This window comes from Sceloporus occidentalis, unplaced genomic scaffold (genome assembly GCF_023333645.1).
Source record: "Sceloporus occidentalis isolate IW3139 unplaced genomic scaffold, rSceOcc1.0.p SCAF_1, whole genome shotgun sequence".
NCBI classification, from domain to species: Eukaryota; Metazoa; Chordata; class Lepidosauria; order Squamata; family Phrynosomatidae; genus Sceloporus; species Sceloporus occidentalis.
Window position 1 is genome coordinate 228,513,972 of NW_028316981.1, and position 288,358 is coordinate 228,802,329.

Here is a 288,358-nt window from a genome sequence, read left to right on the forward strand (position 1 = left end):
GGAAGAGTCAGGCCTTAAAGACTGGCTTGGGGGCAGTCAAGGTGTAGTGTCTACACGACGCATGCCCCAGTTCCACCCCCAGGGTGGCATGACACTGTGCATTGCACTGCATGGTTCATGGCATCACAGTGCTCCTCTGGTGGCGCGCCCACACGGCACAGTGCCAAAGAAGTGCCATAAAGCCATGGCAGTGCAGCTGTCACGCCCTTTCCAGGGTGCAAAAAGGAGCCACTTTTTGCAGCTCCTTTTCATACCCTGGAAAGGCCAGATTGGGGCTGTGGCGTGCGGTTGCCATGGCCCTGATCTGGCTGTAAAAGGGGTGGCTGGAAACCACCCCTTCGGGACTGTCTGTACAACCCCTCAGTCTCAGAAGAGAGGGTTACATCTTATCTAAATAAATGATTGATTTTTTAAAAAGTCTTTTATGAAAGACATGTTCATCCACACTGGCTCCTGGTTCTCCTTGCCCATATATCCAAGTATGTTCTTGTCTCAGGCCTGAAATTCAAGTCTGGGATTACAACTGTGATATAAGATACAAATGCTAGATCAATGTATGTGTGCTTAGAGACTGTGCACTGTTTTGGAGATCAACTCTGGAGTCCAGGCTTCAGTAAACCTGTACCATTCCACCATGTACTGTTAAAATAGGTCGTAATTCAAAGAGAAACTTACCACCCATCAGGTCTGGCAGAGCACACTGCCTCGTTGCTTAGTTTCCATTACATTGTTGTGAGCATGGGGGATGTGAATTACAGACTTCCATTATGGAAATATCATTTGAGATGTGTTGGCATTTCTGTACTCATTCTACATTTCTGTATCATCGATGAAAACTTTCCAGATCCTTTGAAGAGCTGTGCGGTTTTCTTGTGTTGTAATCATTTCTGTACAGTTATAGTGCAGATCCATATGAGCAGCTGGAAGAGTCATTTAAGTAAAGGAAATAAACTAACAGAGGGAATTGCATTTTAATTCCTCTTTTCACAACAAACACAGACAACAGCGGAGGTAAGCAGTACATCTGATGCTACTTTAAGACTTCAGTGCTTCATACTAATTAAATTTATTTTAGTCATTGAAAAGTTAAGTACTAAAAATGCTGAGTTTTCTAAATGAATGTTTTCATGATACATCTTACACTTGGAACATCTCTTTCTTCCTAATTTCTCAATTTAATGCAGACTTATTTTGTATTTCCAGGGTATTACATAAAGGTTCTTCAAGTCAGCTACTAAATTAGAAGGCGAGATAGCTGTGCCCATCCATGGTGCATCTGCACTGTAGAAATAATGTGGCTTGACACCACTTTAAATGCTGTAGCTCCATTCTTTGGAATCCTGGGATTTGTAATTATACAAGGTTTTTAGTCTTGTCTGCCAGAGTACTGTATTCACAAAACTACAAATGCTTGTATTCTGTAGCATGGAGCCATGGCAATTAAAGTGGTGTTAAACTGTATTATTTTACAGTATACAGTAGATGCATCCTACCTTTGATCTGCATATGTTTTGTCCTTGTGTGTGACACACTAGAAGTCTAGCTCATCAGAATATGAGTCCAGGAATATACACCAAAAGGTCAGGGTAACTGAGGTAGTTCTCTAGATAAAAGTTTTTACATATGAGCCATCTTATCAAAGACATGAAGAAATATTTAATTCTCAACTTGGACAGTTTCCAGAGGTAGGGATATGTCCACAATCCTTCCATATTGGACGAGTCATGTTCAGACTTGCTATAGCAAGAATAAGTAAAACTGTGATGCCTAAATTGACATTTGGAGTAAATTTGATTGGTTTCTCCTCCGGGTTAACATTTGAAAATTTTGTGAGGAGCCTAGGCTTTTGGTAAAACTAGTGACTTTTTTCAAGAAGAGTTCCATGCATCCACAAAATAAGAATAATAGTTTAGATTTGAATAATTGTCTGAAAAACTGTATGGATCTTCAGTTTTATTGCAACAAAGTGTCCCATTTGTGTTGCTTGCTGAAATTTGATGAATGAATTGAAGATCAACACAAGTTTTGGTAAATTAACAGCTTTATTAACAACCTCAGATATAGTTCTGTGACAGGGTTCTTGACACAGGCTTGCAGCAGGGTTTCTACTGTCTTTAGATTAGAGGGAGGTGTATGTTCTGCAAACTGGCCTGTACTTAAGGGGACAGTGCACAGTTCATTCTCTGTATTTGAATAATGACACACTGTGTGTGTCCATTCCCCAAGAGGAGACTGCCAAAATGCCATTAACATCTTGGATCAAATGATCATGAATGGGCCTTTGTATTAATCAGTTGTGTCTATTTATTATTCATCTTAATAACTTAGAAATGCATGATGGAAACAAGTAGGCACAGCAAACAGATCCAAATTATGAGTGTAGCTCATTTAGCTAATACAGCAGAACCTATGACTGTCTGGCACATTTTGTACAAGAGGATTGGAATGGTTGAGGTTATGATGAGCCAACTTGAAAATACATTTCTATAAATACTAAATCAGGATATGGGGGAATTATGAGCAGTTGGCGAGTCTACATAGCAGAAATTATTCTTTCTCTTGAGACTGTCCAATAAAACTAATGTACAAGTAGGTACAGGGCAACAAAAAGGAAACAATTCTTCACGCAATGAAGGACTTATATATGGCATTCTTGGCCTCCAGATATTTCTCTGACCTCTAATTTAGCAGTGTCAACCCTATGTGTCTCCAGTTAGAAATGAATAGCACTTTGTTGTTATTGTGTGCCTTCAAGTCAATGCCAACTTATGGCAAGCCTATCATGGGATTTTCTTGGCAAGATTTGTTCAGAGAAGGTTTGCCCTTGCCTTCCCCTGAGGCTGAGAGAGTGTGACTTGCCCAAGGTCACACAGTGGGTTTCATGGCCAAGCAAGGAATCACTCCCATGTAAAAGTATGCAAAATTGCAGGCTCAGTGGCTTCAGAAGGGAAGAGACAGGTTTACAGAGCAATTTGAAGTGGGGTTAGAGAGTGATGCAAACAAGGTATGAGAAGAAGTTTTCTCTGACCTTCGCTACACAGTTCTGTTTCTCTGCCATTTTTTTTTTCCAGTGGAGGAAATTTGATAATCCAGATTCATGTTGAGGGCAGAGACTTTTAACAAATGAAGGGTGGTTGCATCCAGTGCATCCAAAGCTGTCTCTGCACCTGCATGACCACTGTCTGAATGCTTCATTTCAGGACCTAAACCTACAGCTGGCAGGGACACCACTGACAATAGATCTATGCTCATGAGCACATATTTATGAGAGTATTGCAAACCTCTGGGGTGAGTCCCCACTGTAGAGTTCTTTGTAGACAGACGTGTACTTTAATGCTACCATCCTATACCAGGATCTTCGTTAGTAAATAGCAGAGGGAAGGGAACATGAAGAAGGAACTGCAACATGAGAGTGGTGCAAGGATACTATCACCATAAATTAGCTTTTCAGACAGCTTTAAAAAAAACATTAGTAGTCATGTAATAAGCCTACGGAAGAGTGTGCCTACAGCATCTGGACATGAACCACTGCTCTGGAGTCTATTGTGTCAATGTACAGGATGGAGGTGGAACATTTGGTCATTCGTGGTGCATATGAATTATCCTGTATTTGGAACAGGCTAAAGAGATTTATAATTTTAAATGCTTTTTATTGTTTTTAAGTTGTATTGTTTTAAATTTGTTGTTAGCCACCTTGAGTCCCTTTATTTGGATGATGTCATCCTACCCAATTTTGGAGGGTCATTTTGATGCATTAGGATTGTTGTACCTGGTGGACTAGGCTTTTCAACAACTATTATCATGAAAAGCAGAATCTCCATATTGTGAAGCAGAATACTTCTGACTCAAAGACACTGAGCACAAATGATAGATGATTCTTATGTCCTGCTTATGAACTTCCCAGAGCCAGGTAATTGACCCTCATGGAAGATGGAATGATAAGCTAGGATCCCTAAATGGCTTAGATCATTTGTCTCTACTAACCGTTTTTGAAATGTCATTGGCTGGCTGGCTGGCTGAACTTGTACTTGGGAATATTGGACCTTCAGTCATTTTGGACTTAAATGCCTATAATCCCTTACAGTTTTGTGAAAACAAAACAATGTGGTGTTTTGTATGGCAGATGAGACAGATGGGAGCTGAAGTGCAAAACATTTTGAGTGCCAAAGGTTCCCGCTTATGCTCTGTGATGCTTTCAGCCTTAATTTCTTACAATTTTTTTACTTCAGTAATTGCATCTGTTTAGTTCTCTGGTACTCTTTTGTGCATCAGTTGCAATTGATGGTTGTTGTTATTGTTGTGTGACTTCAAGTCATTTCCAACTTATGGTGTACCTATCATGGGTTTTCTTGGCAAGTTTTTTCAGAGGAGTCAAAGGCTTTCATGGCCAACATCCATAGTTTTTGGTGGGTTTCTTGGGCTATGAGGCTGTGTTCTAGAAGAGTTTATTCCTCATGGGAATCAAACCCTGGGCTCCAAAATTATAGTCCAACACTCAAACCACTATGCAATGCTGGCTTTCACAATTAATGGTACCTAATGCAAATGTCTGTCTGTCCATCTGTCTCGCTTCGTTCTTCCTTCCCCCTCTCTCCCTAGTGTATATACATTTGTTCTTACATAATTTAACTGAGTTATTTTGTTTAGGCTCCTTTGGCTTTGGTGCTACTTTTATCCTGGTATTTTTGTTTTAATGAAGGATTCTTCCATTTGTCTTTACATTTAGTTATCTGCTTTGCCCAACTCCTTTTTGGAGGAGGAAAAGCAGTACACAATTTTTTGTGTAAATAAGATCAATCAAGGCAAGCTGTATATTGCTCTTTTAAGGTTTGTGATAGCTTCTCGCTAATAAAGCCGAGTGGTTCCTGCAGGCAGTACTTCTCACCTTCCTACAGAATGTACTAAAAAGGATCTGCATTTCTGCTGGTAAGGAATTCCAATATTTCTTTAATGCTGACTAGATGACACTTCATTTAATTAGGTAATGCCCAGCCCTCAGGACATCCTGTACAAGCAATACTTTTTCATATCTGAATACCTCATCTGTGAAGACATAAATCTGCTTAGTCAATTACCAAAAACCAAAATATGCCCCCCCCCCCCCCCAAAGCCAACAACACCGAACAAATTAATTTCCTTAATTTTCCTTTGGCTAGGTTCAGAGTTTCTCTATTTCAGATTTAGTGACTTAAAATGAAGCTGCATTTCTTCCAGGCTCCCATTGTCAGTGTTCTCTCTGCAGGTTGCTTGCTAGCTCCTTTCCTTTGGAATGATTTTGTATTAATTATATTGTCGCATAGTTCAATGTAGCCTTTTGTCTTTCCGCTCTCAAAAAAAGCTCTAGGTTTTTATATTTCACTTCTGCTTTCAATAGATAATGAGGCTTCTTTATCCCAAACTACCTTGTGTTCTGGTGTATATTTAAAGATATTCAGATTTACAGAGACAGATGATAGGATCTAAAGTTAGTCATAGTCTGAGTAGACTTGCTGAAATTTTTGGAATTTAAGTACAGTGGGCCCTGCTGGGGTTTGGTTCCAGGATCCACCATGGATACCAAAATCCTCGGATGGTCAAGTCCCATTATACAGTCTGCCCGCCCCATACGCAGGCTTGCCATATGCAGACTTGAGCTCATACGGATGGCAAGCCTGAGTGGACAAAATGGCATGTATGCTCATGGTGCAGGTGGGTCGATGTGTGTGGGAATGCACCACCATTGAAATCAACGGGACTTGAAATCCTGTTCAACGCCATTGAAATCAACAGTCCTCTGGTTTTTCCCATACGTGGGAGGAGGGGTCCAGAACAGATCTCCCAAGTACACAAAAGGCCCACTGTATACAATGGCATTGTAAAATGCTATCCCTTATATAAAATGGCAAAATCAAGTCAGATTATCAGATGAGGGGGTAATGACAGAAGCAGGACAGGAGCAAAGCACTATGCTCCTGTCCTTATTGCATGATCGAAGAAGATTATCAGACACATGGCACTTATCCCATGATTATCCTGTCAATGAAGAGGAATTGTCCCATCACTTCAGTATTAATGGGTTATCCTGTTATTGAGAAATGGAGGTAAATGACGGGACAATTACTCTTCATTGACACAATAATCACAGGGTAATTGAGATGTTGTCTGATAATCTTTATGCAATTGTGTGATAAGGACCAGAGCATTGCACTTCGCTCCTGTCCTTCTCCTGTCATTACCCCCCATCTGATAATCTTGAAGATTTGCTTTTTGGAATTTCTGTGTTTGCTGAACATTTTCAAGCTGTGAATGTTTGAATTGGTGAATGCAGAATCTGTTGATATGGAGGGCTGACTGTATGACTAAATCTGGATTCAATCAAATTTTATGTTATTAAAAAGCACAAAAATACAAACTTTCTTTGAGTTCTAGGCTTTTTTGCACTACATGATTATAGCACTATGATTCCAGTTTTACTACCTTGGTTCTATCCTATGGAATCCTGGGTTTTGCAATTGAGGGTGTGGTATTTAGAATTCTCTGCCAGAAAGCTCTAGTATCTCACCAAACTAAAACTACAAACACTAGGATTCCATCACATGGATCCTTGACAGTGGATTCCTACCACTGTCCTTTTGTCATGTGAAAGGGCCTGAGGACTCAAGATCCAGTAGCTTCCCAGATGTTTTTTGAGTTGAAATCTCCTCACCTCTGCCAGCCTAATCAAAGGTGATGGATGCTAGGAGAGGTACATCATAGTAGACTAGTGCAGGGCCCTTTTCATACTACACAGCTGCAGGTGTGCATATAGTTATATACAGTTATAGAATTCTCTGGGTGCAAATTATACATGCCCCCTCCCTGAACTTTTAATGCCAGGATTCTAGGGGATGGAACCACAGTGGACTCACAGTACTATATTTTTGAGTGTGAAAGGGGACTATATAGATACAAAGCACTTGAGTGTTGTCCCCATGGGCCAAATAAAATGTCCTTCCCTGTTCTCACAACAGGGAGTCTGGACAATGCATGGCCAATGTCTGGTTCTGGAGAGAACTGTCTGGATGATGTACTGGCAGTTCAGCATCAAACCTGGCATGTACTACCCTTAATTAAAAAAAACCAACCTCATATTTTGCTCCAGATCTTCCTGGAAGATCCAGAGGTCTTCATTGCAACACTTGGTGGCTGTTTATAATGCATTCCACTGTAGCGCCTGGTACTACCACAGTGAGTCACTCACTCTGAGGCTAGAATGAGGTGCCCAAACATGTGATCAACACTGGGCACCTTGTATGTGTATGTGTGTGTGTGCGTGTGTGTGTGTGTGTGTGTGTGGAGAGAGAGAGAGAGCTTTTAGCTTTTATTTTGTAATGTCATTCATTTTTCTTGAATGTCCCACATTTTGTAGTGATTTGTCCTCCTTTGTAGTTAGGATATCTCGTCGCCCTGACTGAGGGGTGCATTGCCTTGTGGCAAACCTTCAAGTGGATTTGCATTGTGTGAGAAGTCTGAACCTTCTCCAAGCTGCTGGTTTAACCATAAAATGAGGTTTGGGGTTTTAAAAAAACAGAACTTAGGATATTTAGGAAAATGAGTAACTGGCGAGGGGTGCGGAAGACAGATGAAAACTAGGATGTGTGGTGGCCAAGCAACACTGTGGTGAAGAGGGCAACGGTTATCAATGAGGAAAAACACACAAGCTGGGAAAGGCTGCAGGAGCCTAGTTTTGTCTGAGCCTACTGGCTCAGTACTGATGCTCTCAAAAAAACACAATGTACTTCTGTGTACTGAATACAGAACTATGTTTTGCTAAACGTACATAGCAAGGTAATCTCAGTAGGAGGGTCTTCATGAGTATAGGAATTTAACCTCATCATACCCTAGAACTCAGTAGGAGTTCTGTCCTGTTTTCTGCCACCCCCCACCCCGAGTTAACTGAGTACAGTCTACTTTGGCACTTTGAGCTCAGTTTGCAGCCATTGAGGTAAGATGAGAATAAAAAGGAAAAAAAAAAGGGGGGGGGAGGGAAACTGGGACATATTAAAAGCAACTGAAAAAGTGGACAACAGAGGATTAATCAGGAGTGTCCCTGGCAGTGTTGCCAATTTCTGGGGAATTCCCCAGAATCCGGGGAATTTAATTAATTTCTTTCCAGGGATTTTGACTGAATAATAATAATAAATATTAGGGAATTCCGGAGATTTTGGATTTTGGTAAAACATTCTGGGGAATATCTTCGAGGCTTGTTGGAAACATTGGTCCCCGGCAAACTGGGATAGTTGGAGAGTATGCCAGTGCAACCAGGAAATGGAACCCATATAGTATGTGGAACCCAGTAGCTTTGGTTCCTTGTCATACCTACTGAGTTCTAGGGTATGAGGTTAAATTCCTATACTCATGAAGACCCTCCTACTGAGATTACCTTGCTATGTACTTTTAGCAAAACGTATTACTGTATTCAGTCTACAGAAGTACATTGTGTTCTTTTGGGAGCATTGCAATAAATGGCCCGATCTTTATATCTCAATATTCTGTCATATACTTATATTTTTACTACATAAGTGAAAATTAGTGTCCCCACAAAGATATGCTAGCTGAAATTCATCATTAGAAGTGCAGCGCAATTCATAATGCATAACATACTGCCAAGAACATTGTTCAGAATACAGATGAAATGTCTTTAGTTCATGCTAGGCAAAGCCTTAAATGCTGTATTACCTGACAGTAGATTTATTTCTTCTTTTTGCAGTATCATACTGCATAAATTGTACTTTCTCATTTTGTGACCTGTCACATTTTTGGCATTCATGAGCAATTCTATAAATTGCTCTTCTGTAAATGGCCACAACCTTTGCAAGGAACATTTTTTCTCACTACAGTATTGTTGAGTATTGGAGAATACAGAATTTTGATTCGCAACACTTTGGGCTTATGGTGGTCTTTGCAGGTTTATTTTTTGGATCAAAGTCTGTATGCATTGATTTGTGCAGTGTTCTCCATACACAGACACATCTGAAAAAGTTAAATACTGTTATTTTTAGTAACCCTTTCATTATCCATAAATGTATTACTGGAAAGAACTAACACTTTTACACATGTGTAGCCATAGTGGGAAACACTTTGGTGCATGTAATAAACATGAAATTCCACCCTTATGTTTCTTTCATTGGTTTTTACACTGTGGACTGTTCATAATTTGGATAGTCGACACATTCATGCTTAGCAAGTCTTCAGTAAGAGTGATTTTCAAAAACTTTGACTGAACCCTTTAAAAAAATACTTTGGTTATGGGTTCTACTGGATTACAGCTGGGGCAATGCCAGACAGTTACAGACTCCAAAAAAGGTGAAAATCTCTCCCCACAAAAAAGAGCATAATTAATGCTGTCTCAACATTGTTAAGCTGCTCTAAATGTGTCTCTAAACAATATTCCCCCATTTCTCTGTTGGACGCCAATAAATGGGGGTCAACCTTAATCCAAGGAATTTAAAATATAGCAAAAGCAGAGGCTCATTTACTCCATTTTATGAGGTTTCTTAGTCTCCAAGGGCTGCTTTCCTCTCTTTATAATGTGGAACTGCTTTGTTTTGGCCTACAGATTTACCGCTATTGAGTCTGGAAAAAAAAGAGAGGGGGGGGGAAATTGAGTGCCAATTGCTGTTTGTTAATTTTGTGAAAATACGCTTAAGCTAGCAAGGATTTGAAGCAGAATTTCAGAGATTAGTATTTGGGTCACTATTTTGAAACTTCCAGCAACTGCTCGCTGACCTAATTCTTCATGTACTGCATAATGGCACTTTCCTCTTTGTACCCATTGCAAGAGATGCGTGTGACAAGCGGTTGGTAAAACAGTATATGCTACTTGCTCCTTCATAAGAGTTGCATGGTTGTAACCTTGTGACAGGCTACCTATGTATAAATTAAGCAAAATCCCCATTAGCATGTGCATATTTGTACATTCTTGTGTAGGAAGGTTTTTATGTTGCAAAACCCTTTAAGGAATGCAGTGTATTCATGCACACTACTGCATGGGCATGATTTTGTAGTGGGTCTATCTGTCTGAATGGGGATGGTTGAAAGGGGAGGCATAGTTTGGCTATTTGCCTCTAGGGCTCTCCACATGATAATGTGAACTTCATCAGGGTTAAATTGCCATGGAAAGATTTGATTGGGGTATTTATTATTTTTATTATTAACCTTTATTTATGAAGCGCTGTAAATTTACACAGCGCTGTACATGCAATCTTTTTAGTTAGACAGTTCCCTGCCCTCGGGCTTACAATCTAAAAAGACATGACACAGAAGGAGAAGGGAATGGTGGAGGGAAAGGGTAAGAGATCCAGGGTAAACATAATGGGGACTTTGATTCGGTATTGCATCATCAAATCTCCCAGGATCTACTTGTCACAAAAATGCTAATGTGAATGAGTCCCAAGATGTGTCTGCAGTGTAGAAACAATGCAGTTTGACACCACTTTAACTGCCTTGACTCCATCCTATAAAATTTTGGGATTTATAGTTTTGTGAAGTACCAGCATGCTGTTAAAGACCTTGTAAATCTACAAATCCCAAGGTTCCATAGGATGGAGCTACAGCACCTAAGTAGTGTCAAACTGCATTATTTCTGCAATGTGCATGCACCCCTAGACTATTTGCTTTTAGCAAAAAAGATGGACGTCGAGCAGAGTAGAGGGTGGATCCTGGTGCTGCGCTCTTCTTGTCTGCATAATCTCATCCTGAGACTTCTTTCTCAGATACTATAACCTGTGAAGGACTGCTGAAAGTGAGGGAATTTTAAGGGATGGGATGTTGTGAGATGATTCTGATTTACTGAAAAGGAAAGCAGCATCTATGGTTCCCACTCATCCCCATCCCACAAAAACCTTCTATAGAGTACCAATGTTCATCCAAATTTTAATATTAAGAATGAATGAGAATCCATGGAGAAACAAGAGGAAGAATAATATTAACTGTAGATTACAGTATCTTTTCTGCATTTATATAACTAACTGTATGAAAAGTAGTATCAGAAATGTCTACAATAGATAGGTTTAATGGTAAATAATATTGTGTAAAATGAGTTTTTTCCTTTGGACACAAACTCTTCTTAACGAAACAACTCAAGAGACAGACTAAACTCACTGTACAGATTTCAGAAAACAATGTATGAATGAATTTCAAAGAAGTAGTAAGATACTGTAATAGAAAAAGAAGCCAAAAGTGTTTATTTTATTATACTTTATAAGTTTATTTTTAATTAAAAATGTTAAAAAATAATCCACTAGGATTTTTATAAACACCATTGCTCTGTTAAGTGCTCCCCCTTCCAGTGATATTCTTTTTTTATATCTCTTTAAAAAAAAATGTCTGCAAGAAGGTAGGTAGCAGATGGGGAAAGGTCACAGACAGATGTTCCTTTCTTCTAGTTCTTCATTCATAATTGGCCATAACTCTCCAAGCAAGTCAAGATGTATCAAGACAAGTCTTATTAAACTGGTGGGCAATAAAGCACCAAGCAGAGTGTAGCAAGAAAGTGAGACCAAGGGGAGGTCTTGGCCTGGTCTCCAGGGCAATAGAAATGGACATTTTTTCCTCCCTCAGAGTAAGGACAATAGGGAACTTGTGTGTACCTTCAGTGACATCATCTCAAAAGTAACCTGATTGGCTGGGTTACCCTGTGGGATCAGTTTGTGATCCCAGCAAACCAGTGAGCAAGATGACAAAACCTCTTCAGTTAAAAATAATGGAGCCCATGCAGCAGCAGGTGGAGAAGACCAGGTTCAAACCGGCGAAGAAATGTGCAGAAGAGCATAAGGTAAAGGTTTTTAATGTATTGTCACAGTACTGTCACACTGTGAAAGGCAGGCTTTGTAATGAATATCAAAGCCTACAAATCCTCAGGGTAAAGATAATAATAATAATAATAATAATAATAATAATTTGTTTTATTTATATACCGCTATTCCAAAGATCATAGCGGTGAACAGCAAGTAAGCTAATTAGCAAGTAAGCTAATTTGCCCCCAACAGTCTGGGTACTTATTTTAGCGACCTCGGAAGGATGCAAGCCTGAGTCGAGCTTGGACCCTTTTGCTGGTCTTGAACTCGCAACCTTGTGGTTTCGAGTGAATGGCTGCAGTACAGGCATTTAACCACTGCACCACCAGTGGTCTCCTAATGCTACAACTTTACGATTCTGTGATATCCTTGGCTCTGAGGTTGGGTGATAGTCTATAGCTTGCATGTTTTCATGGTGAGACTGGGTTAAACATGGACTCCACTTACACTGGGGAATAGTGTTGATCCCAGAACCAGATCATGCTGAGGTGGGCCTGCTCCACAAAGCCTTGGCTCTTGACCTCATTTGGTCCATTTTATTTCAGCATGAGGAGGGAGACACAGAGTTCTGTGGTTCTCTTTGCCTGGAGTAAGCAGTGGCATCACAAAGGGATGTGTGGGGGAGTGCGGCCCATACTGAGTGACACCCCGAAGAAGTGTGAAACTTGGTCAGGCCCTCTTCCTGTGGCACTGCTCATGGCAAAGGCCTCCCCATGAAAGAAACACCACTGCTGCAATGAAAGAGAGGCTGAACGCATTCTTTGGGTTGCCGTTGCTCCTGGTAGTCCCCTCTCTCCCCTGGGAGATACCAGGGGTAGGGATGCCATTGGGAGTAAGGCATTTTCTTGCTGAGGAAGTGAGCAGCAGGCTAAGGAACTTGGCTGGCATTTGGAGGAACAGCTTTTCTAGGCAAAGTTTAAGCAGTGTTCCTGCTTCACACTGTTTGTTGCTCCAGCTGAGGTGATGAGCAAAGGGAATCAGATGCCTTCTCCTCCAGAGGCAGTTCAGTTGGTTATATCTCTTGTTTCTCTGAGTATAGTATGAGTTTTGAGCTGGCATTACTCATCCTCTGCCTTCCACAGTTAGGGGAGATGAGAGACTAGTGGAATGAATTCAACTACAGCAGTGGCTTTCAAGAAAGCCAGCATAGCATCCTGGTTTGGGTCTTGGACTAGGATTCTGGAGACCAGGGTTCGAATCCTGGCTTGGATTGAAACCCACCCAGCAGAATCTACAAAGAAGTGTCTAATGTACATTGCAGGGGATCTTCACTGAATGATATAGTTAGTTCAAAGAAAACAATACTGGAAGATAGGTGACCTTGAGCAAGTCACAGTCTGTCAGCCTCAGGGGAAGGCAATGGCAAACCTCCTCTGAACCAACCTTGCTGAGAAAACCCCATGCCTTAGGGTCACCAGAAGTCGGAAATAAATTGAAGGCACACAACAAGTGGTTTTCAAACTCTGGACCTCTCAGAAGCCCCAGATAGCTTGGCCAACGGTTAGGAATTCTGGGAACTGAAGTCCAAAACACTCAGAGGATCAAAGTTTGAAAACCACTGATCCACAGACTCACAGGGAATGCAAGGTGTGAATCCAAGCCAGATTCACTCTCGCTATCAGAGAAGAGGAAGGAGAAGAAAACTGTCAGGATTATAATTTTGAGATGGTGGTATACAACCTCTTGTACTCCTTTTCAGTTCTGAGGGGTGGGGGTGGGACGCCTTCTCCCAAGATGAAAGTTTTCTTATCCTTCCAACAGACATTATTAACTATGAAAACATAAGTGTTCCCAGAACAGAGAATGGGATCATCAGATTTATAGGCATATAAAGGTTAGAAGGCCTATAATGTTATAATTTATGGACCATAATTTATAGGCATATAATCTTCACTGAAGATTATAAAATCCAATGAAATTGAGGCAACCAATGTATCGGAGTGCACTATGCAAGCAAGACCAATAATTAGTTTCATCTTAACTACAATCTAGACATTCTGCCAGAGCTGGGTGTGTTTGCCTTCAACAAACATACACATGCTTAAACCTTCCACAAATTATTTGGAATTATGTCCCAGAAGTTTCCATAGGATATCCTTCATTGATCAATGAGCAGAGCTTGGAAAAGTTCCTTTCTTGGATCACAACTCCTAGAACTGTGGACTGGGGGATTCCAGGAGTTGATATCCAAAAAAGAAACTTTCCCAAGTTCTGGCAAAGAATTAAACATCAGGGTATAGAGCCAGGCCTGCAGCTGAAGTTATAGCAACAGCAGCTACGGTTAACTGCACTACACTTCATCCAAGGTTCCTTTTCAAAGACGCTAGAAACGTGTCACCTGTGAGTCATGCTCATGGCTGGATGGCGGCCCATTATCACAGAGCGTTTGTTGAAGTCAGCACAAATGAGAGGACACTCTCAGTTGATTGATGGGAGCTCTCCTGGATGTGAGTGAAATGAGATGCCTGCAGAGAGTCTCTCAGGAAACATCAGGTTTTTTGTTTTAATTGGAAGAGGCCAGGTTGACCAAAACAAAAAGAGAGTCAAATCTGGAGGAGAATTATTTGGCTGGGCTTTGGGTCTCAGCATGTAGAACAAGGACAAATGGTTTCCCCTTTTGCTCTGTTTTTACCCCTGCATCCACAACACTGGTGGGTGCTTGGGGATCTTAGCCCTGTTTTACTTCAAATCCTTTTGCTTTTTAAGCCAAGGGGGAAAGAACTATGGTTTTCTTGCTCAGCTAGCCACCTCTGCTCTTAATTAATTTTTCACTTCAAAGAGAATGCCACATTGAGGGTGCCTCTGTATAAACTGTTTTGCCCAAGGCACATTTTAAGGGACAGTGCACCCACATCCTCAAACTGACCTTTATAGGACCCCCTTTTTAGAATTTCTAACCCCTACCCCATGGAGGTGTGTAAATTCAGTAAGTATTCATTTTCCTCACAATCCCCTCTTTGAGATTCTGACCACATGAAAAATAGTGAAAAACTCTGGTAATTTTTATTTCACAAATTTAAAAGGCAACCAAAATAATTACAGAAAAGTAGTAATGAAAGTTCTTTTGAGGATCATGAACTGACTATTTAAGGGGCACTTAATCGCATGAGTGAACTGGACACAAGGCAATTAGAGCAGCAGAATCTACAAAGAAGAAGTGTCTGATGTACATTGCAGGGGATCTTCGCTGAATGATATAGTTAGTTCAAAGAAAACAATATTTGAAGATTGGAGAAGGACAGGCCTTGCCAGCAGAGATGTGGGGACTCTTGACACTTTCACACCTGGAAATGATGTCCAGGGACTTGCTAATGCTTGCCTTAAATGAGAAGCAAGCATAAAAAACTTAAAATTGGAACTAGGGAAAACTTCCCAGATGAAGAACTGACTATCAGAAAATGTAAAGCTTTCTTCACACAAGGGAATTTCTTAGCCTGAGGATTCCTCCTCTCTGAATTTTTCATGGATGCAGCTTTTCAAAGTAACAAAGAAACAAGGCGCTGTCGTTACGTGCGAGGGGTGGCGCTTCCAGACGCGACTCGCCCCTTGCACATGACGAGGGTGTCAAAATGGCGGCACCCTGTATACACGTCCCGGCGCCTTTGTGATGCTGCAAGTGCGCCACTGGCGCCTTGCAACATCACAAAGGTGCCACAAGAAAAACTCGCTTTTTACGGGATCTTTTTGCTCCATGACGGAGCTGCACGGTTTGTCCTCTGTGGCTCCCTTGCGGAGCAAACCAGGGCGGCGGGAGACCGCCCTTTTTGAGCAGTCTGTATCTCGCCTTTGAAGCTTTTCTGGAAGTCACTATTAAAACTCACAAATCTGGTTCAACAATGAACCAAGCTACTTAATAATTTGAGCATAAATAGCTCACCTTATTTTTGAACTAATCCCCGGTGATAGCCTGTCCATGTCCTGGCTCTAGAAATTATATTACTGTATTATATTAAATTCCAAGTGGAATGGTCATTTTTATCTCTCTCCCAAACAGATTATGGAATACACAGCAGCACCAAAGAGCACTTGTGGAAACAAACTAAATACCTAAGTTTACATGTCCAGCAATATAAAAGAGAAACAAAGGAATGATATTTCTTTTATGATTTTTTAATTATCTAGGTACACGTTTTATACAGTAATGGAAAGAAAGAAGAAATGGCAAAAAGAGGAAGGGCTGAGACAAGGTGAGACAATTTAAGTCACTCTTAAAAGTAGAAGAGGCAATCCAGACAACATGGGGAAATAGGGAAGGAATTTATTTCTGGGGTAAATCTCTCAGCAGAACCACAAACTTGGCTTACAGTTGTGTAATGGCCATGACTACAGGAGGAAATAGTGTGATTTGTCACCAGTGATGTCACAGACACTAACTAGCATTCCATAATGGGGAGATAGCAAGTTAAATCCGACAGTGGTTGTTTCAATTTTCTTTTATATCCATTGGTCAGATTATCTATTATGAAATTAAATTAAAGCAACTGATTATAGTGATGTCACTGAAACTACCAGTCCAATCTCATTCCTTTAAAATTTTCACCAGTTATAAATATTGGGCACAAGTTAATTTCTACAGTATAATTGAATCATTGGCCAATGCTGCACTGATAGCCACAGATCAGACACAGCACGAATTTAAAGTGACAATGACTCAGTGCAGCAGTATAAGAATAGTGTAAAAGGAAGAGAGGAATTCCACATAGCATTTTTCCCCCTAAATTCAAACAAGCTTTTAGAATGGATGGCTTTTAAGAAGAGGGCTCTAAGGCTTGCATCTGCACTGAAGAAATAATCCAGGTTGACACCATTTTAACTGCTATGGCTGAATGCTATAGAATTTTGGGAATTGTAGTTTGTTGTGGCACCAGAGGTCTCCAACATAGAAGGCTAAATGGCTCCTAAAACTAGAATTCCCATTATTCCATTGCTTTCATCCATGGCAGTCAAAGTGACATCACAACTTTATGCCACAACATCTTTCACTCATTTAGTTTCAGAGGTTCTATAAAAGCTTTTTGCATAACGATGTTCCACATTAGCTTGGCTATGTTTCTGAATTATACTGCCATAAATCAGAGTTGGAAGGCCAGCGTGGTGTAATGGTTCGAGCATTTGATTAGGACACTGTGAGTCCAGAATTTGAATCCTAGCTCAGCCATGGAAACCCAGTAGGTGATGCTGGACAAGTCACACTCTCAGTCTCAGAGGAAGGCAATAGCAAACCTCTTCTGAACAAATCTTGTCAAGAAAATCCCACAATAGAGTTGCTATAAGTCAAAAACAACTTGATGGCATACAGTAACAACAACACGTTAGAGTTGACTTGAAAGCAAATAACAACAAATTGTTTACATGCTTAGTGGGAATATCCCTCTCCCCTGTGCGTCGGGACCCCTTTAGGGGTCAAAGAACCCTTTCACAGGGGTCGCCTAACACTATCGGAAAACACATATTTGCATGTAGCAATGAAAATAATTGTATGGTTGGGGGTCACCACAACATGAGGAACCGTATTAAAGGGTCGCAGCATTAGGAAAGTTGAGAATGGGGCTTTGGTGAGGGGAGCAATTATAAGAGTGGTCAGGCCATCCAGCTTCAGATCATCCACAGACATCATCAGCCCTGCAAACTGGAGGGTCCTTTTCCCTGACTATAGCACTACATCCTGAGTATCACATGGGACGAATCCTGTGCAGAAACTACATTTAAAGTGAAAACAATCTGCTTTTGCGGGTTGTTTTTTACATGACGTTCGGGATTAACCCAAACAGAAAGTAGAAAAAACCCACAAATGCGGGTTGTTTTTGAGATGATGTTTGCGTGAAAGAGAAATAACGCAAAAATAACCTGAACTCATTTCTTTTTACTTTCGGGGAAATTCCGAAAGTAGAAAGTTGTGGTTTTTGTCGGCTTTCCGTTCGGGTTATTTTCACATCATTTCTCTTTCTGCCAACATGTCTGAAAAACAACCCGCATTTCTGGGTGTTTCATTGTTTTAAAAATCCCATTTCAGCACAGGATTGGCCTCCATCTGCCTCCGTGTGATAAACACTGTAGGCAAGTACCAAAGAGAAGGTAAATGGCAGCTACATACTATAAGCAGTTTGTATCCACTCTCTATTGTTGTACCCCAGTTGCTTTATTAAAGGAAAAGTACATGTAACATGTAAATTATAACAAGAATCATAGACTGGAAATTAAAATAGGATGCATCAGTAATCAAATTTACTTGAAATCCATCGGATTTATAATAAAAAAAGTCAAAGATGAGAGTACTAATTTGAGAAAATTACTCTTATTTCTCTTTCAGAAATCTAACATTTTGGAAGAAGCATTCCCTTTCAGAAACATCTTTCACTCTATCAGTGCCTCATGCCAATATTTTGTTCTGGAGCCGCCATTACAACTGCTACAACAGGCATGGGCATTAGCTGGGGAAAGAGGTAGAGATACAACATAGTAAAATTCAGATTCTAGGAAAATGTAACCTCCTGGCCACACAAAGCATCGCCTTGAATAAAGATGCCTGGACCTTATCAAACAAATCGGTAACAGATTTATATTTATTGCCTAAATAAAACCTCTCAACATGGTGGCCACTTTAAATCAATGTAGGTGCTTAATTTGTAATATCACTTACTATATGAGGAGACTTACTTTCTGCTTTTTGGTTATTTAGTTTAATGATTACAGTGACATCTACTGTTCCCAAATAACCATAATTTTGCACATTTTATTCCACAATATGTGAGCAAACTGTTGTTTTGGTCTACTAATTTATTACACAGATAACCCCTCTTTCTCAAGTCCATTTCATTTTATTACTTCAAAAAAGCTTTATTGCTCTTGAAAAAGAACAGTATTTTTACAAGTTAATTTGTTCATTTCGGTGATGCCATGCAAAAAGGAAGAATTTTGTATGGCCGAGGATATCTCTAAATAATAAAATTACATTTCACTATTTGCAGTTTTCTATTGCAACACGTGTCTATTTAGAATTTCCTCCTCCACTCCTAGCACAATTCAGTTAGACTTCAGCATATCCATCCCCAATATCTCAATGGGAGGAAATTAAACATGTGAAGATCTGGAGATATTGGCAATATTAGTGAACTAGACTAATTTTGAGGAGACATTTTCACAACTGTGAAATTTTGTTTCCCCCATTGTTGTTCCCATTAGCATTCTATTAATGAGATGGGCATGCTGTATTTGTTAAAAAAAATTATTGCTATGCTTTTAAATGATTTAATGTTTTTTGAATTAATGGTATTTTAAGATTAGCGTGTTTAACTATATTTAAATTTTTGTATCATCGTGTCTTTAGCTCAATCTTGTTTTAACCTTGTTCAAAACCTACCATATTGAGAGAATATTTGGTTTACACAAAAAAGGCCACAGGTAAGATGGGGAAATGACCAAAAATGATTTGTGACATAACAACACTTATTGTAATACCCCTTAAAGACTGGCAGTAATCCAGCAGGATGCAAGATGTGTACATATACTACACACAATATTTTGCTAATATAACTCATATTAACATCAAATGGTATAGATATGCTTTGAAGGGGAAGGATTTTAGGATGAAGAATTTGTAAGTAGAAGTTACCTGTTTCAGTCCTGCAGTACTCCCAGGGGATTTGAAAGATTTCAATACATTGGGCCAGAAAGGTCCCCTGTCTGAAAACCCATAAATCCACTGTAAGTGAGGTAATGCTGAGATAGATGAATCAATGATTTGATTATTGTTAAGCAGCCTCCTATGTAGGTATAAGAACCAAAGCATGACAGCAACTTGAACTGTGGTGTCAAGATAAAGAATGAGAAATATTCTTCCCATAGCTATTAAAATAAAACAGAGATATAAGCAGAGCCAGGTCAATAAAAATACTTTTTTCAGCCTGATGCAGACATTAGTCATTTGGGAGTCATACAGGGAAAGATACTTCCATAGATAGCAAATGCTTCTCATTGTGGTTTCATTTCAGCCACAGGTTTCCTGCCTATGCACTTTATCACACGGACAAAAAAAAAGATGGAATCATAGCGGGATGCTCTTGTCAATAGCGCACAATAGCATGAAGATTATCACATGATGTTGCATGATTTTGAGATTATTCCATGATTATCACGTGAATAAAGAGGAATTCTAGCGTCACTTTTTATTGATGGGAAAATCCGTGAACAAAAAGCAGCACTAGAATTCCTCTTTATTCGCATGGTAATCGCAGGATAATCACGATATCATGCAATGTTGTGTGAAAATCTTCATGCTATTACATGGTATTGACAGGAGCTCCTGTCTTTTTTGTCTGTGTGATAAAGTCTATGTCATTCCTGACAAAAGCTGAAAGATAATTCTCTTCTGAGGATACACCAGAGGTTGGAAGTAACTAGCTACATTTACCTTGTTACAAATAACTAGACATGTATAATTAGTTCCTTTGCTGGATAATGGAAATAAAACTACCTTATGATTGCAACTTGATAAGATCACAAATGAACAAATAACATGAAACAAGGCAAAACCACGGGAACTGGAGGCAAGCCCTGCCAGAAGTGTAAAAAGGTCATGATCTGATTCTGCCCTCACTGTACATGTGCCAGGATGCTAATCTGAATTCTAGACTACGAAGGGTACATACTCATCTGATAATTTTTTTTTGCATTCGCACTACTCTGGCTTTGGGACGGGTGCTGTGTTCTTCTGTGGTGTGATAACCATCCACATACTTGTGTTCATTTCCGAATTGGCCCTACTTTCTTTTCTTTTGAAATTGAGAGACTTTCCTCCTGTGTGATAACATTCCTGGTCAGCAAAGATGTAAACATACCAGAAGTAAAGAAGAGAAGGATGAAGACAAATTAATGTTAGAAGCTGAAGAACGACAAACAACAAGCAAGACAAATAAGATGAGCAAAACAAAAGTGCTTGGTGCAAACAAAATAAAGGGAACCACAGTTTTACATGAGAGGCTTAATACCTTGATCTTGGAAGCTAAGCTGGGTCAGCCCTGCTTACTACTTGGATGGGAGCCTGCCAATGAATACAAGGTGCTATAGGCTATATTTCAGAGGAAGGAACTGGCAAAACCACCTCCAAGTACTCTTTGCTTGAGAAAGCACTGTGAAATTCTAGGGGTTGTATAAGTTGATAGACAATGTGAAGGCCCATGCACATTCATTGTTTTACATCAGACACATTTCCAGAAAAATGAGATTTCTGTCAAATCCATTTGCTGCTGCTACTGCTGTTGCTGATGGTGATACAAAACATATGGTTCAGAAGGATGAAAAGTAACTTATGTATGAAGAAAGTGCAATAGAGAATAAAAGATATATAGAATCATCAGAATCCACGAGGAGAGGTATAGTCACATGGGATCATTGGTTATTAAGGTTGTGAAATTAGAAGGGGGTGGGGAGAAAAATAGCTATAAGACTGTGGAAAGAAGGTTTAATTGAATAAAAGAGAAAGTAGTGCAGGGGGAATGTAGCCACTGGTATGGGTTTGAACCTGAGTTATTGATTTACATCATGTAATCAGAGCAAAGGAATCAAAGCAAATAGTGAATAAAAGGATCTAAATAAAAATAAAAAAATAATTCTTAAAGCTATTTATTAAAAATAAGAGAAAAGAAAGGAGCTGTAAATAAAGAGTAAACTTAGATTCACATTCAGAGAAAAAAGATGGATAAGAACTGGAAGGTCTTGGGGAAAGGACTTGCATGCTATAAAGAATAATGGATGACATTAATCTCAAAGTAGAGGTAACAGAACTACTATTCATTGTACCTTCATATCCATGGGGGATCTGTTCTGGACCGCCATCACCCCTCACAGATAAGAAAAAATGTAGGATCTCAAGTTCCATTGTCCCCAATTGACAGCATGACATGTGCAGTGCCTGCGCCTCCATTAAAAACAGTGGGGCTTGTCATCCATGATGTTCAGATCCGCAGATGGCAAGCCCCCACTGTATGTGGTATTAATACATTAGAAGACAATCTAGACTCTCTCCATGCCACAAAGTAAGCATTCAGTTTAAAATATAATACAGGGCATGAAAAAGAGCCGATTTACTAATCTGCTATCAATAGTTCAGATTTTGCCAAGTTTAAGATTATATTTCTAAGTATTATAGTACTCAAAATCATATCAATCTAGGGCTGCATCTACATTAATTTTTAGTTATTAATTAATAGGGCTGCATCTGCATTAATGCATTTTGATACCCCTTTAACTGTCATGGTTCCATCCTATTTGTAGTTTTGTGAGATATTTAGCTTTCTGTGTCAGAGAGCTTTGGTGCCATATTGTTGTTGTTGTTAACCACCTTCAAGTAGACCTCAACTCATGGTTACCCTGTGAATAAGACATCTCAAAAAAACCCTGTTCTCTAATGCTCTGCTCAGGTCCTACAGGTTCAGGCCCATGCCCTCACTGATTGAATCTAGTCATCTAGTATGCACTCTGGTACCACAACAAACTACAAATCCCAGGATTCCATAGGATGAAACCATGACAGTGAAAGCAATGTCAAACTGCACCAATTCTGCAGTGTGACAGAAGCCTACGATTCAAACACATCTGAGTATAGGACTATAAAATAAGAGATAAAAAGAAAAAGCTTCATTTAACAAATAAGAAGAAGAACCCAAAAATATCTTTATATTTTATTGTTAATACTTCGTGATAACTGTCTAGTAACAGATTGTTATGGTTAAGGATGTCTTTGAAGTTAATTAGGAATTTTTATGTGTAAGAGCGGGTAATATTTTCTCTGTTTGGGCTATTTTGGGTGCCAGATTGGTGTGACAAAGACCAGTTTGCTTTTTCTAATTTATTAGTCCACATTAGATTTACTTATTGCCAGAGCTAAACTATTTGTCTTCAGAACGGGTCTATCATCATCAGTTGATTAGTGGTAAATAAAATAGCTTTTTTTTTTAGTGCTGCTGGGGTTGTACAACATTCATTTAAATGAAGTGAGTCCTTTTTGAAAATTGTTCTGATTCTATTTTATTCATTGTACCATCTGCCAAATTTAATGTGACATCAATCTCTTTTGTTTATTCTCTTTGGGCTTTCCCCCAAAAGTCTATCAGATTTTTATTTTCATTTTTCTAATTGGAGACACACTTACTGAGCTTAAACAGATGTTTGAATTCTGTAATTTCTAGAGTTTGTGATTTCCTCTGCTAGCTTTAATGAGTTCCATCAATACTTCTGGGTTCCTAGGAATCTTATGTACTCACGAAAAATTGATTTTTCACATGTCCCATCTAAAATGAAAAACAACTTCCCATCACAACTAATACTGCATTTTAATGGGAAATGCCATTGTGAGGAATATTAAATGTATTATTGTACTTTGATACTTATAGCTCAATGAAGGCATTAGAAATGGAGTAAGTAAGGAAATTGAACATTAATACCATTGTGAGAAATCATTTGCCAAAAATCTCTATTTGAGTCACACGTCAAATAAAGCACTGCTGCTTTGTCCCCAAAGGTGTATCTCCTATATAAGCTTGCCTGCTTATATTAGTTGATTCTTTATGATTCCCTGAAACTCTACATATTTGCTGTGTACAGTAAAGGAGATTGTCACACTGTCTTTCCTCCCAGCCTCATCTCGGGCTGAAATTTTTGAAAACTTTTGAAAAACAGGTGTTATCACACACCTCCATGCCCAGTCTGGAGGTATCGTGTACCCGATCTTGGCATCCTATATCTGATCCATACTTCTCTGGCACTTTTTGAAAGAATGGGAGTTTCACGTTCTTTGCAAAGTACGGGAAAAGTACACATTGGGTACTGGATACTAATATCGGGTACATGATGCCTCTGGACTGGGCATGGAGGTGTGTGATAACACCTGTTTTTCAAAAGTATTAACCCGAGCTGAGGCTGGGAGGAAAGGCAGTGTGACAACCTCCAAAGTGGTTAGGGCCATTTACATAGGTGTACCTCAGTTAACAAAGCCTCTGGCAAAGAAGTTCCTTTTTACAAAAGGCCCAACTAGTACCACCCTTCCTCCTTGCCATCTGTCTAGCTTGAAGGTTTTTTTTAGCAGGGTTGGCATTAAAAGGAAGCGGTTGTTTTTTTAATTTATTTGTTTCAAAAAAGATACAGTAAGTAATATCACAAACTTGCATACAAAGCATCCAACATACACACACCCTTTACCTGTGTCATATTCCTTATTTCTTTGATATTTCAACAATGCAAGATAATTTTTAAAAATTATTTATCCGTATGTCTAAATTGTCCTTCATACCTCCTATCGTGCTCTTACTGAAAAGAGAAACCATTTTTTTCTATCTGAAGTTCTTCATTACCACCATATCTTTTCAAAAATACATTGTACATTCTTTCTTCTGAGTTGTTTATCTACTCTAAAATGTGATTCACATATCTTTCATTAATCATACCAATACACATAAATAAAAATCTCTATTATTCAGCTCTCATGATCTGTTATTTCTGAACTTATTCCTGTTCAAGGGAACACTTTAAACAAAAATGACTAGACTTGTCCATTTTGTTTTCCAATAATTTATCACAGGGAACGAGTCTTCCTCAATTTTTTTAGAGGTTGATCATTAATCAAGTGAGTTTGTCCAATTTGAACATACTCACTAATTTTATTAACCAGCCTTTAATTGCTGGTTATTTCTTTCACCTTCCAGTACTTAGTATATAAAACATATGCTGCAGTAATCATATATAGAAAGAACCCACAACGTTTCCTTTCATTGTTTGAAGCAATATTTATGTCATCTTCAGAAGATATAATTCTGCTTTCATCTGTAAGCTGATTTCCATTATCCAAATAATTGATGTGTTTATTTTTATCCAAAATTCAGACTTTCATTACTGAGTTACAGCAGCATCTGCTGTAAATAATGCAATAACACTAGAGCTTGGAAAGAATGACATATTAGTTGATCCTACTGGTGTTGTGTATACCTGCTTAAAATAGGCATGGTAAACAGCAGCAGCCTCCAGAATGCATGCATAAACAGTCTGAGAAAAAAAAGAGAAAGAAATCAGAATTCATATTCAACTTTTGGGTTAGGATTTGGCTGTAAACATCAGCGAGTGACCATTAGTGAAATACTTATTTCACATACAAGAAAAAGATTATGGCCAACAGTCTGAAGAAGTACAGGACTACAAATGCAGAGAACAAGGCAGAGCAGGCCCATGTTTCTCAAACCTGTCCCTCCGTGCTAATAATACCACATGGTAAACCATATTTGAAACTAAAGAGACTTTCAAAATGAGATCAATATGACAAAGTGGTTTGTTGCTCAAATATTATGAGCACAACAGCCTCATCCACTGGCTGAGCTTATGCCCTTAGGTGCAGTTCAATTTGGAGCTGGATCTATGGCGGTTACAGACTGCCGCTTTGCGGCGGTCTGCCGCCGCCGCCATTTGCTCCGTGCGGGAGCCGCAGCAGCCACACCATGCGGCTCCCGCACGGACCGAAAAAGAAGCTCCAAAATGGAGCTTCTTTAAGTGGCGCCTCTATGACATCGCGAGGCGCCAGGGGCGCACTCGCGACGTCATAGACGCCACGACACGTGCGGACGCACAGCCTCCGATACGTAAATATGGCGGCGGCCGTGTGGAACGGCCGCCGCCATATTGTACGTACAGAATACGTACTAGGGTTAGGGGGGTTCGGAAGCACCGCCCCTTCCTAACCCTAGTACGTATTCATTACATACTAAATGGCGGTGTGTAACCCGCCTATATGTTCAAAAAGAGCTGACTTTTCTGTGGATCTTTGGAAAGGCCATATCTTTTGCTTGCTGGGATCCTGCCAAGGCAGTGGGGGGTAGGAATACACTAAAATACCCAAATTTGACAGGTAGATAGTTCCTCCAATATTTTCACTAGGACTAGATCAGGGGTGGGCAACAGTTGGGAGTTAGGGAGATGTGTATTTGTCCCCCAGCAGACCTCAGAGAGTTGTGTTGCCTTCAGTGTGTTTGTGTGTGTGTGTGTGTGTGTGTGTGTGTGTGTGTGTGTGTGTGTGTTCCCAAATGTAAGAAGATGTTTCACTATCTACATAGACTGGACTACATTAGCTGGAGTGCTGTTATAAAATAAACAGGGGAAATTAGTAGGATCTTGCCACTGAAATTAACAAAAGAGCACAAACTGTTCAGCCAAACAGTGCAAAATGTACATTTGCATTTAGGGAGAAGGATAAGTTAAAGGGTCTGGGTAAACCCCAATGAATACCAGGTGCTGTAAGCTTTATTTCAGAGGAAGGAACTGGCAAAACCACCTCTAAGTATTACTTGTCTAAGAAAACCTTATGAAATTCATGAGGTCACCATAAGGTGACAGACAGGGAACTTGGACACACACAGAACTTGACCAATGATAGATAAATGTACTTTTGCCTATTAAGGCAGGTGTGTTGGTTGGGTGAAACAAAGTTCAGATTTACACATTTTATGTCAGTTCAGCATTTCTAATTCACTAGGGCACTTGAAAATGGCTCTTCCTTTGAAGAAATATGACCACATATATACCTCTAAGACTTGAAGTGAAGTGCAGTTTGCATAAGTGATTGGTTATGAAGATGCAGTTCCCAGATGTATGAACACTGAGAACACAATGCATATTAAATATTAAGAGGATGAGGAATGCTGAGGTGGGCAACTATCTAAATGCAGAGAATCAATATAGAGACAAATTACAAAACCTGGCCTTTGACCTATAATTTGCTTGACAATTCTATCATGGACTCCATGTTTTAACATATACCCAGAGGTAAACATATCTGCAGGTTTGGGCATAAGTATCAGCAGTATACAGAACTTAGGTCTATCATTACTCCTTGGAAAGCTATAGAACTTTTTAAACAAGTTTCTGGAAGTTGTTTTGAACTGGAAGACTGAAGTTTAATGCTGGTCTTAGATGGAGGTGTACATCCTCTAAAGGCTGGGTGTATTGTTAGGCAGTTCTTCTGGATTCTGTGCTGACTGCAGAAGCACAAGTGATCGACGTGTCCAGGAGTGTTTTTGTTTGTTTGTTTTTAACTGATTACATAACATCCAGTCCTAGCCCAGTCTGGAGGACATGCACTGGTGAGATCCACTGCTTTGAGGGCAGGTTTGGGGGACTGCCTTTAGAAATAATTCAGAATTCAGCTGGTGGAAAATGTGTTCACCTCATATTGGAGGGAGTCAAGCACTCCGTTCATGTCATGCCTATTATGTTCCAGTTGCACTGGTTGCTAATGCATTTCCAAGCTGCTGGTTTTTAAAACCTTTAAAGATTTTAAAGCCTTGTATCAGAGTTTGGCAATTGTGCCAGGATGACAAACTATTTCTGCATGAGTGCCCTAGTGGGCCACACAACTGTTCAAAAGTGAAGCCAGAAGTGATATGATGTCACTTCTAGTTGTGTTTGCAACCAATTTCAGCTTTTTTTTCCAACCGGGTTTAGGTTGCTGGAGAGTGAGGGGAGCAAAAACACTAAATGATGATGACTGAGATTCTTTGGGCTAAAAATACCACATAGAGGTTTTTGAAACAATTAGAGCGATGTCCTGAGGCTACAAAATGTAATTGGAGGCATGAATTCCTACCCCCATGTTACATTATTTGGGTCCAAGTTACATTATCTGTACTAATCTATCAAGGCTGTTCTGACATTCCCCACCAGTTAAAACAATCAGGTTTCATAGGCATAAATCAGAAGGCTTCACTTTAGTGGCCTCAGGTCTTTTAAATTAACCACCTTATCAACTGGGTTGGTTAAAGCTCCATTATTACTGCTTGTAATAACCAGATATAGGGATATAGCCTTAAAGAGTCATTTACTGTGACTTTTTCTGAAGTTCTTCTTTTTCTCTTTAGCCACTGTGCATTTTAGCTCATTTTTGTATTCTTCTGGGATGCACTGCTAATTTTAAAGTGTTACCATGAGAGGGTTTTTATGTTACAAAGCTGTCTATACATATTTTAATAAATAAATAAATATTTGTAATTTCCTCCTGACAATGTTCCTTGGCTAGTTTTATAAAAGGAAACAGAAAAAGAGACTCTTCTTTTCAGTTTTTTTAAATTCTCTCTCTCTTTCTCTTTTAAAATCTCTTTTCAATATAGATCCTAGGAAGATTTAGTCAAAGTTACAAAGATATAATGAACGTAGCTGGGGGGGAAATCTATTTTTACTTACATCATAATTACTGTAACTATTAATAAATCTTAGAAGAAAAATAAATAGGTGGAGAAAATAATGTTATCACTTGGTTAAATTTGCTGCCTTTTCGCCATGATTGAAGTTAATCACCACACAGCTGGTTTTTTAAAGAGGGATTCTGAAAGACTTATTAGCTATATACTGACAGTGAGTCTTCTTAGAGAGATTAAAAGAAAGGCTTTGCTCAAGTTAAGACTGCTTACCCCAAGTCTTTCTGAAGCTGACGTTGTTGGTCCCTCTACTTCAGAAGGTGATTTGAAAGAATTATTGACTATGAAGTGGATAAAAATTGTTTTTTTAAATGATGTTTGAATTTATAGTTTTTTGTGGGTTTTGTGGCCATGTTCTAGAAGAGTTTATTCCTGACATTTCGCCAGCATCTGTGGCTGGCATCTTCAGATGTTTGAATTCTTTTAAAACTTGAAGTATCATGAAGATAAATGAAAAGTAACATGACATCTCCATTGCATCACATGCAATGGCATCCGTGTCTAAGATGCTATTGGGCATCTTTATGTCTTTTAATGCTAAACTGGACTAACATGGCTATCTCTTTAAATTCAATGTAGTTATCAAGTTACTCTGAAAGCCGGTATGGTGAAGTGGCTTGGGTGTTGGACCGCAGCTCTGGAGACCAGGGTTCGATTCCCAGCTCAGCCATGAAACTCACTGGGTGGCCTTGGACAAGTCACACTCTCTCAGCCTCAGAAAATGGCAATGGCAAACCCCCTCTGAACAAATCTTGCAAGAAAACCCCCTTAAGTTTGCTGTAAGGTGAAAATGACTTGAAGACACACACCACTGCCACACCATGTCACTTTAAAAGAATAGCTATGGTTAGTATTAAATACCAGCAGGGACGTAGCTAGGATTTTAGGAAGGGGGGGTCCAGACTAAGTGCCACCATTATAATGGGGCTTGGGTGTGGCGGCGCAGCAGCACATACCATTCATTTTTCTAATGGAAGGGGGGTCCGGACCCCAAGAAACCCCCCCCCCTTGGCTACGTCCCTGATACCAGCAGTAACACCTTAGTCCTACAGTTACACACTACGTTGCATCAATGCCTCCCGCCTAGGGTTGCCTGAGTGAAAGGATGCCTGTGACTTTAATGGTTGTGTATGGGAGGGAATTTTAGCAGGTGTTATTTGTTCCCTGGTTGCCTTACAAGCAACACCTGCTGAAATTCCTCCTTCTATACAACTATTGCAGGTACAGGAGCCATCTCCGGACAGGTTTATGTCCATCACATGTATTGATTTTAAATACACGTTTCTATGTAATTTTGAGAAACAATGGCCCCATACAGACAGGCCAAAATAATGCTGCTTTGAGTCACTCTGGAGGTATGCTGTTTAAATGATGTGTGCATCCTAAGAGTCCGGAAGCCGTGCCAAAGCCACAATCCAGTCCTAAGGAGTGGCTTTGGTGCAGCTTCGGACTCTTAGGACACATACATCATTTAAGCAGCATACCTCCAAAGTGACCCAAAGCAGCTTTATTTTGGCAGTCTGTATGGGGCCAATGTGACTATTTCTCAATTATGAATGTTTAATAATAATAATAATAACATATTTATTTATAGCCTGTGCAATCACAAGGAATCCAGGCAGGTTACAACAGTAAAAATACATGGAATACACTTTCCACACACTTTACCTTTATCTGTTTCCACATAAAAATAAACTGAGCCAGTTTTCCCAGTAACTACCAGTGCTGGGCATTTCATTCTGTTTGCTACTTTGTCTTTGTGATGGTATGGCTGTGCTAAAGGAGAATGAAATAAAAAGGAGCAGCACTGATAAGTAGGAAAGATGAAGTTGCTCAGGTTCTTACACTCCCATACTTAACCACACAAACTGTTGCATAACAAAAACCTTAAGTGCAAATCTTTAAAAACATCCTCTAAGCTTTTTAAAAAAAGAAAGGGAACGGAGAAAAGGGTAAAAAAAAGAGTGTGTGACAGAGAAAGGAAAAGCCTGGTTGTCAGCATGAAACTTTGCACCATTGTTTAGCCACCTTGAATCCAACTTGGGAGAAAGGCAAGATATAAATCCCATAAATAAATAAAGTTTTTCCAGCTCAAAACTTTATTTCAATTAATGACTTCAATTGGCCTTTTTCATTTTGGTTCAGATCATTTTGATTTCAATCATCCAGCCCTGTTTTGTTTTAGGAAACAGGTTTTGCAGTGGTTTTACATTGTTTGGTTGACCAACAATGACACTGGGGCAGACAAAATATATGGTATTCATGACAGGAAATAAAGCCTCTCTCAAGAATACTTTAACTCTCTTTAAAATCCTACAGCAAGAACACCATTGTCTGTCTCCAGCGTTGGTTTCCCAAACGCAGACAGTTGAACAAAAGAATGTTGGTGATGAACAGCAGAACTCTTCCTTAGCAGGCAACAGGCTTGAGAGACAGCAGGGGTACACAGCAATTCAGATCATTCAGAGGTCCATTTTTTACATTTTTATTAACTCAAAAGGGTCGCCACGCTACATTAACCAACAAAAAGTACTTCTGTCACATTTTAATCCATTCTGTTAACCTTCTATGCCTCTTTGCATGCCATCTTCTTCAACGCCAATCCATTTGGACCGCACCTCTCTGTTAACCTTTTGTTCATTTTCTGTGTGTGTCAATGGTGACCTCTCTTGAGAAGTGACTGTTTGGTAAGAGTATTAATTTCCCAGAAGCAGAAACTTATATAGGGCCCAGTTGTTGGTAACTTATTTTCCCACTGTTCAAAGATCACAGTTTAATGTGCTGGTGCTTATTTATAAATCCCAGGATATGATGTTGGACTTACATGACAAAGGAGATGCCAAATGTCAACCAATTTGTGCACTAAAAACATCTGCCGGCTGAAAAGTCACATTCTTGATTGTGGCATACAATTTGTGGAACACACACACACACTCTCTCTCAACCGCCACTGTTTTTGTGCTCATTTTGATTGTTAGTATATTGTTATTTATTGACTGATTTTTATCAATTGAAGTCAAGTTTATTATTGTTCTGAATCCTATTGGTTCATCCCAGCTAGAGTAGACTTACTGAATCAATTTACCCCATTAAATCACTGATTTAATGGGGTAATAAGAATAATAAATAGGATATAGGCCATAGGTGTGTGTGTCAGGGTTGGTATTTTTTCCAAGGCTGCATCTAGACAGCAGAGGTAATGCAGTCTGGCACCACTTTAACTGCCATGGCTCAATGCTATGGATTTTTGGGATCTACAGTTTTTGTGAGATCTTTAATCTTCTCTGTCAGAGAACTCTGGTGTCCTAACACACTATAAATCCCAGGATTCCATAGGATGGGGCCATGGCAGTTGAATCAGTGCCCAACTGCATTAATTCTACAGTAGCAGCAGTCTAAGACTACCCTGGGCATGTTGAAGTGCTTGGGTAAGAAACAAACTATTACAATTCACTCCTCTTTGGACATTTGAAGGAGCGCTCTGAACATTTAGTGAATGTGCATTGGCTTTGGGGTGCGCTGTGTTGTCAGGCTTTCTTTTTCTTTCACAAGTTCTTTTGTTTTTTAATAACTAAATTGCAATCTAACAGGAAATAGAAAAAGTATTGGTACTTACTCCACCACTACCACCATATTTGTTAACAGATCTAGGATGCCATCCTTTTAATTAACTCCAACTACACTTGACATATATAATCAGTTGCTTAATTGTGAGTCAATACATAGGTAAATCTGATTGATTCAGTAGGTCTGCTCTAGTCAGGGCCAACAACAGAACCTAGGGCTGTCCTGTTTCAGACAGCCAGAGACGTTCCAGGGCCACTATTATAAGAGCTGTTGGGCAACTGCTGAAGCCCCAGTGCCTTTGAAAGAACCATCAGTACATACCCCTTTATTAGCTGCCACTAAAACACAACAGCCATCCTTGCTGAAGGAGAGCTGTTAGGAAGTTTTAGCCTACCAAGATGTGTGGTACTCTTTTTCTATCACCTTCATTCCAGCTCTCTTAAACATGTTCTGTCTCTGACCCAGAACAAGCTATGAAACGATCAGCAACAGAAAACCACCCTGAAAAAAAAGAGGTAAAGAAAATGCATTCCCCATATCTCGAATTTAAAAAATCTGAAAACTGTCAAATTAGCCATTTGTAAGCCACTCCGAGAGCCTTTGTGGATGAAGAGCAGGATATAAATAATGAAATGAAGTATTCCAAAAATAACTCCAACTGTCCTGTTTCAGACAAACTTTTTTAATGGGTGGCTGAGATAATGACACTTTTGTTTTCTGATGGTTCAATGTATACAAACTTTTGACTCATGCACAAAATTATTAAAAATGTTGTATAATATTACATTTAGGCTATTTGTCTAAGATGTATATCAAACACAAATGAAATTTGTGTTTAGACTTGGGTCCCATCTCCAAGATAACTCAATTGTGTGTATATATGCAAATCCAGGTATTCCAAAATGTGAAAAACTCCAGAACTCTTCTGGTCCCAAGCATGTTGGATAAGGGGGACTCAACCTGTATGATCTCTTTCATGTGACCCTATTCTCAAAAATCAAAAAGTGATCATAGGGAAAGAAATCATCCCTGTAGAATTGAGTAAAAGAAGAAGTTGCAAGTCACAGAAAGAGGCAAGGCAGAAGCATACAAGTCAGCTCCTCCTGAGATGAGTGTTTCAATGTCTGCACACTATTTTTGTTCCCATTGGTTGCTGCTGCTACTAAGAGCCACTTTACAAACTATTGCTTTTCCTTGAGAGGCTGGTATAAACTTTGCTACTACCATTCCTTCTTTTGAAGGCTGAGTGGTACAGCTCTAGCCCTTCTTCGAAAGTCTGGTGAGTAAAGTTCCAGCCCTTCAAAAATGTACCATCAAGATTCATTTGTTTACATTTGGGTGGTGGCAGGAGATGCTGCTTGCCAAGACTTTTTTTTTTTAATGATTTTTGTGTGTGCACCCAGTGGCATCACTAGGGTTGGTGTCACCCACGGTGTCAGCCCTCCATTGACTTCTGCTTATTTCACACCATACAGAATCCTTAATAATGCTTTTTTGCACTAAAGTTACTTGTAAATCGTAATTCCCATAAATGGAATTGAACTAAATAGTTGACATAAACAAGTAGCAAAATTAAAATTATACCTTCAAATTACAATATCATACGCACAACTGAAATGTATTTACATATACATAGTGAAGATTTGGTTAAAATGTGATGTTTTTAAAGAAAAATTTACAAGAATATATTTTTTAAAAATCTAAAATTTAAATTTAAAAAAAATAAATTTTGAAATTTGAAATTTTAATTTTAAAAAAATTCTGGAGCCTCTCCTTTCTCCACTGAGCTTCACTCCACTCCCACCATCTCTTAAAGCATTTTAAAGGGAAGCAGATGAAAGCCACAGCCTGTTTCTGTCAAAAGGTAGGTGTTTGAGAAGTGTCTGGTCTTAGGTGGTCCGAACCTCCTGCACCCCCCTAGTGATGCCACTGTGTGCATCCTGAACAGCAACACTAGGCCTTCCTTTGGTTGGTCCATGTGTGTATAGAAGAGTGCAAAGGCACTGTTATTTGCTGACACTGCCTGGGTAAGCTTAGGCTACCAGTCTTCTCTTCTTGTTCTTGTTGGAATGAGTAGGCTCCAGTGCAAAGGCATGTATGTTGAAGGTAAGGGGTGTTAATCTGGGCTGTCCACTGCTGGAAATGAAGATGAGATGTTGGCCAATTTTGCTTCAGAACTAGACTTGGGTAAAACACATACATTTTTCATCAAAAGTATGAGCCACCATGTTGTAGTGGTTTGAGGGCTGGACTGTGGACTCTCAAGATCAGGGTTTGATTTCCTACTTGGCCATGGAAATCCACTGGATGACCCTGGGCATGTTACACACTCTCAGCCCCAGAAAAGCCTGTGATAGGTTCACCTTAGGGTTGCCATAACTCGGAAACAACTTGAAGGGACACAACAACAACGACATGTATAGGCCCTTTTGCTTAACAACAACAACATGGTGTATAACCAAAATCTGTAACACAGGTCTGCAAAATTCAGTGGTTATAAAAACTTTTTTAAATGTATGTTGTTTTTATAAGAATTTGGTGTTCTAAGTACAAAAATGACTGTAGGTTTGATCCATCTTGTACATTTTTTTCCTCAACTTGCTTTGATGTTTCTGTGTTGTGATTGATACATGATTCAATTAAACGATCCTGCAAGGGATTATCCTGTAAAGAGTAATAAATGGGTTAAAATCTTTTAACAGGGGCTTTAATTCATTGATAGGAAACACAAAAATCAATTCAAAAGCACTAAAAGAAATTGCAAGGGAACATCAGTGTTCACTTTTAATCAAAGCTGAGTAACTACTGAATTGATAAGAAAATATTGACATTTTGGAAGTACTGTGTGGTATGCCATTTTATTGTGTTTTTTTTTCATTCAGCATTCAAAAATGCATCTCCTTGTTCCTGCGATAGCATCAGTTTGATCTATTTTGATCTCATAAAACATCCAAGAGAGAAGAGAGAGAAGAGAGAGAAGGCTAAAATATCATAGAAAACTGAAACTCCCAGGATTCCATAGGATGGAGGCTCAGCTGCTACGAAACTGATCTAATAATGGGATGTCGTGTGATGTAGACACAGCGTTAAGGAGTGCTCTGCTTTAAAGTCTGGAGGAAGGATGTTTTGCTAATTCCGCAAATCCTGATAAATGGCAAGGGACTCGCATCTTGTGCCCCTGATGGACACAGAGAAAGAGAGTTTCCCATGTTCTCTGCCTCAGATCAGCCCATCCTAGCCAATAGCCTGATCCAGGAGAAAAGCAGGCTAGAAATAACATAAACACATAAAAATAAAAATCAGGTGGTTTGTTTTGGAGCATCCATGGAGAAGGAGGGGAACTGATTTTATCAATACAATAAAATAAATGTTACGGTCTTATCCTATAAGACCAGATATCCACATCGTGGTCATAGTGGCCTCATGAAATTAGACTTTAGGAAAGCTCCTCCTGCCTAATTATCTCTTTCAGTCTCAAAGGTGCTGTGAGACACTGACTTTACAGAGTAACAAGGGCATATATCTTTGAGTCAACCATGACAGCACAGCAGAACCCTGAGGTCATTTTAACTCACAATGGGAGTTCAGCTACATGGCTCAAAAGGTTCCAGAATGCATCCAGTTGGGCACTAGGGCTTTGAGAACCGAACATGGCTGGATATAGTCTACTTCTCCTGCTGTTTCTGCCGTTGTTGGTCTTCAGCCTGAGAGGTCAAGAAGCCCCCACTGTAGAAGAAGAATCATTCTGTCTACAGATCTGCCATGGGGCCCTCGAGTCTTTTTGTGGATGTGGACTTTGGTGTTCGTGAATGTGGGTGGCTAAGCAATGGGGGAGCAGAAGACAGCAGAGGCCAGCCAGCAGCAGGAGGTTGTGGCAGGAGTGGGAACCTTCAAAAGCCATTCCTCCAGACCTCAGGAAGACCAGCAGCCAAGCCAGAAGCAAGCCTTCCCTCTTCCCCAAACTTCAGCAGGGGCACAGAATGCAGCAGAAGCCAGGCAGGAGCAGGAGAGAGTGGCAAGAATGGTAAGCTTTAAAAAGCCACTCCTCCAGCCCTCAGGAAGACCAGCAGCCAAGCCAGAAGCAAGCCTTCCCTCTTCCCCCAACTTCACCAGGGGCACAGAAGGCAGCAGAGGCCAGGCAGAAGCAGGAGGGCATGTCAGGAGTGGTAAGCTTCAAAAGCCACTCCTCCAGCCGTAAGGAAGCCAAGCATCCAAGCCAGAAGCAAGCCTTCCCTCTTCCCCAAACTTCAGCAGGGGCACAGAATGCAGCAGAAGCCAGGCAGGAGCAGAAGAGAGTGGCAAGAATGGTAAGCTTTAAAAAGCCACTCCTCCAGCCCTCAGGAAGACCAGCAGCCAAGCCAGAAGCAAGCCTTCCCTCTTCCCCCAACTTCACCAGGGGCACAGAAGGCAGCAGAGGCCAGGCAGAAGCAGGAGGGCATGGCAGGAGTGGTAAGCTTCAAAAGCCACTCCTCCAGCCGTCAGGAAGCCAAGCATCCAAGCCAGAAGCAAGCCTTCCCTCTTCCCCCAATACCACCAGGGGCAAAGAAGGCAGCAAAGGGCAGGCAGCAGCAGGAGGTTGTGGCAGCAGTGGTAAGCTTCAAAAGCGACTCCTCCAGTCCTCAGGAAGACCAGCAGCCAAGCCAGAAGCAAGCCTTCCGTCTTCCCCCAACTCCACCAGGGGCACAGAAGGCAGCAGAGGCCAGGCAGAAGCAGGAGGGCATGGCAGGAGTGGTAAGCTTTAAAAGCCACTCCTCCAGCCCTCAATAAGACAAGCAGCCAAGCCAGAAGCAAGCCTTCCCTCTTCTCCAAACTCCACCAGGGGCACAAAAGGCAGCATTGGCCAGGCAGCAGAAGGAGGGCATGGCAGCAGTGGTAAGCTTCAAAAGCCACTCCTCCAGTCCTCAGGAAGACCAGCAGCCAAGCCAGAAGCAAGCCTTCCGTCTTCCCCCAACTCCACCAGGGGCACAGAAGGCAGCAGAGGCCAGGCAGAAGCAGGAGGGCATGGCAGGAGTGGTAAGCTTTAAAAGCCACTCCTCCAGCCCTCAGGAAGCCAAGCAGCCAAGCCAGAAGCATGCCTTCCCTCTTCCCCGAACTCCACCAGGGACACAGAAGGCAGCAGAGGCCAGGCAGCAGCAGCAGAGCGTGGCAAGAGTGGCAAGCTTTAAAAGCCACTCCTCCAGCCCTCAGGAAGACCAGCAGCCAAGGAAGAAGCTAGCCTTCCGTCTTCCCACAACTCCACCAGGAGCACAGAAGGCAGCAGAGGCCAGGCAGCAGCAGGAGGTTGTGGCAGGAGTTGGAAGCTTCAAAAGCCATTCCTCCAGACCTCAGGAAGACCAGCAGCCAAGCCAGAAGCAAGCCTTCCCTCTTCCACCAACTCCACAAGGGACAAAGAAGGCAGCAGAAGCCAGGCAGAAGCAGGAGGGGGTGGGAGGAGTTGTAAGCATCAAAGTCCAGTCCTCCAGCACTAAGAAAGACCAGCAGCCAAGCCAGAAGCAAGCCTTCCCTCTTCCACCAACTCCACAAGGGACAAAGAAGGCAGCAGAGGCCAGGCAGGAGCAGGAGGGCATGGCAGCAGTGGTAAGCTTCAAATGCCATTCCTCCAGCCCTCAGGAAGCCAAGCAGCCAAGCCAGAAGCAAGCCTTCCCTCTTTGCCCAACTCCACCAGGAGCACAGAAGGCAGAAGAGGTCAGGCAGCAGCCGGAGGGCGAGGCAGGAGTGGCAAACTTCAAAAGCCATTCCTCCAGGCCTCAGGAAGACCAGCAGCCAAGCCAGAAGCAAGCCTTCCCTCTTCCCTCAACTCCACCAGGGGTACAGAAGGCAGCAGAGGCCAGGCAGCAGCAGGAGGGCATGGCAGGAGTGGCAAGGTTCAAAAGCCATTCCTCCAGCCCTCAGGAAGCCAAGCAGCCAAGCCAGAAGCAAGCCTTACCTCTTTGACCAACTCCACCAGGGGCACAGAAGGCAGCAGAGGCCAGGCAGCAGCAGGAGGGCATGGCAGCAGTGGTAAGCTTCAAAAGCCACTCCTCCAACACTCAGGGAGACCAGCAACCAAGCCAGAAGCAAGCCTTCCGTCTTCCCCCAATTCCTTCAGGAGCACAGAAGGCAGCAGAGGCCAGGCAGCAGCAGGAGAGCATGGCAGGAGTGGTAAGCTCCAAATGCCACTCCTCCAGCCCTCAGGAAGACCAGCCGCCAAGCCAGAAGCAAGCCTTCCTTCTTTGACCAACTCCACCAGGGGCACAGAAGGCAGCAGAGGCCAGGCAGAAGGAGGAGGTTGTGGCAGGAGTGGGAAGCTTCAAAAGCCATTCCTCCAGACCTCATGAAGACCAGCATCCAAACCGGAAGCAAGCCTTCCCTCTTCCACCAACTGCACCAGGGACAAAGAAGGCAACAGAGGCCAGGCAGAAGCAGAAGGGGTGGGAGGAGTTGTAAGCTTCAAAAGCCACTGCTCCAGCCCTCAGGAAGACCAGCAGCCAAGCCAGAATCAAGCCTTCCCTCTTCTCCAACCTCCACCAGGGGCAAAGAAGGTAGCAGAGGCCAGGCAGCAGCCGGAGGGCATGGCAGCAGTGGTAAGCTTGAAAAGCCATTCCTTCAGCCCTCAGGAAGACCAGCAGCCGAGCCAGAATCAAGCCTTCCCTCTTTCCCCAACTCCACCAGGGGTCCAGAAGGAAGCAGAGGCCAGGCAGCAGCAGGAGAGCGTGGCAAGAGTGGCAAGCTTTACAAGCCACTCCTCTAGCCCTCAGGGAGACCAGCCGCCAAGCCAGAAGCAAGCCTTCCCTCTTCCCCCAACTCCACCAGGGGCACAGAAGGCAGCAGAGGCCAGGCAGCAGCAGGAGGCAGGAGTGGCAAGCTTCAAAAGCCACTCCTCCAGCCCTTAGGAAGACCAGCAGCCAAGCCAGAATAAAGCCTTCCTTCTTTCGCCGACTCCACCAGGGGCACAGAAGGCAGCAGAGGCCAGGCAGCGGCAGGAGGGCGTGGCAGGAGAAGGATGCCATCATACCTTTCCAAGCTGTGCCACTCAGACGTTGGGTGTGGACATTTCCCCATTTGGGGCTGTACAACCCCACCGGTTCCACCCAAGCTTAAAATGTGCCATCCAGGTTGAGCTGCCTTTGCCGGGTTCAAGTGACGGGACACAGATCTGCACCAATGGGGAAGACTAGGGGAACACTAGCACCCAAAACCGGGTCTGGATTGAACTCTGGGGCTTCAACTCTCAGAGGCCAGCCGGGTGCTTTGAGCTCTGGCTGGATTCAAACCTCGGCTTAACCAAAGAAGGAAGTAGCGAAGAGGAGGAAGAGGTGGAAGGAAGGAAGGAAGAGAGAACTATATTTCCCAGCAGCCGCTGCCCACTATGCCCTTCCATCCTGCCACTGCTGGTCTGTTGGCTGGGCTCCCCTAAGCGACAACCAACTGACCAGCAGTGGCAGGATTGAAGGGCATGGTGGGCAGGGGCTGCTGGGAAATATAGTTCTCTCTTCTTTCCTTCCTTCCTTCCACCCCTTCCTCCTCTTTCCTCTCCCACTTTCCTCTCCCTCCTTCCTCTACCTCTTTCCTCTCCCTCCTTCCTCTACCTCTTTCCTGTCCCTCTTTCCTTCCCTTCATCTCCTTCCTCCTCTTTCCTCTTTTTTTACTCCCTCCCTCTCTCCTTTCTATGCTCCTTCTTTACTCCCTTCCTTCCTTCCTTCCTTCCTTCCCTCCCTCTCTTCTTTCTTTCTTTCTTTCTTTCTTTGCTTCCTCCCTCCCTTTCCTCCTCTCTTCTTTCTTCCCTCCTTTCCCTTCTGTTTCTACCTCCTTCCCTCTTTTCTTTTTTCTACTTCCTCCCTTTCTGCTCCCTCTCTCTTTCCCTCCCTCCCTTCCTTTTGTCCTTTTTTCCTTCCCTCCCTCTTTCTTTCTTTCTTTCTTTCTTTCCTCCTTCCTTCCTTTCTACCTCTTTTCTTCTTCCTCCCTCCCTTCCTCCCACTCCTTACCTTCCCTCCTCTTACTTCACTCCATCTTTCCCTTATTCCTCCCCCCTTCCCTCTTTCCTTTCTTTCTTTTGTTCCTTCCTTTCTTTTCCCCTTCCTTCCTTCTATCACTTCCTCCCTCCCTTCTCCGTTTCCTTTCTTTCTTTCATGCCTTCCTTCCTTCTTTCTTTATTTCCTTCTTCATTCCTTCCTTTTCTTTCCCTCCTTCCATTTTTCTTTATTTCTTTCATTCCCTCTGTCCTTCCTTCCTTCCTTCTTTTTTTCCCTCCTTTCCTACATCCCTTTCCTTCCCTCCTTCCCAATTCCCCTCCTTCCTTCCCTCCTTCCCCCTTCCCCTCTTTCCTTCCTTTCTTCCCCTTCCCCTCCTTCCTTCCCTTCTTCCCCTTCCCCTCTCGATCCCTCCCTTCCCATGAGAGAGGAGGGCTCCCAATAATCCAGAAGGCAGCAGAGGCCAGGTAGCAGCAGGAGGGCATGGCAGGAGTGGTAAGCTTTAAAAGCCACTCCTGCAGCCCTCTGGATGACCAGCAGCCAAGCCAAAAACAAGGTTTCCATCTTCACCAGGGACACAGAAGGGAGCATAGGCCAGGTAGCAGCAGGAGGGTGTGGCAGCAGTGGTAAGCTTCAAAAGGCACTCCTCCAGTCCCCAGGAAGACCAGCAGACAAGCCAGTAGCAAGCCTTCCTTCTTCCCCCAACTCCACCAGGGGCACAGAAGGCAGCAGAGGCCAGGCAGCAGCAGGAGGGCATGGCAGCAGTGGTAAGCTTCAAAAGCCACTCCTCCAGCCCTCAGGAAGACCAGCAGGCAAGCCAGGAGCAAGCCTTCCCTCTTCACCCAACTCCACCAGGGGCACAGAAGGCAGCAGAGGCAAGACAGCATTAGGAGGGCATGGCAGGAGTGGGAAGCTTCAAAAGCTATTCCTCCAGCCCTCAGGAAGACCAGCAGCCAAGCCAGAAGCAAGCCTTCCCTCTTTGCCCAACTCCATCAGGGGCACAGAAGGCAGCAGAGGCCAGGCAGCGGCAGGAGGGCGTGGCAGGAGAAGGATGCCATCATACCTTTCCAAGCTGTGCCACTCAGACGTTGGGTGTGGACATTTCCCCATTTGGGGCAGGACAATCCCACCGGTTCCACCCAGGCTTAAAATGTGCCATCCAGGTCGAGCTGCTTTTGCCGGGCTCAAGTGACGGGACGCAGCTCTGCACCAATGGGGAAGACGAGGGGAGCACTAACACCCCAACCCCGGTCTGGATTGAACTCTGGGGCTTCAACTCTCAGAGTCCAGCCAGGTGCTTTGAGCTCTGGCTGGATTCAAACCTCGGCTTAACCAAAGTAGGAAGTAACCAAGAGGAGGAAGGGGTGGAAGGAAGGAAGGAAGAGAGAACTATATCTCCCAGCAGCCCCTGCCCACTATGCCCTTCCATCCTGCCACTGCTGGTCAGTTGGCTGGCGCTTAGGGGAGCCCAGCCAACTGACCAGCAGTGGCAGGTTGGAAGGGCATGGTGGGCAGGGGCTGCCGAGGGATATAGTTCTCTCTTCTTTCCTTCCTTCCTTCCTTCCACCCCTTCCTCCTCTTTCCTCTCCCTCTTTCCTCTCCCTCCTTCCTTTTCCTCTTTCCTCTCCCTTTCCTCTCCCTCTTTCCTTTTCCTCTTTCCTCTCCCTCTTTCCTCTCCCTCTTTCCTTCCCTTCATCTCCTTCCTCCTCTTTCCTCTTCTTTCTTCTCTTTTCTCTCCTTCCTCTTCCTTCCTCTTCTTCCTCCTCTTGCTTTCCTTCCTCCTCTTTCCTCTTCTCCTTCATCATCTTCTTCCTTCCTTTCTTTTTTAAAAATATATTCATTATTAAATTTTTAAATAGATATAATATATAAAATTTAAACACACACATACAATTCATTTTCTTTCATAACAAACCACAGAGAAATCTAATTATATGTCTAAACCATATCAACTCTTCCTTCTTTTTACTTGAGATCTCCTGCCTTCTAGTATTAAATGAGGTCTCCAGACATTATTAACGGTGAAATATATTACTTACTATCTAAAAGTAAACATACTCCATTTTCAAGAAGTATCTACAATCGCATAAATGATTGTAAAGTCCATCTATCTGTGGTTGCTTTAAAGTATACTAACTATTTTACAAATATTTTTATCACTCCAGTCCAAAAGTAAAGTCTTTTCTTCATTCTGTTTTTAAAATTTTTATCAAAGGCTCCCATTGCTTTTCAGACGTATTCATTGAATTCTTCTTTAATAAATGTCTTAATTCATCAGTTTCTATAACATCATACAATTTTATCAACCAGTCCTTTACATTAGGTATTGTCTTCATTTTCCATTTCTGAGTGTAAACCATTCTGCCAGCTGAAATCATATAAAATAGTAGTTTCCCATATTTTTTTTCCTAATTTATCATCTGAGATAATATTAAATAAATATATTTTGGGGTCCTTTTCTATCTTCTAATATAATTTGTATTGACTTATGTATTTCATTCCAGTATTTTTTTTGTTTCAACACATTCCCAGCACATACCGTGTTTTTTTCTCACATTTCCAACAAATTTTAGTTGTGTTTTTCAACATTTTTGCCTTTTAAAGGGGCTATACCAACGTTAATGTATCTTACAATATTTTTCTTTGTAATTAACACTTAAAGTATACTTTAATCTCTTCGCTCCTGTTTTCTCCCACTGATCAAAATCTATATTTTGTCCCAAATTTTGCACCCATTTCACCATCTGGGTTTTGACTTGTTCATTCTCTAATTCAATTTTTAATAACATTTTATAAAAAATGTTGATTCTATGATTATCTTCTTAATGAACAATTTTTTTTCTTATTCCATATCCGCTTTGCCAATTGCTAAAGTCTTAACATCCATTATAAACCTTTCCCTAATCTGTCTATAAGTAAACCAGGTACAGCTAAGACCTTATAATATCAATTGCTTTGTGACTTTATTTGTATGTCTTTTGCCTTTTTGATCAATCAGATCTTCATACCTTACCCATTTTTCTTGGCTTAGCTGGACACAGTTACAAAACACTTCCTTTATGGATGCCCATTTCGGAAGGACTGAACAACATTTAGGTTTAATATTCAACCAATACTCTTAATCCCTTCTTAGAATTTAATTTAGTATAAAATAGATATCCATACCATCCAAAACGAAGTTCTAGTCCCTTCCTTCCTTCCTACCTCCCTCCCTCCTTCGTTTCCTCCTTTTTTACTCCCTCCCTCTCTCCTTTCTTTTCTCCTTCTTTCCTTCCTTCCTTCTTCCTTCCATGCTTTCCTTCCTTCTTTCTTTATTTCCTTCTTCCTTCCTTCCTTCCTTTTCATTCCCTCCTTCCGTTTTTCTGTCTTTCTTTCATTCCCTCTGTCCTTCCCTCCTTCCCCCTTCCCCTCCTTCCTTCACTCCTTCCCCCATACCTCCTTCCTTCCCTTCTTCCCCTTCCCCTCCTTCCTTCCCTTCTTCCCCTTTTCCCCCTTTCCCCTTCCCCTCTCCCTCCCTCTCTTCCCATGAAAGAGGAGGGCTCCCAATAATACAGAACTAGACTCTGGGAGCCAGAGCCAGAGGATGATGATGGGTCTCTGCTGGAGCATGAGACTGGCATGGCCCTTCTGCTGCTCCCATCCTCTTCTCTATCCAGGAGGCAGCTCCAGTCTCAGGGGGAGATCTCCTTTTTCCCTTCCTTCCTTCCTTCCTTCCGTCTGTCCGTCCGTCCGTCCGTCCGCCCGCCCGCCCACCCGCCCGCCCGCCCGCCTGCCTGCCTGCCTGCCATCTGCAGCAGAGAATGGGAGGATGATGATGAACCAGCTCCCTGTTGATGAGCCCAGCAGCAGGCCAAAGAGGCAAAACCAGCAGCAGAGAGTCCAAAAAGGCTGGCAAAAGACAGTTCTAGTATGGTTATTTTATAATAAAAAATGGTTATGTTAAATAGTAATTTATGTGTTCATGCACTTTGCTTTGTTTTTTCTTCAGACCTTCTGACCTCCCAATTTCTCAGCTGCTTTTAATAATGTACCAGTTTCTCTTTCCCTTTTCCCCTTCATCCTCAGCTTCCTTCCATTGCAAACTCTCCAATTATCCCAGTTAATCCTTTCCCTTCCCACTATCTTGAATTATCTGTATTCCTGCATGGCCGAAGAGGGTTGGCTTATAATACCCTTAGTAGTAACTTTCAGCTCTAGGATCCTATGTATTCCTGCACGGCCAAAGAGGGTTGGCCTATATGACCCATAGTAGTAACTTTCAGCTCTAGGATCCTATGTATTCCTGCACGGCCTAAGAGGTTCAGCCTATATGCCCCTTAGTAGTAACTTCCAGGTCTAGGATCCTATGTATTCCTGCATGGCCGAAGTGGGTTGGCCTATATGGCCCTTAGTAGTAACTTCCAGCTCTCAGATCCTATGTATTCCTGCACGGCCGAAAAGGGCCGGCCTATAGGACCCTTAGGGGCCGTATGTTGTGCAGGCCTGATATAGACATCCGATTTGCCACAACTGCACTGATGGGTCTAATTAACTACTACTGCTGATGTGCCAAATTTTTAATTTTTATAAGCACAGTCATTCATCGCCAAAAACACAAATGGATGGATATTAACATCAGTGAAGACTTTTAAAGGACATGTTTATTTACTCGTTTTCGTCTTTACCACCCTTTCTGTTACAGAAACAGACTGGTCTGTTAAAATGGAGTTCCAGTTGTTGTTGTTGTTGTTGTTGTTGTTGTTGTTGTTGTTAGGGGTCCTTCCCCTACGTGGGGGATCTCTTCCGGACCCCTGAGTAAGAGAAAAAGTGTGTGTGCTGAAGCCCCATTGAAAATAATGGGGCGTGAGCTCACGGTGTGGTGCGGTGCACGTGCCATGAGCACACACGCCATCGCTTTCCCCCACGCGGCGCTGTATAGGCCTATCCCTGGTTTTCCACTCCACCAAATACATCCAAAGGAAAGCCTGGGAAAGCTCATGCTGCCAACTGCTTTCTTTCAGTCAGTCTCAAACGGTGCCACAAGATCTCCATCCATATGACTCACAGGGGTAGTAAATTCAAACAAAAAATCCACCAAACAGTCATGCAGAGTTTCATCCCAGGTCTGTTCAGGTCCGTTTGGATCAATTATTCACACTAATTGTGATGTGGAGCTTTAGAAAAAAAACTCAAGAGGGAAAGCCAATATTGATTATCTGGATAAAGAGGGGGTTTTGGTAGCCCCAGCCCAACTTAATCTAGTGTGTTCAGGATGCGAGTGAACAATGGAGATTCAACTCAGATTCCTCCTGGATTATTTTCACAGTGTGAATAGCTCCCGAGTTTTTTTTTTAAAAGATCCGCATCATCGGTAGTGTGAATAATCTTTTTTTCTAACAGCCTTGTTAACCAGAGGTTGGATGGCCATCAGTCGGGAGTGCTTTGTTCATGTCTTCCTGCATGGCAGGGGGTTGGATTAGATGTAATAATGGCCCTTGAGGTCTCTTCCAGCTCTATGCTTCTATGAGATTTGTTCAGAATAGGTTTGCCATGGCCCTGCCCCGAGGCTGAGAGAGTGTGACTTGTCTAAGGTCACCCATTGAATCCAAGGCCAAGCGGGGAACTGAACCCTGGTCGCCAGAGTCATAGGCCAATACTCAAACCACTCTGGCACTCAAAAAGCATGTAGAGAAAGCAGGGCTGACTTCCCACTCTGCAGGCGTGCTTGCCTTCAACTGACTGGGACTGGCATCGAAGTATTAGGATGGTGCGGCTCAGCTGCAAGCTTTGTTTTACTTCTCCTGGGAACAGGCACCTGGAGAGTTCAGAAATAGTGGTTTCTACACACCTGCCTACCAAAATAATTACTTTATTTATGTGTCACCTTGCATTATGTGTATGTATGTATGTATGTATGTATTATTATTATTATTACTGTGGGTCCTTGTTACCTGCTGGGGTTTGGTTCCAGGATCCCCTATGGATAGCAAAATCTGTGGATCCTCAAGTCCCATTAAATACAATGGCATACTGAAATGGTGTCCCTTATATAAAATGGCAAAATGGACATTTGCTATTTGGAATTTATATTTTTTGGACTATTTTCAATCCATGGATACTTGAATCTGTGGATTAAAAAAATCTGTGGATATCGAGGGCTGACCGTATTAGTGTTTTTAGCTTGCATTTTGCATTTTGAAGGCCCTACATTTCACGGTGCCTGTCCTCCTTTCTGTTTAGAATATCTGGTCACTTGGGTACCATGGCCTTCCTAACAGATTTCTTCTCATGTATTAAGTACTTGTGATCAGATGTTAGGATTTTGATCTCATAAAACATCCAAGGCCGCTGTGATCCTCAGGGGAGGAACTACTCTGGATCCCACCACCTTCACACTTAATCAGAATGAGGGGCAGGGCCTTCTCTATGGCTGCTCCCAGTTTCTAAGAATATGGCTGCAATCTGGCATGGGACTTGGGTCTTTGTAATGGTACTTCCCTCTTCCCCGAACTCCACCAGGGACACAGAAGGCAGCAGAGGCCAGGCAGCAGCAGCAGAGCGTGGCAAGAGTGGCAAGCTTTAAAAGCCACTCCTCCAGCCCTCAGGAAGACCAGCAGCCAAGGAAGAAGCTAGCCTTCCGTCTTCCCACAACTCCACCAGGAGCACAGAAGGCAGCAGAGGCCAGGCAGCAGCAGGAGGTTTTGGCAGGAGTTGGAAGCTTCAAAAGCCATTCCTCCAGACCTCAGGAAGACCAGCAGCCAAGCCAGAAGCAAGCCTTCCCTCTTCCACCAACTCCACAAGGGACAAAGAAGGCAGCAGAAGCCAAGCAGAAGCAGCACGGGGTGGGAGGAGTTGTAAGCTTCAAAAGTCACTCCTCCAGAACTCAGGAAGACGAGCAGCCAAGCCAGAAGCAAGCCTTCCCTCTTCCCCCAACTCCACCAGGGGCAAAGAAGGCAACAGAGGACAGGCAGAAGCAGGAGGGCACGGCAGGAGTGGGAAACTTCAAAAGCCATTCCTCCAGCCCTCAGGAAAACCAGCAGCCAAGCCAGAAGCAAGCCTTCCGTCTTCCCCCAACTCCACCAGGGGAAAAGAAGGCAATAGAGGCCAGGCAGAAGCAGGAGGGCATGGCAGCAGTGGTATGCTTCAAAAGCCATTCCTCCGGCCCTCAGGAAGCCAAGCAGCAAAGCCAGAAGCAAGCCTTCAGTCTTCCCCCATCTCCACCAGGGGAAAAGAAGGCAATAGAGGCCAGGCAGAAGCAGGAGGGCATGGCAGCAGTGGTAAGCTTCAAATGCCATTCCTCCAGCCCTCAGGAAGCCAAGCAGCCAAGCCAGAAGCAAGCCTTCCCTCTTTGCCCAATTCCACCAGGAGCACATAAGGCAGAAGAGGTCAGGCAGCAGCCGGAGAGCGAGGCAGGAGTGGCAAACTTCAAAAGCCATTCCTCCAGGCCTCAGGAAGACCAGCAGCCAAGCCAGAAGCAAGCCTTCCCTCTTCCCTCAACTCCACCAGGGGTACAGAAGGCAGCAGAGGCCAGGCAGCAGCAGGAGGGCATGGCAGGAGTGGCAAGGTTCAAAAGCCATTCCTCCAGCCCTCAGGAAGCCAAGCAGCCAAGCCAGAAGCAAGCCTTCCGTCTTCCCCCAATTCCTTCAGGAGCACAGAAGGCAGCAGAGGCCAGGCAGCAGCAGGAGAGCATGGCAGGAGTGGTGAGCTTCAAATGCCACTCCTCCAGCCCTCAGGAAGACCAGCCGCCAAGCCAGAAGCAAGCCTTCCTTCTTTGACCAACGCCACCAGGGGCACAGAAGGCAGCAGAGGCCAGGCAGAAGGAGGAGGTTGTGGCAGGAGTGGGAAGCTTCAAACCAAACTCCATCTGTTTCATAGACTTAGGTGGTGGCAAGGAGTGAATCTCTGAATTCAGGAACACATTTGCATTACTGAGCCACACCAAGCCACATGTTCCACCTGGATCATAACCCCTGCCCTGAGTTCTTTCACCAGAAACATCTTTGAATTCAGCAATCTGCAACTGGAGCATGACAAATCTGTGGTCACCTTGGGAAAAGCTGAACTGTTTTTAAAGTAGCCTTAATCTGGCCAAACCAGATATTCCTTTTAGGTATTTTGTGTCTGGATGATCTATGATAATGTTAATGGGCTTTGTCATTTATTTGGATGCACTACTCTGCCAAGGGCAAGGCCTGTGGTTTTAAACAATCGTGTTTGTGTGTAAAGAACTTATCCTTTATTTTCGTGCAATTTCTCGTTATTTTGTTTTGCAATTATAAATAATTAACATCCCTTTAATGATATTTTTCTTTGCGCTACCTTAAGGGTGGCTACATTTCTATTCCCCCCCCCTCCACCCCCAAACCCCAGGCACATGTGTAACCTCCAGTAGAAAAATAAGAGTTATGGAGTTATGTATCCAGGGGAAGCTGTGTGCCTAAAAAATTCTTAAAAATGCAAATCTATGCAATACTCATGCCAAAATAGCTGCTCCAGTAAGTGAAACTAATGTGCTGTACTTGCCAGTACAATAATCCAAAAAATAAAAAATGGAATGTATCCCAAACAGAAAAGTTCTGAATTCTAACTTTTCTCTGTAGTAAAGAGGTTGTTGGCAAAACTAACTTTCTTTTCTCTGCAGTCTCATGAATAGGTTTTATGGAAACATTGAAAGGGTTCCCATTAAATGGAGACTTTTATTTCTATAAGACAGTCATCTATTTTGACTCCACAGGTGTAAGGGTGCTTTCATATAGTACGAAACCACTTAAACTCTGTTGTTTTCCATTGTATCAGGAGCTTACACTAGTGGCCAATCCAGTTAGTAGTCTGGGTATCACTATGGAAAAATTGGGAGGCAGATGTGTAATTGTTGTTCCTTGATATATCCAAGGTAGTATTCTCCTTCCTACAGAGACAAGAAACATCTGGGCCTTCAAACTACAACTCCTGTCAGCCTTGGCCAGCATATCCCATAGTCAGGAAGAATGATAACATCTGCAAGGCCACTCATTCTGCATTTTTGCTTCTAAGCATGTATGGAATTGAAGATCCGGACCATACTGGGTATTATTGCTCATAATTCTGGTGAGAAGGTAATAGTGAACATCTCATGAAAAACAGTGTCACCCCTCTGTTCTGAGTAACAGTTGTGTATGAGATGTGGGGAATATACCATATATACTCATGTATAAGTTGAAGGCAGATTTTGAAGACAAAATTATAGATTTTGATATGACCCATGGATAGGTCAAGGGTAAAACCTAGGGGCGTGTAAGAAAGAATGCATAGGATGAAGCAAAGGAAAATGATGCCAGAGAACTTTAAAAATTCTGACAGTCATAACTGTGCGCAACCTAAAGACTGGATGGATAGATGAGGAGGGACCTTTGGTAAATCATGGCTGTGCGATGTATAGGGAAGGTGACCATGCACATGAAGCTAAGAAAATGCACACATGTTAAAAAAGATTAAAAGACAAAGCAAAGAAAATGGCAACAACATGAGAAGTGATTATAGCCTTTCATTTTAATGTGCTAACATTGCCTGATTTTAACCAAGAAAAGCTGACAAATGTCTTATTGAAATCCTTCAAATCCTTATTCTGCTTGGTGCTCCTTTGAGGGGTAGCACCAAAGAACTAATATGGCTACCATTTTCCCACCCAGGCATTCAAAAAGGTCAGAAGTGGCACTGTGGCACAGATAGTAGAGGGGGTTGGTGCCTCTTTTAGATGCTCCTGGGACAGACTACATTCCCACCTTTCACCACTCTGCTCAAAGACGGGGATTGTTTCTTTTTTGATAAGAGTTAAAGTACAGTACATTGACTTGTGGGTAAGTAAACCCAGTTTTTTGGGGTCAATTTTCTGACTAAAATTTCTATACATATACATGATATACAGTAGACATATATACAGTAGGCTTTGTAAGATATGGAAAAACAGAAGAATAAATTCCCTGGATGAAATTTTCAAAACTGTGTTACTTATCTCACAAAATGTCCACATGGGTCCTTATACAATAGTCCCATAGCCAGAATCATCTTATCACTGATTCATATGGGAAGGGGAACATAAGGTCCCTTACCCATTCCTTTGGTGAGGTATAACAAAGAAACTCAGTGAAATCTGAACGTTAATGTTGTATTAGGACTGGGAATAATCAAGTTTCAAATAACAGATCTATGAACCTTGCTGGATAATTTTAGGCCATTCACAAATGTTAGGCTTGTCTCTCTGTGTAGACTACCTCATAGGATTGTGGTGAGGATAAATTGGGGATAGTAAAGTACTTTGCTACTATCCCCATTTTATCCTTACCACAATCCTATGAGGTAGACTGGGGAGAGCCAGTGTGGCATAGTGGTTTGCATGTTGGACTACAACTCTGGAGACCAGGGTTTCATTCCCAGCTTGGCCATGAAACCCAACTTTGGCAAGTCACATTCTCTCAGCCTTAGGTGAAGGCAATGGCAAACTTCCTCCAAACAAATCTTGTCAAGAAAACCCCATGAAAGAGTTGCCTTAGAGTTGCCATAAACTGGAAATGACTTGAAGGCACACAACAAGAACAAAAACAACAACATAGTATTTTGAGCTCCTTAGAGGAAACAGTGGAATGACTATAATAAATAACTGTACAAACCAGAGAGGACAAGTGAGTTACAAACATATGAAAAATGCTTTATTAAATATGTGTACATGCTGATAGAACTATCAGGTCAGAATGCACAGGGAAGTCATTGAAATTGGCAAACACCTCGACAACCCCAACAGGAAAGAAGAAACCTTGAAAGTAAACAAAGTTTGGCTACCAGTCCTGAAAAATATCAAAATCAAAACCCTGCCCATGCAAATGAATACTACCCAGGATCAGGGGGCTTTCCCAGCAGACAACAGATCACTAATTAAATAGACACCCCGAGGCCTTGCCATTCACCAACAGACCAACACACAGATCAACATGTAAATCACTTCCTCTCAACCAAGGGTCACATAATATATATATCCCACTCACTCCCATGCCAGCATTCTCTGAAGATGCCAGCCAGAGAGCTGGTGAAATATCAGGAATAAACCTTTCCAGAACATGGCCACATAGCCTGAAACCCCCACAAAAACGATGGATTCCAGACGTGAAAGCCTTCGACTTCACATTGTTTTTTCTTCTTCTCAGTCTTTTTGATCACTAGACCACTGGCATCTATTGCTTCAGGAAATAAAATCATGGATTCTCCCCTCTTCCGTGTACAGTCTGGCTTACTGCACTGAGGTTAAAGAACCCTCATTTTTGTGGATATTGGACTGAGCACAAAAAGGTCAGTCTGGGGAGACTGGAGGGGCTAAGTGTCACAAAAACAGCACTGAAGGGTTGCATTTGACCCCAAGGTCACACTTTGCCCACCTCTAGTCAGGAGCATAACAAGTGACCAGAAAGTTTTGTAAAGGAATGGGTCCCACCTCATAATCAATTGACAGTCAAAAAGAACCAGGTCCCCGGCGGACTGGGAGCATGGCATTCAGACAGCAGCATGCCCCCAGTCTGCCGGGAAGCCACACAGCCAACCACATATGCGGCATTCATGGCATTTCATCAATGCTGCGTTTAGACACACTGTATCGAAGAAACGCTGAAAAAACACCACGGCGATAGCAAAGGCACCCTTTTCCCAGAGCAAAAAGCAGCACCTTTCTGCTACTCCTTTTTGCAATGGGAGTCAATCCATTTGTATTATCTTTCTGTTTTTCTCCTGCCTTCTACTTTATCAAGTATTATTGTATTTCCCCCCAATTAATAATGTCATCCTATGATATGTCCAAAGTACAATAGCCTCAGTTTAGTCATTCTGGCTTCTAGGGAGTGTTCAGGCTTAATTTACTTTCATAGTCTTTTATTGGTCATTTTGGCAATCCATATATTTGTAGAACCATTTTCCAACTCTACATTTCAAATGAATTTCTTCTGTTCTCATCAGCTTTGTTCACTATCCAGCTTTCACAACCATACAAAGAGATTAGAAATACTATGGAGTAGATGATTCTGACTTTGGTATTTAATGACGCATCTCTGTACTTAAAAATCTTATCTTGTTCCTTCATAGCTATCCTCCCAAGTCTTACCTGTCTTCTGATTTCTGGACCACAATCTCTATTTAGATTGATGAGTAAGATCATATCCTGGCTTTGGATTTCTTAAAGTGCCTTAAAACAGGCTCTAAGAAATTAAAACGAAAAACAAACAATTTAAGATGAGTGCAATCAGCAGCTGTGCGTCAGCTGCATCATAAGTACAACAATTATGTTCCCTTAAAGGCTGGCACAAGCAAATCGGTTTTTACCTGCTGCCTCAAAGAAAACAAGGTTGTCACCTAGCAGCAAATGTATTTGTGGAAGTAGGTTTCGTAGTGTGTAGAGGCATCATGACAAGGACACGCTCCCTCAGAGTGTGGTGGAGTCTCCTTCTTAGCAGGTGTTTAAACAGAGATTTTCTAATTGTAAACAGGGATGTACTCTATGTTTAAATAGAAGCTGGATGGTCATCTGTTGGAAGTGCTTTGATTGCATCTTCTTGCATGGCAGGGGGTTGGACTGGATGGCCCTTGTGTTGTCTTCCAACTCTGTGTTTCTATGAAATGTGAGGGCACAAAATATAAAACAGAAATGAAGAGAAGTTCCTTCCTGCAATAATTGTTGTTGTGTGCCTTCAGGTAGTTTCTGCCTCATGGCGACCCTAAGGCAAGCCTGGGCCAGAGTGGGGTAGTGGTTTGAGTGGAGTGTTGGAAGATGTCTTTAGAAACCAGGGTTCAATTCCCAGCTCGGCCATGTAATGCCTAGGTGACCTTGGGCGAGTAACATAGCCTCAGGAGAAGGCAATGTCAACCTCCTCTAACAAATCTTGCCAAGAAAACGCTCATGGTTAAGTTGGAAATGACTTGAAGACACACAAAAACAACATGGCAAGCCTATCACAGGGTTTTCGTGGCCAGATTTGTTCAGAAGGGGTGTTGCCTTTGCCTTCCTCTTAGGCTAAGAGTGTGATTTGCTCAGGGTCACCCAGTGGGCTTCTGTGGCAGAGCAGGGATTTGAAACAATCAACTCATTTGAGATGTGGTGCTGGAAAAGAGTTCTGAGAACTCTTAAAAAAACAAACTATTGATGGATCCTAGAACAGATCAAGCTCAAACTCTCCCTGGAAACAAAGGCCCAGTATAAACAGGCCCTTTGTGGCATCATGGCGATGTGCTAGGTTTGCCTTGGGGTGACATGTGCACACGCCCTGTAATCCTAGCATGTCGCCATGAGGCCACAGCTGCGTTGCACCATCCAGACGGCACACACAGCTATGTCGTCACTGCTGTGCGGTGCCCAGATGGAGCCGCGCAACAGCGACATGCTTGCACCGCCGCCAGCTGTTTACGGTGGCGCAAAAAGGAGCTGCTTTTTTGTGGTCCTTTTTTTCCATGTAGTAACGCCACACAATTTGGTTGCTGTGGTGCTGCTACACGGCAAGGAAAGGCGGCCCCAGCCCACTTTTTCGGGCAAATCTGTGCCAGGCCAAAGATGACTAAAGTGATGTTGTATTTTGGCCATATCATAAGACGAAAGGACTCACTAGAAAAGACCATAGCGCTTGGTAAAGTGGATGGCAGTAAGGAAAGAGGAAGGTTGCATTCCAAATGGATAGACTCCATCAGAGAAGCCACGGCTATGAGTCTGTAGTTGCTGAGTAGGGCAGTTGAGGACAAGGTAACTTGGAGGTCTTTCATACATTGGACTTTATCACACAGGATTTCTCTTAATTTGGAATGAAAAGAAAGTGGGGCCAGAACGCATTTACGTGAATTTGCTAGTTCAGCGAACTTACGTGAATGCGAATTGCGTTCAAACTGGCTTCCCACTGCCCAAAAATAGCATGCCATTGCCCGAATTTGCATGTGGTAGTCTATCACGCAATAACGTGAAACTCCATGATTGCGTTCGGACTGACTTCCCATTGCCCGAATTTGCGTGTGGTAGTCTATCACGCAATAACTTTAAACCCCATGATTGTGTTCAGATTGCCATTGGATTATACTTCCAATTTCCCTTGTCTGATAACATCCATAGTGTTGACATGAGTTGAAGTCCATTCTAAGGTACTAAACAACAATTCCAAAGGCCTAGTGCAATGCTTAAATCAGTTTACTAAGCTGGTTTTACACCAGCAAAAATAGCAAGCCTCAATTTTTTTGTTAAAAAAAAAGTGAATCTGCTTTGTTGTTGTTAGTTGCACTTGAGTCAACCCCAGCTCATGGTAACCCTGTGGATAAAACATATCCAAGACACCTGTCCATTGCTTTGCTCATGTCCTGCAAATTCATGCCTGTGACCTGATTGAGCCTATTCATCTAGCATGTGGCCTTCCTTTCTTTCTTCTGCCCTGTAGGTGTCCTAGAATTATTGTCTTTTCCAATTATCCATACCTTCTCATGATATGGCCAAAGTACGACTGCCTGAGTTGGGTCATCTTGGCTTCTAGGGAGTTCAGTCTTGATTTTTCCAAGGACCCATTTGTTTGTTTTTTTGGATGTCCATGGTATCCTCAGCACCCAATGTTTGAAATGAATTGATTTTATTCTTATCTGCTTTCTTCACTGTCTAGCCCTTGCATCCATACATGGTGGTGGGGAATATAGTTGTATATCCTTACTCCTTAATATCTGTTCTAGTTATTTCCATAGCTCTTCTCCATTCCTAGTCTTCTGCTTTCTTGGCTGTAGTCTCCTTTCTGATCAACGTTTGAGCCAAGGTATGCAAACTCTTTTACTATTTCGGTTTCTTCATTATCTAGGTCAAATGTATGTAGGGCCTCCATGGACATTATTTTTATGTTCAGTAGTACAGTTGGCCCTTCTTATACATGGATTTTTTATACATGGATTCAAGCATTCATGGTTTGAAAATGTTCAAAAAAAGTATAAATTTCAAATATCAAACCTTGATTTTCTATTTTTTATAAGAGACACTATCTTGCTATGTCATTATATTTAATGGGACTTGAGCATTCATGGATTTTGTTATCCACAGGGGATCTTGGAACCAAACCTCAGCATATATCAAGGGTCCACTGTTATTCTGCCTTTGCACTTCCATCCTTAACCTTCCTTAGTAGTTCTTCCAAGTTTAGACTGTTGATATTCCTCCATCCTATCTTTGTGCCACCTTCTTCTGAGTCTATACCTATTCTACATATCCTAGTTTCTGCATACAGGTTTATAAGGTGCAGCCTTGCTCAACCCCTTTGCCAACTGGGAACTGTTTTGTTTCTCCATGTTCTGCCCTAACAGTGGCCTTTTGTCCTAAGTACAGTTTCCTCACCAGGACTATCAGATGTGGTGGCAACCCCCTCCTTCCCTTTAAGAGCCAGCCACTCTATGCAGGCATTTGCTATCAGGCACACACACTGATATTTTTCTGGAATTCCTTGGTGCGCTCCCTTAGCTATTCTATGTTTCCAAGCCTAAATGGCCAAACCTTCCCGTCCACTCCTTCTTCTCTCCCTCCCTTTTCCTTCCCCAGCAGTTAAGAAGCAAAAACACCAGAATCTAGGACAGCCTCAAAGCCCAAACAGCTCGCTATCAGGAGGGCACCTCAGTCAGGAGCCCTCTCTGCTGCTGCTGTTATTGTTGTTGTCATGGTTCCTTCTTTGCCAGGCAATTCCCACTCCTGAGCCTGATGGGCTTGGCTCAAGACTGTGTCTGCTGGGCACCCTCTCTCTGGGTGTGTGTGTGTGTGTTAGTGTGGGAAGGCTGCATATCCAGCCTCTGTGTGGCCACTGGCAGGACGGGATTAAGTTTCATGCCAGCCTTAACCCCTGTTTATCCTCCAGCTTTCCCTCCTTCAGAGGAAAGGAAGCTAAAAAGGAAGGAGAGGAGAAGGAGGGAGGGGGAAGAGGCTCCCCCTCAAGAAACCTTACTAAAAATGATATATATAATATTGCAACACACACACACACACACACATTCTTCATAGGGGAACCCCCCCTTTCCTCCTCCTTTTCCCACCCCCTCAGGAAGTTCAGATTATTATGTGAAGAGTATATGTGTGTGTATATTACTATATATATATATATATATATATATATATGGATAGATAGAGAGAGAGAGAGAGAGAGGGAGGGGGGTTCAAAAACAATCTCCTTCAGCTTCCCCTCCAGAAAGCTGAACTTTACACACATATAAAGAGATTTTGTGTGTGTGTATATATATTATATAATGTTTTTTTTAATATATATATATATATATATGCACATATAGATAGATGAGTTTTAAAAAATAATCCACAAAGCTGAACTTTACACACATATAAAGATATTGTGTCTCTGTGTGTGTGCATATATATATATAGATATAGATGAGTTTAAAAAATAATCTCCTTCAGCTACCCCTCCACAAAGCTGAACTTTACACATATATAAAGAGATTGTGTGTGTATTATATAATGTAATATATATACAGTATATATATATATTACATAATATATGTATGTATATAGATGGGTTTTTAAAAAATAATCCACAAAACTGAACTTTACACACATATAAAGGGATTATTTATATGTGTGTGTGTGTGTGAGTGTATAGTTATATATATACATATATATACACACACACATATATATATGGATGGTTTTAAAAAAAATCTCCTTCAGCTTCTCTTCCACAAAGCTGAACGTTACACACATACAAGATTATATCTGTGAATATATATATATATCTATATCTATATATAAAAAATCTCTCTCTCTCTCTCTCACACACACACACACATATATATATATATACTATTGTATGTATGTATGTGTATATATATAGGTTTTTGTTAAAAATAATCTCCTTCAACTTCCCCTCCACAAAGCTGAACTTGCTGGGGGGGGGGGGAGAGAGAAGGGGAAAAGGGGGGGGTGTTTCACCTCTGAAGAAGAAGAAGAGGAGGCCCAGCGGGGTAAGCTGAGAGGGAAGAAGCTGGGAGAAGGTGGCAACATTGTGTGGTGTGAAACAATTGTGTCTCTGTGTGTGTGTCTGTGTGGAAGCTGCCTAGAATGCGTAGGAGCGCCCAGTGCATCCCTCCCAGGCGCTCTCTCCTTTTGTTCTTCCTCTGCTGCTGCTGCTGCTGCTGCTGTTGTTGTTGTGGTTGTTGCTGTTGTTGTGAGGCGCTTTTGCAACCTATTTTCTCCCCCTCCCGGGGCAAGAGCCAGTCGAGGGAGGAGGAGGAGGAGGGTGGAAATGAGGCGGCTTCCCTCTTTGAAAGGAGGAGGAGGAGGAGGAGGAAGGAGAGGAAGAAAGGGCCAGCCTTTCCAAGAATGGAAAGGAAAAGCCTCCTGTGCGCCCAGCCAGAGAAGTATGCCTTGAAGGGGGTGGGTGGGCATTGCAACTAGGGCTGCTGTGGGCCAGCCCCCTTCATTCCCGGCTGGGAGGGAGGTGGGGGTAATAATGGGTGGGCAATGGCTGAAGGGGGGAGCCATGCATTGGTTGCTCCTGCTGGGGAAAGGGAGGAGGAAGGAGGAGGAGGAGGAGGGCGCATGGGAGGAGGAGAGTGGCCGGCTGGAGCTGCCCAGGCAAGACAGAGGTTAGGCCGCCTGTTGCTTCTCCTGGTTGGAGTGGCCAAGTTCCAGCTTTGGGGGGGAAAGAGGGAGGGAAGGAAGGCGAGGAGGAGGGAGGGAGGGAGGGAGGGATCAAGGGATGGCTGTTGTTGTTATTGTTGGGGCTGGGGGGAGAGTGTTGGAGGGATGGACCAAGGGCCCCTCATTTGGCTGCTGGAGGAAGAGAGGAGGGATGCTGCTAGTCGGTTTCCCTTCAACCCTCGGGTAGGAGGAGGAGGAGGAGGAGGAGGAGGGATTTGGGGGCTGTCCACACAAAACAACAACAACAAAAAGGGTTGGACTCATTCCCTTTTTTTGGGTTGCAGTGGCACAACTTGTAGCCTTGATCCCCTCCCCCCCAATCCAGCCTCCCTTCCCCCCTGGAAACAGGGCCCCTTTTTGTGTCTCTGGTGCCCAGCAGAGGACTCTTGGTCTTCCCTTCTCTCTGCTGCTGCGTGTTTCAAGGCAACGGAGCGCCTCCTCCTCTTTGGGGGATTCCTTGCTCCTCTCTGGCTGCAAAGGGAATGGGGATGGGAAAGAAGTTGGAGGGCAGAGGAGAGGAAAGGGGGAAGGAGGCAGGGAAGGAGGGAAAGGGGGGAGTCAGTGGGATGGGCCCGAGCTGCATGCGCAGTTGGTCACCAGAGGTCCTCCTTTTCCAGGACCTGTCCTCCATTCCAGCCTTCTGTCCAGAGGGATTTCAAAAGGGCGTCCCTTCTGAGCTCGACCAAGAAGCACGAGTTTGTATTTACATTAGTGTGGTTTTGCCTTTTTGTTGGTTGTGCCCTAGATCCCCCCCTTTAAATGCTCTACATTTTACGGTGCCTTTTCCTCCTTTGCGCTTCAAGGCATCTTCTTGTCACCCTGGGCTGGAAAATAAGGCAAAGGAGCATCCATCCTAGTGTCCTCTGGCTTGCTTCCTCCTCTTGGATGCTAGATAAGGCAGCTGTAAACAGGATGGAGCAGAAAGGTCCACCTTTGAATTCAATGAGGAGCATTAGTGGTTTGAGTGTTGGACTATGACTCTGAAGATCAGGGTTCGAAACTCAGCTCAGCCATATAAACCCACTGCCCTTGAGCAAGTCACACTCTCTCAGCCTCAGAGGATGGCAGTGGGCAAACCCCTCTGCAGAAACTTGCCAAGAAAACCCCATGATAGGTTCTTGTTCTGGTCACCATAAGTCCCTTAAGGCACACAACAGCAGCAGCAACCAAGGAGTCTTATAGGTTAAATTAGTATAGGAAAAGCAGCAGAGCCTTTGCCTGTGGGATATATATGTTTTTATTGGACTGTTGTTACCCACCTAGATCCTGGAAGGGAGAGGCGGGATATAAATAAATATTTTATTATTTATTATTATATATGTGTGTAAGGTAATGTGGGACCCAGTGTACACCTTCCATTTAACTGGGTTGACACATCCCTCAGCAACATTTCCTGTCCTCTTAGGTTTGTAGCCAGCAGTCAAAATAAGAGTAGGAAGATGGAGTCCTTCCCTCCCAACTCTTCCATTGCTTATGTCTAGGTAGAACTGACTTTTTATTTTCTTGTAACAGCAGAGAGTATATAGTAAAGGAGCTGATAATTGCTTCGGATTTGATTAGTCCGGAATTGTTGTTGTGTGCCTTCAAGTCCTTTCTGATTTGTGGCGCCCCTAAGGTGAACCTGTCACTGGATTTTCTTGCCAAGACCTGTTCAATGGGGGTTCATCTTTGTCTTCTGAGGCTGAGAGTATGACTTGCCCAAGGTCACCCAGTGGGTTTCCGTGGATGAGCAGAGACTCGAATCCTGGTCCCCAGAGTTGTAATCCAGTGCAACACCACACCAGTTCTCATAGTCTGGAGAACTGAAGATTGAATTTGTATGTTGCAAGAGGAAGGAGACTAACACCGGATATACCTAATTCTGCATTCCCACCCCATGTTGATTAAGAACAGCAAACACTCTTGGATCTCATACTAAAAATAACCAATAGATTATTAACCTCATTCTGACCTGTCATTTGAAAGGGAGACATAAGTGAGCCATGTAATCCTATTGAACTACAGTACTGTTAAATTACTTTGATCATCCACCCTTAATTTGCCCACCATCTTTTATTTTAAAAACCAGTGGATTGGAACTCCACCTTTGCCATCCATGTCCCTTCAGAAGATGCAGTTGAGAAACATTTGCATGATCCCACAAGGGAGATGTTACAAGCAGTGTCGATGGACACTATTTTCAACTTCCTCCGATTAACCAAGATTTAAATGCTGTATACAAATAGCCTTTAGTGTGACCATAAAGTTTTTGCAGATTGCAGAACTGTATTCTCATATTACCAGGGAAAGGTAGTAAGATGCCTAATTTGAAAGAAAGTTAAGATGTAGTGTTTGAATTAATTCATTTCGTGTCTGGAAGTTTATGCTGATTTGCTACAGTGTGGTATGTGTAGTTCTTTTGCCCTATAGGAAGTAAACCACTCTGGAAGTGTTTGCTTGCTGGTCTAGAAAGTTTTAATGCTGAGTTTTGAGAGGCCCAGTTAAAGAACAATTAAGGACATGAGCCAGCCAGTGTTAAGTCTGACTGAGTTAGACATTAAGCTCCTGCATGTAGGTAGAACTGTCCTCAGCACTAATATGTCTAAGGATGCATGTAGAGGAGTATCACATGGTGATGCTATTTTATCTCTAGGATACCAGGCTATGGTCTTGAAAATTAGGCCTGACTCTTTCTTGTTCTCTGCAGAGTCATGGCAGGTTAAAAATGCAAGCAGAAGGAGCAGCTTGATATGGCAAGCTATTTATGGAGAATGGCTCACTATAGAATTCAGGTGATTTTCACTGTACCAGTACATAACACAAGGAAACATGTGGGAAGTGTTGGTGCACTTAATATAAACGACATAACTGTTTTAAATGTCTCTTCGTGTGAACTGAGATATAGTACCAATGAACACGGAACATGTTTTTTTTTGTCAATTGTGATGCTTTGAAATCCATGTGTAAGAGTCTGATTTCAAGCAAATAAGATAGACATTGAGGAGGTGTTGTTTCAGTGCATCATATTAGGATTAAGGTGGGTTTTTTTTGGGTTTGGGGAGGTAGTGTATGAACTGTAATTATATTTCGAATTGAACCACAATTTACTAACATAGTGCCTTACCTATATATAAGTTTATATTTGATGGGGTCCGTTTTGTTCATATTTTGCTGTTATTACTATCAGATAAATATTTACATTTATTCTTCTGGTACTACTGAATTTGATAAATGTATTCCCTAAACTTAGTATTATAGTTGATACCGACATGGTTCCCCATAAGAAACTGAAATACATTCTTCTTGCCCAAGGTTAGGATAGAAATCCATACTAGTACAGTTGGCCCTTCTTATACACGGATTTTTTATACACGGATTCAAGCATACACGGTTTGAAAATGTTCCAAAAAAGTATAAATTTACCTTGATTTTCCATTTTTTATAAGGGACACCATTTTGCTATGTCATTATATTTAATGGGACTTGAGCATACACGGATTTTGCTACACACGGGGGATCTTGGAACCAAACCCCAGCGTATAACAAGGGTCCACTGTACAGCTGAAATCATTATCAGGCTTGGGAAAGAAGAATGGCACTGTTATAAATGCTAGTATAGGTACTTTTTCTTTTTCTTCTAGTTTTCTACATTTTGACATATATAGGCAAGATATCAATGAAGTTTATTCTATGGAAATTTAGTCCGAATGATGTCTAGTAGGTTACTATCTTCTAAAATACAGGGCATTTCTAAATCTTTAGATTAAAGGCAGTTATAAGAGGTTTGCTCAGTCCAAGCTAGCGGTAATAAAATTCAAATACTTATGGATTTCAAACAGAGTATGTTATGGTTTTCATGAAATCAATTGGATTATGTAAATCAGCTGCTTAAACATTTTAATGTGTGTTCTTCTGATGTTTCATTTTTTACTTTCTGATCTTAGAGCTTTTATCAACTGTGCTGTGAGTTTGATACTCTACATAAGGACTGTAGTATTTTGAATTCTCTGCCATTGCCAATGTGGGTGGTCAAAAATCTGAGCAATTGGTGGTTGAATATTCAAAATGGTGCTAAATAATGATCAAATATGTAAAACAAAGATTATTTGAGCAGCAAGAAAGAGACAGATCTAATAAGTAGCTGTTAGGAAATAATTCTGAACTAGTACAATCAAGAGTTATTACTTGGTAATAGTGGTGTTTCTGACTATACATGTATGTCAGTGATATTTTAGACTCTCAACAAGTGTATTTGTCTTTTATTTGGAAACAGAGAAATACCATAAGTTACTTTAGATCCCCTCCTTTCTGCCTTTGCTACTAAGTGATAACATGATATGATTAAAAATGGCCACAACAAGTATTGGTATGATCACTTCATGGAATTTTAGTCAATAAACAAATTGCAAATATGAACAGTTACCAGTGGACAATATGTGTTCCCAAATCCTATCTATCTATCTATCTATCTATCTATCTATCTATCTATCTATCTATCTAATCTATCTATATGATGAGAAGTGAGGGTGTATTTTTCCACCCAGACTTCTTGCATGCTAGACATTCAGTTCAGGGCATCAATCTTGGAATGTGGCATATGGATGTATTACCCAATATGTGTAAGCCTTTTTGTGGGATTGTATCCTTAATAATAGGAAGAAAGGTGCCAGATCAAAATGCAAGAGGAATATTGCAAATAAAGCCAATATGGAAGGCATTATTGAATAATTTTGCTGTAAGTGTCAGTGATGCTCATAGTAATTGTAAGGATTATTTTAATGGAATGATTAAATTGTGTATTCATTACTATATATCCTTGTGGATTTCATAGATGAAGATAAGTAAAATTATTCATTATATAAATAGTGCAAATGAGTACATTGCTAGTTATATTCTTTAATTTTCTCTGATAAAACTTAAAAATCAATAAACTGTGTAATCCAAGTTTGTAATAACTGGGCTATAATAAAAATATTATTCCTTATAACAACTAAACAAGTTTAATAAACATTGATTAAATAATTAAAATAACGATGATATCCCTACTTTTATTTGTGATGATATAACTTATACAGATTTAACATTTGAAAGAATTATTATTATTATTATTAACCTTTATTTATGAAGTGCTGTAAATTTACACAGCGCTGTACATACAATCTTTTAGTTAGACGATTCCCTGCCCTCGGGAATTACAATTTCATGTGTAATATTAGCCTCACAATTACGCTGTAAAATGATACTTATTTCCTCTCCGTTGATTCAAGGCTGAGGTTCCAATACAGTGACTTTCCTGAGGCATTTTCCAGCTATCCATTGACTTCAGTAAACACTGATTAACCACAATATTTACTGTACATTACCTCAGCCTTATCAGCTTTAATAAGACCAGCAACCAAGATAAACAGATAAGACAAACAGATAAGACAAATAGGTGTATGATGTGATCTTTCATATATTTGTGTTCTAAAAGTTATGTTATTATAAATAAAACCCAGTGGGAAAAAATTGTACTGTATATTTAAATACATGGTGGGCTAAATCCTATTGGTAGTCACAACTAGAGTAGGCTTATAGAATTGTTGGGATTTATATAAGTGTTAACTCACCACTCAGCTATTGATCCAGTGAGTCTACTCTAGACAAGATTCAACCTAGTGTATATATATTGAAGAGGCCAAACAGTTGTTTGGATGTTTTTGTGGTTCAGAGTAAGATGCAAGTTCATATTCTTGTGTATCTCTTAATGAATTTTGCAACTTCTTTGGACATTAGTCGGGGTTTTTAATCATTTCCACTTTCTTAGCTGAGGGGATCTGCATATCTAAACAGGCTCCATGTAAATATTATTAGTTGATACAGAAACAACGAGAGCCACTGTGATGTAGTGGTTTGAGTGTTGGACTATGATTCTAGAGACCAAGGTTTAATTCCCTGCTTGGCTGTGGAATCCCACTGGGCGACCTTGAGTGAGTCACACACTCTCAGCCCTAGAAAAAACCCTTTTTGCCATAAGTCAGAAACAACTTGAAGGCATATGACAAGAAGAAATGAAACCATAGGCACAGACTGGAGAGACACTGGATGTACATTTGGGCCCCATTCCCACTTACAGATAAATCTGTGTGCAATCCGAATCGATGGATCGATTCGACAGCAGAGCATGGTTCCCACTACATTTGCCTCGATCGCATTTTCCCCCACTACATTTGCCCCGATTGCATTTTCCCCTCCAACATAATCCACTTGTGGTTCCCATTCACAAATAAATCACTTCAAAATTATTCAGTTCCAGCTGGCTGAAGAGGAAATTTGAATCGATTTGATTTATCGTAAAAGAAGCTGAATAAATCAGCATGAAAAAGATGCAGATTAAATGGGTCTAGCGCATGGCCCCCTTCTCAGAATCGCTTCAGTGATTCAGATTAAGTGGGAACCAGGGTCGTTTGAACCAGTAGTGGGCATGAGGCCTTGAATGCACCCACATTCTGATAAAACTTTGTATGCCAACATAAGCCTAAATCCAACACAACATAAGGTATTCTTAAGTCTAGTTAGTGATTTCAGTGGGCTGAAGCATTTCTAACACTAACTGAGATGTAGGCCATATAGCCTTTGAAAATGTGAGCAGAGCTAGGTAAGAATATATGAAAATGTTCTATGGTAGGATAGCTGTGCATAATAGCCCTGTGGACAGTGATGTCACTAGGGTTGATGTCACCGGATTTGGTAACTCATCATGTCACCCAATCATTGCCCTCCTCCGATATCATACCCATACAGGATCCTTAGTAATGCCTTTTGTACTAATTTAATCATAAATTGTAGTTTTAGTGAATGTAATGGTAATAGTTGTGACACAAACAAAATTAAAATTATCCCTTTAAATTACAATATCATATGCACAGAGTAAATGTGTTTACATATGCATAGTTTCATGTGGTTAAAGTGAACATTTGGTAAAATGTGATGTTTTTAAATAACATTTTTTTAAAAAAATTATTTTTTTAAAAAATATTAAAAATTAAAAAACCTAGGGCCTCTCCTTTCTCCTTCCACTGAGCCTCACACCTTCTCTTCAACATTTCTACAATGCAGATGCACTCTTAGGCTGCATCCACACTGCAGAAATAATCCAGTGTGACACCGCTTTAGCAGCCATGGCTCCATACGATGTAATCCTGGCATTTCTAGTTTCTTAGGGTACCAGAGCAACCTGACAGAGAAGGCTAAATGCCTCACAAAACTACAATTCCCAGGGCACCTTAATCTGTGGCAGTGAAACTAACAAAATAATATTTGGCCCCTTCAAACATTTAAAACTACTTCTTTTGGCACAAAATTTTGCGGGAGCTGCTTCGAAGTGGCCACAAGCTACATATCCCAGGATCCCATCGCAGGGGAGCCATGACAGTTAAAACAGTATGAAACTGGATTGTCTCTGGAGTGAAGATGCAGCCTGAGTTGGGTCCAAGACACACTGCAGAAATAATGCAGTTCAAGACTGCTTTAGCTGCCCTGGCTCAGTGTTAGGGAACCCTGGAAATTGTAGTTTTGTGAGACATTGAGCCTTCTCTGTCAGAAAGTGCTCTGGTGCCACAACAAACTATAATTCCCAGGATTCCCTAGCACTGAGCCAGGGCAGTTAAAGCAGGCTCAAACTGGATTATTTCTGCAGTATGTTTTGGACTTTAGTTATTAAAAATGCTCAAGGTCCAATCCATACTGCAGAAATAATCCAGTTTGAGATTGCTTTAACAGCCCTGGTTTAGTGCTAGGGAATTCTAGGAAATGTAGTTTTGTGAGAAAGAGCTCTGTTGCCACAATAAACTACAATTCCTATGCATCTGAGGAAGTACGCTTAAGTCTAGGAAAGCTCATGCTGCCAAATGTTTTCTTTCAGTGAGACTCAAAGGTGCTACAAGATCTCTCTGTGTTATCATCACCATTATTATTATTATTATTATTATTATTTCCAAATGCACCTGAGGAAGTGGGCTTAAGTCTAGGGAAGCTCATGCTGCCCACTCCTTTCTTGCAGTGAGTCTCAAAGGTGCTACAAGATCTCTCTTCTATTATTATTATTATTATTTCCAAATGCACCCGAGGAAGTGGACTTAAGTCTAGGGAAGCTCATGCTTTCCACTCCTTTCTTGCAGTGAGTCTCAAAGGTGCTACAAGATCTCTCTTCTATTATTATTATTATTATTATTATTATTATTATTTCCAAATGCACCCGAGGAAGTGAACTTAAGTCTAGGGAAGCTCATGCTTTCCACTCCTTTCTTGCAGTGAGTCTCAAAGGTGCTACAAGATCTCTCTTCTATTATTATTATTATTATTATTATTATTATTATTATTATTATTATTTCCAAATGCACCCAAGGAAGTGGACTTAAGTCTAGGGAAGCTCATGCTGCCCACTCCTTTCTTGCAGTGAGTCTCAAAGGTGCTACAAGATCTCTCTTCTATTATTATTATTATTATTATTATTATTATTATTATTATTATTTCCAAATGCACCCGAGGAAGTGGACTTAAGTCTAGGGAAGCTCATGCTTTCCACTCCTTTCTTGCAGTGAGTCTCAAAGGTGCTACAAGATCTCTCTTCTATTATTATTATTATTATTATTATTATTATTATTATTTCCAAATGCACCTGAGGAAGTGGGCTTAAGTCTAGGGAAGCTCATGCTGCCCACTCCTTTATTGCAGTGAGTCTCAAAGGTGCTACAAGATCTCTCTTCTATTATTATTATTATTATTATTATTATTATTATTATTATTTCCAAATGCACCCAAGGAAGTGGACTTAAGTCTAGGGAAGCTCATGCTGCCCACTCCTTTCTTGCAGTGAGTCTCAAAGGTGCTACAAGATCTCTCTTCTATTATTATTATTATTATTATTATTATTTCCAAATGCACCCGAGGAAGTGGACTTAAGTCTAGGGAAGCTCATGCTTTCCACTCTTTTCTTGCAGTGAGTCTCAAAGGTGCTACAAGATCTCTCTTCTATTATTATTATTATTATTATTATTATTATTATTATTATTTCCAAATGCACCCGAGGAAGTGGACTTGCGTATAGGAAAGCTCATGCTGTCAGCCCCTTTCTTGCAGGGAGGCTCAAAGGGGTTACAAGATCTCTCTGCAATAATAATAATAATAATAATAATTATTATTATTATTATTATTATTTCCAAATGCATCTGAGGAAATGGACTTAGGCCTAGGAAAGCTCATTCTGCCAGCTACTTTCTTGCAGTGAGTCTCAAAGGGGCTACAAAATCTCACTTCTATTATGGATGGAAGCAAGCAAATTTTTTGGCCAATCTGGAAGGAGGCAAGCAGCGACGGGCTAAGGCTGCTGAGTGTGATAGATTGGATTGGGGGACGGTCTGGGCCTGGCCTCATGCATGGCCTGGCTGGCTGGGTGATGTAGATCTAAGTTCTTCTACTTCAGATGGGCAAACGGATGGACGGGACTACGATTTCCATCAGCCTCTTGGAAGGAGCGATCAGGCAGACCCAGTAACATCAGGGACTGTCTGAAGGAAGAGGCCCCTCCCTCCTCAACTGTCATCTCGGCCTCAGAGGGAGCCATCAGGCAGACCCAGCAACATCAGGGACTGCCTGAAGGAAGAGGCCCCTCCCTCCTCAACTGTCATCTCGGCCTCAGAGGGAGCCATCAGGCAGACCCAGCGACATCAGGGACTGTCTGAAGGAAGAGGCCCCTCCCTCCTCAACTGTCATCTCGGCCTCAGAGGGAGCGATCAGGCAGACCCAGCAACATCTTGGACTGCCTGAAGGAAGAGGCCCCTCCCTCCTCAACTGTCATCTCGGCCTCAGAGGGAGCGATCAGGCAGACCCAGCAACATCAGGGACTGCCTGAAGGAAGAGGCCCCTCCCTCCTCAACTGTCATCTCGGCCTCAGAGGGAGCGATCAGGCAGACCCAGCAACATCAGGGACTGCCTGAAGGAAGAGGCCCCTCCCTCCTCAACTGTCATCTCGGCCTCAGAGGGAGCCATCAGGCAGACCCAGTAACATCAGGGACTGTCTGAAGGAAGAGGCCCCTCCCTCTTGTAACTGTCATCTTGGCCTCAGAGGGAGTCATCAGGCAGACCCAGCAACATCAGGGACTGCCTGAAGGACGAGACTTCTCCCTCCTTTGTCACCTTGTATTTGTATTGCATTAAGATTTTTACTGTACACCGCTATGATCATTGCGGAATAGCGGTCTATAAATAAAACATATTATTATTATTATTAAGATCCGACAGGAACAGAGGCCGAAAGGGGCAGGACTGAACGGGAAAGTTTAATTCCCCATAAACGGAAAGGATTACCCAACGGGAAGGTTTAATTCCCTGTAAATTCCCCACAATTTTTTCATACCCAGAAATTACACGGAAAGGCTTTTTATCACCCAGAAAACGGGGAATTCCCTGGAAATTGGCAATACTGCTCTTAACCCCAGGGTCAGACAAGATCCTCTGCATTCGTGTTGGCACAGGCAGGATCGGGTCTGATACTGCCACAGGTGTTTTTGGCCTGCGTTGTTTAAACTAGAGGACATGAGACTGGGGGGAAGATGGGCCATTTGGTCCACACGGACAGCCTCTCAAACTGCCATGGCTCTATGTTACGGAGTTGTGGGATTTTTAGTTTTGTGAGATATTTAGCCTTCTCAGAGTCCCCTCTGGTGCTACAAGAAACTATAAATCCCAGAATTCCATAGCATTGAGCCATGGCAGTTAAAGTGGTGTCAAACTGCATTAATTCTGCAGTGCAGATGAGGCCCCTATGAACCACTAGGGAGATGGGTAGGCCTGGTAGGACACCTTGCTTCGGTGATAACAAATGTTTTAGAGATCGAGTGCCCAAACAGCAACTGAAAACCCACTATTTATCACAATTTGCCATGTCCCTCTGGCTTTCTAGTAACAAACTCTGGCAAACTCTGTACTGGGCAACAGCATGTGTGCCCACAGAAAGGGCTCTGAGTGCCACCTCTGGCACCTGTGCCATAGGTTCGCCACCACTGCCTTACTTGCATTGCAGACATCAAGTATCCTCTTGATAGCTCTTTTGCTGATGGATAGGAAAAAATAATGTGTACATAATATTAGGCAGAAAGAATGGCTGAATGTTGCATTCCTTTTTGTTTGTTTGTTACTGTGTGTGTGCTGAATACCTTATAAATGTACAGTTTGCTGGTCACTGTAAAAGTGGAAATATCTCAATCACACAGAAAAAGCTTCCCAACTTGTTTTCTAATGGAAGGCTGTTTCCTTGTGATATCAAAACTGCCTAAGGAGTGTGTGGGCCTGGATATCAATGTTAATTCCAGGAAACCTTGAGAAATGCCATTGCTGCAGCAACACTACTAGGTAAAGCCTATTACTGCACTTACTATTTTTGGCATTGCGTGTTTGTTAATCTGGTGCTATAAGCCTTATAGTTTCTGAGGTATTTATCTAAAATGGATTTGTGAAATGCTAGAGTACCAATTAATGAAACTGCAGTGAATCATCTGGTTGGAAGTTAGGCAGACAAACACAAAAGAATTATGGTAGCTGTTAGTGAAAAGTTGCAGACTTCTGTTCCCTTGTTGATGAACGCTCAGTCTTCAGTGAAATAGTTGAGATGGCAGCAGAGTTACTCAGTTGAGGGGCTTTATCATCTGAAAGCCTCTGCGCTGAGAGCCTCTTGGTACAAAAAAGCAGCCTGTCTTATTAATTTATGACAGTGTTTGGTTTGGTTTTGATATGTATATTTTAGATTTTCTGGCTTACTTTAGGTTTTATTTGCCTCGCTTGTATTATTTCTTTGAAAAACAAGAAACAAAAAAAGATTAAATATGAGATTATTATGATTAAAATAAACCCTTACCAAGAAGCAGCAGAGAGCATGGAAAATCAGTCCCCCTTGCTTCTGTGTTATACTCCTTTCCCCTCAGTTTTCTTTCTGTCCCACTCTTTCCTTCATGATTTTGTTCTCTGTTTACATTGTAGAAGCAGTACCATAGCTGAATATTATGTAATATAATATATAAATATAATTAATTTGTTAATTATTAATGAATTATAATTAATATTAATACAGTAAATGTAACAAGTAATAAATTGATGTAATACAGTAAATTAGCATGATATTATTTTTATTTTAATCTATGTAATACATTTCTGCAGAAATTAGAAATAATAGAGTTGTAAGAAATTCTGCTAGAAATTGATACAGTATAATCTTGACAGAGTAATTTTGATATCCCTCTACTCCTCATATATTACGGGATAGTTGTTAATATTCTTCTTTTCTCTCTTTTATTTTCCTTGTAGGAAGACCCTTATATTAACAGTCATTTACTGAAGTGGGAATTAAGCACGTGGAAACCATGTTGGAAACAATAGGTAAGGCATAATAAGGAAGTATATTTAAATACTTAGGACAAGATCCTGTTAGGAGCCAGTGTAGCATATCACAAATGCTGTTGCTCTCTCATGGGAGGAGGATGGGGGAATCCTTGTATAGGAAATCAGCTTATACAGACTGGTCAAAAAGTACAATTGCATGTGCAGCTGGTTCATCACACATATGTAGAGCCCCAACAGGATTCTTGCCTTACTGGTTAATTTTGTTCCCATGTTAATTAAAAAAGTTATACAGGACAAGGTTTCATTTGTGTTTGCAAATGAAACTGATGTGAGGAAAGATACATGAACTGTTCACCAATAAACATTTAATTGAGGTATGTTGAGATTGAGTGTCAAAGACTATTGGCAAGACAAGATTATATGACCATGTGGAGATGACTCAGACTGACCCTGCAGTGTCTACTCTGATTGGAACAACTCTTCAAGGTCTGATATAAAGCTGTTTACAGACTCAGCTAGGTGAGTTTCTTTAGCCAGGGACTGAACCTAGGCCTGTCTAAATACAGAACAAGGGCTTTCTCTCTTAGCTACAGCTCCTTCCTTCCAATAGATTTTATTTGCAAAAAAATCAATTTGAGTCAGGCAACCAAAGTAAAAATGTGATGTGAGAGCAGCCTTGTTGGAGCAAACTTCACAGGCCAAATAAACCAGCCTCCCCCATCCTCTCAGCAGGGAGTCCAGATGATGCAACACGCAATCCCTGAGTTTGATGAGAATAGTAGATGATGTCTGGCCCGTTCAGTGCCAAGCCTGGGGTATTTCCTTCTTAACATGGAGCAAAAACATGCCCTGTTTGTTCTGGATCTTCCTGGAAGATCTGTAGCCCTCTATTCTGATGCAGCTGGAATGTTTAAAATGCATCCTGCTGTGTCACTTAACACAGCTGCTTCTGCTACTGCCACACATCGTTCGCTATGAGGTCAGAATGATGTGGCCAGCCATGCTGGGTGCCTTGTTCTGACCTCAGAGTGAGTGCTGTGGTGTGGTGGAGGTCACATTGGGAGGCACAGTGGGACATGTGTGCAAATAGCCATCCCATGTTGGAATGGTAATGGGGGGGGGGGGAGACTGGAACAGCTCCAGGGCCAGGATACTTTGGACTGCTCCTGGAGTATCTGGGCCCATGGAGACACCACCTTAGATCCAAAGCAGGTAGTAAAGTAGTGAAGTAGGAAAGAAGATGAAGCATATCATCAGTGTGTGTTGACAGCTGGGAACTTAGGTGAAACAGATTGCCAGAAATAAGCTGGCCAGAGTCCAGCAACAAGCAGTGACTTTTCTTCTAGACATATTCTCCTCCTTAATAAAATCAGTTCAGAAGACTTGAATCCACTTGGGTCTCCATTGTAGGTTGGCTGTAGACAGTTAAAAAGCAGTCACACAGATTCATCATTAAGTGGATTTTCTATTGGCTTTGTGCTAAAATGACATACTTTAGAAAATTATATCCAGCTCTCCTTTCAATGTTTAAAGATGTTTGTGAATCCCTAACTTTCATATTTAAATAAATGTTTCTCCATTTAATTTGGGGGGCTGATAAATGGTGTGTAACCATCTCTGTTCAACAGTACATAATAAGGGCATCAGTAATATTGAATGTTCTTCCAGATACTCATCGGGCTCTCCAGGCTGTTGAACGCCTGCAAGCCAAGTTACGTGAAAGAGGTGATACAGCGAATGAAGAAAAGTTGGGTTTATTGAAATCTGTGCTGCAGAGTCCTTTGTTCAATCAGATCTTAAACCTTCAGATTTCCCTTCCACAATCAAGAGATCAGGTAAGACAGGAGCAACTCAAGAGGCAAAGGGAAGTGCTGATAAGATTTTATCAAATCCTTTCATGTACTAGCTTTGCCAATTGTTCACAAAATGGATGTTGACAAGTAAAAATGAACTGTTAAAGCTGAAGGCAGGATCCAAAGATTGTCATGGCAAGAGACAAATTGTGTATCCTTAAGCTTATATGTGCATAGCTTTCTCTGTGAATAGTTCTTATGTGTAATAATATATGTGCACTGTACTGCTTACTGATAGTAATAAAATTAAGATAAGTAACATTTTTTTATCAAGCTTTATCAAGCTTTCTCTTCTAAATAATCAAGTTACATTATGCCATTTGAAATTAGTGGGGAACCTGTGGCCCTCCAGATGTTGTTGGATAGTAATTCCCATCATCCCTCACTTTTCATTAGGAATGATTTAAATAGACAGACTAAGGGTGCATTGTTAACAGATTGTTAAAGAGTAAATTACATGGAAGACAGTAAGGATATTTTCAGACCTGGAAAAAAAGCTGGGAGAAAAAGGCATACTCCTGACAAAGTCGCATGATTGTACTGAAGATTTTTAGACACATCACACTTATCCAGGACTTCTCCTGTGAAGATCCAGGAATGCTCCAGCAACAAACCATTCATGGGGACGTCCCAGAAATGGTTAGTTGCTGGAGCATTCCTGATTCTTCCCATGATGAAAATCTTCAGTGAGATTAACGCAATTATCCCAGGAGTATGCTTTTTTCTTCCCCGATTTCCCCCCTGTCTGATAATCTCCTTACTTCTAAATAAATAATCATAGAGTTATATTTCTATGTTCATTTCAAACAATATATCAAATTATGCCATAGGGAGTTTAATCTTGGTTTGGTATAATGTATAATGGATTACAATGGGCCATGGACCAGCAGTATCGCAAATAATAGGCTGAAGATAGCTCGCAAACCATGGCTTGCCATAATGGAAACCAATGCAACAAACAAAAGGTCCAAATATTCCATAATAAAAATATGTAAACAAAAACAGAATTAAGGGAGTAAAATCTTCTCATGCCCTGGAGTCAGAATGGTTCTTTCCCTTTCAGATGCTTCTGAATTTTGATTATGTGATTGAATTGATGGAAACATCAGAACCAATTCTGGCTGCAATGTGGTACAGAAAAATGCTTGCACTTGGTCCCCAGGCTACATGTTGCCAACTTGGTTGAGAATGATGTATGACGTGGCCCATGTTCCACACGGATGTTGTACCAGAAGGCACATTCAGATCAAAGACTGATGAAATAGCAGAAATACTAAATGTTTTAATACAGTGTTTTAGGCTGCATCTGCACTGCAGAAATAATCCAGGTTGACACCACTTTAACTGTCATGGTTTAATGCTGTAGAGTTCTGGGAACTGTAGTTTGTTGTGGCACCAGAGCTCTCTAGCAGAGAAGGCTGAATGTCTCACAAAACTGCAGCTCCCAGAATTCCATAGCACTGAGCCATGGCCGTTAAAGTGGTGTCAACCTGGATTATTTCTGAAGTGTGGGTACAGCCTCAGTGTGTATCAAATATGACACATTTGTCTTTGCTTCATGTTATTTTTGTTTGCTTGGCAGCAAAACTCCATTGTTTGGTTTCATTTCTGGTATTTCCGAGTTTTACCTTTGAATTTTACCTGTGTGAGGTGTATAGTCCACTTGTTTCCTTTTTCACCTGGGAGGAAGATGGGGATGGGTAAGAAGGACATATGCCTGTGGGAGTGTTTCATTTGTAGTGAAGATGTAACTTTTGACCTTTACCAGGAATGGAATTTACTCCTAAAATGCTGGCCTATTCACTGAAATGAATGGAATGTGTGTGGATTTGTATAGTAGGGCATATTTAAGAATTTAGGTCAGAGAGGCCATCACCAAATATGCACATGTATTTTAAATAGTTAAATCTGGTGCAGTAAAGCAAGAACTTGTGGGGAAAAACCAACATAACTGTAGTATTGCTTCTCTGTGCCTCAGCCATTAACCACCTTTTGAATAAACGGGAAAATTAAAATCTTTTCACTTTTCATTTTTAGTTAGAGGCTATGACATCTTTGCATATCTACGTATAAACTAATTATTCCCTTCTGAGCCTTTCTTTTCATAATTGCAGTTCTTTTACTTTTCTGTGCTATCTACCTTCTATTCTCCTTTCACATGTATTATTGAGTCTTATTGTGAGAGAATTCTGCTTGGGAGATATGGTTCCCTTGCTTGAGTGCCAAAAGGCTGAAAAAAGATTAATACAGTTATTGTTGACTTTAATGTTGATGCACTGAACATTTTATTAACTATGCTCAGATGCCTTTTGATAGGTGCCTTGTAAACGTTTTTATGAAGGAAAAATGTGTTGTTTATATTCAGTTTTAAATTGCAAAGGGAACAGATAAACAGAAGTAAAATCCCAGCAGCTAAAGTTAACACTGAACTGTGAAGCAATGTTCTCTTGCAGAGTGAGAAAGTGGTACCCTGCCTTCAGTGCTCATTTGCATGCTAGTTTGCTAAAAGCAAGCATGTATTTCTCTCCCTCCCCCCCCCCCCCCATCCCCAAGCATTGCTACTCTTTATTGGCTGTCCATTTTCCAAAGCTGATGCCACAGCAGACGCCCGGCTCTTGAAGATAAGGGAACCAAAAAAGGAATAAATAAAAATAAATAAATTCTGCTCTTGTGATATGATGAACTTCTCAAGTCTTAATTTGATTTTTGTTTATAATTTCAAATATTTAAATATTTAAACGTTAATCACTCAGAGCTGGCAACCCAGCCTTCACTCTGTCTGTATTTGTTTTCCCCTCCTCCTTCAGAATGGCTCAAAGCTGTGCTAATGAGAAAAATCCCTTCCCTTGCCTGGGCCACATTCTTGAAATATTTTTTTTCCTTGCAAGTTAGAAGATAAATTTTACGGAATGGAAAAGTACTGGCTGCATTGTAAGAGCCTAGACAGTCTTCACACACAGACACATACACATCATTTTTTTTAGTCCTGCTTCTTTGTTCTTTATCATTTCAGGATTGCTGTATGTTGTGAGATTTTTTGATAGCGTCTAGAAGTGGAATTACATTGAGATGTAACAATTCCTGCTTTCTCTGGTGGGTTGTCAGCTTGAAACCCTTACTATGAAAATACTGGGGCTTGTCTCATATTGGTGGTGGGAAGAATGAAAGGAGGCTGTTGCCTGCATAAAGGACAGTTTGTCTGACTGGTTTTGTTGCAGGATGCAGGTTAAAACCAAGGATGAAGAACCCTTCATATGTTGTTAGACTGCAGCTCTAGCTATTACACCCAGTGGTGAGGATGTTGGGAGTTGCAGTATAATCACATTTGGAGAGCCAAAAATTTCCCATCCCTGCTCTGAATTATAGAACTCTTCTGATTTAGAGTAAGGTCCTCAAATGCTCAAAATTGCAGTCTTTGGAGGCATGATAGCACCATGTGCTGAAAAGTATATGTCCAGTCTGTCTTTTTAAATATGGTTAGCCCTTAGTTCGCATAGTGTTTTAAATCCAGCTAAAACACTATATGGGCTAAAACTGAAAGGAGTCTCAAGATAGAGCAATGGGTTTTCAGTGAGTTCAATGTGAGATTATTATGTTTAAACTAGATATTGTTTGGGATCCTAAATGCACACATAAGCTGCTCCTGCACAGTTCTGTGTACTCCCACCACCTGTCAGTTGTCAAGCCTTGGGAGGGCAGCATTACTGCTATTGCTTACTTGTGGAGAAGGAAAGAGCAGTGATTCAGACTATAGGGAAGCAACTGGTTTCATCTCAGTGGCAGTGGGGTGGGGTGAGAAATGGGGATTTCTCTCAAATGAAGTGTACACTTGCCCATTCTTTCCCTCAGGAGACCAGAGCAGCCAGATATCCATGGTCTGACTCTTTCCCTTTTCCCTTGCTTTCCCTTTTGTATGGAGAGGCATCACCAGTCCCTCCTGGGGCTCAATGCTCCAGGTTTGGACTTTCTTGGATGGAGTACATCCCATCCAGAAAGGAGTTTATGTTCACAGAAGCTACACTTACCTCTAAGTGGCTAACAAGATGCTATCCCTTAAATATTTGATGTTTTAATAATACTGTGTTGTTCCTCTGCTCACAGAAGGTTGAGACATGAGGTTTTTTACTTATTGTACTTAGACTAGATTAGAACTGGGAGTCTTTAAATATCTTCTCTGTCAAAGAAAATTGTGAGAAAAACTTGTTGAAGGACACATCCTTATCAATTGCAGCTATTTGGCATGATTGGACTCTACCCTATTAAATATAGGGACCACCTCTTATGAAGTGGCTGCCATCGGAAAGCTTATTCAAATAAGTCCCTGTACATGGATCCCTGTGCAGTGTCTGTAATATATGGAAATCACAATTTGAAATCCGCACTTGCCCATGAAATTCATTGAGTGAGCATGGACAGTGATCTCTTAGCCTAAATTGCCTCACTGGGTTGCTGTGTGCAGAATCATGTGGGCTATCTTTACTTGCTTAGTATAAAAGTGGATATAAATGTAAGAATTAATAATAAATGGGGAGAGCTACCCAACACTTGCTTTACTCAATTTACAGGTATACTGTGCACAAAAGTTAGCACAGGTGTTGTTGTATGCCTACAAGTTGTTTCCAACTTATGGTGATGCTAAGGTGAACCTATCACAGGGTTTTCTTGGCAGGTTTCTTCAGAGGGAGTTTGCCATTGCCATCCTCTGTTGGTGAGAGCATATGACTTGACCAGGATCACCCAGATTTCATGGCTGAGAAGGGATTCGAATCCTGTTCTCCAATCATAGTCCAACACTCACACTATTACACCATGCTGTTTTTTTTAAAATACTCAGTTTGATTATCTGTTCTCACTTGTTTTATCCAGTTTTGTGAGTTGATGACATATGCGTTTCCAGCCATGGCGTTTGATCTCCCTTAATCCTGGAGATTGAAGGGGGATCTCAGGCAATGGTGGTATAATAGTGGGTACATTGTGCGGTCCCATTTTCATGGTGTTGAATTCATCTGAAGAAATTCATTTCTAAACTTGTCTTTTCTCAAGAACTTCCTGGCATCTTTGCAAGAGGGGAACATGTTGATCTTCCTATTTCACCTGCCTTTTCCCTTCATCTCTCTTTCTGACTCCATGTAAAAACAGCTTTAGAAAAAAGTACTGATTTTGTTGCCTAAAATGCTGACATACCATAAATGCAAATAACTTGGTTTTTTTTTTAAAAAAATCAATAAATTTCAAGCAATTCCAAATATCATTTGATTGCTATGAAATTTTAACTACCGTATAATACTCCAAAGTATGTCTTATTCTATATTGAGACGCTAGAGATTTCTTCTGTTTATTTCTGCCAAATTATGCCAATATTGCAGATGTTATGCACAGTAAAAAGAAACTCAATTGTGGCAAATCAGCATAAGGCAATTTATAGAACAAAGCAGTGTTTGTTTTGTACAGTGTTTACATAATCACTTTGCATTAAAGCTACTTTATGATGGAATTATGGTGGTATTTCTACTGCAAGATGGAATGGTTTCCAGAGCTTGGAAAAGTTACTTTCTACATTATAATTGCCCAAACCCTACATGACCATGTTTGCTGGGAGATTCTAGAAGCTATAGTCAAAAAAGTAGTATTTCTTAGCTTTAATTTGGCAGTGATCCTTAGGCTACTTTGGATCTGTCATTTCAACACAAGAATGTACATATACAAATGCTGGAGTAGCCCCATTGATGAAAATCACCACTTAAAAACTATCATTATTTACAGATTGTTCCTTGTAGAGAGGCTTAATTAGGATGGGCATACTCATTCCACTGTGCTCCTATAATTGTGGAATAATTAGCTGTTTTGCAAGGCAAAACCATATGTTTATGATATTGGTTACATTTTCAGTACATCCCATAGTTTTACCTCCATCACTAAGCTCCTGTAGGTATATGAATATGAAATGAGCTTGCAGAAAGTGGGAAATTTCCACATTTGGGAATCATGTTGGCTGTGTTTATGAGTAGTTGAAGTGGTTGTTTGGTCCCAGGGACATGTGGCATGTGTATGATAAGGAAACCATTCCATATGGTTCCAGGACATTCCAATGTGGCCAAGAAAAGTGGATGGGAAAGGCCTTTTAGATTGCCTGTGTCTCTGTGGTTTCACTATTGAATCAGCAGATGGATGAAGTTGGCCGTACTCTGCAAAATCTTATCCCAAATAATTTTAAAAAGTTAGTTGTTAAAGCACGAAACCTATTTGCATGCATGCTGTAGCTGTGTGGGATTGTGCCACGCATGTAAAAATGCCCCCCAAAATTGGGAGTGCCACTATATTTGTCCTGACAGAAGAATTTAACTGGCAGAAATTAATCAGGAGAACTGTTTCAACATTGTACAGACATACTTCAGTTAATGAAGGCCCGATGTCCTGGCAGTGCTAGTAGGGCTTGGGGCCATGCACCAACCCCACGGTCCCAAGCCCTACCATGTGCCGGTGGTGCCGCTATTCAGTGGCACTGCCCACACAGGGGGCATAGGGATGATGTGTGGGCCTTTGAGTGTCCACACGCCTCAGCAAAGAAGCGGCTTTCAGCGGCTCCTTTTTTGCTGCGCAGCGTTACCGCTCCGTTTGGTTGCTGCGTTAACGCTGAGCAGCAAAAAGGGGCAGTGTTGAAACGCCAGTCTGTACTGCCCCAAAGCCTCTGACAAAGAAGCTTCTTTGTACAAAGCCTTTTTATGCTCACCCCACTCCTCTTTCTTCTTGTCCTGGAAGTGTTTAGTAGCATTGGCACTGAGCGTATGATGAAGGAGGGCTGAAGAAATATGTAGTTGCATATCTGCAGTCAATAATACAATGAAAGTTTGAGCTGGATAAACCTGAGATTATGCTCTAACCAATCCTGCTGTGACTGTGTGAGCCTGCCTACAAGAGGAAAGGCAAACAGCAGAAAAAAAAGGGGAAAGCCTAATCAACTTCCCACCGCCATATTAAAGAAACATAAATCTATAAGTTTAACCGCCAAAATGGAAATCATAAGAAGTAGAGGCTAATCAAAGAAAACAAATTATCCATACATTTTGGATGGAGTTTTCAGGTGGTTTCTTAAGGGTTCAAAATGTTTTTGTTTACTTATGAAAGACTTACCTGGCTGTTTCATTTTACATTTGCATATTGTTAATTTTGGATGCAAAGTTTGCAGAAACATGTTGAACTGTTCTTTTTTGTGTGCGTGGTGGTACAGAAGCCTATCTTTATTCTTCCCATATTATTTCTGTTTCTGGTACAACATACAGGTGAAACCACAGCACTCATCACTCTATCTGAACTCTTTGTATAAATATATTTAGTGAGAGTCAATTGGCCTATGTTTGCAATTACGTAGCATATTGGCAACTGACTGTTTTGTGACACCGCCAACAAATCATATTAGTAGTTTCTATACTATAGTTTTGACCAGTGTACAGTCACATTTTGTGGCATACTTTACAAACAAAATATTCATTTATAACAGGAGCTTATAGTGTTGTTTCTGTCTTTGTCTCTGTCTCAAAGAAATAACTGGCAGGAACACATCAACTTTGTTAACTGAGGTATACCTGTATCTCTGTGCAGAGAGAAACTGCACATAGGGGTGAAACAGACAGCCCTGATGGGGCAGCTTGAGGCTGCAGCAAACGGACACACGGCCCCAATCCAGCCATTTCATGCCCCAAATAGGAGCGGAAAAAACCTCCTATTTGGGGCAAAAAAAAAAAGCTTTTGCTTTTGCCTGTGGAGCCAGCTTTTTGCTGGCTTCAGGATGTGTGGCATCTAAACGCCACACCACCAAGTCACCTGGCATGTAATTGCTGGCGTGACCTCTGGGCGACTTGGAGGTGCACGTAAATGCCACACCCCCAAGATAGCTTGAAGCTGGCTGGTCAGTTTTGGCCCATTCTCAATTTTCTGCTTATTTTAGATCTTTGCTTGTTCTACTGCATTTCTTGATGAAAACATTGCAGCTGCAGTTGTAGATTAAGGATTTTTTGTGGAATCCTTGGCATGAAACAGACAGTCCAAAATGTCCTCCAACACATACCCCACAAGTGGCCAGAAAGTGCACTGAGCCTATCTTACCCCAACCCAGAAGAGCCAGGACAAAAAGGATTGGACAAAAACCACTCCTTTTTGGTGGCTGATTAGGAGTGCGGCAGCAGCCCGGATCAGGGCACGCAGTTGCTGCAGTACGACTGGGATCAGGATGTGAGAGGCCTCTGGCCGCTCCTTTTGCCCCATCTGTTTGAGGCCCTTGTGGAGTTTATTGGCTAGCCTTGAACAAGTCAGCTCCCGGAGCCATTTTCTTTGGAAGGGTGATTGTGGGAAGAAATCAGACATTTGAACATGTCGGCTAATGTCCAGAGTGTGGAAAAAATTGGGGGAAATAAGCCAGTTTTAAATTCCAATGGAAAAAATTAGGAACTTCTGGCAATCTGTTTTTTAAAAAACCTGGAAAATACAGAGAAATACAGTGTGCCCACGTCATATGTGGGCGCCTTTTACATGGCTTTCAGCTTATGCTGGGAGAAACAGTGGTGTGCACACCTGTGGTGGTCACACTGTGCCTTGTGTCATGCACGAGCCCCATTATAGCCAATGGGGCTCAAGCATACGCTATTTGCCTTACTAAAGGGCAAGGGCATACTGTATTGCCTTTTAGTGAATGAGTGAAATGTTTTTTAAATGAGATTTTACTCTTTCAAGATCATGAAGGTTTGTAACTAAGGCTGACCACACAGCAGTTGATGCAGTTCTGTCTATTGAGGATGTTACCATCTTTATGCAACAAGTATTTGGGATGAGGGGAGCTTAATTGCCTGAGTATACATGCTATGTGCAGCTTCCAGCATACTCTGGGAGCCGCGCCGGAAAGGCGTCTCCCATGCCCCAAAAGAAAAAATGGGGCACCACATGCGTGCTGTGGGAAAGAGCCCCATTGTTTCTAATGGGGTTTGACTTTACGTGGTATTTCCCTTACGTGGCAGTCCGGATTGGATCCCCGCGTAAGGGAAGGGCCAACTGTACACTGTTGAAAGATTCAGTTTAGTATTTTCAGTGTTACGTTACATTTTATAACCAGATATGCTGATTGTGATTATGTGAGTCTGTTCCAGTCCAAGGAATATACTTTATTTTATTCTTTTGTTTTCATTTTCCCTCTACTTCCCAGATGGTAAAAATTAAGATACATATTCAAAGATAGTATAAGATTCAGCAGTTTTCTCCCCTCCTTCTTTGCTATGTACATTCACAATTTCACTTGTATGTATGCCAAATACTGTAGTTTTATTTGCTAATTAAGCAACGAACAGCCATTTCACACTATTAAGGCAGCAAAAGAGTTTGGGTTTTATTTGAAAATAAGTATTTCATATTTTAGTGTTTTGCTCAAAAATTTTTCCTCCCAAAGGTACAAAATGTCTGTAAAATTTATATTTCCAGTCCAGAGTAGAGCAATTGGAAATAATAGGACAGCTAGTCCTAAAGTACCATTATCTGAGTGGGTCTATTCTAAGAATGATTAACTGCTGTAGAAAAGACTGACACTATTAAAAATATGTAATTTCAGAGTGAGGCTACTGTTCATGAGATGAAGTTGTTATGCTATATTCTGTTAAATTATTAACACATCTGTATACTGTGGATGTGCAGCAGCAGTAGTCTTTTTCATATGATTAAACCAGCCAAACTCTTATTTTTATTTTTTGGTGTGCGTGTGGGGGTGCTGTTAGCTTTATTCACCCAACACTTGTGAGCTGGAGCCAGAAGCCACTTTGTCTGACATAGTCTTTTTACATTAAACTAATCCCCTTTGAACATGCAACTCAATTTCTTTAATTAGCTTTAAAAATGAAGATCATTAGAGTGGAGTGCCACTATCAATTACTGTGGATGGGTTAGTAGTCAATAATACATCAAAACTCTGCCACAGTTCTTACTAAAGCCTTTTAAAAACATCTTAAGTCTTACAATCTTGAATTAGAGTTACGTGAACTAAGATTCTGTTTTTCATTCTTCTCTTCCAAAACTGATTTAGACTCATACCAGAAAGTTATACTTTACTCTTTTGACACTCAGTTTTTTGAGCAATAGTGAGAGAGATTTTATTTCTTACTGAAGCCGTTTCTTTGTTTGCATTAGAATAAACATGCTAGGTTTTTCATAAGAAATGGGAGAGCCATGTGCTCATTTTGTATTTTAGAAAAGGCACTCTTTAAGAGAACATTATGGCATTTTGATCAGCAGGGGAACAAACCAAAGAACTTGCTGCCTTTGGGAGAATGACCTATCCCAATTATTCATTTGATATTTCAAGCGATGCTCTTTACCTTCTGTTTCCCAAGTCACAGGCACAATCCAATCATTTTGGAATTCCATTCTCTTATTTCCACATATCTGTGGGCTCATGTCTTGTTTATTCAGTGAAACATTAAATTGCTTAACTTTAGTTTGATAGTGCATACATAGAATCAATATGTGAGTGTATGAAGTTGCCTGCCTTTGTAATTTCCTACTGATGTGAATTTTACATGTATGTTGGCTGTACCTTTTAATAGGAAGTGAATATGTAAGCTCTCTATAGACAAATGTTCCATATATAGGATACTTACAAAATATCTAAATGAACTCTGGCTTTTGTGCCATCACTGTGTATGATAATTATTATGCAGTGATTCTGCAGTTTGTTCTTATGGTATCTTCCATGTCTTGACTCTGTTTTAAATACAATGGAACCTCGTCTTATGTGGGGGATCCGTTCTGGATCCCCCCACGTAGGGCAAATTCTGCCTATGCTCAAGCCCCATTCAAGTGAATGGGGCTTGTGTGCATAGCGGCGCGGCAGGGCACACGCGCCACGTGCACACACCCCATTCATTTGAATGGGACGTGCTGCCCTGTGCACTCCTGTGCGGCTTGAGTGCGTATGCTCAAGCCATTTATAACGTGGGCGCACTGTATAAATCATGTATAGTTTTAGGACATGATAAAACTCCAGTGCTGATTTTGACTTTTGGCTTTAACTATTTCATTCTCTTTGTTTCATATCTAAATTTCAACAATGTTGCACACCATTTTTAGGTCAGTATTGCACCATCAGTCTCCTCACCTGGAGAGATCTCGCAACTTCCTCATCATAGTTCTTCACTCCAGAATGTGGGTTCTTCATTCCAGAATGAATCCTATCTGTTGGCTCAGCAAAATGGCAGCCTTTCTAGTGGGCTAGGAGCAGGTGCACGATCAGTCACCCCTCAAATTAATGGGAAGTCTCCCAGCGATGAATTTGAATTACTCATCAGAAATATGGCACAGGTAAGATGCCATAACTTGAAATTACTGTTTGGCATTGTGACCTGATGTTAAATGACTGGGAGCATCCTATAGCTTTGCATGCTCCTCCTTTCTGCCTCACTGTTTTCTTTTGCTGGAATGTTTTCTCTCCCTTGCACATTCAGAGTTAACTGTATCTCCACCATTGATAATGCTAGCCATAGTTACGCCAAAGTTTGTTCAAAACCATAGCTTAAAAGGGAGGTTTAGCATTAATAGTCATAATCATCATGCCAGTACAGATGCTAACCATTTTTAAAGGGGACGAAAACTGAAAGATGAGATGATTGCCTAAATGCCTGTAAAAAATGGGGCCCATACTTGAACCTGTGCAAGATCCAGATTGTTTTTCTGTACTGATCTTGAATAGGGCAAGTTTGTTGCACTGTTAATTAATTTATTTGTTGTTTATTTGTTTTGGGCGGGATCCATTGGAGGTTTTCTCATTGTTGGGAGTTCTTCTGACCATGAAACCAGAAGGGACTGATTGACCGTTTCATCTTCAGAGGACCAAGGTTTACCCTCCAAAACTGGTGGGCTGGGAAACACACCATAGCTAGTTTTCAGGCATCATGGAGTGCTGCAGAGGATAGGGAAAGAAGTTCCCATTGCATTGGTGGATCTTTGCTAATATTCCACTGAATGTAGGTTTGTTTTATTACCTATGAACTACTTGGATGAACTACATGAATAACATCATGTTGTGTCTGAATTAATTTTGATGTGATATCTTTTTATTCATTGTGTTTGCAAACAGGGGCGCCTTGTTGAAACTATAGAACTTGTAAAGCCTCTAAATGGTGGTCTGGGATTTAGTGTAGTTGGTCTGAAGAGTGAATACAGAGGAGAGCTGGGCATATTTGTGCAGGAGATTCAAGACGGAAGTGTGGCACAAAGGTAGGATTGTAAGGTGTTTTTTTTAAACTTCTATTTTGTGGATGAGGACAATTTATGAGAGAAATGTAGATGCCGCTCCATAATTAGGATATGAGGACAAAAACTGCCTCGGCACCTGTATCTTAATTGGGCTGGCACCTTTTTGAAGGTGGAAGGACACCTCCCCCCCTTTTTATTGTATTAGCCTTCTTTATTAGCACCTAATTGGCCCCTCTCTCTGGTACAATTCTGATCGGAATGTGGCCTTTTGCAGACCGAACACTCATGTTTATACTTGCAGACTTTACGATTGCATGATCCCTGAAAGCTAAATTCCCAACACAGAAGGTTTTGGGACTTAGTAGAATTATCCTGTGTCTTAGCAGATAAAGTACTTCAAGATTGCTCGACCAAATGTCCACTATGTGTACAATCGGCTTGGATGGGATGGGATGCACAGGTGTCAGTTGCATCCAGAGTTGGGAGTGGAAAAGATCCCAGCATAAAGTAGGGTAAATAGCTGCACACATATGGAAAGCCTCATCATATTGCAGCCAGCACACCCAGAATTGTCAATATAAGCCTGGTGTATAATATCCATGTTCTGAATCAAGGCTGCTGTGTGCATGGGCTGTGCCTTAGCAATAACACCTGCATAGATAATGAACCCATTCAACCAGTTAGCAAAATTGCGTTCAACTTTTTGCCGTTTTGAAGCCTTCTTATCTTTATCATCAAGCTCCTCCCAGTAGAGTAGGGAGAAGACATCTGCATATTCATCCCTGAGTATCTTATCTATGGTAGACTCGAGAAGGTCCCAGAGGAAGGGACAACTCACTGTAGGGAATGGCAGAGTGTGCTACTGTGCTGTAGCCTTGCTTGGCTTGGGACCCTTGTTGGGTTAAGTCACAGGCTGGCAGAGGCTGTTAAGGGGGTGTCATGTAATAGCCAGGCCACATTTCCCAAGCGGGTGAGGCTAGTGCCCACTGTAGGGCTTGCGTTGCTGATGGTACAGCTGTCCCTTCCTTCGGCAATGAATGATTTTGTTGCTGTGAATAGCCAGGCATCCCCCATGGCCATGACTACTCCGCAACAGGAGCTCTGTATAAGATGTTCGAATCACCTGATGTCAGTGTGATACATCAAGGTGTCATGCACCATGAAAAAAAACACTACCTCTGAATTGTGGATAATATATTGTAATATATTTCATTTTCTTTTCCATCCCCCACCCCAGTTCATGCGTGCCTAAGGTGTCTCCAATGTCCTTAGAATGGACACTCAGGAATGGACACTCACAAACCCAAAGCAGTCCGAATGCCTCTGGCCTCAATCATATTCATTTTCCCCCTGAGTAGACCCACTGATTCCATGAGATTTATCTCCCACAATGGAGTCAAAGGAAACTTAGGTTGGGACTAACAAGAAGAGACAAGCTCAAGCCAACTGAGGTGCCCTCACTATCTGAAAATTTAACATTAAGATCCTTGCCATACCTACACGAAGAAACATAAATAGGTGGGCCTGGTCTTCACTAATCCAGAGGGCCCACGCAGGTAGAGCAGCCTAGCCCATCACCATTAATTTTCTGGCTGAAGCCTTTTGCCACTTAGAGCTGCTTGATTTTGGAGCAACTTTACCAATAGAACTTGACACAGGAGGTGGTAGCCTCGAGGAGAAGGAGAAAGTGGCAGTGGCGGTCCTGAGGAGAAGGAGAAAGATTTTCCTTCTTTTCCCTTGGGAGTAGGGCTGCTGCCATGGCTTCTAAACCTGAACCCTGCTTTTTTCTTTTTTCCTTCTGGACCACCACTGCCTTCCTTGCCAAGTCCCACTCCTAACGTTGCTCCAAAGTCAAGTGGCTCTATGTGGTAAAACCTTCAGCCAGAATAAGTTGCCCAGCCTTAGGGTAGATCAGGACTGCTTGGGTGGGGTGGACCAGGTCCTTTTGGGTCAGAAGAAGCAGATGTTTAACCTCAAATTACTGTCTATAAAATAATTTTATAGACAATCATTTTTGTGTCACCTCTTCTGAGGGTGTCACCTGGTATGATCTGCACCTCATGCACCCTTTAGTGATGCAACAAATCCTTTTTGTCATATTTTGTCCACTTTTCACCGGTATCATAGTAGAATATTTTCATGAGGTTTTTTTTAAAAGAAGTATTTGTTTCTGATCAGTTAACATCATTTGGATGTTTTAGCAATTACCTGAAGAAATTTTTACATCTGAAAAACATTTTAGGCTGCTCTGAACTTAAAATTTACTGGTTCCCTGTCAAGGTGCCTTCCTCTCTAACATACTATTCCATTTAATTCATACTGAAGAAGGAAATTTATAACTGCTCTCCTCTTTTCCCTCTACCTCAGTCACGTCCTTGCCTGAAAGTGTTTTCCTGCCCTGTTCTTTGTTTCTGGCACATGTGTTAAAAATAATTAACTGTAACACTGCTGCTGTTGTCCTATTACTGTGGTTGGCCTTGCATATTCATGAATTTTGCATCTACAAATTCAACCACCCATGGGTTGAAAATATATATGTTTTAAAACAAACTCCCCAAAAGGAAACCTTGGATTTTACCATTTTATATGACACTATTTTACAACCCCACTGTATATATTTGGATTTGAGCATCCAATGATTTTGTTATGTATGGGAGGGATGCTGGAACCAAATCCCAACAGATAAATCGAGGGCCCACTGTACTTTTTTCCAACTTTTCTGCTGGATCCAGTAATGCATATTGGTTCTCCAATTTCAAAAGGAAGAACCTAGTGTCTTCACAGTATACTTTGAATGCATAGTCTGGTCTATTGGTAACAAATGATATACTTTAAGAGCTTTTAGCCTCCTGTTGCACACAAGCCAAAAGGTTTAGAAAAGTAGGAAAATAATAGTTACAGTTAAGCCAATGTTAGTTTTGTTTGTATTCTGCTGATTTTGATGGAAAAGAATTAAACATGTGCTTTGTTTTTTTCCTTGAAAGCAGGGAGATGACTTATACGGTTTAACTTTTTGTGCTTTTTGTTTTATGTGTTTTTACACAGGTCTGATCTGCAGTGCTGAAATAATGCTGTTTGACCACACTTTAATTGCCATGACTTAGTGCTGTGGAATCCTGGGATCAGTAGTTTGTGACACCAGAGCTCTGATAGAGAAAGCTAAATATCATGCAAAACTACAAATCCCAGAATTCCATAGGTTGACCCATGACAGTTAAAACATGAAAATGCATTCTTCATAAAATTATAAATATATAAATCTATATTTTAAATATAGATTTTTTTAAAAAAACTTATATTTTGTAATGCAGATTCTTTCTTTTTTGTATAAGAAATAAAATTATCGTCTTCCTACCCCCCCTTAAATCTTGATTGAAGTATCTTGTAGGTAAACTGTGTGGATTGTTGAATATTCAGCACTTACAGTTTGAACAAAGTAGAACTTTGGTTTGTTAAGCAGCAGGCTCAAAGTCAAGAATGAAGTTCCCAGGCTATAGAAGGCAGAGCTGAGAGCCACCAACATGTAATATACTTAGTTTCGGATGCGGGTGCAGAGGGAAGGAGCTAGCTGTGGGGTGAAGGCAAGAGAGTGTGGCAGCAGGATTAGCTTCAAAGCGAGTTGATCACCAGGGTGCCAAGATAGCTGCTCACAGCAAAACTGCAGGGAAAGATTTAAAAAGTTGGTAGAAATAGAAAAACAGGATTAGAAGAAACTACTTTGGGAAAATTGTCAAAAAAAGGTTGTAATATGTGGTGGCAACACTTATTTTGTCATTGTTTTTACTCTTTCACATGCCTACAATAGAGATGGAAGGCTGCAGGAGGCAGATCAAATTCTTGCTATTAACAGGCAAGCCCTCGATCAGACAATTACACATCAACAGGCTATTGGCATCCTACAGAAAGCAAAAGATGTTGTTCAGCTGGTTGTGGCTAGGGGTTCTTTGCCTCAGCTCATAAGTCCTGTAGTTTCTCGATCTCCATCAGCTGCTAGCACAATCTCAGCCCATTCCAATCCGGTGAGTAAACCACATGCACAGTGAAAAAGACTATGACTTGTTTTCTTTTCACTCATGGGTAGCTGCAGAATAGATTCTGTATAGTTTCATGGGTTAATTGCCCTTTTCTTCAAAGCAGAGGTATCTGTGCAATGTGTCTCCCTGGTGGAAAGGTGACATTATCAAAGGAAATTCCCCATGCTTCCAATTTCTCTTTCAGTGCACCAGAAAATTTGTGTTTGGATCATTTGATGTACTTCAGTCAATGTGGGTTTTGATCAAATGAATCCTAGTTGTGCAGAGTGGGAAAGTCAGTGCATGAAATTCAAGTGGAAGGGGTTTGTCACATGGGTTACATGTCTCTCAACAAGTGTCTTCTAACAATATGCAGTGTCTTGTGTTGAGACATCCCATGTGTCTGTGCTGATGATATATGCTTCTGTGATGTGGAAGAGCACTGATGCTGCAGTGGTTAAATGCCTGTACTGTAGCCACTCACTCAAAACCATAAGGTTGCAAGGTCAAGACCAGCAAAAGGGCTCAAGCTTGACTCAGGCTTACATCCTTCCAAGGTTGCTAAAATGAGTACCCAGATTGTTGGGGGCAAATAGCTTACAGTTGTAAATCGCTTAGACGCTATGAAGTGGTATATAAATGAAGCTTGTTTTGTTTTGTTTAAAGAGATTTAATGATGGTAAACATGCAGCCTGCTCCTGAGAGAAAAGGAGATATGACTGAAGTTTGTATGCCTTCGTCAGTCTGTGTACATGTACTCTGTATCAGCTCACTCATATTATGAAATTCACAACATTCACATTTGCTGTGTGGATCAAATGAATGATAATCTAAGGAAACTCTACTCAGGTCCACTTAGAAGTGAGGAAGAAAATGCATCAAAATTACACTCAAATGTATCCAAATCATCCACATGCTTCTGGTAATTTCTCTTTTTGTTGCCCAAGGATCCCATACCATGTGTGGCAGAACCCCTCTCCAGATTGGTTCCTTAGTTCCATTCTTTGGGTTTCTATCACTTATCTTGCACTTTTTTGCCATTAAGATCCCCTCCTGGATCTGGTACTCAAGGGGATCACTATACTGGACAAGTGGCTGTGTAGTATGTTCAGTGTATTCACATGTGACCAGTCTTCCCTTTTAATTCTTAAATGTAAACAGTCGGACACAGTTTTAGAAAATAAATATAGTAAACATTCATTTATTGTGAGAGCCAGTGCGGTGTAGTGGCTTGAGAGTTGGACTAAGACACTGGGAGACCAGGATTTAAATCCGCAGTCAGTCATAGAAACCCACTGGGTGACTTGAGCAAGTCACACTCTTTCAGTCTGAGAAGGAGACAACGACAAACTCTCTCTGAGAAACTTCTGCCAAGAAAACTGTGAGCATTGCCTTAGGCATGCCATAAATTGGAAAAGACTTGACAGCACACAACAACAACAACAAAAATTAATAAATTAAACATGAAATCCATAAGCTCCAAGTTTCCAGCTCCCAAAACCTTATTCAGATTTTCACCTTGTTTCTGACTGCCCTATTCATCTTTTCCCTCTATAACATACAGGCCTCTAGGCAATATCCCCCAGAGGCTCTGCTTCACAGCATTTCAAAGGCTTTGATTGGCTGGTTCTAACCAGGCTTGCCCAGATCCTCATTTCACATCATGCTTTGCCTCTTTTTGTGTGGGATGTTGTGGCAACATGCTTCCTACGCTTCTCAGGATGAAAAAATTGAGTTCTTGTACTGTGGTAGAACATTCCTACACATATCTGCCAGTGAAGCTGATTGCACTTTGTTCTTAATAATACCATGGAAAGGTCAAACTTTGCAAAAGAAAAAATAGTCCTGTTATTTTCTTTTCTTTTTTTCCCCTTTATCCTCCCTACTCATCATGTTCCTTGTAAGTTATTTTCTTAGGAACCACAGAAGATGACTTTGCCCATAAGCATTGCTGAGCCATAAGAGTACTTGTTTGCAAATATGAAAATACTGCTAAAACAGTGTTCAGGCATTTTGAAAGTTAAATTTGCCAGAAGCTGTTAAATACAAACCTAGACTGTATTCCTGAAATCTTTAGCCCTGTTCTTGTGCTTGTTTCACACACATGTGAAGATGGAGGGGTAGAAAGGTTGAGCCTTTAGGCCACCTGCAACATTTTCTCATATTCAGCCAGAGAAGGGAATGGACTGCCTACAACAGCACATATGTAGAATCTGCAAGCACTGTAGGTACTTTGGAATACTCTCAGATTCGTGATTAAGCATGCCTTACACCAAACCTGTGGAAGTTGGAGTCAACATCAGCGAATGTGGACACTGAGAGAGGGGCTTTTAGGCACAATTTGCTCTTTTCTCTTAATTCTCTCTGCATGAAATGAAGGTGAGGCCTGTCCTTTTGGCAGAATTGTAGGTGTTCCTTTTGGCCAGGTCATTTTGTAATTATTTCTGAAAGTTTGTAAGTTTGTACTTACTAAATGGTGATTCTTTGGGTAAACAAAATGTTTAGTCTTTTTTTTTTTTTTTTACAGTGGGTGGCTTGTTGTTTGTTTCATAATAAATGGAATTCATTTTATACATCCACAGTGTAGTGTTAAAAATAATGAATATACTGGTGGGACGTGCAATGTGTGTTGTGGGGTTCTTTTCTTACAGTGATGAGAAGAGCCCCCTGTTCTTGCTTTGTGCACATGCTACCCAAGATTGAATGGTTTTGCAGCTTTTGAGATATAGTCAGATTCTCTTGCTTGTTTTCTTTTAATGGCAAGAAACAAGTGATGTGGACAGGGTGCCTGTTCTCAGTTATTTGTTTATGAAGGGTACCTTGTGGAGAGAACTGATGCAGGATCTGCATCCTGAGATGCATTAGAGCAGTTGGGCTCCATCCTTTTCCATAGCTGTATGGAGAAGTGGTCATTTTAATTTATAAGCATGATTCCTCACCCCTCATTGAGCTACTTCAGTGAAATCCTAAAGAGTTTTGATGTACCATTGAGCACACTCAGAATGGAAAATATTGCATTATTCGCTGTGCTTCTGAAGGGGCAAATTTCTTGAACGGGTATACCGCAGAAATATCCAATATACGGTGCAAAACTATGTTGTTTTTCGTGCTTCAGGCTCTGTGGCACTTGAAATAATGTACTGTGTGTATTCATGTATAAGTCTAGAATTTTAGTCAAAAAATGCCCCTTCCAAAACAGTTTTTTTTAAATTCATGGGTCAATGAAAGTATTGTACTTTAATTCTTATTTAAAAAGGAACTGTCCAATAATCAAAGGCAAGAATGTTTTGGAAGCACTGATCCCCCTCTACTCTTTCTTCCATCCAGCCTTTAGGGCAAGGCATAGCTATTCCTGTTGGAATTTTGTCAGGTCTTTGGCATTGTTTTCCTTTGCTTCATCCTTTAGATCCTTTTTACATGCCCTTAGGTTTTACCCTAAAACTTACCCATAGGTCATGTCAAAATCCATAATTTTGGTTCCAAAACCTGGCCTTGACTTATACATGAAGTCAACTTATAGTCGAATATATACTGTAATTACTTGTTCTTGACATTATTTCTTTGTGAACCTAATTTATTGTCTGTCTTTGTAGGTTCATTGGCAGCATGTGGAGACTATTGAGTTGGTGAATGATGGATCAGGTCTGGGGTTTGGGATAGTGGGTGGAAAATCAACTGGAGTAATAGTTAAAACTATCCTTCCAGGAGGAATAGCTGATCAGGTACATACATGCCTAGCATATTCCTGCATGTTTTATTTACAGCATCAAGTGATAAAAATTTGAAATAGAAATATTACCATCTATAAAACCTTTCTTCTTGAGTTAAAAAAGGAGTGTGTGTGCAAATATATATATATGAGAAGTATGTGTACCCTCACCATAGACCAGAGGGCAACATTTCAGTTTGTGAAAACTCCAGCCAGACATTCCACATGGATAATTAGTGATAGATATAAATGTGTGAATTCCACAAGGCATATTTAAAATATCTTTTTGTTTTAGTGGCAATTTTTTCTTATTAACTACATTGCCCAACCAGTATGAAAAGAAAATGGAAAGGAAGAGAGAAGTGCTTTGAAGTATGTATTTGCAGCACACTTTCATACTGCTGACTTTATCTGTATGTATGCACAAACCCAGTATAACATTTGTAGACGCAGGAGATTATCAGATTAGGGATGGGACATCATTGTCCCCTCCCTGTCCCGTCCTTCCCACCCAATTGTGGGAAGGACTTTCACACATAATCTGTACTTGACGCGGCAGGGAAGTGTGAGTGAAAGTGATCACGTGAATCACTTTCACTTGCAAGCGCATTCAGCCACTTGAAAAGTGCAAGTGAAAGTAATAGAGCAAAACATTTTCACATGAAAGCGGGCTGAAAAGCACTTTGAGCTGTCAGCTGAAAGAGTTTTCAGTCATCATTTCCACTCTTTTGTAATAACGGAAGAACCCATTATTACAATGACGGCTAAAAGCGCTTTCAGTTGATGGCTGAAAGCACTTTTCAGCCCGCTTTCATGTGAAAGTGATTTGCGCTATCACTTTCACTTGGGTCACGGGCGGGATAAGGATCATGGAGCCATCCTGTCCCTATCCTATCCCCATGTGAAAATCACCATTGGCCTGAAACAGACGGCATGGATGGAGCAGCCTCATGCCACTCTGGTGCCATTGAAACAGATGGCCTGGATGGAGCGGACTTATGCCACTCTGGTGCCATTCACACTGGGATAGCAGCAACCACACATGCTGGTTCTGAACTGGGCTGCTGGAAGGAACTCTTCTTCTTGGCTCAGTTCTTCTGTGATGGCATGGTGTTGGCGTGGCTTCAGGCCTTGTTTGGGGTGTTTGTCATCTCAACACCACATCCTCAATGCAGCCTCAAGCTGCATCATTTTGCCTGTTTGTTTTGGGCCATAGTTGTAGCTTCTTTACTTACTGAAGCTGAGATATTCTGCTGTTCCTCATAGTACACTGAGAGTTAAACTTTGAGGCATGGAGTTTGCTCGTACTCTTGGTTACTCTCTGTAGGCTGGTTTGAGCATAATGCCATATGCAAAACATGTCTGTCATTTGGTTGAGGGGTTTGTACACAGGACTTTGATTGCAGGAAGGTGGTATCATGAATAGCAATAGTAGCATTTGTGGCAATAAATACTAATTGTTTCTTTGTGTCATGTGTTCTGTTTTACTACAGTAACATTACAGCATAATCTCACTGTTAATAAACAGTCCACCAATATTTTACCACAGTCCCTGCATATCAGTAATAATCTCTTGCTAGAATGCACATTTGGTACAGTTGGTTTCCTTTTTTATTTCTGGCAGTTCATTAATTGAGTTCTTCCTCCTCCAGAATGGTAGGCTATGCAGTGGAGACCACATCTTGAAAATTGGTGATACGGATTTGAATGGAATGAGCAGTGAGCAAGTGGCACATGTGCTGAGGCAGTGTGGAAACAGAGTGAAGCTGGTGATAGCCAGAGGTCCAGTAGAAGAGCCTGCACCACCTGCAGTTCCTCCGGGCACACCAGTACAGGCATTCATGATGGATAACCAGGTAATGTGGGGAGGGCAGAATAAATTGAGGAAATGACATTGAGAGCAAGAAATCCAATGATGATTGATTATTAAAATAGATTTCAGGGCTGCTGTTTTCTTACTCCAAAGACATGTAAATGCAGTGTTTACAATGTCTCTCTCACACACACACACACACACACACACACATATATATATATATATATATATCCCTCATAATCATCAGTAATAAAGTCTGCATAACGAGGACTCTGGTGAGCCAGACATACAAATATACAAATAATTTCTAACCCAGTAACCTCAATGTGCCATTTGAATGGTAGTTTAACAGCAGCTGAGCAATCAGTGGGTTGCAACACCTCCCACTTACTCTGCAGCAGCCCTTTCAGTCCAGCTGGATTATTAAAACAGTTTCTCCCAATATGCCTTTCTTCTTCTGCTTCCCACATTTACCTCATCATCCTCTGCATCCATCAGCCGGCTCCTTTCTGTGCCAGCCGGCACACAGCTGCAACTCTTCACCTAGGTCAGCTGCCACAACTTCAGCTGCTGCTCATCATGTGCCAGCTACCCAGCTGCCATCTTCACTGCACATAGAACCTTTCATTTCTGTTTTGCTATTCTGGTGATCTTCCTTTACTCTCTGAAAAATGTCCTCATTTACCCAAACTTCATCACTCCCTCTGTGTTATTCTTTCCTCTATTAGTCACAAATGATTCTTTCTCGTAAATGTTTTGAAAAGAGGCCAAGAAGGAGCATGGTTTGTAATATGTGGAATGAAACATGATTTGAGGAAGAGTGTCGGTGTATGTAAACAAAGAAGTACCAGAAAGTGAAAGCGCCTACATATTTCTGCCTTTCTTTGTGTCAAGTCTAGCAAGAGTTTTCAGCATCCTGTATGTATAATTTGACAGCTGTTTAGCAGGATGCTTCCGTTAACTTGATTTTATTCAGCAGAATGAGGTGATTCTCAGTTGAACTGCGGCTGCTTCAAAGTATAGAAGGAAAAGTGATAAGAAAGGGATCAAGCTCATGCTTTTCTGCCCTTGGCATGGTTGCTTTCAGTAACTTCCTAGACTTTTGTTTTACATTTTTATGTTCTGTTTTGAGGAACATTTCCCTAAATATAATTTGAACAACATTTTCCTCAAGTATCTCTTTTTGGGTAATTACTTTTTTACTTTATAAGTAATCCCCCCCCCCCTTTTTTTTTTTTTAAATTGCTTCTTGATTTTGCTCTCTCCCAGTAGCAGTTTCTGGGAGATGACTTGAAAGCAAATAGATTTGGCTGCTAAGTCTCTGGGAAATAAATAAAAAATGCTATTGTTATTGGTTATATGCCCCACTTCCTGAGTTATTTTTACCTTGTCATCAGTAGAATCTTTCCATCATTTACATGTACTCATTGATTCCTTTCTTCTCTGTTGATCCCTTGTGCCCTCTTGGCTGTAGCACACAGAGGAATGGAATCAAATTTTTATTCTGCAACTGGGACCATACCTGAGCATTATTCATCTAAAAATCCTTCCACTAGCAGGAAAAGGTGTGGCTGTGGGTCTCATTTTTGCCGGTTCCCCCTCCTTCTTTGGCTCCCATTGCTACTCCTCTACTTGTCTGAAAGGTCTTTCAATCCTCCCGAGCTGATTTTATGGGACAAAGGGGACTCCAGGGGAAAAGAGAAATTTCTGAAGATTGACTCTTAACATTGTAGTCAGTGCAAATCTTTGTTGGATTGATGACCCCTTGCCATTGCAGTCTCAATTGCAGTTTTGCTGAAGTCTAAGCCATAGGCCTATATAATCCATAGACCATGGGCCTATACAAGCCACCACCCAGATGCCAATTCTGCCCACACAACTACTTGGGAAATGTCATCATAGGACCTAATCACGTAACCTTCAATATTGGAGGCACTTTGACTTGCTCATCCTCTAATGTGATATATGCCATCATTTATTAACAATGCCCTTCAACACTATACATTGGGCAGACAGGCCAGTCTCTATGCCAGAGAATAAATGGACATAAATCAGAAATTAGGAATGGGAATACACAAAAGCCTGTTGCAGAACACCAGTTTTCTTTGGCATTCTATCTTTGAGCTCAAGACAGCAGTCCTCGAACAAAAAACCTGCAAAGGGAGATTGGAAAGAGAAACAACTGAATTACAATATATTCACAAACTCTAATCAATCAACAGTGGGTTGAACAAAGATAATGGCTTCCTGGCACACTACATACAACATTGGATGCTCTTAGAAAGTTTAAATAGATCTCCTTTGTGGTTCCCAGCTTGTCCACACCACATTCCAAAACTCCCTCCCACCACTTCATACAGATATCCACCCAGTCTGGTCTTAGGCAACATCTTCCCTCCTGCCTCTGTCCCTCAATGACTATAGTTAAAGCTGACCTTGTCACTTCATCATGATATCCACAAGTTTTGCATTTCAGTAAGTATCCATACCATCTGTGTGGTGTAGTCCAGTGGTCCCTTGCCTTATGCGGGGGACCTGTTCTGGCAAGTTCTGCCTGTGCTCGAGTCCCATTGAAAATAATGGGGCTCTTGCACATGGCGGCGCAAGCCATTCATTAAAAAGTGCCCTCGTATAACGTGGGTGCACTGTAATTTGAGTGCTGAACTATGACTCTGGAAACTAGGGCCTGATACAGATGGGCAGCGAAGCATCTGAGAATGCGAAGTGTCTGCACGCTCCCGAGTGCTACTGCACACCCCCGGCTCCATCATGGCTCGTCCCCGTCCACATGGGGGCCACCATGATGAAGTACGCATGGCACAGCCTCCAAATGGCATGGCGCCGCACAGATGTCATCATTGCATGTGCGAGGGTGCCAATGGTGCTGCACACGCACCCTAACATGAACTTGCTAGGAGTGGGTTCTTTTTAGGGCTCCCAGAGGCCATGCCATTTGGTTGTTGCGGCCTCCATGTGGGGCAGAAAGGGGCAGTGTCTCAGCACTCCTTTCTGCCTATCTGTATTCCCCCTAGGGTTCAATTCCCTGCTTGACCATGCTCATGCATGTTTGATGCACAATAAATATAATAGTTAAAAAAGAAAAAATGAAGAAAAAATGAAATGGTCTATGTTCTGTTAACGTTTAAGATTCCCCAAACATTGTATATTTTGGCACCATAAATACAAAGAAAGAAAGCTGTATAGAAGATGTGAAATGAAAAGTAATGTTAACTACGTTAGAGCTTCACATGACTCTGCCAAAGGGTTGATCTCTGTGCAGCCAGCATGCCAGTCACATTCTGAGGAGTTATACTACTTATTTCTAATGTGTGTGCCTGAGTATTGGCTTCAGTGATAAGTTTGTTGGTTCTTATAAGGACTGCCTTTGTGAATCATAACTTCAGGTGGCATTTTGAAGGACCTTCTCTTGATTCTGTTATCCCGTGAGGCACATTTGAGGAAACAGGAGAGAGGTTTCTTGGAGGCTGCTCCCAGGTTTTGGAGCTCCCTTCTAAGCTGGTCCCTTCCCTATAGTCTTTCAGTTGGCAGGCTAAAATCCTTGCATTCAGATGAACTTTTGCCAGTTGAATGGTTACTCTCAGTTTTGGGAGAAAAGCCAGAGCTTGGAATGTTAAATTTCAAAAATTAATTCATTAATATTCATGGTTAAAGGTGGGGAAGTTAATTTATTGTTACTAATGTTCACAATGGTGGAATTTAATTTGTAGTGGTTGATTTAATTAATTTGTTAATTAAATCATTTTGTTGTTAATTTCCTTTGAGTCATTAGAATTTTTTTTAAAAAAGAGTTGGGATTTACAAATAATGTTTTCTATTAAGTATAATTGACTGAGAACCTGAAGAACTGTGGGCAGATGTCAAAGACATAATTAAGGACGAATGCAAGAAAACACTAAAGTGGCCAAAAATAAAAATAAAAAACAATGGATGAAAGATGAAGCACTTCATGCAATAAAAGAAAGAAGAAAAGCAAAAGCAAAGGGAGATAGGAAAAAAGCCAGAAGTATGAACACAACTGTCCAATGTCTGACACGCAAGGATAAGGAGAAATACTACAATGACCGATACAGAGAAATCGAAAACAACAATAAAAAAGGAAGAATGAGAGACCTCTATCAAAAAAACCGAGAAATTAAAGCCAAGTTCAAATGGAGGGCAGGGATGCTCTATGGAGAAAAAAAGAACATAATACTTGGAACAAAAAGAAATAAAAAGATGCTTGAGGCAATACACATAAGGGTTATACAAAAGAGATGAAGGAATGAATGATATTTGGAATGAGGAGCCATATGAAGACAAATCCCAAATTCTAAGAAGTGAAGTGGAATCTGCAATAAAAGAAATGGGAAAAAATAAATCACCGGGAACAGATGGTATCCCAATTTAACTGCTACAGTTCCTACAGACAGATGCAACTTCAGTGCTAACTAAAATATGCCAATTAATATGGAAAACAAAGTGGTGGCCTACAGACTGGAAACACTCAATATACATACCAGTTCATAAGAAAGGAGCAACTATAGGACAATAGCCCTAATCTCGCATGCAAGCAAAATAATGCTCAAAATTCTGCAGCATACACTTCAACCATACATGGACAGAGAAATTCCAGAGGTGCAAGCAGGATTCAGAAAAGGAAGGGGCACTAGGGACCACATTGCAGACATGCAATGGCTAATGAAGCACACCAAAGTATTAAAAAAAAAAGAATCCTGCATGGCAGGGGGTTGGACTGGATGGCCCTTGTGGTCTTCCAGCTCTATGATTCTATGTGTTTTATAGACTACAGCAAAGCATTTGATTGTATAGACGTCAGGGAAGCATGTGTGTATGAAAGCCTGACGTGATTCCCAAACATCAGGGAATCATCCCCTCACCTCCAATGCCCTTGAATCGTTCGCGAAGCAGCAATTTCCTAAGAATGGAAACTTTGTGTTAATGGGAAATTGCTGCTCCCTGAACGATTCAGGGACACTAGAGGCAAGAAGACGATTCCCTGCCGTTGGGAAGCATACCAGGCTTTAAGACATACACACTTCCTAAATGTTTAACTTGCGTTTTACTAGTGCTTACCCCATGGTAAGTGCTGGTATGAAAATCTTCAAAGATCACAAGAAGCTATGGAACGCACTCAGACATGGGGATGTCACTAAAGCTGCTCATCCTAGTGAGGAATCTGTACCAAGGAAAAAAGGCCACCGTCAGAACAGAATTCGGAGAAACTGAGTTGTTCCCAATAGGCAAGGGGGTCAGGCAGGGCTGCATCCTAGCATCCTAGTTGTTTAACTTATATGCTGAAAACATAAGAAAAGCAAAATTAGAATCAGAAAAAGGAGGAGTTAAGATAGGAGGAAGCAACTTTAACAACCTAAGATATGTGGATGACACCATATTATTAGTAGAAGACATTTAAGAATTGGAACAGTTAATAAGGAAGGTCAAAGTTGAAAGTGCAAAGGCAGGTCTGATGCTGAACATAAAGAAAAGAAAAATAATGACCACAGAAGAAATACACAAATTCAATCTAGACAACGAGGAATATGAAATAGTTAAAGAATTCCCATATGTAGGATCAAACATTGACCAGAATGGGGACTGCAGTCAAGAAATAAGAAAAAGACTAGGAACGGGAAGGGCAGCTATGAAGCCACTGGAAAAGATATTGAAGAGCAAAGACATACAACTGAGCACTAAAGTCAGAATCGTTCATGCCATTGTGTTCCCATTTACCATGTACGGATGTGAGAGCTGGACAGTGAAGGAATTAGACAGAAAGAAAATCAACTCATTTGAAATGTGGTGCTGGAGAAGAGTACTTAGGATACCACGGACAGCCAAGAAGACAAACAAATGGGTTTGTGAACAGATCAGACAAGGGCTGTCCTTGGAAAGCAAAGATGATCAAGTTGAGACTATTGTACTTTGGCCACATAATGAGAAGGCACAGATCATTTGAAAAAAAAATAATGCTAAGAACGGTGGAGGATGGAAGAAAGAGAGGAAGACCACAAATCAGATGCATAGACTCGATTGGGGAGGGGGTGTGTGGGCAAGGGCTTGTAGGATCTGGGCAAGGTAGTGGAAGATAGGGTTTCTTAGAGATGTCTCATCCATAGGGTCACCATGAGTTGGTACTAACTCAGTGGAAGCTAACAACAACAACATTGCTGCCCCCTAGTGGCACATTTTGTGATTGGCTCCTTCAGAAATGTTTTCTTGCATTCTACAATATGGCACTTTCAACATGAAATCATTTCAGTTAGACTAGAGGATAATAATCCCTTTCATACTAATATTCAGCAATAAGCAGCTACAAAGATAAGTTGGTCTATCAAAGGTGGAGAATTCTCAACAGAAATAGGCAAAAAAACTCACTATTAGTAACTGCATCCTTTTACCTCCCCACTCACCTAGAATTAGGAATCATAATCTACAAAGATCAGCACTGAGCAAGGACCAGGTGTCCCAAGTTCAATTCCTGAAGCTTCTAACATCCCTAGTGCTCCTCAGAGCTCCTCCTCTTGAGTCTTCTTCTCACTGTATAACGAAAGAAAACCTTTTATGCATTGCACCACAGGAATACTGAGTGCTGTTAACCAGAACATTACTTCTTTGGTGAAAAGTAGAAATGAAATCATGTATAAGTAATTGCTTTCAGAGGATAAGTGATGTTCATCAACAAGTTAACTCATAATGCCTTGTTGGGTGTTAACGGACTAGCACATAATGCCATTAGATTTAACTTGTTATTTCCAACTTCTGAGAAAAGTGAAATATAAATCTAAATTTATTTTTCCTTTTATAAAAGAGAGAGGAAGAGACACAAGTTGATCCTGTTGCAGACGGAAACACATTTGAAGTGACACTTACCAAAAATATCCAAGGATTAGGAATAACTATTGCTGGATACATTGGAGACAAAACCTCAGGTAATGACATGAGCATATCTGTACAGATTCCCCTTTCTCATTTTACTGATAATTTAGTTGAATTTTTAAAATCACAATGTAAACATTTATAAATACAGAAAAATTCAATATGTAGAGTCATTGTTGTGAAGTTTGTTATTTCATTTTGCTAACTCTTTTGAAGTCATTGAATGTGGATTTTTTTATTTGGAATCAAGGACTGATGACACCATTGAACTCCATTTCTTTTAGAAGGTCTAATAACCCACTGGCTTTAGAACCACTTGCTCATAACATTTATAGCACAGCTACATATACTAAAACTGAATTGTATGAGGATGAAAAATGCATGTTTTGAAAAGTATATGCTTTTCTGAGAAGCCAGAGGTTAGTTAGAACTCTCTGTTAGTCTGTGTGAGTCTGCATGCAGTGGCGTTTCCAGCTTCAGTATTACCTGGGGGGGGGGGCAAGGCTTATGGAGGTGGGGCCACAAGGGAAGCTGCCACCCAAGCCTTCCAAATCCATGGAGGACTTGCAGGGCATCTTCCCTCCCCCCCTAAGCCTCCGGGTCCTCTAAGGACTTTCAGGGCATCCTTCCTTCCTCCCCCTGTGGCCTCCAAGTCTTCCAAAGACCCAGAGGGGAGCCTTTTTCTTCCTCCCTCCATGCCTTCTAAGTCCATGCTGGACTCAGACAGGGGACGGCCGCAACATGCTGACCCTCCTACTCCATCCTGGACTTTCTCCCTAGAGAGGGAGCACTGGACAGAGCAGCCTGGAAGGGTGCATGTTCGCCCCTCGTGCCCTAAAAGGGGAGCGGGGCCAAACCAGGTGTCACCCCTAGCCTGGGTGTCACTGGTGCAATCTGCAACCCCCTGCAGTCCTCCAGTGATGCTACTGTATGCATGTGCTTTCAAGTCACCCCCCGACTTACGGCAACCTCATGAATTTCATACTGTTATCTTACACAAGCAATACTCAGGTGATTTTGCCAACCCCTTCCTCTGAAATATAGGCTACAATTAACTCCTAGTATGTACCTACATGTTAATGAGAAATGTGGTATCAGTGAGACTTCAGATTAAATGTTATGTATGGCCCAGTCCATACGGGATGAAAAGGACACCCTCGTCATGTGCAAGGGGTGCCTCGGGGAGGCGCTTCTAGATGCCCCTCGTCCCTCTCATGGGACGAGGGCGTCAAAATGGCGGCGCCCTGTGCAGATGCACGGCACGGCACCATTACGATGTCACAAGTGCACCATTGACTTTTTGTGGGTTCTTTGTGGTCCACGGGAAAGCCCTGCGATCTGGAGGCTGTGGCTTCCCCACAGACCAAAACTAGGCACCGGGAGACCATCCTTTTTGGGTGGGCTGTACCCCGCCTAAAACTACTTAGGTGTCATAGCACAATGTTGGCACACTGTGTTTGGGCTTGTGGACTCACCCAGAAACTGCTCAAAGGTGGTTTTAATCATGTGATTTTTATTTTACAGAACCTTCTGGGATTTTTGTGAAGAGTATCACAAAAGGCAGCGCAGTTGAACATGATGGTAGAATCCAGGTTGGAGACCAAATTATTGCTGTGAGTAATTATGGAGCGGTGTTTTTATTGGCTTTTTGTTTTTACTAGTATTGGTTTTTGTTTCTACTATCTACTTTAATTGCCCTCACTGATATATTGAAAATTAACAAATCACTGGGTCAAGATGGAACATTTCCAAGAGTTCTCAAATGGAGCTTTTTTGCTGAAACCCCCCCCCCCTTCCCAGTCTCCAAGTTTGTTCTTCATAAGACAAAACTGGAAAATGGAATCAAGAGAGAATCTGAGTCATTAAAGGTTTGTTAGTTTAACATGTGTTCTGGGTAAATTGATGTAATTTTTAAAGGTCAAATTACCAAGCATATGGAAGAAGGATCAATACGGCTTTTGCAAAGGTTCAGTCCCATATCATCTTTTAGAGTTTATTGAGAATATTATGGAGCACATGACCAGGAATGATCTAGTAGACATAATTTACTTAGCTTTTTACAGTCTCCCCTTCTAATGACTCCTGAGAAAACTCACTGATGGAATAAGAAGAGAAATCTTCTTGTGTGCTAGTAACTGGCTAAAGAACAAAAAAATGGAGCAGAAATAAATGGCTCATTCTCACAGTGGAGTGATGTAAATGCTGAAATCATCCAAAGATGTGTGCTAGTCCTGGTGCTCTGTGATTTGTGAAATATAATCTGATGTTAGGATAGAACAGTTGTTCAGTTGGTTTCTGATTTATGGCAACCTTAAGATGTACCTATCATAGGATTTTCTTGGCAAGGTCTGTTTGGGGGAGGGGAGTTGTTTTTCCCTCTATCTGAGGCATATAAACTGTGACTCGCCCAAGGTCATCTAATGGGTTTCCATGGCCAAGTGGGGTTGAAACCCTGGTCTCCAGAATCATAGTCAAATGCTCAAACCGCTACATCAGGATGGCCCCTGAGAACAAAGTACTTTTCATTTATATAGAGGTGTGAGAAATTAAGTGGTATAGTTGGTTAGCATATTGTCACTTATTGCATCAGCACAGAACAATACACATGAAAATCACTCCATAAAGCACGCCATCGCAACTGTTCAAAGAAGCACCAAAGCTCTTCTATCCTTTTTCTACACCAAAGGTGACCAATACATCCCTGCAGCAATTCAAATTTTTGTCAGTAAAGTAATATCTGAAATGCTGTACGGCTGTCAGATTTATGCAAACAAAGACTATAAGGCTTTTGAAGCTGTGCTAACTAAATTTATAAGAGCTATCACAGGAATTCCGACCTGTGTTCCAAATGTAATACTTCGTCTAGAGACCGGACAAATTTCAATGGAGGTGCAAATTCTGATAATGACAGTAAATCTTTGGCTAAAATTGACATTTTTGCCTCTGGGTCTTGCACCATTAAGTCTGACAGACACCTTCCAATCAAAATGGAAAAAGACATTGACCACAAAATTACAAAATATGGGTCTTCCGCCAGATAACCTTTGAGCCATGGGGCACTCAAAAGCTAAAACAGCTATACTTCAACGCATAAAAGATCTAGATCTCCAAAATAATCGTAGTCGGCCCGCGAGATATTTCAACTATTGGGATTGTGCCAGTTCATCCATTATGGCAAATTACTTGACAAACCTAACAATACCCAAACACAGGAAAGCATTCTCTTTAGCTAGACTAAATGTATTACCTTCAGCACAACTTGAGGGCAGATATAGTAAGATTCCTGTGCTTGAGAGAATATGCCCTTGTAGCACTGGAGATATTGAAACGGTCAGTTCATTGCTGTTTTTACAGTGAAGCCCGTAAAGTCCTGATCACCCCAACCCTTCTAAATAAACTGGGGAGATCTGAAACTTTTTATTTAAATTATCTTTTGTCAGATTGTACAAATAACTTGTAAAGTGGCACAATTTTGTGAGTCTGCAATTACTTGCAGAAAAGGCAAAATTAATTCTAAGTTAGCAGAACACATTATGCTCGAGCTACCTTAATCCTATCAACAGTAGTTGTTCCTTATTCTTATTTTAATTCATTTTATTGTTGATTTAATTTGTTTTATCTTCCCAGTGGGCAGATTTATCCTCCTGCTACTTAAGAGCAAAGCACCCAGTTCTGTAACTAACCCTAAGTATGCATGATTTTACTGCATTGTTTTTAATGTATTACTAATGTATTATTATTAATTCATTTTTTAACATTATTGTTGTTGTTTTGTTTCTTTTATGTTGGTATTTGACCATAATAAAGTATATCCTACTCCTCCTCCTCCTTTTCTCCCACCTCGCCTTCCTCATCCCACCTTGAGCCGTGCTGCACTTTCCTTCTCCTCTGCCACCCCCCCCCCCAGGCTTGCCATCCGCGGATGCTCAGATCCATGGATGGCAAATCTGCGGATAAGGAGGGCCCACTGTAAGTGCAAAATGACATTTTCAATCCTCTCTTGGAACATGAAAAGGTTAAACTCAAAATAAAAATGCAATATGATATTTCATTAGTTGGAAAAATCAAGGGGTGACATAATAGATTTTACAGGAAACAAGAATAAAAAGGGGATACAAAATATCGAAGAAATCCCAAACTTGGGAATAACTGTATCTGCCACAGAAAAGAAAAAGAAAAAGGGATAACAATATTTGTAAACAAAAAAATAGCTCGAAGGAAATCTTGAAAGATTCGAATGGATCATATACTGTATTGCAATAGAGATAATATTAAAAGAACTAAAAATGCTTGTGACTGGAGTTTATACTTCACTAGAGAAGAAAGATTATTTGAGCATTTAACAAATGAATTGAGGAAATATGAAAATGGGAACAAAGTATATTGATGGATGACTTTAACACAGTTTTAGGTCTGATGTTGGATAAGACTATCAAGGGAAAAATCAGTAAGGAAAAAATTCAAGGGAAACTCCCAAAATCTTTTTTCAGTTTATTAGAAGAATTTGTATTGATGGGTGTATGGAGTTCAAAATATGGTACTTTCCCCCCCAGAAGTCCATGAATCCATGTCAAGACATGTTCATAGCTACAAAAACATTTTTACCTACGTTACAAAAGATGGAGATTTCATCTAAGATTACGTTGGATCACAATCCAATCATATTAAGAATGTTAGAGAAAAAATCTTTTAAAAAATGAAGACGTCACTAACAAAATAAAGGAAGCACTAAAACTATACTTTATAGAACATAAAACTAATGGAATATCAGACAATGTAATATAGGATGCCAGTATGGCAGTAATTCGTGGTTTGTTAACAAAATATAACTCGGAAGGAAGGAAGGAAGGAAGGAAGGAAGGAAGGAAGGAAGGAAAGAAAACAATAACAAAAGCACTAAGAGAAAAAAATGAGGAATAGAAGGAAAATCTTGGAAACAAAAGCTTAAATCTGAAGTACAAACGTTACAGAGCATTAACTATAATTTTAACAGAAATAGAATTGCAACAAGGAATCATAGAATCATAGAGTTGGAAGAGACCACAGGGGCCATCCAGTCCAACCCCATTCTGCCATGCAGGAACTCTCAATCAAAGCATCCCCGACAGATGGCCATCTAGCCTCTGTGTAAAGACCTCTAAGGAAGGAGATTCCACTACACTCCGAGGGTGTTTGTTCCACTGTCAGACAACCCTTACTGTTAGGAAGTTCCTCCTAATGTTGAGGTGGAATCTCTTTTCCTGTAGCTTGCATCCATTGTTCCAGGTCTTGTTCTCTGGAGCAGCAGAAAACAAGCTAGCTCCCACCTCAATATGGCATCCCTTCTGGTATTTATACAGGGCTATCATATCACCCCTTAACCTTTTCTTAGGCAAAAACATTTTGAAGCTGGTAACAAACCAGGCAAGTATTGGCTAACAGATTGAGAAAAGAAAAAAGTAATGGGCTTCCACAATCATGGGAAGAAGCCTACACTACAGTGATACCAAAGAAAGATAGGGGCAGTAAAGTTGTAGAGAACGATAGACCCATCTCATTGTGAAATGCAGATTATGAAATATTTATTAATAATTGTAAAATGGCTCAAGAAAATTTTATCAGATGGGATACACAAAGATCAAAGCGGGTTTTTCCCAAAAAGAAAGAAAAGAAACAACATAAGAGCAGTTATAAACATCATAGAATATTTTGAACAGCACAGTGAAAAAAAGCTAGCAATGATCCTTATAAACGTTGAAAAAGTGTTCGATAAAGTGAGCTGGATTTTCATGCAAGAGGTCATTTAAAAATGAACATGGGAGAAACATTTGACAACTGGATAACAGCACTATATAACAACTAAAGATTGGGAATTCTAATAAATGAGGAGAAATCAAAATTCATTAAAATAGAAAAAGGTACAAGACAGGGATGCCCTCTGTCCCCCGTGCTTTTTTATTATGATTTTGGAAATACTGACCAATAAGAGAAGAAGAAGAAATCAAGGGAATATAATTACAAAATTAAGGCATTCATGGATTATACTGATATTTTTGAAAGATCCATTGCATAGAATGGAAAAATTGCAAAAAACATCACAAGAGTTTGGAAATCTAGCAGGTTTTAAAATTAATCATGTAAAATCAACAATCTTGACCAAAAATATAGGACCACAAGAAGGGAAAATGCTGAGTAAAATAACGAAATTCAAAACAGAAAAAAAGGTAAAATATCTAGGTATAGTCAGTCCTTCTCTTACATGGGCATCTATTCCAGACACACACGCCCCGGCGCGTAAGGGTAATACTACTCTTGAGCCCCATGGAAAACAATGGGGCTGGTGCATGTGGCATTGTGCATATGCCATGGGCATATGCACCATTGCTGTTTCTGATGCGCAGCTTCAGCATAAGCTGAAAGCTGCATATGGCACGCCCACGTATGACGTGGGTGCACTGTATCTATATAACAAAGAGATATGTGGATCTCTATGAAAATAACTACTGAAAAATATGGAAATAAATTGAAAATGATTTACAAAAGTGGACAAGGTTACATATTTCTTTTTTGGGAAGAGTCTCTGTAATAAAAATGAACATGCTACCAAAACCTGTGTATTTATTTCAAAATATACCCATCATTATTAATGAGAAATGCTTTAGCCTATGGGAAAAAGAGGTGACAAAGTTTCTGTAGATGGGGAAGAGAGCAAGAATCAGATGGAACATATTAACAGACTCAAAAGAGAAGCAGCTGCACACTCCTGAACTTCCAACACTATTACTATACCTGCTGTTTACTATGGTTAGAAGACTGGATAAATCTTTCTAATGAAAGAACATTGAATATTGAAGGAGCCAATAAGAGATATGAATGGCATGACTATCTATGGTATGTTAAAGCAAAGGTAAACAAAGATTTTGAGCACCATTACATCAGAAAGTCACTGATCAGGGGGTGGCTAAGTATATAAAGGAATTCTAAAGTGGGTATCCACTCAAGAAGCATTTTTTTTCACAGAAGTAAAATCAGTAATGAACCCTGGATTAGATATCAGGACATATTAGTAAAGGGAAAAAATTGAGAATACAAACTGAAAATGATAGAACAATTTGGTTTAGAAAGTTTGAATAATAACTGGTTTTTTGTATAACCAACTAAATGAATGCTTCAAAGTGGACAAGAAGATAGAAAAACTTGAAGATAAAAAGAATGAATTGGATAAGATCGTTGTGGATGCAGGGAAATACCATATTGCAAAATACTACAAAGTACCACAAAAAAGAGACTTAGAAGAAGAAACAGTTAAACATACAATGATCAAGTGGTCTCAGGATATTGGGAATATAGAGCTCAAGGCATGGGAAAAGGCTTGGGCCAATACATGTAAATTTACCTTATGTCAAAGTTAAAAAGAAAACTCGTTAAAGATGTTCCATCGATAATACCTCTCACCAACGCACCTGAATGCAATATTTATTACCAGTAAGACTGAATGTTGGAAATGTAAAGAACCATCAGGATGTTTCTACTACTTGTAGTGGAAATACAAGAAACCAAACAAATATTGGAGAAGAATACATAAACGGATGACAGAAATACTACAGGTAAAGATCCCATTTGAACCAGAATTCTTTCTTTTAAATATGACTCACATGATGGAAAAGAAAGCAAGAAAACTAAAAAGGAAAATATTATACATGTTTCAGTTGCCAGAATTCTGTCGCACAGTACTGAGGACAAAGCAAAATACCCCCCACACAGAAGAATGGAATTGATAATAAAATTAATGAATTATAAAATTAAAGGAAATGATGGACATGGATATTTTGACTGCACGCATACAGAACAAAACAGCAGATTTGATAGAAAAAGAATGGCTTTTGATAAAACAATTTTGGTATAGAAATTGGCCTGATTTGGGGAGAATTGAGAATCTTGCCAATTGATTTAAGGAACTTTTTGTTATAATAAAAATGTTCTAATAGCTGATAATAAGAATACAAGATTAAAAATCAGAGAAGCATTAAAGAAATATAAAATAATTAAAATTCAAAAAAGAAAGAATATTCAAGGATTAATAAAAGATTAAGAAAAACTACTTATTTAATGAATAATGGGATACTGCAGTTCTGAAGGAAGTACTTATGATAATATAATTCAGTAAATGGCTGTAAATTGTTATTTTGTAATGTTAGTAGTAGATAGATGTATGTTTGCATTAGTGTTAGTGCGTTATTGTAGAAGTTTGTTGCTTTGAGTGATTTTAATTGTACAAATCTATTAATTAAAAAAGTATTAAACAAAAAGTAACAAAACACATCTAAGTGACTGGAGACCAAATCGGATCTGACATTTTGCAAACAGCTAAAGAAAAGTTTGGCTAATTTTGAATGACATCATTTTTATATCCTTCACTTCTTTATAATAACCTGGTGGAAATTAACATATATTTAATTCTTCAGGTGGATGGAACAAATCTTCAGGGTTTTACCAACCAGCAAGCAGTGGAAGTCCTGCGGCACACTGGCCAAACAGTTGGACTCACATTGATCAGACGAGGCCTTAAGCAGGAAAATCACATTCGTCCACATGAGGACTTCAGCAGTATGGTTGAAAAGGATTTAATTTTCCAAGCAATGGATATTGGCATAAGCAAAGGTAATAACTGGCTTTCATTCAGTTTTATTTTTTATTCTCCAGCATGTCAGAGTCTGTGTTTTAATTACGTTTTGTAATTCACAGAGGACTCCTGTTTGAGAAAGGTGTGCCCTGGTCTAGGTTTTTATAATGCTTTTTAATTTCTCTGTTGCTTAGAGCTAAAGAAAGTCTCAATAGGGAGCTTGGCTATTGAGAGGTTAGGCAAATGCTTTTAGGATGAAGAAAAGAATTAAAATTATTGTTATTATTTATATCTTGCTTTTTGCCCAGAATTGGACCCAAAGTGGCTCAGAGTTTAAAAGAATGATACAGTTAGAAGCCTACAAAAACAGAGCATTAAATTAGAATTCAAACTATGGTATTTGCAGTATTAAAACAAGTAAACTTCAATAAAATAATAAAATGCGATTTTCTTAAATTATTATTAAAAATGATAATGGTGGAGATTATTCCAATGTTCAAAGTATAAAATCTGTCTCCAGACCCACATGTTGCACAGAGCTGCAGGGGAAGAGCCAAATTTGCAGGACCCAGTGGGGAGGAGACCAGAGATTAAAGATAGTTGCACACCTTTAAAAGGTGTGTGATCGGGAACATGTGGGGGGAGGATGTAACGTGTTTATAGACTGACTATCCTCTCTGCTTCCTTTTTGACATTGGCAATCGACAGACCTGCCTGCCTTTTGGGCAGTGTAAGTATTGCTTCAGGGCTGGGTAGAATCCCCCCCTCCATTTTCCGTGAATTTTTTGCCTACCGTATGGTGTATCTTAGGGAATTTGACATATGGTGGGTCTGTAACTAGGCAGTCAGTGCTCTGGTGTTCGCTCAGGGGATGCTGAGGAAGAGGTCTCTTGGAAACTCTCTGCTTCAGTTTCTTTGTCACCAAAGAGGTCCCTCCCCCACTCTTGCTCCTCAAAGAATTTAAGACAGTTTAATTGCTTAATAAAGTGGCCCTTATTCAATCCAGTTTTTAATGCCTGATCTCTTCATTCCCATGGTGGGTCAGCAGATGAATCTTTTAGAGACATTATTTTTCGAAGAGAGACACAGGTTCAAGCCAAAGGATATTTAGTTGTCCCCCCTCCCAAAAAAAGTTATTATATAGCAAGGATGGAAAGTCTCCCCTGAAATCTTAAATTAGTGTTGTCACAGATATAGGCTAAATGGATAGACAGACTAAAAGTTAATGCAGTTTCATATACTTAAACTGCTTCACTATTAAAAACAACCATATGATTCTTTCTAAAAGTGTGTAAAAGAACAATAATGTGATACTGACACAGAAACAGACACCATGTCACAAGACTTCATATTGGTGATCTGAAAACTGAATTGAGACTGGAATTTTGCATGCCTTTTTGATACAATGAAGTATCACCATAAGAATGACTTTTCACTTATGCTTGTACTTTTTTGTAGAGTGATTTTTTCTTTGGACTTTATCCCCATGAAATGATAGTTGGTTGTTACCAGAATCTATTTCTTTTTCTGATGATTCTCTACAGTATAGTAATTAAAATCATGAAAAAAAACATGAATTTCATCATGACAAAAACATGAATTTTTACTACATTAAAATGAATAATCCCATATTTATTGTACACACAAATCAAATTTTGCCAGCTTAGACCTATCAAATTTCACTCCCTTTTTGGACAAAAATGTAGGTCCTATGTAGTATAGGAGAACAGCTAGTACAAATTACCCACCAATTTTATTCTTCCACAGACTTTTACTACGCAGCCTAGCTGTTGAAGAACATTGGAAGACTAGTGTAAATGTTTAAAAACAAAGTGATCATTAGTGATTCTTAAAAGAGACTCGGGAGGCACCTGTCATTTCTAGTTCATTTGGAATATTTATTAGAAATAGTTCTTAAATTACATCTGACAAGTATTATGAAAGAAAGAGCTACAGGTTAAGGCAGGAGAGTCTTAACATGTCAGCTCAGAAGTATTAAGTCCCATTAAGTAAACAAGTACGGGGTTGTAGCCTTATCATACAGAGGTCTCTTGTACATGCTAACTTTTTTTAATTTAAAAATTGCATCCTTTTTAAAAGAAATACAGTGCGCCCGTGCTATAGGTGGATGCCCCATACGCAGCTTCCAACCTATGCAGAAGCCGCGCGCCGGGAGAATGAATGGTGCACGCACCTGTGGCGCGCACACTCTCCCAAGCTGCGAGCACAAGCCCCATTCAATTGAATGGGATTTGAGCTTACGTGCTATTCGGCTTATGCGGGAGGGGGGTCCAGAACGGATCCCCTGCATAAGCCAAGGGTGCACTGTACATACACTCGCAAACAGAGTAGCTTAATTGGAAAAACACATCTTTAATTTGAACTAAGAACAGTAGGAGAAATCCAGCATGGCAAAGGCGTCATCCAAGTGGCCAGAAGCCAAAACAAAACTGAAGGTGACAATCAATCAAGATCAGTTCCTCATCAGGCTGCTGCAGCAACAGACAAAAAGGAAATGGCAGCTTCTGAGGGAAGTCTCTTATATAGGGTTACTGGAGGTGGGTGAGACTATTGCTAAAATGTTTCTACTAGATTCTAGAATATTCTGAATGGTGCTCTGCGTAGGCCCAGGATAACCGATTTGTGTGAGGCACAGAGACCATGAAGAAGAACTTTCATTTCCACAGACAGTGGCATGCCCAGAGCTGCTGAGAATATTCTTCTTCTTTTCCAGAAAGCTGTGAAAGAGAGCAGGAATCTCCATTAATGTCATGTAGTACCAGTGTGGTTCACATTGGAGAAGACATTAGTCCACAACAACCAGGTCCGAATTATTAATTTTTAGTAGTGTATATCTTTTCCCTGTGGAAACACACTGGCTTGCATTCCTGGCTTTTGCCCTACTTTTCTTTCTTTTTTTCCATCCCCTTTTTTGTACATTCAGACTCTCAAAAGTTGTTCCTCTGTCTCAAAAAGGTATGAAAATGTGGTGTCTGAGGTATAATGCATACGTATGTCTTGGAAGAAAAAATCTGAAGTTATTTCTAAAATTTGTTAGCTGATTCTTTTCCTGCATGCCCATTCTCTGGAGATTACATTTTCAAAGATTTATTTCAAAGCAGAGGAACAATTTCCAAAATGTTAACATGTTTCTGCACTTTATACTAATTTCTTAAATGTGATCTTCTCTGTAATAGGTTTTGCTGTTTTATTCTCAAGACTTTCTAATTTTCCATATTTGATGTTGTAATCCTTAAGAATAACATTGCTTCCATATCACAATAACAACAGTTCTATTTATTTACATTTGTTTTTATTGTATATATTTTCTAGGAGAGTTTGCTCTAAACACTTTAGATACAGACTTTCATGTTCTCTGACTTCATACTTTATCTTTCTTAGGCTTATTTGACCAGACACCATATAATAGATTGAAGCTTACTAAAACACACTAATATTCTGTATTGCATCTGTTCTGAATCTTAAATATAGAATGTCAGAATGTTTATATGCTATATTTTTGACATATGCATTTTGTGGTAGTGACATTTTACTCCTACATTAACTTTAAATGGCTAAAAGTTATGGTTTTGCCTTGAAATCATTTAAGCAAAATAAAAACTACTAGTAATACTGAAAGTGGTCCATTATTATAGGGGTGGACAATTGCATGAAGGCCAGGAACCAACTTTTAAACCCTTTCTGACCTACCTGTGGGCTGCACCCCCAACACAGCTCCAAAATACCTCTATCATTGTTAGAATCATTCCCAAAATGTCAACAAGAATTATTTCCTGTCACCATTTTGAAAGGGACTCTGATGAAAATAAAAGGTATTTGAGGGTCCTGGGGTGTGTGGGTCTATGGGTCTCTGGGTGTTTTTCCACATTTTGGGAGCTTTTGTTTAAAAAATGCACAGAAATTGTGCCTTTTTAAAAAAGCAAAATGGATTAGGGGTCTTTGGAGAAGTGGAACAGGGTTTCAGTAGTTGCAGGCTCCATCAGGGACTACATGCAGACCATCCCTGCATTAGATGATGTTAGAACACAATAAACAAAATATATTAGAAAATACAATTTACATTTCATTGGTATTTAAAGACTTTAAAAATACATTGGGTGAGAGTGAGACCTTCATTTTCCTTTTTCGGCATATTTATTGTGCTCACTTTCTATTTTCTTTTGCTGTTTTTAGTCCTGTAATAAATATATTACCCTAAATATCCTAAAGGCATCAGATCCCAGCTAATCTTAGAAGCTAAGCAGAGTCAGCTCTACTTAGCACTTGGATGGCAGACCACCAGTGAAATATAGCTGTAGGCTATATTTCAGGGGAATGAACTGGCAAAACAACCTTTGTGTATTCCTTGCTTGAGAAAACCCTTTGAAATTAATGGGGTTGCCAGAGGTCTACAGGTGACTTTGAAGGCTCATATACACACACAATTTAATGTATTAAATTCTTCAGGATTAATATCTTGATACATTTCTTGCAACATTTGTTCACTTTTGTGCTGCATTTTCCAAAAGACCTTCACACTGTAGTACTACCTTTCAGAACTATACTTCTTTCTTACATTTTTAGATGGGCTAAATCTCACTGAAGTATGCATTCCTTGATGAAGTTGTGTTATTCCACTGCCCTCTAGGGACCATGTTTTAATAGTATCATCTGAAACTGAGGTCATAGATTTGAGGGCTAAAATCATAAGTCATTCATTTCTAAAAGGAACATGTGCAAATGTTTGGATATTATTAAAAATACCAATTTTAAACACAAGTGAATTTATGTTGCCTATATTACTCAGTAACACATCAGTTCTAAAGTTTATTTACATTGCTAAAGTGGTTTTGGATACTATGACTACAATTTGTGTATTAGATTTGTAGCTGTTTCTGCTATGGTGTTTCCGATCTTTTAAAACTGAATATATACCAGTGCTTAGTTGCACACTGTTGTGTTATGTAAATGTGAGACATTAAAATTTAAAAATAACAACTGAGATCTTTTCCATAGCTTTGGGGGATGGGGGGAAGCTGTAAATATGTTGCACTTTGAATCCTATCTGGAATCCGAAATCCAAAACCCTCCCAAATCCAAAATTGTCCACACAAGTAGCTGACCTTTGCTTTCTGATGGTTCAGTGTACACAAACTTTGTTTCATGCACAAAATTATTAAAAATATTGTGTATAAAGTTACCATCAGGCTATATGGATAAGCTGTATGCAAAACATAAATGAATTTCATGTGTGGACTTGTGTCCCATATCCAAGATACCTCATTATGTTTATGAAAATATGCCAGAATCTGACAAACTCCAAATTTCCGAACACCTCTGGTCCCAAACATTTTGGATAAGGGAGACTTAGCCTGTAGTACACTTTCTGCTTTAACTTCCAGCTCTTATTTTAACTTTATAAAAACAGAATGTGTGTGTGTGTACGGAGGGGGTGGGGGAGAGAGGGGAAGGAAGGGAGAATATTTTTAAAGCCTTAGGAGCTTAATAAAATGGCAGATTAAGAAAAAACATTTTAGAGAACAGTTGTGGCAAAGGAAGGCAGAAGATGCATGTAATTTCTGCATTCAGTGAAAGAGGAAGGTGCAGCAGAGGGTAGCCAGAGAGAAACCTATTTATTCAGGAAGCTAGCTGAGCACAATTAGCATTCTTTGGAAGAGAGGAGATGAAAGAAGATCCTTGAGGTAATACAGTTCTGAATTGAATAACCAGGGTAAGTGCAAAAAGGCTGATCCTTGAGGTGATGCAGCTCTGAACCAAATAGCAGGTGCAGTTCTGAACTGAATAGTGCTAAAAGGCTATTTGGCTTAGTTTCCAATATACATGATGCCGAATGAGATTTAAGGAGTTCTCCTAAATGCAATCTTGCCATAAACTACTCATCTTGTATTTTGTTACTCACTTGTGTGGGTGATTTAGAAAACAACTGTGAAACAACAACAAAAGTTTCCAATTGTACTTGAATACAGTGTAGTTTGATATGACAAAATACATCAGAATAGTTCCACTTATGCTGAAATTGTTATTTGTAATTTTCAACCCCCCCCCCCCTCCATATCAGCAAATTAAATAAGGCTGGACCCTATATGTTCATGGCATAGGCCTGTTACAGACTGCCAAAATAAAGCTGCTTTGGGTCTCTTTGGAGGTATGCTATTTAAATGATGCATGGGTCCTAAGAGTCCGGAGGTCGCGCCAAAGCCACACTCCATTCCTAAGCACTGGAGTGCTACTTTGGTGCAGCTTCCGGATTCTTAGGATGCATGCATCATTTAAACAGCATACTTCCAAAGAGACCTGAAGCAGCTTTATTTTGGCAGTCTGTAACAGGCCATAGTCTTTTTTTTTTTTTTTTATAAACTGTAAACATTGATAGGGAGATACACATTCTAGCACATCCTATTCACTGTGTGAGAATAAGAATGGCAATTGTTTTCCTCTGTAGCTAACTATGATTCTACATCTTTTAGGTTTTCAGATGACTTCTACAGATGAAGAAATGTCATTACATAACAAATGGCAGACAATTTTGGGGACAAATTATGAGGTTGTGGTAGGTAAACTGAACAATTTGTTGTTTAACTTCCCCCAACCCCTGCTTATTTTATGTTCCCCCCTTTTTGAAAGAATTGTTGTGTTTGTCCTTTTTAAGATCTTGTCTTCTAAGATAGAAACCACAAAATGCTGCCTTATAGAAATTTTAGAATCAATAAGATAGTATGTAAAGATTTCTAGGCAAATAATTCATAAACCATTCCTTGGGACTCCCTGGAATGAAACCATTTTAGAGAGTACATCTTGTGTATACAGCAGATAACCTCATATATTAATTATATAAACATATTTTTATCACTGCTATATGCCATATGAACATACAGTAAGAGAGGTAGGGGCTGCATCTACAATGCAGAGTTAATGCAGTTTGACATCATTTTAAGTGGCATGGCTCAATGCTATGGAATTCTGGGATTTGTAGTTTTGTGAGATACTTAGTTTTCACTGTCAGAGAGTTCTGACAGAATTCTGGTGTCACAAACAAACTACAAATCCCAGGATGCCATAGGATGGCAGCATGACAGTTAAAGCAACCGCATTAATTTTGCAGTGTAGATGCAGCCAAAGTTCCTTACAGAGTTTATAGATAATTAATGCATTTATGTCTGCTTGAAACGTGAGATGCCCACAGTGAAAGAATAATGAAGTAACTGTTAACACCAATTTCATACCAGATAGAATACATGCCTTTAACAAGCTTATGTATTTTGTAGCCTATGAAAACAGTGAATTGCATGGTATTGACTGAGCATGCTCACAGAACCAAATCACTCTGTCCCCTCTTCATCATTGTACTTGGTGGAAATACTTTATACTGCTCTTCTACAATGTGGTGGGAGTGCTGCCTTTCTGACCTCTTGTGTCCAGTAAGAAAGCATAGGTGAATAGCTTCTTTGTAGACTGCCTTAAGATATTTTTCTGCTTCAGGTAAAAGGCAAGATGTGTCTCTTCTTTCCATAGGTAGAAGCTGACTAGAGTGCAAGTGAATTTGATTGTAGCGCTGGTGATATAGCACTTGTAGCACTGGAGATGTGAAGGTCCTGAACACTTGTAGACAGAATCTGAAGGATTTTGAATGCCCTGGAGAACTTTTTGGTTGATGTGCTGGTGATTTGATCTAGGCATTCATTTCTCAATGTATTCGTAAGATGGAAAGGGTCATCCAAACAGTTGCTCCTAAGTATCCAGTCTAATTTTATGGAGCCTATAATTCCCCTTGGTTTACAGAAGATCTGAGGGCAATGAAACAGGCTAGAAAGAACAGTTAAAATGCAGGTAGCATACATAGGTCATGGAGCAAATATAATTAAAAGTTAGTGAGGATTCTTCAATGTGTAGATTATATGTCAGTGACATTGACCAAAAAGTCATCATCTTATGCTTCTCCAGTTTGTTCTCTCTATCCATTGATTCTTCATCCACAGATTCAACCATGCATGGCTTGAAAATATTAAAATAACAATAAAAACAAAAACAATTCAAAGAAGCAAACCTAGATTGTGCCATTTTATATAGGGGGCACCATTTTACCACACCATTGTACATTAGCATCCACGTATTTTGATATCCATGAGGCGGGGGGTGTGTATCCTGCAACCGAGCCCAGTAGATACCAAGGGCCCACTGTACTGTCTTATCCTTGACATGCCACCAAGCACAGTCATTCCAAGAGGTCTTGAGCAATTGGGATAGGGTCAGAGAGGCTTTGAGTGGAACCTGTGCAAGGCCCACTGTGATAAATTTGTTATATACTGCTAGGAAGAGAAAGTTGCTTGTCTGTGCTCCTTCAGATGCTCTTGGAGGAAATGAATTATCTGGACTCATTTCAGTCTGGTTTGAGGTGAGGGTATGGTACCAAAATGTCCTTGGTTGCTCTGGCAGATAATATACTTTGGATGAAACAAGAGGCATTCTTATTTTAGGGATTGTGTTGCTGCCTTTTGCTATGTGTCTGTTTCATCTTATTCTGTCCTTATGTGATTCTGGCTACCAGCATTATATAGTTCTTCAGCTCTGTGCCATAACTTTTCTTTATGGGATTGCTCAAAATGGGCAGAATGTATATCCATATATTATTGACCCTGCTTTTGGGAAAGAAAATAGCATGCCTTGTTAGGAAGTCTACCTACTCTTGTCATTCAGTCTAAATAGTGTTAAGCTTTGTAAGCCCCCCCCCCCCCAAATGTGGTATTCTGAATAAAGGAATTTTAAAGGTTGATCTTTTCCAACGTGATTTTGTGCACCCACTAGGCAGTCAGCAGGGTCCTTGCTTTGCATCTGGCTGCCATTGTAAGTAACAGAGGCTTTTCAGTTGTGCAGTGGTAAACTGTGGTACATCCTACCTAAGAAGCTTAATTGCCCCTCTCTTCATTGTTGTTTTAAATTCCTATTAAAATGCTTTCATTTTGCTGTACTTTGAGACTGATTTAATCTTCCCCTCCCCTTTGAGTCCTTGATATTGATTACTGGTTCCTTTTAGTTGATTTTTGCTTTGTAGAACTTTGGTTGAAAGAGACCAGAAAGTGTTCAAGATATTTCACATTAAAGGTTGTACTAAATATGCAATGAAATCTTTTTATCTAGGTATTAGATTCTTCTGGTTGAGGAGGAGACTACTTCTTGTCTAGACTCTTTGACACACTTTGGAATTCATACCAGTTTCTGTACTCTACATAATCCAGGGATTGTGTTTGCTGTGGTGCCTTGAACATACATGATATTCAGGAGGGGGACATTTTACAGCTCTAATTCACTGAATGGTACAGCTGTTCCTACACCTGGGGATTAGTAAACCTTAGAAGATTATATATCCAGGGGTGAGTCTTGTGCATGCTTGACCGCTCCCAGAGGGTGACAGCCGGTGTGCAGTGTTGGTCCTGACAGTAGGAATCCAGGGCTTGGACATTGCATTGGAGACATTTCCGCTTTAGAATACTGTATTTGTTACCCATTGTTTCTGTAGCACTCACAAAAGCTGACTTCTGCTGTAACAGGAAGTATGGGACCTTTGATTGTGTCATTTGTTCCATTTATTTTTCACTTTCTCTGACTACCTTTCATCTCTAGGGCAGCTGGAGCTGCAGCATCTGTTACCCTTTGCAAAATAGAATAGGAAGTTACAGCTGGCTGCTCCCTTTCAGCTTACATTGTGATTCCATCTTGTTTTGATGTGAGAAATCAATGAGCACGGATGATGTTTGAAAGAAGGGAACTTGTAGCTTAGAAGGAGAGCATCTGTGGCAAAATGTTATGGTTAACTGCTTTTAAGTCTACTGTTCCTTTGTATACGGGTCTGACTGCACTGTTAAAAACAACCGGTTCTTTAGTGTTCTAAAGATTCATTATTTTCTTCTTTCTAGGTAGCTCACGTGAACAAGTTTAGTGAAAGCAGTGGACTGGGGATAAGCTTAGAAGCTACAGTGGGACATCATTTCATCCGGTCTGTTTTGCCAGAAGGGCCAGTTGGACGATGTGGCAAGCTGTTCAGTGGAGATGAATTGCTGGAAGTATGAATAATCTCTGCTTTGCATATTCCCTTGTCTTAAAGTAGATTATACTGTTTTTTTTTTCCTATTTATAATATTAGCACATATAGAAACAGGTATATCTCAGTTAACCAAGTAGATGTGTTCCTGAACTTTACTTCTTTAACAGAAAATTTGGTCACAAAGGGAATAAATATCATGGGAAGAATAGGGATAGGTTTGCAGTTCAACATATATCAGCAAACTTTTCATTCAAAATTCACAGTATGCATGTTTAAATGGAACAGTCTTTCTTTTCTTTCTTTTTTTGCTATTCATGCATGCTCACTAAGGGATTCTGGAAGCAGATGCTGTTTATCTTACCTGTTGTAGAAGTATGCCTGTCTTGCATATTTTGCCATATGCAACTCATGATGGAGAAAAGTGTCTAACAATGGCCTATGTCCATTTGCTAGTCCTAACTAGAATAGAACAACTAGAACAGAATTAATTGCTGAGTTATAAGTCAGCAATTAGATAAATCTTACTTTGGTTGAGAGTAGCATTTTTGTTTTGACACTCTTCTGAATTGACAATAATTAATGGTACACTGTGTTGTTCTGCTATGAAAACATGATTCATGTGAATGGAATTTGTGCAAGTCACTTTCTCATTTAGTTGGTATAAGATAAGTTCCCAAACAGATAGCAATTATTATTATTATTTTTAAATGGATTTCGACAAACAATTTCCAAGAAACATTTGCTGCTTGCTTTGCTGCTGTATTATCTCTCCAGTGCTTCCAAGGCACACTGTTTTGTGATGTTACTCTGGTGCATAGCATATTTTAATATGTAATGTTCATTTTCTGCTTTTTTATTTTTATAAAATACATCTCCTTTTGGCAGGTAAATGGAATATCTTTGCTTGGAGAAAACCATAAGGATGTGGTAAATATTTTAAAAGAGCTGCCCATCAAAGTTACAATGGTTTGTTGCCGTGCAGCTTCACCTGCTAAGCAGTCAGCCCTGGATGAGTCTCATATGACAGAACAGGTAACACAGTGGCACAGCTTGTATGTGCAGCAAGCACAAAACTACAGTTGGTGTTGGTATTCAGGAGCTGGTTCATACAATACTGTCTTGATTTAATCTGTGTTGATTTTGAGGTTCACTGTCCAACAGAAACATGGGGCTATGGTTTTGCTTCTTGGATGAGGGAATATGGGATCTTGCAATAACAATGTGTACTTAAGACCCCAAAGGAGTCCTGTGAACCCTCTTTCCTCTGACTGGACCTTTTTAAAAAAATGTCTGAATCTGTATTATCTCTACACTACTGTTTTGTGATGTTATTCTGGTACATACCACATACCTATCATGGCAAAATCCTATGGAATCTTAGGGTTTATGGTTTGGGGAGGCACTAGGGCTCTCTGGCTGAGAATTCCAAATAATCTTCCCTAAACTGTAGGATGTTGATGTGTTGCCAGTTAAAGTTGAATCACAGCACAAGAATTGTGTAGTGTGAAAGAGCCCTATATTAAAAGCCTATATCTAGATTTAACTGCCATGCACTATGCTATGGAATTCTGGAATTTGTAGTTTTGTGAGATATTTAGCCTTCTCTGTCAGATAGCCCTGGTGCAACAATAAACCACAAATCACAGAATTCCATAGGCTGCAGCCATGACAGTTAAAGTGGTGTCAAACTGCATTAATTCCGCAGTGTGGCAGCAGCCTTGGATGACAGCAAAAACACTGTCAAAATTCTTAAAGATGTCCTGTAGCATTTTGGCTGCCACAGGCAGACAGACAAACAGATGGATATATATGTAGACATTGTCTACTATTTATCTACGCTGTCTTATAAAAGTATTTATCCTCTCCCCATTTTTTTTTCATTTGTTACGTTACAATTTATAATTGAAATTAATGAACGTGCAAAATATTTTTGTTGTGGAACAAAATTTAAGTAAACAAAAACATGCTTGCGTTTGCTGGTTGCAAAAGTATTCACCCCTCTACAAGTCACTATAGGTGCCAGTTATAGAGAGAGTGGAAAGTCAATATGATTCAGTGCCTTGGATTAGATTTGAACCTTGGAGCCTGGTTTAAATCTCTACTTCAAGGAGCATTGTTCAAATTCTTGCATTTGGTTTAGGTGTTCTTTGCTCAGGCCACAGAGAAATTATTTCACCTCATCTGAATAGTACATCACAAACTGCATAGTAAATCTTCATTAGTTTGGGGACCATGGGAAACTGATGTTAATGAAATATATATATATAACACTGTTTCAAATATACATAATTATTTGCATTTTTGAAACCAGTCCTATATTTTATAGTAATAAAAATCTCCCCTATGTATTTTATTTTGTGAAGCTAGCTAGTGAGATAGAGATTGACATTTTGTAAAGTAAAAGTGCTGTGTAAATGTTTTCTTAATACTAACATGGGGACTCGGTACAAGTGTAGAACAATATAGATACAAATATCCTATTCAGAAGATTTTCTCTTATGTATTTAGAGTGCTTCTAGGCATTTTGAATATAGGGAAATTTGGGAAATGCAAAATACTTCTTGTTTCTTCAAATTTGGGATCAACTGAAGGAGATTTTTTGCATTTCTTCTTTCCCTCTCTCTATATTCAGCAGGTTTCTGCAGCTGATCAGACACTAGAAATCTAAATGGTGAATAGGAAAAAAAATACCACTTGTATTCCACTGTCCAGTCTTTCAGTGGCATGTAGTCTGCAGTTCTCTCTGTGTGTACTTAGACATTCCAGTAAAATCAGTGGGATCAGAATCAGCCCAGTTGAGCGTGGTGGCTCACATTGGGTTGTTATTTCTTTTTATGTTCTTTGGAACATGCCTTTGATGTGGAGATGCTAAAACATGAGTAGGCAACTCATCTGGAGGCCACACATGCCCCTCATTGGAGCTTCGAGGGTTACTCAGTCACGGCACCACTTTCCATATTTCCAAAACAGCAGGTGACTTGAAGTCTCTTCTGGTTCCAAAAAGAAAGACTTCCTGTGAACTGAAATAGCCCACAGTTGGCAAAAAAGCATAACAAAGAGAACAGGGAAGCATTCAGAGTAATGTAAAAGTAATTAAAGTTGCAGTGCGTGGGGGTGGGGTGGGGTGGGTAGATGGCCTTTGGAAGTTATAAAATGGCATTGGATATTGGAGACAGCCCATGGGCTACGTTTTTCCCACCCCTTAATTAGAGTAATGCTATTTAATAATTTGCTTGCCACAGAATTTGTAATAACATAATTTTAAATCTTACAGATGGTACATAATTTAATGTAATGTAGAACCATTCTAGCAATAATATGTAGGGTAGATATGGATAACTGTGGCAGCATAGTGTTCACTATTTTATTTATAAAAGTAATTATGTTTGATTTTCACAGTCCCATATAGACCTTGGTGGATTGCTTGGCTCTTCAGAGACAGAGGACATGAACTTGGAAATGGCTAATATGGGCCAGAATACAGACGAGGTTCCAGGATCTTCTTTGGCAATGTGGGAAACAGAAGTGCAGCAAATTGAATTAGAGAAAGGGACCATGGGACTAGGCTTTAGCATATTAGATTACCAGGTAATTTATCAGCTGCTTATTTTACAGGAGAAAAAAATATATATTTAGAAACAGTGTGAATACAAACATTATTGCCAAACATGCTACTCTGCATAAACAAACTCATCAGTCTGTTATTATGGGCCTTCATTTATGGGACTTTGATCCTTTATTCTGAATGAGTTATGATGTTTTAAAAAAGAAAAGCACTAGTCTTTGTAAAAAATCAACTTTCATTTAACTTTCAACCACATTCTTCATTCTTTTAATTGACTTACAGAAGAACCTATGCATCACAATTATAATCCAGTAGTAGCAATTATAATTTGAGAAGTTGATTATGCAGAATTTTTACCATGAATCACCAAAAACTAGAAATCCTGAGATGTATTCAGGATGTATGATTCTGTCCAGTATTTATGTGTGTAGCAAGGTGCTAACATATTTGCTTTTTAAAAAAGGTGAATGTGCAAAGGAGGCTGGTGAAACTAACATGCTTTCCCCTTACCTCTGTAGTGAAAACTGAGTACAGTAAGTCCTTCACTGTGGAAGTGAAGCTGAGAAGGAGCTTGAAACTCCTTCTTTCTCATCTCTGCAGTGAATATTTCAGAAGCTGGTGAGAAAAGCTTATAAGTTTAAATGCTGCTGTTCGCAACTTATTTCAGCACTTAGATAATGAGCAATTCTCTGACAGTTCAGGGCATTGTGCAGGTAAATGGAAGGATGAGAAAATGCACAGAAGTTGTTTGAAAATTCTTGAACTATCTGAGATTTCATGTGGTATGTTTATGGTCTTCCAGCACCATTGATGGAAACAATTAAAATGCCTGTGAACAATAAAATATGTTCTATTCAATTGTTACCACACACAACTGCCTTTTGTCATACTTGGCTAGACTACCATACTATGATACAAGATAAATTGTAGAACGTGACATGCCATGTCTCAGTGTATCACTGGAAGTCTATGTAAAAGTATTCTTAAGACTGGTTAGTCAAACAATGATAAAAATGTTGGAATTGTGTCATATTGGCTGGGAATTTCTCTCTCTCTCTCCCCCCCCCCCCCCAATTTAAAAATTCAGAAAGAAAAGTTTAGTCTAGTCTTCCGGCTAGCATTCTCACTTTAATTCTTGAATTTGAGAAGAATTCAAATCTGTACTGTCCACTGAATTCTGAAGTGACAGAGCACCATTGTGATGAATCTGCTTTCAGTACAGATCCATAATTTTCATACTTTAAAAGGTGGTCCATGGACTAGTGTTGGTGTTGGTCCACAAACCAACAGCTTTTAGTACCTCGAGTTTCTAGAAGAAAAAGGAACAGATGTAACCAATGGGCACACATATGATACCAATCCTTTGCCCATTGGGAAAAATAATTGCTGGTTCCCTTCATTAATCCATTCAATTTATTATTTGATTTATATCCCACCATTCTCCTAAATAGAACTCAGAGCAGTTTACAATACATCAGCTAGATTAAGACGCATTGTGTTAAGCTGGCAGCACCAGCTGTAATATTACACAGCTTGAATTTTTAAAATTGTGAAATAGTCAGATTGACTGTTTCCTTGCAGGAAAAGTTATGTTTATAACTTGGCAGCAGTTGCATCAGTATTCCTTGTGAATCTGTGAAGGCAATACATAACCAACACACACACACACACACACACGGCTGCTCAGTCAGCAGGAGTGAACTAATGAAACTGGCAGTCTCGGAGATGCCAAATGTTTTGTAACATGTTTGAACAGAGAAGCTTTTTATTCCCTGTGAGGTAAGAAAGATAATCAGCATGAGAGCCAGGGTGATGTAGTGGTTTGAGCATTGGACTACAACTCTAGAGAACAGGATATGAATCCCAGCTAGGCCATGGAAACCCATTGGCTGACTTTGGGCAAGTCAAACTCTCTCAGCTTCAGAGGAAGGCAAAGGCAGACTTCCTCTGAACAAATCTTGCTAAGAAAGCTTGATGCTGATAGAACAGAATATGGAGAAACCGACTGGTTCCCAATCTGCAAACAGGTCAGGCAAGGTTGCATACTATCACCCTATTTATTCAACCTGTTTACAGAAAGTATTGTTTGCACATCAGGCTTACAGTCAGAGGCAGGAGGAGTGAAGATTGGGTGAAGGAGCATTAACAACTTAAGATATGCAAATGACACAATACTACTAGCAGAAACAAAAAAAGGACTTGGAACAATTACTGAAAATTGTCAAGGAGGAAAGTGCAATGCTGAACATTAAGAAAACAAAAATAATGACCATGGAAGAGCTACAAGAATTCATCCTGGAAAATTGAAATGCTCAAAGAGTTCTTATGCCTTAGATCAAATATAAACCAGAACGGAGACTGCAATCAAGAAATCAGAAGAAGTCTAGGAATGCAAATGGCAGCTATGAAAGAACTAGATAAGATTGTAAAGTGAGGATAGTGCAAGCCATTGTATTCCCCACCACAGTGTACGGATGTGAGAGTTGGACAGTGAAAGAAAATCAAACCATTTGAGATGTGCTGGAGAAGAGTGCTGAAGAGACCATGGATGGCCAAGAAGACAAACAAATGTGTTTTAGGGAGAATTCAGATCAAGCCTGAATTCTTCCTGGAAGCCAGGATGCCTAAATTGAGGATGTCATACTTTGACCACATCTTGAGAAAGCATAAATCACTAGAAAAGACAATGATTCTGGGAAAGGTAGAAGGCAGTAGAAAGACAGGAAGACCATACAACAGATGGTTATATTCAATCATGGTGGCTACAGGCCTGAGCCTACAGGACCTGATCAGGGCAGTCGACGACAGAGAATCTTGGAAATGTCTCATCCACCAGGTTGCCATGAGTCAAAGTCGACTTGAGGGCAATTAGCAACAGGTTCACTTTAGGAACACTATAAGTCAGAAATGACTTGAAAACACACAACAACAATAACAAAAACAACAAATTGATCTGAAGACTGTTGAGGGGGCAAATTGTCAGTTTTACACGCATTCTGATTTACATAAATACACTTTATATTTTTCAGTTAACAAATTGATTTTTTTAAAAAAACCTTTGGTACTAATTTACAGTCAGCACTCCTTATCCATGACTTGAAAATGTTCAAAAAAAGTATAAATTCCAAATAGCAAACCTTGATTTTCCATTTTATATAAAGGACACCACTTTGCTCTGCCATTATATTTAATGGGACTTGAGCATCCATGGATTTGTTATCCATGAGGGATCCTGGAACCAAACCCCAGCAGATAACAAGGTCCCACTGTATGTATGCCAAAGTTCTTCTCTGTAAGCATATAAGGGATCAAATGATATCACATTTCATCTAGGTTATTTTGATGTTATATGACAGGTTACAATCCCATATGTTCATTATAAGAAAACACCTTTCCATTAGAAGGACTATGATCTAAATATTTCACTCGTTTAGCGTGACAAGGGTGCTCTGTATGTCCATACATAAAATGAATAAGGAAACATGTTATTATAGTGGGCACCATTTGTATTATTTGTTGACAGTATTAGGTATTGCAGTACAAACAAAATCGAAATTATCTAACTGTTCTTTATGTGCTTGAGAGTTGTTATGCGTTACTGATGTAAAGCTTTGGTTATTTTGTTCTTATATGAAAGAGCAAAGAATTTTTAAAGCTGTGTTCTGACTGGATGTGACTTTGTGTATTAAACTTTTTTTGCATCTTGGGGTTTGCTTGTGAAACAACTGTTTGCACAAAATGTAGTTTTTAAAATGAAAAACATTCATGTTTTTTTTGTACAAAATATACTATCTTCTATACAAAACTACAGTTCATTATGGAAATATTTTTTCAAAATGTCCCAAACTGTGAAAAATCTGTTATTTTTCTTTTTTTTCTGTAGGGTGGTGTCTCATTCTGTTGAGTCACCCTTTTTCACTGAAAATGAGAAAACATGCAAGTATTCTTTATGTCCACAATACAGTCAGCCCTTCTTATACATGGATGTTTTATACACGGATTCAAGCATCCACGGTTTGAAAATATTAAAAAAAAAGTATAAATGTCAAATATCAAACTTTGATTTTCCAATTTTTATAAAGGACACCATTTTGCTATGTCATTATATTTAATGAGACTTGAGCATCCATAGATTTTGTTATCCATGGGGGATCTTGGAACCAAACCCCAGCGTATAACAAGGGTCCACTGTATATGCACACATATTCCACACAAATGTGCACTTCCATTTACTTACACATTGCGGTAAGAACCTGCCCATTTCAAAGAAAGCTAAACTTTCTTGCATGAATAAAGTTTGCTTGAAACTGATTCTTTAATTTGAGAATTCATTAAAACTGGTTTTTCTTACTTTCCCCCATTTTAAAAAGGACCCGATGGACCCTGCAAATACAGTGATTGTGATCCGCTCTCTAGTTCCTGGGGGTGTTGCTGAACAAGATGGCAGACTCCTCCCAGGAGACAGGCTCATGTTTGTCAATGACATCAACCTGGAAAACGGTAGCCTGGAGGAAGCCGTGCAAGCACTGAAAGGAGCACCAATGGGAACAGTTAGAATAGGAGTCGCTAAACCATTGCCTGTAAGGATGTTAGCTTTCTGTGTTTGGTCTTGCAAAGAAACTATACAGAAGTGTTCCAAAGTTTGTGCACTTCATTTATTTACTCAGCAGTTGATAGCAAAAGCAATTGAATGGCTTGTTTGATGTAATATAATACATGACATGTCTTTGGGGTTTGATCTGGGAGGGTTAGCTCATGTAGGTGGAAATCTTCAATTGACACAGCATTAGCATTTATCTTTTAACCAGCCTACAGTATCTCTCATCTGAAAAAAGTTCTATCCCTGTCATTAATGGAGGGGGCTGAATCATTTAGCAGCAGTTTGCTATATTTCCTAAATAAGGGCTCTGGAAAGGACATCATGCAGAAAAATGTGAGCGGGGAGGCTAGAACCCTCATTCCAGAAAATGGAGACAAAGACTGCCTAGTCTAAAAATACATGAGAGATTCTTATACCAAAGCCTTGAATATATTATATATATTTTACAGCTGCTCCTCTGCAAACATTAAGAGCCCGCTGTTTGTATGATAACATTTGGGTAAATCAATTTTGCAAGCCAGTTTTATATGTCCAGTTCTTCAGAATGTCTGGAAATTTTACATCTCTCAAGTAGCAATGCTGTACCCATAGTGGGAAGAATTGACCTGATTTGGTACCCTGTTTTTAGTAGTGAATTTAATCAGCAAGAAAATAGGCTTGCCTTCTAGGTTTTTTGTGTGTATGTGTTTTGTTTTTTTGTAAATGTATGTCATCTATATTCTCTGGCTGAGCTGTGTTTTCATTCAAGTGATAGCAGAATAGATTTCTTTCTTTCTTTTCTTTTCTTTTCTTTTCTTTTCTTTTCTTTTCTTTTCTTTTTTCACCTTTTTTTACAAGTGCCAAAGGTTGCATTCTGAATTCTTCTACATATGAAAGAGAGCATGTCTTCCTTCTAATTGGGTAGATGACTTTCAATAAATGCAAAGGTGTTTTGTTGTTGGTTTTTTGCATTCATTTAATTGGCTACTTCTCTAACATGTTTGCAGCCAGTAATAACGGAGCATTTTGTAAAATATTGATTTAGCTGCTGAACAGTATATTTTTGATGGTTCCATGTTCCCTGTCTCTAAAATATTTCAAAAAGCAAACCTTGCTTTTGCCATTTTATATAAGGGACACAATGGATTCAAACAATAGGAAAAGAGGTCCCACCTAAACATTAGGAATAACATTCTGATGGTAAGAACTGTTCAACAGTGGAATATGCTGCCTTGGAGTGTGGTGGAGTATCCCTCTTTGGATGTTTTTAGAAAGCCATCTGTTGGGATTACTTTGGTGGTGTGTTCCTGCATGGTAGCAGATTGGACTGGATGACCTTTGTGGTCACTTCCAACTCAAAAATTCTATGATTCTATGTCATGACTTGATGACGCCGTGATGTGACTTGCGTATCCACAGATTTTGGTATCCATAGGTGGTCATGGAACCAAGTCCCATGGATTCCAAGATCCCACTGTATTGGGGGAAAGTGAAGTTAAACCCTGGTGGATTCAATAAAAAAATCTGCCTAGTCTAACAGTCCATTCTCACAGTGGCCAAATAGATGCTTGTGAAAAGCTGACATGAGTTTAATAGCACCATCCTATTTTTATGCTCCAGCAGTTGGTCTTCAGAAGCATCCTGCAGTAGATAATAGTGGTAATGTATTGCCATCATGATTAGTAGCCATCGATAGCGTTATCCTCCATGACATATTTACAAACAATTGAGTTGAGGAGGAACAGGTAAGTGGATTGACGCTGATGGCACTAAAGAGGCTTTAATCCAATTTCTTCAGCCTAACTACATTAGAAGTCAGGCTCCTCCTAGGTGTGAAGGGGAAATATAAAGGGTAAATCCAAATTATCCCTGGGCGGGAAAAAGTCCAAATCTAGTGGGTCACATTAATTCATCAATTTTTTTCTTGACATTATTCAACACTGCATGTCTTGAACGCTGGCCATCATCCAACTCAAAAGCTTCATTCTTTCTGCAGCTTTCTCCAGAAGAGGGCTATGTTTCTGCTAAGGAAGATTCCTTTTTCTACACTGCCCAGTCCTTTGAGGAGGGAGGGCTAGCTGATTCAGCCCTCTTCCATGCTGAGCTGGCTCTGGTTAGTGGCCACTTCCTTACCATGATAATACTTGAAAACCCCTTTGATCTGTGCCTTGATACAGAACAGCATTTTGTCTAGGAATAATGCAGGAAGTCTTTGTTGTAATGTAAAGACATATTTAAACAGTTGCTTAATTTAGCTTTCTTTCTACATGGTTAAGATAGTTGCTTGTTTGGATAAGGTGATATCAGAAAATATTCATATAGATCATCAATAGATGATCTAACAGTTTCAGTTTCATTTTATCTGCAGGAAAATGAGACCATACTTTGGATTAGATTTCTAAAATCCAGGTAGTTCTGTTCACATTATCCCATTTTAAAAAATCTTTTTGTCCCTAGAGATATGTTAGACATATTAGGCTGAGTGGGCAAGATACTATCTATGAAGTACTTTTGCCTTGCCCTTGAGAATAATAAGGAAGTACCTATAGTATAATATTAAACAATCTTTTAAAATGGAGATATATGGAGAAATAGTTTCTCCAGAATTCAATGAAGTTTACCAGCAGATCCAGGAGGAAATGATATCTCCTCCCAGAGCCCTTCCTGTCATCCAGAACTCTGCACTGGAGAGTTTTCCAGCTCTCTGGAGCAGATATTATGGGATGAATGGGGAAGAAATCATTTCCTGGATCCAATAACAGAGCTTCTTCCATCAGTAAATGCACCAAATATATATACTTATGCCACCTTTCTCCCAATTTGGATCTTGGGTACGTCTTTCGTTGGAGAAAGACCGATTGACTCTGCATGACATCTGAGAAGGTACATCTAGAATCACAGAGTAAGTCATTTTTAGCACCCAGTGGGGTCCAGAGAGTTGGGGCTAGTCTTCATACTGAGAATAGCCCACCTGAAATCAATAGAACACAAGCTAGTAAAGTCTGATTTAAATCCCATTGATGTTAATACATTTGCTGTAAATATGACTCCATCTGCATCGAAGGCCCAGTACAGACGGGCAAATTGCAGTGATATTAGGGCCTGATAGGGCTGGGTATCCAGACATGCCCAGCCCTAGTGATGTCACAGGTGTGCGTGCCTGTCCGCACAGCTGCACAGCTGTGGCGCTGCATACAGACACCTGTTGGCAGAAGTGGCGTCTTAGGGCTACGTTGCAGCCTTTATGACAGCACATAAAAGGAGCCGAGTGGAGTGGTTCCTTTTTGAGTGCAGCAAAGTGGGGCAGCGTTTCACTAACCCATGTGTACCGGGCCGAACATAAATATTGCAGTCCCAGTGTTGTTGTTTTTTGGAATAAGAGATGACATTTAAAACAATATTTAAGTTTTCATTTTTAAAAAAGTGTACTTCTGGCCATCATAGTTTGCAAAAATACATTTGTAATGGTTAAGAGTGATAAATTCTTTGCTGCTAGTAAATATATAAGGTCCTTGAGCTGGAGTTTCCTGCCACCACTGCCACTTTTGACTAGATGGACGAAGTCTGTATAAGTCAGCTTCATATTATGGCTTAAATAGCTCTGATGATTACTTCCACAGCCATATCACTGTTCCCTGTGCAACATTCTCCTGATTTTGCAGGTTTGAGACACATTAATACCTCATGTGTTGGCTACTGAAAGCTCTGTGCAACAACAGCACATGTATTAAACCTACATACGCATAATGCAAACATACATACACATAAATGACAGTGATCTCTCAGAAATCACTATACTAGCTACTATACATATTTTAAAAGTTTTTCAGTTACTATGATAGGAAAATACAACAAAATCCACAGAAGAGCAATACTTTTGTTGGCCAATCAAAATGGAGAAAATACTTCATGCAAGCTTTGAAGCTTCCGTCTTTGGAGGTTTTTAAACAGAGGCTGGATGGCCATCTGTTGGGGGTGTTTTGATTGCATGGCAGGGGTTGGTCCTTGAAGTCTTTTCCAATTCTGTGATACATGATTCTATCACAGTCAGAAACATACTTTATAAAAAATATGATAAAATAAATAAAAATTGTGATAAATAAATAAAGGCAATAAAGTTATGTGCTGTACAATGAAATTTCATACTTGCGCATCACATAGAATACACCATGTATTCCATTAAACTGCTAACTAGCAGTTTAATTCTCAGAAATGTCGATGAGCACAATTGACTAGGAAGGTATACAAATGAATAGGAGCTGTGCAGAAGTGTTTTGTTGCTCTTGCACAAGTACATTCATCTGATGAAATTTTTACCAGAGAATTTCCTGGTGGATTGTGTTTCATGATTCTGATTCTGATTTTTGTTTGAGGATGTTGCCTATAATTTAAACTGGCAGGATTCTGGGACTGTCTACGTGGAGTGAAATGGAACTTTGCTCTTTATTTCAGTAGGAGCAGAATTGCATTTATGCTATTTACATTATGAGCTATGTTAATTTGGCAGCAGGGAGGGACATATCCCTTAGGTGTTTAATCAGAATCATATGAAATACTGGTAATAAATCTGCAGTATGTATCAGCTAGTTTAAAATGATTACTGGTGATCTTTAAATATTTGAAATAAATATTTTAAGATTTTTTTTTAGAATCTTTGATCAGTAACTTACTTGGAATTAGTATAAACCTTTATTTTTAAATAAATCTAATTTGAGAAACTGAAAGGTTTCACAGCATTATATTCATCAGTGAGCAGCATAGAAGTTTTTTTCAGAAACCAAAAATTACAAGCAATAATATAATTTCCCCTTCCCCAGCATCAAACATTGTCTATGAATTGATATATTTGCAAATTCAGTTCCTAATTATGTTCTCAAAAACCTCTTGTGCCATATTGAATTTGCAGTTACGGACATATAGCTGAAAATGCTTGCCAAATACTTTTCATTAAGGACATTGAAAATAAAAAATATTACAAAGCAAAAAAGCAGGAAGTATTGTGCCGCAGATGCAAATGTTTGAGGCTTAAGTGATACGAAGGCTGCAGATAGTCAGACTGATTAAATTGCCTTTGCTATTAGGTGGATTCAAGTGAGGCAGATCTAGCGGAGGAATCCACCTTTGAATCGCAGTATTCCCCAGACAATGATGGTACATTCCAGTCTTCAGTTTCAGCTCTACATGGCAGCACCTGTGTTGATGATCTGAAGTTTAATTCCTCTTCAACTCCCAAGGTAAAAAGCAAAAATGATCATTTGACTGATGGTGATAAAACAACTTTGAATGTAAAATGTTTGACTGGCTATTATATTGGATGTAGAGTCGCTAATGTTGCCACGGTTGCTTCCATCTGTTCCTATGTTATTAGATTAAAGCGCAATTTCATTTAGGTCGGAGTGTTGATTGAGCACCTTTCAGATGTTCAGAAACAATATGTTCAACAGTCCAGGCAGATTTTGTTTTTTTGAAAAGGCAATATGATTTTGAGGTGCCCAATTGAAAAAGAAGTTGTTCAAATGAATCTGTGTAATTAAGATACATTTGTAAAAAGAATTGTGAAAGACTAGTGAAGTATTGCTCCATGGATAATAGTACTGCCATGAAAACATACTAATTTTCTCAGTTTTTTTAAACTGCAAGCAACTAGCTGTCATATGTTTTATCGACAAATGGCCTCTTCAAATGATGCTAAAATTAAATTGGCACCAAAAGAGCATCAAAATGTTGTAATTTTATTAGATTAATCAACAAAGAACCATATCTTTAAAAAATGTATTGATTTCATACCCATGTACAATTTCCTTAGCTTGATGGTATCTTTTATTTTCTCTCCCATGTTAGTTTTTCTTTTCCATTTCTTGGCAACCTGTTAATCCTTTTTTAAAGGCTTGAATCATTCCATGCACTTTTTAAAATCATTCATAGTGGATCCAGCATCATCAAGTTGATTCATTTTCTTGGGTGGCTTGCACTGTATATTCATGAAAAGAGATGCTTCTCTTCTTTCACACCTGAGATTCACCAGCTGGCTGTATCCCTTCTGGAATGTATTTCAACCCTATTGGCCATGAGGCTGACAGCCGGAGTTTATCTCCTAATAGAATTTCCTAATCCACAACAGAATGTACCTTTGCTGTGCCAATGAGACAGATTGCATTGTTTAACTTAGTAATTGTTACTTAAAGGGATTAGAAAGAGGGCATGCTGGGAAATGTTCATTCTGCAACACATCTGGTCTTATAAAAGATGTCACATTGGTATTCCTGAAGCCTTTCTCTCTTCTTTCTATGTAGGATAATCAGACTAAAATAGTCACATTGTAATTTAGTAGTATTTTATATTTCACTTTATATTTCATTTTGCTGAGATAAAAATACCTGCTCAGTGAGAAAGACTGTACAACAGTGTGGCTATTATCAAGTGACCTCTGTGTGTGCATGGTGCGATTTCCCTGTTATCCTGTAAAAGCTAAAGAATAAGACATATGTTTCTGAGTAGAGAAACTTTCAGTTAGAAGAAGACTCTGGATCTGTTCAGAGTTTTAAAGAAAATCAACTACAACTATGCAATGCTGGTGGCGCGCTACACGGGTATAAATAAACTGGCATAAGCAGCAGGTACAGCAGCCATGAAGGAAGTAAGGCACTGTAGAAGTACCCTGCTTGGAACCAGTAGATTTGTTCTGCCTTCCCCCTTGACCACTGCATGACCCCAGAAAAAGTACAGCTACATGAAAAGGATTCAGGTCATAATCAGCAATCTCTTGTGTAACAAGCCTATTACACTTTTACTGCAGTTATTCACTTTAAATACTTTTTAAAATAAATAAATAAACAAGCCCTGGTTTATCACAGGTTATTTAGATGGACATTTGTTTTGTAATATACTATTACAATACTAATACTTGTAAAATGAACAACAACAACAACAAAACTCAACAGATAGACACACACAAAACCTCATTCAGTTTCCAGTCGTGCTGTTCTGCTAATGGGAGCACATATACTAGTGGAACAAGAAGGAAGAGCAAGAAGACACCTCCTTCCCACCCCCTGCCTGCATGTCTTCAAATCTGATCCAGAGGAATGGAAAATCTCCAGAGCAGATTTTTGGACAGTAGAAAGGGCTATGGGAAGGAGGAGAGCACTGAAAAGTCCAGTGGGTTTAGTGAAAGAATGCCAATGGTAGTGTTGGCTCCTTATTTCAGATGCAGTAGTTTGAGAGATTGATGTGGGGTTATTACAGCCATGATGGGTTAAAAAAACATGTTTAGGATGCAACATCATTATTGTTTATTTGTCTACTGACTTCAGTTGCAACATTAGCTGCTGAAGTATAAATAATCAAGGTCAACATAGTAGATGTTGTTCAGATAAGCTTAAGTTGTCTGTAGTATCTCCTGTTCTTTATGAGATTTCAGTTAATTATATCATCCTGATTAGATGTATTTTGTCTTTGTTCAATTTGTTTGTCAAGCACTAGCTGAAACAGTCATTAAATTGTTTTCATCACTCTTTGGAAACCCTTCTATGATATTTTCCTACTACAGTGCGCCCGCGCCATACGCGGCCTTGAGCATATGTGTTCAAGCCGTGGCGCTCGTGTGGGGCGGAAGGGGCGGCGCGTCCCATTCAATCGATTGGGCGTGCGCGCCTGTTGCGCCCCGCGCGCCGCCACGCACGAGCCCCATTGTTTCCAATGGGGCTCGAGCATAGGCAGAATTCACCTTACGCGGAGGGATCCGGAACGGATCCCCCGCGTAAGGCGAGGACGGACTGTAATACACTTTTTCATTTACTTGGGCTTTATTGCATGAAATGCTTTGTCTTTGTAGAGTCTGTCTGACTTAGTAAAGGCCTAGCCAGTGCATCATTGACATAAAGCTTATTATTTCTTATTCCTAGAGGAGCAGCACAAGGACATATTTCGGGTATTATAATTAGGAGTTTTGCACCATTTTCATTTTCAGAAACAGTACATCTTTCAAATGGTTTGTACAAGGAACAATGTGCTAAATCAGAAACAATTACTTAAGAATACATATATATTATGTGAGGGAAACCCTATTCATTTATTTGAAATTACCTAGGAATATGTTTTGGATTGTCTAAAGTACTGGGTTGATCAAGTGGTATCTTTTGGCTGATGGACCTAAAATTTGCTCCACTGTCTTGTGAAATCCTTTAGAGCAAGTTTTTAAAAATTGATACAAAGGATAAGGGGAGAGTCTTGTTGCACTAGCATGCTTCATTTACTTTAAACCTTTTGCACTATAATGGGACAGTTTTGTTCCCCAGATACACTTGTGTCTTGCAAAATGTACACAGGGGTTATTGTTTGACGTTGGCTGCTGTGTAGTTGTAAATAGTTTCCCTAAATTTCATCTATTTGCCACAGTTACTTCCTTTAAAAAAAAAGGATGGGACAAGTAATGCAGATTTTATTTTGTTTGTTATTCATCTTTCAATTTCTGGTTCTGCCTGTTTTTCACCCAAAAACTAACTTTATATGGGAAATTTTTATATTCAGCGATACTTTGCAGTTCTTGTGGTGAGGAAATACAGCAACTTTGTCTTTATTAGTGCATAGTAGTTTAAAAATATAATTTATTTCAGATTTGTAAGGAACAATTACACTTCAGTGAAATCATTTATAATTTGCAATAATACATGACTTTTTGGAATGATTGTGTGTTCTTCAATTAGAAAGCATTCATGTGTGCAAAGTATAGTAAAAAATAAAAATGAAAAATAAATAATTATGGATTCTATTATTTCCTGTAATATAGTTCTTGGGACTGAAACAATGGTATGGCATACAGTGAAGAAGAGTATGTTACCAGTATCATAATTAATATTTTTGTGAAGGTGTTACAGTGCATCATAATTTTCGTGCCCCTGTTCTGATATTAATATTTCATTTCATTTTAGTTAGTAACCCTGTCATTTAAATAGTAGCCTGAAGGGTTGTGCAGTTCTCTTTATCTTCTTTGGTAGGTGGTGTGCAAAGAAAGTTGCAATGCCCCAGTCAGTTATCATCAATTGTCTGACCAGAACTTGTATACTATGGATCTAATGCGACGAGGAATGGAGAGTAAATCACCTGCAGATGTGTGTGTGGAAGAGCCTGCTGGATCTTGTCTTGCGAACCCAACAACACATTCTTCTGAGAAAGAAGTTGAACATGACAACACAAGTATTTGGAAAGAATCTCTAGTAACACCTGAACCCTTACAGCATGTGAACTTAGCTTCTAGATCATCACCTGATCTTACTGGGAAAGTAAGGATTTCATTGTATATATTTCTGAAGTGAAATTAGTCTGTTCACTATTCACAAAATAAAACTGATAGTCCCTTCGAAATTATTGAAGTTAAAAGATTATCACACCAGCGCTTACCGTCTTTCAATTGGCTCTCAAACGTTGAGGAAATGCGTGTGTGTGAAAGCCTGGTGCGCTTCCTCATCGTCAGAGAATCGTCGGCTTCTTCTAGTGTCACTGAATCGTTCCAGCAGAGGGAATTTCCTCTGAACACAAAGTTTCCGTTCATAGGAAATTCCCTTTCTTGGAACGATTGAGTGATGCTAGAGGGAGGTGACGATTCCCTGATGATGAGGAAGTACACCAGGCTTTCACACATGCACACCCTCAACGTTTGAGAGCTGACTGAGAGATAGTAAGCGCTGGTGTGATAGTCTTTTATGTGAAGTCCCACCATATGCTTGGCAACCTTATTGGTCTGACAGAGCTGAGGAATAATTAACTACCTTTGGCCATGACCATGCTAATTCCCATGTTCTCTACAGATGTCTTCTTATTTAGTGGAAACCAAATGCGACTCAAATGTATAGGAGGCTGTGTACATTGCAAGAGTTATGTGTTGTTCCTAGGCTAATCTTCAACATGGAATAAGTTTGTATGTCTGGGTGGAGAAGCCCATGGGTCTGAACTATGGCAAAAAAAGGCATTCTCTCTCACACTCTCTTTCTCATACATGTACATATATACACATATACATTCACTCTACCATATGACTGCCTCCTCTGTAGGAGATCATTATTGCCTTCCTGCAATGGAAGTTGTATTGTAGAAGTAAACCACCACGCTAAGGTACAAAAACTTTGTAAGCAAATTAGAAATATGTTACGCGTGTGTGTGTGTGTGTATCAGTGTGGAAACCATGTGTAATACTTAAGTTAAAGAAAATCAAAACTCAAATAATGTTTTCCTGATACTTCACTGTGATCTGACACTGTTTTTCTTCTTACCAGGATCAGGTATTCCTAATGGAAAACAACAGCCTAACACATGCTGGGAAATCTTCTGCAACCCTTAATACAAACAGAAACAAGTTTGAGAAGACTATTACTATTGCAAAAGGCAATTCAAGTTTAGGTAGGATATTTTGACTTTACATACCGTGGTTGTTGTTTTCTGTTGTTCTTTTTATTCTTGCCTGGATGCTTCCCAAAGAGAGTTAAGCAATAGCATCCCTTTCTCTGTTTTAATTCAAAAGCACACATTTCACATGAACTTCAGTAGACATAAGCTCTTTGAAAGAGCCTGTCAATGTTCACATATTTTTGCCTGTAATCTTACTAGATCATCGACCTCAGACCTTCCTATTTAGTACTTACAATTAAACATGGTATAGCTTTCAAAATAGTGTGAAGAAGCATTCTTGAAATCTGTTAATGGAATGTGTGCTTTCATCTTTCACTAAATAGTTAAATAAAGTGCCATAGTAATCATCAGAGTAACTTAAGTCATCTAAGACTGTCCAATCTCCCTCATAATGGCACATTAAAGTTGCAATCCTATATCCTTCTCCCTGCCCTAATTAGGCCATTTGGGCTTAAGTGTAAATTTGGATACTATTATGCTAAAAAAAGTAGCTCTTTCTTGAAGTTATGATGCAGTCCCTAACAGCCAAGTTCAAAGAAGTATTTTAATGTATGTTTTGTGTTGGACCACATCCAAAAAGCAGAACAGTCTCTCTCATTGTTCCACTCTGTGCAGATATGTATAAATATCAGTAACCACTCAAACTAAGGGCATAACAATTGGTTTAATCATACAATATTAAATTTAATGTTTGGTAAGGCAGTTTGATTTTTGGACTATAACTGGAGAAAAGGAGTCAGTTCACATCTCGGCCATGAAACCCACTGGGTTCTCTTGGGCAAATCACACTCTCTCAGCCTCAGGGTAAGGCAATGGCATATATCCTCTGAACAAATATTCCCAAGAAAACCCCATGATAGGTTTGCCATATATTGGAAATGACTTGAAGGCACACAACAACAACAAAGGCAGGTTGGTAATTTATGTTCGTAAAATTGTAGCTGACTCTGTAAAGAAAAAAGAAAGTAAAAGACCTAATTTGCCTGTTGTTCAGTGTAAGGTCTTGTAATGCACCAGTGTGTTCCCACATTTCATGTTACGATAGCTACAAACAGATCTCTTATTTTTTTCTTTTAAGGGATGACAGTAAGTTCCAATAAAGATGGCTCAGGAATGATAGTCCGTAGCATCATCCATGGTGGTTCTATAAGTCGTGATGGACGAATTGGTGTAGGAGACTGTATATTGTCCATAAATGAGGAACCTACCACTAATTTAACCAATGCACAGGCACGAGCAATGCTGAGGAGACATTCTCTCATTGGACCAGACATAAAGTATGTAGAGACAAATACATATTATTTTACATTCATAAATAGTGGTGGTTGGGTTGGTGGGTGGTTGTGTCACTGTCATTATCATCATCATCATTGGATATTGTATTCCATGTTAATTTTTAGCTCATTACCTTGTGAAGTTGAATAACACGTGCATAATTTTAAATGAAGAGGTTAAGCTGACATAAAGTCTATGAATCTAGTAAGCAAATAAAAGATTGTGATTCTCACCCAGCTTAAAGAATATAATGAGAATATGCAGTCTGAGACACTAGTCCTATTAGAGTAACTTCTGTCCAGTGATGTATAGAAGCCTCAAGTGCTTCAATACAAACATGGAACTCACCCACCTATTTACATCAGTGAAGGGTGAAGCTTCCTGTGCATCCCTTAAAACAATTGAACACCCATAAATAGGAATTTAAAACTTCAGACTGATTTTTTAAATAAAAAATGCTAACCTTTATGTTAATTCCTTGAATATTTTTGTAGAATGAAAATTTGCAGCTTTTTCTTAAAATGTGAAGCATTGGATTTTGGTGGTTCTTCTTAAAGAGACAACCAGTTGTACCATGGCTACAGCTAAGCCTTTCAGTCTGGCCAATTTGTAAGAGGCAAAAATGGCACTTTAAGCAGCAGCCCCCTATACAGATATAATCATATAGGAAAATGGAAGCCCTGACATATGCCATTCATGTGCTATGAAAGGTGCATGTAGTATTTGGCTCAGTTTAGTGAGTGAAGATTTTATTAATTTGAGTTTGGGGGAAAAACTTGTTCTCTTTTTAATGCTCTTCATTATTTTGTCTTTAATATTTAATCAAGAATATATATTTCTGCAAGGTCTGTTTATCTACTACAGGGAAAGTCCATCACTTATACAGCAGAGAACTTGGAAAGTTACTCTTTTTCTCCTTACACCTCCCAGAACCCCCAGCTAGCATGGCTAATTTCCATACTCTTGTCACAGATTTGAGAGGAAGCAGTAATCAACAAGTTGAAGAAGTGGATGTAGATTTTTTTCTCTCTCTCTCCTCTGTTGCCAGTTAGTGCTAACATCATACAGTGATGGGTGGTTAGGGGAAAACAGTTCTCCTTCATGGTCCATTTTGACTGAGACATGTGAATTGTTCTGTCCCTGCACAGAACTAATTGAGAGCTTTATGTTTTGGACAGCATGGTGCTCATGACAAGTCAAGGCTCCTGCCATTACTCATAAGTTTTTTATGCTGCTCCACCAGATTAAGAATCCCTGAACAGGCCATGGAATGGAATGTGATGGGGATGGGAGGCAGCATAGAACACATCATACCGCACAGCGAGAATGCTTCCGCCGCTGCCGGATGTTCCCATCATGTTCCGGATGTGTTCCTGAAAATCGCCCCCTCTGGGACGCATCTGGAACGTGATGAGAACGTCCGGTAGTGGCGGCGGTGGCGTTTTCCCTGTGTGGTAAGATGCATTCTGTGCCACCTCCTGTCCCCATCACATTCCCTTTTAGAACACAACAGGCCCGTTCCAGGGCCTGTGCGATAAAGTTCCCTGTGTCCACTGAGTGTTCAATTCATCTTTCCCCTTTCTATTATGTTTTGCTAATATTGTTGCTAATCCTCCTCCTCCTCCTTTTCCCTCTTTTCAGTCTTTTCTCACCACCATCATTTGTCACTTAACTACTGCTTGTGATTCTCTGGCCTCCAAGTCCTTCAAGTAGAGCATTCGAAGCAGGAAGAGACCTCTGTTACCAGTGGACATTCTTGCTGCCTTCTTTGTTTGTGCAAGATGCATGTAGTCTGGAAGTATAAGCCCTCCCCCCCAAAAAATTGCAAAGCAGACATTCCATAATCAGGCTAATAGGATTAGAGTTTTTGTCTTGGAGGTAGAAATTGAGTGTGTTCACATTTCCCCTCTTCAGTGACCCTCCTTGTTTGGAGACAGTAGTCCTAACAGACTCAGAAGATCAGCCATCCATCAGTGTCCATTGCAATTCAGCACACTTCAGTAGTCATTTAGATGTCCACTGTCACTGCCCAAAACTCCAGAATCCCTAATACCAAGACTAGAGTCAGCATTACAGTCTTCTCTGATCTCACTCTCACTAACACTAGATCCAGCACAATGGACAGATCTAGCACTTAACTTATTTGCTCCAGTTTTCAATTCCAGTAGGTGCTGTGGCAAGCTGAGCTGGCAGAACATAGCCAGACATGATCTGAGCCTATTTGACACATGGCTGATGGGCTCAGCCTGCCACAACACATTCATCTGAGCTCCTTAACACCCAACCAAACTTTTTATTTGGAAACCTTTAACAGATCCCCTGGTAAGGTGGAGAAAGCTGATAGCAACAGTGAATCTTTCGCTACATCCACTACATCTCAGTTTCAGTGGGCATACTCTAGTTGGGACTAATCAATAGGATTCAGTCTCATGGCTCCAGTTTCCTGACTTGTTTGGCTTCTGTACTGTTGACCCTCATCTGGTACATCAAGAATCTGTCAGTTGTGGGATGTAGATTATGCTTTCCTTTTAAGGACCCCATCCCAAACTGCATTACAGTGGAAACTTCTCAGGATGAGGGGTGCAGGCTGGAACCATGAGTAGAAAAGTATACAGCAGACCTGTCTACCAGATAGATGGCCAAAAACCAGGCCTGCCTTAGGCGGAATATTGACAATTCCTCTGGGCAAGCATAACATCATTAATCAACAAACTCCTTGATGACAGTAGCTGGACAGTATGTCTTTCAGACACAGACTGGCAGGAGAAAAGATAAGCATGGCTCATTAATTGGCAGACTTTGAGTCCAAAGTGACTGTCAGAACAATTTATTGTTAACTGCCCTCGAGTTGACATCAACCCTGCTGCTGAGACACCTCCAAAACATCCTGTCCTGCAGTTCTCTGCCTAGTCAGAGCAATATCCCTTGAGAAACACATATTCTTATATTCCTTGGGTTTAGAAACAAATGCTGCCAACATCATGAACACAATGGAGACTTCCTGTTCGATGAACAGGATTGTTTAAATCTAAGGCAGATGATAAAGATGACTTTAATCAAGGAGAATGGAATCGCACTGTATTCTCATAATACAGCTTGTTTTCAGCAATTATGGTACCATTCCTCATATTTATCCCATGGACAGTCATAACCCTCCACACCATGTGCATCTAGATCAGGGGTATGCAAAAAAAGGGGTGTCTTTTTGCTGCCCTCAACCTTCTACCCATTATTTAACATAAAATGTAATTTTTCAAAACCATAATGGGATGCCCAGCTGCTTTTTTTTCTGAGGGGGGGCATTGAGGCATTTTTGACAGTCTGTATGGACACTGAATTCTCCAAGGGACAGACCCCCCCCCCCCCGGTGCAGGCATACCTTCCTACGTTTTTCTAGATTATCTTGCCAGGTTCATCATTATGCATATGTCTCCAAACAAAACAAGTATGACAGCTCTGGATTAAGCAAGAATTCTGATTTATCTCAAATGTGCCTTTGAACTATACTGGTCCCACAATGGTTGTTGGCAATGCCCTTTTGGTGACAGATTGCCCCAGTTTTACCACTCATCAGTGCACCTACTAGTTTGCTATTCTAACCTCTGGAATGGCTGTGGCCTCAAGGGTGTTCACAGATGCATGGACATCTAAGCTCCCTTGATACTGAGTTCGGCCCTGTATAAACAACTAGTTTCTAGTTTCCTACTCCAGGAGCAGTGTACTTTGCTATCCCTTTAATCATCAATCTCATCTCCTCTCAACTCTCAATTTCATCATCAGGAGATTGCACTTTCAAGCCGCATAGATACTGCTGTTCCTGAGAGTGTCCTGAAATTAGTGAAATGGAGGTCTTCCCTCTCTTAGGTGGGGGTAGGCAAGCTAATTGTTACAGCTGCTCACATATGCCAGTTTCAAGCCAGTGTCTTATTTAATGGGCAATTACCATAATCACCCTGGTATATGAATTACTTATAGGCTTAACCCAGCTAGTGTTGACAGCTATCTATGTATATGGCTTTTATCAATGTTCAGTACATTTCATTAGGTATCTACATGAACACAACCTTGACATGCTCACTTATAACTGGTTAAGTGGTCATCTGTGAATTCACACAAATGTCCCTCCTCCTCTAAAGGATAGTCACTTTCTCATAGTTTCTGTTGTGAGGATGAAGGAACTGAAGGAACTAATGGAAGTTTTGTGTGGCCATGCATACTAAGCAGAAAGCACCTATGCCAAAAATGCTACATTCAGCTCTAGATTATGGGCTCTGAGCATGTACAGGAGAATTCATATTTGTGGATTCAGAGATTACCATTCAAAGTACCACAGTTGTTCCTCTGTTACCTGTTCCACTTCCTGGTCTTTATACCTCCACATAAATCAGGAATTACCAGTCCTGTTGTATGCATGGAGCTTTCTCCTGCTCCAGGCAGTCTCTCACCTCTTCCACACTACAAAAATTATGCAGTTTGACAGGACTTTAACTGTCATGGCTCCATCCATGGAATCTTGGGATATGTAGTTTGGTGAGGTATTCAGCCTGGTGTATCAGCGAGCTCTAATGCCTCACCAAACTATGAGTCCCAGGATTCTGTAGGATAGAGTTATGACAGTTAAAGTGGTGCCAGACTGGTTTATTTCTGCAGTGTGGATTCACTCCTAATGTTTTCTCAAAGGGTTACAACTCTTTCAGCAAAAGGGGAGAAATTACTTCTTCTATTATGCTATCTATTGCCTAGCTTGCATGGGGTGCACATGTACATTAGTTGCTTCTTCACCTTGCTAGTTACAGGGAAGAAAGGATTGTGCACCCTGTATGGCACCTTTTGTTCAGGCAGGTAAACTAGTAACACCATTGTCATTTCTTCCCTTTCTCTGATAATTTTTTCAGGCATGGAAAACTGTGATACATGAATTTAAGATGGTAGATAAGGTTATGAAATGCATTTCTCAGTACATCTTTGACATATATCTGTAAAACAATGCCATTTGTTTACATCTTTTGTTTCACCTCTGAGGATTAGGGCAGGGTAGTCTGTTATTTAAAAGTAGCACATAAAATTGGAGGTCTGGAAATTAAAAACCAGTTAATTAAATTAGCTTCTTGCCAGCTTATTTTTGGAGGTGTTTTTCTCTTAAATGATGTATATATATAGTTTGTATCTATTAAATCAGTAGTTTTGTTGCCACAGACATTACATATACTTTTTATCCTAAGTTAACAGGGCAAATTTAGACTGTAGATACTGGTAAACACACAAAAGGTTGTTTAGTGGCTGCTACATAAATGTCATTGAGTAAGCATAGCTTTCTTCCTGATAGGTATCCTAGGTTCATTAGCTTGTGCATTCAAGAAGAGAGCTAATTATTAGTTCGTTCGTTCTCTCTCTCTGTTTCTCTATGTATGAATGAATGTGAGCACACGCACACATGTCTGTCTGTCTATATATCTGTTGATTGATCTAATTGTCTGTATTTCTGTCATCTGTTTCCCTCACACACAACTGTATCCTTTTTTTTAAAACAGTAGGAAAACAGATGTATGGTCTTACCAGAATGTGTGGCTTTTACTACTCACCTTACATTTCTGTAATAATATTTAGGGCTTTGCTTTTAGTGGCAGTTGTAACAGCTGCCTGTAACATCTGCCAGATAATTACTGAGCTGATTCAGAATTCACCTGCCTCAACCAAACGTGTGGAGATGAATCTCTGATCAAGGAATAAAAGATTGATTGCAGTTCCATTTTTCATGCTTGTTAATAATCACCGCTATACACTCCAATAAAGAGCAGATGCTTTCATATGGGAGGTATGGAGAGAGGGGAGGTGGAGAGGGGGGTGAAAGGGAGGAAAATAGGAGTGCACACTTTTAACTATGTGTGTATGCATCTTGCATTCAGCACAATTCACTGACATTTGTTAACACTATTGTAAAAAGATGCTGCGTCGTATGCTTCACATTCTAGATCTTCTCCAGCACCTGCTGATGATCAGGCCCCCTTTTATGTGTGAGTATTGGTGATTCAAAAGCTCATTAAAGCTCTATGTTCCAACTTGTCTGTTAAATCATTCATGCTTCTATAACATCCAAAGTAGTTGGGATATATCCAGATATAGGTACGGCATTGTATGCACAGATGCTTTCATCCAATTATAATCTGTTACTAGAATTGATTAGTAGATTAATTATCCAATTAAACTGAACATTACAATAGATAGGTATTGTTTGGGAAGCATTTAATCAAGATAACTTTATAGTGTCTTCTTGCCACTGTCAAATAACATTGTTTGAAAAGAGAATTTATCTTTAAAGGGCAGAATTGAGTTTGCTTGTTTCCAAGAAGTCCTTTCCCAGACAAGTCAGTCTAGCAACTGATAGGAATCTGTGCTGGGCATCCCCAGGGCATGGTCGAAGAACCCATGACACAGCTACCTTTCTGAAGCTGAGTAGGTCTCTTCAGTGCCTAACCTTTCCCCCATTCAGTGCAATGATAGGGGGAAAGGCAGGATATAAACATACTGAAGGCCAGTGTGATGTAGTCGTTTGACCATTGCAATATGACTCTGGAGACCAGGGTTGCTCAGAGATGAAAGCCCACTGGGTAACCTGGGGCAACACTTCACAATTTCAGAGGAAGGCAAAGGCAACCCTCCCCCCAAACAAATCTTGTCAATCCCCAAGACAGGGTTGCCTTAGAAAAGCATAATTTGGAAATTAACTGATGGCATATAACAGCAACAGCATAAATATACTAACATAATTAAGGCCTAATTTTTTTTGGCGGGGAGGGATTGCCTTTGCCTTCCTCTGAAGCTGTGAATTGTTGCCCAAGGTTACCCAGTTTAGGCCCTAAATGGAAGCGTGGCAGAACCTCCTTTCCTTTCCTTCTGATCCACCTCATCCTACAGCAGCTGTTGAATCTGTCCGAAATGATGCTCTGTGGATGACTGTAGTGAAATAGGGAAATAGCCCTTCTCTTTCCCCCCACAGCAGAATTCTCATTTTTAATCTCAGAATGGGGTACAGTGGTTCCTGGATTGTAGGCACATTTCAAGTGGGTAGATAGCTGGGTGTAAACTCAGTAAGCTTCCAACAAATAAAAATGATCAGCCATTTTTTCAACTGCCAGTTCAATTAATGCTATATTAGGCACATTTTTGGAATGCATTGCAGTGATACCATTTATCTAGAATACTCCTTCTCAAGGTGCTAGTCACCAATACAATAATGGATGTGCTGGTATCTGGATTAATCTCACTGTCATTTTTTCTCTGTCACTAATCTTTATTTTCTCTGCTGTGTAACAAGATGAATCTATAATAGTTCACAAGCCTGCTGAAAATATACTATAACTTGCCTAAATATATTCAGAAAATTATTTTATTTGTCATGGTTCGTACTGTAATATAATAAGATTTCTTGTGTGGCTAATGAATCAAGCATGCAACCTGTTTCCATTTGTATTGCATGCTGCATCATGCTTCCATCTCTTTCTTCTGACTTCATTTGGTGCAGGATATCCATGAATCTTTACTTGGCTGCTTTCTGAATGTCCATGTGCAATTGGTTCATCCTGTTACTGCTTTAGATTTGCAGTTGTCATGGCAGCTGTAAAGTCTAAAGTACAGGGGCCTGTGAGCCATTTCTCATTTTACTAGATCCCTTTCCCCCAATTCTCTTTCAACCAACAGCAATTGCTGTCCAATTCTGCACATCTGTCCAATTCTGCTGTTATTTTCTGTCTGAGCCAATGATTTAGAAGTTGTGAAAACTATCTCAGACTCTGGGGAAAATTGTTTCTAGTAATATTGGTTTCCCTTCCTTGGCTATTAGTCGACACTGTTTTTGCCTGTTTAATTAAAACCAGAGCTAGACTTTTCACATACTTATCTTTATCAATCTGACACTATTTTCATTCATCTTGAGTACAGGGATGTGGTGATTAAGCCCTTCACTTTTGTCATCTTCATCTTGTTCAAATTTTGGTGGATTTGATGTTTTCCAGAGACTCTCTTCTGTCCATACATATCCTTTCTTCTTGTCATGCTACCTACTGTTGCTTCTTCTTTTTAAAAATGACTCATTTGAGGGGATAATCTTCACAACAACAAGTTGGCATTTTAGTTGGAACTATGTCTAAAAGTGGTGTGGGTAACCATCCCATTTACATGGATACAGCTAAAGTGGACTGACTATGGGGCAGAGTAATAAAGCATCACATTTTTAAACAATTAAATTTCCCACTTATGCATTGCCTTATTGAAGCAGTTAAGGTGATGTGTAAGGGAGGAAAACTATAAATTAAAATGCTTTAAACCATAAAAGAACACAAAAATCCAGGCAGCATTAGCAGGCAGAATGGCTTTAATTGGGCATCTAAACAAAACCAAAAAGTTCCTATGGGGCTCAACAGATCGCCCGGAAAGGGCAGGCTGGAGGCGCCTGTTTTTCCTCATAAGGGATGCTGCAGCAGCCAACCCGGGCGGCCTCCCTCCGCAGCAAAAAGAGCCCGCTAAAAGCGGATTCTTTTTGCTGTGCGCGGTGAGTGTCATGAGTGCACCATTGGCACACTGTCATGCAATGATGGTTCATCATGGTACATAATGGCAGGCCCCGTATGAATGGTTGGCTGCCATGATGGCACTGCTGCCGCCACACACTAAGGCTTGGGACCATGCGATTGCTCCGCAATCCCAAGCCCTAAAATCAGGTCCCAGACTGCTGCTTTCCTGCAGACTGTACCAGGCCTATGTTGGATCACCTTGGAAAGGTTAGTTGGACAGTTACTGCTGAGAAAGTTTTGGCTCTGAATTCAAAACAGATTCTCAAGAACACATTAAAAAGGGATGCAGAGTAAGATCTCTTTGCTGCTACAAAAGCACAGGAGTTGCTGTGGTTCTGTACTAACAGAAAATGCTTTCACTTTTGTAGCACAATGCCTCAGATTTTTTACATTAGCCCCACCAACTGCAAGCCTCTGTATATCCCATACTTAACATAAATTCTTCCAACTCTCAGGAACAAAGTTTTATTGGAAGAAGAATATGGAGGCTTCCCTGTTAAAGAAACGTGGCCAGAACAAGGTGCTTGCTTTGGCACAAGAGGGAGCATTTTCTGCCAGTACAAAGTCATCATAGGCTACAACTTAGGGAATAAATAAAGAGGATTCCCACTGTCTTCTTTTTTTTAATCACACCTCTGAATAATAGATGTAAAAAAAATTTGTATTAACAGTACATAGAGCATAATATACAATAAGTTTATTACTTAGTTATTTTCAATAGATATACACTGCTCTGCAACAGTTCTTGGTTAAGCCTTGGCTTTTTATTCCTCAGAACTGTTGTATTTCAGAAGACCCTTGCTGACTTAAGAGCCAAGTAGTTTGGCTGAACTATGTTGACAATCACAGTCTTACAATCTTAACTGCTTATTATCAAACCATTCCGAAAACATCTACAGTATCTTGATTTCATTTTTATATTTTTTGTTGCAGCATTTGCTATGTGCCAGCGGAACAATTAGAAGAGTACCAGGCCAGTTTAGGTCAGCAGCCAGAAGGAACCATGCCATTAGATGTTTTTCCTTCCCATACTGTGAGGTAATTTACTGTAGCGTATTATTATAACCAATGGAATCCTCTTTGTTACCTTGCTGAAGAAAACAACTTTATTGAAAATGCCTCTTTTCCCCCCTGCTTCTACTACTTACTCTACACAAAGACATGGAATTTATAACTTTAAATTCAAAGAAGAACCTAGGCTAGCTGATGAAGTGATTGTAGCAAATAGTGCTCGTGCTTCTAGTTTCTAGGAGTTTATGTTTTCCGGATGCAACTAAATATAGTTCTTTGATTGTGTTTGATAGGATTCTAAAGCTTAAGTCTCATGAGCTTGTCCATTGTGGGACCAGCTTTTGTCTCTTGTGTCACTTGAAATGCTCAATGCTTTTAGCATCTTTCTAAGAGTGTTTGTAAGAATGGCACAAAAGAAAGCCAGCCATTTTGGCTGTACAATAAAATTACTCTCTCAATTCAAATGAGAAGTCCAACAGACACATGGGAGATAAAATCTTATCAAGATAATTGTTACAGAAGATGCTCAAAATGTTATTTTCTTTCTGCATTCTTATGACACACATTGTTACAACGAAAGCAAGGTGGTATAATTGCCAAAGAGGAAAGAAAAATCTCTTAGAATTAAAGGACCATAGGTTAATTTTTCATTTGGAATGTCTCTGCTATATGTGTTCCCCTTTATGATTAACCATAATGGACAAACCAGGAACCTTTTTTGTTCATGGTATTTCCCCATACATTCCAGAGAATCATAATAAATAACCCTTGATTTATTGAAGCTTCTAGATCCTTTGTGATTTGGCTGAGGATAGGAATCGATCTAACACATGATGAAGAACCTCGATGTGATCATGCTTCCCAATTTTATGCACAGGTATTGCCTGTATATGCATATTTTCACCTGTAACTCAACACACATGAGTTTGAAGGACTGTGGGCCCGAACAGGCAGGCCAAAATAAAGCTGCTTCAGGTCACTTTGGAGGTATGCTGTTTAAATGACATGGGCATCTTAAGAAGCCAGAAGCTGTGCCAAAAACTGTGTTCCAGTCCTTAGGACTGGAGTGTGGCTTTGGCATGGCTTCCGGCCTCTTAGGACACATGCAGCATTTAAACAGCATACCTCCAAAGTGACCCGAAGCAGCTTTATTTTGGCCTGTCTGTTCATGCCCTTAGTCAATAACAGAACAGCACGAGGCAATTCCTTATAATTTTTTTCAGTTGGATAAGATCATATGCAAATTCATACTATTTCTTTGGGAAGTGGAATCCATTTATAGCAACTAACACTGAAACTGTCAACATTTTGCCATTTCTTTCTGGCCATATATTCTATTCCTGTGTGGTTTCATGGCTCTACTGTTGCCCTATTTTTCTTCTATCTAAATGAAGATCTGTTGCAACTTTTGTTGTACTTAGGCCCTTGTCGTTGCTGGTATTTTCTTTGTTTTATTTATAAAGATTTTTTTTTAAAAAAAAAATGCTTATATATTTGCATTGTATTTTATTTCTGATACCCTAAAATTTATACAGAGGCCTAAGCATTTGAGAACTTCTAGGCCATTATACAATTAAAAATGCAGTTGCCTAATAGTGGTCTTTTTTTTTTTTAAAACAATGGTATGATTTTGCTACACATTTTCATTAATGCTGAGGAATAACAGAGGTGGTTTTTGTAGGATGCTAAACATGCTCCATGTTTATTTGCAGAGAAATCCCAGAACTACCAGAACGTGAAGAAGGGGAAGGAGAAGAAAGTGAACTTCAGAATGCTAGTTATAATAACTGGAACCAACCGAGACGGTAACCTGTGATTTTGCTACTCTAATATTAATCTCAGTGCTTTGATCTGTGAGAGAGTTGGGAATATATCACTAGTGTCTCTGTTTTTAATGCTGTGGGTCACCTCTAGAAAGATTGAGTAGCTGTAAATTAAGAAAGTGGACATCTTATTTGTCTTTAACTGTAGGGTTCATGGCAGGAAATTTAGTTCAGAAGGATGATATCTTCTTGATGCATTTTGTTGAATCATGGTTACGTGATTAGGAGTGTCACATTGGGTGAATTCATTTCACTACCCTCCCTCCTCTTCCTCCTATTTACATTAGCATTTGTATCCAATGTTGGCCATCCCAGTGACAGAAAATGCTCACGATTGGTTTGCATGAGCAATTTTATGTAGCCTCCTTCCTGTGGTCTGGTTGTGCATGAGAGATTAGAACCACAGAATTGGAAGTGACCACAAGGGCCACCCAGTCTGTCACCCTAACCTCCCTTTAGGGAACAGTCTCAGTGACAGATAGGCAATGACCACCAGTCATTTCTTGGTTCAAGATAACAGTTTTTATTTTAACAGAGTCAAACATAAGAACCTAGGGGTGCTGAGGCTGAAACAGAGCCACAGTAGGGGCAAGCTTTTATACAGTTTCATTCTCAGTACAGCTTTCTCCAATCAGCACTTGCCAACACATTCCCTTTTATCAATCACCACCTGCCAATGCATTCTTTTTTTTATAAGGCAGCTAACTCCTTATACAGCTTAGGGGAGATTCAGTACTCTCCATCCACATGTAGTTTCAGGATGATTGCGGCTTTTAGCCAATGCACTGCCATGCCAGAAAACACAATCAAAGCACTCCCTACAGAAGGCCAACCAGCTTCTGTTTAAAAACCTCCAAAGAAGGAAACTCCACCATAATCCAAGGCAACATATTCCACTGTTGAACAGCTCTTACTGTTAGAAGTTCTTCCTAATGTTTAGATCGATTCTCTTTTCCTGTAGTTTGAATCCATTTGGTTTTGCCAATTATAAAAACTGTTCAAAGTTCTCAAAGTCTAAAACAGGACAAGGGGGAAATGGTGGGATATGAATTAAATGAAATAATAATTTATTAATACCCTTTATGTCTACTTTCACATCAATCTTTGTGAATAATAATAATAATAATAATGATGATGTTTATTTATATTTCCTGCTTCTCCAAAGATCAAGGCGGGATTACAACAATAAAATAATTCAAGATAATACAAATACAAATACAATCAATAAAACACTAATATTGAATTTACCAATTCCTATTAGTTCTCTAAAATCAATTTATCAGTAGTCACTGATCATAGTCGAGAGTGGAATATTGTCATAGATTTCTATATAGAGTTTTATATGGAATTATGGAATAGCCCACCGGAAGAGATCCGTTTTGAGTGCCTTCTTAAAGCCCTCTGAGGTAGTGATACAATGGATCTCTTCCAGTAGGCTTTTCCATAATTTACAGTCTATGACAAAAGATGAAAGGCTTCACTGCCATTACAGGTCAATGCAGTGCAGGTGTCTGTACACCCACACGTTGGACCTTATCACACACAGGGCGAAACATTGTCCAAATGTCATGGAAATGTTGCAGAAATGTTGTGGAAGCGTCAGGGATGTGATTGTTTGTGGGGCTTCTAAAGTGTAATTGAGGCTTCCCGCTATGTTCCCATCATGGAATCATTCGCAGGGAAGCCAGGAGGCACCATTTTCTAAATAACGGGATATCCCGTTATTCAGCAAATGGCTTCCCCACGAATGATTCCATGATGGGAACATAGCAGGAAGCCTCAGTTACACTTTAGAAGCCCCATGGACAATCACATCCTGGCGTTTCTGCAACCTTTTCATGACATTTTGCCCATGTGTGATAAGGTCCATGGAGTTGCGTTTGTGACAGTGCAGTGGATTTATGAGCCAATAACAATGCTTAGATTGTAGGTAATGCATCCTGTTGTTTGTGTTTTTGCTTTCGTGTAATTCTTCATGAAAGAGCTTTAAAAATACTGTAGGCCCAAATTACTATTCCTTTCCCTCCTTTTGATGTACATTCTCTGGCCCAAGATATTAAGGAGCACAATTCTTCAAATTATCAGTGCATATTTTGTCTTATTTACTCTTGGGGGAGGCTCAAAGAGTTTGTGATTGTAAGGGTGGCTAGGACAGTGTTTCAGAGAGCATGCCTTAAGGACCAACGGTTACTGTTATTGACATACTGAAAGCATAGCAATGAAAGTCTTATGAATGAGTCAATATATATCTAGATTGTGATTCTGATTTGGGTCACATTGAAATGTTTCTAAAATGAGGCATTAAAAAACAATGCAGCCTGATAGCACCAGTTAAGAAATGGACACTGGCAGTGCTTGTACTAAATGGCTAAAAATAAAGTCAGGGAGGGTACTACTGTTAAAATTTGGTCATGGATCCAGAAGTGCTAGTATACTCAAGCAAGCATTTTCAAATCTCACTGACTGAGGCATCTGATACCTCTGTGGGCAAACTGTCCTCCCTTTCCCATCCTCTGATTATTACTGGTTAGCCACAGATCTGACCTTCACATGAGCCAAGATGTGCATTGATTGGAGTAAAAGAGAGGTCCCAGTAGTTGATAGCTGACTCTGTGCATGATATAACAGTCAACTATTGTTCACTTCTCTCCTCTTCTCTCACATCTATTGTAGGTAGATTGCTGTGTTTTTTTTAAAAATAAGATTATTTGTCCATCTAACTTTGGAGTTATCAATCTAAATTTGGTATCATTGTCATCAACAGTAACAAGAATAACACAAAAAACTCTAGCTCTTGAAGCTTTTTCTTGACAGCAATTTCAGCATTTAGAGGTGAACTCTTACAAGGGTTGCTTATTTTTCAATACCAGATGCACTTATTAAATGTAAAACTCCTGCAAATGTTCATCACTCCCAAATTTAGATAATGTAAGAAATATGTGCAAGCTGGTATTAGAGACATGGTTTCTTTGTCTGTCTGTTTATAGGGTTGAGCTCTGGAGGGAGCCTAGCAAATCCCTGGGAATCAGCATTGTTGGTGGACGAGGAATGGGAAGCCGCCTGAGCAGTGGTGAAGTCATGAGAGGAATCTTTATCAAGCACATTCTTGAAGACAGCCCTGCTGGCAAAAATGGAACTTTAAAAACAGGAGATAGAATAGTGGAGGTATTTTGTTGCTTTTAACTTAAAATGCAGGTTTAAAATTTTGAAAGTTTCCCCCCCTCATATTTCATGATTATTTGGAATTTGTGGTGAGGAGCTTGGCTTCCAGAAGCAGAATGCATGCAATGACAACAGTACATAGCTTTGCTGATAAAAGCTTTTATGATTAAATATTATAATATTTAATTTTGATCATCTAAGTTGTGCTGTTTTCACTTCTGGAAGTTTACAAACACAACTATTACTTAATTGTCCTTTTCTCCTTTACAGTGGATGATTTAATTTTTCAAAACTATTAAGAGAGAGAGAGAGTATCTGTCTATAATGTCCTAATTTTTACTAACAGTTAGTGCACTGTATCTTGGCTTCTAGCTTCTGTAGTGATCAAAACATGAATAACTTTCTAACACTAACATTATATGCTCATTTTCTTAAGGTGCCAGAACGTATTCTGAATACTTAGCCTTACATTACTGTACAGGAGGCCTCCTTTCAGGAAATGCTAGATATTAGCCTTCCTTGGTAAGGCTGCATATGTACCTTTGAGAGAAGGAGTGTGTCAAACATCTCACTGTTAGCTCCCCATACCATTATTTTTAATGTAATTATGTTAACAAGTGTTCTTACTATGCATATTAAACATACATTGATTAAGCCTTCCAGCAATCCACTGAAGCATGAAACACAATATTGATTTTAAAAGGTGAATTATTTATGATTTATTTATAGAAGTATTTTAGTTTACATAGAGTATGACTCATCCGAAAACTTTTTAAAAGGGAAAATGGTGATTGTGCAAATTCAGTTATACAGGTAGATATTCAGATATCCATTAATAATATTCTAGAGAAAGTAGAATGTAAAGTATATAGAGTTTTCATATTGCTTCACATATATCTCAGCAGCAGCAGGCCTGGGCATATAAATCAGGGTCACTTTCTCCTGTGTTTGAATTTTTAAAAGCTCAGGTTCTTTTTATCACTATTACAGAATTCACAGATTTAGGTAAATTCTTCAAAAAATTAAACTGAAACAGTATTTCCCCCCATTTGTTACAATCAAATTAAATAGGTAAAGATGTTCCTATCACCTGTCTGCCACACAGGTGCTACAGATTGGGAACATCTTGGGGGGGGGAGGGAAAGTGGCAGCTGTGCTTTAGCACCACACCCCTGGCTGAAGATAAACATAGACGTTAAGGTCCCAGAGCCCTGGATGAAGTTGTCAGCATCAGGTTTTCTCACATTCATATTTTAAATATCTCAACTGCTTTCTCTCCAAAATGAAACCGGTTGTGCAATTTTGGGGGGTTTTTTTCTTTAAAAAATGAGCTGAAATGAAATTCTCACCAGTCTTTAAAGATAGATCAGTATCAGGACATGAGGAAGAGAGAGAATAGTTTGCCAGCTCAGGCCCTCCAAATATTACTGCACTGGCTTGGATGAACGGAGTTGTAGTGAATAGGATAACCTGAAATTTAAAGTAGAATCTTCTGTTAGATGACATTAGTGTCTCATAACATCATAATATCCTTTCATAGCTTTTATTCAGGCATTCAGCCATCCTGTCTTTTCACTCTTTTTACCAAAACGTTTTAGGCTTACATTTCAAAAACACCTCTTAGAAATTGGATGCCCTGGTTACAACAAAAAGGTGGTTTGGTTGCTTAAACTATTGGGTTGCAATTTTTGGGCATTATTTACATAATCATGCATTGTATCCACCCATACTTGTTATACTTCAAGGGGAAAATACATTCAAATTAATAAGCTTTAAATAAGGCATGAGTATCATTGATTTCAGTGGCTGTACTTTTACATATAACTAACTCTGAATCCCTCTTGATAGCTTTATTACTTTCCATTCATAAAATAAATTGCAACATATATTAATAACAAACATGAACAAAATAAATACATTAACAAAGGTTGTTATGATTTTTTTGAAATTCCTATCCAGTATGTGACCTGGAAGTGACAAAAGTCTGATCTAACAGTTCCCTTTTAAATAGCATAGGCTTCATTGGAGGACCTGAAGTCAGAAATGCCATTTTCACTGATTCTTCTGTGTTTGTCTTTTCACTGTGAGAGAAAATGCAAGTAAAATTTCTAGACCTTGCTGTACAATTACTTTTTAGCTCCATATATCATCGTGTAAAGCTTAGGCCTTACGATTGCAGGTGGACGGAATTAACCTCAGAGATGCGAGCCATGAACAAGCTGTGGAAGCCATACGGAGGGCAGGCAATCCTGTAGTCTTTATGGTACAAAGCATTATAAACAGACCAAGGGTAAGCATATAAACTGTGAAAAAAGATGTACAGAGCCAAACAATACACAGAGCAGAGGGATTGAGCAAATGTCCAAAGTGGTGTTACTTTGAGGAGAAGATGCTTCACCTTGCCAGTACCATATCCACAAAACTAGGAGCAGAATTAAGGTGGCAATTTGTCCCATGACATGAAATATCCTGGAAACCTTTTCCGAAATGTACTGTAGGTCAGTGCAGATTGCTTTTTCAAAGCAAGCAATGGGAATGATCAGCATAGCTGCTTTATTTACAAACAAAATCCTGATCTTTCTGTAGATGTAATGGTAATATTCTTTGTTGGGTTATGTGACTGATCATTCAGTTCCACCACGACATGCAGAACCTCTGCCTAGCCTATCTTGATTTGCTGCCTGTCAGGCTTAAAATGCTCAAAGGAACGGTGGGTTGCTCATAGGCTGCACAATTTGTATTAGGCAGCATAACCGCAAATTCTCCCTACACCCAAGTATGCCATTTAATTTCTAGTAGTTTCCCCTGTACTTTTGGTTTTACGGTGAAGAACAAAACAGGAGTGTTGAAAGCTTCCTGAGCAGAGGAGGTACAAGTACACAGAGACATGTTTTGCTTTACACTTTTAGCAACTTGCAAAGTAGTTTTAATATAGTTGCTTGCATCACCTGAAACCAGACTTCTTCCTCCTTATAGATTTGCAATAAGCTGCATGTTTGATTTACTAGCTGTTTCACAACTTTTGTTTCCCAGCCAGAATCTCTCTATAGCTCTTTATCGTCTTCTGCTCCCAGTGGGCAGAAACCTAATAATCCATTTTACCACCAGTCATCACAGGTAAAGTTGCATGGAGTAGCTTTGGTGAATGTTGGTGATTTGTTTGCAGGATGTTAATTGAGGCTTGTGCATTTGCTGTGGCATGGGCAAATTATATATGTTTAGTGAATGTTTATGCTACAAACCCAGTTCCTTTCTTTTTGTGTTCTTTGTTTCAAAATTGCTGCAGTTAGAGTAGGATATTTTAAGTGAATTTCCACTGTTTGGTTATAAGCATTCATTCAAAGAGCTCACCATATTTTATAATGTGAGTTACTGTAATAATTTTACACCCATAATGTGTAGTGGTGAATTATTTTCCTCAGGAATCAAGAGTTACATTGTAATTTTGTTTCCTGAAGAAAATAATTCATCACTGCACATTATGGGTGTAAAATTATTAATTTTGCCCTGAGATATTGATAATTAATTACTGCCTTTCCCATCAAATCTGTGTTTCTGTGAATAACTCTTAACTGTTACTGTTTGATAACACATTTTCCATTCTGTTGTGCATATTTTCCGTAACTTATTTGTAAAAAATGAGTATCACAATAAAAAGTATCTTCAGATTTTACTTACCACTGTTTTATTAATGTTTAAAGCATAAAACTTATGTATAGATTTTTTAAAAAGTAATTTGTTTTTTTAGTTTTGTCATTTATAACTGCACTGGTTATGCTGAATATCTGTGCAGTGTGGTCCTATTCGTGATTACACTGAAATACGCTATTTTGTTCAGCAGAGGTCACTTTTAAGTGAGCTGGAATAGAATTGGTTCAAAGAAATGGAGCGCCCTGTGGATGTTTTGTACTTTTGCTCTCCTCCTTTTGTTTTGCAGTTGTACAAGCCTTCCCTCTTGCTTGGGAATTCCCCTCCTTTTTTAGTGTCTGAGCTAACCATGTTACGGGGTTACTCTCAACTCTTTGTTAATCATTTTCAGGTCACACCACAGGTTTATCAACTCACTTTTAACTGTGGCTGCAAACTTTGACTTGGAGATAACCACAGTTAGCAAAAAGTAGTGCAAACATATAATACCATGGTCACAGCTGGAAAGAATTGGAACATGGAAAGGACTGAAAGGACCACATAATCTATTTTTATGGTCCATTATCCACAGTTAAGAAACCGGGCAACATTATATACTTTGCCATTATTTGTATTCTCATCCAATCTATGCTGGACCAAGGCTGGTGTTCTGAAAGTGTTTTTGTTGTATGCACTCAACTTTATAAGCTTTCACTAGCATTGCTAATGAAATGGTATTTGGAAGGATCTGTATGAACTCCCCTACATGTTCCAGGTGATGAAAATCACAGAGAGGCTACTCAAGGGAGAGAGAGCCTCGTGAATAAGAGTGATTCAGGCAAACATGCACATGTATTTACACAAACAAGCACATCCTGTCACTTGAATCTCTGAACTGCTTCCTTTGAAATATTTTGTGCTTGAGATGTTGTGGGTTGCAACAGAATTTCTATGTAGTATTTGATCTTTGACCGCTGCTTCATGCATACAGATCATCATTTGATGTCTGCCAAGTGATGATTGTACATATGTGAATGTAGCCTAAGATAATCTGCCTTTTGGATAGCAAGCCCCTTTCTGTTTTTCTTGTAGAACCTCCCTATGCTTTACCTGCAGTACAACCCTTTCAGTAAGCCTCCTGCCTTCAGCAGCACTAACCCCTTTGTTGACCCTCTCCAGTTCAACACTAACAAGGTTGGATGATGCCTGTGTGTCTGTGATGGACTCAGTGAACATTTATGTGTTTATCCTGTATGTCTCCTTCCCCCACTTCCTCACGTAATATATTTTAACAGATCTCTGTAAAACAGTTTTGGTGGGACCAAATACTCTCTGATATAAAGCCTAACATGTGCTCCCTAAAATGTTCCCCCTAGTTGTCAAAAAAAAGGTGGCCCACAATTATGTTATGACATGGTGGTAGCACAGGAACCATAAAGAGACATTGGTGGACTGCATAATATATATTCAGGAATAGTGACATTATTTTGGGATTATGGAACTGGGAATCTAATTGAAATTAATGGGACTTCTTAGTAGAAAATTGGATTGCTCTGTAAACGAATTAAGTAATTATAGACCTTCTTCTATTACCAGCCACTAGGTTGCAAGCTTCTTTCCCCTCCCAGTCACTGTATAGTTCTGTCATCATCCAGAGCTGATAATATGAAAAATTATTTATCCTTGCTGCAGATGTCTGCTGCATACAAGGTTTTCTACATTTAGGACATAAACTCTGGCTGTAGATCTATCTGTCTGGGATCATAGGTCCACATTTCTTTGTATGAATATTTGTATAAGAAACATTCCCTATGCAGAAGGTTTTTAAAACATTTATTACTGCAGAGTCCTGAAGTAGCATGCCATCAGAGATTCAATAAACAATCTGCTGTTTTCTATTATCATAGGACATGCAGCATCCAATTAGATTTACCTCCAGTTGCTCCCCATGTAACCCCTTTGCACCTACACCATTTAAGGTTTGTCTTAATTTGTAGTTACTGTCCTAGATAATGTGTGTATTACACTCCTTGTGTGCTTTCTTGTCCCATCCTCTCAATATGGTTCTCTCGTCTTTTCAGAAGAGCCATCTGTTTCTTCTAAATGTACCCACAGCTTCCAACGTGATGCTTCTCTCTCCCTCCCTCTCCCTCTCTCTCTGTGTGTGTGTTTGTGTATCAGTCACATGCTATCATCCAAACTGTCAGATATTGGTAAGGTACTACTACTGCTACTACAGAGGATCTGGGAATTGTCTTATTTGTACTTGTGCTTGACACACATGAGACCTGTCTTCTGTAGGGGATTTTTCAGAGAACATCTTGTGTGGCTTTATTGGGACTGCCCTATCCAAATTACTTAAGTCAGCAATTTCATTCCTGTTGTCTTATTTAGGTCTTGTTGCATCACCTTAGTGGCTGGGAATAACTTTCTGTAGCAGGGTCCTTTATCTCTGTATGGTAGAGACTAGACTAGGTGCCTTTGTCTTTCCCACCTGTTTGTTGCATTTATTGGCAAGGGGGTGGTCAGATGAGATGGAGAATTCAATTGACACCCCCAGTTGGTTCAGTGATACCACAGTGTCCTTGGATCTCTCCATCCAGAAAGTTCCCTTACTGCTCAGGTAGAAGTGTGAGCCTCCATTCCTGTGTTTTTGTTTTTAAAAGCGCAGTGTCAAATACTAAATATCTTCTCCCTTCACATCTAATTCAACACTCAACTATTAGTATCCGGATGCAGCCCAAGACATAACAAACCACACTTAGCTCTTAAAGACTAACATAAGGAATTATTTCTACTTTTCCCTTTACACTCTAGTGCACAGTATTGAAAAGGGTCTGCCACAATATACATGAAATAAAAAATTAAATAAGTTATAGAAATATGCACACATACAAATAATGGTTTGGATCCAATGTCCCTTCCACATTAGGGCTTCTTTCATCCACAGAGATTCATTCACTGAACAGAGGCTCCTGCTGATTTGACAGAGAGATAGTTTTTTCTGACTCTCCCTTTCACCTGGGTCTGCATAACCTCCCATACTTTTTCCTTTGTGACCTCTGTTTCTCCAGAGCTGTGGAAGCAGAATTTGGTGAGCGTTTCCTCTAGGCACCACATTCTACATTGGAAGTGTCTCATAAGTAGAATTTTGCTTGCAGGAACTCTGGTTCCAAGCCAGTGCAATTTCCTACTTAGTTGTGAAATTTCTCCACAAACTATTGTAATCAGAGACACTTATTAAAATTAATCCATTGAATCACCCATATCACTTTTCTTTTAGAATCAAGGAAACTGCATCTTTTTTTAAAAAAAATACAAGAGTTGATTGGAAAGATATTTTTGCATTTGGATATGCCCATGAAACATAAGCCATGCGCACATAAATCTTCACTGAATTTGGTGTATAGTACTTGTCCTGCTTTCTTAAAACACATCTGAGACTTTTCCCCTCACTATTTTTCCATCTGTGATTGCCTTTCTATTTTCTTGCTGCTCAGTATTTTGACTTCAAAGCCCTAGTCCTTTCTTTTTCATCATTCCATTCATTTTGTTTCCCCAGCACCAGTTTGCATATTCTCAGCCACCGTATTTTTCTTGTTTTCCACAGGCATCCAGTCAGTCAGATTCGGAGCCAGAAAAGACTTCATCTTGTAATGTGCCTCTGCCTCCTCCTTCATTATCTTCAGGAATGAGTGGGGAAGTGGTGCAGCAGTCCTGTAACAAACACCAAGAAGATTTGGATAAGGAAGATGAGTTTGGATACAGCTGGAGTAAGTGACTTTTGACGTAGTCTTTCAGGACAAGACAGTGTAATGCAAAACTGATACATCTGCTGTGTTATTTCTGTATTAGGGTAAGGATTTTGAGTGGGCTTTTTAGGTCTTGCTTGATCAAAATAAATTTTTGTTTTGCATCCCTTCATGAGTTAATTTAGGTTCATTAAGCTTCTCTCCTTATTTGGTTGTTGTTTCACTTATAAATCTAGGATTTACTATTGGAAAGCATTCTTTAAAATATAAATAACCAAATATATATGTAAAGAAATTTTATTTTTAAAAACTGTAAAGAATGTTGTCTTTTAAAGAAAGCATTAGTGAAACACAAATATTCAAGGTGTTTATATAGCTATGAAAAGGGGAGTGGCAGAGATAGTCTCAGTTCTCTATCATTTCTAAAAATGAAATAGCTGAAAGGCTTTCCTCCTCTCTGCTTCAGCTACAACACATTTCATTGGAAAAGAAGCATAGATTCCTACTTTGTTTCTGTCTGACTTAGATTATGTGTTTAAGATAATGATCTTTGCATTCCAGAGTTGGGTTCTTGTGAAGTTTCCAAAGATACATGCTGTCAGTGTCACCCATCTGAATTTTTATCTTTTTTATGACTAGAAAAGATCAGTCACCAGTATGGGCATCTGTTAGGAGATCTACACATGATAGAATTGGAGAAAGGGAAGACTGGCTTAGGACTCAGCCTAGCTGGGAACAAAGACCGATCCAAGATGAGTGTTTTTGTAGTGGGAATTGATCCAAATGGAGCAGCTGGAAAAGATGGCAGGCTGCAGATTGCAGATGAGTTACTGGAAGTAAGTGTCTGGTAATTATACTTAGAACGAAGCATGCTGACTCTGAGGACAGAGAAACATTTGATTATTGGTGTAAAATGCACTCTCTAATTAACAGCGCATTATTTTCATCAGTATGTCCATTCTTTGTAATCATATTGGCTTTCTGTTATGAATGTTATGTTTGGATCCAGAATTGGTTTTCAACTATCATGGTACTGGAGGTAAATGCTGTGTAATAGGAGAGGAACATACCTTTGATGACATTCAGAGAGAATAGGCAGTTACAATTTAACAACAAAAACCTGTTAGGCTACAATCTATACTTGAAATAAACCTCTGAAGTCCTGAACATGACAGGACTTAGCAGGAACAGCAGCTTCATTTATATACCACTTCATATTGCACTGAGGAGTCTCTGAACAGTTTACAATTGTGAGCTAATTGCCCCTGTCAAGCTGGGTACTCATTTTAGCAACCTTGGAAGGATGCAAAGCTGAGTCGCCCCTCAGCCCTGGCTGGTATTGAACTCACAACCTTGTGGTTTGTGAGTGAGTGGCTGCAGTACTGGCATTTACTTACTTCTGAATAAACATGCCTACAGATGTGCTTTTAATCTTCTACGATAATTCATGAAGCTTCTTGTTCTAGTTTCCAGATACTGATGATGTAGAAGTAGCCAGCAGCTTTACAGAATTTAATATTTTGGTCTGAGATGAAGGGAGATATACTATGGATTATATTATTTATTGAACCTATTTGGGTGGAAAAAAGATGGAAGCTATTTAGCAGTAGCTACTTCATAATAGGTATTAGCAGATATGAGGCTATAACAGAATAAGAATATGAGAAGATATGACAGGATAAGAACAGGAAAGAGGTACATAAGATGAATGGCGTAAAGGTGCAATACATTTAGTAGAAGCCATCCCTATACCCAGAGGTATAATGATCAAGACAGTTATTGCCTTGGTTAATGTACATATAAAGTGTTAAATCCCTTTTTTAAAACTCACTAAGCTAATGTCCATCACACGTCTTGGACACATATGATTAATGCATATGTATTTATTTTATGCACAAACTAGAACACAACAACCTTAAAGCGGCCATTAACAAATCTCCCATATAGTGGTGGTACATTGTTGGCTTCTTTATGGTCTGGATGAAAAGAAAAGAATGCTTAGAAAATTTTGTATTATACACTGCGCATGCGTCATACGCGTGCAGCTTTCAGCTTATGCTGAAAGCTGCACCAACAGGGTTGCAGTGGCATGTGTGCATGTGCCGCACAGTGCATCATGCATGAGCCCCATTATTTTTAATGGGGCTCAGCCATACGTGTTATTTGCCTTACACGGAGGAGTCTGGAATGGATCCCCCGTGTAAGGCAAGGGTGCACTGTATATCAACTCTTTTCATTCAAGTTCAGCACATCTGAACATCCACATATCCCTTTCCTTGATGCCCTTCTATAATTGAGAATTACAGAACGGTCACTGATCTTCACAGTAAGACCACTGATGCTTCCCCAACCAAGTTAAAAGAAATATTATTGACAGCTTGGTTATAATAATCAAAGTAATCTGTAACACCAATGAAAACTACTTTAAAAATCCAGTGAACTGAAAGCTGCTTCAAAGGGGATATCCTCTTCATATCATTGATAAAATCATTAAGAGAGCTACTACTAGTTTTGAATGAAAATCTTCTCCAAAAAATATATGAGTCAAGAAATAGTGAACAACCCATTCTATTTGTGGCTATTTTCCATCCAGAATCTCCTCTGCTATTTGGCTATTGGAGAAAACTGTTCATTGGTAGCAAATTCTGAATATACTGTCAGGAAGCATTTTGTTATAGCTTTCTGGAATCCACCAAATCTAAGAAGATTGATAGAAAAAACTGTCCTTCGAAAAGCAGTTAGCAATCCTGGATAACATCCTTGTGATTTTCTTAAAAAGACAGTAAAAGTTAAGAGCACAGTGACTGTTATGTTTAACAAACCATCATCCACTGGTCCTGCAGTCAAATTTACATGATTAAATGGAGAGGGACGGGGTGCCGTCTGCATTACATGAGGAAAACAAACACAGACCCATATACATTTTTCAGGAATCATGTTGACCAGGAATCTTCAGCAACAAGTGGCTAGGTTTTAGCTCACAATTTCTGTGATTTGAGGTGGCATCTTTCAAGGGAGATATAAGGGAGATTTTCTGGATCTCAGGCTGGTGGATAAACACATAACACCATCATACACTTAAGAATATGGACAGTAGATTGTTCCAAACTGCCACTGGATGCAGCTCATTTTTATTTTGAGCAAATGAATAACACAATCTGAAATATTTTTGTAATACATTTATATATTTTGTTTGCATATTAGCATCTTTATATTCTGTCTCACAAAGCATCTCTCAGGGCAGTTCATAAGAATAGCTGAAAACTCAATAATCAAACAATGTCCTAAATAAATCAAGAAGTTAAAACGAGCAGCAGGCATATAATTCCAAAGTTTTTGCAGTTTTAGTTTAGTATTGTTTTTATAATCTTGTACATTATGATTATATGTTTTTGTCAGTTTGCTCTATAGTATGTGTATTTTTTGTACTTTATTGGATTTGTTTTACAATTGTACAGTTTTATATTTTTATAATTCCTTCCGTGTGTGTGTGTGTGTGTATATATATATATACACATATATTTCAGGTTGTACATCATTGGCAGGACCCACTGTTTTTGGTTGTTTTTACTTGTAAAGTGCCATGTACATCAGTGATGCTATATAAATCAATACCAACAACAACAACATATTAAAGCATACAGAATTATTAGCATAGAAGGAAATACAACATCTCTTGAAGTTTCTACAGCAAGAGCTTAGTAAAATAGTTAAAAAACAACTATACATTGAAATGCAAACAGAAGGCTACACAGTTTTTGTTCCATTACTGAGAGAACTAAGTACCATGTAATTAACCAACTATACCAATGTGAGCAAAGTCTGGGGATCCACAGACAACTTATCCTTGGGTCTGCTGTGGGCTTGCACCATCCCCTGAAAAGTAAAACAAAAATGTCCACAAATCTATGTCTGTTTTTGTAAACAAACCCACACAGAGAAGAATTCTTGGTAGTGGGATGGGAGGATGGTGGCACACAGAGAATCACATCACCTGGAAGTTTCCAAGAGCATTAGGTTTCATTAACAGACTGTTTTTCCCAGCTGGTTCTGTGAGCGGCTTGTAAGAGGCAGAGGCCTGGGTCTACAGGCCACTTGTTTCCCACCACTTGATGGAGGTGGGTGATGGAGCAAGATTTTTATATAAAGCCTCTCTTAACAAGCCGATTATTTAGAAGAAGTTGTTCCAAAAGCATTAAAGAAGAACTTGGTTTGGAGACATTGAAAACTCTTGATAGGCCTAGGGTCAGTTTTATCCATTCCGCCAGTCCCACTGTGATTGTGCCTCTACCTATACTTGAACTTCAGTGACATGGAAATAGTCAGAAGGTATTATTGCTCAAATCCTCCAGTTTCATGTTAAAACAAGGAATAAAATATTCTCTTGCCTTATTTTAGAGAAGAATCATAGGCCCAATACAGACAGGCCAAAATAAAGCTGCTTCAGGTCACTTTGGATTTATGCTGTTTAAATGATGCATGCAAGTCAAGAGTCCGGAAGCCGTGCCAAAGCCATGATCCAGTCCTAAGGACCGGAGTGCAGCTTTGGCGCAGCTTCCGGACTCTTAGGTTGCATGCATCATTTAAACAGCATACCTCCAAAGTAACCCGAAGCAGCTTTATTTTGGCCTGTCTGTATGGGGCCATACCTTCCAGTAGTGGATTCTTTCCCAATACCAGGTGCATTTCCCAATTACCTTGTTCTAATGTGACGATTAATTTAAAGGAGGGCAGTTTTGGGAACAAACAAGTTACTATATCACAAGTTATATATAGGAAAGAGATGCAAGAAAGCAAGAAGGTGTGAGGATGGCAAGAAATTAATTAATTAATTTTAAGGGGGTGGGGCTAAGTGGAGCCTCCAGAAACATAAACAATGTTTGATACTTTAAATATAATAATCACCAGCACTTTGAATTGAACTCAGGAACAACCAGGAGATAAGGCAGGTAAGGAACAGATAGTCCAAATATTGTACCCCAATCATTCTGCACCAGCTGGAGTTTCCAGATACTTTTTGAAAACAGGCCACTGTCGAGAGCATGTTGCAGAAATCCAGCTTGGATGTGGCAAAGAAATGTATCACAGTGCTCAAATCTTTCTTCTCTCAGAAAAGCTGCAGTTGGACCATGAGCTTCTGTCAAAGCACCCTTGGCAGTAGCTCCCATCTGACCATTCAGGGTTTGAGAGTACTCTCAGTTTGTAGGTCTGCATCAGCAAGAGATATGCAGTTCATCGAAAACAGGTTGTACATTTGTCAGGGCCCTTGCTTTTTATTGTTTTCAACCTCTATTGAATCTAGCTTGTTTCCAGTTGTTTCTAGTTCTGGTGCTAATGCTGCACATTTACATTTGAAAATCGCCCCTGGTTTCCAATAGTCAAAATCATTATTGAAATCCTGGATTAGTTAAAAAAGGATTTGTGGGACTGTTCTGGCGAATTTGTGTGAAGCATTTTGACCTCTTGGAAGCGTTCAATGTAAAATCATTTTAAATTAATAATAAATAGAATCCTTTAATGGATTTGTTTCTAATTATACTGAAGCCCTTCTATTAATGTGAAGAATTTAAGCCTACTGTTGAAACACAATGTTACTGAATCAATGTTATTTTTGTTTTCTGTTGAAACACAATGTATACTGAATCAATGTTATGTTTGTTTTCATTGTCATGGTCAGTTACAAATTGGCCCGATTGCGAATAGCTGAATTTTATTTATCTTGATTTGTTATTAGCAATCTGTTGTTCCATGCATTTCTCTTTCATATGATAACCAGTGAGTCACAAGATGATCAATTACTAGTGGAAACTGATGATGATGTTCCCGGAATCAGCTAGCCTACTGTAACCTAGCAAAGGACATTGTCAACTCAGTAAGAGAGCTGAATACAAACTAACAGCTGTTAGGAATGTTGTGACACAGGGGAAATGTTTATAAACCAAAGCAGGATTATATAAAGAAAGCAGGATTAGTGTATTGCAATTTAATGGTTGAAGAGCAGTTTTAATAAATAGTCACAAACAAACCAAGTTTACTTTTGTCTGTGAAAGTACTGGTTTGAGATAAGATAAATTAGTATTCTTATCTCTTCATGCTATTCTGATTTATCTAGATAAATGGACAAGTTCTATATGGAAAGACTCACCAGAATGCATCTTCAATAATTAAATGTGCACCTTCTAAAGTAAAAATAATATTTATCAGGTAAGTAATCTTTAATATTTGTATCTTGTTTTTGCATTTAGAATGATCTAACTAGATCTCTTAATAGTGTAGTCTTTCCATATAATTCAGTGTCTGGCACTGGTGAAAGTTTCTCTGGATTTTATATTTGTTTCAAATACTGCAACTATTATAAACAATCCTACTTTTTGAAATGACATTTTAGATATCAAATAGTAAATAAAACTTAAGGTTTTCATGAATTTAACAGGATGATTTTAAATCATATATGCTTTATATCATAGAAACAAAGATGCTGTCCATCAGATGGCTGTTTGTCCTGGGAAATCAATAGAGACCTCAACTATATCTTCTGGGACTCAGCACAGAGAGGTACAAAAAGGATATTATTTAAGTAATATAATTAATATTTTAATGAGCAAAGATTTTGTTTGTAAGGTTTTTTTTTGTGACTGAACAAAAGTCAAAATAGACTTTTACAGGATGAGCAAATTTGATAGAGACAGTTTAACATAAGGCTAAAATACAGTAAAAGGGAAATGGCATATTCTGGATCTGTACCATCTCTAGTGGATGTGCTATTTTGGATTTTTCTATGTACCTGTGTTTTGATAATATATTTCCTTCTTCCAGGGAGAAGAGAATCTTCAAAGCTCTGTTCTATCTATTGATTTTAGTTTATACAAGAATATTCAAAATGTGGAACTGCCAAAGGTAAATTATGTGGATATTTCTTGTTAGACGCCAATCTTAGTGCTTCCAAATGAATTTCTCTCTGATTTCTTAAGTGTGAGCTGAGAGGGACTGCTTTACCTTTGAATTAACAAAATGCCTATGGAAGCATAGACTTTTGAGATATGTTTCATTATCAGAATCAGTGTGGACTGCCACCTCTATTTGGCTGTATTTCATTATCTGGATCAGATGTAGTTTGTAGTAACACAGCTAGTGTCCTTATCCAGCTGATTTTGGAAAAGCTGAGCCAGCTGATTCTGGAAAATTTGGAACTGTAAAGTGCATACATTTTTCTAATTTGACTACCCCTAGCTTATTCTTATATTGGCAATAAAGATTTAGTCAGCATGTCTTAACTCTAAGTGGGTTAACAGTGTGCTTTGGCATAGTCTTGGATTCAAATTTGAATGAAGTGGCAACTGAAGTGACCTTCATTTATTTTCTGCTGCAAGCTCCAGTAGACTTAGAATGTCCAAAGTGTCTTTCTGGAAATGGAAAGCATCAGTGCTATCTATTAATCAGTTACACAAATTCACATGTGTGGATTTAATTTATGTACTAGTAGATTTCAGAATTTTGTGGGGAAAGGGTTTGGGTGAAGTAAAGTTAGTCAGGCATAATGAAAAGGTAAAAAGACACTGAAGAATAAGAGGCAGAGCACAATAGCAGTGCAAAGACTAGAAGAAAGAAACTATGGCTCTGGGGATGAAGTGGGAGATTGGTTAGCAGTATCCCTTCCAAAGGCAGCTCACCCCCCAAGATTGACTGAGGATTTCAGGTTTTGGAGAGCAGAATTGAAATGCTGGCTTGGTTATGAAAATCCACTGGGTGACCTTGGTCACACTCTCTCAGCCTCAGAGGATGGCAGTGGCGAACCCTCTCTGAAGAAACTTGCCAAGCAAACCCTGTTACAGGTCTCCATAACTTCGTAACAACTTGAAGGCACACAACACACACACCTAAAAGGACCATAAATGTTAAATTTCCTTGTTCTTTGAAAAAATATCATGTTGTGATACTCAAGAACAGGCGAACTGTGAGTCAAAGGCAAAATCTTTTTCTGGATCTATTGAAAATGACTGCAGTAAATATTTTGTCTCACAATTGCTTTGGAAATATTATCCCAAATACCTGTTTAGCTATTAGCAAGCCCTTGTATAGCAGAGAGACTATTTAGATGGTCCAATCTTGTAGGAGAGGCATGATCCTTTGGACCCTCCCTATGGATTAGTACTGATTTAGTGGAAGAGACTTCTACAAGATGACTCTGGCCTATTAAGCAGGTTATTTAAGGATTTATTATGAATTAGGATCTTGTACATGGTTTAGAGAATGTTGAAACAAGCTCTTAAACATAGAGTTGGATGATCACATGCAAAAAGGGCACAGATTTATGTTGGATTTCATGATACTATCTATGTGGGCCTTCTTGTATCCAGCAGTAGATTTGGGTTTTGTTCAAGCCTGATACTAAAGCTTTCCTCAACAAAAATGACTTTCAGTGAGCTTTGGGCTGACATATTCTCCAGACCCTCTTCCTTCCCCTGCTCAGTCATGAGGACATCTGAAGTTTTCACTTCAAGTTTAGACTTATTTCATCTTTCCATGTCCTCTGAATTCATGCATAACAGTTGTTAATCTTAATTATGGTTTGATACAGAGTGAACAAAGTGTGACCTGTGGGCTGCATGTGGCCCTTGGGACCCCATAAATGTGACCCTTTTGGCCCCCTAGAAGCCCCTCAAAGCCCCCAGACTCCTCCAATTAAAATTTAGATTAATTGTCAGTTGTTTCTTTGCCCCTAAACCAGCCCAAATCTCCCAAAGCTATCTAAAAATGCAGTGGTTTGTTTCCCCTCAAACCACCAAAATACACACAAAAAATTGGCCACAATGGCAGCAGGAAGTGATGGTGTCATTTCAAGAGCACTGAAATGCCCTGGTGTGGCCTATTGAGTGAGGACAGAGAGGAGAAAAGGCACCTGCCACGTTTGATTTGATAGAAAAAGGTGACTCTGAACCATAGTTTTGAGATCTTAGTTTGTTTCCACTTACCATAGTTAAGATTAACCATAGTTCAAATGACATGCTAAATTATTCTTAATCTAAAATGGAAGTGGGGAACCACACAAGCCTGGGGCTAAACCAGGGGTTCTTAACCTGTAGTCCACGACACTTAAGGGTTTCTTGGGTGAACTTCAGAACGTCTGTGAACTTGATGCAGTTTCCCAACCCCTTGATTTTCTTCCTGTTATTTTGAACACTGTGTTTAATTTTTTTTCTGGAGAAGAGGTCCATGGCGTTGATCAGATTCTCAAAAATATGCAACACCTCCCTGCATTAAGAATCACTATTCTAAACAATGGTTTAGCATTACTCAATGCAGCATTTCTGCACGCCTGCAACTGTCCTAATGAAAATATTGTAAACAAAATTGCTTTCTAAAATCTGTATAGTTTAGGTCAGTGGTTCCCAACCTTCCTAATGCCGTGACTCTTTAATACAATTCTTCATGTTGTGGTGACCCAAACCCATGAAATTATTTTCATCGCTACTTCAAAACTATAATTAAATAGGTGTTTTCCAATGGTCTTAGGCGACCCCCATGGAATTGTCATTCGACCCCACAAAGGGGTCCCGACCCACAGGTTGGGAACCACTGGTTTAGGTACAAGAGGATCAAATGCAAACATAGGGCTGGAACAGATTGACAGCTTCAGCCGGCTTCAAGCTGGCTTGGGGGTGTGATGTTTACATGTGCCATGCCCCAAGTCACCTGGACGTAGCGCTGTGGAAAGCCAGCGCTAGAAGCAAAGGGGTGGCTCTTTTCTGCCTCAAATAGGAGCAGATTTTTTTCTGCTTCTATTTGGGGAGGAAGCTGGCTGGATTGGGGCCGTGGTGTGGTTGCCATGGCCCCAATCCACCCTTTAATGGGGCGGCTTAAAGCTGCCCCATCAGGGCCATCTGTTTTGTCCCATAAATTCTCCTAGAAGTAATGTAGATATATAAAGAGTTAATTAATAAGACCAGATTTAAGCACAAATTCACATAGAATTAGTGTGTGTGTTTGAAAAAGGTACAAAGTGCAGAGTTTAACAAATTATAACTACAGTACACCTCAAAAATGTATGTATGCAAAAGACTGTATGCATGGATTGTTCCTATGAGATTGTGTGTGTGTCCAAATAATTTCTGATTTACAGGGTTTTTTGCTTTTAATTAGTAAATACTTGTTTGTTAAAAAATAATTGGAGGCAGAAATATCTATTGCTTTTTTCTTATTGTGTATTAAGTAAGTACTGCAGATCATTGTTTCAAAAAACCTTAAATAGTTTAATTCTTGCTTATTAACTTTTGCCATACTAAACTTTTCAGTTCATAGGATGGTGAAATCTCTTACATGATCTTTTGATCACATTCATAGAATCATAGGGTTGGAAGAGACCACAAGGCCATCCAGTCCAACCCCATTCTGCCATGCAGGAACTCTCAATCAAAGCATCCCCAACAGATGGCCATCCAGCCTCTGTTTAAAGACCTCCAGGGAGGGAGACTCCACTACACTCCGATGGAGTGTGTTCCACTGGTGAACAGCTCTTACTGTCAGGAAGTTCCTCCTAATGTTGAGGTGGAATCTCTTTTCCTGCAGTTTGCATCCATTGTTCCGTGTCCTGTTCTCTGGAGCAGCAGAAACAAGCTTGCTCCCTCCTCAATATGACATCCCTTCAAGTATTTAAACAGGGCTATCATATCACTTCTTAATCTTCTCTTCTCCAGACTAAACATTCCCAGCTCCCTAAGGCGTTCCTCATAGGACATGGTTTCCAGAGCCTTCACCATTTTAGTTGCCCTCCTTTGGACATGCTCCAATTTCTCAATGTCCTTTTTGAATTGTGGTGCCCAAAACGACACAATATTCCAGGTGGGGCCTGACCAGAGCAGAATAGAGTGGCACTATTACTTCCTTTGATCTAGACACTATACTTCTATTGATGCAGCCTAAAATTGCATTGGCCTTTTTAGCTGCCGCTTCGCACTGTTGACTCATGTTCATCTTGTGGTCTTCTTGGACTCCTAGATCCCTTTCACATGTAGTCTTGTTCAGCCAGATGTCACCCATCCTATATCTATGCATTTTTGTTTGGCCCAGCTTTTTAGTCTGTTCAGGTCATTTTGAATTTTGATCCTGACCTCTGGCAGGGACGTAGCTAGGAATTTAGGAAGGGGGGGGGGGGTCCAGACTAAGTGCCACCATTATAATGGGCCTTGGGTGTGGTGGCGCAGCAGCACACACCATTCATTTTTCTAATGGAAGGGGGGGGGGGTCCGGACCCCAAGAACCCCCCCCCCTTGGCTATGTCCCTGCCTCTGGGGTATTAGCTGCTCCTCCTAGTTTGGTGTCATCTGTAAATTTGATAGGTATGCCACAAATTCTGTCATCCAGGTCATTGACTAAGATGTTGACTAGCACTGGGGCCAGGACAGAACCCTGTGGGATCCCACTGATCACTTACTTCTCTCCAGGATGAAAAGGAGCCATTGTTGAGCACCCTTTGGGTTCGGCCGGTCAACCAATTACAAATCCATGTAACAGTTACCTTGCCTAGCCCACATTTTACAAACTTGTTTACAAGAATGTCATGGGGAACCTTGCCAAAGGCCTAACTGAAATCAAGATATATTATATCCACAGCATTCCCTTCATCTACCAAGCTGGTAATTTGATCAAAAAAAGAGATCAGATTAGTCTGGCATGACTTCTTTCTCTGAAATCCATGTGGACTTTTTGTGATTATGGAATTGCCTTCTAGATGTTCGCAGACTCTCTGTTTAATGATCTGCTTCAGAATCTTTCCATCATGCCTGTCTTCCAAACTGTCACATTTTGTTTGCCAAACTGTGCATCCTGTCTTTCCTTCAATATCTTTTTTTAATGTTTATCATAAGCAACACACTATTGTGTTTTCCCTGAAGCATTACATTCCAGAGATTTTTTTTAAAGTTTCTATTCCTGATTGTTATCCTGCTGTTTGTTTCTTAGTCTTGGAGTCAGAGCTAGGGATTTTTGTTATCTACTAATACCTCTTTTCTAGTTTGTGTAAATGTAATTGATAATAATGAAAGTTGAGAGCCAAGGACCATATGAAACTTTTTGATATTTATTATTCTGTATAAAGAATATTTTCAGTATGCTTTGACTAGGAATGATCTAGTTTGATCTTTCAATATTAATTTGTGTGTGTGTGTGTGTGTTTAAAAAATATCCTATGTTTTGATACATAATGGTTTATTCCCCTCAAAACAGAAATCTAATTGTATGCTTTGGTATGTGTAAACGGTTAAAAACTGTATTGTAAGTTTTGGAGACTGACAAAATATATTAAGTAGGTAGGTGCAGATTTGCATGTTAGTCTAAGATGTGGAGATCAAGTGATTTTGTACAGAAATTAGCCAAGATGGCTTTCCTTACACATTTATACATTGAACAGCTTTGATTATTGTTCTTCAGTAACTGTAGGCGTGTCCTGTTTTACCTTAGGATCAAGGTGGTATAGGCATTGCCATTGGTGAAGAAGACACACTTAATGGTGTGGTTATTCAGAGCTTAACGGAGCATGGTGCAGCAGGGAAGGTAAGCATGGCTTAATCAGGAAAGAAGATGATAAATTTATAGGGGGAGACACCTCTCTCTCCCTTCTGCTGAATCTCGTCTTAATATGTTTGTTTTGATTTCAGGATGGCCGAATTAAGGTTGGAGATCAAATTTTAGCAGTGGATGATGAAATTGTTGTGGGATACCCTATAGAGAAGGTACTTGAGTAGTGAATACGTTGCACTGCTTATCTATAACTGTTCTTTGTAACCATTGAGGTGCTATGAAGGATTCTATTAAGGGGAGTCCAGTAGAGCCAGGAAAACTTTACATGAACTTTCTGAGAAAATATGGGAGCCAGCATGATGTAGTTCTTTGAGTACTGGACTATTACTCTGGGGAGCCAGGGTTTGATTCCCAGCTTGGTCATGAAAACCACTGGGTGACCTTGGACAAGTCACATGTTCTCAGCCTCAGGTGAAGGCAATGGCAAACTCCCTCTGAACAAATCTTGCCAAGAAAACTCCATGATAGGGTTGCTTTAAGTTGAAAATTTCTTGATGGCACTCAACAATAACAACAAGGAACTATGAAATATATTAAAGCTGTTCCAATTCCACTTCTCAGTACACATTTCTCTCTATGAGAGGATTATTTTTTGGTTTGTATTTTAGAATTTTCAGAGCTCATTGACAAAAAAAAAATCTTATAAAGACAGGTCATTCATAGGAGTGAAGGCTGCATATATATTTATCCCCTCCCTTGTGGAAATTCTGGCTCTTTGAATAACACTAGGCAATAGGGAAATTACAATCCAGGTGGCCCTCTCAAGCAACTGTTTTCAGAACTACTCAAACAGAAAGGCAGGATATTAAATAAATAAAGCAACTGACACATTTCTTCCAAGAAACAGGATTTGTTGTGTTTTTGTGCGTCTACTAAAATAGTCCACTTGAGTACACTATACTAGAAATCAAATACCTGTATCGGTTTGTTACCTGATAACTTATTCTTTTTGTTGTTCATCAAGTTTATCAGCTTGCTGAAGACACCAAAGGCCACTGTGAAGCTCACAATCAATTCAGTAGAACAGGAGACCCAGACACAGCCACTTAGTTACAGTGCTACTTTGGGTGAAAAAACTAATACTCAGCAGTCAGTGATTGCTCCACCGTCTGAATCACCAGAACCAGAGTCAATTAAAAGTAAGAATCTTCCACTTTCCCACTGTCTTACAAATGAATTAAATGACAAATGTGCACATAGGCATGCTTGTGTACACACACACACACACACACACACACACACACACACTCCCATGCATGTACACACAGAGAGTATTAAGCCAATCTCAACTGTCTTTATCTTACAAGAAGACCTGAATTATAGACCTATAATGAGCCATTGGCCTATTTATCATTGAGCTGTAAGTCCAAGACTCTTCCTTTAATTAGTTTACAGTTGTAAAACGCTTAGACACTGTTAGTTCAGTATGAAGTAGTATATAAATGTTTTGTTCGTTTAATGTAGGAAGGCCCACATTCTGCAGGTTACTTAAAAATAGATTTGTATTGTTGCCTAGTGATCATTCATCTAAAGTTTTTTTAATCCTGTCTGCATGTTTTACCTTTCCACAACTGAACTCATAACCAGCTATATGTCTGTAGCAATTAGAAATATGTAATACATTAAATATTGTTTATGTAACTGCCTAAATTTTACAACATTTTTAACTAGAGTTTACATCCAAAATCAGCACACACATGGGCCTTTGATGTTTGTGGTATTCAAATTCCATTGATGATCAAAGAATCTTATGCACATAGAGCTGGCCTGTATTCACTGGTCTTGTTCAAGGATCATAGATTAGTAAAAGCTTTTATAGTTTACAGCTTCATTCTGAATAGGTTAAGCAACAAATAAAGAAGTATAAAAATGGGCTTAATTCCATATTCCTGCTTAAGCCTCCTTGAAATTAATAGTACTGAAACCATAACAGCAGTTAATTTGTCCCACAAATGCCAGTGGAATTTAAAAATAGTTAATGCTTTCTACAGTCAAGCTTTGGTATAAAACATTTGCTTCAGATCAGCAATTTTGTTGTTTCCTATCCCTTGTAGGCTTTTCTTAAGCTACCTTCTGAAACAGTTGTACTAGGTTACTCAACCTGAGCTATCTTTGAAATGACCATATATAACATTTTTTGTTATACCAACTATGTTACTGGTCTGTTTTCAGACACAAGTAGGTCTTCAACTCCAGCAACATTGGCTTCTGACCCAACCACATGCCCAATCATCCCTGGCTGTGAAACTACAATTGATATTTCCAAGGGACGTACTGGCCTTGGCTTGAGTATTGTGGGAGGAGCAGACACTTTGCTGGTAAGTAATAATAAATCTTCATAATTTGTGTATAACCTAGAAAAGGTTGACTTTGCCCCAGAATGTCACATGCCTTCAAAGTGGCCTGAAGCTGCACTCCAGTCTTTGGACTGGACCAAAAAGAAGCCGAGATAATCTGGCTCTTGGTGGCACAGGTTGGGTCTGGAGCACACTCAGGCTGCTTTTTCACACCCATCTCCTCTGGCCCCCTTTCAGCACAATCCTGAGCACATGTCTACTTAGAAGTATTGCTCACTTCCAAGTATACACATAGAGGGCTGCAATGATAGTCATAATCCAGCCTGGGAGGGAGTGAAAAGGCAGGCCCAACCAGGCCTGGCATGAAGAAGAAGAACCCTCCCTCCCTGCCATTTGTCATCATCCAGCTTGGAGGGAGCGAAAACGCAGGCCCAACTCCATCAGGCCTGACTTGAAGTTGAAGGATCCTCCCTCCAGTCCATCTGCCATGTTCGAGGCCTCAGAGGGAGGGAAAAACTGCTGGACCTGATCCCCTTCCCCACCACCATTCCCTTCTCCTTTTGTGTAATGTCTATTTAGATTGTAAGCCTGAGGGTAGGGAACTGTCTAATTAAAAATAATAATAATTGTAAACCGTACATAAATAAAATAAATATTTAATGTGACTTGAATAAATGAAAGAAAACACTATTTTTCTGTTCTCAGGAGTATATGTAATGTCCATACTGGAGAGTTTTCCAAAAAGATTTATTCAAAGTACTCTTGTATTGAAGAGTACTTTAGCATCTAGATGAAAGTTAGCACATGTTATAAAACATGATTATTGTCCTTTTCAATTAACATTATAAATGATATTAGTATATCCTTATCATATAGTATAATTGCTTTTACAGTGTTGTACTATATAAAATAGTTGTTTTTCATATTTGATTTACTTCTGAAAAAGTGTATAGTGCACCCAATATATGCGGCTTTCAGATTATGCTGAAAGCAACGCCGGAAAGAGTAATGGCTATCGCCGGCACAAGCCCCGTCAGTTTTAATGGGGCTCGAGTATGCGTGGAATATTCCATATGCGGGGGGGGGGGTCCAGAATGGATCCCCCGCGTAAGGGAAGGGACCACTGTACTTTGAAATGCACTGGGCAAGGACAATCTTTATTTATGTGTTTAATTTTTCTCTGCTTGTTTCCCCTGTTACTCCTGCCTTCCCTCCTCCAGTTATTAATAATTATACTTTTTCAAGTGAACAAAAATTAAAATAAAATAATTTAAATATTTTTCCCCATTGAGGCATATATTTCTGAGTTTATTTCAGGAGGCTGATTACGGTCAGCCCTCCATATCCACAAATTCTTTGTTTGACTGTATATATGGCAAGTTTGTGACAACATATGTCCCAGTAATTTACAGTCTATTCCAATCACATTGTAGAGTCAGCCCTCCATATCCACAGATTCAGCCATCCATGGCTTAAAAGCATTTTTTAAATAAACTTTCCAAAAGCAAACCTTGATTTTACTGCTTAATATAAGGGCCCCCATTTTATTACATCATTGTGTATAATGGGGCTTGGCCATCCATAGATTTTCGTATCCATAGTGGGTCCTGGAACCAAACCCCAGTGGATAACAAGGGGCCACTGTACTTAGGTTTTTCATTGTACCTGTTGTCTTCTATGATCTCATCAGGTTGAAACAGTGCACAAATAAGACAATCTAACATTGTTGCATTTAAATCTGCAGGGAGCAATTATTATTCATGAAGTGTACGAAGAAGGAGCAGCTTCTAAAGATGGAAGACTGTGGGCTGGTGATCAGATTTTAGAGGTATAACATGAGGCATATCATACATCCTCTGTGTTGAAAGTATTGCGTTATGGCAGTGGCGGGGTGGGGGTACGTTTGTATTAAAGTCATGAAAGAATCCAGCTTCTCATATCTGCCATACATTTGTATTCCAGGTGAATGGAATTGACTTAAGAAATGCAACACATGATGAAGCAATAAATGTTCTCAGACAGACACCACAAAAAGTCCGCCTCACCGTTTATAGGGACGAAGCCCAGTATAAGGAGGAAGATATGTATGATGTTCTTAGCATAGAGTTACAAAAGAAGCCAGGCAAAGGCCTTGGACTCAGTATTGTTGGGAAAAGGTAGGTTCATGAAGAGCTTTCTGAAACTGTTATGTCTTAGAATAGAGGATAACACCAGAGACAACATATGTGATAAAAGGCAGTTGCCTCACCTCTGTGTTAGGTTTCAAGTGTGATCCAAACAACAGAAACTGAATCCTGGCCTTATAGGTTTAATTTCAGCCCACCCTTGTTTCCCTCTGGATCATCTATTCAGTAAGTTAGACTTCCTTCCCTATCTATGCGGCTGAGATGAGAGCAGCCTACAAAATAGAACTAATTAGAAAATGAAAAGTCTAAGGAAGTGTTGTTCTGTTTGTAACACAGTGTACTATAAATAGGTATCACAGCTTCCTTTTTGTACCAGATGGCAGACCTACTCAGAAAACAGCAAGGGCCTCTTATGCTTGTACCACTTTAGTGCAGAAAGCTTTAAGGAATAAATATGCACTTAGCTAGCCCCTTAAGACATATGGAGCCACTTTGATCTATAGCAGTGTTTCCCAAACTTGGTCCTTGAGATGTTTTGGACTTCAGCTTCTAGAATTCTTGATGGTTGGCCAATCTGTCTGGGGCTTCTGGGAGTTGAGGTCCAAAACACTTGGAGGACCAAAGTTTGGGAACCACTGACCTAAGGCATTGTTATAGTTGAGAATTCCTTTCCTGTTGAGATGCATCCAGGAAACAAAGATGAGATAGTGCTATTACTTCATAATAGGATATTTTTGTTTCTTTCTAGGGTTACTAAATGTGTTTCTGCCTTGTCACTCTTGCTAAGCATTTGAAGTCAACTTTGCTTCAGCAAGCATTGCAAGAGGGTTTCTGAGAGTGTAGCTCTCAAACTGACACATATCTCCCCGAGTCCCCTCTCCCCGCATATCTATTTGGCTTTATGGGAGGGAGTGATAAACAAAACAACTGTCAGGGTACTTCTTACTAATGTCTCCCTTCCCACAAATTTCCAAGTGAAATTTTTGTGTAATGTACTTTTTTAAAAAAATGCATTCTTAATATTGTTTTTTAAAGCATTCTTAAAATTTGGCTTATTCATCCTGACATGCTGCAGTGCAGTGCAGGGTGCAAAGATATTATTATCTGGCCTTGAAATACCACTATTTTCATTTTTAAAAAAGTGTGCTGTGATACAACAAGACAAACCCCAAACCCTTACACAAGTCTGTGACTTCCACCTGTCTTCTACACTTACCATTTGTAAAATGGAGACAAGAAGGACAGTATTCAATACCAACACAGGATCTGGGCAAATGCAAGTACCCTCCTCTGTTGTTTTTCTTAGGGTTTTTTCCCCTTCATGTTAGCAGACACATTAACCCCTTTCTAGATGCAAAGCACTCCTCCTAAATTTCAGCATGATCTCAGTTTCTAGCCTTTATGGATTGCAGAAAGAAATTCTTATTTGCTGAATGGATCAGAGCTTAGAAAAATTACTTTTTTGCACAACTCCCTCAGTGAACGTGATCAGTGGCAATGCTGGCTCTGGAATTCTGGGAATTGTAGTAAATTTCTCAAGCCTTGGGTTGTAATAATGGTGTCTGTGACATTGTTTCTTCTATCTGCTCTGCCTGTCAGCATAACATGAATGCTCTATGAAGTTTGCATTTGACAAGCTGACTTGTTAGATTGTGCAGATGAAAAAGAGGAAGAAAGGCTCAGCATTTTGGTGTCATTCAGCAAAATAATAGTTACACATGAAAGCTCCTTTTCATGTAGGTGTGAATTTTAATTAACTTATTGGTAGGCTTATACTAACCCATTTTTAAATATTATTTCCTAAATATCAACATTATGCTTGCAGAAATGATACTGGAGTATTTGTATCAGACATTGTCAAAGGAGGTATAGCAGATCTGGATGGGAGATTGATGCAAGGAGACCAGATACTAATGGTGAATGGCGAAGATGTTCGAAATGCTAACCAGGAGGCAGTGGCCGCTTTGTTAAAGGTAAAGACAGAACAATAGATAAAACTGTACTATATTGTAAAGAGATCTTATAGCACCTTTGAGATAAACTGAAAGAAAGAAGTCGGCAGCATGAACTTTTGTAGATTCCAGTTTACTACCTTAGATGCATTTGTACTGCATTGTTTCAGCCTCTTGTTTGGCTGAAACCTATGCTCCCCACCCCCACTGCTGCTGCTTTATTTGGTTTGAGTTGGATGAATTACTCTGCAGCTGTAATTCTAGAGACAATCTAAAACTCTGCTATTGAAGTTCCTTTTGATTCTAGGTCCTACGTTTCTCATTAATTTTTATCTATGTAGAGAGATCTTGTAGCACCTTTGAAACTAAGTGAAAGAAAGAAGTTGGCAGCATGAGCTTTTATAAACTTCAGTCTGCTTCTAACAAGCCTGTATCTGCACTGCAGAAATAATCCATGTTGACACCACTTTAACTGCCATGGTTCAATGCTATGGAATTCTGAGAACTGTAGTTTTGTGAAACATTTAGCCTTCTCTGTCTGACAGAGGGGTCTGGTGCCACAACAAACTAGAATTCCCAGAATTTTATATCATTGAGCTGCAGCAGTTAAAGTGGTTTAATCAACAATCAAGCTGGATTGTTTCTACAGTGTGGATGTAGCCCAAGATGGACATTTACAGCTCCCATTTTTGTAAGCCAAATGCAAGTGCTATCTTGAACAGCTCTTACAAATCACACCAAGTTACATTCATTATTGCTTTCATCACATTCAGAACTGACATACAGGTACTAGAGTTTTATAAATAGTATCTGTAATGCCATTTGTCCTGGTTTAACACCGGATGGGTCAGCCAAGAGTTGAAAAAGGTTTGATTTGGTTGAATTCCTCTGATGCTGTCATTCTAGAGACAATCTAAAACTTTTTAAATGGTTGGAAAAAGCTACGGTCTATAAAAGAGCTTACCATTTCCACTATGCAAAATTTGGGTTGTTTTTGTGTATGTGTTCTGAAACAGCTGGCAAGTATCATCTAAGTGGCAGTGGCTTTTTCCTTCTTGGGAACAAAGAAGATCAAAGACTTAGGAGCTTATCACTCAGCCCAAATAACCTGGCTTACCTCATCCAAATTGAAGCCTAAATTGGGAGGCAGATGGGTCCTACTGCAAGCATTTTGCCACCGAAACCGCTGGGTGAGTACTGCCCAGCTGCATCCTGGCTCCCAGGCGAGTTCCAGTGGCCTTATTTGGAAGCTGGCAGCTTTCCAACTTGGAAAAATGGCTGCAGGAGCTCGCCAGGGACCCGGGATGCAGCCAGGCCGCACTTGCCCGGCCACTTCAGTGGCAAAATCCTTGCAGTAGGACCCAGCTGCCTCCCAATTTAGGCTTCAATTCAGATGAGGTAAGCCAAGTTATTTAGACTGAGCAATAAACTCCTTAGTGTTGTGCATGTGCTGCTTTAGGCAGAATGAATATTAGTTAGGTGTCAAAAGAACTCTTGTATTTAGCTGAATATGTTGAGGCCAGTGAAGACACCTATCTTTGCCGCGTAGTTGGGTAGGAACTAATGAATTGGACTCAGATTGAAGCCTGCTGTAGTTGAATCAGGTGGTGCTGGAATTTTTAATCATGAGCTCAATTTCCTTACCTGAAGAACATTTAATTAAAACTGATTCAATCTTGCCGTATTCACCACTGCAGTGAATTGCCCTTTCCCATAAGCTACATTTAGATGGCAATATTGCTTCTATAAAACACTGGAATGGACTGGAATGGCAATATTTTTATGGCTATTATATGGATATACTGTGCCAGTGGCTATGAAATACATGTGATTTTTCTGTACTTTTTATGAACTTGCTCCTATAGAAATCTCTGTTCAGGTCCTTGGGCCCAATTGGAAGCCATGGACAATGAGATGAAATCTCATATGCTTTCATTAATGGTTGTAGATCTGGTTCATGAAATCCCTAGCATTGGTTTAGCATAAAATTCTCAACACGTAACAGGGTTTTCTGATTATAATTGTCTGAATTAGCCTTTGACTTACCTTTTAAGTGAGATATTCCTTTAATGATTTTGGGTTAAGGAGTCTGTGTCTTAACAAATAATGCCTGCTCTCTAGTGCTCATTAGGTACAGTCAGACTAGAAGTTGGAAGAATAAAGGCAGGTCCGTTCCATTCGGAGAGGAGAACGTCTCAGAGCAGCCAGGTTTGTAACTGCTTGCATTGGCTTCGTTTGAAACCATCACAAGCATTGTTAAATTATATAAGCAAATAAAAGAGAATTGATTTTGTAGTGCCAGTGGTTTTTCTGTGGAGACATAGCAGAACTGAAATAAAATGAAAAGCCAAGTACATAAAAAAGCATTTTTATGTACTCATTTCCATGCTTGATTTATTATAGGTTTTTTTAATCGCTTAGCTTCTCAGAGGTGAGGTGTAGTAGAGACCTGATGAAAAGGCACAATATAGCTATAGATTTAGTAAATCTTAAACTGACATTTAGATGTAGGACTTCTGCTGTCGTAACTAAATCTTTAGGGCATGCTCTTATCCCTTATTCTGTTTTTTATCACCTCCTGTGGGCAGTGTTCTTTATAAATGAATATTCTTTGTTTGATCACCTCCTCTCAGCATCATAGCCCTGCTAGACAGCTGCATTTGTAGGAGAATTGCCTGTGCCTTATTGGTTGGTACATCTTAAGAGGATACTATTCATCATCATTTTCTTCTCACTGTGACTTTGCTATTTTTCCTGCTGAGGTTTTAGTGTGGGCACAAGTGCATAGAACTAGGAGTTCTTTCCCCCCCAGAAGTACTTTACTTGTTCTAGTGTACAATATTTTACATCAAGCCAAACAATTTCTCACACACTCTCACTACCACTATATACAGCAAACAGTTAGAATTCCAGGTCTGTACTTGTGCTTCTGCTCCTTAAGAGACCATACCCTTGAGTTCAACTGACAAGCATAATCAAAGAAATACGTTGTTTATTTAAAAATTAACAAAAATGTGTGATAATATTGGTAGAAATTTGTGAAGAAGGAAAACAAGGATCTAGGAGTAATTCTCATTGATGTCTCTCTATAAGGTCAGCGAAGGAAGTGGCAGCCTGTCATCCTTTAGTTTCCCAGGTTCTGGATTTAATGCAAGTGAAAGTTATGAAAACACTCTGAAGAAGAATTCCTGTAAGTTTCAACCAGTAGGGATGTGCGCTCAGAACACAGGATTTTTAAAGCATTTTCTAGGTACTCAGTTTCTGTCACTTACACAATTCTTTCTTTTTAACAGTGGCATCTGAAATACAAGGATTAAGAACAGTTGAAATCAAAAAGGCAAGTAGAATAAAGAAGTTTGTATCATGCTAGAGAAAACTGGATATTACCTACTGGGTGATCCTAGGCAAGTCATGTTCTCTCAGCCTCAAAGGAAGGCAAGGGCAAACATCCTTTGAGCAAATCTTTCTTAGAAAACTCTATGATAGGGTCACCATAGTTGACTTAAAAGCACATCACACCAGATGTTTTGTTACTAATTAGTAGGGAAAGTAAACATTTGACCAATTAATTGTTTAAAACTGGAATAAATAGTGTTTTCCAAAAGCTAAATTTGAGAAAGACTCAGTTTACTTGTTGTGTCTCAGATTCTCTGGAACAAAAGCAGATGTAAATACTTAATTGAACATTATTCATGCAAAAATACACTAGAGGGAGCATAGTTTTCTTTGTACACCTATAGCACCGTTGACTTCCACTGCAAAGGTTTTGATGTTTCAGATGACAGTGTATTCATAGGTGGGACTGTTTTTATTTACATATTTACTACTTCCTTTTCTTATGATAGTTGGATGAATTACAAATATGTAGTGAAGGCAGACAAAATATTTGCTACAGGATTTTTAAAAAATCAACCAGGTAGGGTTAATGTGAGGATTAAATGACTTGTTGTCTGAGTATTTCCAGAGCTTTGAAACATTAATTTTTGGGCCTCATCTTCCAGAATTCCCCAATTAGTGGTCATTGTGGCTATAAATTACCTATAGTAATTTTTCAAGCTCTGGTGTCTTAGTGCAGTGGTCCACAAACTGTGCCCTTTAAGGGATTTTGGACTTCAACTTCTAGAATCCCAAACTATTGGCCAACATGGCTGAGACTTCTGGGAGCTGAAGTCCAAAATCTGTTAAAGGGCACAGTTTGGGGACCACTGTCTTAGTGGAAATCATAGAGGTGCTAATCTTTTGAAGATTGGGATGCCCATTCTGTAAATGGATTGATCTTCTTTCCATTCCTAGACATAAAGAGGTATGACATTATTCATTATGCACACCATAAAGGTTGATGTGATAGTTCACCACCACTATCACCTGTTTCTATTTTCAATACCTATATATAGAATCTAGAAAACCTCTTTCTCTTCCTCACTGTTTCTCTGTTTTGTAGCCTATGGTTTTTTTTCTAGAATACCTTCTTCTTCTGACTTGTAAGCTAGGTTTGCCACTAAGAGTTCTTCTGGTAAAAGCTGGAAGAACACTTAGCAGGCTGCAAAATAAAAGCCTGGCTATCTGTGAAGCTTGCTGCTGGCCTCCTCAGAGATTGCAAGATGCCCAAAATGTTCACTATTGTGTTTCTGTGTGGAAAGTCAAAGTGCTGGCACCTGAAGTCATCAGCTGTTATCTGACATTATTATCTCCCAAAGTTCATCAGCTGTGGTATAAAACTCATCCAAAATGACTGAGCACAAAGTATAATTGATATCAACCGCCACCCCCTTATTGTTTGCTGCTATTTCTATTTTCTTCTACAGGGCCCATCAGATTCTCTGGGAGTTAGTATTGCAGGAGGAGTAGGAAGCCCACTTGGAGATGTTCCCATTTTTATAGCAATGATGCATCCCAATGGAGTTGCAGCACAAACTCAGAAACTGCGGGTAAGAAGAAATAACAAAATAAATGTTTTAGCTTGAAATAGCTAGTGGAAATAATGTAGTTTTTTTCTGCTTGTTAACCACATAAGAAAAGTCATCTTAGCAGAAAAGTGGGCATTGTGTGGCCTGTAGGCTGCATGTGAGAAAGCACTGTGCAACCCTAGAAGCACCAGGGCTTCTACCTCAAATATATATGTTTTAATTGCTCAAATTTTCTCAATTGTTTGGATTGAAAAAGCCTCCAGTTTCATGTCTAAATATTATTTCAGGCTTCCTCCAACTCCCTGACACCTCAAAATTACTGGTTCAGTTTCAATCATAGAAACTAGTGGTAGCTGACATGGGGTCAGGAGGTGTTGAAAGTGGCCCTCCAAATCCACATGTATGTAGGCAAATCTTTGTAAGTCATAAGTAGTCTGCAAAACTTCAGAAAGGTCTGGAGAAACTGAATATTATTATCAGTTCATAGCAAGTCTTTTTGCTTGCTGCATTGTTTATAATTTAGTCCCAGCATACTGAAAGGAGAGCCAGCATAGTGTAGGGTTTTGCGCATTTAACTCTGAAGACCAGGGTTCAAATCCTTGCTCAGCCATGGGGAAACCACTGGGTGACCTTGGGCTAGTAACAAGTCTCAGACTCAGAGAAAGGCAAAGAAAACTCCTCTCCTGGAAGAAATTTTGGTTGAAAAAAAAGATGGTAGGTTTGCCTTAGGGTGGCCATAAGTTGGAAATGACTTGGAGGCACACAACAACAACTAATACTGAAACATATTTGATATTTTGAAAGGGATTATTTCCATTGTAGCTAGTTTTAGTTTAATAACGAACAGCTGCTTGATAGTTCAGTGACCTAAGACATGATAGACACTCGAGTGAGAATTCAAAGTGGAAATACTGGACCACAGTGACACCTTGCTCACAGAATAGAGGTACACATCCCACTTCAGGCAAGGCTCTTTTCTTGATTCTACCTTACACACAATTACTATATCGTTGGCTACTATCTTATCATTGGTTTTACCAAGGAGTTTATCACACGGGAAGAATTTCTCTTAATTTCGAAAGAAAAGAAAGTTGGGGCCAGAATGCATTCATGTGAATTCACTAGTTCATCAAATTTACGTGAATTTGAATTGCATTTGAACTAACTTCCCATTGCCCGAAAATAGCTTGCCATTGCCCGAAATTGCGTGTGATCACCTCTCACGCAATAACATGAAACCCCATGATTGCGTTCAGATTGCCATTGGATTATACTTCACATTTCCTTGTCTGATAAACTCCCAAGAATTATATGTAACTGTTTGTTTTGGGGGGACTTTTCCCAAAAGGTTCCTTTGCATAGATGAGCATTTGTTCCAAAACAGCAGAATCTCAGCTGTTATGCAGTTGTAGAGTTACTGAACACTTCCCAAATTGTAATCATTTAGCAAATGTCCAGCAGTGCATAATGTGGAAGTATGATGATTTTGAAAGCCAGCAGCTAAGTAAGTGCTCTCAGGCCTGCCTTGAAATGGGGAGAAAACTTGTTAAAACAATTGCCTTTGAAATGGAAACTTGGTGTTGATATCTGATTTCTCTTTTCCCTTAACCTTCCTTTGTTATTTTCCAGGTTGGAGACAGAATTGTTAGCATTTGTGGAACGTCTACAGAAGGCATGACTCATTCCCAGGCTGTCAGTTTGCTGAAAAATGCTTTGGGCACAATTGAAATACAGGTAATAGTAGTAGTAGTAGTAGTAGTAGTAGCAGCAGCAGCAACATGCCTTCATTGATCTTCAGAAAACAGAATCAACTTTTATTTTCAACTTGTGGAAATAAAAAGTGATTATAACCAATGAGGTTTAGAGGAGAATTTGATGGCCATAGTTTTTTTGGATGCATTTTCTTTGTCTTACGATTTATACTAGAAACCACAATACTTTGTTGTCCTTTCCCAGTAAAACAGAGGTTTGTAATCAGTATGTCTTTGAAGCTGGCTTTGGGCTACAGTTATAGGCAGTGAAGTGCAGAAGTGGGGGGAGAACTCTGAATGCAAATAGAAGTAATTGCAAGATGTTCATATGGTTGAGACGGGTAGGCCTCTTTTAAACAGAAAAGCAGTCGTCCAGTCCTGTCTGTAAAAATCTGTGTGTTCACCATGTGATCAGCTGTCATACAAATATTTTTAAAACACCTTTTACAAGTAAAATGCTTATGTTCCAGAGATGCTTATGGCTGCCAAAATAATTTCATTTTGTCACATTTGTGGCCTGTAGTTCACAGGCAGTCAAGGTACCACTGCCATAAAAAAGTGTTCTGAAAAGCATGGATCAAAAAAGAAACATGGGTCCTATTGGCTTTATTCTGCATAGAGCATGGGATACCCAGGCCTGAAACTGTTTCCTGGTCCCAACTAGAATAGACTCATTAAATCAATTGGATTTATTGTTGATTTATTCTCCAGCAATTAATTCAGTGGGTCTACTTTAGTTGGGACTAGTGGTTGGATTAATGTCCAAGGTAGTGAGTTTGCTGTGCAACAGAATTCCTTCCATTCTGGTCAGATATACAACCTGTTCTCAAGCATCAAGTTCTTTCTGTCCTGATTTCAGTTAGAGAGGCTGAGCACAGCACTGGCCTGGCTGACCCTAGTGAAAGTCAAATAACTATTTCCTCACGAGTGCCCTGGAGCAGTATTCCAAATAATTTTTTTAAAACTAGTTTAAAAAGAGGTATGGTTGAAGAAATTTGTAAAATGCTTGAAGTAACATACTGAACAAGCAAAAGACAACATTCCAACCCTAAGTGTAGGGATGGAGAAAACAGGAAATTGGAATGTTCAATTAAGAGGCTTTTGGTGTTGGTTCCGTTGCTGGATTCAGATGTATTATTTGAGGACTGATGGACTGGAGAAGCAAAGCATGCAGAACTGCAAGGGGGAAAGAGTAAACACTCCCTTTTTGTAGCAATATCTTTGTGTATCTAAACAGAGGAGTCAGGGGTCTGTCTCATTTTTGTGACTCACAGATCCAAGTATGTTTAGTATTGCCTCTGTGTCCATGGGAAGTACATTCCTAGACTTACTGTGGATAGTGAAAATCATGGATAATGGTGAACCCTATATTTCTGGTGAAGGTGACTATAGAGTCATTATACAGGACCTCCAGATACTTAGAGAGACCTTTTTTTTCAGATGCAAGGTAAGTGAAACTGCAGTTATTTGTCCTGAAGATTCCTGGGTTGTATTGTATTAATTTTAAAAATAAAGTAATGCAAAGCTGGGGAATGGGCTATTTGGTCTGTAGAATTCCATTCCACATTCTGTTTCACTTAATAATCTTTGCACACAATTCCTTTATGAACCTGCAGGTTGTAGCTGGTGGAGATGTCAGTGTTATAACCAGCCAGCAGCAAGATCCACCAACATCTAGTCTTTCATTTGCAGGACTGACATCAAGCAGCATATTTCAAGATGATTTAGGGTGAGTACATTTTAAAAAATCTCTTTGAATGTGATTTGTTTTAAATTTCCAACAAGCAAACTTATTTAAAATAAGTACAGTCCTATATGACAGTGGGCAATGTTTTCTGGACTTGAGTCCAATTGTGACTTTAACTTTTATGTCAGCGGAACAGTGAATCCACTCCATATTTTCATTAAAGGGCCATATAAGGTGCTCAATCTATTCTGGATATTCTATTCAACACCTTGGAGAAGTTGCTTTTCTGTCCAGACTAAAACCTGGAGTGGATTTAGTGCTGCACTGACATGGAACTTGCCATCCACCAATGTGTTGGTCTCCCATATTTGATTATGGGTGTGGAGGAGTATGTTTGAACTCATGGCTTGAAACTATATAAGGAACCACAGTTCCATTTCTGCAAACTGTATTTAAATCCTTCCCTTACATTGGATGTTGATCCACCATCTCATTTCCCGGAAAGTCTGTGAACTTTGGGGAACTAACCAAGAACACCCATTCTAGCTAAGGAGCAGGAGCTATCCCTGAATGACAAGGGATCACATGTTTTTTAAGAAGGTATTTCCTACCTTCTTCAGTAACTCATGTGGTATTTCCTACCTTCTTCAAGAACACGTGTGATCCCTTGTCATTCAGGGGCAGTTCCTGCTCCTTAGCTAGAAATGGAATTGTGCTTCCTTATGTAGTTTCAAGCCATGAGTTCTTCAAGAACTTCTGTTTCTTCAAGTACCATGCCTCTCTAAGATGTGGCAATAATGTGCCATTCATTGTGTGTGGAAATTTAAAGGCAATAGTAGCGAATATCCACGTTTCTAGCTTTATGAGAACCTGGGATTTGCCTTTCTCGATAAGAACTTGAACTAGTAAGATGTGACGGCTGCCCGGCTTCAAGCACCAAAGAAAGATAACTCACTTTCCTCTCCCCTATATTACAGACCTCCGCAGTATAAAACCATCACTCTGGATCGAGGACCAGATGGCTTAGGTTTTAGTATTGTTGGCGGGTATGGAAGTCCTCATGGAGATCTACCCATTTATGTTAAGACAGTGTTTGCAAAGGTAAGAGCAAAATCAGAAGGTTCATACTGTCCAGCATTATCATTTGAGATACAGACATGTCCCTTCTCAGCAAGCAGAGAAGGAGCCATATATGAATGGGTTAACTTCTGTTAAGTAAGGCAAGATAACATGTTATTTTAAAATGAACCTCAATTGGTCCTCATTTCGTCATGCTTCAGTTCTTGCCTTACCCAGGGAAGGTCATATTTCCATCTCTTCCACTTTCTCTGACCTTACTTCTTCAGTTTAAATCTGCTTCTTTCTCTTACCTTAAATTCCTATTTTAAAAAAGAGCCATTAGCCATTCCCCACATTATCTTTCCCCCTTGCATTTTCCTCCGCCTCTTTTCTCATTTTTTCTTCTCTTTTTCTTAAATGTTTCCCTCAGAGTCACCTATGCTAACAAAGCTGTTGAATTTATTCATATTGAAATGGTCCTTCCTTGTGCTTCTGACCTTGCAACAGCAGAGGTCTTGAAGACAATTTCTATACAATAACAATGACAAATAGAGGATTTAACCTCTGCTGTGGGCAGGATTACTGATGATGAATGTTCAGAGGGGGATATGGAAGAAAGGATAGAAGCCAACCCTAACAGGGCTGCTCCTACTCCAAGTCTACAAATCCTTGAAACCACAGGTGCTGCCCCAGTATCCCCCACAGTTCCTCACAGGAGTGTGAACATGTGCTGCAATCACTTGCTGGTGCCAGTTCATAATGCAAGCCTGCATTATAGATGCCAACCATTTTGAGCAAGGCAATACCATTCCTTCTGCAGCACCTATGCCCTTGTCTTTATTTGATCCAATGTGCCATTTCATACGGCACGTTTCCATCCCTCTAAAAGGCACATGATCAATGGATTATTGGATGATGTGTTACAAACATGTTTGCACCCTCTGTTTTTCATTAAATCTACTGTCCTCATTGATTCATTTACCCAAATTTTATGTTCTGATTTATGTATAGGTTCTTTTTTAAACATGTTACTCCTGTCTGCTGTGCATTTCGTACAGTGGGCCCTCAGTATTTGCTGAGGTTTGGTTCTATGACCTCCTGTGGATATCAAAATCCATGGATGCTCAAGTCTCATTATATGCAATGATGTAGTGAAATGGTGTCCCTTATATAAAATGGCAAAATCAAGCTTTGTTTTTCAGAATATATATATATTCTTTAATATTTTCAAGTTATGGATCCTTGAATCTGTGGATTAGGAATTTGTGGATATGGAGGGCTGATTGTACTTTTCATTCTCAGGTTATTTTAGCCTGCATGCACCTCCTGCTTGTCCAAACCTTCTCTTCAGCATCCATGTAAATCATGCTTGTGTGATGACCTGCACTATCTCCCCTTCCTGTTTATTTGCTTGTATATTCAAGAGTGGCTTTGTGAAAAGCTAGCATTACATTTTAAATACGTATGCCTTAATAAGCAGGAACATTTGACAAAATGTTGAAGTAAAGAAGTGGAGGTTGTAAGATAGCACCAAATAAAGACCAGTACAGATAAACTCAAAAGCAAAATTAAGGGAGAGGGAAAGGCAATGCATGCATGCCTCTCAGTGATAACCTAATTGATAATGATATTTTTGGGGATATATCAATGGTAGCATGAACTAAAGAAAAAAGAGGAAAGGCACAAAGAAGTATAATAGTCGAAAGATGGAGGAGCTTTCCTAGGCAAGGAGGAAGCATTGAGGAGGAAATGGGCCCAGTAGGAAATACCTTCTTAAAAAGCATGTGATCCCTTGTCATTCAAGGATAGCTCTTACTCCTTAGCTACAATGGATTTTCATGGTAAGCTCCCCAAAGTGCCATTCATTGCAAAATATTAGGGTAGGAACAGAGCAACCAGGGCAATGAGATTCAGGTCCTGATAAGGTTGAGGTCTGCTTTTCTTTAATGAGTGCAATATCATCATACATTTCTGTATGTACTTGAGGCCTGCAGATACATTTAGCATTTGAGGAAAACAGAATGATCACAAGTTGGAAGCATAGGAATGCTGAGCCTTTCTGCTTTATTTATGTGGGCAGGGAGGTAAAACATATGAACCTATCTTTGATAGAGAGCTTTCTGTGTTGAATGCAAAAAAGTTTCCACTCAAGTTCCTGCAGGATATTGTAGGCACAAGTTAGTACTTGGTTCATTTGTCATTTGCAGGGTGCTGCTGCAGAAGATGGACGCCTGAAGAGAGGGGATCAGATCATCGCTGTCAATGGGCAGAGTTTGGAAGGGGTCACTCATGAAGAAGCTGTGTCTATTCTGAAAAGGACAAAGGGAACTGTGACATTGACTGTTTTGTCTTGAACACTCTACCCGAAGAGGTCAGCACAATTACTCTGTCCACATTCTGTGTAGGAAAGAGAATGGACATGTTTATGTAGGTCTCTTGCAAATGCAAGTTGTCAGGCTGTTCTACACCATGGGTGAAAAAAATAACAAATGATCTTATTTTTATACACAGTAGAAATATTTTCTTGCCGTTGGATTACAAAGATTGGTTATGTAGTGTAGGACCGTGAAAGGAGACCTGTGGAACAAGAGAGAGAACAAAACAAAATAAGAGGACAAAAGAAAAAGATAAGGCTATTTTGATAATTTGGAATCACATGATTGTTCAGAGTTCTATTCTGGAATTCCAAAAATACATAACATTAGATAATCAGTGTTGAATTAACAGACAGAAGTTTTAAAAGCACGAATTGATCATCCTGATTACATTTTACTGCTGTTGTTAATAACTGTATACCCAGCAGTGGAATGTAAAATTCCAAACTCTTTTCTGTAATCATTTTGATTGAGAACAATATTTTAAAGAAAAAGATTTTAGATGTTTGCTCAGCATTCATGAAAACTATAATTCAACAGAATTATTGATCTTTGTATTCACTAGCAGCAAAAGATCCATCTTTGGATGGGATAAATGTGCAAGCAATGCCTCTCTATTAAACAGATCCCAGGGATATAGGTCACCTCTTCTTACTTCTCTGTACAGTTTCTGGCAGTGATAGCCAGGCCATGCAAGGTCACAGCTGCAAAGCAGATTTTCCTATTTGCATTGTGTCTTGTATTCCCCACAGGAGTGGATGATAATTATTACACAGATGTATCCATACATGGACAGATACAGATACATAATCATGATAGCTTTTGGTGGAAATTTTGATCCTAAATCCTTTCTTTAAAAATACATTTAAAAATGCCAGTACAGTTGGCCCTCCATATCCATGGATTTCTTATCCACGGATTCAACCAACCATGTCTAGAAAATATCTAAAAATATATAAATTTCAAAAAGCAAACCTTGATTTTGTCGTTTTATACAAGGGACACAATTTTGTTGTATATAATGGGATATGTATCCCGTTATATATAATTAGATTTGCATCCCACTGTATATAGTGGGATTTCAGCATACACTGATTTTGGTATCCACAGGGACTCCTGGAACCAAACTCAAGCAGATATCAAGGGTTGCAAAGGAAACTTTGGAAATGTTGACAGAGATTCTAGAAGGTAAATGTAAAGATATTTTAAATAATTTTATGTACCTAACTATATCAATTTGGCTTCTGGTTTGTCACATTTGGAAGCCTCTATATAAGAAAGTATGTGTGAAAGTGTGTCTGGAATCCTTGAAATAGAAATCCCAAGGATAGAATTTTGACCTTCCTTTGGGCAAGATATCTACACTGCAACTGAAACTTCCACCACTGAACTATCACTGGATCATATATGAGCTCCAGTCACCTTGTTGACTTTATGTTGTGAGTTCTATTCTTGTGACTCCTTGAAATAGACGTGGATGAAAAAACTTCCATTTCAAGATTTTGGGGGACAGGAATTTACCAGCATTTGCAAATTGCTTCATCTGTGGTAGAAACTCAAACTGGTTGATTTATCCATCCAAACTTTAAGCTGGAGGTGTTAAACTCTTAGAAATCTGGACTTGACTCCTTGGCTATTAGGACTGAATTAGGATTGCCTTCTCTTTTATATGGCAGGCATATATTACCTGGTGCTTTCCAGGCTGAGAGCTGCTAAACTGAATGAATTTGGCCAGCACAAATGGGGAAGAATTTTGTTTTGCTTTGTTCTGTAAAATGTATCAAGATTCATACATTTCTCTCCATTCAGGTCTTAAATTTTTGAATGCTAGAAAAAACAAAAAACAAAAATTTGGGTTAGCAATATGGTGTCAAGTTAGGGATATCTTAGGGAGAGGGATACATCGATTAAGTCATCTCCAAGTAGAGTTTGGAAAAGTTACTTCTTGGAATTACCTCTCAGGATTCTCCAGGAAATATAGCCAGCCCCCAGCCATGATTTCATGCTTTCACTGTCATAGTTTATCTAAGAAATTGTGAATGCAATTCAGGAGATAGCTGTAAAATTAAGCAGTAGTTTTGGAATATAACCCAAAAAGCATTGTTATCACTGTTGCCAGCAGCCAAGAGGAACTGAGAGAGCAAATCTGGGACAAATTTTATAGAGCTGTCTGTGCCTGCTGATGTATACCTGAACATACAGCAAAAGGTTGATTTGCTGTTGCTTATCACTGTAGTAATCATAGTAATTTCTTTCTGTGAAGGTTTATTCCTCATAACAGTGTATTTATTTGTATGGTTGATATGGATAAATGTCCCCAAATATCCCTCATTGCCATTGTTTGAGGTCAGCTGTTTGCTTTTGTTCATGTCTAGTACTTTAATTCAGATGGTCATAAAAATGGTTAATATCAGCACATGAGGAGCATACTAGTCTCCCTCTTACCATGATCACTCTCCACCTTTCTCAAGCAACACTCTGAAGATGACAACATCATCTATAATGGAGCTTCTCCACACAGTCAAGAACTCTGATCATATGGGGAATCTCTGAGTGAAGGGAAGCTCTCCTGTTCAAACTGTCACTCCAAATCAGAAGAATGATGGATGTAACAACAGGGCTAGGGCTAGCTTTTGCATAAGTCGATGTTAAACTGTTTTTGTGATCACTGGTATAGGGAATAACTTTGTGCATATTTTAAAAATACCAAACTCTAGGGTTCATTGTCCTTAGAAGTATATGAGTGAGAAATATCCAAAGAGTAGCACTGTAATGTTGAAGGGAAACAAGGAACAAAAATACCTTACAGCTGACAATAGCAGCTGCCAATACATAGTATTCAGAGAGTGGCCAAGGAGAAGCAAAAGCTGCTGCTAGCAACATCCTAAGTATATTCACTCAGGCAGATGGACCAAAGCTGTAATCCTATATACACCTAAATAGAAGGTCCTGTTAAGGCTTACTTCTGAGTAGGCATTTATAGGATTGCATTGTCACTCTGTCTTCTAAGTGTGTTTACTCTTTTAACCTGCATATAATTTTCATTCACTTCTTTTTTAACCACTCTGCCCCACAGAGCAGTCTTCTACTGCCATCACACAGCCTTCTATATCTTCTTTTATTCTGCCTACCTCCTAATTTGTTCCTGCCTGAAAAGTTTAAATTTCACAAGACCAAGCCAAACCAGGATGTGAGAACCCATTTTGTGAACATTTCTTCTTCCTGTGATATGTACCCCGTTTTCAGAGTTAGCAAGTAGGTTATCATGGGAGTTTTGAGGGAGAATACCACAGAAGAAAGTATATTGAAAAAGAGCCACAGCTCCTTTTCCTATCCACCCCATACATGCCAAGCCTTTTCACACTTTTGACGACTTACCGTTTGGATCACATTTTGTTTGAAATGTTCCATTTGCCTTCTTCATGAAAATCATGATATATCCCATTGGGTTATACTATGTGTGGTTTTAGAGCAATGGAAGTTTCTTTGGAATGAAGGTAATGTTTGTTGAGATACCACTGCCCTCATGCTGAGGTACCTTTGTTAGCCATTAGTGAAAGTCTGTTCTAGCTATAAAAACACTTAACCGGTGCTTGAGAAAAGCTAAGGTCTTCCAGGAAACATTTTGGCCATCCCCAAATTCCCCTTTTCATACTTGAAATGGTCACTGGAGAACATTTACTGTGTCCTAGAATTTCATAAGGCAGTACAACTTACAGCAAAATTAGGTTAACCAAATGTGTACTATCTCCTTAGAGCATTGCAATGGAGAAAAGTTTAAGATTGATGTCAAGTCTTTTGATGCACCCTCTCTTTAAAAATGTCATAGAAAAGTAAGATTTTTCATCCACCTAAAGAACAATTTTTTCCATCTGTTTCCTGGTGTTTTCTTGAGGTCATGATTGCTTTGCAAACTTTCAAGAAAGTATAAGAAGCTATCGGTGGTATTTAATGGTTGATGTTTAATGGAAGAAGAAATGTAAAGACAAACAAGCCTCTTAGAAGAATATGAGAGGCACAAGTAGCTTTTCCTCAGAAAGAGGGGGAAATAGAGTTTAGGAAGTATCTTGAGATATTTTGAGAAATCTGGTAGTTATGAAAAACTTAATTAAAATGAAGTCCTTGGTGTAAGTAATTAATTACGGATGTCTCATGGGCTAGCCCCCATAAAATACAGTAACTGGAAGCAATCAGTGTTGAATTACTGTCTTGTACGCACTAACAACCTTAGAATGTGTTATACCTACCTTACAATATGTGCAACCACTTGAAATATCTTCTATATTTGTAACAGATGTAGTGTACAGATATTTTATTACTACCAATGTGTCTAAATGCAAAATTAGTTTAATAAATGTGAATCTATCTGTGGTGAACAAATGAAATTTCAGGTGTCTTGGTATATTATTATGGAGTTGTTTTTTCTGACCTTTGGAAGGGCTGTGATGGCAATTCGGCCTAGCTTGCTTAACCAATAATTAGTTCTATGTACAGTGGACAGTTTTCCTCAGTCTTTTGGAGGTAATGGTAATCATGGCTACCAGAAATGACTGCTGAAGACAAACCTACAATAATTACACATTTACTCTTTTAATTTTCTAATCCTGAGCATCTGTTTAAGATAAAAGATATCCAATTAGTGATGGATGGTTTTAACATTATGAATCTACTAAATATAGAAGTAAATTGAATAAAAGAATGACAAGCACATAATGCATTCAAAGTTTGACAAGATATCTTTTTAGACTACAGTTCCCAGAAATGCCTGTCAGCATGAAGCTGTAGTCCTTTTTTAAAAATGAAAGTTTAATCCAAGCCACCCCAAGTAATTTGATGGGACACTTCATAATTTCTGAATAAGTTCCATATTCACAAGCCATAAAGGACGCAAGTAGTCATGTTGTAGCCATTCTGTTGATAACTTCTGACAACAAGCTTTGGTGCATAGTAATGCTGTGATGGAGCCATAATGTTTGAAAGCTGCTCATTATGTAGGTGACACTGCTTGGCATGTCTGTTCCACTAACAGCAATTGGCAAGGGAAGAATCTCTGAATGAAACACAAGATGAGTACATTTTGGATCTTTCATGAAAGTAATGAAATACATGACGTACCCACTGACTTCTCACATTTGTTTGTTTCATTAATTCTTTTTATAGCAGGAAACCTCTTACATAAGCAGGCTATCCACCATCCTCTGCATGTTAGAAGTGCAGTTTTGTCCACCAGAGCTCAGGTGATTTGCTGCAGCGTGTGAAACTGAAAATCATGTTGTAAACTAATAAAGTGATATATCCATCAAAGCAGGGAGTAGATATAATACCAGTGGTTGTCTTGAACTGGAGCATCTTAGCACACCCCTGTAACAATTTTTCCCAAAGCTAGTTTGGTTAAAAACCAAAATTAATCAATATGGAATATTAATTTGCTGAGCTCATACTACTTTAATTCAGTACAAATCAAGCCTTTGTTCTCAGAAATTAGTCTGTAGTTTCAGATGTAAAGCTAGGTCCTATACATCAGTGTTTCCTAATTCCAAGTTTGCTGTTTGAGCTGAAAGTTCTTCCTAAAAAATGGACTTTCATTTGGGGGAGGAATCAGATTACACCCCACCCCCATTCAATTTATTTTGGTAATGCTTCCTTTGGCAAGTGGTGTGATAGTTACAGTTCCCACCACCTACTCAAACATGTACAGTATAATTCTTGGGTGATGCCATCTCATCACATGCTAATATCATTGCTGGGTGCCATCAGAAACACCACTATGGTTTACATGTTCCTTTCACTCGTTTGCCAATGGTTGTCAAAAAAGCCAGTTTTACTGCCACCTGTCAATGGGTGGCAATGTGCCATTTCATGAATCCAAACATTTGTTCCAGATACTTACAGATACTCAGGGATTGCATAACTCTTTTTTATGCCATAGGTAGTGTTTCCTTACCTCTATCTGAGCAATCGTTACTGTTTAAGAAACAGCAGCAAATGAAAGTTTAGAGTAAAATGGTACAATTAAACCAAATCTGCTAAGTTTGTATGGGATAATGTAGTCTTTCAGATATTCTGGACCTATGTTGTGAAGGACTTTGAATTGTGCATGGAAGCAAACTGGTAACTGGTGAAGCTGTTTTTAAAATTATATGCTCCCTATATCTGGCCCCAGTCAGCATTCTGACGACAGCATTTGGGACCCACTCAAGTCTCTAAACAGTTTCCAAGGATAGCCCCACGTGTGTTACAATAATCCAAACAGGATGTAATCAAGACATGTGTCACTGTAGCCAGATCTGATGTCTCAAGAAATGGGTGCAGCTGTGTAAATGCACCCCTGGTCATTGCTGAAACCTGGGCACTAAGAGTTGAATCCAGGAGAACATCCAAGCTACAAGTCTGAGATTTCAGGAGGAGTATAACTCCAAACAGCACAAATGGAGCCACTATTCCCTGATCTGACTTTTGACTGCCCTGGAGCACCTCTGTCTTGTCTGGATTTGCCCTCATCTAGTCCATTACTGACAACAGACATTGGTTCAGTACAGAGACAGTTTCCTTAGAATCAGATGGGAAGGAGAGCTAGAATTGAGTATTATCATATTGCTGCTGGATTGGTGCACTTTCAAGAAAATCATATTGCAGTGAGAAACATTTTGTCTTTTGTACAGAGTTGCACGTTGGGTGTGATAGTTTTATTGTTGAAGTTTCTTATCAGGTATTCTTCTTTTTGTATGATCACATGCCTGTGCCTTGCTAGCTGACATGGCATTTGAACTGAAAAAACACAAAGAGCTCCATGCTAACAAAAGAACATCAAGAATGCCTTCTCAAGACACTTTAGGACATCTGTGTAAGAGTATGCAAATACTGTTTAAGCATTCTGAAACCCCTGCCACTATTGAGAAAAGAAGTAGTTGTTCAAATGGTCCTCAAAATAATAATAATAATAATAATAATAATAATAATAGTACTGTTTATTTATAGCCCGCTTTTCCAAGGAGATCAAAGCAGGTTAGAGGTACTAAACAATGTACAATTTGCAACAGTATCTACATTATAAAATTTCAAACAAATACATCAAATTTTTAAAAACAAGATAAAAATTACAAACATTAAAAACCACAACAATAACTAGCTTAAAAGTGCTAGTGTAACGGGGAGAGATCAGATATCACAACGCCTAGGGGAAAGCCTGTTGGAAGAGGTAGGTCTTCAGCTTCTTTCTGAACAGGTCAAGGGAGATAACCGAGCGGAGCTCGCCGGGAAGAGAGTTCCAAAGCTGCGGGGCAGAGTTGGAAAACGCCCTCTGTGCAGTCACAGTGTACTTCATATCAGGAACCCTCAACAATTGCTTCCCGGCCGATCTGAGAGTGCAGGGCGGATTATATGGGGAGAGGCGGTCCTCCAAGTACTCTGGGCCCAAGCCATTTAGGGCTTTATAGGTAATAACCAACACCTTGTATTGGGCTCGGAAGCGAATGAGCAGCCAATGAAAATCTTGCAGAATAGGTGTTATGTGGTTAGTCCTGGGGCATCCAGTGACTAACCTAGCTGGCATATTCTGCACTAATTGAAGCTTCTGGGTTTGGTACAAGGGTTGCCCCATGTAGAGCGTGTTACAGAAATCCAACCGAGAGGTTACCAGAGCATGTACCACTGTTTCAAGGTCCCCCTGGCCCAGGAAGGGTCGCAGCTGGCGTATCAGCCGAAGCTGATAACAAGTGCTCCTGACTGTCGCATCCACCTGAGATGTAAGGTGGAGCGACGAGTCCAGAAGCACCCCCCAGACTGCAAACTGAGTCCTTCAGGGGAAGCGTGACCCCATTCAGGACAGGTGGACAAATCTTTATCCCTGGGCCCGGGGAACCTATCACCAGTACTTCCGTTTTCTCTGGATTCAAGCTGAGTCTGTTTTCCCTCATCCAGCCCATTACTGACTCCAGACAGGCATCTAGAGGAGAGATGCCATCCCTGGTCACTGCATCAGTCGGAGACACAGAGAAACATATGTGGGTGTCATCAGCGTACTAACACCGCGCCCCGTATCTCCGGATGATCTCTCCCAGCGGTTTCATGTAAATGTATAATTGCTCCAAAAACCAGACAACAGGTTTGTCTGAAAATCAGGCAACAGGTGTCCTTCTATGAGGTATGTTGTTTAAATGATGCATGCATCCTAATAGGCCAGAAGCTGTGCCAAAGCCACACTCCAGTCCTAAGGACTGGGGCACAGCTTTGGCACAGCTTCTGGCCTCTTAAGATGTGTGTGTCATTTAAACAGCATATCTCCAAAGTGACCTGAAGCAGCTTTATTTTGGCCTGTCTGTTTGTCCCCATAGTTGTGGTTTTGTAATTGTATTTTGGCCACCAAATTCAAAGGAGCTTATTTTGAGCAAGTATCCTGAGGAGTCTACTTATAGTATGTTACATTCTAAGCATTCAGTAAATCATAGGTCATTTTATAATGCTGAATTCCTGCACCCCACATTTGCTGAACATTAACAGTCACAGATCCCACTTTAATCGCCACAGCTGCATCCTATGGAATCTGGAAGTCTGTAGTTTGGAGCACTCTGGCTGAGAATTCTAAATACCTTCACTAAACTATAACTCCTAGGAATCCACAGGATGGAGCCATGGCCATTGAAAAGGAAACATATGTGATATAATTGCATAGCATGAAAAGTTATTTTTCTTCTTTACACCTAAAATCTGGGTTGAAGGGATAGGTGTACATTCATCAACTTCCTTTTGTTTAGATATATTTCTAGGCAAGAGCACAAGTTCTTTTCACTGTTGGTGGGAGGCAAGAGGTACTATAGCCCCAAGGCCAGCCCTACCATTAGGTAGAGTGAGATGGCCATCCTATGTAGTGAATTTTGAGGGAAGAAGCAAGGAACTACAGTACATTGTTGGTGAACATAGTTCTGTGTATCCCATGGCCTGGGTTGCCTTCCATCAAAGAGTTGAATGTAGTTTTTCATATTGACGCTAGAGAGCAGTAGAGAACCAAACTTGTTCCTCTAATCCTTTTTAGCATATAAAAAAGTCATCTTACTTTGGCCTATGACTTTGTCTTGGCTCAAGCAACAAGGGGGGAAATCTGCAGAAATATTTTGCCATCTCCTAATCAATTGAGATATGTGATAGAAGGCCTGTTGCGTGTGATAGATTTAGAATGGTTGGAAGTAGATACAGAGGAAGCAGATATGAGAATATGGAATATCTTTTTTAAGGACTTTATAAGGAAAGAAATAGAAATTATTGGAAACCCACTTATGAAAAATATAATAGAAATATGGTATAAACATAAAAAAGAATTAATGAATGAAGATTCAATAATAACGCCAATAATAATGGAAAAGAAATTCCCAAAGAATTTGAGAGGATTGTTAGATAAGGAATTAAATGAAAAGAAAATAGACAGAATAGAAGACTGGATAGATGTAAGAATAGAGAAAGGAAATGGACAGGTTACTTACCTGTAACAGTATTTCTTCGAGTGGTCATCTGCGAATACATACAAATGGGTTTCACTACGCCTGCGCAGTGCTGTTCAGAAACTTCTAAAATCACTGGGCAAAGTACACTTTGCAACATATAGAAACTTTTTGGCGGTAACTCCGCCCACCTCTTATGAGGCCCCTGCATTCCCGCTCTTTCCCCATGAGAATGAGCCAATAAAAGCAAGACACAGAGGAGAGGATGGGCGGGATTTGTATGTATTTGCAGATGACCACTCGAAGAAATACTGTTACAGGTAAGCAACCTGTCCTCCTTCTTCATGGTCTCTGCGAATCATACAAATGGGTTTAGACTGACAAGCTTAGGTAAGCGGCGGAGGGAGTGTCCTGAGACCAAATAAGGTTCAAGCAATGTGATTTTTATTGCTCACAATAAACTGTTTGAAACCAAACAGACTTATCAGTCTTGTTTTAAATGCACACAATAAACTGTTTGAACCCAAACAAACTTTAGTCAGCCTTCTTTTTAAAGTACCCCATAACAGCCCATGCCAGACAAGGCACAGCATTCCTGGAGTAGTCAATAACAGCATGAATGAGGTAATGCATCAGACCAAGTCGTGAGGTCACAAGACCTAGACAAACCATCAACAAGGGTAAACAGGTATGATACACAGAACACAGTGCAATAGTCAATAGTGTAAACAGGTAATCAACATAACCATTCTCTGAATAAAGGGATGTAAACCTTGAGGTGACCAGAGTGCATGTACATCAACAATTTTAATGTAAACCTGACACCAATACTGCCCTACCAAAAGCTGCATCCCGTCTGGCCCTAGTGTCCAGCCTGTAATGCTTAATTGGACAGAACTTCGGGTTCGAGCCGCCGTCCCCAGGAAAGTCTGTCAGCAGCAGAGAAGAAGGAGAGGGAAACCACATGGGAAGCCATTCCCAAGCGCTGCTTCGGCACCTGCAAGGACACAATGAGATACAAGAACACCAGAAAGCATGGCCCAAAGGCACCGTTTCTGCGAAACCCAGCCATCCGGAGAGCAAGGCCTTGCGGCCGGAGGATGAAACCAGTTCAAAGGAGGCGTCCGGAAAGTAAAAGCGGCAAGTTTGGAAAAAGAGGGGGAAGAAGCAACAGGAAGATGACAATTTGGCAGAGGCGGATGGAGTCTAAGCGGGGGGATTCCGGCCATCTTGGCCAGCGTGTCTGGGGTCTTCTTGACTGGAAGGGGCAGCTACCGGCCCAGCGACGTCTGCGACTCGGCCCCCACTGGCCGCGGGAAGACCCTCGCCTTCGTCATCTCAGAGGTCCAAGCCCTTTTGGACCGAGTCGTCTGCCACATCCGGGCGCTGGTGGTCCTGCCCACAAGGAACTGGCCCAGCAGCCAAACTGGGAGGCTGCCTGTGCCTTTTTCCACCAAGGCAACAGCTGAGGCAAGGAACTTGGACATGGGGCGAGACCAAGGCTCTCTGAGGCTTCATCTGCCCTGCCTTCAACACCACCAGCCAGCTCCAAGCCAAACTGGGAGGCTGCCTGTGCCTTTTTCCACCAAAAACGTGGCAACAGTTGAGGCTGTTTAATATTCTTTTTCAGGACCGGGACCGGGGGGGGGGGGGGGTTGAGAATGAAGATTAATTTCCTATTGTATCTGTTACTGTTATTTTTATTGTTGTTGTGAGCTGCTATGTATTTTGTTTTTGCTATTTATTGCTAGTGTGATTTGCCATGTTATTTGATTGCCATTATTATTTGCTATGTATTTTTTTTACTGTTGTAAGCTGCCCTGATTCTTTGTGATTGGGTGGGATATAAATAAATAAATCGTTATTATAAATGTCATTGGCTGGGACCAAACAGCAGCTTTGCAGACATCCTCCAAGGGCACCCCAGCCAAAAAAGCGGAGGATGCTGCTACCGCCCTGGTTGCATGAGACCCAACAGTTTATAGCAGAGGTGGATGGTACCAGCCACCCATTTTGAGAACCTCTGCGGTGACACCGGCAGTCCCTTCTTTGGTTCCGAGTAACACTGGAACAGTCTCTCAGAACAGCTCGAACCCGAAGTTCTGTCCAAATAGAAGGCCAAAGCCCTCCTAACGTCCAAAGTGTGTAAAGCCCGTTCGACCTCCGTTGTCGGGTTCGAGGCCAGGGTAGGCAACACAATGTCTTGATACATGTGAAAGGCTGACACCACCTTTGGCAAGAAGGTAATATCGGTACGGAGGACCACCTTGTCCCTAGGAAACCTTAAAAATGGTTGGTCTCTCCGCAAAGCACAAAGTTCGCCTGTGCGGCGGGCAGAGGTGATGGCCACCATGAAAGCAGTCTTCCAGATTAAGAGTCTCAAGTCCATTGTGGCCATCGGCTCGAAGGGCTTGGCTTGCAAGGCTGACAGCACAGCATCCGGGCTCCAAGCCGGAGTTGGTACCGACACCGGGGGGTACAGGTTTCCACAGCCCTTTAGGAAACCCTTCACCAAGGGGTCCCTGAAAAAGTAAGGTTTGTCCCCAAATTGGAAGTGGGAACAAATATCAGACAAGTAGCACTTGATGGAGGTTAGGCAGAGCCCGGCCTCCAAAAGTGCCATCACGAACTCCAGTACTACTGGAGTGGTGACTTGGCTCAGGGAGAGGTTCTTCTCAGCCAGGAACCAGAGAAATCTCTTCCATTTGAAGGCGTAGGACCTACGGGTGGAAGGCTTTTGGGCTGCACGGATCACCCTCCGTACCGAGTCTGGTAGTGCTGCTAAGGATGGAGTCTCCAAGCCACCAGCGGTAGGCGATCTATGTCTGGATGGCGGACTCGCCCGTCCTGGATCGTGAGTAGGTCCGGGTGAAACTCGATGTGGAGGTAGGTTCTCCTCGACAGGTGTAGCAGGGATGGGAACCACGGCTGCCTGGGCCACCACGGCATGATGAGGATCGCGTTCGACCGGTCCGCTGTCATCTTGGACACCACTCGGACGATCAACGGGAATGGAGGGAATGCATAGAGCATCTCTCCCGACCACTGAAAGGCGAACGCGTCTCCGAGGGAATTCCTATTGCGTGTCCTGGAACAGAACCAGGGACAATGGGTGTTGGCATCGGTCGCGAAAAGGTCGATCCGAGGGGCTCCCCATCGGTCGAATATCTCACCCACCACGTCCGGGTGAAGCCTCCATTCGTGCGAGACCGATGATGACCTGCTGAGCTGGTCTGCTAGGTCGTTGTCCTCTCCTGGGAGGTGCACCGCCTGGAGCAGGATCCATCTCGGAATGCACCAATTCCAAATTCGCAAGGTAATGTCCAGAAGAGTCTCGGACTTGGTTCCTCCTTGTTTGTTTATATAGTAAAGGACTGTCGTGTAGTCTGTTCTGAGGAGGACCACCTTGTCGGTCAGGGTCAGCTCGAACAATCTCAGAGATTTCTCCACAGCCAACATCTTGAGGGCGTTTATTATGTGGAGGGCCTTTTCTTCCCGGGACCATTTCTCTTTGACAATTAAGTCCAGAAGATGTGCGCCCCAGCCTTCTTGGGATGTGTCCGTTGTTAAGGTTAGCTGAGGTTGTGGAGGAGAAAACAGCAAGCCGATGCAGACGTTTTGGGCGTCTATCCACCATCTGAGGGAACAAGCTATCGGCCTTGGGACCGTGAGCCATTTGTACAGCGGGTCTGCCGTCGGGTCGAAGACTGCCAGGAACCACGCCTGGAGCGGTCGAAGACGCAGCCTCGCCCACGGAGTCACGAAGGTCGTCGAAGCCATATGGCCCAGGGCTACCTGAACGTCCCTGGCTCTGGCCCTTCTGTAGGTCAAAAGCGGCTGTATGGAGGCTACCAGCGCCTGGAAACGGTCTGGAGGGAGATAAGCGGTGCAAGCGTCGGCGTCTAAGACGGCCCCTATGAACTTAACCCTTCTGGAAGGGGTGAGGTGTGACTTCTCCATGTTGACCAGCAGGCCAAGTGAGCCAAGAAGAGTTAAGGCAAAGTCGATGGCCTCCAGGAGCTCCCCTTCCGAAGTGGCCGCTAGGAGCCAGTCGTCCAGGTACAGGAACACCCTGTAGCCTCTCTGGTGGAGGTAAGCCACTACCGGCGCAAGGCACTTGGTGAAGACTCTCGGTGCTGTCGCCAGTCCGAAGGGGAGGACGTTGTAGTTGTAGACGTCGGAGCTGACGGTGAAGGTGAGGAATCTCCTGTGGGACTCGCGGATCCCGATATGGAAGTATGCATCCTTCAGGTCGATTGTCGCGAACCATAGTCCCTGGTGGAGAAGGGGCAGGATAGAAGCCAGAGTTACCATCCGAAACCGACGATAGTGGAGGAAAAGGTTTAAATCTCTCAGGTCCAGGATGGGCCTAACTCCTCCATCCAGCTTTGGCACTATAAAGTATCTAGAGAAAAAGGCCCTTGCGAGGTGATTAGTCCACACCGGGGAAATGGCCCCTTTAGCCAATAGCGAGCGCACTTCGTCGAGAAGGGTGTCCGAGGGTGAGGTGGAAATAAAGGCCCCTGTTGGAGGGAGCTCCTTGAACTCGAGGGCATAACCCCTACAGACGATGTTAAGTGCCCACGAGTCTGTGGTTATAGAGGCCCAGGTGTTAGCAAAGGGCCTCAAGATGTTCAAAAAGAAAGGGGGAGAGACGACGAAGCACGCAGGGACACTTCAGGACCTTTTCTTGGTTTGGTCTGAGTCCTGCCGGCAAGGTTTACGGTACCGTGCAGGAGGCCCCCGTCTGCCCGAGGAAGAGGAAGATTGGAAGGGGTACCTAGGCCGCTGGGTTCCCTGATGCTGTCCTTGTCAGTCCTGATGGAAAGATCTGAAAGACTGGCCCTGAGACTGCCATGGGCGCTGCCTTCTCCTGAACTGTTGTGTGGAGGAGGAAGACATACCGTGTCTCTTGGCCGCGGCCTTCATCTTAAACTTCCTGTTGAGATGGTCGTCGGTCTCAGAGTTAAACAGGCGGGAGTAGTCCAATGGCATCTCTTCTATGGCCGCTTTACCCCCGGGGTCAAATTGGTGCCACGAAGCCATGCATGGCAGCGCAGAGCCATCGAGGCAGACATTGCTCTGCCCGCACAATCAGTGACATTACGGGACGCCGTAATGAGCCAACCTCCAATGGAATGGGTCTCATCCCTGATCTTGACAAGCTTCTGTTGTGCATCGTCCGGGATGTCCGGGATCAGGGGTGAAATGTCTTCCATTAGAGCTTGGACGTAGGCCCCCATACATGCGGTGAAATTGATGGCTTTCACTGCCAACGAAGCAGCCGAGTAGGCCTTTTTAGCTAGGCCGTCGATCTTGCGGGCCTCACGGTTGACTGGAGACGTGGCTTGTTTATGCGTGGAAGCCAGTTGAGCCCCCTCGACGATTGCCGAGTTCTGTCTAGGATGGCTCGCCAGCCAGGAACAGCTCTTCGGAGATACCCTATACAGAGACTCGATCTTCCTCGAGGTCCCCACCAGTGAAGCCAGAGAGTCCCATGACCTCTTAATGATCGTTTCAAGAGATGGCAGGAGTGGGGATGGTGGCGTTTGCACACGCCCATGAATCTGACGCTCCACAGGGTCCTTTGCTGCCTCCTCCGGGTATTCCAGGTCGATGTCGAGGGCCCTGGACATCTTAATTACATGTTCATTAAAGGTCCGGAGATCATCCGTTGGGGAGGCTGGCTCCGGACGGTGCATGCTCTGTGGGGAATCTTGTAGTGAGAAGTCATCGTCGGAAGGGTTTTCGGAGGATGGAATCACCTCGGGCTCAGAATCCGTGTCGGATTGGATTGGTAGTCCTGCCTCATCCTCAGGCTCCTGTAGAAGGGTCTCCAGCCGGGCTCGTGGCTCCAGGTGCTTTGACACCGGTTCCGACGCTGTTGGTTTCAACGGCCTTGACGACGAGGGTCTCATAGGTTGACTGCAGACCTTACGGGCATGACGTCCCTCCTCGAACTTACGGAAAGCCGTTTCCTTCGGCACCGCCATATAGTAACCATCCGTGTCGGAATCGTAAAATACGTCGGGGTCCTCCGGGTGTTTAGGATCAGTCTCAGCGGGAACCTCATCAGAATGGCAAGGGACTGGGGTCGGTGAACGATGTCGTCTGAGCGAGATGTGGTCCTGGTCCAGGTCCTCCATGGGTACGGACAAATCCGGGAGTGGTTCATCCCCCCTCTTCCGGGACGGAGTCTGACTTCAGTCCCGTGGCCTTGTCTGGGGCACCAGGATCGGTGTGGCATCCAGCCGGGCTGGGGAATGATGTGCAGTCCTAGAAGAGCATTCGGAGCCCTTAGGAGTTCCTCTTATTGGAGGGTCTCTGGACGGTTTAGCCTTCTTCGGTGACGACAGGGATGGTTTAGCCTTCTCTGGTGACGACAAGGGTAACTCAGGTGCCTTGGACTTCCTCTTCGGGGCTTTCGGGGCCTCAGGAGTAAAGAAAGGGTTGACCTGCAGGTCAGAGATGACGGGCCCGGAGGATGTCTTGGGAGTCTTGTCTCTCTTTTTAGAGACCGCACCGGCCGACTCCGACCCAGGCGTCATGTCCTTTCTCCCCTGGCTGCAGCTCCCGGGGTGTCCAGGGGCATGAAGCCCCAAGGACACCCCTTTTCTAGGCCATGGGGAAGCGGCATTTAGGCATGGAAAAATGCCGGATTAGGGCCTCTGGGCTGCCGGTATGGCTGCCCTGGCCCCAATCCTCAGCAGAAAGGGGCAGCTGTGGACCGTATCTTTTCCGCGGCCTATACTGAGCCATAGCTCTGTTAGAGACTGAGGAAGCAAAACATGATAACTGGTTTAGAGCTAGCATGTGGGCTTGTCTTCAGAGGGTATTTTAAGATATGTAAGTCCCAGGCCATCAAAAGATTTGAGATATATACATTTAAGCAATTAAGCATTGTTAAGGAAGGTACCAAAAATACAGCAGAAAGAAGTATAACATGGGAACAAATAAAGTTTAATGAAATTCAATGGGACTAGATGAGAAGTATAGAATCATATAATTATAGAGTTGGAAGAGACCGCAAGGGCCATCCAGTCCAACCCCCTGCCATGCAGGAACTCTCAATCAAAGCAACCCCGACAGATGGCCATCCAGCCTCTGCTTAAAAGGAACATAACTAAGAAATAGACAAAATGGATTAACATAGTGTAGCGAGGGGGACAAAGTTTCTTTATAATGACAAACAGAACATCTCTTCATATTATGTAAATAATATAAAACTGCTATTTTTTATTTTAATTTTATGAAAATAAACTAAAAAATAAACAGTTGAGCATATTAAATGAGCGGGGAATCTGCTTTCTTTTTAAAAGATGACCCCTGTAGCAAGAGACACAAGAGTTATCCACAAGAAATGGCCAAAAGGAGAGTAGTGTCCACATCTGCTTTACAAATATGTCTCAAGATAAATATCCTAATTTAATCCTCAGCTGACAAATTCCTCCCCACCACTATTTTACTGTGGGAAGAATATGTATTATATGGCTAAAGAACAAAGAGCTAATCATTTATTTCTCCCCAGTTCTATTGAAGTTAATGATCTATCTCCCATTCCTTTCCCAGTTCCTTCCTCTCTATCTTGGAGAGGGAAACTTTCTCTGACGATAAAAATCAGTTAAAGCTGTGCTAAGTCAACACCCACTGATCATGCATGAATAACCAATAGTGGGGTATTCACAGCAGACTTGTGCATGCTGGAATCAGAGACCAAGTTCAAACAAGATCAAGGCAAAGGCTTTGCAAGAAATCTCTTTCTGGCTGTATTTTTACACTTTGAGTCACTGGAACCTTTAGTCTTTCTCTATCAGTTCTACAAATCTGGAGAGCTGACATTCCTATCCCATCAGTATGTATATTTGACAATGAGAAACTATTGGCTGGCACTGTCATTAAACAAATAAAACTTGATTTCTATCAAGATTCACACTCAGAGAAAGCAAGTCACTTTTTTGTTGCATTAAGCTGCAGCAAAGTATGTTTCTCCTGAATCAGGTTTCTTTTAAGTCATGATCAGAATATGTAAATTGTACTAAACAGTGGTGGCCATAAAGCAGAGGTGGGGAACCAACACCCCTCCAAGTATTACTGGATTACATTTACTATCATTTACTCCTATTGGCTCTGTTGCCTGGAGCTGATGGGAACTGGAGTCCAGAAACATCTAGTAGAATCACAGTCTCCCAGACCGTGCTATAAATGTCAATATTTATCCTGGTAGAATTCAGTTATGGCCATGTTAGTCTGTGGAATCAGTATGCAGAGAGATCTTGTAGCACCTTTGAGACTAACTACAAGAAAGAAGTGGACAGCATGAGCTTTGGTAGACTTCAGTCTACTTCCAAATGCATCTGAGGAGGTAGACTGATATTTAGATCTCTCTAAATATTTATTCTGCTCCAACAATTAAGGAAGAGAGATTAGAAATGTGGACAGGCATTCTATATTGCAGTTACAGATTTGTAACCTATAGTTATTGCTCCATATTCAGTAAGACTATGTATTCTTACTGTAAAACTACATAAATGGACCCCCAGCAGCTGTATTGGATGAAGGAAGTCTGTTCAGATCTGAGCAGGGCTCAAGGAGGAGGTTATAGAGGGAGGAAACCCTGAATCGAGTGTGGGTGTCTTAAATATAGCTCATACCCAATTTGGGTTTTCACCCCTATGTCAGATAAAAAGAATGCAGTGAGCCCAGGGGGAAATGGTCCATGTAGACAAGCCATAGGTTTCTAAACTGGAGGCAAACGTGCCTAAGTTAAGTTGCTTCAATGAGAAGTCATCTTCCCATTCAATAATACTCATCAGCTGATCAGGAGAGGACAGGATCATTTCTTCTGCTCACCTTTCTATCCCTCTGATCAAGGGACTTGTGCTAATGATGAATGTCAATGGCTACATTACCTATGAGGGATGCAGACTTTTCAAGAGGGTAGGAGTGAGACTGTGTCAAGTCCAAGGTTGGAGAACAGTAACCTACAGTTCAGGACCAAACTGGGGTGGTGCCTCCTTCATTGGATATGGATGTGAGATGTTGATACAGTTATTGTAGATTTAATTATATTAAATTCACTATTAACTATGAATGTCAACTGATTGAGCAGTCAAACCCACCTTAATGGAATGTAAAGTGAAAATTTTGTAATTTCAGGAAATTAGAAACCATTTACAAATAAAACTAAGGCGCTTATTGCACCACTAAAAAACCCAACTTACCTCTCCCGAGTTGAATTCTAATTCAGGAGGCAGCTACGTTCTATTGCACATAAATTGCTGCCAAATCTGTAAGTTGAATACAGCCTTGATCAGCCCAGGTCTCAGGAGTGTTCAGGAAGCCGCTTTTCAAAGTCAGAAAACTCCTGACTGCATCTGGGCTATATTCAGCCAGTGGATTTGGTGGCAAATTATGTGCAAATGCTTCCTGAATTAGAATTCAACTCAGGAGAGGTAAGCCAGGGTTTTTTTTAATCAGTGCAATAAACTCCTACGAGCAGATGTTACCATTTTTTTTGCCCAATTTTGTCCAATAATCCTTTTTTTACACCCATCAGCAAATCATCTGACAACTGAATAGGTAACCAATTGGAGGGACTTTCTTGCTTTCATTTTGACAAATTTATCAGTACATGCAATTATTTGGTTAACAACTGTAACTTTCTTCTGAGAACATCAGAAGTTGAGAGGTGATATAATAAGCATTTTTAAATATCTGAAGGGATGTCATGAAGCAGATGAAGCAAGCTTCTTTTCTGCGGTTCCAGAGATTAGGACACAAACCAATTGATTCAATTTGCCCAAAAGAAAGATGGAGAGGTGATGTATCACAACATTAAGAAGTACTTGGGCTGGATGACTTTTCCACATCTTTCAAACTCTGATTCCATGAAATGTGATGACCTTTTCTTACTTCTTTGTAGGTTATAAGCCATCTCTTATCAGTTTCACAGGGATGCAACTGAGGATTCTAAATTCATTTAGCTTTATTATCATATTGATCACCTCCTCTTTTTGTTCTAAGGAGGTTCAAGGAGAATTTCAACCTAATCTGCCCCACTCAGAGCTGTTATTTTTTTTTTACTCCTCTCCAATTTTGGAGGTGGTTGTTACTGTGTGTCTTCAAGTTGTTTCTGAGTTATGGAGATGTTAAGGTGCACCTATGGAATCCTGGGATTTTCAGTGTTGTGAAGCACCAGCACTTTGGCAGAGTAAGCCAAAGACCTTGTAAAACTACAAATTGCAGGATCCCACAGGATGGAGCTACAACACTTAAAAGTGGTGTCAAACTGTGGATGCATCCCTAATCTTGCTTAACCTAGGATAAAAGGCAGGAGCTTTTATGTCTTCAGATGTCTTGATGCAAAACTCTTATTAGTTCCACCCAGCATGGCCAATAGTAAGGGATTATGGGTGTTATAGTTCAAAATAGCAGGAGGGCCAAATGTTCCCTATCCAGTGGACTATGATGCTGATGATGTTACTGACATAGATATACATTAATAAGCCTAAGCCTAAAGAATCTTCTAGATGTTCCTCCTGCTATATTCATAATCTCATAAATTTCCAAGGAATTTCTCTGCAAAAGAACTATTAGTTTCCAGAGTCTGATCCTGGAGCCCTGAATATTTCTCTTCTGATATTAGAAGCACTGTTAATGCATTGAGCTGTATGTAGTTCAGTAACCAGACAAATGTTCAGTTTCATTAGCTTAGCAGAGGCAAAAATGCAGACACCTGATCTGGCTGGCAATCAAATAAATTCATTATCTCAGACCCAGCAATGTGATTTCACATTACACATTGGGAGGAAAGACTTGATTTTCCATAGTCAAGTTTCTTGGCACTAAAATAATAAATTGAATTACTTTGTACTCCAGAAAAAGCTCCTTGGGAATTAATTGAGATTAAAGCTCTTTTGACGTTTCCATTCATATCTGAAGACCTTTCCTGAACAATTTTACTGTATTGTTAAATATTGACTTTTAGATTTTCTACATACTATGAAATAAAAATGTATCTCATCATGGGGTAATATAATTCCATATTAAACTTGACTAAAATTACACATGTGAATATTACCAGCTGCAAAATTCAGTGGCCTCTGGCTTTTGCTGAAAACTGATGTTCACCAGGCCCAGTGAAGGCTGAATATCTGCTGTACAGAAAGTTGCTGTTCATTTAGGTTCTTTATACAGGGATTATTGCTCACTTCACCTTCGGGATACACCAGAAATAGAACTGATTCCTTTAATGAAGAGGTCTTAGAAAAATGAAGGCTGGATGCCATTGTAAAAGGTTGTGGCAACATCCAGAAATAAAGTCTTCCCCAGCTTCAAAGTAAAAGATTCACAATGACTGACCTACTTTGCAACTGAATAATGTACCAAGGAAGAGGAAAGGTGGAGGAAAGGAGGAAAAACATTCTATACAGCTTCCAAAACTACAAATTTGCTTTCTGTCCTTTTTCATTGGAAGTCAGACATTAGCAACTCTTATGTGTTAATTAACATGATGGTGGAAATAAAAGGTTTGTTTTAGACCGAAGAGTTGAACCACAGGCAGAATCATCTGCTGCCGATGACGAAGAGGAGCCTGGCTCCACCCACCGCCTACCTTGGAAGGAGGGGGACATGGCCCTGGATGCCCAGGACCTGGACCAGCTCCTGCAAGAGCGGCAGCGAGGTAAGAGTGGCGGGGAAACCAGGGAAGGGAGTGGGGGCACCCAGAAACCCTGCCTAACCATCAACATTCTGCTACCCAGTTCCTCTCAGGCTTTGAATCATGGCTGACATTCTTTCCTTCAGATTCAGTCCCCACTTTGATCCTAGGTGACTTTAATATCCACGATGATGATTCCAATAACCCTACAACAACTCGCTTTAATTCTCTCCTAGCTTCTTTTGGCCTCCAACCACATTCCAACTCTTCAACTCATTCTCTCGGTCACTGTCTTGACCTAGTTCTTGCTGTTAACTGTGCCATTTCTGACTACCTGACATTTGACTTCCCACTATAGGATGGCAGGCAGGCTCACCCACCCAGCTGTGTTGCCACGGGGAGGCTGCGCTTTGCCACCACCCCTGGTGCGCCTCGGAGCACCCCAGCATGCCTTGCTGGACATCTGAGGCTGGTTTGAGCCAGCGGGGAGGGGCAGGAAGGAGCTATGGCTGGGAGAGGCCTCTCTACCCTGAGAAGGCCTCTCTATCGTTGCTCTTTCCAGTCCTCCAGGCTGCTGATTGGTGCAGCCTGGAGGAAGAGGAGCAACCTCTTCCTGGCCCCTCCCCTTGCTAGGCCTTTATAAGGCCGCATGGCCCGTTGTTCGGGGCCATTTTTGCTTGGCTCTGCCTGGATAGGAGCCGAACCTTTGGGAGCTCCTGCGGCTGCTTCGGGCCCTGGCAGCCAGTAAGCGGGTTCCCCCCTCCTTGGGGGAGGCTCCCGTGTCTGGGGTGGTGGCAGCCTCACGAGCGCTCGCGCCTTGGGCCGGCCAAGTGCCACGGCTGCCATTTTGTTTGCCGATGGCGCTTGCGGCCTTTTTCGGGCTGCTGAGCGCGGTGGAGCCCATTTTATTGCCGCTGGCGCTCGCACCTTTTTACAAGGCCTGCTGAGTGCCATGGCAGCCATCTTGCCGCTGGCACTCATGCCAATTCTTGGCCTGCTGAGTGCCGCAGCGACCATATTTTGGGCCTCTCTTGCTGCCACCCTCCCTTCTTGGAATCTGCGGGTGCTTCCCTCCCATTGGCATCAATTTCAGGCTCCAGTGTTGTTTCGTATAAGTTGTCCTGCCAGCCAAGGGTTTTTTCAGGCTCCTCTTTTATCTGATTGCTGTAATTAGCTTGTTAGTGTTGTTCGGCAGACAATTTTTTTGCATTTTGCCAGTTTTTTGCTTCCCAGGCATTATGCCTTCTAAACCAACACACCAGGACTCTGCTTCCCTAGTACTTCTAACAAGGGTTCTACGTGGCCTTCAAAAAAGTTGCGGCCTGATGCAGCCCCAGGATTGAGATTCCTTCAATCTAATGACACACCATTGTCGATGTCACAACAAGCTGCTCCTGTGTTGTCAGCATCTGTTGTTGTTGAGCTGTCTCATTCCATTGCTGAATTGATCCAAAAAGCCACGTCTCCCGGCCAGACTGCGGTTTCCCCTCTGCCTACATTTTCCTCTTTCCATCCCAGTTGGTGCTTTCGTCTTCCAGTTCTAGCAGCTCCAGCTCATCTTCTTCTATGTCCAGTTCTGATGATGAAGTCACTAGCGAAGGGGTTGCTTCAGTGTCAAAGCGCAAGAGTCGTAAAAAGAAGAAAAAGGCCAAGAAAAGGCCGCGGAGGGCTCGGGCTGAGATGTTGGCTCAGAGATCGTCGGCTGGTGGTATGGCTCAAGAGATCCCCTGTGGCAGGGACGGCTATTGGGTCGACAACGCGCTGTTTCCTGGGCTTCCAAAATGGGCTATTAAGAGGTGATCTTGGCGTCCTGGTCTTCAGGGTGTATGGGTTGACACACAGGCAGCTGCCATCCCGGTGTCTGCACCAGGAGACCGTCCTCCAGGCTCTTACCTTTCCAAGAAAGTGCGAAAGCTCATTTTAAGGGGATGTTATGTACATGTTTTTACCTTGCTTCAGCCTAAGGGTCAAGAGGCGGTTGCGGTCACCTCCTCAAAAAAGTCCTCCAAAGATCAAAAAGTGGCCCGAGTCAAGAGGACTTCTTTAACTGGCTAGAGGGTTTTACAATTTTTTGGGCAGTGGTTTCCATGGCCTTCCCGGAACGGGCTTGGCATTTTGGCAGCCATCTTCTCAATGTTTTGAGGGCAAAGTCTTTTGCTGGCGATTGCATATGATGCAGCTTTTCGTCAACATGCTTCTCAGAGCTTTAGGGAGCGCTTGGATCTTTTGCACAATGAAATTTGGCTGTTAGAAGTTGGCACCTTTGCCAAGCCCAGAGGTTCTCAAAAGGGGGCCATTAGAAAGGATTCTAGGAGGCTTGTTTGTGGGGAATTTAATTCAGGCAAATGCAACCGGGTACACAATATAAATACGAACACGCTTGTGAGCTATGTCGGGGTTCTCACCCCAAGGTTAATTGTGGGTGCTCTCCTTCTAGCAATCAGCCCGTTCGTTCGTCAAGGGTGCCCTGTCAATGCAGCCACTGGTAAAAGAGACCGTGCCTCTGCCTCTGATGTGGGTGTCTCAGGGGGCCCTAAATAATCAGGCTGCGGTTTCAAAATTTTCTATGGCACATACTCCAGTTCGCCCTTCTGCCCTCCTACGTGATTATCCTTTTAAAAAGGCTGCTTCTGTTCTTGCCGAAGGTTTTTATTTTGGTTTTCATATTCCGGTTTCGGGTCCCATTATGTCTGTGGAGTCTAAGAATCTCAAATCAGCACATGACATGCCTGAGATTTTACGGGCTAAAATCAATAAGGAGATTGAGGCTGAGCATATTGAGGGTCCTTTCGAATCTCCACCTTTTCCGAACACATTCATGTGTCCCCGCTAGGAGTTGTGCCCAAAAAGGCCCTGGGGGAATTTCGCCTGATTCACCACCTTTCTCACCTGCCTGGGGCCTCTGTCAATGATGCTATTCTGCCTGAGCTCTATTCTGTTCATTATGCATCATTTGACCATGCTGTTCGTCTGGTTTGGGCATGTGCGCGTGGAACTCTCCTTGCTAAATGTGACATCAAATCTGCCTTTTGGCTCTTGCCGGTGCACCCAGGCAACTTTCACCTTCTTGGTTTTAAATTTTATGGTTGTTGGTTTTTTGATAAAGCTATGCCTATGAGCTGTTCAATCAGTTGTGCGGCTTTTGAAACCTTTAGCACCTTTTTGGAATGGGAAGTCAAGAGTTATGTTTGTGGCTCCAGCATTCCATGCATTTCCCATGTTTCATCCTCAAATTGTTATTTTCCCTCAAAACAGAATATTGTTATCAAAAGGGGGGTGGGTGGAAAAAAGAAGAATGTGACCATATTAAAATCTCTATTCTACAATGGCCCGCCATCAAATCTTGTTCTGGAAGCATACACTGAATCCTGCTGTATTGGTGATATAAAGAAATGTCTTCCATCCAAAGTGTTCAATAATTTTGAGGAGATCAAGTCAATATCACGTATTGGAAGGAAAACTAGCAAGGGAAGATCAGTCTGGAGGAGAGATCTCATGGCACGTTATAACAGTAGGAATCGGACGGGGGTGCAATTGGATCACGTAGGATATCGCACACAGTGGATTCTACGGTCTCATAACGTTTACTGGAAAGGGAGGACGGAAGACAATAGTTGGAAACATTTCACGGGAACAGAATGGAAAGGGAACCGGGTGAAAACATCTCACTAACGAGGCTATGCGATAAGATCTGTTCTATTTGTATATGAACATCGAAACGTTTAAAAAGCTGTGTGCAATAAACTTCTAAGACAACTCCAGGGAGGAGGGATAAGGAGGCTGGCTGGGAACATGGCAGGGAGCAGGAAGCATTGGATTTCTGCCTTCAATGCAATTAGACCTCCTTTGTCTTTTGGTGCAAGAGAATACACAGAGGACCTGGGGGAGAAAGGATCAGCACACCCATTTAGCCTTTGTCCTGGGTCCTTCTGCACATTTTCAGGTCTCTGTGTCCTTACTACAGGAAATTCACCCAATGTTCCAAATGTCATAATGACCTTTTAAGAACATGCCTGGCTCCAGATATAAACATATGAGATTCTTCTTCGTGGTCTCTGCGAATCATACAAATGGGTTTCACTGCGCCTGCGCAGTGCTGCTCGGAAACTTCTAGAATCACTGGGCAAAGTACACTTTGCAACATATAGAAACTTTTTGGCGGTAACCCCGCCCACCTCCTATAAAGCCCCTGCGTTCCCGCTCTTTCCCCAGTTCCTTTTTTTCCGCCGCGTTTGCTGCTGTGAGGGAACTTCGCTAGCTTCTATAGCTTCTAACGGATCACTGGTTTTGACCTCGGACTGAATTTGACCATTCTTTGGCTGACCGGACTTTTTCCGACCACTCCGTCTCTCTCTCTCGTTTTTGACCTCGGACCGTTTGACTTTGATTGCTCCGTCTCTCTCTAGTATTTCGACCTCGGACCGCTTGACTTCGGTTGTTCCGACCATCACCATGCCTCCAGCGCCCTTCAAGAAGTGTGACATCTGTGGCGGTAAGGTGCCTATTCAGGATCCCCCATTCCTCCTGCCTCCTCTGCTTGGGAAGGGACCACGACGTCAAGGCCTGCCCTTTATGCAAGTCTATGACTTCGCAAGCCAGGAAGAATAGGGAGTCCCGGCTTACTTCGGCTTTGCTCCAGGGCACCGTCAAGATTAGGTCAGACACCTCCCGTCCGTCCTCTGCCCCGGCAGCTCCAGCGGCAGACGTCCCGGCCCGGATCAGTGGTAGTCCCTCCACCTCGATGTCGGCACCGAGTGCCATCCCGGCCCATTCCTCAGCTGATCCCAGCTCTGCCTTCGACGAGGCCCTGGATTCGGCTATGTCTAAGTCCTCCAAACACCCCCACAGACTGTGCGGGTCGGAGGCACATACCCCCGGACCGGTCTCTGTGTCCTCCGACAGGACCGCGGCTGTGGGGGACAAGCCTTCCAAGGACAAGCCGTCCTCTAAAAAGGCTAAGGATAAGGCTAAAGGCAAGCCATCAGGAGATCCGGACTCTTCGGTGTCCAGGGCTCCAGAAAAATCCAAGAGACAGGCCACCGGCGAGACGGCTGAAACGCCTTCGGCTAAGAAGCCTAGGGCCCCGGATGGGACCCCAGAACCGAAGGGGGCTATAAAAACTCCTTCTGAATCGGAACCTTCCAGGAGGGACAAACGCACCAAGACGTCAAAAAGACACCACAAGGCTTCGGGTACGACAGCGGGTTCTGGAACCGAGCCTGGGCCCGAAAAGCGCCCCAGATCACCGGATCCATCGGCCTCTCCTAGGAAGGCCAGCTCGAAGGGATCCAGGCACGGTACCCCCTGCGAACGCCTCCGAGGGGCGTGTCAGGTCTGCTACTCCGACTCCGTCTCAGAAGCCGAGAGAGCCCTCAGTGGAGCCCCGTGCGCCTATCCTCGCAACGGTCCCGTCCGCCGAGCCGGAACGGAGCCCCGACTCTCGCAGGCGCTCACCTACCCCTGTGCCGCGTCCCATCTGTGCGATGGACCCAGACCTTCTCTACGACTCCGAGACCGACAAGTACTACGTCTCGGTCTCGAGGGAGGATGCCCTCCAACGCTTCACGACGGCAAGCCGGCATGGCTGGGGAGATCGGTCCATACCGTCTACGTCAGGTTGACGGCCTCTTCCACTGATCCCTGTCAGGCCATCTTCCAAGCAAGCCCCAGATCCGGCGTCGGTCCCAAGCCCTCAGCAGTCGGTCATTCATCTCGACTCAGCTTCCGATGTAGACAACCTATCCTCAGACGAGGATGCTTCCAACCTGGAGATGTCCCCCCCGGCTTCGCCTCAACAACTTCACCGTCCGGAACCGTCCTCTCCTACTGACGACGTGCGCTCGTTTAACGAGCACGTCATTAAGATGGCTAATACCTTGGGGATCGAGCTGTCCTACCCAGATGACGGTGCCAAAGACCCAGTTGACAGGAGGGTACATGGCAGGGTTCCTACACCTCCCTCCATCCCACTCCTTCCGTCTCTTGAGACTATAGTGAAGAGAACCTGGGACTCTCCTTCTTCGCTGACGGGCTCGTCGAGGAAAATAGAATCCCTATACAGGATCTCCCCAGCCCACTGCACCTGGCTGGCCGACCATCCCAAACAAAATTCCGCCATCGTGGAAGGATCGCAGCTGACCTCTACTCACAAGCTGGCTACCTCACCTGTGGATCGAGAGGCCAAAAAGGTTGATGCCTTAGCCAAAAAGTCCTACTCGGCTTCTGCGTTAGCGGTAAAGGCCTCTAACTATGCGGCCTGCATGGGGGCGTACATACAAGCCCTCATGGAAGACATCTCGCCCTTGGTTCCTGATGTCCCAGAGAAAACTGGTGGAGATCCGCGATGAGGCCCATTCCATCGGAAGCTGGATCATAACCGCTTCCAGGAACATAGCTGACTGTTCCGGCCGTTCCATGACTGCCTCCCTTGCTCTGCGTCGCCATGCCTGGTTGAGGGGTTCTGACCTGAACCCGAACGTAAGAGCTACCATTGAGGACATGCCCTTAGATGACTCCGGTCTCTTCCATTCAGAAACTGACGAGCGCTTGAATAGGAAATACCGGATGAAGGCTGCGGCAAAGAAACACGGCATGTCCTCCACGGCCACCCAGCCCTTCAAAAAGAGAGGCCGGCCCCGGCAGTTCAATCCTCAGCAGAGACCCTTTTATCAGGACCGCTCGGGACAACAGCAGGGATCCCAGCGGCAGCGCTATCCTTCACAATCTTCATCCTCGTCGGGCCGTCGGAACGCAGCCTCGGGTAGGTACCGCAAGCCCCGACGTCAGGAGCCAGACCACTCCAAGAAGAGTTCTTGAAGCCGTCCTGCGCACTTCGTCCATTCTGATCCATTCTTCCTAGACAAACTACGCCCTTCTTTTAACATCTGGGCTTCCATCTCAAATGACTCGTGGGTCCTTAAAATAGTCCGAAGGGGTTATGCCCTCGAGTTCAGTGAGCTCCCACCAACTGGAGCTTTTATTTCCACTCTCCCCTCGGACACCCTTCTCGACGAAGTGCGCTCGTTGATGGACAAGGGGGCGATATCACCAATCGACCCCGGACTGTTTTCCCGGTGTTTTTTCTCGAGGTACTTCACAGTGCCCAAGCCTGACGGAGGCATCAGGCCCATATTGGACTTAAGGGCCCTCAACAGGTTCTTGTGTTATAAGCCCTTCCGTATGGTAACTCTAGCCTCCATTCTCCCTCTGCTCCGCCAGGGCCTCTGGTTCGCGACCATCGACCTGAAGGATGCTTACTTCCACATTGGGATTCACGACTCCCACAGGAGGTTCCTCGCCTTCGCCATCGGTTCCGACGCATACCATTACAACGTGCTTCCCTTCGGCCTAGCGACAGCTCCAAGAGTTTTCACAAAATGCATGGCCCCGGTAGTGGCCTACCTGCACCGACCTGGACGATTGGCTACTGGCGGCAGTCTCCCCGGAGGAACTGCTGGAGGCGACTGCATTCACCCTGAGTTTGCTGTCTTCTCTCGGTCTGGTGGTGAACATGGACAAGTCCCATCTTACCCCGTCAAGACAGGTCAAGTTCATCGGAGTTGTCCTCGACTCCGAAGACTGCATGGCTTATCTCCCTCACGATCGATTCCGATCATTAGGGTCAGCCGTCCGCACCTGCCTGTCCCGGAGAAAGGTGAGGGCTCGGGACATTCAAGTGGCCCTGGGATTTATGGCCTCGACGACCTTCGTCACCCCGTGGGCGAGACTTCGGTCCAGACCTCTCCAGGCTTGGTTTCTCTCGGTCTTCAACCCAACGACAGACCACCCGTCAGAGCGCCTGTCCATCCCGAGGTCGGTCGCCCGCTCGCTACGATGGTGGCTAGACTCCCGAAACGTCTGCGCCGGTATGCCCTTCTCTCCTCCCAGCCCGGACATCATCCTGACGGCAGACGCATCTCTGGACGGATGGGGCGCCCACCTGCAGGACCTGGTGGTAAAGAACTTATGGTCCCCAGAGGAAAAAGCCCTCCACATCAATGTGTGCTGGAAATGTTGGCAGTCCAGAAATCCCTTCGGGCTTTCAAGTCCCTGGTCTCCAACAAGGTAGTCCTCCTTCAGACAGACAACACCACTGTCATGTACTACCTGAACAAGCAGGGTGGTACCAGGTCCAAGACACTACTGGGGCTTGCCCTAACGATCTGGGACTGGTGCATCCCAAGAGGAATCCTGCTTCAGTCAGTTCATCTACCCGGTGTAGTGAGGGGAGCCCTCAGACAGGGAGAGCTGAGGGGGCGGAAGTGAGCCAGGTGGGAAAGGAGGGAGGAACTGGTGAGGAGGCGGAGCTAGAGAAGGAGGAGCCAAGGTGCCCTGAGAGGGGGATAAAAGAGAAGGGAGAGTGGCGCTCGGGGAGAGGGATACACCGCGGAAGAGGAGGTCGGGGAGTTGCGGACGAGAGAGGGGCAGTGGAGGTAAAGAGAAGTCCAGGGAGGGACGGGGTCCCGGTCTCCCTGCAAGCCCGACCCGGCTTCCGAAGGAGGGGACCCCACCAGGAGGTGGAGTTAAGGCATCATCGTACGGAAGGGGATTTTGCCTACTCGGACGAGGAGGTGTGGAAAGGACCACCCAGCAGGGACCTCGAGGACGAATGGTGGGACCCTAAAGGGGAGAAGTGGGAGATTGGCCCTACTCCTCAAGACCGGGACAAGGCCGACTGGGAGCCGCTAGAAAAGCACTCCGCTGGACAGAGGAGGAGCGCCCCAGGAGACGCCGGGGTTGGAGAGACCTGAAGCTAAGGTCTTGAACTTCGGGACTTAGAAACACCTTGGTTGACTTGTTTACTTTGTTTTGTTGTTATATACTTGGGCAGAAGGGAAGAATAGTTTGTTGAGAATTAAACACTGTTGCAGCAAAAGCGTGCTCCTGGTGAGTTTGTTTGGCACGTGGGTCAGAACTTCCCCTTTCTGAGCCCAACATGCAGCCTGCGGCGCCAGCCCCGCCCACACCCGGGAAGGACAATGTCTTGGCGGACCAGCTCAGCAGGTCCTCCTCGGTGTGTCACGAATGGACGCTGCATCCCGAGGTAGTTGCGGACATCTTCCGTCGCTGGGGGACTCCTCGGGTAGATCTCTTCGCGACGGTACACAACAGCCACTGTCCCCAGTTCTGTTCCCGAATGCCCTCCGCCGGATCCCTAGGAGATGCATTCACATTCGACTGGACCGAAGGGATGCTGTACGCCTTCCCGCCGTTTCCCCTGCTTACCAGAGTGGTGTCCAGGATGCTGTCGGACAATCCGGATGCGATCCTCATCACCCCGTGGTGGCCCAGACAACCTGAGACTCGACCCTTGTCCCGACCTGCTCACGATCCAGGACGGATGGATCAGGCACCCGGACATCGAGAACCTGCCCTTGGTTGCATGGAGGATCCATCCCTAGCTGCATTGCCGGACTCGGTGCGGACCGTTGTCCTCGCAGCACAGAAGCCTTCCACCCAGAAGTCTTATGCTTCGAAATGGAAATTTTTTTTGTCATTTCTAGCCGACAAGGACCTATCTCCAGCCCAGGTGACGACGCCGATAGTGCTGGAATTCCTGATGGTGCTTTTAGAGGCCGGGCTATCCCTTACCTCCATTAAGTGCTATCTATCGGCAATTTGTTCTCATTTTCAGTTTGGGGGCAAACCTTCTTTTTTCAGAGACCCACTAGTTAAGAGTTTCCTGAAGGGGCGTGCCGTTCGAACCGATGGCCACAGCTGACTTGAGACTGCTGTCATGGAAGACGGCTTTTCTGGTGGCTGTCACCTCAGCCCGCCGTGCGGGCGAGCTCTGTGCCTTGCGGAGGGACCATCCGTTTCTTATTTTTCATAAAGACAAGGTCGTCCTCCGTACCGACATTACTTTCTTACCAAAGGTGGTTTCGGCCTTCCTCTTGTGTCAGGACATTGTGCTGCCTACCTTGGCCCCCAGCCCGACCAATGAGGTCGAACGCGCCTTACACACTTTGGACGTTCGGAGGGCCTTGGCTTTTTACTTGAACAGGACCGCGGGGTCGAGCCGCTCCGATAGACTGTTCCAATGCTATTCGGAGCCGAAGAAGGGACTGCCGGTGTCCACGCAGAGGTTTTCCAAGTGGGTGGCGAGTACCATCCATCTCTGCTATGAACTGCTGGGCAAACCTCTCCCAGTTAGGGTTCGTTCTCACACAACCAGGGCGGTGGCAGCTTCCTCCGCTTGTTTGGCGGGAGTCCCTTTGGAGGACATTTGCAAAGCTGCCATATGGTCCCAGCCAATGACATTTATTAAACATTATAGGCTGGATGTGGGGGCCAAGCGGGATGCAGCCTTTGGAAGGGCGGTTTTGGTTTCTGGGTTGCACTGACCAGGAGATGTTATGTGCCTTGATTGTTACTATATGCCTTGACTATTAGTATCTTGCACTGTGATTCTTGAATATGTTTATTCCTACGATTCTGACCATTTCATGCCTCTAATATGGTCTCTTCCTTCAATGTCAGAGACACTACTTGGCCGTCATCTGTTCTATGGGCCTATGTCTTTGTGTATAACCTGCCAATGTACCAATGTGGACCACTCTTATATGAACACTGTCTATACTGTGTCATCGCAGTGATGTAATATGATTGAAGGTTAACTGAAACTCCCTGTTGAATATTCTGTTCATACACGGGGGGGGGGGGGGGGTGTCTGTTGGTTTCATACCATGTATTGGTCTTGGTACAGAAAAGACTGACAAAGGTTTTTGGTTCTATGAGTTTATTGTCAAATAAACCAATGTGTTTGAACCACTTTTTGGTCTCAGGACACTCCCTCCGCCGTCACCTAAGCTTGTCAGTCTAACCCATTTGTATGATTCGCAGAGACCACGAAGAAGAAGGACAGGTTGCTTACCTGTAATGGTATTTCTTCGACTGGTCATCTGCGAATACATACAAATCCCGCCCATCCTCCCCTCTGTGTCCTGCTCTTTTTGGCTCATTCTCATGTCGCTTACGCGGCGAAAAATTTCGGAACTGGGGAAAGAGCGGGAACGCAGGGGCTTTATAGGAGGTGGGCGGGGTTACCGCCAAAAAGTTTCTATATGTTGCAAAGTGTACTTTGCCCAGTGATTCTAGAAGTTTCCGAGCAGCACTGCGCAGGCGCAGTGAAACCCATTTGTATGTATTCGCAGATGACCACTCGAAGAAATACCGTTACAGGTAAGCAACCTGTCCATATGGAGACCCCAAATATAAAGGGCTACCATGCAGGGTGTATTAACAGCAGCAGCTCACACAGCCCAGGGAGTCTCCTCCTGACCTCTTCCATCTACCTCCTGACGCTCCTTCACATGTTCCTGCACTGGTGCACAATCTGCACATTTAGGATTATCTGAAGTTTCTTTACTCCAAAGAATTGCCCTGGTGTGTGGACTGGACACGTGTTCCACTTATTTTGGACCTGTACATAATCTACAGAGACTACTGTGGGAATGGGGCAGGGACATTCCTTTTCCTCTGTCTGGACATGGGCAAGGGAGTCTGGAAGACAAGGTTTCGAATCCCTCCTTGGCTACTGAAACTCTCTACATGACCCTGGGAAAGACACTCCCTCAGCTTCAGGGGATGAAAATGACAAATCTTGCCAAGAAAACACCATGATAGGTTTTTGCTTTAGGTTGCTATAAATTGTTCAAGAGACAGAAAGAGGAAAATGTTTTTGATGTTGGATGTCTGGAAGTAACAGTTTGCTAGTTCCTTGGTTGCGATGGTTGAGTGCGTTTAATGAAAAGGTTGCTTCACTTTCTTTTTGGGTATTCAGTGCAAAAAGATATGTGACATTAATTGATGGCCTACAAAACGATTTATTACAGTTAGCTATTCAATTCAATGTCCACAATTAATGTTAGATAATCAAACAATAATAGTAAAATAATATACAGTGCCCCATTTTATGTGGTGTGCATGTTAGGCCTTCAATTGTTCTACAAAATTGTTTGATATGGGTATCACAGCATATTAGAAAATAATTGATTTCTCTTCTTTGTTATGTATACAGATAATGGATGGTTTCCAAAATATTGGATTCCCTCACTGTATTGGGGCTATTGACGGCACACACATTCCCGTGTGTCCACCGCAGGGAGGGGAGAAAGAGTACCTCAATAGGAAACAGGGATACTCTATTTCTGTACAGGGCACCGTTGAGCATCGAGGAAGATTGATCGATGTTGAACTGGGCAGTATGGGAAGGTCCCATGACAGCTATATTTTCAGACACTGCTTTGTGGCATGCTATGGGGATGAGGGAACGTTTGTTCATGGAAACCCCACTATTAATGTGTGTGACATAACTGTCCCCCCACTGATCATTGGTGATGGGGCGTACCCTATCCAGCCCTGGCTCATGAAGCCTCACCCCACTACAAACAACCCAGAACAAATTTTCTTCAACAAATCTCTAAGCAGAGCTAGGAATTCAGTGGAAAGGGCTTTTGGACATTTGAAGAGAAGATGGGGATGTCTGGGAAGCAGACTTACTGTTAAAGAGGAAAATTTTGGCGCTTCAGAAAGCGCCCAAAAAGGGTACTCTGCCGGAGCCTGTGTTTGCTGCGCCAGGGAACTGCAGCGGACAAACATTGCAGTGTGTAAAGGATGCCACCAGTTTGACGTACCCAGTATGTACTAGGGGCGAGGCCTGATTGGACGCTGTGTCCTCGGCCAACCCCTAGTATGTACTGGTTTGTAACGGGCTGGGGGGGCCTTTTATACCCGCTGCCTGGCAACGCCCTGCCCCCTCTTCTGTTCTCGCCAGTTGTCTTTCGCATGCCTCAACGGTCACTCGCAAGCTGGACCGGTCCCCGTGGGGCTCCTCATGAGCTCTTGCGGGTTAAATATGGCCTTTCCTCCAATAAATGAACAGCCTAGTTGGTACACCAGAGATCTGTCAAAGATAATTTCTAGAAAGGTTCAATGTGCCACTGCTGGGACTTCCGGTTTGGAACGGCAGCTTGATGGATGCAAGTTCAGGGCGCTCCTGAGAAGCGTCCTCCCTGATGGTGTTTTCCTACTCGCTGAGTCCATCGCGGCAGTAAGGAAAAACCCCAGACAAGGTATTGCCTGGGGCGAAGAAGCTCCACTATCCCCCATGGGCTGTGCCGCCGCGGGGTCCCCCCAACCCTCGGGGTGTGTGTCCCAAGATGAGCAATTATTTGCATATTTTAACAATCTATGAAAAAATGCAATTATGATGTTCAAAAATTCCATAACAGTACATTTCTAATTGGATATCAAGATCTTCCGGGGTGGGTGTGGGTGGGTGCGTTGTGATGATTGAAGCATCCCAAAAATATTAGACACTCCCTCAGCTTCAGGGGACGAAAATGGCAAATCTTGCCAAGAAAACCCCATTATAGGTTTGCTTTAGGTTGCTATAAATTGGAAACAACATGAAAGCACACAACAGGAATATGTATTAGATATTATGGTAATAAGGTAGGAAGCTGGAGCAAGAGGGCAGGTGAATGGAACATTGGAAGTGATTGGTGGATTTGAATAAGGCTGGTGAATGACAGTTAAACAGAGAATTGTGAGGTAGTGAAGTGAATGGATGAGTGACGATTAGGGTTGAAAGACAGGTGTCTCGCTTTTCATCTGTGACATTTTGGAGGGCATGATGCTGATGGACAACCTCTGCAAATTCAGTAAGACAGAAGTAAAATGAAACCATGGCCTGAGGAACGACTTAAGGAGCTGAGCATGTGTAGCCTGGAGAAGAAAAGGTTGAAGGGTGACATGAAAGCCCTTTTTAAATATTTGGAGGGATGTCTTATTGAGGATGGAGAAAGCTTGTTTTCTGATGCTCCAGATACTAGAACACAGAGCAATGGATTCATGCTACTGAAGAAGATATTCCACCTCAAGATTAGGAAAAACATCCTAATGGTAAGAGCTATCTGACATTGGAAAATGCTGTCTCAGAGAGTGCTGGAGTCTCCTTCTTTGGAGGTTTTTAGACAAGCTGGATAGCCATCTGTCGGGGCATGTTGATTGTGTATTCCTGCATGGCAGGGGGTTGGACTTGATAGCCCTTGTGGGCTCTCCCAATTCTGTGACTTTATGATTCTAAGTTTGAAAGTGCTCTGCACCATTCTGCGTAGCAGCAAATGTTGGTGGTAGTTTGAATGACCTCCCTTGTTTGTTTTTTGTTTAAAAAGCAATCCTTGAGACAAAAATAAACTAGAATATCAGGGCAAAATGTTTTAATTCAATCACTTTTGAACCAAAAGACCTTGAGGGACCAGACAAGTATATTATTCTATGTAAGTGATATTCCTTCTCTGTTTAGTATTAGTAACATAAAATGGTAGCTTCAGTCGCATTGTAAGGCTTTTTCTTCTTGTGTAATCTCTACTTTTTCTTTTTGTCTGTGACTCTCAGATTTTATATCGAAAAGCTCAAGTTGGAGAGTACTGTATTTTACTTTTACGTGGTAAAACAGGGTTTTCCATCCTTTTGTTTGTGCATTGGCTTTATGGCAATTTTCTACTCTCTGTCTTTAGAGTTTAGCCTATTTTCCAATTTGGCAATCTCTGTGTAAAGATCTTCAGTTCTTAACTTTATGTTATCAAGCTCATTCTGATCTTTATTGACTTTTTAATGCAGAATCTGATTTTCTTGTTTTAAGTCATATACTTGTTCTTGTAACTTTTTATTTTCTTGTACTAAAGCTTCTTTTTCTCTCTCTTTTTGAGTAAATCTCTCACTTGTTTCATCTAGCAAACCCTGAAGTCTGATAATATCTTTTTCATATTTAAGTAGGGTTTCATTAGCACTTTTTGAGGAATGTTTCATATCAGAAATGATATATTCTAACTCCGAAACTGTCTTTTCTTTATTGTCCGAACTTGCTTTTAGAGTAACAATTTCTTTTGTTTTTCCTTCTATCAGACTTTGTACAGTCTGGTTTTCAGATTCCAGATTAGCTACTTGGTTTTCTAGTGTTTTAATAACTTTATCCTGGTTTTTTTTCATATTTTTCTTCTAATAAATCTTTGTTATACTTTAGTTGTCTCAACTGTTTTTTAAGCTCCATCTCTCTTTGCTCTGCCTCATATTTTCTTTTTATTTTCCTCTCATGTTGCCATTCTTTTTCTTTTATTTCTCTCTGATATTTTAGTTCTATTAAGTCTCATATTCTTTTTCTTTTAATTCTCTTCTGTGTTTTAATTCCTTTAATTCAAGCCTAATCAAATCATACTCCTTGTCTGATATCCCCATATCATCACAAGCTTTTTCCAAACTGGCTATATATAAATCAAAGTTACATCCAGTAACATATTTAGGAAATTTCTTTGGATCATATAGAGGGAAACCATTAATTCACAATATGAGTAACTCTAGATTCTAAACTGATCATTAAGTCCCATGTCTTCATCTTTATGTGATGCATTTCTCACTCTTTTATTTTGGCCATTTCAATCTTCTTTTCCTTTTCAATTTCTTTTTCCTTATCAAGTTTCTCACTTTCTAGCCTGGCCATTTTTATTCTTTCTTTTATTCTCCAAATCTCTATACTCTCTGGAGGTTCAGAAATTACTGTGTCAACACTAGCCACCATCTCTTTTCTAACCTCTTCCTTTTCCACCATTTCTGGCCCTACTGGAGGTTTGACTTTCTTGGGAGGCATGTTTTAAGTATTTCCCTACATACCTCGGGAAATACTCAAATGTGACTGTGGCCTGTTACAGACAGGCCAAAATAAAGCTGCTTCGAGTCACTTTGGAGGTATGGTATTTCAATGATACATGAGTCCTAAGAGTCTGGAAGCTGCACCAAAGCTGCACTCCAGTCCTTAGGACTGGAGCGTGGCTTTGGTGCGGCTTTTGGACTCTTAGGACGCATGCATCATTGAAATACCATACCTCCAAAGTGACTCGAAGCAGCTTTATTTTGGCCTGTCTGTAACAGGCCAGTGTTTCCACTTAATATCACAGATCCACTTGAACCTTACAGTTAGGTCAGTGATTCCTTACTTTACCACTGACTTTTACCTCAGGAATCACTTTTATTTAACTGTGCCTCAATTACGCATAGAGACTCCACCTGAATATCAAATCAGATTAGTTATTCCTTACATTTATCACAGACGTTTGCCTCAGGAATCACAAAAGGGTGCTTTTCTTTCCTACTAGTCTCTTAAAATTACCTCAGGACTTCTACCTCAGAGACCAGTCACTTTTTAGCGTGGTCAGTTTCCGAATAACCTCTTACCAATACCCCTTTGCTGTTACCTCAAAGATGATTCTACTGACATGAATGCCTAGATTTTTTTCTTTTATTTGTAGGTTTTCCTTTTACTCTGTTTAAACCTACTATCAGGTGTCTGGTATTTCCACTCAGACCCCTTTAACCAAAGCACACTTCCAGCTACCGGATTTTTTGAATCCCGGCGCTCTACAACTGTACACCTTTCCTCTTTCAGTCCCCTACAATTTACCTCAGCAAATTACCTCAGGGACTGATATTAACCCTCTTATCCAGCCTTGTTAGTCTACAGGTAATCTCCTACAAAGTGCCCTTGACCATTACCTCAGAGATTATCCTCACTGACTTATGCCTCCTTATTTAAACTGTTGAACTTTTTATTTTCTAAGTTCAAATAAAATCTTGGGTTTCTGGTAACTCGAACTCAGAACCCAGTAACACCAATTGTCTCCAGCACACTTCTCATCATATTTTCAGCCACTGGATTTTACGTATCCCACCACTGCCACCAAATATGTAACGATCCCCAACAACAACACAATCCCTTACTGTGATGGCAGGCACCTGGGAGTTTTTATCATCCCACCGCTGCCACCAAATATGTGACAAACACCCTTTCTATTGTGGCAGGTGCTTTGGACTTCTATTATCTCATCGCTGTCACCCAATATGTAACGACTATTTATGCTCTACCACCAAAAATAATTGATGACAGCACCCTGTTTAAAACTCAGGTTCACAGTGTTATATAATAGTGGCGTGGATGTAATATATATGGCAGGCAAGCCTTTAGATAAAACAAAATATGAACTTTATTGAACAAAGGGTTTGAACAGATATTACTTGAACTGAATGTCATTGAACAGCTGTTCAGGCATGTGTTACTTAGTTACATTTGTACTCTTTACTTCGTTATTGTTATTCCTCTTTCCCCAGATATTCTTTAACCACCACAGGACTTCCCTGTCCCTCTTTAGGCAATTCTTTTTACTAACTCAGCCACCAAGGCTATAATGTCACTCAAGAAATTATGTAACCCAAACCCCTCTTTTAGAGTCTGGCTACAGATTCTCTATTCTCTAGACTCCCAAAACTAATACTGTCCCTCTCTGGACCTATCAGACCCTTTCTTGGTCTATTATCAATGCCCCCTCTAACAAACTGCTGTTCCCTCAGGAACTACTGGAAGACAGTCCTCTCTTGGACTCCACTGTTCCCCAACTCTCAAATCCCAACTGTCTCCCCAACTGAACTCCAGCTTCAACCTTCAACATTCTAAACCAGGGGTAGGCAATCTTTTTGAGCCGGGGGCCGGGTTGCTGTCCCTCAGACAACTGGGGGGCCGAAGCCAAATAAATAAATAAATAAACAATTTAAAAAAAATTAAATAAATAAATAAACTGGGACAAATGTAGGACAACATTTTCAATTGGTGGACACTTTTTTTAAAAAAGTGCAGGACACGCAAAAAAATTTGCTGATTTTTTAAAAAATGTTAATATAAATGCATGTTTCTGAGGCGTCTATAGACAATTGCCCCCCTTGCCCCTGCGCACAAGAGGCCAAAGGCCCCAGCGGCAATCGGCAGCAGGACCGGGCTGGGGCCGGTCCCAAGGCCTCGCCGGGCCGCATCCGGCCCGCGGGCCGCAGGTTGCCTACCCCTGTTCTAAACCCTAACTGACCAAAACCAACTGCCAAGTGGAATCTTCAAACTCTTCAGCCAGCACCTGATTGGCTTAGGGTCTCTGGCTTCTGATCGGCTGGTTTGTGAGTCAGTTCATCACAGTTCCATCCTATGGAATTAGGCCTTTTAGTTCATGGAGGGGAATTTAGCAGCCTCTGCCAGAGAACAATAGTGCCTCCCCTAACTACAAACCCCAAGGTTACATAGGATGCAACCATGGCACTTACAAGTGGGACTGAAGTGCTATCATTGTGTAATATGAAAGGGCCCAAGGCCTCTGTCATCACGCTCTTGGAGCAATAGCTGAGAAAAGTTTGCTTGGAGTCTGAAATGTTCAGTTTGGCTCCTTATCCTGTGTAATCATGACATTAGCTCCCCTCCCCTCCCTTTTTCCAGAATACTATAATTTGCTATTTGGCAGGTAGAGTTAAGGCAAAGAGTCTGCAGCTGCTTTCACACTGCTTGATTAAATCAAATAGTATAGGTTTGAAGTAGATTAGGAAAGCATTAATTTTTCCCGACAGCAAAATTGACTGAATAACAACCCTAATCCACCTCATGCCCAGAGAGGCTCGAGTGCTCGGTATAAATAACCCCCTGAAACTTTGTGTTATGAACAATAAGCCAGTCGCCTGTGATAAATTGGGCTGCCAGATCAGAAAAGAAAAACAAAACCCTACAAGGGGCCTCTGCAAATAATCCCACGTCACATGGGATAACAATTTGGTTGCAGGTTGGCTCAGAGTCTGCAGAGAAGATGCAATCCAAATTCGCCAATCTGAGCTTCTCGGACAAAGAGGAACTTGTAAACCTGTGAAAACTGGGCTGTACATAACCATGCCTATTGCCAGCAGTGGCAGGGAAAAGCAGCAACTTGTGGTATATCCATCTGTCTATCTATCTCTGAGGATGTATCCACAGTACAGATATAACCCAGTTTGACACCACTTTAACTGCCATGGCTCAATACTATTGAATTCTGGGAACTGATTTCCCAGGATGGAACAGCCACAGTTAACGTGGGTATTGAACAGTGATAAATTTGTCCTGTGGATAGGCCCCGTGATGCTTAGCACTCTCTTTAAAAAGCACTCTTATTAGGCTTAAATCAGTATCCATGCTTGGTTCTTATTAAAACATTTCCATTTTTCTTCTACATTCTTCCACTTAAAGGAAGCCATGCCACGCTATTGCTAAGCAGTATATTTCAGCCTAATCTTATCTATACATGTTGTTTTGCTTCCTGCTTTAACAATTTTTACTTCATGAGTCAGTTTGGATTTTTTTTTTAGATCAGAATTACAGATAGGAAAGCGGCACTACAGCCAATAATATCCAGGCAGGGTGTGTTTTCCACAATGTTCTCTTCTTTCATGTAAGACGTTAACATTAGCATCTCCCTCATATAGCTGCAGAATTCCCAGCTCATGGAGTCTGTTTTCAAGCTCAAATGTGGAGCATGGCTGGCTAACTTTAAAAAACAATAACAACAAATGCCATGCTGCTTTTTGTTGAATAATGTTACTCTCAATACCTCATGTGAAGCAAACATCTTTTTAGAGCCTCTGTCATTCACATTCACTGCCACTGATATATTTGCCAATAAGGAGTATTACAGGGCCACCCAATTTCTTGCTGTTATTCCTCATCATAAATGTATGGCTACAAACTTCATTTTGGGTGTTAATAATTTTTTTTGCACATGCTCATGACCTAACTGGGATTTTGGGGGTGGCTAGATTGAAAAGTGGAGTCAGGTGCTTCTGTAGAAGGGGGAATTTCAGCAGGTGTCTCTGGTTACGCCACCGGTCTGCATCTGCACAGCAGAAATAATGCAGTTCCACACTGCTTTATCTGTCATGGCTCAATGCTATGGAATTCTGAAATGTGTAGTTTTGTGAGATATTTAGCATTCTCTGTCAGCTCTGGTGCCATGCGAAACTACAAATTCCAGGATTCCACAGGATGGAGCCATGGCCGTTAAAATGGTGTTATACTGCATTAATTCTGCAGTGTAGATGAACCCCAGGTAACAAACAACACCTGCTGGAATTTCTTTTTCTACAGAACAAACGAGAGCCAGTGTGGTGTAGTAATTTGGGGACTGAATTACAGCTCGAGACCAGGGTTCTAATCCTGGCTCTATAGTCAAGTCTTCCAAACCTTTACCAGTCAGTGGCCTACATCTAGTGCTGAACCTCACTTAAACCATTGAAGTTAAATGTGCTTCAAGGGAGCCAGTGTTGTCTAATGGTTTGAGTGCTGGGGTAGGACTTCAGGAGACCAAGATTCAAATCCTGAGTCAGTCATCAAAACCCTTGGGCAATTCACATTCTCTCCGCCTCTGAGGATGGCAATGGCAACCCCCCCAAAGAAATTTGCCAAGAAAACATATGGGTCGCTATAAGATGGAAACAACTTGAAGGCACCCAACAACAACAGAACCATGAAAGGTACCGGGACATTTTCGTTTCCACTCTGGCATCCCTAGACATTTGCTTATTGTTCTAAAAGTAGTTGCACAGATGCTGCAGTATTGGCATCTGTTCTTTTTGCTGATGGAGGGTGGCTTGTTCCTGAGCAGTTGGGTTTGATGGCTGAAGAGACTTTGAGAAATAGCACTGAGTTTCCCTACTAATGGGAGCCATTAATCTCCTTATGTCACCAAGATCCATTGCAACAAATGCCACCCACATTTCAGGCTGCTACTGAAGATTATATTTTTAAATGCAGCCTGAGGCGGAGTAGCAAAGGCATCCCTCACCCACCCAGTTCAAAGTGTGTGGTGTCCAAAGCCTGCCAAATTATTTTGGCTTGTGAGGTAGAAAATCCCATAAGCTTCTCTCCTACTCACCCAACAGTAGAAATACAGCTGTGCATATTAAGTAATAATTCCCTCTCCTTTTGTGATCTCTCATACCTGAAGCAGGTGCTTCATTTTGCCTACTGGTAGGGCCAGCCTTTCTCAAGCTGAATCTGTACTGCAGAAATATCCCCCAGTTGACACTGCTTTAACTGCCGTGGCTCAATGATATGCAATTCTGGGATTTGCTATCTGACAGGGAAGGCTAAATGTAACAAAACTATATTCCCCAGCACTGAGCCATGGCTGTCCAAATGGTGTCAACCTGGATTATTTCTGTAGAGTGGATGCAACCTCAGTCAGAGGCCAACTCTCCCAAGATGTCCTCAATTTTCTTCCACCCCTTTCGCAGTCCTCAGTTTTGTTTTCTTTCCTTCTCTGCCCATGTTAGCAAACGGCTGAAAAAAGATTATTTCCCCGCCCCCCAACTCCACATCTAAAATGTCTTAAAAGTAACGTTTGAAAGTACTGTAACTAGATATGGTTACTCAATACATTAGCAAAGCATACCCTGCCACTATCTTGCTTCAGGCAGGCAGCTGCAGTCAATTATCTGCCCACCTGCTTTTTCTTTTTTTAACAAAAACAAAATTAAAAAATATTTTATTGATTAAAATACTATACAGTTAACATTTTAATAATACGTGCTATTTATTTACAATTTCTTCTTCTAACTCAATAAAGCACATATTTTTTTCCAAGCTTCACTTTCTATGCTGGGAATACATTAGTTGTTTACTAAAATTTTTCAAACTTTGTTTACTTATAAAATTTCATACAAAACCCATCTTATATCCACAGATTAATGCTGTTCATCTTCCAGCAACCATGCATTATAATTACTATTACTATTTAATCAGTCCTTAAATCCCCATATTACCATTATACCCCAATGTTTATTTATATATTCTATCACCTGCTCCCAACTTAGTATAAATTTCCCTAGTATTTCATATTTCATAAGACATGTCATCTTATCCAATTCTACCATTTCTATGAATTTTTCCATCCAATTTTGAATTTCTGTCATTGAATTTTCCTTCCATTTTTGAGTAATCAATATTCTTGCTGCCACAGTAAGGAGCCCTGGTGGCGCAGTGGTTAAATGCCTGTACTGCAGCCATTCACTCAAAACCACAAGGTTGCGAGTTCAAGACCAGCAAAAGGGCCCAAGCTCGACTCAGGCTTGCATCCTTCCGAGGTCGCTAAAATGAGTACCCAGACTGTTGGGGGCAAATTAGCTTACTTGCTAATTAGCTTACTTGCTGTTCACCGCTATGATCTTTGGAATAGCGGTATATAAATAAAACAAATTATTATTATTATTATTATTATTATTTAGTATAGAATTCTTTTGTTGTTATTGTTGTCGAATCTTTCCTGTATCATAAACAATAAATATAATTCCGGTGTCATTTCAAATTTCATTTAATATTTCTTCAGTTTTTTAAAATCTTTTAATTTTAATCATGTTCACCATAGAAGAAATAGAGTTCCCCTTTCTCTCTTACAATTGTAACATTTATCATCTATTTTTTAAATATATATTTTGGATATTTTTTCTGGGCTAATGTACCTTCTATGCTGCATCTTATAAATATTTTCTCTTATATTTTGAGCTAATGATATTTTTGTTGTCTTTTCGCATACTTTCCCCCATTTATTTATAATTATTATGTTGCAAAGTGTTGAGTCAATGTCCTCCTCCTCATCTTTGCCGCTTCTGCTTCTTTCTCCACCCTACAAGGTGCTGCGTCTATCAATTGGCATGATCAGTAAAACCTCAGGTGAATAGAGGTTCGGATTTGCCTGTTCCTTGTGTTTGCTGTAATTCCTGCCACTTCCTCCATCCAGCTTAGCTGATCCTTGATTGACCATGCCAAGTGGCAGAACCACAATATTACCTCTGGTGGAACCATTGGAACAGATGGTGGAACCATCTGTTCCAATGTAGACCCATGTCCTTTGGATGGACAATTGTGTAATGGAGGAAAAACAGCCAGTGCTTGTGAGGGAGAGGGCAGGCCGGAAACAGAAACAACAACAGGTGAGGCGGCTGCTTTGAGGGCAGCTGCCATGCTTTGGAGAGGAAGGAGGATGGCTGCCCCTGTTTTTACCTGTGAAATATTGAAGGATAACTTCAATCCTATGAGCCAGTGTGGTGGAGTGGTTTCAGCCTTGATTTATGATTTTGGAGAGCAGGGTTCAGATCTTGACTTTGCTGTAAAAACCCACTGGACAACCTGGGCATGTCAAACACTCTTAGCATCAGAGGATGGCAATGACAAACCCCCTCTGAACAAAAGTTGCCAAGAAATAGGGTCGCCATAAGTCAGAAATGACTTGAAGGCACACAACATCATTAACAACAAGAAGCTTCATTCGTACTCATTGCAGTACTTGTTAAATGTAACTTCTTTACCCCCTTCTCTGGAATTATAATTCTAACTTTGAGTATGCTTTCCATTGCCTCCTCAAAGGCCAGGACATATCTGGACCTATTCAGTTAAGTGCAGACCTTGGGAAAGTTAATTTTTTTTTGGATTACAACTCCCCCAGTTCCACCAGCTAATACGGTCATGTAAAGAGCATTCTAAAAAGAATATGGCTCAAGCTTTTCTGGAGCAAACTAGAAGCAAACTTTAATCACGATACAAAAAACCTACAGAGCTTGGGGAAGTTACTTTTAGTTCTTTCAGGTCCCCTGAATCAGCAACCAGGGCCACTGGTTGGGCTGGCCAGGAGATTCTAGGAGTTTAGTCCAAAACAGTAACCTTTTCAAGCTCTGAAGCCATCAAAGTAATGGTTTATAGCTTTTAGCCCACATTTTAGACACATTTTATTGTCTGATGGACATTTTGTAAATGTTATAGCTATCAAGGAAAAAAGGTAGCTGTTTAAATTATCATGGATTTTTGAAATTTTGAAGCAGTATCAAAGGATTAGAATTATATTTGTAAAGGAGAGCAAAAATCATCAAAATATTTTCTCAGGGAAAAGAGAGCTGCTGTCTGGAACAAATAGCAGAAGAGGCAATTAAAAAAAGATAAGGTCAAGTACTTGAAGTACTTGATAGGTCTTTCTGGGGGGAAAACCTGACACAGGCAGAAATGTTTTCTGGAACCACAATGTGTTTTCCAGCTCTTAATTTCTATGAGACTAACAGATGTTCCACACAGAAGTATGAATATTTATCTATGCCATCTTTAGCACGCTTGTGCCAGAGATTTGACAAGCAGGTTGCTTTGAAAATTTTTGTGGCTCACATTACAACACTGTGCTGTACTTAGTGGTTGAAATGTCACAGCTGGTTTGTTCAAATTTGCTCTACTGACTTCCCAACTCAAATTCTTCTCACCACTCCCATGCCCTATTTTGTGGCAACCCATTGCTAGAGGTAAATATCAGGCAGATGGTACATTGGCAACCCTTATTAAACAACCCCGAAACAAGATCTAACAACTGATTAGCCTAGGAGCCATCATCTACTCAAAGGTATGGACTTACATTGCTGCTGCTCCTGCTGTTCTTTCCCTTTTTGTCACTGAGGTTGCATCTGCACTGCAGCAATAATCTAGTCTGACACCATTTTAATTGCCTTTGCTTAATGCCATGTACTTCTTGGAACTTTAGTTTCTTGTGGCACCAGAGCCCTCTAACAGAAGCTGCATCAGCATTGCAGAAATAATCCAGTTTGACACTGCTTTAACTGTCACGGCTCAATGCTATGGAATTCTGGGAACTGTAGTTTTATGGGACATTTAGTCCTCTGTCTGAGAGAGCTCTGGTGCCTACAAACTACAATTCCCAGGATTCCATATCATTGAACTGTAGCAATTAAAGTGTTGTCAAACTGGATTGTTTCTGTAGTGTGGATGCAGATGCAGAAGGCTAAATGTTGCACAAAACTACAGTCCCCAGGATTCCATATTATTGAGCTGTGGCAGTTAAAAGTGTGTCAAACTGGATGATGTCTGCTTTGTGGATGCAGCCTGAGTGTACAATAGCTCATCCATTTGGAGTAAAGAGCATTCGCAAACAACCATATGAGCTGGTCTTCCAATTAGAATGAAGCAGCAACTTCTTTGAGTATCAGGACTAGGTATCAGGGAAGCAAATTGTTATCTATCTAATTAAAACTATTGCGTGTTTTTGATTTTTCTATTTTTACTTCCAGGGAGAAGCGTATGACAAAATAAAAGTATCAGTCTTGAGTATTATGCACTTGCAATGGGTGGGCACCATTTGTTGTTCTATCTCTGATAGCAGAATTAGACTGGAGCATCCTCTTGTCCATATTAGTCTTATAAACTAGCAAGAAGGAAGCTCTCACACACCCATCATTTAAGATTCCCCTCCTGCCTCCCAATAAATAGCCTTAGAAAGGGAGGGGTTCTAACAATGAAATGGAAAGGTTTTCAATCAATGTCTGAGGCCTACTTTCTTTTGGTTCAATAGAATAAATGACCTGATGAAATGGCACAAGTTAACAGAGGCTCACAGATACTGTGCTTTGCTAGTGTGATACTGCTTGTCTCTCTTTATGCCTTCAGTGGAGAAAAGATTTGAGTTGCCATTTGTTGTAGAGAATGTTTTGTCAGAATGGTGGAAATTACTGGGTCAGAGTCTGAAAGAAAGGATGAGCCATTCTGACTGAGATCCGTATCACTACTGTTGTTGTGTGCCTTCAAGTTGTTTCTGACATGGTGAACCCTAAGGCAAACCTATCACAGCATTTTCTTGGCAAGATTCAGTCTGAGGTTTGCCATTCCCTCATGCTAAGGCTGAGAATATGTCTTTCCGTGGATTACTCTGGGTTTTCATGGCTGTGTGAGGAATCGAACCTTAGTCTTCCAGACACCTAGTCCAACCCTCAAAACAACACATTTTTGTGGATGGAAATATTTGTTCTCAGCTAATTATTCAGGCTACTCTTACATAGATGCATACTCTTACATAGATGCTTGTGTTTATTGCCGTGAGATAATAGATGAAAACAGAGATTGCAAAGTGAAAATAACCGAAGATATAATTGCAGAGGCTCTTTGGGGAATGCAGTTGCAGAGCTTGTTCTTTGAACCTGTTTCAGTGGGTATTATTTGCAATTAATATAATTAGTGAGAAAATAATAGGGTGCTTATATCAAGGACAATGACATTTGGACTCTTTTCTCAAGCTCATGCATTATTTTCTTTAAGTACTAGTATTAACAAGATATGACGCAAGAGTTCTAAGCCGTCAAAAGAAAGTCTTTCTTGAAAAACATTTTGCTGATTTCATGTGTTGGATGAAACAAAAGGGTTTCTTCCTCATAATAGGCTGGCCTGCCTTTCCCTATTTTGTTGCAGTTCTAGAGCTTCGGAAAGTTACATTTTTCGAACTCCCTAGGCAGCTGAGGCATCCTGACTATTTAGAAAATTGTGCCCCCCCCCCTTCTTAAAACAGGGCATTTTTCAAGGCTAAAGTTCAGGTGACCCCTGTTGTGTTGTGCTATTCATTTTTAAATGCAAAATATCAAGGGGGTATGTCATGGGATTAGAAAGGAAAGGTCAGGATCATGGAGCACAGGGAGGGGTTAAACTTTTGCTTCCACCCTGATAGTGCTCATTTTCACAGGGGGAAACTCACAATCTAAAAGACTTTATTAAAGCGGCTTGGGTACTGCATCATATAAGACCATGGCAGAACTGTAGGCTTCTTCACTTTTCCAAAGATTATTTTCCCCTAGCAGGGTGTTTATTTGGTTCCTCCCCATCATGTGAAAGCAGAGCCGTCTACTTTTGTTTGTGGATGGCAGCAGAGTCCAAAAATAGACACATTTCCTCATTCTGTCATATTGCTCTGCACTGATTTATGGACAAGCACGAAAGAGTTATGCTGCTGGATTCAATCCTATTTTTGACTGAGCAAGTGCAGACTACCTAATAAGGCTGCATCTTTTCCTGATGCTCAAATGGCTCCATTTATTGTCTTATTTTGGCAGAATATGTTGCCCATATGCTGCTGCTGGAGGTTATTTGTCCCGCTGCATGTTATTGCCATGACTGATGTCAAGATATTTGTTCATATTACCCCAAACCTACTGCAATTACAAGGTTGCTATGGAAGAATGTTGTATTTATTTCACACTTCTTCTCTCTTCTCCTTCACAAAAGGGAGGGGGCAGTCCTGCTATTAAGCAAAATGAGGTATGACCTCTGACAGACGTTTCATGAAAAAGCAACACTTTTTATTACTATTGCACTGAGGGCCATGCTAACTGAAATCTCATTAACCTATTAATTTCAAGAGGCCTCTCTAACTATAACCAAGCCTGAATTTAACCTGTTGTATATTTATTGGCAGTGAAAGTTAGATATGCTTGCAGAATTTTCTGCCCCTTGTGTCAGAATAACTCAGCCTTGAATGCTATGCAACTTGACTGGGAAGTGGAATGTCATTTGGTGCTCTAGCTTAGGAAGCGAAATGTCTGGGCAGCCTTGTTGTAAAAGGCTGTGCTTGTTCATTTTTTTTGCTCCATTCATCTTTGGGTTTCCTCAGCCTATGTTTTGTTTCTGATAACAACACTGATATATATATATAATTAATACATGGAGAACTCCACGTTTCACTACTACTGTATTTTAATACCCAACGACTTGGGGGTTATTCAGGAGGTGAAAATAAATCACAGCAGAATGTAGGTTGAATCTTTGTTGTTCACATGCATTTCAAACGCACCCGAGTAAGTTTTTGGGAGGGTTGCCAAAAAACCCCACTTAACCTGGGATAATCAACCTTGAGTTTCCCCCTGAGTTTTCTTAAAAGATTCTCATTGTTAACTCTGTGAATAACCGATGTGAATAGACCTGAGATAAGCATGGATAAACCCTCCATGTCTTGAATGTGTTTCGAATATATCTGCATCGTGAACTTCATCTTTATTCACATTGCTGACATGTGAGAGCAACAGAACCTTGCAGAGATGCACATAGCTGCGGTTCAGATAAAAAAAAATTGTGAAAAAAACTAGAATGCACGAGTGAGATTATTTGCATAGTCACACTAAAAACAACAACTGAATAGCCTCTTGGTTTAATGGCACTGTCCAATGGCAATATTGTCTTGCACTATTGTTTTGAGCTGTTGCTCTCAGAGATAGGTGGGAATCATTTGGGAAAAAGCAGAAACTCAGCAGTGGAGTTTTGGATGCAGAAGGTTTCAGATTCAACACCTAACCTTTTCCAATAGTGTTGGGAAAGACTTCTGTCTGTAACCTTGGAAAACTACTGGCAACTGATGTATACAATATCCAGTCAATATCTAGTCAGAACAGAGGTGGGGCACGTGGCACTTCAGATATTGGGCTGAAGCTTCCATCAGTCATAGCCAGTGGTAATGGATGTTGGGAGCTGCAGTCCAGCCATATCTGGTGATCTACATGTTCCCCATCGGTGGACCAGATAGACCGATCTCATTGCTTGTTTTAAGCCCCCATGTTTCTCTTCATTTCTTGCTTGCATATGTCAATACAATTTAAAGCAGCCAAACGATAACAAAGAGCATGAGTATGATCTGATTTAGAAGTAGAGATGAATAAAACACAAATTCAGATAAGAAAAGGAAACACCTTTGCCGTCTTGATCACCTATTTTAAAACTTTTGATTCTCCCAATAGTGCAGTTAAAAATATACTCCCAAATCTATATCATGGTTTCCTGAAAATCCCCAAAGTTATGAATCTTAGTTCACACAGTCTAAGCCTGTGGACTTCTTTTTTGTTTTTGATATAGACTACATGTGCTCCATCCATGTTTCATGCTTATCGCTTCCCAAAGCATTAGGAGGATAATTAGGATTTGAATCCAGGTCTCCAGAGTCAAAGACCAACACATAGAAGTTTATCACACTGGGGCTGATTTCGGCATTAAAGTACATTTAAAGCATCCAGCAAATGAAGTGGAAATGGCAAGTAATTGCATGAATGATTATCACATGCAATTGTGCAAATAAAGTTATATCGAAATGCATTGTTGCTGAAATCCCGAAAGTAAAAAGATGTGCATTAATGCTGTTTTGTGACCACTTTAATGGTGATTTTTGTGCAACTTCATGTGAAATCGTTGTGCGTAATTATGCGATTTTTCAGGGATATTCACAGGAGAAACCTCTGATCCTCTCTGTGTGATAAATTCCTCACTACAGAATGCTGGCTCTCCAGGAGTATGTAAATATAAATTCAATTTCTTAATATTAACCATGGTAGGATCTACATTGGAATCTTTTTGTTTTCTGAGGCACTACTGTGCAAATGTTGTTCTCAAATACAGATGGAATTCTGGGAACACAATCTAATGAATATAGCATATTGAATTCATATTGTATTTATCATGTAATCAAGTGCCACACACCAATGCACAATGTTGTTACTGCTGTGCTGCCACTTTTTTAAAAAATACAAATAAATCCCAAGCCCCATAGGACAGTGAAGTGCTGAAACTGAAGAGGGAAGTCAGGCAACCATTTTAGGTTGCTTTCTTTAAAATCTGGAAAATGCACACACACTTGTTGCAGCTGTGTGGGAACGAGGTTTTAAAAGGCTCAGTTAGGCCTGTTACAGACTGCCAAAATAAAGCTGCTTTGGGTCTCTTTGGAGGTATGCTATTTAAATGACCCATGAGTCCTAAGAGTGCGGAGGTCACACCAAAGCTACACTCCATTCCTAAGCACTGGAGTGCAGCTTTGGTGCAGCTTCTGGATTCTTAGGATGCATGCATCATTTAAATAGCATACTTCCAAAGAGACCCGAAGCAGCTTTATTTTGGCAGTCTGTAACAGTGACACAACTGTGTAGGTGAAAAAAAATTAAGAAAAAAATGTTCACCAAAGAAACTCTTTCTCCCACTCACATCTGAGGTCGGTTCAGATCAGAGGGCTTGGTTCCTTAGACACTTTGATCCTGTTAGCCCAAGGGATTGTACTGCCTTGCTTGACTTTTGCCATTTTGTTCCATTTCCTCATGTTCTCACAGCTCTTGGATGTAATAACTCAAGCATAGTTTACCCATGAGAAGGCAAGCTGAGAACTCTGGATCAAAATTAATGTGAGGAAAGACCAGCATATCCTCCAACTGTCTTCATTTTCCAGAGACAGTAGTGATTAATCCTCTGTCATCCCACTTTTTTAGCTGCTTTTTAAATGCCCTAGTTTTTTCCTTCCTTTTCTTGCTTTCCCCCCTTAAATTGCTGCAAACTGAATTCAAAGAGCAAAAGTCTTTTGCACTCAATTAACTGAACTGGGGGAGATGAGAGGAAGGAACCTTGCCCTTCTCACTAGGCTCAGGCAAAAGCAAACTGCTGTAGCCTCTCCTAGTGTCTCTGGTCTTCTCCTTGAATAACGTTTGCCATCTTCTTTACTGCACTCAAATGTTGCTTAGCAACAATTTTCCTCTGTGACTCGTTGGGGAGTATGGCACAGGGAAGGGGAGGAGAAGAGAGGGAGAGAGTCTACTGTCCAAGCAGAAGGATGGGCAGGACCTTCTTAGAAGCACAGGTCAGATAAGTAGGTGAGTTGAAGAACAAGCTCTACAACAGAAATGAGCAACTCTGGAAAACCTATAAGCCTTTGGGGACATTGAAGGTGCTGCAGTTTGGCCTGAAATGCCAAAAACTTTGACCCAGTGGGGAGGCAATCCAAGCTGGAAGTGGCTTGCTGGTTCCACTTCTGGTTCCAATTTTGAATGAGCTGAGTAGGCTTGGAACAGTTTCTGGGAATGTTCAGGAATGGTAAGATTGCATTAACCATACTAAAATAGGGGGGGAGGACATTGGGGGCTTTTGTGGTCTATGGGCCACAAAAATCAATCTTGTGGTCCATGTGCATCTCATCCTTGCTATACAGCTTCAATGTCACTCCCTCACTTGATTAGATGCCACAAAGTAAGTGGCACTAACTGAGCCTTTTATTTTTAAACCTGATGTGATTAAAAATAATATACATAAAATTACTTTCAGGCTATGCATATAAGGTATATACAAAACATAAATGAATTTCATGTTTAGACTTAGGTCCCATCTCCAAGATATCTCATTATGTATATGCAAATATTCCAAAATCTGAAAAATCAGAAATCCAAAACGCTTCCAATCCCAAGTATTTTCGATAAGGGAGATTCAACCTGTACTTGAAAACATGCATGCCTTGGTAACACAGGGAAACTAGAGTCACCTCCAAAATTGTCGGAAAAATAATGTGGGGAGATGAATATAATAATATAGGAGAAATAGTTGCAGCACAATGAGATGGGTCACATGTACCATGTGAGTGAGCCAGATATTACACTTCATGGATGAAATGGTAAGTATAAATCTGGCCAGTGTGTATCATGGGGGAAACAAACATGGACACACACACATACTCATTTGCTTTTCTCTCAAAGAGAGTTCCCCACAGGGGCTTATTAGTATCTGTCAATGCACCACACAGTATTATATGTTTATACAACATAGCTGCAACAAGCTTTGTCTCGCAAATAGCTGAGGGCACATTGACAATAAAAGGCATGCCAATAGCAGCTCTGTTGTGCTCAAAACAGAGAGATGTACACAAGGCCAGGGACTTTGGCTGCATTATGACGAACAGATTATATAAACAGAGCCAATAGAGGTATTAGTCAAGCTGTCTCCATGTTACATAACTATTTTCACTCTTATTAGGAACAGTCTGTGTTAGCTCTTGCACTGAACAATAAAAGGCAGACAGGGAAGCCACTCACATACTACAGTCAGCCCTTCTTATACACGGATTTTTTATACACGGATTCAAACATACACGGTTTGAAAATGTTTAAAAAAGTATAAATTTCAATTATCAAACCTTGATTTTCCATTTTTTATAAGGGACACCATTTTGCTATGTCATTATATTCAATGGGACTTGAGCATACACGGATTTTGTTATACACGGGGGCTCTTGGAACCAAACCCCAGCGTATAACAAGGCTCCACTGTAATATTTCGCTTTGTACTTTACTGAATGCAGTACTTTCAGCATGACAATTACTATTTGCCACATTACAACTCTATGAGTGGACATGGCTAACACTAGAGAGATTGGAAAAATTGCCTTTTTTGGCAGAACAGCTTCCAGAATGCTTGAGCCACCATGGCCAGTGACTATAGTAGCTGGGGGATTCTGGGAACTGTAGTCCCCAAAGTTCAGCCCACACGACTATCATTTGGTAAACATGAGAAGTTTTTCCTACATAATGGAATGGTGCTAAAGTACTGCAGTACAGACACCCTTTACTAAAAGCATCTCCAAGGCTCATGGCTTGCAAAATGGGGTATCTTGCTCCATGAAGTTGTTGCTTTTACATTTCTTTCCATTATTGCTGACCAGTAAAACTTAACCTAGATTTAATGGGTTTATGCTAATGCTCATGGATGACAATATATATTCCTTCACAGATTTCAAAATGTAATTTGGGAGCCAAACCTGCTCATTCTATTGTGTTGGGCAATTAAAAGCCAGTATGGTCTAATGGTTTGTCTGAATATTAGACTAGAATTTTTGCCCTCTGGAAACATTACATATTAGAAAACTTGGATTCAGACATGGTATCTGTGATGGCAGCTGTAAATAAAGAGGGGTGGTATCCAATGGGGGACATACGTTGCAAAATATCTTTCCCAGATACCCTGAGGGCATCTAGGTTTCCACACTTGGTAACCACAGCAGTAGGGCTGACCTGGTTGCCGTGCTGTTGGAGTTGGGGGCATCTTCCGGTTGGCTCTCGGCCCGGCTGGGTCCTGGCATGCTTTGCACTGGGATGGCTGGACTCCTATTGGTTTGGGGGAAGGAAGAGGAGGCACTTCTGCTCCTTGGTGTTGGGGACTTCATTTCCTAGCGAGCACTGGGAGCGGAAGTGCCTTGGGATTGGCAGCACTGTGCCATATGGCACAGCTGATTGGCTCAGGGGCCAGAGGAGGTAGCACCTCCTCTCCTCCTGGCCCGATTGGTAGAATGGCCTATTTAAGGGCCACGTTGCATGTCGATTGGTGCCATTCCAGCTCGGGTCTTCCAAGAGCAAGTTGGGCCAGGCAGCTGCTGGGAAAGCAGGAGGCGGCTTCGAAAGGGTGGTTGAGCCATTGGCGGCATCGGTGGTGTGGCTGCTGTGGCGCTGAATTTTCAGAATGGCCCTTGCCACCAGTGACTGTTCCTACCCACTCCCTCCTCTCCGTGGCTTTGGTCTGGTTTTTTGGCTACTCCGGCCAGCTCCTTCTCTTATTGCTGAGGTAGTCAGCTGTACTCTGCCGCTCTGCACTTCCTCCCCCCCACTTTCTCCTTTGGGGCAGAAAAGTTACGGTTAACCCCCCCCCCCCCCAGCTCTTGTTGGACTACAATGGTGGCAAAAAGCCTTTGGGGCCTTTTTATTTATTTCTGAGTTGGATATCCATGCCTCCTAAGTAGTCCTAGCAGAAGGCAGTGGTGAAGCCCCCTGGCATGCAAGGCCAAGCAAATCTACCACGAAGGTCCAAGGTGGACATAGCCCACAAATCTAAGAGGAATCAACCCCAGACTGTTGCAACTGAATCATCAACGCCTTCTCCTATGCCAGTGCTGAGTGAGGAGGCTGTTGTCGATCTGACTTGTTCAATCACAGCCTTGACAACAAAAGCAGCAACTGCTTCTCAGCCATATATTATAAGAAAATGGAGGAGGTGTTGGTGAGGCCCTTGAAAGACACTATCAACGATATTTTAGTTAATGGATTACCTGAGACTTGGAAAGATGCCCTGATTGTTCTAATCCCGAAAAACATGAACAATAGAGAAGATGTGAATAATTTTAGACCTATCTCATTGACGAACATTGATTACAAGATCTACACGAGCATACTGGCTGACAGAATGAGAGAAGTTCTGACTAAGCATATCTATGAAGATCAATGTGGGTTTTTACCCAATCGCCAAGGAAAAGATAATTTGAGAGTTGTATTGAACATAATTGAACACTGTGAATCTAATCCTGACAAAAAAATAGCTATGTTATTGGTTGACCAAGAGAAAGCTTTTGATAGGATTAAATGGAGCTTCCTTAAGGAATTGTTGAATCAAATGAATTTGAGCAACAACCTGCCAACTTGGATAAATGCGATATATAAAGATCAACGGGCGCAACTGTTTGTCAATGGTGAAAGAACAGAGTATATTGAGATAAAACGCGGGACGAGACAAGGGTGTCCTTTGTCACCTCTCTTATTCGTCGCTGCATTTGAGGTGTTAATGAATAATATCAGGTCTAATGCTGAGATTAAAGGAATTTCTATTAGAAACCACGTTTTTAAAGCAAGAGCATTCGCAAATGACCTTATTTGTTTTGTCGAGATCCGTTGTATAACGTCTTAGCTTTGAACACCACAATGCAAATATTCTCTGAATTTTTGGGATTAAGAGTAAATCAAGTTAAATCAGAATTGTTAACCAAAAATATGGCTATAAAAGAGCAAACGGAATTGAGTTCTATTTCAGGATATAAGGTGGTTAAGAAATCAAAGTATCTAGGAATTTTCCTAACGTCAAGGAATATAGACTTGTTTCAGAATAACTATATCACCCTTTGGAAAGAGATAAAGAAAGATTTGCTTAATTGGTCAAAGCTACACCTCTCCTTTTATGGGAGAATTGCGGTTCTAAAGATGAACATCCTTCCTAGGTTTTTATATTTGTTTCAGAATTTACCAATGATAGCAGAACAAAAATATTTTCTTATTTGGCAGAAAGAGTTATCTAAGTTTCTTTGGGAAGGGAAAAGAGCTAGAATAAGGTGGAAGTTATTAACTGATGATGTGTATAAAGGAAGATGTGTGTTGCCCAATTTTGAATTGTATTATTATGCTGCTTGCTTGTGTTGGATTGAGAATTGGGTAAGATTAGAAAATGATAGATTGGTGACCTTGGAATGCGGAGATTTAAGATTTGGAATTCACGCATACCTATGGTATGATAAAATCAAGAACACCAAGGTTTCAAACATCATTATTTGAGAAATGCTCTTTTATCTATATGGAATAAGATTAAAGCTCTCTTTTATATCAGCTTACCACAATGGGTATCTACACAAGAAGCTTTTTTTAGAAGAAGTAAGGATTACAAAAATTCCTGGTTGACATATAAGGACTTGATTTTATGGAGACCGGATGGTATTATCTCCCTAAAACAAAAAGAGGATATTGATGTTGGCGATCGGGAGGTTGAGTGGTACCTATATTTTCAAATTGCTAGCAAATTTAGAGTTGATTTGAAATCTAAAGGTTTCAGTAAAGAAAATAATGACATAGATAAAGTATTGCTGGATAAAGGGGAAAAGCATTTATCTCAATATTATAAAATTCTTAAGGGAAGGAACCTGGAAAATGAAACTGTTAAACATAACATGATCAAATGGGCTCAGGACCTCCAGAACACTATCACAATGGATCACTGGGAAAGATCTTGAAGAGATACCAAAAAGTTTTCAATTTGTCAAAACTATAGAGATAACTATATTAAGATATTTTATAGATCGTACATGACACCTAAAAAATCAATAAATTGTACAAGACTGCAAGTAACTTATGCTGGAAATGTGGGAAAGAAGAGGGTTCCTTTTTCCATCTTTGGTGGAAATGTGAAATGGCAAAGAAGTTTTGGGGAAATATACACAGTTTAATGTTAAAAATTCTAAGAATAGACATCCCATTAGATCCCCGTATCTTTCTGTTAAACATGGTGTGTATAATAGACAATTCAATGGTGAAGAAGATGTTTTCTATTATTTTGTATATGGTAACCTTGGCGCGAATTATCTATGCCCAGGTCTGGAAGCAGAAAAAGATGCTGCAGACAGAAGAATGGATGGTCAAATTAAGAGAGGCTAAGGAAATGGATATATTAACAGAAATTAACAAGGGGAAGGATGTAAAGAATGTGAATAAGAAATGAGAGTGTTTGGACTAATATTCCGGTTAATATTTGATAATTGTATGTTTTGATATTGTTTTCTCTTTAAATGTTTGACTGGATGTATATTCTGAATGATATAGAATTATATAGAAATGAGATAGGTGCTAAGGAAATAGCATAAGAAAAACTGAGACAAACCGTCTCAAGGCCATTTACATGGCTTTGTTTCATTCTCTTGAAGAGAAGTTGTTACTGGCTGCCTCGACTTCAGTCCTTGCTGGTCCCTGGCTCCCCAGGATCAAACCAATTGGATGGCAGCCCAACGTGGATCTTCATCGGTTCCTGACTTTCCAGAGTCATACCGATTGGCTTCAAGCCCAACTTTAAGCCTCATCGGTCCCTGACTCTCCGGGGACAAACCGTTTGGCTGGCTGCACAACTTGGATCTTCATCGGTCCCTGACTCTTCGGGGTCAAACCATTTGACTGGCAGCCCAACGTGGATCCTCATCGGTCCCTGACTCTTCAGGGTCATACCGACTGAATGGCAGCCCAACATGGATCCTCATTGGTCCCTGACTCTCTGGGGTCAAACCGACTGGATGGCAGCCCTACGTGGATCCTCATCGGTCCCTGACTCTCCAGGGTAATACCGACTGGATGGCTGTCCAACATGGATCCTCATCGGTTCCTGAATCCCTGGGGTCATACCGATTGGCTTGCAGCCTGACGTCGACCCTCATCGGTCCCTGACTCTCCAGTGCCAAACCGATTGGACGGCTGCCCAACTTCGATCTGCATCAGTCTCTGACTCCCTGGAGTCAGATTGATTGGCTTATAGCCCAGCTTCAAGCCTCGTAGGTCCCTGACTCTCCGAGGTCAAACCATTTGGCTGGCTGAAAGGCTTGGATCTTCATCGATCCCGGACTCTTCGGGGTCAAACTGTTTGGCTAGCTGTCCAATCTGGATCCTCATCAGTCCCTGACTCTCTCGGGTCATATTGCTTGACTTGCAGCCTGACTTCATTCCTTGTTGGTCCCTGACTCTTTGGGGTCAAACCGGTTGCCTGGCAGCCCGACTTCAAGCCTCATTGGTCCCATACCAACAGGATGGCAGCCTGACTTTGATCCTCGTTGGTGCCTGACTCTCTCGAGTCATACCGATTGACTTGTAGCCTGACATCGATCCTTGTTGGTCCCTAACTCTCTGGGTCAAACTGATTGGCTGGCTGCCAGACTTCGATCTTCATCGGTCCCTGACTTTCAGGACTAATTCCGATTGGCTTGCAGCTTGATTTCTACCTTCATCAGCCCCTGACTCTTTGGGGTCAAACCGATATAGGGTGTTAGCCAGATTGCCATCATTGTATGGCTGCATTTCGTCCTGACTCTCCTTTGAGAAGACGAATATTAAGAGTCCAACATTGGTACCATGTTAAGCTGCACAAGAGGATTTGAATGTAGCTGGTTTTTCAGTTTCTGAGGGCCATTATTGATACCGTCGCATGCTCCTTGCTGCTACCGGGTTCGTTTTGTGGCCACGATTAGCTGTTCCCAGCAGCCAGTATGGATGATGCTGGTTTGGGTTCAAAGCCATGGTTGTTCCCTCTGTACCGAGGTTAACTATCAGCAAGCGCTCTATCAATTTTGGGCCATGAAGTGCACTGTCCCTCAAACCACCACCAGTGGTTACTTCTTTGCCTCTGAGCCAAAAATGGTCACCCTGACATACTGTAGTCCCATTTCATTCAAAATTGAAACCTTTTTCAGGTTGCTCCCTCGGTATCGAGGGATGCCAGCATCACTGGACAGTTATACAGTGTAAATATTCCTTCTGTACCGAGACATGACATCACGGCTATCCCTATATAGCCGATTTGGGGGACGTGGTGCTCCCTCCATAGTGAGGGAGGACATCACCATTTGCACACTACAATTTATGACGATGTCCTTCATCTCAGACTGGACAGCTAAATGTCACTTAATGCAGACATTCAAGTCTGACTTCTGAGTAGGCCCCCTGTAAAATTTGGGAGCACAATCTATTCACTCTGGGTACAGATAATCCTTCACCATATGGACGGCTTCAGGACTGTACAATCAAATCTCATAAATTGGTTCGTTCACTCCATACCTAGGGACGCTACCATTATGCAACCAGTACCAGCTCAATTGTGATCATCTTGTTCCCCCCATGGGGGGCTTTGATACCAAAGCACAGAAAACATCATTGATAGGGAAAGGTTTTGCCACTTCCCGATGTGAGTGTCACCTAAGGCAGTTGATGCCTATTATCAAAGGCCACTATATATGGTGAGAAATACATGTCTATTTCCCATACACCTTCCAAAGGGTTTTTGTCAATGCCACTCTCTTCCTTGGAACAGGTGGCAAACAACTGCCACAATTCCTTTCCATTTTCTGCTCTGGGCAGGAATGCCCTCTGGGGACATCCCTCGATTTTGAGCCTCCATTTAAAGATCTGTCCACTTCATGGATACTTGGAGATCTCGAGATTTGCATACCTGTCCCATCTCTCCTGGCTGATTGATGTCATACCATCCTATTTCTCCTGAACCTTTGGTCCAAGGCGTTGATTGGGTGAGGTGACGATATTTCAGACCTCCACCTGCAACCCTAACAAGGCTAACCATGCATTCTGCAAATTTCTTGGGGCATCTCTCCCCTAAAGGAGTCTTGCGCTCCGCCTAATTGCTATGCACTGTCACAATGTACTTCATGCTTCATTACGTGCCCTGGACTTATACGATAAGGGTTTTTGAGCCACTGTTATATGGTCTCCAAGCCCTTCTGCTTGTACTGGCATGTTGCAGTAGATTAATGCTACAGCTTGAGTCGTTCCTCTTAAGCATTAGGGATAACGTTATCATGATCTCTGTCATATTGCCTGGTGTTTTGCACCAGCTGGCTAGAATTGGCCTTTGTGGCTTTTAACGTCTATTCCAGCTCCACTGCTCTGAACGTTTTTGTTCCCAGGGCCCATTCATGATGGATTGACACCATTTCACTCCTGCTATACTGTTTGACTATCAGTTCTGGCTGTTCTTGCCATCTCTCAATATCCTTGATACAGCTTCTACAGGACATCATGTCATGGGATACCATCCCCACAGGGACTTCTTTCAACCTGACAGTGTGGTATCCCTTCACTTTTACAATGCTGTGACTAGTCTTATTGGCATCATACCAGCCACTGTTGTTTTTCTTTCTCGTTTTCACCAAGATCTGCATGCTTCATGCTGATAGCCTGGAACATTACGCTCAGATACAGCGTGTCTTGTGTGCCACAACAATTGGATCTTGTGATCTCCTCTATTCTAGTCAGAAATTTGTTGTGACTTAATGAGATAATATTCCTCCTCTCTGGTGTCCACCGTTGTTCCAGGAATCATTGCTGAACCTCTTCTCCAGTTCGATATCATTAGGCTCTCTATGAATGCACTTTCCAACCATCTCATTGTTGACCACAGATTGTCTTTTCATACTCTGTAAAGAGAACATTTAGCCCTAGACTAACTAGCATTCTAGGCTGTCTGTCACTGCCAGAATCTCCAAATCATGGTTTCAAGAGGCTTTATCAGGCCACTGCCCGTTTCCTACTTTCAAGATTCTTTGAATGGCACGCCTCAAGTTTGAGGGCTTTGTAAGCCCCTCTTTCCTGGATACCAATGTCCCGGCCTGTGCAGGCTTGCATTGTTGTGAGCTCTTTGCCCTTCATGTTGGATTCAATCCACCTTTCGGATTAGACGATGTCTGTATACCAGACCTTTGTGCTTGGTATCTTCCAACAGCCGCTCACAGTAGTGTGATTCCTTATATTCCATGTCACTCACCTATTCTGTGGCTTTGGCATAATCTCCATTACCAAGAAATCTGTGCTATCTAGGTCAGGGTTTTTCCCTGCCCTTAGTTTACACCTGCCATTTATTATGAACCATCAAAGTTTACCTACAGTCTATGCAACATATGGTTAGCTGGCAAGCCTGTTTTTCTACCAATGGGCACGTTTCACCTGCATTGGTGACTGTTCCACTATGTCTCAGCATTTCTACACAACTCTGTAGAGTTGTCATGTCAGGGGACTGTTCGTCCCCATGTTTGCATGCCCTTGGGATTGGTTTCCCACCTGGTGATTCTATTGGGGGTCAATATGCCTTTCTTGTGTGGCATGGCACTCCCACCTCCACTGACCTAAGCTTGCTAGTCTAACCCATTTGTGTGATTCGCAGAGACCACGAAGAAGAAGGACAGGTTGCTTACCTGTAACAGTATTTCTTCTTCGTGGTCTCTGCGAATCATACAAATGGGTTTTACTGCACCTGCGCAGTGCTGTTCGGATACTTCTAGAATCACTGGGCAAAGTACACTTTGCAACATATAGAAACTTTTTGGTGGTAACCCTGCCCCCCTCCTATAAAGCCCTGGTTCCCGCTCTTTTCCCCAGTTCCATTTTTTCCGCCGTGTTTGGCTGCTGTTTGGAACTTCGCTCGTGCTAGCTTGCTTTTGGATCACTGGTTTTTTGACTCGGACTGTTTTTTGACCTTGGCGTTTCTTCTTCCCCCATCTACTGGACTCTTGGACTGTTGACTTTGATTACGGATCTCGTTCTTGCTTTGTCGACTTCGGTGACGATGTCTCCCCGCTTCAAAAAATGTGATGTTTGCGGGGGAAAAGTGCCGGTGCAGGATCCCCACACCTCCTGTCTTCTCTGCCTTGGGAGGGACCACGACGCTAAGGCTTGTCCCCTCTGCAAATCCATGTCTTCCCAGGCTAGGAAGAACCGGGAATCTCGTTTGACATCGGCGATCGCCCAGGGTAAGATCCGGGAAGGGGATCCTCGTCCGTCCTCGGCCCCTGTGGCGCCTGTTGTGACCCCGGCTCTCTCCTCCCGCGATGGTCCGGCTAGTGCTCCTCCATCTTCGTCTTCGGTTTGTGGGTCTGGGGAACCCACCACCGATCCCAAAGTGGCCCGTGGCTCTGGGAAGCCCAGTGTCACCTCCAAACCCACCAAGCACCCTCAGAAATCTGGGTCTGTGGGGATGGCCGCAGCCTCGACTTCGTCTCGGGAGCAGGAAGCCCCCGCAAAGGCTTCGGTATCATCTTCACGGGCGGTTTCTGACCATAAGTCCCGTAAGGCGGCTCCTTTGGATCCGAAGGACGGCTCCGGGCCCTCCAAGGATGGGTCTTCGAAGACGAAGTCAGCCTCTCATAAAGGGGATACACCCAGACCGGGTGTGGGACTCACGGAGTCACCTATTCCCTTCTTTCCTCGCGATGCTCCGCGGGAGTCGAAGTCATCCAAGAAGAAGCGAGCATCGGATTCTACGCCGGATGCGTCGGCTGCCAAGAAGGCCAAGCGCTCACGGGATCATTCTCATCCCAGATCCCCGTCGAAGAGGTCGGATGCCGCCAAGAAAGTGGATCGGGTGGACCGTCCTTGCCCCCGTACGGAGTGTCCAAGGCGGGATTTTCCTCTGGTTGCATCTGAGGAAATACCCTCATCCGCATCCCATCGCCAGGACCCCCCTCCCCAGGAGGGCATGTTGGATGCGGGACAGCCATCTTCGGTCCCGGGGCCCTCTGCGGCAGCCACTGTCCCATTCCTCCTCTCGGATGATGAGGACTCTCGCGACTGACTCTCAAGGTCTCCATCTCGTGACCGGCCCTCAAGGTCTCCATCTCCAGCTCCCCTTTCTCCCGTGCGGGTTTCTGCCAACGACGGGCTGTTTTACGACTCCGAGGCGGACCAGTTTTACGTGAAGGTGCCTAGAGACGTTGCGATGTCCAGAGTTTCCTCACATGATCTCCCCCGAGAAGACCGACGCCGGGAGGAAGAGCGTTCGGGTCGCATAGCGACGTCCAGATCTGCTTTGATCCCGCCCGTTTCACAACCAGCTGACAGGGCCAGGGCGAAGGTGATGCTGCGGGTCGAATCTTCTGATTCTGAGCCGGACCCGTTAGTCGGCTCCGAGGAACCCTCGGATGATGATGATCCCCCGCGCCAATCGCCTCAGGAGCTCCATCACCCGGAGGCTGCCTCCCCGTCAGATGACGTGCGCTCCTTCGGGGAACACATGATCAAGATGTCCAGGGCTCTGGACATCGAACTGGCCTACCCTGAGGAGGATGCGAGAGACCCAGTGGAACGTCGGGTCCATGGCCGGGTCCCAACACCCCCGTGCGTCCCATTTCTTCCATCCCTAGAGACAATCCTCAAACGTTCTTGGGACGCCCCTTCTTCGCTCCTCGGTCCTCCGCGGATGATAGAGTCGCTCTACAGGGTCTCCGCCCCCAATGCCCCTTGGCTGACATCCCACCCTCGTCAAAACTCTGCTATCGTGGAGGGCGCCTAGCAGACCTCCACTCAGCGGCAAACTACCTCCCCGATGGACAAAGAAGCCAGAAAAATCGACGCGCTGGCTAAGAAGGCATATGCAGCGGCCGCGTTGGCAGCGAAAGCTACTAACTACACAGCTTGCATGGGGGCATACGTCCAGACGTTGATGGAGAGCATCTCCCCGATAGTCCCGGATGTTCCAGACGAGGTGCAGAGGACTTTAACGGAGATCAGGGATGAGGCCCACTCTATTGGGAGCTGGCTGATCACCGCGGCCAGAAACGTCACCGAATGCACTGGTAGAGCCATGTCGGCATCCATCGCACTGAGGAGACATGCTTGGCTCCGGGGCTTCGATCTCAATCAGAGTGTTCGGGCCACCATTGAGGACATGCCTATAGACGGCTCGGGCTTATTCCACGCCGACACGGATGAGAAGCTTAACAAAAAGTTTCGGATGAAGGCGGCAGCTCAGAAGCATGGCATGTCTACACGTGGGCCTTCCTCTTTCCGCAAGCGTCTCCGCCCTTGGCAACATCACCAAGGTCAGTTCCAGAGGCCTCCCTACCAGGAACATCAGTTCCACCAACAGGGCTCGCAGCGACAGGGATACCCATCCCAGTCTTCCTCTTCCTCGGGCCGTCGTAACCAGTCCCGGTACCGTAAGAACCCGCCGGCAAGAGCCCGATCAGGGCAAAAAGAGATCATGAAGATCCCCAGCGCACTTCGCTTCTACCACCCTTTTCGTTCTCAACATACTTAGGCCCTTTGCCACCACATGGGCCTCTATTTCCTCCGACTCCTGGGTTTTAAACATCGTCCGAAGGGGCTATACCCTCGAGTTCAAAGAGCTCCCGCCCACCAGAGCTTTTATTTCTACTGCCCCCTCGGGCACCCTTCTCAACGAAGTGCGCTCTCTCCTTCAAAAAGGGGCCATCTCACCATTGTCGCCTGAATTATGGCCTAGAGCCTTTTTCTCCAGGTACTTTACGGTGCCAAAACCAGATGGAGGAATTAGGCCCATATTGGACCTAAGGGAACTTAATTCCTTTTTGCAGTATAGACGTTTTCGCATGGTAACGTTGGCTCCTATTTTGCCTTTGCTTCACCAGGACCTTTGGTTTGCGACGGTGGAGTTAAAGGACGCTTATTTCCATGTGGGAATAAGGGAATCCCACCGCAGATTTCTTGCCTTCGCCATCGGCTCCGTCGCTTACCACTACAATGTGCTCCCATTCGGCTTGGCCACAGCTCCACGAGTCTTTACGAAGTGCACGGCCCCAGTGATAGCCTACCTGCATCGGATGGGCTTCAGCGTTTTTCCTTACCTAGACGATTGGCTGCTCACAGCCCCGTCAAGACAAGAGCTCCAGAACGCAATTCACTTCACCCTGCGCCTCTTGTCAGACTTGGGACTGGTAGTCAACCTGGAGAAATCCCATTTGAACCCATCCAAGCAGGTCCGTTTCATCGGCTCCGTTCTCGACTCCGAAGAGTCTACTGCCTACCTCCCTCGAGACCGCTTCCAGACTTTGTCGACTGCGGTGCGCGCTGTCCACTCGCACAGGAGAGTCAAGGCCAGGGACATCCAGGTTGCCTTGGGACACATGGCGTCCACTACGTTCGTGACTCCTTGGGCACGGTTGCGTCTCAGGCCGCTTCAGTCTTGGTTCCTTTCCGTCTTCGACCCCTTGACAGACTCCCCAAACAGATGGCTCACTTTGCCGAGGCCCATGACTGCCTCTCTCAGATGGTGGCTAACTCCCAAAATGTGTGCGTAGGTATGCCCTTTGTCCAGCCTCAGCCGCAAATGACCCTGATGACGGATGCGTCGATGGAAGGCTGGGGTGCTCATCTCCTGGACTTGTGTGTGAGGGAAAAGTGGTCACAACAAGAATGTGCTCTCCACATCAACGCACTGGAGATGCTGGCTGTCGAGAAGGCTTTGAAGGCTTTCGAATCCACCATCACAGGCAAGGTGGTTCTACTCAGAACCGACAACACAACGGTAATGTACTATGTGAACAAACAGGGAGGCACCAAGTCCAAAACTCTCCTGAACATCACTTTGAGGATCTGGGACTGGTGCATTCAGAGAGACATCCTCCTCCAGGCCATTCACCTGCCAGGGGACGAGAACACCTTAGCAGATCAACTCAGCAGAACCTCAACCTGCCAGGAATGGAGGCTTCATCTAGAGACAGTCAGCGACCTGTTTTACCGGTGGGGAGCCCCCCGGATCGACCTGTTTGCAACAGCCTCCAACAGCCATTGTCCCCAGTTCTGTTCTTGGATGCGACACGAGAGTTCCCTCGGAGATGCATTCGCCTTCGATTGGTCCCGGGAAACGATTTACGCCTTTCCCCCGTTTCCGTTGCTGACCAGAGTGGTGTCCAAGATGTCGAGAGACGGCGTCGATGCAATCCTCATCACCCCGTGGTGGCCGAGACAGCCATGGTTTCCGCTGCTCCTTCGCCTCTCCAACAATGAGCTTCTCCGACTGGAACCGCGGCTGGACCTTCTCACCCTCCAAGAGGGGAGAGTTCGACATCCCGACATCGACTCATTGCCAATGGTGGCTTGGAGGCTCCGGCGTTGACGGCGTTGGCCCCTTCGGTACAGAGGGTGATCCGCGCTGCGCATAAGCCTGCAACCCAGAAGTCCTATGCCTCCAAATGGAGAAGGTTCCTTTTGTTCCTTGCTGAAAGGGATCTGTCTCCACATTGCATCACGGTGCCAGTGGTGCTTGATTTTTTGATGTCGTTGGTGGATGCGGGACTGTGCCTCGCATCCATCAAGTAATACCTTTCTGCTATTTGTTCACATTTTCAGTATGATGGTTTGCCTTCCTTTTTCAGAGACCCTCTTGTAAAGAACTTTTTAAAAGGTTGCAATAACCTCCATCCACAGGTTTCGGCCCCTGCCCCGGCTTGGAGCTTGGAAGTTGTGCTGTCTGCCCTCCAATCCAAGCCCTTTGAGCCCTTGGCCACAGCGGACCTAAGACTTTTGACTTGGAAGACTGTCTTCCTGGTGGCCATCACCTCTGCTCGCCGGGCAGGGGAACTTTGTGCCCTGTGGAGGGATGAACCTTTCCTCCGGTTCCACAAGGACAAGGTGGTGCTCCGGACTGATATCACCTTCCTCCCTAAGGTGGTTTCCTTCTTTCACATGTGTCAGGACATTGTGTTACCGACTTTGGCTTCGAACCCATCCACTGTGGAGGAACGCAGCCTCCATATGCTGGACGTTCGGAGAGCTTTGGCTTTCTACTTAGATAGAACTATGGGTTCGAGTCGTTCCGAAAGACTTTTTCAGTGCTATTCGGAACCAAGAAAGGGTTTACCGGTGTCGCGACAAAGACTCTCGAAATGGGTGGCTAACACTATCCATCTCTGTTATGAATTGTCGGGGAAACCGACACCGGCCAGGGTGCGCTCGCATGCGACCAGGGCGCTTGCAGCATCCTCTGCCTTTCTGGCTGGTATCTCCCTAACTGACGTGTGCAAGGCGGCTGTTTGGTCCCAGCCATTGACTTTCATAAAACATTATAGACTGGACACCAGGGCCATTCGGGACGCAGCCTTTGGGAGGGCTGTGTTGGTTTCTGGTTTGCATTGATTGCTCACTAGTGTGCATTATGCCATGTGTTATGCAGAAGATACTGTGTTGAATTGATCGGTAATGTTTTCAATTCCAGCGGGATTGGTCTTGCATGACCTTACATTCTCTCCTCGGGTTCTGCAAGGTTATTATCTAATTGAGCTTTGATTTCTGCTTGCACAATGACAATGGGTATGGTCGTGCATGACCTTACATGCCCTTCTGAGGTCTTGCAATGTTATGTCTGTAATTGATCTGCTGTGCAAAAAACAGGACTGACTCTCTTTATGGTTCACAGTTTTATGGTTATAATAAAATTACCTTTGGTTTACCATAGCTTGGGTTTCAGGACACTCCGTCCGCCGTATACCTAAGTTTGTCAGTCTAAACCCATTTGTATGATTCGCAGAGACCACGAAGAAGAAGGACAGGTTGCTCACCTGTAATGGTATTTCTTCGAGTGGTCATCTGCGAATACATACAAATCCCGCCCATCCTCCCCTCGGTGTCCTGCTCACTTTGGCTCTGTCTTGCATCGCCTACTTGGCGAAAAAAATTTGGAACTGGGGAAAAGAGTGGGAACCGGGGCTTTATAGGAGGGGGACGGGGTTACCACCAAAAAGTTTCTATATGTTGCAAAGTGTACTTTGCCCAGTGATTCTAGAAGTATCCGAACAGCACTGCGCAGGCGCAGTAAAACCCATTTGTATGTATTCGCAGATGACCACTCGAAGAAATACCGTTACAGGTGAGCAACCTGTCCTTCTTCGAGTGGTCATCTGCGAATTCACACAAATCCCGCCCATCCTCCCCACACAATCGTGCCCTGCTTGCCTCTCCTTCTGTCCTGGGCTGCTGCTACTCGGTGTCCATGGAACTGAGGGTTTAGGTGGGAAACCGACTGATAAAGGCAGTTGGAGAGTGGCCGGGGTTACCGCCAAAATGCCTTTAATATCTCCAAGAAGGTTCCAAAGCTAACTGTGCAGGCACAGAATAATAACCCATTTGTGTGAATTCGCAGATGACCACTCGAAGAAATACTATTACAGGTAAGCAACTTGTCCTTATGCAATGCTGATGAAGACTATTGTAAGTTGAAACGGCCACACATTACTACAGAGGTAGCCGTTGAAAGTATTTAACTATTGAGGGATATTGCCATCTTTGAAATACTATTTTTGCTACAAGGGCTACAAACAGTTATTCTTATATGTTTTGGATTTGCTTGTTTCTGCAACAGCAGGATATTACCACTGCTGATATTCTAAAGACTTCACCCTCATCATTTGGACTATCATTTGCCACTGCTGATATTGTGAAGACTTCACTCTTATCATTGGAACTATTAATTATCAGTAAAAGGAGTCACTTCCTACAGCGGCTTAATGTTTTTAGTTTATTTAGGACTTGTTTATCACTGTTGAGCTTCATTATTTGCTATACACACACACACACACATATATATTTTGCAAGAAACCGTCATGTCTTTATTGTAATTATTTCATTTAGCATTGAGGATTTATAGTTTCTTTTCATATATGTCAGGACATTGTATTGCCAAACCTGGCTTTGAACCCGACCACCAATGCCAAACGTCGCCTGCATACGCTGGACATTCGGAGGGCCTTGGCCTTCTACCTGGACAGAACTATGGGTTCAAGTCATTCCAAGACTCTGTTCCAGTGCTACTTGGAGCCTATGAATGGACCACCTGTGACTGCGCAGAGGTTTTCCAAGTGGGTGGCTGGTACCATCCACCTCTGCTATGAACTGTTGGGTAGACCTCTCCCTGCCAGGGCTTGAGCTCACACAACTAGGGTGGTAGCAACATCCTCTGCTTTTTTGACTGGGGTACCTTTGGAGGATGTCTGCAAAGCTGTGGTTTGGTCCCAGCCATGGACTTTTATCAAACACTACAGACTGGACACCAGGATCAAACGGGACGCAGCTTTTGGGAGGGTAGTGTTGGTTTCTGTTTTACATTGAGTTGTTTGCACTGCATTCTCTTTGATTATTGACTTCATCTGTGTTCCAGTGTATTTATGCCTTTGAAATTTGAATCTAAATGACAATGACATCTTGACCAATGCTTTTGTGCTTTGTTTACAAACTGTTTGAAATTTTCAATTTTTTTTTTTTTTTGAATTGTTGAAACTGTCATGGTTTACACATGTGCCTCAAGACATGAGTGCCTTTACTGCAAATGCATTGCACTTGTTGTTGATGGATGATTTGAAAGTACTTGATTATTGAGGTACTGAATGCTTCAAACACAGTTTTGGGGTTCAAAAAGTTTTACTGTGTTGATCTCAATAAACACAACTTTATTTGAACCTAACTTTGGTGTCATGACACTCCCTCCGCCACTGACCTAAGCTTGTCAGTCTCAACCCATTTGTATGATTCGCAGAGACCACAAAGAAGAAAGACAGGTTGCTTACTGTAACTGTATTTCTTCGAGTGGTCATCTGCAAATACATACAAATCCAGCCCGTTCTCCTCTCAGTGTCCTGCTCATTATTGTCTCACTTCTCTTCGCTTTACACGGCGTAAAGTTTCAGAACTGGGGAAAGAGCAGGAAGGTGGGGAACTTATGTAGGATGGGTGGAGCTACCGTCAAAAAGATGCAAAGTAAACTTTGCCCAGTGATTCCAGAAGATTCCAAGCTGAACTGCTCAGGCGCAGGACAAGCCATTTGTATGTATTCACAGATGACCACTCAAAGAAATACTGTTACAGGTAAGCCACCTGTCCATATGTATATACATATACAAATGATATCAATAAAACAAAATAAATATGAGTAAATGTATATATAGGCATATTGATTTAACTTAGTAATAATTACAACAATAATGGTAATAACAGTAATAATTAACTTGATATACATGCTAAAATAAACTTTATTATGAGTACTGCTAATCTGTAATCAAATTAATTTACATGCATTCTAGATTCCTCAGCCTGTGATCAACAACATGAGAATACCGACAACCCACATGTAGCTTATCCCTCACATGACAATGTGGAGAGTGATGGTATGATTTCATATTAACACTTATGTTATTATAAATTAATATAAATAAGGTTAATATTAAAAGTAAACAGTGAAAACTCCTGGTTGAAAAATAATAATAATTTTTTGAGTAATCATATACATATCTATATAATTTAGACAATGATATTCGGTAATGGAATGTACATATTTGTGTATTGCAGATGGTGATGAGGGACCTAGTCATAAAAGCATTCCTACTGTAAGGAACAAGAAACAGCAACAAAACAATGAAAGCAGAAAAAAAAGAGGTGAGGCAATCACATTACAGATAATAGAGAATGCAAACCAACAATGTGAGCCGAATAGACAGTTTCAAAGAGAATTAACTAACGATTTTATTGAAAAAATGTGAGAGGACATAGAAATTATGAGAGAAGTGACTGGCGCATTTAAAGAGGATATAAGATCAAGTGCTCTCGATCGTAAAGAAATGTTAATGTGCATGAGATCTTTGACTGAAATAGTACGGTCTCTTGTGCATAGTGGGAATACTGAAATGTCCAGTTTATGTGTCACTGTTTTTTGTGCTCGCAGTAATTCTGCAGAAAAAAATAGAAATATAACAGCCTCTTGTAGTCATCTAATACATGTCAAGAAGTTCAATCTGATATTATTTCAAGAGGAAACACCACTATTTCCAGTCATAACATCCCTGAGGATAACTCCGCTGATGGTTTGTTAACCTACTCAGTTAATCCTACTCCACTTGCTCCTGAAACACAAGAACAAGAGACAGCAAACAATCAGAAGAGCTTGATTTGGAATACATTTCTGATTATGTTGCTTCAAGGTGAAATAACTGTAGAAATAGAAATGTAGGCAAGATACATAAAAAGATTTATAAACAACTCTGTACTTTCGATCCTAATACAATTGAATAGGTATCTGATATATAATTCATATTAATAATTTCCCACCTGTTAAAGACAATTAAAAAATCAGAAGGGGTAAAAGGGCAATAAAAAGGGAAAAATGTATATTCCCATAGTCTAAATAACTGTGACAGGTTTATGGATATAATTTTGTATTTGTTATGTTATGATAGAATGTAACATTACAGTATAGAAGAGGAATGTATTACACAAGCATAGTGTTTTTTTAATAATAAAACAAATTATTATTATTATTATTTAAAAAATGTTTATTTGCATAAGCAATAAATTTCAAATATTTACTGCCTTTGCGTACATTAGTGTTTTTTGATGATGTACCAGTATAGTTATAAGTTTGTAACTTGACAAAATGGTAAGCGTACTCTGAAAAAACACAAACTTACATCTATATGTATATTTATATTCATACTATTTCGTATGTTTCTATTTAGTGAAGTACATTATGTTTATTATTCAATGTAGTTGTTCCATTATAAAATTCTGTAATAAAAATGTTTTAGTAGCCATAAGAAAATAATATTCTTGTTCTTTTAAGACTGTATAATTAATAGTTTACAGATATATACATACACAAACTTATTTAATATTGTTAAGGATATCAACATAGAAAAAATCATATTGTAATTGAGGAAAATGTTTATTAAATATATGCACTATCAATTTCAAATTTAATTTTTGATGAACATTAGTGTATTAAAGTATTACAAAATGATTTCAATATAGATACATAAATAAAATAAATTGCTTGTAGTACATATCGTAGAATTTCGTGAAAACTCAAGATAAATTAGCAGCAGCAATATATAAAGATTATTGGTGTTAATTATATTAAGTGCAGCACATTACTATGTGTTAATCCAGGGTGCATGTGCTCTCACAGTTGACTTGAAACATCCTACCCATATAGTACTTATGATATTACAACATGGTTCAAGCTACAGTACGTCCATGATCTGCAGTAATCATGAGAATAAGTGTAGAATTTAATCCTTTATAACATAATGTACATTTACTGCAACACTGTGACATTTTTTTAATTGCTTCTAATTTTTAAAATTTAGGTGCTTAAATTTTAAACTATATATTATTTACTATTTTCCATAATCCCACCATTTTAGTAGTCACACTTTCTTAGCTACAGAGATAAATATAAGGTAACACACTGAACTTTTGTTATGTGTTTTATCATAACAGTCTGCTTAATAATTATTATATAAATAAATAGCATAACATTTTTAGTGCATTCATAACTTTTCTCTATAAAACACAGAATAAATAAACATATAATAATATGATTACATTTAATTCCATCCAGTACTGGATGAATTTCACTATATATGTCTGTAGAGCTACTTCAACATAGAATTTTAATGTACAATATTGATAAGTAAAATGATTTCTTATCTTCACTATTTTACTTAGAATTACTTCCTCAATTGCTAGACATACTTCTATGCATATGCTACCAGCAGTGGATACTCCAATTCCAAAGTGAGATGAAACTGTTCTATACAAAGGAGGACTGGCTAACCACCACAGGGTTGTTTTTCAACAACCATGGCTCTGTGCATTATGGTGTCCTTTGCTTGGAGGCGTGCTCTGGGGCATCCAACGCCTCCACTATTACTGTTAGACTGGATCAATTTGAGTCGGTAAGTACTGAGGACGTGGACAAGCTCCTTAGTAGTCTGAAAAAGACAACTTGCCCTCTCAACCCTTGCCCATCCTGGCTGGCTGTCCAGGGGGGTGATACAGTCAAACTGATGCTGAAAAATATAATCAATGCATCCTTCAGGGAGGGTACCCTACACCTTCTTGTCTTAAGGAGGCAGTGGTCAGACCACTCTTAAAAAAGCCCTCCCTGGACCCTCTGGATAGAAATAATTATAGGCCAGTCTCGTTGTTGCCATTCTTGAGCAAGGTGATCAAGAGGGCAGCCGCCAATCAACTACAGGCAGTCTTGGATGAAGCCGATTATCTGGACCCATTTCAAACTGGATTCAGGGCGGGATACGGAATTGAGACAGCCTTGGTCGCCTTAGTCGATGATCTCCGTCTGGGCATCGACAGGGAAAATGTGACCCTGCTGGTGCTCTTAGACCTCTCAGCGGCCTTCGATACCATCGACCATGGTATCTTTCTGGAATGCCTGAAAGAGTTATGTATCGGAGGCACTGTTCTACATTTACATGAAACCGCTGGGAGAAATCATCCGGAGACATGGGGCCGGATGTTATCAGTACGCTGATGATGCCTAAATATATTTCTCTATGTCTCAGACTGATGCAGTGACTAAAGATGGCATCTCTCCTCTGAATGCCTGTCTTGGGGCGGTAATGGACTAGATAAGGGAAAACCGACTCAAGCTGAACCCAGGTAAGACGGAGGTACTTGTTATGTCAGCCAGTTCTGGATGGAGTCACACTTCCCCTGAAATACTCTGTCCGCAGCTTAGGTGTGCTCCTTGACTCGTCGCTTCACCTGACAGCTCAGGTAGATGCAACAGTCAGGAGCACTTGTTATCAGCTTCGGCTGATATGCCAGCTGCGCCCCTTCCTGGAGCAGGGAGACCTTGAAACAGTTGTACGTGCGCTGGTCACCTCTCGATTGGACTTCTGTAATGCGCTCTACATGGGGCTACCCTTGTGCTAAGTTCAGAAACTTCAACTTGTGCAAAATATGGCAGCCAGGTTAATTACAGGTACTCGTCGTAACGATCACATAACACCGGTTTTGAAATCCCTTCACTAGCTGCCAATTATTTTCCAGGCAAGGTACAAGGTGTTGGTGATTACCTTTAAAGTCCTACATGGTTTGGGTCCAGAATACTTAAGGGAATGCCTTCTTCCGTACTGTCCGTCCCACACTCTAAGGTCATCGGGGAAGAATCTACCTCAGCCAATAAAATCTTCAGTCACCCAGAGGGCCTTTTCCATTGCAGCTCCAAAGCTATGGAATGGCCTGCTGAAGGAGATCTGTGTCATTTCTACTCTTACAGCCTTTAAGAAGACTCTTAAGACGGATCTCTTCCGGCAGGCCTTCCCTACCTAGTTCCTCTCCCCATTTACTGTCCACCAATTATTCTATTAAATTAATGAGAAGAATTAAATTTAATTGAAATTATATTCTGGCCTTCAAAAGAAGAGCCCTCCCTCTGTCCCAACTGTCATCATCAGACCTGGGAGGCAGTGAAAAAGACCAGCCCAATTTCAATCTGACGTAACTGTGAGTTACTGTAACTAACATCGCTCTCTTTTATTTTATTTATTTTGGTATTTAATTTTATTATATTCTCTATATTTTTATTGTTGTAACCCTCCCAGATTCCTTGTGATTGGGTGGGCTATAAATAATAATAATTATTTTCTGCAATTTCAGAGAGTATCTGAATACTTGGTCTGCATACTGTGAACTTGCAGTTTAAGAAGCCTTAAAAGCTTCAACTGCCTTCTCACATGTGCAGTCTCAATTGCAATCCATCTGTTGAAAATAGTGACCATGAGTGTATTAACACTGAACAAGGTCTCCATATTTTCCATTCTTCCTCCAGACAGCCAACAAAACCCACACTCATACTGCTAAACCAGAAGTGCAAAACCGCTTGCTACCCTCGCAATATTTCACGGGGTCACTCTCATCCCATCTGCGCAGGCGTGGGATTTCACCAGAATGATAAGCAAATGCTAAGGACTGACGATGTGCGATAATGAAATGCACTATTTTACATTCTTAAATCATTATTGAGGCATTACTGTGTCCGTGTGTTTTGAAATCAGTTTGTTATTGTTATGGCTCAATTCCGAGAGAACAATGCTTTAAGAACTCTAATAGCCTTGGTGTGAAAATCTTCAAAGATAGAGATAGGAAAGAGAAGGAAGTGGAAAGCACCCAAAAGGTTGCCAAAACCACAAACCTACAGGGCGTAGCCAAGAAACCCTCTCAGATGGCTGCCAATCCGTGAGCCTCTGAGGTTGGAAAAACTGAACCGTTAAAGAAAATATTCGTCACTACCAGTGAAAGGGAAACAGATGAACTCAATCCGCTAGCAAGCCAGAGAGCTGCTGCAGATAAACAAAAGAAAATATCATCAAAGTCCTCTGAACAGGACTCTGATTCTAAAAAAAAGAAAGATCGGATAAGCTAAAAACAAAACGGAAAATTTATGAAACATACCATTAAAAAAGCAAAATTGGCTCCTGAAAACCCAGTGGCAGGTTACGGCCACCATATGGCCGGCTGTACTCAGCAAGAAGGGAGGTGCTGCCTCTGGACAAGGAGCCAGAACATTAAATGTTACCCTTATAAGGACCCGATGCTGGTCTGCACACTTGAAATCCACTGTAGAACCAGCCAATATAACTGTTATTTTTCTATATGTAGCGGATTCTGGTGGTAGGTTTATGTTGCCATAAACTATTGTCCCAATTATTGTATGGGGCTGCAATTTGGGTCAACTCAAATGTATGTTATAAATTTCTAACAAAATCCTGGCTGTACCCGAATCTACCCCTAAAGCTGTTATACGTATGGAATCTGCATGCTGTTCAGTTAAAATGTTGGCTCAGAAAACAGCCATTTGTTTTGTTTCTGACAGAGTATCCAAATTTGTAGTGGCAGGCAGGACCACAGTTGCCTACACAAATAAATGTTATTCATTTTACTCAGTAGCGTCACTTATTATGATTTTTAAAAATCAAATCAGATGCATTAATACGTTTAGCCCTTCAGTGAAATCCACTGAGTCAATGAAGGAGTTCATGGATTCAATTAAAAGTGGTCTGTGTGGGTCAGCTTGTAGCCAAGGTCTGATTAGGGGGATTTTATTATTATTGTTATTAGCTCAATATTGCAAGAGGAGGCCTGCTACGACAGCCCTGCAGAACCGTCTCCCGTTGTGTCTACGGAGAGACCAGGAGATTCCAATAAATGGAGCTGATACAGATTTCTAGAATTAATAACCAATTTATTTATAATGGGAAAAACACACACACAATTCATTAGCATACCCCCAACACATACAAGGCTCAGGTAAAGCAGAGGTTAGCATGGAATAGGATTTTAGGCATCACAGGGGTGATAACGTACCAGAATGTAGACTCCTTCCAGGAATCCAAATGGAATATGATGAGAATGGCATGAGGCTCAGCCATGGAATGACTGGCCTGGAGTCAGGAGCCAGGTCAGGGTTCAAAAGGGATATAGCTTCCCCCTGAAATCCCGACTGACCCAGTGAACAGGCAAAAGTCTGGGGTTCTTATAGGGGCCAAAGGGCCATTGCTGGCAAAGGTGTTTAATTACTTTCTTTACACCTGGATGTCCCTGTCTGATTGTCTTAGTGGTCTTAAGCTGCTCGGACAACAGACCCAAGGAGGAGGCAAGAGCCTCAGGGAAGGCAAACATTTGCACTTCCTGGTCCTATGATAACCCTCTTATGCAACTCCCTAGACTATCTGAAAATGTTAATGAAGACGACCCCTCAGGGGTGGTGTACATGCCTCATGCTTTGCTGGCAATGGTGGACAGGATACTAGGGGTCATTAAGGGCTATCATTTATACCAAAATTTATATGGAGAAGCATTGGTAGGGTTGCCATATCCCGCCTTGGGGCGGGACATTCTGGTTTTCAACTGGTGGGGGCGTCCCCGCACAGTTTCCTCTGACCCAGGTTTGTCCCGGGTCGAGGAGGTTGTTTCTGTGGCGGCTGCCATCGTGCACGGCCGCTCCTCCTGGGGCCGCCACCCCCAATGCAGCCTTTGCTAGCCGCCGGCGCTTCTGCTTGCCCTGTGTGAGTGCCTTTTCAGGGCCGTGCATAGGGCTAAGCAGGAGGAACTCCTCCTCCTGAGGGCAGGCTGGTGGGCAAGGGCTGAACAGCTCGCCCCTGCTGCAGGCCGGAGCCAGTGAGTGCTGGCAGGGGCCGGGGCTGTTTTTAAAAAAAATCAATATTTTCTGCGTGTCCTCCATTAAAAAATGTTGTCCTACATTTTTACCGGTTAGGAGGTCCTGACTTATGGCAACCCTACCTGCCTCCAGCTGTCTGAGAGACAGCTAGAAGTGGGGGGGGGGGTTGGGAGGAGAGGGGGTGACAAGCGCATGCCTGCTCCTCCTGACTTCCTTGGCCCGTGGGAGGCAGGAGCAAAGGGTCAGCAAGGGGCCCGTTCGGCCGAAGGGAAGGGCTTGGGCACAACGCCTCATAGGCTCCTTTGCAGCCCTTGCAGCCCTAGTGGCTAGAGGGCTATTCTTGATATTTTTTTTAAACTCTAGGGAATGATGGAGATGAGCATATAGAAATCTGGATACGCAAGTGGAGGTGGGAGAGAAGAAAAGGCAATAGATTAGATAGGGAGAATGCTTATTTGAAGCAAGAAAATTCCATATTAAGAGCAGAGCGTGATAGGGATATCCTACAGCATGAAGATCAGATTGCAGTATAAAACATGAGTATTGCTGGTAAGTCATTGGGTAAGTCATTCAGCCAAGCCGCGGTGCTGCCCAGCAGCATCCTATACCGTCATCTTGAGGAGGACCATAACCATGTAAATGCTTTCTTTATCTTAGCTCTTGAAATTATGGTCCGGAATGAAGCAGATGCGAGACCCACAGAAGGCCATGCTAGGTGCCCTGAAGGCAATGCTAGATGAGGAAAAAACCTGGATGTGTTCCAACAGGTAACATTAGTAATAGTTAGGGTTGCCATATCCCACCTAGGGGCAGGACATTCCCGGTTTTCAACCGGTAGGGGGTGTCCCCGCATGGTTTCCTCCTTGACTCAGGTTTGTCCCGGGTCGAGGAGTTTGCCGCTGCCGTCACGAAACTGTCCTCCATTTTCATCATGCCTAAGAAACATGCAATTATATTAACATTCTTAAAAAATCATCAAATTTTTCGGTGTCTCCAATTTTTAGAAAATGTGTACTACATTTGAAAATGTTGTCCTACATTTGTCCTGGTTTAGAGGTTATGGCAACCCTAAGCATGGCTAACAAGCTAAAGTGATCCCTGAGGTACTGCTTTAAGGTAAAGTAGGATATTGCTTGGAAGCTGAGAGGACTGAACTAGCAGGGTTTTTTGTAAGAGTCAACAAGGTAAATGTTGGTGGTATAGTAGGGGACTGAAATAAGATGTAGAGCAGGGGTAGGCAACCTGCAGCCCGGATGCGGCCTGGCGAGGCCTTGGGACCGGCCCCAGCCCGGTCCTGCTGCCGATTGCCGCCGGGGGCCTTTGGCCTCTCATGCGCAGGGGCAAGGGGGGCAATTGTCTATAGATGCCTCAGAAACATGCATTTATATTAACATTTTTAAAAAAATCAGCAATTTTTTTTGCATGTCCTCCACTTTTTTTAAAAAAAGTGTCCACCATTTGAAAATTTTGTCCTACATTTGTCCCGGTTTATTTATTTCATTTTTTTTTAAATAAATTTTATTAAATCTTAAAACAGACAATCAAATATACAAACACCAAACATACACAATAACACACTTACATACTCGATGCATTAACATACTTACAATGGGGATTCAAAAAGAGAAAATAGTAATAATGATATATTGAGAGATAACCCATCGTTAAAATAATACGTTTTTATATAGGGAATATTACTCTATGATCACTTTCTTTCCCCACTCCTATATTTCCCTTCTACATCTTTCCCTTCTCCTATTCCTTGCTTTGCTTCTTAATTTTATTTCATTTTTTTAAAAAAATTATTTAATTATTTATTTTTTGGCTTCGCCCCCCCCAGTTGTCTGAGGGACAGCAACCTGGCCCCCGGCTCAAAAAGGTTGCCTACCCCTGGTGTAGAGAGTAGTAAAGTAATCTGAAGGACAGATAAAGCAAACATTAAGAAACTGAGGATGTACAGTTAGTGGCTGTGGCCACAGATAACCAGAACGGTCAAGAATTACAGAGGCTAGATTAATTTTCTGTGGGAACAAAGAGTATAAAGAAACGTTTATAAAGTCCAGTAAAGGAAACTGTTAAACCTTGTAACTACAAAAGCAACTTAAACACCGCATCATTCTTGAATACCGTCCATTAAGAAAGATACTGTAATCAACCCAGCTTGTAAATAATAAACCCTTCAACAAGTAGTTGCCTGGAGTGTGTTTAAAGGAAACATATTCAAAACTCTATTTTTCTCCTCTCTGGGTCCTTCGCAGCACCAGAAACTGTGTGCTTGCTGCTGTCCCACCCTTTGCTCCAACTTCAAGGTTTGTGAGTCCACAGCTGCAGAAATTGATATAGAAGTGTTCCTGGCCATGGAGAAGCTGTTACTGAAGAAAACAGTCCAGCTTGGAAACTACCATACAATTGTTTTCATTTTCCACCCTGCAACAGCATATATACAGTACACACACACACAATTTTTTTGTTTATTACTGAAGCTGAAAGTAGTGTGCATGTGTATTTTTCATAGTTGTAGTGGTTGCTTCATCGCTACATTGATAAATGTTTGTTCAAAAATACAATACGATAGCATTACAGTTCATGAAACAGGGCTGTAGTGCTTTGAATAATTGGGAGGGGTTTCTGGAAGGACATCATTTGGAGTTTATTGTATTACAAGTATTTTTACTGTTGTAACCTGCCCAGATACCTCGTAATTGGGCAGGTGATAAATAAATAAATAAATAAATCTTATTAGTTATAATTTTTTTAACATATCTTTTCATATTATGGATGGTTTCCAAGAACTTGGATTCCCACACTGCATAGGTGCAGTTGATGGCACACATATTCCTATTTACTCACCCTAAAAAACAAGAGAATAATTTATAAATCACAAGTAGAGCTTTTCTACTGTATTGCAAGGGGCAATTGATCATACTGGCTGATTCACCGATGTTGAAATTGGAAATTAAGGAAGAGCACATGACAGCCATATCTTCACCTACTCCGCACTCTGTCAGGTTATGGATGCAGGCTGTTTTGTTCCTGGAAACCTGACATTACATGTGAACAATGTTGCTATTCCACCCTTGATAATTGCAGATGATGCATATCCCTTCAGGAGATAGCTCATGAAGCCTTATCGAAGAAATTTGTGCCCCAGAAAACTTGCCTTCAACAATGCTCTCTGTAAATCCAGATGTGTGATAGAAAGAGCGCTTGCAAGATTGAAAAATAGGTGGGGTTGCCTTACCGCTAGACTTACTGTGGAGGAAAACCTCATACCTGTTGTATCTGCCTGTGTCATATTGCATAACGTTTGTGAGACAGGGGGTGAAGTTCTTGATCCAGATATTGAACCTCCACCCAGAATTGTTATCCCCCTTTTGCCAGTAGACATAAAAGCACTCTCAACCAATCACAAAAAACAGGGTGAAGCAGTAAGGTCCGCATAAGTATGCAGAATGTCTGTGTAGTAAACACAAAACATCTTTCATGTGCACTTCAATGTTACTTGTTAGAGAATATATTACAAACTACAAACTCACATTGTTATTGCTTCCTGTACCGTAACAGATTGTCTCATGGACAATCATTGTTATCTTTTGCTCAAACGCATTTCAGAACATTACATGGAAGAAAGTCATATTAACACATCTGGATATTTTTCCAACAGTCTTTCAGATTGAGTTCTGCTTTGTGCACATGTTTTCCCCATGCTAGTGTAAGCTGTTGTAAGTTGTCTGTCCCAAATAGACACCCTTCCCACCAATATGGATAGCTAGATAACCATCATTAGGATGTCGTGTTCCCCTTACTGTAATCTCCATAATTGGGAGCAATGTTCCTTCAAAGGAATAAATAATGGTATGCATGTTGATTTTTCCTACCTCCAGCTACCAAAAATAATGAACATAATAATAACTGCAGGGAATGTTATAATATTAGTAAATATTAACTGATATTTGAAGGATAGTATCTAGCAACATGTTATGAACATCTAGCTGGCCACAGCCAACCAGGCTTGTAACTTAGCCATCCTTTAACAACCTTACCCCAACTGCCCCATTAGAAAACAAAACCTTTTATAGAATCTCATTAACCGTGGGCTGGCTGAAACCATTGTTATAGTCATCTCTGCTAACACCGTGAGATTACGGTTAGAGTATCATTCGATGTACAAAAGGCATAGCCAGGCTTTGCAACAAATCTTTGATTTCATTAATTCTGCATTGATACTATCTTCCACAATTCTGAGTTGTAAAGGAACTTTAAGCATCTTTTAGTTTGAAAGACATAGTACCTAAAATAAAATTTTTTAAAAAAATCAAAATCTTATGTTAAAATCTTATTAAAATTTTATGTAATTACCTATGGGGAATAACTTCTGTTTTTTTTAATACAGTGTGGAGATATATTTAGTGTTACATTGATAAAAATCAAATAGAACATTTAATGTTGGTTTAGGCATTTTATACTTTACTACAGAATGTATTCCTTTGTGACACTCCTCAGAATGCATGCTTCTTCTGAATAGTAGTATAGTTTCCTTTTATGTTCAAAGCATTTAAACGGAAGCTATTTCAACACTGAAATAATAGCAAATGACATGTAAGATTTATGTAAGCATGAGCAATAATTTAACCTATCACTGAAGATATACATCGGTTGGATAATTTATTCAATATTTTTTAAAAGGAAAAATCAAGATGTGATGCACATTTTTTCAAAATATATTATAATGAACCATCAAATCTCAAGAAAAAAATATTTTTGTTTTGTAGTGAAGTAAATGCATTGTACATTTCTGCTTTTTATTTTCAACTTCCAGGTCTACGACAAGGTACCAAAGTAACATAGATATAGGTTTGTGGCCAAATACTTTGGAAAGGTTGATCACTGCATTCGGTATGAATTAGTAAGCCTAAGGATGAGTGTGGAGACTCACTGGCAGAGTGTAATTCCCCGCTCCCTTGACCAGAATTAAGCTAGCTTCCAAGGTGGAGGCTGCCCAAGGAGTGGCTATAAAAGGAGAGGAGCCATTGAAAGGAGTAGGAGTGTGTCACGTTCTGTCTGGAGTGAAGACCTCCCTGGGTGTGCATAGGTCTCCGATGGTCTTCAGACATAGGGAGAGAGATGAACCTACATTGAAAGCTTTCTTCATGGGAAGGAAAAAAAACACCACAAGAAAGATGACCTCGGAACAGGATGGGAAGAGGATCTTGTAGTGTTCTCTGCCTCATATGCTAAAAGAACTTTGCCATACAGTACGTCAACGGTAGGGAAAATGTAGTAGCGGATGGTTTTTGGAGACAACCTGAGGGCCCATAAACCAGTAATGTTTACTGGTGAGCCTATAATATGTAAATAAGTAAGTAAAACCAAATGTTTTGGTATGGATGTTGAAAAGGTTAGCTTTCGATACCATAGACCATGGTATCCTTCTGGGACGCCTGGCAGAGGTGGGGATCGGGGGCACTGCGCTCCAGTGGTTCCGGTCCTACCTCTCCGGGAGATCCCAGATGGTGCAGCTGGGAGACGTGTGCTCCGATGAGAGGCCCCTTAAAACCGGGGTCCCTCAAGGGGCCATTCTGTCTCCCATGCTATTTAACATTTACATGAAACCGCTGGGAGAGATCATCCGGAGACATGGGGCGCGGGGTTATCAGTACGCTGATGACACCCAAATTATTTTCTCTATGTCTCCGACTGATGCAGTGACTGGGGATGGCATCTCTCCTCTCGTGGCCTGTCTAGAGTCAGTAATGGGCTGGATGAGGGAAAACCGACTCAAACTGAATCCAGAGAAAACGGAGGTACTAGTGATAGGTTCTCCTGGTCCAGGAATGGCGGTGGTTCCACCTGTCCTGAACTTATACCAAACTCGGAAACTGCAAATGGTACAGAACATGGCAGCCCGGCTGGTCACTGGTGCTCCCAGGACCAGCCATATAACACCGGTTTTGAGAGATCTCCATTGGCTGCCCATTCGTTTCCGAGCTCAATATAAGGTGTTGGTAATTACCTATAAAGCCCTAAATGGCTTGGGCCCAGGATACCTAAAGGACCGCCTCTCCCCATACATTCTGCCTCGCACCCTCAGAACGTCTGGGCAGCAGCTACTGAAGGTGCCTGGGGCTAGGTTAGCCTCCACTTCTCGGAGGACATTTTCCATAGCTGCCCCAGCCCTTTGGAATGCGCTGCCCATAGAGCTCCGCTCGTCTACTACCCTGGCCCAATTTAGGAAGGACCTTAAAACCTTCCTATTCCAACAGGCATTCCCCGAATAGATATCCTGTGGGCCTCCCTCCTCTTTCGTGGCCAAGAGGTTGGGCTATGGGGCTTTTTTACTGTTGGTTTGGTTTTTTCTGTGTATTTTTATCCTGTGTGTATTTTAATTTGTTATATTTTTATTATGTTGTAAGCCGCCCTGATCGAAGGAAGGGCGGCATATAAATAAAAATTTTATTATTATTATTATTATTATTTAAAAATGAAATGGGTCTATATAGAGACCTGTTGGGGCTTCCATGGAGCAAGGACACCCAAAGGGGAAAAGGTATGTTGAGAATCACTGGCAGAATGGACCCCCTCCAGCCAATCAGTTAGGCTGGCTGCAAAAGTGGGCACTACTTGAGGAATGACTATAAAAGAGGAGGAGCCATTGAAAGGAGTAGGAGTGTGTCATGATCTGTCTGGAGTGAAGAGTCAGATCAGGGTGGCTCATACCCACCTTGTTTGGAGGGAAAGTTAATAGGGAATTGAGACTATCATTCACAGGATTCATAGTCTTAATGAAAGGGTGTTATTAGGACTTGTGTTTAGAGAGATAAAACACAGTTTGAAGTGGGAACACAGTCAGTGAGGGAACTGACTAAAGAATAGTTTCTATCAAGTGAAGTGCTGTACACTGTAATAATAAGATCTAAGAACCAACCGTAGAAAAAATACTACTTAGGTTCTGTCTGTTGTAGTTTCTCTTGTTTACAAAGAAGTGACTTAAAGTAATTTATAAATGACAACATCAAAAGCATGCTACCAAAAGTATTAAACAAAACAACAAAAGGGTTCTGGCAAAAACTATAAGGGAATAACAGCACCCTGGACCAAAAAAACAATGTAATATCTAAAAGGGTAAAATTACCCCACTGGAAGAATTATTAAATGCCAAGGGTGAATAAAATATTCAAAATACAAAACCAGAGAAACTAAACCCTGGTGAAAAGCCAATAAAACCACAGAAAGGGTGAAGAAAAGCCCCCTCTATTTTTTTTTCTTTTGGCAATTATAAACAATTCTAATAATAAAAACCAAAAGGCCAGACCTACGTCTTCTTCAGTGGCCTGTCAATATTTAAAATATAAAAGTGTAATAACTCCTTAGTGACTTTGCTGAATTCAAAAGCTGCAATGAGCTTCACCTGCACTCTGAGTGTCTTATATAACCAGCTATGCTGGTAATGAGCTTAATCCTGCTAAAACTCAAGGAAAAATCCTAGGGAAAAACATAGGGTGGAGTAACAATAAGAATCTGAAAATCTCCATCACACATGAGGTCAATGTGGATTAAAATACCCACCACTGGATTCATTTGAGTTCCTGTATTTATGGTTGTGTATCGGATATTGTTTTATAATTTTCTTGTACACCGCTATGATCTATTTGGAATAGCGGTTTATAAATAAAACGTATTATTATTATATCCCATCTGAATACTAAATTGTAAAGGAAATACCTCTCCTGTACCATCAACCCTTACAAATCCAATATCGGGAACCATCATGTCAAAACACAAAGAAAATAGGACACAGATATAAAAATGTTCAAACTAACCAATTCACATTTTCATTTAACCCCCCCGGGGATTCAGAATTCAAATGATGGATCCATCTGAGTTCTAATAGTACTTGTAATTGTTTTATGTTTTTCATATTAGATATCCCATCTATGCACCAGAATTTAAATGAATCAAAAGTGTGATGTTCCTCTACAAAGTGTTTAACCAATGGGGCTTAATAATAGTATGCATAATAGTATTTCACAGAGACCACAAAGAACTAATTAATACTTTGCGTTTCCATGGCAATTTATGGCCTTTTTATTTAACTCTCTCTTCTTAATCTTTTTCAAAGCCATGGCAAAAAGAGCCAATATATATATATGTTACACAGGCCCCATTCCCACTGAGTTATAAAGTGAATCAAGAGTCAGATTATAGGAACATCATTCCCATTTGAATTTGCGTTTGATCATAGTTATAGGGAAATCGTTCCCATTTGAACTTGCGTCCGATCCTAATTTAGTCAATTTCTCTAGTGAAAACCTGAATCAGAGGCGGATAACCCGGGTTTTCCTGACACCACTTTTCAAGCAATTCTTTTTGCAGCTGCTGTGTCCGATCACAATTTTTAACTATCTTTTCCTTTGGTGACTGAGCGCCTAAAGCGACAGATCGGCTTTGCATTCATTTGATTTGCGATTTGATTTGCGATCGATTGACTGACTGCTCAACCCCAAACAAAAACAAGAAAAATAGGTTTTAAGACGCAATGGGAACGGGAACAAAAATAGTCAACATCAAAATGCACCAAAGAAATAGGCGTCACAGTGAAGTCTAATTGTCTAAACGCTTGAGCGACAGCTCAAAGTCTAAACAAACAAACAAAACGAAACGGAAAAAACAGTTCCACAAACGCAATGGGAAGCAAAATAAATCCGCCTCAAAATACACCAGAGAAATGTAAATGGGAACAAAACATGAACTAATAAAAACCGAGTCCGTATGCTCCCGTTGGTAACGGGAACGATAACCGAATACTTGATCCGAAGTGGACTCGCAGCAAGATAAGTCGGTTTATATGCCCAATGGAAATGAGCCCAGCCATTGGTATTCGCTCAAAAGAAATTGAACCAAATCTACAAGAGAGCTCCCACTTTCATTTGTCAGCAAGGGTGTTAGGAATTTCTCTAGAATTATAATACAGCGGACAAATTAGCATATAATGGACAATGTCCTCCATCAGACACTGAATGCAGATGCATAGTTTGTTCTCAAATAGCACTTTGTTACAGCATCCATCTAGAACTGCAGTTGGCATTATTTGAAATAGTAGCTCAGTGAAGGCAATTCTTAAAGTAGGCGACTTGGGTTTGGTCAAATATATGGCTCTAAAATGTTCTGTTGTCAAAAAGGAGAAGCTGGGGAAAATTTTGAGGTCCTAATTGACTGTAAATCTCTTCCTTCTGTTCAGGCCCAGTCATTACACATAATTAGTAGCAGATATTTTATTCACCGTTGTTTGCGATATATGGGCTACTTCTCCTCCACCCTCTGCCATATCTCTCAGTCAGTGTTGCAGTGCAGAGAGGGTAGGAAGCCTGCTAGAACCATCCAGAGTCACATTTACAGATGCCACATCGGGACTTAATAATGCAGTATTTGATGGAATATTATTATATTTTCCTTACTCAAAGAGAGGAACAGTGCCTGAGTATTCATCTAGATACTCATCAATTGTCTGAAATTTGGGGTCAGATGGGAGTTAGACGAAGAACACAGGTTGCTTTTCCAGAACAAGAACCTTGTTTGCTTTTACTAACTTGATGTGAGGTTTCACAATTCAGAATGCAGCTCTCCATAATATCATTTAATTGCTGCATTGCAGAATTTGTAGATGGTTTGAGTGCTTCAGGCTTATCCTCATCTTGAAGATCGTTCAGTGCAGCACCACACTCCTTTTCTTCAAGTTTCAATAATATTTTAAGTCCAGAAACTTCCTTTTGCAATGCATCCATTCTATTAAAGGGTTTTTCTGCTGTTTGCTCTGCTAAAAACATTGATCTTGTAAAAAACCATACAGAGAGGGGGATTTGTGTTCTGTTTATGCTGGGTGAGGTTTAATAATTGTTCTCTTAGTGCATTTACTGTTTCTTTATATGAGAACTGCCTCTGCTTAAAAGGTGAAAGATTTGCTCCAGCCAAGCCTGGGTCAATAGACCAATTTGTGGTGCTTTCATCGCAGGAGTGTAGAGATGAAATTTGCTAAATCATAATATTCCAATATTGATTTCTGCACTAAAATGGGTAATGTGTTTAGAGCTGAGGCTTTTCTAAGCTGGGCCCGAGTAGAGACCATATTAAGGTGCAAGTGGTTTACAATCTGTTTAGTCCTTCTATACTCTACTTTTTGATACTATGCCTTTAAGAAAGCATTATTTGTGTGTGTATAAACCCAAATTAATTAATTTCTAAAATGCATCTTAATATTAAAATACATTTAAGATACTATTAAAATATTAAATAACCAAAATAGCCAAAATACAACTGATTCTCTACAGATTTACACAACACTAAGTAGAGAAACTCCACAAATAAAATGATTTTGAGAGTTACTTTATCAGCATTCACTTCTGTTCAAAGATGTGAATAACATATCCAGTCTCTGAATTATAATTAAATAAAAAATTAATAGTGGATCAAATTATTTCACTGATAAGACAGCCTGTTATGTCCATAGGCTACATCAGACTGAATGGTCCCAAATGCTGTTAATTTCCACAGTATCCTGTGTTTGTTAAGTTCAAAAGGACTCTCCCAGGTTCACTTCCAAGTCTCAGTCAATTTTTTCTATTTTCTTCTTATTTCTCCTCCTCCTCCTGTACGTCTGGGTAGGTCTCCTCTTATAACAAGAGTAAGCGTTTGAGTTTGTAGAAAGTGCAATTATGAAAATATTGACAGAATGAAGAGTTTTAACAAGTGCCTCTCTGTGGTAAAGTAGTTGTTTCCACGGTAGAGATTTCAAAATAAAGATTGCTTCTGCTTCCATCCCCAAGAATTCAACTCCTCTGAATGCTGAGGCAGGCTATCTTTACTATAACCCTCCACTTTTCTCCACTGTGTTAGTCAATATTAGCCAAGTTTATTCCCAGTGAGAAATATAAAGTTATGTGTTAGTTATCAGCAATTTGTTGGAAGCAATTCCTCTATGGCTCACAAGGAAAAAAGAAAGGAAAGTAATAGGGAGTGAAGGAAACAGAGATCTGGCTATGCCACCATCTTCCCCAGACTCATCAACAAGTTTTTATTGTTGGTTGCAAAGCAACAAGACTAGTAGAGCATGTGTCACTCAAATTAGCCCAGCAAAGAAACGACAGCCTTCCAACTTCATTTATATCCATGGCCTGAACTACTGTACTGCATTCCTATAGTTAGAGTCCAACATATTCTGTATCAAACATTTGATTCCTTTTTGTTAGACAAAGAGAATCTTCTGGTTTCAGTAAAAGTTTTCTTGAGTATTAATAATTTAATATTAAGAAATAAATCTCAGATCTTGCGATATCACTGTGAACATAACATTTTGTCACTGGGGGAAAAAAGCCAAGTGAAAATTATGCTGCCATCCAGATGCTTGGGGACTGTAACTTCCAGCAGTCCTAGTTACCATTGCCACACAAACAGGCTAATGTGATTAGTAAGACCAGAGACAAGAAAAAGTATTATTATTTTTCTAATAAGCATGGTAGTTGCAAGCTACCACTTTGTGAGATAACAAAAATAAGGCTAATAAGAAAGGCATCCTACTGGTGGCATACACAAGGGTAAGTACTGATGGGGTACTTTGATGGTCTTTGTGAAGGAAGGTATCCACTATTTCCTTGTGCAACTGATACAGGAAATTGGAAGCCTATATTGCTTAGTTAAGTTAGCTAAATAAATGTATAAGAAATGCTTCTTTAAGCCATGATTTTGGGTTGATATAGATAATGCCTATGGACCTTTGAATTAGATAGTCAGACTTCAGCTGCTTAGCCCTGCAGAAACAAATCTGTTCATTTTCCCCGTAACACAACCACACCTTCAGGAGACAGGACACACAGCTAAGACATTGTCCAGTTGCAGCTGGCAAAAATAGAAGAGCAGCCATTGCCCTACTCCGTAGCTTTAAACTGTCTTGACTTTTCATGGACAGTCCTCTGTCATTCCACTTTTTCATCTGCTTTTAAAATACAGCTGACCCTGCTTATCCACTGATTTTTTAACCACAGATTCAAGCATCCATGGCATGAAAAGATATTTTAAAAATATACTTTCCTAATAGGAAACTTTCATTTAGCCATTTTGTGTGAAAGACATCATTCTAATTTACTGGGGGGAAAATGAGTGATGACTTGTGACTCCTCAAGAGACACGCCACTCTTTGTGGTGCCCTCTGAAATTTCATCTTGCACCTGATGTTGGAAACCCCAGCCTTAGAAAACCTGGAACCTAAGAGGGATTAAATATCCAAAGAAGGGGTTGTGGTATTAGGGAAATATTCCCAAAATGATCATTTGAAAGGAGTGTCCTTAAGTGACGACACGAGAACCGGAAATGTCCATAGGCAATACACGCACTTTATTGATTGGCCAAGACGACAGCACGCCAGTAGATGACGATAAAACTGCTGTCATCCCCAATAGCCATTTCCAAAAGTTTTTATAGCAAAACACAGTTCATAGTTTACATAGCATTAGCTTAATTGGCTATTTAGTACACACATGATTATACAACAGGCAGTTAATTGGCTATTGTCTAAACAACAAATAATTGGTTGCATTTACTGTCCACGCAATGGTCACGCATTTTCTTATTGGCTCTACATTTGCTTGGAGTCTGGAATGCAAAGAGATACTAGCTAGCATGATCTTGTTCTTCTTCAAGGCTGCTGCTAAGACACAGAGCATTGTATTCTTCAGAGCTCTGGTGAAAGGGGGGGTGAGTGCGTGCGGTGTGAGTGTGTACGGTGGACACACACAGGAACAAAAGGTGGGGGCCATCATAGCCCATGCACTTTTACTCTGTAGTTCATTCTATGGAGATTATCACACTGGGTTCTGAGAACGTTCTCATCACGTGATGAGAACGGAACGCATTTGAGTATACCGCACGTATGTGTTCCAATCGGGTTCTCAGAACGCTTAAATGTGTTCCACATGTGTTCCAGGAGGGTACAGATTTGAATGTGTTCCCAGCGAGCTGAAACGTGATGAGAACGTTCCAACAGAAGTGTGTGCGGTATTCTTATCCGTTCTCAAATCCGTTCTCTCATTCCTCCGTCTCCTGATTGGCTGAAATAATGCCCTCCCCTTTAGTCCTCCAAAGTCCTAGAGCGTACTAATTTTTTCTTTGCTCTCCCATGTATGACGTGCCCCCCTCTGTGACAAAAGGATTTTATCCTATTCTCTGCATACACACACGTGTGTGAGTTTTTTTTTCTGTGCACGGGCACAAAAAAGCAGAAATGGAGACATTACATAGACATAATGCATAGCACTAACTATCACAGGTTGCATGTTTGCAAACTGTTACCGAGTCGCAAAAGCAGAGGATACAAGTGTCTCCGGAATTGTCACAGAGTGACTTCTGTCACCAGCATATTGCAATGTGTCTAGACATATTTATCTCTGGAGTTGTGTAAGTGACCCATCTCTGTTGTGTGTAGGCACAATACACCATGATATCAGGGGGCTGGTGTTTAAAGGACATCTGGGGTCCGCGGATGCAGAGAGACCAAGGGCTGCACAAGGAAAAGGGGGGAAATATTCTGAGCGGGGGGGGGGGAACCTGGAGGTTTCTCAGTTTTTTGTCTTTTTAAAACCTCTTTCGGGCTCTGAGGATTTGGGGCTGGCCTCCCTGCGTGCTTATGACAGATTGGGCTTTTTCCAGCTCGGCTTTGGGGCTTCTCCTCCCCTTGTAGATGATTGACAGAGGAAAGGGAGGCATTTAGGGGCAAATTTAGACTGGGGATTGGTTGTTCGGGGTCACATGTGCGGAGACAAGGAGACTATTGGATGGCCGGGTTTTGGGTATTGAAGCCATGGAGGCCATAATGGATGAGGGGTGCTGGAATGCTGGGAAATATATGCAAATTAGCTTTAAATTTTGGACAAAACGAGCTCATAACAGCAAAAGGAGCGAGTTGTTGGCACCAGGACAAACGGTATAGGATCGACCATAGAAAGAGATGTCATAGAGCAAGGAACGGTGATACTCGCCATGACACAAAAGACAGTGTAAATGTGTGGGGTCTAGGGTGCTCTTGATGCCAAATTGCTCAGTCGTGGCTCCTGTTATGGGAGCTCGACATGCCGCTGTATGTTGTTATCCTTGTAGGTGACACAGAAAAGAAAGGAGTCGCCTGCAGCGGGCAGAATTCTGGAGCAGCATTAAAGCATCTCATGAGATGCTTTAATGGGTTGCCAGAAGACCGCTGGCCAATATGACCCTGTTCTCATACTGTGTGACCTACAAGGATGACAGTATATTTCGGCCTGCACAAAGAGGCGGGGAACTTCCCCGCCTCACATTCTGGTAAAAGAAAAGAAATAGAAAAAAAAACCCTTCCCTCCCCAGTGTCCCCTGAAGGTCTCTTCCATTTTGGGAGAAAGGGTGGGGGCCATGTAGAAATGCATGCAAGGCAGAGTTTCCCACACTATAGACATCCATGGAGGGTGTACCGGGGATTGGCAGCATGCTGGCTAATATGCAAATGGATCTTGTTCTTTGAAAAGCATGAGCAGCCCAAAGAAGAGTGTTAACTAAGCCAAAATTACATCTGAGGAAGTGGGTTTATGTGTAATGTTGACCATGGTTTTCATTGCTGGCTGGTAAAATTATTTTCTAAGAACTGTTCTCCCTCCAGCATGTTAAAAAAGGGATCATTTCTGGATTTCAGGAATTATGTTCTTTTTCATCTGTAATCTGTTATGCATTTGAGAAATTATTTCATATTCAGAATTTAACTAATATTAGAATTTGTTTATAGTACTGCACAGTTTGCCACTCAAAACTTACCATTGCTGATGGATCATTAAGCAACCATGTATATCAATACTCTCTGCCTGAATATTATTATTATTATTACTGTTAAGCTTTATTTGCCAAGTGCTGAAAGTTTACACAGCAATGTATTTCCATTGCTTTTAATTGGGATACTTTTTATTTTGTAGAACATTTCTACTTGCATGTATAAAATAACATGTATGGCCACTCTACCATGCATTTTGGATTGTTTGAATGAAGACACTTCTTGGTCACAAAGTACATGTAAAGGCTGTCAAACAGAAGCAGTATGATGTGGGCTAACTTTACAGGGGCCTACTGGTAAATGTCATACCAGCATCTACCTTGAATGTTTGGAATGCTAGCTTTTCACAGCTAAGCGAATTTGATATCTGGATAAAGGTTGTTATGTTACCTCTATCTTTATGAAACTATGTACCTTTGATGCTCTTGGCAGTGTGTATTTCCTGTACTTGGTGGCATGGTATTCAAGAAATTATCAATCTGGCAGTCTGAACAGGTTTTTTTATATAGAAGTAAAGGACACTACTGTTAAGCATGGCAAGTTATTAATTATAAATTGCATTTATTACACTGCGACACAATACAAGAAAACAATCTTCTCAATCAGTAATAACAAACAAATGATTACCCAGAAATTGGGGAATCATACTTGTTAAAAATAAAGTCTGGTTCCCTTGGAACAACATACTTGTAACATATCCAACTTTGGATGCAAGTCAAAAAAAAGGTTTAATAAAAAAATCAGAAATACCCTTTAAAAAAAAAGGACAACCAATAAATCATTATCATCGATGCATGTTATTGGACATCTAAATAATAGCCATCTTATTTTAACAGTACAGACATGCAGTCTAGAAATCAAGATTTGTTTTTAGACATTGTCAGTGCACTTCACCATCTACATGTTGACATGGTTGTAAACAAGAAAATAATATAAACCTTACAGTACTGAATTTTTAAGTTGAGGTACTATTAATGAAAATTAACTATGTTGATCCCAGGAAAACTGTACTGTTATTTTTCGATTCGTGTATGGAACTTTATGTTATCGGAATTTAAATGTGGGATCTATGGTCAACTGTATCTCAAAGTACTGTATCCAACCTCTAAACATGTATTCAATAACAATGCAGTAATAATAACATGTGTGAATACATTTAAGTGGTAGATGTTTTTTTCAGATGCAATCCAATTATATTTTCGATTTTCTTTAATCTTCCATTCATTCTCTGTAGTACTCCCACAATTTTCCTATTGATATTTTCCTGGATTTTCAAGGAAGATTGCACTGTACAGACAAAAGATATATACAAATAGCTTTTAATAAGACAGTTTATTGCAATGTATTCTCTGTTTAACACAATATGTTCGTATATTTCTTTTTATTTACTGTCTTGAAAGTAAAGTTTTCGTGATATTCAGTTATTCAGTATATAGATGTATGTTATTAATATAAACCTTAATCCTTATATGACCACCACTCTATTTTGAAAAAGACAATGCATATTTATTTAAATTCACCTGACTGTTGAAGTTCTGATATATAGCTGGGTACAAGAGTTTGGGGTTCTAGCAAGATGTCACTTGCCGAAAGGATTCCCGATGGTCCCGATTGGATTCCACTAGAGCAAGGTTCATCAATAGTATCTGCATGTTGATCCATATAAAAAAAATTAAAGAGATAACTAGATCAGAAATTGTGCATCGATCATAGTAAGAATACTCTAGGAAAACTGCAGGTCGATAATAGAACTAAAAATGTTGGACATTAAAATTTCTCCATCTTTTTGCAGTTAGAAAAAGTAAGAAAACAGAGTGGCAATGCTGTTGTCTAATATATTTATCCTCCATATGTACACCCATCTATCCCTTCCTATGTTGGAAAGGTATGGTGACCTCAGGGCTGGTAGTCCATTTTAGTGTTGTTTTCTTTAGCGACTGTTCCTTATGGCTACAACACTGGAGGAATTCCATGGCATACTACACAACAATGAGCCTTTACTTGTAAAGCTACAAACTTACCCGAGGGATTTTTTTCCTGGGAGCCATGGTTCCCGGCCATAAGCCACAGCTCTTTCATTAGGGGGAAAAAGGGTGGTTGTTTTTCTTTGGGGGGTGATGGTCCAAAACTATTCAGACTGTCCAAAAATGTATCACGCGTCTTTTTGAACTGTAGGAAAACCTCTTCCACGGTGCGGTTGTAGCCATGCATGTTTAATTGCACTGCTAGCTCTCTATGTACAGGAAGAATGGGTATAGAACGGGACCTCATGAGCGTCTTTAATTTTCCGCTCCCCCTAACACTTCTCAGGAGCAGATCAATCTCCTTATTTACCCATTTGGAACCCTTACTACGTGCCATCACTGCTTCCCAATAACTTTGGCCACTCCAAAATGTCCAGCGGGAAGAGGGATTTGCAACGTCATCACTGTGCAGGGATTCTTGGCGCCAAAACATAGACTTGCGCCCTCTAGTGCTTTTACTGCAGAGCCGGGAGTTTGGGAGTGCAGAGAGCCAGCATCAGCAGCTAAGTGATACCGCAGAAGTTTGTTTCACAACCTCTATAATTAAATTGCAGACAGTATTATTTTATACTTGCTATAATTAGGAAAGCCATGGATAGCCATGCAGTGAACGAAAGCAGTGCCTCCACACAAGCAAGGGGGAGGGTCTGGAGTGCCAATGAAGTGTTGGCCCTATTAGATATATGGAAAGAACAAAAATTGCAGACCAAATTAAAAAAGAATTACAGAAATTTGGATATATTTAAAGTTGTATCTGATGAAATGGCAAAGAAAAACCATGTCAGATCTGCCGAGGAATGCAGAAGCAAATCCAAAAAAATGAGATTTGAATATAGAAAGGTTGTGAAACATAATCAGAGAAGTGGAAGCAACCCTATTACATGTCCCTTTTATAGGGAACTTGAGGAAATCTTTCATGGGGATGTTAGCATCACCCCACATAGGTTATTCCGAAGTCTTCATTTTGAAAAGGAGGGGGCAACCACAAATGTGACCCAAGAAACCGCATCCACCTCCATGGCTAACACAGGCGAAGGAAGCACCCAAGAAACAACTAGCAGACAAGACAGTGATGAAGGCAAGTAGCCCATCTGTAATGTCTGAAGATTTCTGCTATGTGCGTGACAACATTATTTTGTTAAAATAACAAAGGCTTTACTCTTTTTTCCCCCTTGAATTTTTCAGATTCTGATGACACTTGTGTCGATGACACAATAATCACTATACCTTTCACAATTTTGGAAAGTGGACCTACGCAAATAGCAGGTAGTCATATATAAATTTATGTCAATTTCTGGATCTCTGTTTTCTTCATAAATATTGTGAACCTGTATATGTGTTCAAAAGAAATAACGTTGGTGTTTAATGCTCCACTTTGAAGGTGCGACTGGAGAACAATTGGGTGACTTGGAAAGACGTGCAGATGATACAAGCGGTAGAAGCGATGGTAGGTAGCATCTGCTTTTCTAAGAAAATTCCTTGTCTAAAACCCTTTACATGATGCTACCATAAGAAATGAATTTCCTTCCTGTGGGCTTAATCTATTTTCACAATTTTTAAAATTTCAGTATGTAACGATCCAGAGGACGAACAACCCAATGTATTGCTGTCTCCTGGAACAAGACTGCGTTCGAACAGGAACAGGAATCGTCGCGCCAGAAGAGGAGAACATATTGCGCACACTATAATGCAGAGTGCAAGTCGAGAGGCCCAACTTACCCGGAGAACACAGGAACGGTTCATGGAAATTGTACATGACAGCATGAAAGACTGTAGGAGGACAGAAATGGAACTTGTAAATATTATGAAGGAAGATGTAAGGAGAAGTGCACAGGACAGACAGAGAATGTTGCAGTACATGGAGACCATGACTGAACTGTACCGGAGGAAAGTAGATCATGAATGTGCACTTCCAACGGGGCAACATGATACTATCGGCCAAGGAACTATGCACACATCATTCAGGGCATCTCCGTGTGATATTCCTCCTTCAACACCAGGCCCAGCTGTCTTTACAGATTTCCAGGAGCAACCATCCACATCGTATTTTGGTGGGAAACGTCAAGGGAACAATTCCCCTGAACTCTTTGATGAACTTCCTCCTGCTTATGCTCCTGATGGTTGTCCTGTCACTCCTAGTAGTGAAATTAGACATGATGATGACAACACAGTAGAGAACATCAACAGGGATGTTCAGAATGTTGTTGCAGTCACTGTTCCCCCAGAAAATGAAGGCTGTATTGGAACCGTGCAATGTGTGAACAATGCAGGAACATCTTCCTTGCAAGGCGCAGTTGCACCTGTACCAAAACAAAATAAACCATGCAGTTCTCGTACTGGGAGGATAATCAAGAAAAAAAAATATTTTCCCCATAAGGGAAACATATAGGGAAAAGGTTCTGTTTTGAAACCTCAGATATGTTTCAGCATTCTATGTTTACCGTGTAACGTGCCCTTTGTGACCGATAAAGAGGGACTTAAACCATTTCTCCTTGAACCAAATTAAAATTTCGTTTTCATGTTAAGAAAAACGTTTGTATGTCACCATGTGCATATGGATATGTTCTCACATAATGTATATACAGTTTATATAGATGCATGCTTTCTTTACATAATGGAAAACAAGCCACCAGACGGATTTTTCTCAAAAGAAAAAGGATATTTAATCGTGTTTTAAAATGTTAAGTTATATTGTTGATAAAATACAGCTGTGTTCTCAGAAATTGGTCTACCGTCCTTAATATACCTAAACATTTCCACAACAATAGCAATATTATTCAGCAATGGTTTCTAGAACAGCCTTCCTTTTGGTTTTCAAGTTTGGTATTATCCTTAATGTCTTCACAGTGTAACATTGCAATGGTAGGAACCATGATGTATTAATATAAATGTAATATAAACAAGCCATTTTTACACCATTGTTTTCCTATATTCCCAAAAAATGATATTTGAAACATCAATATAGCAATTGTATAACACTAGAAAATTGATTTCCAAACTTTGGGTAACCAATGAAACTAATCTATAACAGTCGGGTATTTATACCCCACAATAATATATACACCACTAGCAGAACCTGATTGGAAAAAAAAAGTTAAAAGAAAAAAAAATCTAAACAACCGTGATTCAACATTGCCGTCTGTAGTGAGGGGAGTCAGGAGACAGGGAGAGCTGGAGGGGTGGAAGTGGACCAGGTGGAAAAGGAGGAAGGAATTGGCCAAGGGGCGGAGCAAAAGGAGGACAAGGGGAGGATCCCAGGAGGAGGGATAAAAGGGAAGGGAGAGTGGTGCTCGGGAGGAGGGAGAAACCGCGGAAGAGGAGGTCGGGGAGCTGCGGACGAGAGAGGGTCAGTGCAGGTAAAGAGGAGCCCTGGGAGGGACGGCGTCCCCGTATCTCTCCGAACCCGACTGACCTTCCAACGAAAAGGGCCCCACCAGGAGGTGGAACTGAGGGACCCCCGGACCGAAGGGGATTTCACCTACTCTGACGAGGAGGAGTGGGCGCAGACGCCGCGCCGGGACCTAGAGGACGAGTGATGGGATCCTAAGGGGGAGAGGTGGGAGTTTGGCCCTCCACCCCAGGACTGCGACAAGGCTGACCGGGAGCCTTTGGAGAAACACTCCGGTGGGAGGCCGAGTCGGGACCCTGAGGACACCAAGGATGGCGAGC

At 41.2% G+C, this 288,358-nt stretch overlaps 1 protein-coding gene across 15 annotated transcripts; it reads left to right on the forward strand.

Moving 5' to 3' along the window:
* Positions 1-56,789: 56,789 nt before the first annotated feature.
* Positions 56,790-195,600, forward strand: MPDZ (multiple PDZ domain crumbs cell polarity complex component). Of its 15 annotated transcripts, none has more exons than XM_089489636.1 (51): positions 57,308-57,385; positions 69,521-69,592; positions 71,225-71,391; positions 82,513-82,743; positions 83,519-83,658; positions 87,443-87,656; positions 91,244-91,372; positions 93,012-93,215; positions 100,005-100,125; positions 101,597-101,685; positions 108,517-108,712; positions 111,409-111,498; positions 115,163-115,245; positions 118,607-118,753; positions 119,620-119,766; positions 122,134-122,322; positions 126,670-126,879; positions 128,875-128,991; positions 131,960-132,112; positions 135,875-136,159; positions 137,150-137,273; positions 138,361-138,559; positions 144,530-144,571; positions 148,061-148,165; positions 149,851-149,943; positions 152,949-153,126; positions 155,303-155,413; positions 156,157-156,240; positions 157,843-157,944; positions 158,658-158,729; positions 160,361-160,523; positions 161,142-161,338; positions 166,615-166,706; positions 166,970-167,057; positions 167,319-167,399; positions 172,959-173,051; positions 173,156-173,230; positions 174,043-174,217; positions 175,251-175,396; positions 177,120-177,203; positions 177,338-177,531; positions 179,327-179,474; positions 181,575-181,661; positions 182,547-182,643; positions 182,747-182,790; positions 184,259-184,381; positions 185,990-186,094; positions 187,728-187,840; positions 188,776-188,899; positions 191,065-191,228; positions 192,343-195,600. In XM_089489636.1, the coding sequence occupies exons 2-50, from the start codon at positions 69,577-69,579 to the stop codon at positions 191,209-191,211; spliced, it is 6,414 nt and encodes a 2,137-aa protein (XP_089345762.1). In that variant the 5' UTR covers positions 57,308-57,385; positions 69,521-69,576; the 3' UTR covers positions 191,212-191,228; positions 192,343-195,600. The 15 variants fall into 15 exon arrangements, with proteins under 15 accessions (XP_089345747.1, XP_089345762.1, XP_089345738.1 ...); XM_089489629.1 differs by lacking the exon at positions 57,308-57,385 and adding exons at positions 57,881-57,897; positions 59,889-59,973 and having other exon boundaries at positions 191,065-195,600; XM_089489621.1 differs by lacking the exon at positions 57,308-57,385 and adding an exon at positions 56,790-56,919 and having other exon boundaries at positions 191,065-195,600.
* The last annotated feature ends 92,758 nt before the right edge of the window (positions 195,601-288,358 follow it).

Coding starts and splice junctions, on each gene's coding strand:
- MPDZ (XM_089489621.1), top strand. Junction 128,992..131,959: donor TCCATGCTGAGCTGGCTCTG/GTTAGTGGCCAC, acceptor CTTTGCTATTAG/GTGGATTCAAGTGAGGCAGA. Junction 157,945..158,657: donor TCCAGTTCAACACTAACAAG/GTTGGATGATGC, acceptor CTATTATCATAG/GACATGCAGCATCCAATTAG.